Source organism: Drosophila rhopaloa, unplaced genomic scaffold, assembly GCF_018152115.1.
Source record: "Drosophila rhopaloa isolate 14029-0021.01 unplaced genomic scaffold, ASM1815211v1 contig_218, whole genome shotgun sequence".
NCBI lineage: Eukaryota > Metazoa > Arthropoda > Insecta > Diptera > Drosophilidae > Drosophila > Drosophila rhopaloa.
In genome coordinates, this window is record NW_025335104.1 from 2907808 (window position 1) to 3166382 (window position 258575).

At 38.5% G+C, this 258575-nt stretch overlaps 1 protein-coding gene and 2 long non-coding RNA genes across 3 annotated transcripts; all 3 read right to left on the minus strand.

Annotated features, from left to right (window-relative positions):
* Positions 1 to 33654: 33654 nt before the first annotated feature.
* LOC108053621 (acetylcholine receptor subunit alpha-like) lies at positions 33655 to 243554 on the minus strand. The gene is made up of 6 exons (XM_044460784.1): positions 243336 to 243554; positions 189622 to 189737; positions 111515 to 111683; positions 111311 to 111447; positions 111111 to 111254; positions 33655 to 33839 (listed from the first exon to the last, which is right to left on the minus strand). The coding sequence occupies exons 1-6, from the start codon at positions 243552 to 243554 to the stop codon at positions 33677 to 33679; spliced, it is 948 nt and encodes a 315-aa protein (XP_044316719.1). The 3' UTR covers positions 33655 to 33676.
* Positions 38381 to 39025, minus strand: LOC123037928. The gene is made up of 3 exons (XR_006417694.1): positions 38935 to 39025; positions 38775 to 38865; positions 38381 to 38714 (listed from the first exon to the last, which is right to left on the minus strand). It is a non-coding gene; the product is annotated as an uncharacterized LOC123037928 (long non-coding RNA).
* On the minus strand, positions 43367 to 44175 carry LOC108041426. The gene is made up of 3 exons (XR_006417695.1): positions 43921 to 44175; positions 43761 to 43851; positions 43367 to 43700 (listed from the first exon to the last, which is right to left on the minus strand). It is a non-coding gene; the product is annotated as an uncharacterized LOC108041426 (long non-coding RNA).
* Positions 243555 to 258575: the final 15021 nt, after the last annotated feature.

Sequence of the window (258575 nt, forward strand, 5' to 3'; positions counted from 1 at the left end):
TAGGTTGTTCCGAAAAACATATGCTTAAAAACTTAACATACGTTTTTGAGAAATGTAGGAAATACAATCTAAAGATACATCTAGAAAAATGTTAATTTTTTATGCATGAGGTGACTTTTCTCGGTCATAAATGCACAGATAAAGGAATACTTCCAGACGAAAAGAAATACGATGTCATTATGAACTATCCAGTCCCACATGATGCGGACAGCGCTAGACGTTTCATAGCATTTTGTAATTATTATAGGCGTTTTATTAAAAATTTCGCCGAATATTCACGGCACATAACAAGATTATGTAAAAAGAATGTTACTTTTGAATGGACAGATAAATGCCAAAACGCATTCCAATATTTAAAAACAAAACTAATGGAACCTACTTTGCTACAATATCCCGATTTCAGCAAAGAATTTCGTATAATTACCGATGCAAGTAAACAAGCATGTGGAGCGGTTTTAACTCAAAACCATAACGGTCTCCAACTTCCCATCGCATATGCATCGCGAGCTTTTACTAAGGGAGAAAATAATGAATTTGGTCAATTTTTCCAAAGGCTTGAAATGCAAGCCGGTATACATAAAGTCAGCCAACTAAAAATGGCACCGTGGGAAAATATCTTTGAACATGTTTCAATAAGTAATTTTAAACAAATGGGCAATAAGATATTGAATATATTAAGAGTAGCGCAACTCAACCCGGTGGCCCTTATAGAAAAACAAGATGAGAAAAAAGCTATACTGTCTAAATTCCATGACGATCCCATACAAGGTGGTCATACTAGCATAATAAAAACCTTGGCCAAGGTCAAAAGACATTATTTTTGGAAAAGTATGACTCGAGATATTACTGAGTACATACGAAACTGTCAGAAATGCCAAAAAGCTAAAATAACTAAGCACCATAAGACTCCATTGATACTAACTGATACGCCTACAATTGCTTTCGACAGAGTGATAGTGGACACTATTGGTCCATTACCAAAATCAGAAACTGGCAATGAATATGCAGTCACTCTAATATGTGACCTAACTAAATACTTAGTAGCCATACCAGTTACAAATAAGAACGGGAACACTGTCGCTAAAGCAATTTTTGAATCATTCATTCTGAAGTACGGTCCAATGAAGACGTTCATTACGGACATGGGTACAGAGTATAAGAATTCAATTATAAATGATTTGTGCAAATACCTAAAAATTGAAAATTTATCGTCTACGGCACACCTCCACCAGACAGTCGGAACAATAGAACGAAGTCATCGCACTTTTAATGAATATATACGCTCATATATATCTGTTGATAAAACTGATTGAGACGTATGGCTCCAATATTTCGTTTTTTGTTTCAATACGACCCCCTCAATGGCACATAATAATTGTCCATACGAGCTAGTATTTGGTAAAACAAATAATTTACCAAAACAATTTAATAGTAAAGAAAATATAGAACCCATATATAATATAGATGACTATGCTAAGGAAAGTAAATATAGATTAGAAGTAGCATACAAAAGAGCTAGAGTAATGATAGAAGAAAATAAGAAAAATAATAAAATATATAATAGGTGATTTTAAGAAATTTTAAGAAATGAAACAGGTCATGAGTCAGATTATCAATATACATGTCCGTATAAAGTAACGGAAATAGGTGAAAGAAATAACATTATAATAATGAATAATAAAAACAAAAAGCAAAATTTCATAAGGATAGATTAAAAACGTTTATTTCATAATTGCATTTAGCATGGCCATGCTTAGAAATACTTCTTTCTTAAATAAGAATACTATTATCAATTCCATTCTCTTTATATCAAAAAAAAAATTTGACAAAAAAATTTTAATAAAAAAATTATTATTATTCCTTTAAGTAAAATAACCAATAAAATAACTTCATAATATATTACGTTATTTTTCAAAAAAAGGGAGATGTAGAACGCGCATATATTGAATATCTAGTACAAAGAGTACTTGACGCAAACACACTGTAACACTTTGTTGCAGTGCATTCATAAAGGCCCGGTCAAAAACCTATGTGGCCGAACACGAGTCGATCGGCGCGCTCACAGAAAGTGCAAGTGTCAGCATTCTGTTACACACGCCGGCCGAACTCAAGTGCATGCAAATACCCTCGCGCTCCAGCTTAAGAGAGCATAATTTTATACATATAACATATAGATATACATAGCCGTCCCTCTGCCGTCCAAATGTAGGCAGCGCAGCTACGAGACTTAGGCTTACTTAGAACCTAAGGGAAATTGTAAAAATGAGACACAACTCGACGTTGGTAGCGGCACTAATGCTACTCCAGCCTTTGAAAAAAAGACCTTTAAATAAAAATAATTAAACTGAGTGTTTCTCTGGCCGTTTAAGTTTTTACATTTCGCGCTGTGAACAGCCAGAAGTCAGTTGATCTTTTCGTACATTTTTCTTTTTTTTTGCGGCAAACAAATTGTATTTAACAACTGAGTCTGTAGATCAGTTGAATGAAGCTGATCTTCTCGCGTGATTGGACTCCGCACAGACATCGCTGGAACGGCTGGATTTAATGGAGACTTCGAGAGATAGGCGATAGGAATTTTCGGAGGTTTTTATGGATGTGAAGGCGTAGCTCAATAGTGGCTTAGCGGCCCAGCGCAAATTGCAATTGTCAAATTACAATTATAAAAAAGGCTTTGAATCTGCTCATAAATCGATTTGATAACAAAGTTTTACATTTTCAGGCACACGTTCAGGCCATATTTGGTTTAAAAAGTGTCGAGGGGGGATCTGCCAAGGGTCTTCGTGATCTCAGCTATTCTATGAACGCACATCTTCGGGCAATCCATACGCTGGCCACTACACAGCAAATTTTGGATGGATTACTGATTCATATCGTCGTTCACAAGCTGGATCAACGGACTGGGGGAAAAATGGGTAGAGGATTTGCAAATCGCTGAGTAATCTTCCTGGACTGCTATGGATTCGTTTTTGGAGAGGAGGTTCAGGATGATGGTCATCAGGTGGTAAAAAATGTGCATAAATATAACCCAAGTACACTCATTGGGTCTTCTACTAACTTAAATCATCCAATATGCCTATTTTGCGATGCGAGAGATCATTATTTGCCAAAGTGCTCTCGATTTTTAAATTTGAGCCCGCATCTTCCACTTAGAGAAGCCAAGAAAATGTACCTTTGTCTAAACTGTTTGCGCAAGGGGTATAGTTTGCAGCAATGTAAATCAACTCATTGCAGATATTGTCGCATGAATCACCACTCACTATTGCATATGACCCCTGAATCATCCGCACCACCTCCATCACCATCTACTTCCTCAGCACTAGTGTCATGCTCACAACTTGATCATGCAGACGTGTTTTCTTAACGCTCCGGAAAAAGAATTCTAATCAATCAGTCGAAAACGTTCGAAAAATTAATAAACGCGAGGTTTTGCGTTTCGCGATGCAAATCGAATATCGTAATCTAAAGTTTTAATTAATTAAATAATTAATCTTTACGCACTAACGATAAACAAATGAGTAAGACGTTGTAACGACAAAAACAACAAGTCGAAGCCCGTGAAAAATTTCAGAGAGAGCAAGACAAACGTCGTCTTTCTTTGGCCCGTAACAATGCTTATTTTACGGTGACGAGTAATACTCTAGAACCGAAAGTGCTTGAAGGTGCAAGTTTACTGACCGCCGAAAACCAGAGAGCTAGCTCTTGCTCTCCCGCCCTGCTCTTTACCGCTCAAACGCCATGGAGTGAGCAATGCAAGACTCCAACAGAGCTTCTGCCGCCTAGCGCAACAACAACAGCAACTACTACGACTACTACAACGGTCTCTGTCGCCAACAATGCAATAACGACTCCACCCTCTTCTTGTGCTGCAGGTAAAGCAACAACACAACCAAGTGCAAAAATCGGTGCAAACGGCAAAAACAAAGCTACGGTAGAAGAAGTGACAATTCTGCAAGCGGGTTCGGCCATGCAGACAGGCATGGATCGCTACATTAATATCTCCAAGCGCAAGCTAACACCCCCCTCGGACGGCAATAAGCCAAAAATAAATCGTTCCAACAAAGGCCCTGAAAATCCCGGGCCATTAGATGAAAATAGATTTTCCATTCTGGCGGAGCCTGAAACAGAGTCGGAACAATTAGCCCCAAGGAAACTAAAGCCCCCACCTATTTTTATTCGGGAGAAGATCTCGAATGCCCTAGTCAACAAAATAGTTGAGCTTGTCGGAAAAGATAACTTTCATGTTATTCCGCTTATGAAAGGGAATATAAGCGAAACTAAACTCCAAACCAAAACCGAAGACGATTTCCGAGCAGTGTCGAAGTTTTTAAACGATGCCAAAAAGAATTACTGCATGTACCAGCTGAAAAGTTGCAAAGGTTTGCAAGTTGTGCTCAAGGGAATAGAACCCGATGTGACCCCTTCTGAAATTACAGAGGCCTTAAACGAAAACGGTTTTTGCGCAAAAAATGTTATAAACATTATGAACAAAAACAAAAAGCCGCAACCACTCTTCAAGGTCGAGCTGGAGCCAGACAGCAGAACTTTGAAAAAAAACGCAGTGCACCCGATCTACAAGTTGCAGTACCTTCTGCACCGTAGGATCACAGTGGAAGAGCCGCACAAACGGACCGGGCCAGTGCAATGCACAAATTGCCAGGAATACGGTCATACCAGGGCTTACTGCACCCTCAGGTCAGTACTGTAGCTGTGGAAACTGCCACGGCTCCGAACCCTGCCCTGCCAACAAGGAAGACTCTCTCACTAAAAAGTGTGTAAACTGCCAAGGAAACCACACCGCAAACTACAGAGGCTGATGCCAGTTAAATGATGAAAAGAGCGACAACGGCATGCTCCCTGAACACACAAAACACTTACATGAGATCACAAACGACACCGGAAGTTTTCTTCGCAAAAGCAGCCAGATCACCATTTGGCCCTTCAATTACGACCAACGGAGTGTCTTACGCCAGTGCTTTAAGATCAGGCACAGCTCACATAGAGCCGAAAATTGATAACATCCAGCAGGCCATGGGATAGCCACAAAGTAACATGGAATCTTTGCAACAAAATATGATGGAATTTATGTCCTTCATGAAAACCACCATGCAAACCCTTATGCAAAACCAAAATATCTTGTTACAAATGCTTGCAGCTCAGCAGTCCAAATAAACCATGCCTAGCCTTCGAATAACTCTGTGGAACGCCAACGGTGTTTCACGGCATAAACCTGAAATAACTCAATTTCTGAACGAAAACCACATCGACGTTATGTTGCTGGCAGAAACGCATCTCACCAGCAAATATAACTTTAAAATACGGGGATACACGTTCTACGGCACCGATCATCCAGATGGTAAAGCGCATGGCGGAACTGGCATCTTAATAAGAGACCGCGTCAAACACCACTTTCACCAACGGTTTGCAAAAATCATCTGCAAGCTACTTCGATAAAATTACAGTTGGGCAACTGCAACCTTGCCATTGCCGCTGTCTACTGCCCACCCCGCTTTACAGTCTCCGAAGACCAATTCATGGACTTCTACAATTCACTTGGTGAGCGATTCATAGCAGCAGGAGATTACAACGCCAAGCACACGCACTGGGGATCCCGCCTTGTGACCCCCAAAGGAAGGCAATTATATAATGCACTCATTAAAACATGCAACAAACTGGACTACGTTTCACCAGACAGCCCTACATACTGGCCTACAGATCCTAGAAAACTACCTGATTTAATTGATTTTGCTGTGACAAAAAACATTTCTCGCAATCTAATATCAGCAAAATCGCTTTTGGATCTATCATCGGACCACTCACCTGTGCTTATAACTCTTCTCCAAAGCCCGGAATTAATCGAGCACCCTCGCAGGCTGACGTCGCATAGAACCAACTGGCTGAAGTTCAAAAAGTACGTAAGTTCCCACATTGAACTAACTCCACAGCTCAACATCAAGGAGGACGTCGCAACAGCCAAAGTCTCAACACCGCAAGGGTGGGACGGGCACACACACCAACACAAAACTTACCTTGAAATCGAACAGCTTGTTCTGGAGAAAAGACGTTTGAGACGTGCTTGGCAAACCAGCAGATCGCCATCCTCCAAACAAAGTCTTAAGGAAGCTGGTCGCAGACTGACCAGGGCTCTAAGGCAAGAAGAAGTAAAAGCACAACGCCAGTACATTGTGAAACTTTCACCCACCAGCACTAAGCATCCCTTGTGGAGGGCCCACCCAAATCTAAGTGCGCCGGCCGAAACAGTAATTCCCATAAGAGACTCTTCAGGCAGCTGGGCCAGAAGCGACAAAGACAGAGCTTGTACATTTGCTTTGCACCTTCGAAATGTTTTCCAGCCAAACCCTGCAACTAATTCATTCGCACTACCGTCGCCGTCAATTCGAATCGAATCTGAGACGGAGCCAATTCTGTTTCAACCAAATGAAGTTGCAAAAGTAATCAGCGAGCAATTGAAACCAAAAAAGGCCCCAGGCGGTGATCAAATAACTCCCAAAATGTTAATCGAACTTCCAAACTGTGCAGTTGAGGTTATTTGTAAACTTTTAACGGGATTACACGACTTGGCTATTTTCCAAAAAAATGGAAAAAATCGGTAATAATAATGATCCCAAAGCCAGGAAAAGATCACACAATACCAGCTTCGTACAGACCGATAAGTTTACTCTCGTGTCTGTCAAAACTGCTCGAAAAATGCCTTTTGACGCGCATAATCCCATATCTGAAAGAGCACAACGTTATTCCAGCACACCAATTTGGCTTTCGAGAAAGCCATGGAACAATAGAGCAAGTCAACAGACTAACAACAGAAATACGGACTGCATTCGAGCTTCGGGAATACTGCAGTGCGGTATTCCTTGACGTTGCACAGGCTTTCGACCGAGTCTGGCTTGATGGCCTTATGCATAAAATCAGAACGATCCTGCCGGGAAACACTCACAGGATACTTGAATCGTACCTTTACAACAGAGCCTTCGCCGTGAGATGCAACACTACAACATCCGACGACTACGCTATAGAGGCTGGAGTTCCCCAAGGTAGCGCCCTTGGTCCAACTCTATTTCTCCTCTACACCGCAGATATCCCCACGAACGAGCGGCTAACTACTTCTACATTCGCAGACGATACCGCGATCATAAGTCGGTCCAAATGCCCAATTCAGGCAACAGCACTATTAGCTGATCATCTCGTTGTAGTGAAGAGGTGGTTATCAGACTGGCGTATAAAAATAAATGCGCAAAAGTGTAAACACATAACGTTTACTCTTAACAGACAAACGTGTCCCCCCCTAACCCTGAATAATCACTAAGATGCGTAACGCCCATACATTGGTTTTGCAATATGCAGCTCGTTTTTTGGTGGCGACGAAAATTCCGCTCTCTCCGCTCGCACAAAGTTGAGAGCGTAAAAATCTAAAAATAGAATTGCACAAATAAGAAAGTGCGTATGTGTGCGTATTTGTTCGAGAAGACGATTTTCGTCCAGAAATCATTTCTGGACTAAGAAACTAATTGTGTGTCAAAAGAACTTCTATGATTGAACAGGATGATTATTTAAATTGCATTTATGTATATATGGCAATGAAGCTTGATGTAAAACTTTTTTATATACCTTAAATATTAATATCTGCATATTTAATTCATAGTTTCGTTTTACATAAATTTCAAAATATTTCAATAAAGTTTAATATATTTGAATAAAAATTAAATTTAATATTTCCATAATAAAGTAAATACGAATAACATCATATCTAATATTATCAGCCTGCACTTAAATCTATTCTTATTTACTCAAGCAGTTTTATATGTTTTGTGTTAAAAGGTATAATTAATTTAAATATATAAAACGAAAAATTTATTTTAATATTCAGATATTCATTTTTATTTATCCATCTTTTTTTTTTGTATACCTAATAAATATTTAAAGCTCATATTATTATTTTATAAAAAGTTAAACTATTTATATAATATAATATTATATAATACGTATAATATAAAAATACCACATATTTTTTAATCCATATATTTAAAATTTAATAAATATAAAAATATTCATCCTGTTCAATCGCAAAATTTCTGAGGCTCCTAAAAATCGTTCACAAGTCGAATGCTGAATACCCTAATGACAATTATTCCAATGTGAAATCATGTATGAAATAAATTATGTTATTTTTTTATACTTAGATATATTTGGTCATTACTAAAAAATATTATACATTCGAATAATTAGTAAATAAAGTAAATATAAAGGCAATACAAAATAAGTATTTTTAATAATGTTATAATTTTAAAATAAAGAGTATATTTCGACAGCGCGCTGCAGCGAATTTCTTCGCTTGTGAATACATGTTTGTACACATACATTCGTCGGCTGTCGCAGTATGCGGCAAAAAGTGCGGCTGGCTTTATAGGCGCTCTTGTTCTTTTTGGGCAGAGAGCGAAAAGCCAGTTGACAAGCCAGCACAAAAAATTCGTGTGCAAAAAAATCGTATGGCGTTACGCATCTTGGTGTTTATATTGGTCTTTGATTAGACCAAGCGAGTCTGAATTCGTGTCACCAATAGTGTTAGTGAAGAAGACGTCAGGCAAATGTGTATTGAGTTGAGAAAATTAAATAAGTTTACAGCAAATGACAGTTATCCAATCCCTTTCATAGATGACCTACTAGATCAAATGACAGATAAACAATGGTTTACCAAGCTAGACTTAAAGAATAGGTTTTACCGTGTTTTTATCCAAGATGAGTTGGTAAAGTTTACTTCGTTTACAACACCTTTAGGCCAATTTGACTTCCTAAGGATGCCGTTTGGACTGGAAAACGCGCCGTCTATGTTCCAGAGGTTTATAAATAAAATTTGTAGTACTTTGACGACAAATTGCGACAATGGAAATAAAGAGCCATATAGAAATTTTAAAAGAGGTATTCGATAGACTAACAAGAACAAATTTAGAAATGAAGCTTAGTAAGAGTGAGTTTTTTCAAACGGAAAATTAGTATCTAGGGTATATGGTTGATAGGGACGGCATCAAAACTGATGGAAAGGGTATAGTCGCTGTAAAAAATTTTCCTGTCCCAAAGAAAACTTGTGAGGTACAAAGCTTTCTAGGTCTTTGTTCATACTTTCGCAGGTTTATGAAATACTTTTCTATAGTTGCGAAACCTTTTTACGACGTAACAAAGAAACGAAAATTCCGGTTTGGGGAATTGGAGCTTAAAGCTTTTGAAGTTTTAAATTAATAGATTCTCCTATACTTGCTTTGGTAGAACCCAGTAGATAAGACAGAGCTGCACTGCGTCGCGAGTTCAATTGGTTTTGGTTCAATCTTGATGCAAAGCAAAAAAGATGGGCGGTTTCTCCCGCTGTTTTATTTTTCCAAGGGCACCACTGAGTCAATTTACGACAGCTTCGAGCTGGAAACGCTAGCAATAATTTACTCACTTAATCGTTTTAGGGTATATCTTCACGGTAAAAGTTTAAAAATTGTCACGGATTGCAATTCTCTTACACTTACGATCACAAAAAAGGAAATAAACCCTAGAATAGCACGATGGGCTTTAGAGCTGGAAAACTATGACTATATACTGGAACATACTCGTAGATCTAGGGTAAGAATGCTACACGTAGATGCTCTCAGCAGATGCACTACCGTGATGGTAGTGGATATAAATTCGTTCGAAGAAAAACTGACTATATGCCAGGGTAAGGATGAGAATGTTGTCAAAATTAAAGAACTTGTAGAATCAGCCTCTTCTAATTTTCACAAACTGTATGAAATTGTGAGGGCGTCGTAGATCTCAAATATACATTTAAGTTTAAAGTCTTAGTCATCCTAGTTTTTAAAAATGCGCGCGCAAGTGTTGCCAGTGTTGGTCAGCAAGATCGGTCAGCGACCAGTCGGGGCGAATGCCGATAGAATTGATAAGTTATCGCGATCATCTGTAAACGCACAAATTGGACTGTAATGCGCAAACTCCGTACTGTAATGCTCAAACTCCGTACTGTAATGCGCAAACTCCGTACTGTAAAGCGCAAGCCGAACTCACGTGGAACAGCGATCGGAGAAGCTCGCGCTGATTCTTTTGCGGCAGCGGAGGCGGACGGACCACAGCGACAAGAAGCGGTGGGCATGGCGGAAAGGATCCCCGAAGTAAGTTAGATTATTTGAAGAGCCAACTTGAGTGCGAAGGTTAGAAAATCAGAGTGAAATAAAGAAAGAATTGCTGAAAGGAAACCAGCCCCACGTGTATGTGTAATGAGACTGGTGAGCCTTAAGCGGTGTCTCGTGTCAGCTGAGGTTACCGTGTTGCGCTTCCGAGCAGATTTTTCTCTGCGCAACGTGGCCGCCACGAGGAGCGCTGCAAAAGAATCACTTTACCGTGTTGCGCCTCCGAGCCGATTTTTTTTTTCAACAAAGCCGCTTGACTGAATCTAAAAGTGCGTGCTGATCACTTTCATTGTGCAGCGTTAAAACTTATAGAGACGGTTTTATTTAAAAATGAAATAGAACACAAGTTATATTTTAAATATACAACAACAGAAACAGGAGAAAGATATAATATTATAATCTCAAACAATGAAAAATAAGAAATAAACAATACATAAGGATAAAAAATATTTTGCAAATCTATTTTGATTAAAAAAAAATATATATATATAAATTAAAAGATTGATTATTATTTTTATATACAAAAATCAAACTTTACTTTATTGAGATGGATTAAGAACTTATTTTAATTAAGATAAACAATTATTCATTATAACTACGCGTCGTTCCATCGCTGCCACCGTCTCTGCCGCTGCTGCCGTTTCTGCTAACGTTCTTTATTTTTATTGGTTGCTGCTCTTCTTCGCTGTCGCTGTTGACCAAATTTAATCGTCATTGGCCAATGGATTCAAGTTATTGTTATTGTTGTATGCACTTGGCCGAGTTCGATCAACTTTGGAAATTGGCTATTCTGCATTCCCACGATCGCTGACCGAAAGGTGCAAGCTCAGCGCACGTGGCTTAGTTCGTGTGAACTTTATTGAGGGCATTTGTTGTGCAATCAATGCTTACTCTTACTTATGTCTGAGTCTTTATATAATTTTGGGTGTTAACTCTTTCCTCCTTAAACGCGACTGTCCTCGGCCGTAACGACGTAGAGTATAGGTCCGGAATGTGGGGGCTTTTCTTGCGTTTCTGGCACGGAAGCTGATGTACATTCCATTGACTAACGTCTTCGTAGCAGTCCCGTGATTAATCCAATTATTAGTAGAAGTAGAATCATGGCTGATCCGTACCTAACGGATGATTTTATAGTTCTTTTGCTTCTTAGTTTTTTCAGCGCTTTTGTGTTGTTAATATTAAGTTCCTAGACCTTTTGTAGTGAGAGAACTTCCTCTAACTTCGTCTTTTCTCCCATTAGTTGGAATAACGGAGGTCCTGGTTCGACTATATTGATTTCCCTTGATTTGTAAGTAGTTTCGCCAATAGTTACTGTTGAATTACGGTGTTGTATTATGAAGGAGCCTTGCAGTTGTAGAAGTTTTTCGTCTAGCGGCAGTATTTCCTCGAAATCTGGTATGTGTTGATTGTTGATCATCTTAAAATTTGGTTTCCAAAGGGTTAAGGAGGGTTTTTTCAAAAAAAAATTAAAAAATAAAAAAAAAAATTTTAAAAAAAAAAAAAAAAAAAAAAAAAAAAAAAAAAAAAAAAAAAAATTAAAAAAATAAAAAAAAAATATTATAAAAGCATGTTTATCCTCAAAATTTTGTATTTGTTTATTGTTTATTTTTTTATTTTGTTTTTTCATAGTTTTGGGGGGGTTTTTTTAAAAAAATTTTTTAATTAAAAAAATTTTAAATTTTAAAAAATAAAAAAAAAAAAAAAAAAAAAAAAAAAAAAAAAAAATTTTTTAAAATTTTTTTTTTTTTTTTTTTTTTTTTTTTTTACAAAATCAATTCGGCTGCGTGCAGACGTGTTTTATTAACGCTCCGGAAAAACAATTAGCCAATCAGTCGAAAACGTTCGAAAAAAAAAAAATAAGCGCGAGGTTTTGCGTTTCGCGATGCAAATCGCATATCGTAAACTAAAGTTTTAATTAATTAAATAATTAATCTTTACGCACTAACTATAAACAAATGAGTAAGAACGTGGATCAGCGCACTCAACGACAAAAACAACAAGACGAAGCCCGTGAAAAAATTCAGAGAGAACAAGACAAACGTCGTCTCTCTTTGGCCCGTAACAACGCCTATTTTACGGTGACGAGTAATACTCTAGAACCGAAAGTGCTTGAAGGTGCAAGTTTACTGACCGCCGAAAACCAGAGAGCTAACTCTTGCTCTCCCGCCCTGCTCTTCACCGCTCGAACGCCATGGAGTGAGCAATGCAAGACTCCAACAGAGCTTCTGCCGCCTAGCGCAACAACAACAGAAACTACTACGACTACTACAACGGTCTCTGTCGCCAACAATGCAATAACGACTCCACCCTCTTCTTGTGCTGCGGGTAAAGCAACAACACAACCAAGTGCAAAAATCGGTGCAAACGGCAAAAACAAAGCTACGGTAGAAGAAGTGACAATTCTGCAAGCGGGTTCGGCCATTCAGACAGGCATGGATCGCTACATTAATATCTCCAAGCGCAAGCTAACACCCCCAAAAAACTCGGACGGCAATAAGCCCAAAATAAATCGTTCCAACAAAGGCCCTGTAAATCCCGGGCCATTAGATGAAAACAGATTTTCCATTCTGGCGGAGCCTGAAACAGAGTCTGAACAATTAGCCCCAAGGAAACTAAAGCCCCCACCTATTTTTATTCGGGAGAAGATCTCGAATGCCCTAGTCAACAAAATAGTTGAGCTTGTCGGAAAAGATAACTTTCATGTTATTCCGCTTATGAAAGGGAATATAAGCGAAACTAAACTCCAAACCAAAACCGAAGACGATTTCCGAGCAGTGTCGAAGTACTTAAACGATGCCAAAAAGAATTACTACACGTACCAGCTGAAAAGTTGCAAAGGTTTGCAAGTTGTGCTTAAGGGAATAGAACCCGATGTGACCCCCTGCGAAATTACAGAGGCCTTAAAAGAAAACGGTTTTTGCGCAAAAAATGTTATAAACATTATGAACAAAAACAAGAAGCCGCAACCACTCTTCAAGGTCGAGCTGGAGCCAGACAGCAGAACTTTGAAAAAAAACGCAGTGCACCCGATCTACAAGTTGCAGTACCTTCTGCACCGTAGGATCACAGTGGAAGAGCCGCACAAACGGACCGGACCAGTGCAATGCACAAACTGCCAGGAATACGGTCATACCAGGGCTTACTGCACCCTCAGGTCAGTATGTGTAGCTTGTGGAAACTGCCACGGCTCCGAACCCTGCCCTGCCAACAAGGAAGACTCTCTCACTAAAAAGTGTGTAAACTGCCAAGGAAACCACACAGCTAACTACAGAGGCTGTCCAGTCTACAAGGCGATGAAAAGTCGGATGCAACGAGCAACAACGGCACGCTCCCTGAACACACAAAACACTTACATGAGATCACAAACGACACCGGAAGTTTTCTTCGCAAAAGCAGCCAGATCATCATTTGGCCCTTCAATTACCACCAACGGAATTTCTTACGCCAGTGCTCTAAGATCAGGCACAGCTCACATAGAGCCGAAAGTTGATAACATCCAGCAGGCCATGGGACAGCCACAAAGTAACATGGAATCTATGATGATTACTTTGCAACAAAATATGATGGAATTTATGTCCTTCATGAAAACCACCATGCAAACCCTTATGCAAAACCAAAATATCTTACTACAAATGCTTGCAGCTCAGCAGTCCAAATAAACCATGCCTAGCCTTCGAATAACTCTGTGGAACGCCAACGGTGTTTCACGGCATAAACCTGAAATAACTCAATTTCTGAACGAAAACCACATCGACGTTATGTTGCTGGCAGAAACGCATCTCACCAGCAAATATAACTTTCAAATACGGGGATACACGTTCTATGGCACAGATCATCCAGATGGTAAAGCGCATGGCGGCACTGGAATCTTAATAAGAGACCGCGTCAAACACCACTTTCACCAACGGTTTGCTAAAAATCATCTGCAAGCTACATCGATAAAATTACAGTTGGGCAACTGCAACCTTGCCATTGCCGCTGTCTACTGCCCACCCCGCTTTACAGTCTCCGAAGACCAATTCATGGACTTCTACAATTCGCTTGGAGAGCGATTCATAGCAGCAGGAGATTACAACGCCAAGCACACGCACTGGGGATCCCGCCTTGTGACCCCCAAAGGAAGGCAACTATATAATGCACTCATTAAAACATGCAACAAACTGGACTACGTTTCACCAGGCAGCCCTACATACTGGCCTACAGATCCTAGAAAACTACCTGATTTAATTGATTTTGCTGTGACAAAAAACATCTCTCGCAATCTAATATCTGCAAAATCGCTTTTGGATCTATCATCGGACCACTCACCAGTGCTAATAACTCTTCTTCAAAGCCCGGAATTAATCGAGCACCCTCACAGGCTGACGTCGCATCGAACCAACTGGCTGAAGTTCAAAAAGTACGTAAGTTCCCACATTGAACTAACTCCACAGCTCAACATCAAGGAGGACATCGACTGCTACGCCGATGCCCTGGAGTCTGTACTCGTCGCAGCAGCCAAAGTCTCAACACCGCAAGGGAGGGATGGGCACACACACCAACACAAAACTAACCATGAAATCGAACAGCTTGTTCTGGAGAAAAGACGTTTGAGACGTACTTGGCAAACCAGCAGATCGCCATCCTCAAAACAAAGTCTTAAAGAAGCTGGTCGCAGACTTACCAGGGCTCTAAGGCAAGAAGAAGAAAAAGCACAACGCCAGTACATTGAGAAACTTTCACCCACCAGCACTAAGCATCCCTTGTGGAGGGCCCACCCAAAACTAAGTGCGCCGGCCGAAACAGTAATCCCCATAAGAGACTCTTCAGGCAGCTGGGCCAGAAGCGACAAAGACAGAGCTTGTACATTTGCTTTACACCTTCGAAATGTTTTTCAGCCAAACCCTGCAACTAATTCATTCGCACTACCGTCGCCGTCAATTCGAATTGAATCTGAGACGGAGCCAATTCTGTTTCAACCAAATGAAATTGCAAAAGTAATCAGCGAGCAATTGAAACCAAAAAAAAGGCCCCAGGCGGTGATCAAATAACTCCCAAAATGTTAATCGAACTTCCAAACTGTGCAGTTGAGGTTATTTGTAAACTCTTCAACGGGATTACACGACTTGGCTATTTCCCAAAAAAATGGAAAAAATCGGTAATCATAATGATCCCAAAGCCAGGGAAAGATCACACAATACCAGCTTCGTATAGACCGATAAGTTTACTCTCGTGTCTGTCAAAACTGTTCGAAAAATGCCTTCTGACGCGCATCATTCCATATCTGAAAGAGCACAACGTTATTCCAGCACATCAATTTGGCTTTCGAGAAAGCCATGGAACAATAGAGCAAGTCAACAGATTAACAACAGAAATAAGGACTGCATTCGAGCTTCGGGAATACTGCAGTGCGGTATTCCTTGACGTTGCACAGGCTTTCGACCGAGTCTGGCTTGATGGCCTTATCCATAAAATCAGAACGATCCTGCCAGGAAACACTCACAGGATACTGGAATCGTACCTTTACAACAGAGCCTTCGCCGTGAGATGCAACACCACAACATCCGATGACTACGCTATAGAGGCTGGAGTTCCCCAAGGTAGCGCCCTTGGTCCAACTCTATTTCTCCTCTACACCGCAGATATTCCCACGAACGAGCGGCTAACTACTTCTACATTCGCAGACGATACCGCGATCATAAGTCGGTCCAAATGCCCAACTCAGGCAACAGCACTACTAGCTGATCATCTCGTTGTAGTGGAGAGGTGGTTATCAGACTGGCGTATAAAAATAAATGCGCAAAAGTGTAAACACATAACGTTTACTCTTAACAGACAAACGTGTCCCCCGCTAACCCTGAATAACACGCCACTTCCACAAGCTGACGATGTAACGTACCTTGGCATCCACCTAGACAGGAGACTTACATGGCGGAGACATATCGAAGCTAAGAAAATTCACCTAAAACTAAAATCAAACAGTCTCCATTGGCTTTTAAACGCGCGCTCCCCCTCTGCCTGGACTTCAAGGTCCTGCTCTACAATTCAACGCTTAAGCCAGTCTGGACCTACGGCTCCCAATTGTGGGGAAACGCGAGCAGCAGCAACATCGACATTATTCAGCGAGCACAATCAAAAATCCTGAGAACTATCACTGGGGCACCTTGGTATGTTCGGAACGACAACATCCACAGAGATCTTGGCATTCTACCCGTAAAAGATGAAATATCAAAACAAAAAGCGTCCTACCACACCAAGCTAACTTCTCATCCAAACCAGCTCGCCAGGGGCCTAGCCAGGGCTTCCATCCGGACCCGATTGCAACGCAATGACCTTCCAGCTCAGCAATAGTTATTAGAGCCCCTAAATTTTCGCGCCAGTCACCTTGACTGTCAGATAGCTTTTTAATTTAAGATTCTATATACTTATTGTTAGTCTCAATTCAGAGAAGATCCAATAAATAAAATGCAAATGTTAAAATACTATAGCCCACTTCTTCAGGTGTTATACATAACTTGTGGATTTCAAAATGAAGACTTTCAATTTGTTTCCATAAATTATCAATTACCGATTTATAGGTAAATTTGTTTTCTGGAGATATATGTTTCATGGTTCTTGACATAGATTCCAGAACCGCTGCTTGGTGTCTGATCAGCTTTTGTATGTGACCCACCTCTTCTGAAGATGTTTCTTTTGCCGGTAACTGAAAAATTTTTGAGTTAAATTCTTCGATAGCTTGATGAACAATCGTCCGCATTTGATTGTAATACTGTTTTTCAAAATACTCATGCGGATGTGGAGTACCCTTTAATGATTCTAGGATACTATTATTTCCTTTCGTTTGCTGGAATCCTTTTTGATGTTCCGTAGCAAAGTTTGAATTTCTTCGCCAATTTGGCTTTGTATGGCAATCAACTTTTCAACTTCCATTTTGCCTTAACAATTGCCTGACCCATTGGAAGATTATAGATTTGCTTATATAAGCTACGTTTCTACTCGCAACCGATTTATGGTCAAAGACAATTGACGATTTTCGGATTAGAAAAGAGAGCCAACAAATAGTTTAAAACCTTTTTTTTATAAAGTCTTTTTATTTTATTTAATATGTGTGTTAAATAAATGTTTTTAGTTTTGGATGCAAACGCTTCAAGAAATGTTCAAGAGCCGTCTTGTTGACTACTTGAAGTTGTTGAGTTCTACTTGAAGAACCTCCTTGTTGTTCAATCTCGAACGTTAATCGACGATTATCCTGGGAGTCGCCAAGTTGACTCCAGTAAATCGGCTTATATTGTTAAAAAACAATTTTAATTTTTTGGATGCTACCGCTTCCAGAATTATTCAAGAGTCGCCTTGTTGACTACTTAAATATATTGTTTTCCAGTGAAAAGACTCATTGATGACTGTTTCTATTTTGGAAAATTGACAATTATCCTGGGAGTCGCCTAGTTGCAATTTACATTTTTTGGATGCTACCGCTTCCAGAATTATTCAAGAGTCGCCTAGTTGACTCCAGAATCGGATTATATGAATGTTGTAAGTTGGAAGAGTCGCCGGGTTGACTTCTTCTACTTTTAAATATATGTGTTATTGGAGTCGCCAAGTTGACTTCCAATATTGTAGTAACAGATCGCCAAGTTGATAAGTTACTCCTTGAAAATTTCAAGTTTTTCGGGAATATGATTTGAAATTTATTCGAGGCAAAATTCCCTTTGTTATGAATTTTGCTCAATATCTGATTTATTGAGCAAGGTTTTCACAACTTTAACTCTAGAAGATTCGATCGCCAAGTTGATCGGGAATCTGTCTAGCAAAGTATGTGCAGAAATTAGTCGCCAAGTTGACTAGAATTTCATGCAATGGTCGGGGTCACCAAAATGTTTGTAGTTTTATTTTTATTATTTATAGGAATGGTTGCCCCTAGAACATACTCTAGTGACGATAGGTTGCTAAACCAACACTTAAATTGGTTTAACTCGGAGGGTACATGCGTATGAGGGCCAAAGACACAGCGATGCTCACTCGTAGAACGCAGAGTAGTATTGCTTGAGTACTGATTTTATTAGGGCAAAAGGTCGGGTTTATATACACGTTTTCAGAGTCAAGGGAAGCACCATAGCAAAGAAGTGGTATGGGGCTGTTAGTTAAAAATACATTGCATTGCTTATGTTCTAAGATATACAAAGGTACAGAGTCATCATAATTGTCTCCCACACAAGGAGTTAATACGCTAGGGTTAGTTAAAATAGAAATAGCTCAGGCCGAGCTGGCGCTATCCGTGAACATCAAGTGGCTTAGCGACTCAAGTGGTACGCTAACACAATTCAAACATGCGACCTAAGCAAACCAATGTTGGTCACTCTAACCCCACACTAGAGCACTACTGAAATCCCGATAACAGAATATCGTTAACAGCGCAAGACTGTTATTTCAATAATAGGTCATTTAAACTCTGCGAATCCCGTATCTCGATCTGGCGTCTATATAATCAGAACCACTCCCTCAGAGCATTCACTTGAGCTCTGGCAATCATTCGAGAAGGATATTAAGGTAAGTGTTCTGGGAGATAGTATTGGTAGTAGTGGTGGAGAATCCGTAAGAGTGCAGCTTGTAACCGACTGAACGAGATGGAGAGGATTACCGACGCCCGGTGTGATATCACTCTACTGTCATTCTTAATCGATGAGTTCAATTTTAATTTTATTTAATTTTAATAATATAATTTTTTATAGAGGATAATATAACCCTAAATAATGAAATTTGTCTAGATTTATAAATGAAATATTAAAGATAAATAAAACGAATGATTTCTGAATAAAATAATATATTTGGTCTCTCGAGTACTTATTTTTTTTTTAACGGTGGACATCTTTTGCAACTTTGATGCATGGAAATTGTGATGGAAAGGAGGGAGACTTACGGAATAATTACAACTATATTCCACTAAAGAAGAGAAGCCACAGTAGTTCATCAAGCGTTATCATTAAGCAATTAAAATAGCTCATCTGCACCTTGGTACACGGACCTCCCGAGCGTTAAACTACAGGAAATCCTGCCCTCGCGAAGCGCCAAGACCCGATTCGGCAGAGGAACCCTCCATTGAAGTTTTCATTAAATACACCAAGTTAGCATATCTTAAGAACATACGGACTGGGAAGTAAACTGATCTGAAGAGCGGCGAAACTAAATACAAATTTCTGTTCCGAGCCCTGACCACGGCGAATTTTTTAGAGTTTATGTAGGTTTGTAAAAAATTTTAATATCTTCCGGTTTGTAGCGAGGTTTTTACATAACTGGTTTCATTTTTGTTGCCATTTGTTTAGTGAGTTTTTTACTCTTTTCTTGTGTCTTTTCTATAAATTCTTTGATTTATGGTCTGTAAAAAGAGTTTTGTCTTTTTCTGCTGCCATAAATACTATTTATAATTGTTTTTCCGGTGTTATTACATACAGGCATGCAGGTATTTTAAATTTAATTTGGGCACAATAATAAACAGATATTGCAAAGAATTTAAATTTGAATGGTATATAATTGTGCTAGGAAATGCTCCTTTTACAAAAAGTCGAGAGCGACAAACGATTTTATATGAAATGTTCATATCAGTCAGAGATTCGGGCAGCCCCATAATATTTTTTAAAGCGATCAACACTCTACAAGTATGTAATTTTGCAGAAAGCAAAATTGATATTAATCAAAGTCAGCAAAAGCAAACCAATTTGCAAAGCAAAAATACAAAATAAGAACCATTGAGTGCCAAGTAACTATTTTCTAATTTTATTAGTGCCAATAATAGAGAACACATTAATATAACGAAGAATATTGTAGACACCTTCATCCCTAGGACTGCTCGATTACCTTAAAATGCAGTCTGGCCTAAATAAGATAAGTAATTAGTCAGAGTGGTATTGCAGCAAATAAGTCAGGAATTGCAGCTATAATTTATTCGGCTACCGCACAAAAGTTCACGAAGTACAAATTTGCATTGGCCTATGCCTTTGATGTATAAAATTTATTAAAAATTCATTTATGGACAAGCCCCTGTAAAAATGAAAACAATTTTGTGTTTGGTAAAACGGAATAATTTAAGTAAAGCGTCCATTGTATAAATCGTATGATAACCACCCTCATGAAAATACCGGTAGAAGTCCGGACAAAAAGTAAGATCCAATTTTGTACTAATGAGAGATATCTAGTTAATCTACTTGGCACAGAAAAGTTAATACGATTTACCAAGGTTACAAACATCGTTATAGTGAATAAAAATTAGTCTTAGTGTCTCCGCAGGCGACCCCCGGCAGACTTATGGATTCTCGGCCGTGACAGACACGGGCGTTTCCTATAATCCACACATCTTGATTAACGTATGACCGGCTATGACCACAAACGATTTGCCATAGAATGGAGCACCCGCTTTTTTGGAATCTTTAGAAATAATTTCTCAATACACGAAGACAAGGTCCATCCTTCTCTTGGTGACAAAAGGATCATGAAATGCTTTTAAACACGTTCTAACAAAACTAAGCACACCTGTAGCTTATTTGAAACTGTTGAATTTATGAAATAACTTTAGTTTTAGATCCTAAAGAACGCAGGACCGTTTACAAGATTTATTTATGTAATCCAAAGAGTATAAGCTACATGTTTCGGGTTTGTACGAGATAAAAAGGTCTGCTTGCACTTAAAGCCGTTTAAATTAAAAAATTATACCGGCAACAGTTTTGAAAGCAGAAAAACATCCTTCTACTGCAGGAATAATTAAGCATCATCTGCGTACATTAGTACACTAGAATGTCTTATATCTATGGGACGTTAATAAACAAAGTAAAAAGAAGCGGACCAAGATAGCTTCCTTGTGGGACGTCGGATGCAACACTGAGATTTTTAGAAAGGGAATTCTTAAAGAAGACTCTTTGAGTCCTACCCATATTTTTTTTTTATAGATTGTTGATTTCGCCACACAAGGATGGACCTTGTTTTCGTGTATTGACAAATTATTTCTAAAGATCCCAAAAAAAGCGGGTAGCGGGTGCTTCATTCTTGGGCAAATCAGGTGTGGTCATAGCCGGTCAAAAGTTAATTTGTGGTCTTCGAAAGTCCCCAGAACATGGTTAATTACTCTGTGCACCTGCTCGATAGCACTATGGCGACTACGGAAACCAAACTGGTGGTTCGGAAGTGCGTCTTTAAAGGCGTTAATAGCTAGAAGTCTACCAAGCATGATCCGCTTAAAAATCTAGGAGAAAGTTGACAGCAAACTAATCGGCCTATAAGATTCCGGGCAACATGGGTCTTTTCCTTTTTTTGCCACCATTGTGACTAATGCTCGTTTCCAAGTTGATGGCAAATAACCAAGGTCCAGGCAAGCATTAAAGAGGAGACAGAGCTGTGCAATGACAGAGCTAGGCAGAGCATTTGGTACTTTGCCATCAATTGTGTCCATGCCAGGAGCTTTTTTCGTAACCAGTCGCTTTATATGACCACGTACCTCATCTTCCTCTACTGGAGGAGGGTCAAATGAAAGCCCTAACCTAGAGATTGTTGTCTGGACTTCTTCGCTTGTTGCAAATTCAAATGGAGTAAAGCAATTTTCAAGATCATCAGCAAATACTTCAGCAATCTCGGAATCACTGTGGGCCCAAGTCCGATCACTACGTTTAAGGGAAAACCTCTGAAGCGGCTGGCTTTTAAGGTTGCGGGTGCATTTCCACAGCGGAAATCCGTGATTCTGGTTAGGATCAATTGCACTGAGCTTGTCCATAAAAAATTCGGACTTGGCCGAACGGAGAACTTTCCTTAGCTCTGACACAGTAGCCTTCCACCTTGCCATATCGATGGTATGCCTCGTCCTCATCCAGACAGCAATTTCTGGGAATAAGCCCAAGATGGAGAAGGAATAGCCATACTTCTAGGAGAAGGGGCAGCTTGATGGATCTGTTCAACTAAGACCTCAGCAATGGAATCTACGTCGCCCACAGAAAGAAGAGAAGGTTGTTCCTGAGTCAGAGCAGTAAGTTGCGCACTGAATCTTTTTACATCCGAACCCCGGGGAAGAAGCCTGGATTTGGTGACGATCGTATAGGCAGACATGCAAAAATATATCACCACTCTGAGATTGTAAGGTGGTTGCACGGGATGCCTTTGTACACTGCAAAATTAATTGCTGTCGGGAGGTGGTCATTGATCCAAGGAAAATGATTGGGTCCGTCAGTAGCCAAAATCTGCATATTTGAGTCAGCAATAACTGACATCAGGGTGTTTCCCCGAGGGCATGATAGCCTGCACCCTTAGAAACTGTGGTGCGCATTCCAATCCCCTCCAATGAGAAAGCGGTTACCTACAGAGCCAAACAGACGCAGATATTCCTCAGTCGTCCAAGAAAGGCGGTGACCAGGTGGACAGTAGACAGCACCAAATGAAATTCTGCCAAACCCAGTGACCAAACTTATGGCAACTGCTTGCAGGTGAGGCTCCGATATTGTGGCACTTAGGTGGTAATCTAAACAGGATTTGATGATGACAGCAGCACCACCACGATGTCGATTATCAGGGTGGTTGGCAGAGTGAACAGCATATCCATTAATGTGAAAGAATGAACGACTGGTAAAATGTGTCTCTTAGATCAATAACATGTCAATGTTGCGTTCCTGGAGGAGGTGCTCAATCTCGAGTGATTTACCAACTAAGTTGTTGGCGTTCCAAATAACGATATTTATACCGTAATTAGTCATCGCATTGAGTTGACCCTGATGGATTGGCGTGCTTAGAAATCACGTTCTGCAACATTTGTAGTGTGGTCGTCATTACTAACATCATTTGATTAAAGCGTAAAAACAACTTATAAATTATAGCCGCTTGGGCTATTGCAGCAGCCTCTTGTTGCCTCCCTAATCCATTAATAAATTCCAGAAGCCTATCCTGAGTAGGTTGTTCAATCAAAGAGGTCTTTTCACTTGGATGTGAATTAGACGCTGGCGAAGTCTGACTTGAGGATGCGGAAAGACGCGTAGTAAACCAAGCATTTTGAGCCGGGGGCATGGCAGGCTTAAAAGTACGTTTTTAAGTGGGTCTACGCTCTACAGAACCAATGGGCTTACGTCTTTCAATAGCCTCTAAACAGGCAGGACATCGACGGGAAGACGCACTATGATTAGAACCACAGTTAATGCACTTGAGTTGTTCCTCATTTAGGGCCAAGCACCTCTCCTTGTCTTTTGTCTCATGGTCACATGCACATCTGGCACACTTTGGCAAGAGTGATCGAAAATTTTTAGAATGTCCAAATTCTTGACATCGGAAACACCTGAAAGGACCCATTCTCTGAAGCTGCGGTTCCACTTTAACCACCTGGTAGTCAATTATCTGGATATTAAATACATTTTTGTTGTTTCTAGCTGGTTCCAGTTCAACAAAGAATATATCCCGCCTTTCCATTTTCACCAGGGGGGTTGAATACATTCCGAAGGTTGTGTCCCACAGCTTTAAGTTTCGCAGTAATTTCAGCTATTTCAGTGGAAGCGTGAATTCCCTTGATGACGACTCGAAAGGCTCGTTCATTTTTAAACTTAAAAGTGCTGACAGGAATTCCATTATCATTGAAAAGCTTCTGGACTAAACGTAAACATTACCGTCATCCACAGTAACCCTACAGGAAGATTTACCAGTTGTCTTGAGGCGAAAACCATTGGTTACAAAAGATAGTAAGGCAATTAGTTGCCTAAAATCAGTGACTCCCCTCAAAAGGAAAGGTGGAGGACGGGGATCATGTTTCTTGGTTTTTGCTTGAGAAGAGGCATTGCATGGGGCCACTGTATGCAAGTTAGCTTCAACACGCTCAGACAATCCATGACCAAGCTTAGAGGTGCTGATTGAATCATTAATATGAGTGGAAGTCATTGTATCATCATCATCCTAAGTAGCTAGAGACTTGAAGAATGTGATTTTATGGTCATGCCAGAGGCTGCAGCTTGAGGACGTTTATGGTCGCCAACAGGGCTTGGCAACTATGATTTATTTATATTACTACCTCCGAGAATGTCAAGATTTCGTCTTTTCCTTAGGTTATTTACCTGAGTAAAGCGTTCTTCATCGGCAGCATTCATACTAATCCAGTTGGGGGTAAAAATGGTCATAGTAGGGACAGGTGAGGTGTCTGAATAAATGGAATCATCAAATTCATCAGAAGTATCAGAGAGGCACCTATTGGTATTAAAGGCAGTCCCCTTGGCATTCCTAGAGACATTCATAACTAATAAAATAAAAAATAAGAAAGTTTACCGAGCAGCCGGCCTGCCAACCGAAGGCAAGGCCGGCAAATGTTTTGTTAAGAAAGTCAAAAGAAAAATCGTAAAGACACAGGAAAATAAAATGTTGAATAAAACTTTTTTTTTAATACTGGAGCTCCGAAATAAACACTACCGCTTAGTCTGACAGAAAAATAAAATGTTGAATAAAACTTTTTTTTTTTTAAAATACTGGAGCTCTGACATAAACACAACCGCTTAGTCTGACACATAAATCGAGACCACCGCCCATATAATGTAATGACATAAACACAACCGCTTAGTCTGACACATAAATCGAGACCACCGCCCATATAATGTAAGATCCGTCTAAGAAGATCATCTGTAAACCTCTACAAGACAAACAAGAAGTAAGTGATTTACAGTGTTAAATGTTTACTTAAGTCAGCGTAAACGATGTGTGTCTACTTTTGAAGCTTTTTATGACAAATAAAATTATCTGTTAATCTGTGTTTCATAAATGCCCGGCAGATCGTACAAACGAGGACACTAAACCAAGCAGAAATTGTTCCTACCTAACGAATAGAACATTCCGTACCGATCAGGGTACCACATCGCCGAGCTGCGCATCACGAAGCAGCAACGAACGGCCATCCCGAAGCATCTAGCCGTAGCGATCTTGCTTATTATTGGGGACTGGGTGGTAAGTCGATTAGAAGAGGGGCCGAACTAAATACAAATTTCACGTCTAGCTATTCCGTCTTCTAAAACAGGATCGTTACAATGTTATTGAACCTAACCACAGGGCCTAAGCACACACCCAGGTATACCATCGGGCCCTGACGAATAAACAGGCTTATCACGTTGAAGATCCAAAAAGTAGAACTTTCGGTTTAAATGCACAGAATATAAAGTTGGCCATGAATATTTTGTAAGAATAAGGCTTTTACTGTGAACGGCTAAACCAAGGTAATTTATTGGAGATTGACGGATATTACCTCGAAGCACAGGTATTAAGGAATCCATTTATTGAAGAGTAAAAAGCATTATGGTCATCGGCCATATTATTATATAGAGTTACCAGGAAACGATAAATTTACACAATTAATTTTAATAGCATTGAATTTCTCAAAAAAAACTCCTTTGACGTAAGAATCGACTCCATCTTTCCGTCTAGAGGGACGGTCATGCTTATATATTGTGTAATTATTTAGAAAAACTTTGGAGCTTGGGATTTCTGGTTTTAACCAGGCTATATAGTCAGCTTGCTACGCAATCCTTTTGCATTCTGATAGGAAAGAAGGAGGTTAGAAGTTAGTTTTTGGAAGAGAGAGCTAACTGGAAGGGACAGTGATCTGACACAGTAGCCTTCCACCTTGCCATATCGATGGTATGCCTCGTCCTCATCCAGACAGCAATTTCTGGGAATAAGCCCAAGATGGAGAAGGAATAGCCATACTTCTAGGAGAAGGGGCAGCTTGATGGATCTGTTCAACTAAGACCTCAGCAATGGAATCTACGTCGCCCACAGAAAGAAGAGAAGGTTGTTCCTGAGTCAGAGCAGTAAGTTGCGCACTGAATCTTTTTACATCCGAACCCCGGGGAAGAAGCCTGGATTTGGTGACGATCGTATAGGCAGACATGCAAAAATATATCACCACTCTGAGATTGTAAGGTGGTTGCACGGGATGCCTTTGTACACTGCAAAATTAATTGCTGTCGGGAGGTGGTCATTGATCCAAGGAAAATGATTGGGTCCGTCAGTAGCCAAAATCTGCATATTTGAGTCAGCAATAACTGACATCAGTGTGTTTCCCCGAGGGCATGATAGCCTGCACCCTTAGAAACTGTGGTGCGCATTCCAATCCCCTCCAATGAGAAAGCGGTTACCTACAGAGCCAAACAGACGCAGATATTCCTCAGTCGTCCAAGAAAGGCGGTGACCAGGTGGACAGTAGACAGCACCAAATGAAATTCTGCCAAACCCAGTGACCAAACTTATGGCAACTGCTTGCAGGTGAGGCTCCGATATTGTGGCACTTAGGTGGTAATCTAAACAGGATTTGATGATGACAGCAGCACCACCACGATGTCGATTATCAGGGTGGTTGGCAGAGTGAACAGCATATCCATTAATGTGAAAGAATGAACGGCTGGTAAAATGTGTCTCTTAGATCAATAACATGTCAATGTTGCGTTCCTGGAGGAGGTGCTCAATCTCGAGTGATTTACCAACTAAGTTGTTGGCGTTCCAAATAACGATATTTATACCGTAATTAGTCATCGCATTGAGTTGACCCTGATGGATTGGCGTGCTTAGAAATCACGTTCTGCAACATTTGTAGTGTGGTCGTCATTACTAACATCATTTGATTAAAGCGTAAAAACAACTTATAAATTGCAGCCGCTTGGGCTATCGCAGCAGCCTCTTGTTGCCTCCCTAATCCATTAATAAATTCCAGAAGCCTATCCTGAGTAGGTTGTTCGATCAAAGAGGTCTTTTCACTTGGATGTGAATTAGACGCTGGCGAAGTCTGACTTGAGGATGCGGAAAGACGCGTAGTAAACCAAGCATTTTGAGCCGGGGGCATGGCAGGCTTAAAAGTACGTTTTTAAGTGGGTCTACGCTCTACAGAACCAATGGGCTTACGTCTTTCAATAGCCTCTAAACAGGCAGGACATCGACGGGAAGACGCACTATGATTAGAACCACAGTTAATGCACTTGAGTTGTTCCTCATTTAGGGCCAAGCACCTCTCCTTGTCTTTTGTCTCATGGTCACATGCACATCTGGCACACTTTGGCAAGAGTGATCGAAAATTTTTAGAATGTCCAAATTCTTGACATCGGAAACACCTTAAAGGACCCATTCTCTGAAGCTGCGGTTCCACTTTAACCACCTGGTAGTCAATTATCTGGATATTAAATACATTTTTGTTGTTTCTAGCTGGTTCCAGTTCAACAAAGAATATATCCCGGTTCGCCTTTCCATTTTCACCAGGGGGGTTGAATACATTCCGAGGGTTGTGTCCCACAGCTTTAAGTTTCGCAGTAATTTCAGCTATTTCAGTGGAAGCGTGAATTCCCTTGATGACGACTCGAAAGGCTCGTTCATTTTTAAACTTAAAAGTGCTGACAGGAATTCCATTATCCTTGAAAAGCTTCTGGACTAAACGTAAACATTACCGTCATCCACAGTAACCCTACAGGAAGATTTACCAGTTGTCTTGAGGCGAAAACCATTGGTTACAAAAGATAGTAAGGCAATTAGTTGCCTAAAATCAGTGACTCCCCTCAAAAGGAAAGGTGGAGGACGGGGATCACGTTTCTTGGTTTTAGCTTGAGAAGAGGCATTGCATGGGGCCACTGTATGCAAGTTAGCTTCAACACGCTCAGACAATCCATGACCAAGCTTAGAGGTGCTGATTGAATCATTAATATGAGTGGAAGTCATTGTATCATCATCATCCTAAGTAGGTAGAGTCTTCTTGACTTGAAGAATGTGATTTTATGGTCATGCCAGAGGCTGCAGCTTGAGGACGTTTATGGTCGCCAACAGGGCTTGGCAACTATGATTTATTTATATTACTACCTCCGAGAATGTCAAGATTCCGTCTTTTCCTTAGGTTATTTACCTGAGTAAAGCGTTCTTCATCGGCAGCATTCATACTAATCCAGTTGGGGGTAAAAATGGTCATAGTAGGGACAGGTGAGGTGTCTGAATAAATGGAATCATCAAATTCATCAGAAGTATCAGAGAGGCACCTATTGGTATTAAAGGCAGTCCCCTTGGCATTCCTAGAGACATTCATAACTAATAAAATAAAAAATAAGAAAGTTTACCGAGCAGCCGGCCTGCCAACCGAAGGCAAGGCCGGCAAATGTTTTGTTAAGAAAGTCAAAAGAAAAATCGTAAAGACACAGGAAAATAAAATGTTGAATAAAACTTTTTTTTTTAATACTGGAGCTCCGAAATAAACACTACCGCTTAGTCTGACAGAAAAATAAAATGTTGAATAAAACTTTTTTTTTTTTTAAATACTGGAGCTCTGACATAAACACAACCGCTTAGTCTGACACATAAATCGAGACCACCGCCCATATAATGTAAGATCCGTCTAAGAAGATCATCTGTAAACCTCTACAAGACAAACAAGAAGTAAGTGATTTACAGTGTTAAATGTTTACTTAAGTCAGCGTAAACGATGTGTGTCTACTTTTGAAGCTTTTTATGACAAATAAAATTATCTGTTAATCTGTGTTTCATAAATGCCCGGCAGATCGTACAAACGAGGACACTAAACCAAGCAGAAATTGTTCCTACCTAACGAATAGAACATTCCGTACCGATCAGGGTACCACATCGCCGAGCTGCGCATCACGAAGCAGCAACGAACGGCCATCCCGAAGCATCTAGCCGTAGCGATCTTGCTTATTATTGGGGACTGGGTGGTAAGTCGATTAGAAGAGGGGCCGAACTAAATACAAATTTCACGTCTAGCTATTCCGTCTTCTAAAACAGGATCGTTACAATGTTATTGAACCTAACCACAGGGCCTAAGCACACACCCAGGTATACCATCGGGCCCTGACGAATAAACAGGCTTATCACGTAGAAGATCCAAAAAAGTAGAACTTTCGGTTAAAATGCACATAAGGCTTTTACAGTGAACGGCTAAACCAAGGTAATTTATTGGAGATTGACGGATATTACCTCGAAGCACAGGTATTAAGGAATCCATTTATTGAAGAGTAAAAAGCATTATGGTCATCGGCCATATTATTATATAGAGTTACCAGGAAACGATAAATTTACACAATTAATTTTAATAGCATTGAATTTCTCAAAAAAAACTCCTTTGACGTAAGAATCGACTCCATCTTTCCGTCTAGAGGGACGGTCATGCTTATATATTGTGTAATTATTTAGAAAAACTTTGGAGCTTGGGATTTCTGGTTTTAACCAGGCTATATAGTCAGCTTGCTACGCAATCCTTTTGCATTCTGATAGGAAAGAAGGAGGTTAGAAATTAGTTTTTGGAAGAGAGAGCTAACTGGAAGGGACAGTGATCTTGAAAGATGAAATGCCCACCTTTACACTATTGTTATCGGCTTAAGTTTGGTCTTGTATATACTGACAATACATTAGAAGATGTTTGATTAGGGAAAGCCGAGAAACAAATATTCGTTTCCTTAGGGATTTTGGTGGAGCAGACATTATTTCTGCACAGCCAACTTGCGCCGGTAGTCCGGACTCCATAGTCCCTTGTGGCGGGGTAGGTATATTATATTATTATTGTGAAACCACAGCGGACAAAACGGATTTGAATAAATTTGGCAAAAAATAGATCGATTTCACTCGGGATGTGAACGGAATATTAAAGTAGTTATATGAGACTGATTTTAAACCAATTTTGAAAAAGGCACCATACGGATTAATACATAAAAAAATAAAAATTCCAGCGCAAAAAACTAACTAACAAAATACGAACTAACCGTTCACTGTAAAAGTCAAAAAAGAAGAATCTATCACCCATATTATTCCAAATCAAAGGAAATATTAATCCCGATTACTAATTTTTAAACATCAGAGGTAGAGTTGCCATACAACTGGTTTGGAGTGTAAGTTATATGATACATTATTTAGGGTCTCTTACCCAATTTATAAACAAATTTGAGCTGAGAGCCAATTTCCAATTAACTCTGACAATACCCGAGATAAATCCGTGGTCAGCTATTTCTGTCAACTACGCCTCCAAATTATTCCCACCCAGATCAATTTCACGCAGTCCGCATCAAACGGATGCTGTAAACATCCAAGCCGATATTGTAAACATCGGAGCCCCAAAGCGAGCCCTGAGTCCGCTAACGCAAACAAAAGATTTCCAAAGAGATCCCTAAAGTCCGCGAATTTAAACACCACTTTCCGTCCGAATTTAGATTTTAAATTTAATTGTCAAATTGCATCACCCTATTTTCCGACTCTTTTGAGTCATTCTCTTTATCAATTCTAGAGATAAATCTATTAAGTCGAGTTTTTGTTATTAATCATTGAACTCGAGGCAGTCAGTCCGTTTTTGAGATCCGAACCGAGCACCAAAGAAAAATCAAGTGAAAGTAAAAGAGCAGTGAATTAAATAAGTTCGACCTATTGAAAAATTGTAATAGTGAATAAGTGATAATAAAAATAAAAATAAATATTTTTAACTAACTCACAAGTGAGAAAGTTAATTTGTACGTACAAGGTATAAAATTAAAGATGTCAATGACTGTTATTCCTTAGCACTGGCGTGCAATAAGAAAGATTTTAATATAAGTATCGCAAGATAGGCTCTTAATATACAGACACTCTAGGTTATTGGGTTCCGAAACTCAGAATAATAAAGACAATTTCATCAAACAAAAAAACGGAGTTGTGAATAGAAAAGTGTTAATGAAATTAAACAAGAAAGTAAGCAAACTTCGGCATGCCGAAGTATATATACTCTTGCAGTTCTTACAAATCTGCCTATATTGCTAAAAACATTTAAGCTATGTCGATTTTGGCTACATTTTCCCATCGTTTCTATGGCAGCTATATGATATTGTTGTCCGATTTTATTTTAATTAAAACCATAATTCCATAATATTTAAGTAATAGCAAATCACAAAGAACAAAAAAAAAAAAATTAAAAACAAGAACTGTGAAATTATACAACTTTTTTCAAATAAAAAGAAAATCATTAAAAACAAGAAAGGAAAGCTAGCTTCGGGCGGAGCCGAAGTTGATATACCCTTGCAGAATACTCTGTAAATTATATTCTCCAAAAATTATTCATATGATGCATTCTTAATACTCATAAAAAATCCCAACTTCCTAACTTTAAAAACACCAAAGTTATGGCATTTCCAATCGTTCAGTTATATGGCAGCTATAGGATATAGTCGGCCGATCCATATGAAATTTGGTAGGTCGGATTGATTGGCCAAAAATAAAACCCATAGAAAATCCCAACTTCCTAACTTAACCAACACCAACGTTATGGCATTTCCGATCAATCAGTTATATGGCAGCTATAGAATATAGTCGGCTGATCCCGGCCGTTCCGACTTATATACTGTGTGCAAAGGAAAGAAGGGTGTGTGCAAAGTTTCAATTCGATAGCTTTAAAACTGAGAGACTGGTTTGCGTAGACGGACGGACAGACGGACATGGCTCAACTCAGGAGGTGATCCTGATCAAGAATGTATATACTTTATAGGGTCAAAGATGTCTCCTTCACTGCGTTGCACACTTTTGACCAAAATTATAATACCCTCTGCAAGGGTATAACAACAAAGTTATAATTTTTTTGAATTTTTTTTTCCGATTGTTCCAATGGGAGCTATATGATACTAGTCGCCTGACTTGGAGCGCTCCGGACGACCATCGACGTCAACAGATGACCAACACGTCAATGAAGTGAAGGAATAGTGCTCAAAAATCGGTTGACTGTTAGAGACCTAACTGATATGATCGGAATATCAAAAGGATCTGTGAAAACCATTTTGAAAGACCATTTGGGCCTATGAAAAGTCAAATCTCGTTTGGTACCGAAAACGCTAAATTTTTGCACTGGTTCTTCGTGACCAAATCGCCAAGAATTAGACGCATATCGTTCCGCAACCACCGTATTCTCCTGATTTGGCTCCGTGTGACTTCTGGCTATTCCCAATTGAAGATATAAAAGCGGAATCGACGAGGGCGCTCATGGCTATACCGGAAAGGGACTATTTGGCCTGTTTCGGGGATTTGAAGAAACTTGTCATATTTTTTTTTTTTGGGAGGTGATACCTTTAAAGGGGAATGAAATTGTATCAGGAGAATAAAAAAAGAATTTTCACTTTACAAACAAATTCACCATACGCTTTATATGGTCGCAAATATTATAATACTCTCTGCAGGGGTATACTATGTGAGGAGTCTTAAACTCCACACGAATCCTGATGCAGGAGAGCGGCCTGGCAATTGCGGAGGAGACGAGAATGCCGGTGGGGTCAATGGCATTCAGTTGAAACGGGAAATACGGACCTTGAACACATGCCGGCGATACAGCTTACCGCCCCCGGTAGGGAAGTTCGTATAACATCCAGAGTCTCGGTGGGGCCGTCCTGTGGGAAGCAAGCCAGAATCGACTCAGCAGCAGCCTGCAAGGAGTGACGCGTTAAGGAGAAGCAGAAAGAGAAGCAATAAGACTACCAGTGTAATCCCAATCATTTCTTGCGTTATCCTTCGGTCACGGGCAATCATACAAAGAGTAAAGACGTGCGGCTAACCTACGTTCCAATTCGCGACTTCTTCGCGACTACTTCGTACCCATTAAAAAAAACAACAAACACAAGAATAAGTGATGTCTCGACCACTCGACCGACCCTTGACAAGGATTCACATGAAAACAAATGAACCAAAATACATTATAATTAGTAGAACTGGCATTAAAGATTTTAATACGTATCCCCAATTCCTGTCCATTTTGCTTGTAACAAATAAGTTGATCGGGAACCCATGCTTAGAGTGCAAGCATTTCGCGACTTTCCAGTCCGCGCCGAGGACCACAAAAATTTTAACACCTCTAAAAGAGTACGCTATTCCAAAGGGGGGATTGACGAAAAAGAAATCTTCGAAGAACTCAAATCTCAAAACGTGGTTGAGATCCGAAAACTCTAAAAAATAAAATAACAATGATAACAATAAAATTACAGAAACAGTATTAATCATAATAAGCTTCGCAACAATTACCCAACCGAAAAATTGTAGATTGTGTGACGATCCTGACTGACGGCTGGTCCACCACAATAGATATAAGCAAAAAATATTTAAGTTTAATATTAATATAATCCTTAGTTTGTAAGAGAAATGAAATGAAGAATTATTATTTAATAGTTGGAAAGCGAACGGAAGGGATTTTTGGGTACCGAACCAAAATAGGCCAAGTTTAGTTCCGCACCATCCACCCGAGTTGGCAACCATAGAGTAAAATACTAGAAAACTAGAGAAAAGTAAACGCGCTAAGTGCGCAAACAGTGGTTAATAGAGAAATACTTTTAAAGTCAAACGGTTCAACAGAACCTGAGAAAAAAATACCAAAATACCCTCTAAATACTCTATTAGAGGGTATTTTGTCCAAAATATTGACCCAAATCTAAAACAATTTCATCGAAATTCTTTTGTCTTGTAATAGAACGACCAATTTTTGTCTGTATTAGTTGTTGTTTTAAGCTAAATTTGCATTATTCACTCTATGTAACAGTCGAATAATAATATTAGGTGGCTGGTATAATAGATGCAGTAAGACTATATACTTTCCTCTGCGATAACTCTTCCTTTTGCGGACTGGGATTATATCCTGAGCTCACAAGACGATCAATATTGGTCGCAGAGTAATACGGATAAAAGCAAGCGTGTGTGTCCTTTAATAGCAATTTACTGAAAAAAAATACAAAAGTAATGTATATGTAGAAATTTTAATGTGTACTAAAATGCATAATTTTAGCATATGTTAATTTTTCATGCAAACAGTAAACTTTTTAGTTTTATGGACTTATCTTATACGTTTACAGAACCTAATCATTGGTTAAATATATCAACATCTTATGTTGATTGAACCACAACCAACCCATTTGTCAGATAAATAATATATCCATTAATTATTTTTTGAAATGTAACTATTACAGTTTAATAACTGGTGTGTACCTCAGCTGCAAATTTTAGATTTTTCCTTGTTTATCTAGGCTAGGACAAACACCATATCTAACAAATATCAAGTAAAAAAGGGACATAAATTAACTTAGTAAAGAGTATTTTATGTAATATACCAGATAACACTCATTGAATTTTCTTAATTAATATTAATGTTGAAAGTTAAAAGTACGTTAAAATTGATTATTTCGCTATACTGATTTCTGTATATATCCCCTGAAACCATAGAAACAAAATTATTTTTAAAACCATACAAATATTATCTTTAGCATTTTACCACCGAAATGGAAACCACGAAAAACTAATTGAGACAAATTCGGTAGGATTGTCCAGTCGGAAGTAAGCAACAGGAATATTAAGGAACAATCCCTTAAAAATGTCCTCGACAAGAATGTAAGCAACGTTTTCACAAACGCATAAACATGTAGCATGTTGGAAACAAGGAACAATAATCTATGCGAACTAGATAGAATATGTAATTACAACAAATAATGTACAATTAAAGAACTAATAACCTTCAAAACCGTACAAGAAGATAAAGATAACTATCATTGTCGCTGAGCCATCTGGACCGCTAGTATCGCTTTTAGTATATCAGCGACAATGACAGTTAAAGAATCCCTAGAGATATACATCACAGAGATACATACTTTAAGGGATGCCAAGAATACTTCACGACACAATAGGTGCGTTCAACGACGTGAACACAGAACCCATTTTGACGGCCCCTGATCCGTTAATGTATTGAGGTTGAAATCAGTTCATTGAGATGTGCCATGCTGACAAGTAAGATGATAACAGCCGAAGTAAGTCGCTCTCACCTCATTCGGTATATAAGGAAGAGCACATCATAGAAACAGAAACCAAGATATTGAAAGAAATCCTTAACGGAAGAATAAAGGCGATAGTATCAGGGCCTTTCCTGGTCGTAATCAGCGTGTTAATGACAAGAGCATTAGATAAACTAACGAGAAGAACAAAAGTCGCGTGTTTAGAATAGAGGCCTTCAGAAGAAGTTTTCGGCGAGCTTTATTATCTAGTAGTTTTACTTGTCCAGAGCCCAAAAGACCGCTAAGCTTTCATGAGCTCAGAGATGGAAAGATGAGCTGTGGCTGGACTCGTCGCTGAGGTACTCGCGTTACTGGCCGCTAAGCTTTTATAACCTCAGAGACCGCAATATAAGGATATCCAATTTCAGACATGCGAAAATCTAATCTCTCAGCAAAGAGGCCCTTAAAATAGTTGTACAATAATAACCTAGGATAGGCTTAGACGAAAATACAACAACAAGCTACATCGGCAACAACAACATAACAGACACAGTACAAAGAAGTGCTTCCCTCCTACATAGAGCTACTAAAAGAAAAATTAGGTTCTGTTGAATTTTGCAATGGCGCATTATCTTGGCATCTAATTCAATTTCTGGGTAGTTCTGTTATAAATGACAAACAAAATGTATATGTACTGAGAGTAGACGGAAAAAATATCATTCCTTAGCATTTAGCACTACTTAAATCGAAAACTTGAAAACCATTTAGATAAGATTGTGAGTCTGAACTTTGAAAAATTTAGTTATGTTGCACATCTGAGTACATCGTTAAAAAATGGTATGCCGCCTGAAGTAACTTAGATTAGGTTTGAGACCAAGCATTTCAAGAGGCCTTTTTGAGTCCTACCACTCAGCAAACTAAAAATTTACTTAAGTAGATCACATAATGTCAAGTTTCAGTACAAGAAGCGGATCCAAAGCTCTTGCTTATCGAACGCCCACCGGAATAATAGCTTAGTCTAATATACGGTCCCAGCTTCAGCCAATAGGTGGCGTTTAGAAAAGTTTAGAAAAAATATAAAAGAATCGTTTTAGGCATACTGTTAAATCTCTGCACAAAACTAAATAAAAATGTTAGGACTCGACAGCACCCCTACTAAGCCTCAGGGTACCGGTCAGGCCGGGACCTTCAACAAACAAGCAAGACTTATAAAACTAGAAGACGCAAATAAACGAAAAAACATAATCATCCGAGGTCTAAAATCCGAAAAAATCCATTTAATTGTATCTGACCTAATAAAGAGGGAATTGTTGATAAAGGACCGTATGGAGATAGACTCGGTAAAGAAGCTACACGACGCCGACGGAAAAATGGTTGTTCTGGTTGAACTAAACACAGTAAGCGCAGTACAGACCATCCTTAAGCACACCAAAAACCTGAAAGGAACGCGAGTCTCAATCGAACAGGATCTGAACATCGAAAGGAGACTTAAAAAACGCGTGATGCTAGGCCTCCTCCGGGACATTCTGGAAAGCCACAAAAACTTTAAGGTCACTGTTAGAAACGATCGCATTATTGAAGGAAAATGGTTCTACTGGAATAAAGACGGCAAGCTCATTTGTGGAGTAGAGTTAGCACAAAATGTCCTGGAGAACATATATGGTATCTCATTTAAAATAGCCCTAGACTACGAAGTTATATTGAGCAAACTAAATTCAAAAAACTAAATGTCCCTAATGTAGTACCGTCCCTTAATGTTAAAATTGTATCGTACAATATATCTGGCTTAGCAACTAAGACATTATTTAAACAATTCTTTAATTTTGTTACACGATTCGACATTTTTCTACTATTTGAAACTTTTCTGACCAACGTCGAAACGAGTTTTGCAAATTACTTTCCTGATCATTTGCTGCATTGGATACCAGCAGTGAGAGTAGCAGCCCGTGGACGGGCCAGCGGAGGAAGTGTTTACGGAATCCGAAAGCAGCTGGTGAACGAAGGACACATTACCTTTACGAGCAAGGAAAACGCAGAAGTCATCGAAATAAACACGAAAGACGAAAAACTACATATACTCCCAGTATACATTAACTGCAATAACTGGCAAGCAGATTTTGAAAAGGTGTACGATTTCGGACTAACAGCAGGTTGCAATAACCTAATGATTATTGGGGATATAAATGCTCGCATCGGAAAAGCACAAGCCACAACAGAACCCACAAATATAGACCTCAGGACCAGTAGCACGATTCGTAAATCTAAGGACGAAATCTCAGAAAACAAAGGCGCAAAATTGTTGAGATGTGCGAATTACTAGCACTGACGGTAATGAACGGCAGGACAATCGGTGACCAAGAAGGACAATATACCTTTATAAGGGGCGCAGCATGATCGACTGTTGCCTACTGTCTCATACAAGGAAAGTGGCACGATGTGGTGAAAGATTTGGAGGTAGGTGCTCAACCCCTTTCTGATCATCGAAGACCTTTTAAAAGTCATTCTACATGAACAAGTCGATAGTTCCCAGCCAAAACTCAAGCGACGGTTAAAGTGGAAGGACAACCACCGCCTAAGTTACACAGATGCATTAATATCAGGAGTCCAACAAATAGAAAATCTGAGTGGGTCTACACTGCTAGCCAAACTGCTCAACTTAATCGTAGATGCCTCCAAACCCATGCAGCAGTCACTAAACTTTAGCAGAAAGCAACTGTGGTTCGACGTACAATGCGAAAGGGCCAGGAAACACTTTTTAGATTGCCTTAAACAGCTAAGGGGAAATAATGGGCCACATCTACAAAACGGCAATAACAAATTACAAACGTCTATGCAGAGAGAAAAAAAAACAGTTTTGGATAAATATGGAACGCCAACTACAAGAAGTTCGCGACAGCAAACAGTTCTGGGAAATCGTTAATAAATTAAACGGGAACAAACAGAAAAAACCCATAAAAGTAAGTTCAAGAGATTTGGCAAACTATTTTAGTAGCCTACTCTCCCAAATTCAAAATGAAACAGAAATCAGCTATGCTAAGCCTCTGCTGTCCTCAGATCATATGGACTCCCCTTTCAGCCTTGCAGAAATAGAAAGCGCTGTCCTAACACTAAAAATAAAAAAAAGCTCCTGGTGAAGACAGAATAACTGCAGAATTTTTCAAAAACGCGCCGCTTTGTTTTATACAGCGACATACCGATGCCTACAATGAATTTTAAAGCCATGGAATTTTCCCAGATTGCTTCAAAAAAAGTCTGTTCAGCCCAATTTTTAAAAAAGGTGTGGAGACCGATCCCAGCAACTACCGAGGCATATCTGCTCAAAACACAGTCGCTAAGATTTTTGCAGGAGCACTGTTAAAACGTATGACGACATGGGTAAACCGAGAAAACATTCTTAGTGAATTTCAGACAGGCTTTCGAAAGGGTTTCTCTACAGTTGGCAGTGTTTTCGTGCTGACATCAATCGCCTAAACCTTTCTGCAACAAAAAAAGAAGCTGTACATTTTCTTTGTAGATTTTAAAGCCGCCTTTGAAACAGTGAACCAAAATAGCTTAATGTATAAACTTAGCCAACTCGGACTCTCAACAAAAGCCTTACTAGCACTGTCCAGTATCTATGAGGATAACAAAGCAAGTGTATGGGACGGATCAGAGCTTTCGAAATAGTTCGATACCAACAGTGGAGTTAAACAAGGCTCAATTCTCAGCCCTCTCCTCTTATCTCTCTTCGTGGACGACGTTGTTGATTTTTAACTAGGTGGAGTGACCGTGAATGGAACCCATGTTCAGACCCTTATGTATGCCGATGACATGTGCCTACTGGCTGACAGCCCTGAAACGTTAAGGGACATGATTGTTAGCATATCCGAGTACTGTAAGTATGGAACCTCACCATAAATACAAGCAAATCAAAGATTATGGTAGTTAAGGGTACAGGTGGCCGTCACGCTAGGAACGAAAAATGGCAACTGAACGGAATCCAGCTGGAACAAGTAAAATCGTTCAAATATCTCGGTGTAACGCTTACCACAAATATGAGTTTTTATACCCACATAAAAGATAAGCTCAAAGATGCAAAAATAGCTATGAACGCCACATGGAAAAACTTTTTAGGCAGAAAAAACGTTAAAATGAGTGCCTTTTCCAGGCGACAGTGAAAACAATTATGTGCTACTCGGCAGATGTGTGGGAAAATCAAAGATATAAAGATGCGGAACGAGTACTAATTTTTTTGTAAAAAGATATTTCGACTGCCACAAAATACTCCCGACTATGCAATTTTTATTGAAACAGGACTGCCTAGTATATTCTCCTACACACTTCAGCAGCACATTAATTACATCGATGCCAAATAGTAGACTACCGAAAATAATTGATTAATATTCTGAGAGAGATTCGTTTAACATGTTTTACGAAAGCCACCCTTGGCGAATCGGATCTCCACAGTCTTCTAAATGGGGAAAACTGGGAGAATCTGGCATTCTTCATTACAAAAGCCAGTTATTACAGAAAAAAAATTATTTTAGAACAATTTATGAATCTAACTTAACTAAATTAACCGACTGACGGCATAAAAGCCATTGTCGTTGTAACCAATTTTTGTTTGTTTATTTGTTTTGATGTAAATTTAAATATGTACAGCCAGCTATAGCAATAAGCAACAAAAAAAACAAAACAAAAAACAATAAACAACCTACTACTACAAGTACTACTACATCTTTCTGAAAGTTACTTTTCAAGGTTTGCAGTCATAGAGATTCGTTTTATATATATTTATATAATTGATCTACAAATATGTTGCAAGTGGGGTGTAATAACGTTTTTGAAAAGCTTTGGGATGTTGAATAATTTGGATATACCTCTGTAATTGCTTGTATTTGATTTATTTCCTTTTTTTATGAAGGGGAATAACGAATGACTCCTTCCAAATACGGGGGAAGTGAGAAGTTTCCAAAGATAAGGTATACAATTTGTGCAGAGGTTTACACAGATTTTCAGCACAGTATTTAAGCACGCAGCCTGGAATTCCGTCAGGACCCGGTGAATATACTGGTTTAACTTTATGGAAATCCAAGATAAGGGAGCTTTTGCTAACCTCGGAGAAAAAATTAAGTTTGACTTGGATAAGGCATATGAATAAGACGAATTTGGACGCCATGAAACGGAATATGTTGTCTGGTAGAACTGGGCAAATAGATCGGCAATTGACTGATCAGTATTTGCCGTACAATTTTCAAATGATAGCGATGCTAGGTAACAGGCTGATTTACGCTTAGTGTTAACAAGTTATAAAACTGTTTTGGATCTTGTGAAAACTGGACCCTACAACGAGTCAGACAGTTTTTATAACACCGAGCGAGTATCGAGAGACGGCAGATTGTAATTCGCTAAGCTTTTATTACCTCAGAGACCGCAATATAAGGATATCCAATTACAGACATGCGAAAATCTAATCTCTCAGCAAAGAGGCCCTTAAAATAGTTGTACAATAATAACCTAGGATAGGCTTAGACGAAAATACAACAACAAGCTACATCGGCAACAACAACATAACAGACACAGTACAAAGAAGTGCTTCCCTCCTACATAGAGCTACTAAAAGAAAAATTAGGTTCTGTTGAATTTTGCAATGGCGCATTATCTTGGCATCTAATTCAATTTCTGGGTAGTTCTGTTATAAATGACAAACAAAATGTATATGTACTGAGAGTAGACGGAAAAAATATCATTCCTTAGCATTTAGCACTACTTAAATCGAAAACTTGAAAACCATTTAGATAAGATTGAGAGTCTGAACTTTGAAAAATTTAGTTATGTTGCACATCTGAGTACATCGTTAAAAAATGGTATGCCGCCTGAAGTAACTTAGATTAGGTTTGAGACCAAGCATTTCAAGAGGCCTTTTTGAGTCCTACCACTCAGCAAACTAAAAATTTACTTATGTAGATCACATAATGTCAAGTTTCAGTACAAGAAGCGGATCCAAAGCTCTTGCTTATCGAACGCCCACCGGAATAATAGCTTAGTCTAATATACGGTCCCAGCTTCAGCCAATAGGTGGCGTTTAGAAAAGTTTAGAAAAAATATAAAAGAATCGTTTTAGGCATACTGTTAAATCTCTGCACAAAACTAAATAAAAATGTTAGGACTCGACAGCACCCCTACTAAGCCTCAGGGTACCGGTCAGGCCGGGACCTTCAACAAACAAGCAAGACTTATAAAACTAGATGACGCAAATAAACGAAAAAACATAATCATCCGAGGTCTAAAATCCGAAAAAAATCCATTTAATTGTATGTGACCTAATAAAGAGGGAATTGTTGATAAAGGACCGTATGGAGATAGACTCGGTAAAGAAGTTACACGACGCCGACGGAAAAATGGTTGTTCTGGTTGAACTAAACACAGTAAGCGCAGTACAGACCATCCTTAAGCACACCAAAAACCTGAAAGGAACGCGAGTCTCAATCGAACAGGATCTGAACATCGAAAGGAGACTTAAAAAACGCGTGATGCTAGGCCTCCTCCGGGACATTCTGGAAAGCCACAAAAACTTTAAGGTCACTGTTAGAAACGATCGCATTATTGAAGGAAAATGGTTCTACTGGAATAAAGACGGCAAGCTCATTTGTGGAGTAGAGTTAGCACAAAATGTCCTGGAGAACATATATGGTATCTCATTTAAAATAGCCCTAGACTACGAAGTTATATTGAGCAAACTAAATTCAAAAAACTAAATGTCCCTAATGTAGTACCGTCCCTTAATGTTAAAATTGTATCGTACAATATATCTGGCTTAGCAACTAAGACATTATTTAAACAATTCTTTAATTTTGTTACACGATTCGACATTTTTCTACTATTTGAAACTTTTCTGACCAACGTCGAAACGAGTTTTGCAAATTACTTTCCTGATCATTTGCTGCATTGGATACCAGCAGTGAGAGTAGCAGCCCGTGGACGGGCCAGCGGAGGAAGTGTTTACGGAATCCGAAAGCAGCTGGTGAACGAAGGACACATTACCTTTACGAGCAAGGAAAACGCAGAAGTCATCGAAATAAACACGAAAGTATACATTAACTGCAATAACTGGCAAGCAGATTTTGAAAAGGTGTACGATTTCGGACTAACAGCAGGTTGCAATAACCTAATGATTATTGGGGATATAAATGCTCGCATCGGAAAAGCACAAGCCACAACAGAACCCACAAATATAGACCTCAGGACCAGTAGCACGATTCGTAAATCTAAGGACGAAATCTCAGAAAACAAAGGCGCAAAAATTGTTGAGATGTGCGAATTACTAGCACTGACGGTAATGAACGGCAGGACAATCGGTGACCAAGAAGGACAATATACCTTTATAAGGGGCGCAGCATGATCGACTGTTGCCTACTGTCTCATACAAGGAAAGTGGCACGATGTGGTGAAAGATTTGGAGGTAGGTGCTCAACCCCTTTCTGATCATCGAAGTCCTTTTAAAAGTCATTCTACATGAACAAGTCGATAGTTCCCAGCCAAAACTCAAGCGAAGGTTAAAGTGGAAGGACAACCACCGCCTAAGTTACACAGATGCATTAATATCAGGAGTCCAACAAATAGAACATCTGAGTGGGTCTACACTGCTAGCCAAACTGCTCAACTTAATCGTAGATGCCTCCAAACCCATGCAGCAGTCACTAAACTTTAGCAGAAAGCAACTGTGGTTCGACGTACAATGCGAAAGGGCCAGGAAACACTTTTTAGATTGCCTTAAACAGCTAAGGCGAAATAATGGGCCACATCTACAAAACGGCAATAACAAATTACAAACGTCTATGCAGAGAGAAAGAAAAACAGTTCTGGATAAATATGGAACGCCAACTACAAGAAGTTCGCGACAGCAAACAGTTCTGGGAAATCGTTAATAAATTAAACGGGAACAAACAGAAAAAACCAATAAAAGTAAGTTCAAGAGATTTGGCAAACTATTTTAGTAGCCTACTCTCCCAAATTCAAAATGAAACAGAAATCAGCTATGCTAAGCCTCTGCTGTCCTCAGATCATATGGACTCCCCTTTCAGCCTTGCAGAAATAGAAAGCGCTGTCCTAACACTAAAAATAAAAAAAGCTCCTGGTGAAGACAGAATAACTGCAGAATTTTTCAAAAACGCGCCGCTTTGTTTTATACAGCGACATACCGATGCCTACAATGAATTTTAAAGCCATGGAATTTTCCCAGATTGCTTCAAAAAAAGTCTGTTCAGCCCAATTTTTAAAAAAGGTGTGGAGACCGATCCCAGCAACTACCGAGGCATATCTGCTCAAAACACAGTCGCTAAGATTTTTGCAGGAGCACTGTTAAAACGTATGACGACATGGGTAAACCGAGAAAACATTCTTAGTGAATTTCAGACAGGCTTTCGAAAGGGTTTCTCTACAGTTGGCAGTGTTTTCGTGCTGACATCAATCGCCTAAACCTTTCTGCAACAAAAAAAGAAGCTGTACATTTTCTTTGTAGATTTTAAAGCCGCCTTTGAAACAGTGAACCAAAATAGCTTAATGTATAAACTTAGCCAACTCGGACTCTCAACAAAAGCCTTACTAGCACTGTCCAGTATCTATGAGGATAACAAAGCAAGTGTATGGGACGGATCAGAGCTTTCGAAATAGTTCGATACCAACAGTGGAGTTAAACAAGGCTCAATTCTCAGCCCTCTCCTCTTCTCTCTCTTCGTGGACGACGTTGTTGATTTTTAACTAGGTGGAGTGACCGTGAATGGAACCCATGTTCAGACCCTTATGTATGCCGATGACATGTGCCTACTGGCTGACAGCCCTGAAACGTTAAGGGACATGATTGTTAGCATATCCGAGTACTGTAAGTATGGAACCTCACCATAAATACAAGCAAATCAAAGATTATGGTAGTTAAGGGTACAGGTGGCCGTCACGCTAGGAACGAAAAATGGCAACTGAACGGAATCCAGCTGGAACGTTTAAAATCGTTCAAATATCTCGGTGTAACGCTTACCACAAATATGAGTTTTTATACCCACATAAAAGATAAGCTCAAAGATGCAAAAATAGCTATGAACGCCACATGGAAAAACTTTTTAGGCAGAAAAAACGTTAAAATGAGTGCCTTTTCCAGGCGACAGTGAAAACAATTATGTGCTACTCGGCAGATGTGTGGGAAAATCAAAGATATAAAGATGCGGAACGAGTACTAACTTTTTTTGTAAAAAAGATATTTCGACTGCCACAAAATACTCCCGACTATGCAATTTTTATTGAAACAGGACTGCCTAGTATATTCTCCTACACACTTCAGCAGCACATTAATTACATCGATAAGGTTATGCATATGCCAAATAGTAGACTACCGAAAATAATTACGAAAGCCACCCTTGGCGAATCGGATCTCCACAGTCTTCTAAATGGGGAAAACTGGGAGAATCTGGCATTCTTCATTACAAAAGCCAGTTATTACAGAAAAAAAATTATTTTAGAACAATTTATGAATCTAACTTAACTAAATTAACCGACTGACGGCATAAAAGCCATTGTCGTTGTAACCAATTTTTGTTTGTTTATTTGTTTTGATGTAAATTTAAATATGTACAGCCAGCTATAAATAAGCAACAAAGAAAAACAAAACAAAAAACAATAAACAACCTACTACTACAAGTACTACTACATCTTTCTGAAAGTTACTTTTCAAGGTTTGCAGTCATAGAGATTCGTTTTATATATATTTATATAATTGATCTACAAAGATGTTGCAAGTGGGGTGTAATAACGTTTTTGAAAAGCTTTGGGATGTTGAATAATTTGGATATACCTCTGTAATTGCTTGTATTTGATTTATTTCCTTTTTTTATGAAGGGGAATAACGAATGACTCCTTCCAAATACGGGGGAAGTGAGAAGTTTCCAAAGATAAGGTATACAATTTGTGCAGAGGTTTACACAGATTTTCAGCACAGTATTTAAGCACGCAGCCTGGAATTCCGTCAGGACCCGGTGAATATACTGGTTTAACTTTATGGAAATCCAAGATAAGGGAGCTTTTGCTAACCTCGGAGAAAAATTAAGTTTGACTTGGATAAGGCATATGAATAAGACGAATTTGGACGCGATGAAACGGAATATGTTGTCTGGTAGAACTGGGCAAATAGATCGGCAATTGACTGATCAGTATTTGCCGTACAATTTTCAAATGATAGCGATGCTAGGTAACAGGCTGATTTACGCTTAGTGTTAACAAGTTATAAAACTGTTTTGGATCTTGTGAAAACTGGACCCTACAACGAGTCAGACAGTTTTTATAACACCGAGCGAGTATCGAGAGACGGCAGATTGTAATTCGCACATATTTATTGAAAAGTCTGGACATAATAATTTTTAGGTGTGACAACTCCTTATTAAATAAGGATAGTATAACGGAACACACAGATAGAAGAAGGAGTTAAATGCATTATAAAATATATTAACGGCCTCAGCCATGTTAGTGCAATAATAGAGTTCGGACCAGTCATGGCCGGATATAAAAGTATTTAAACGTTGAAAGTTTGCCTTACGATAGCAGCGAATTCGTTTAACAGACTTTTAGGATTTTTAATTCAGCTGTGTTCTCGCATCTACAGTCAGCTCTAGAGTTGGTTGAAAGGATCATCCGGCTGTGTAAGAGGGAATGTTCTTAATAGACAAACGCCTTCTGGATTTGAAACAAAACACTAGTCTAGTAAACGTCCTAATGAGTTTTTAACATGGTTTACTTGGGATAGCGCAATGTCAAGCAAGCCGTCAATAATGTCATGCTGCCCTAAAGGAAGTAAAATATTAGAGTATTCGTCTTGGGACCATGTCGCACTAGGAATATTAAAATCACCTAATACTACTAACTAATCTCGACCTGACAGTTTTTTACCCTTGCAGAGGGTATTATAATTTCAGTCAAAAGTTTGCAATGCAGTGAAGGAGTCATTTTCGACCCAATAAAGTATATATATTCTTGATCAGCATCACCAGGAGAGTCTGTTCTAGCCATGTCCGTCTGTCCGTCTATCCGTCCGTTTCTTCGCAAACTAGTCCCTCAGTTTTAAAGCCATCTGCTTGAAACTTTTCCAAAAGTTGTTTTTCTATTGCATGTAGTATATAAGTAAGAACGAGCCAGATTGGGGGACTATATCATACAGATCCCATAGAAAAAATCGGAAAAAAATTGAAAAAAATATAACTTTGTTGTTTTTAATTTTTATTTTGTTCTTTGGGGCTTTGTAAAATTTAAATATTATGGAATTACGGTTTTAAATAAATTAAAATCGGACAACAATATCATAAGCTGCCATAGAAAAGATGTCAAAATGCAGCGCAAAATCGACATAGCTTCATTGTTATTGGTAATTTATGCATAGAAATCGATATGTGGTAGATTTGTAACAACTGCAAGGGTATATAAACTTGGGCTTGTCAAATTTTGATTCTTTTCTTGTTATTCAAAATATAGATATAGCTAAGATATCCTTGAAACTTTGGATTCTATCGCTAAATAAAATATCAAGATTAATTTACCTAAACGATATTATGTTATATTATATATTCCACACCGCCTGGGGTATGGTATTAAAAGTTTGTTGTCTTTTTTTAAAAAATTTTTTTTTGAATGCACAACACTTGAAGAATATTGCGTTAAAATTTTATATTGATCCAAGTAAAACTTCTGAAGTTATGGGCAGTTGAACGTAGGTAAGTAAGCTCTTTTTGTATTCGATTTTTGGGTGTCCAAAACTTTAAAACGCTCTCCTGAAAAGTTGCCATTTCAACGTCGGTGAACCCGAAACTGCAAAACCTACTGGACGAATCGTTTTGAAATTTTGCACACAATTTCTGTACCTAAATACGCAGGTACTGAAGTACCATTTGGGCTAAAATCACGTTTTTTACTTTAAAGTGTTACCAAAAATTCAAAGTTAAAAAAAAACAAGAAAGGAAAGCTAACTTCGGGCGGAGCCGAAGTTGATATACCCTTGCAGAATACTCTGTAAATTATATTCTCCAAAAATATTCATATGATGCATTCTTAATACTCATAAAAAATCCCAACTTCCTAACTTTAAAAACACCAAAGTTATGGCATTTCCAATAGTTCAGTTCTATGGCAGCTATAGGATATAGTCGGCCGATCCTTATGAAGTTTGGTAGGTCGGATTGATTGGCCAAAAATAAAACCCATAGAAAATCCCAACTTCCTAACTTAACAAACACCAAAGTTATGGCACTTCCGATCAATCAGTTATATAACAGCTATAAGATATAGTCGGCCGATCCTTATGAAATTTGGTAGGTCAGATTGATTGGTCAAATATAAAACCCATAGAAAATTCCAACTTCCTAACTTTACAAACACCAAAGTTATGGCATTTCCGATCAATCAGTTATATGGCAGCTATAGGATATAGTCGTTCCGACATATAAATTAATTATTTCCTTATTCGGGTTTTTACTTAAGACGCGCGGTACTGCGCGAATGAGAAGACTTAGGTTTCGGGAGGCGATGACCGTCACGATTTATTTCCAAAATTCAACTAACTACTAAGTACATAAATTCTTATAATGAAAGCTAGCCCTATGCCCTGAAAGTGCTGACCCGGCGCCCCGTGTGTGGTGTTGGGTAGCCGTCGGTTGCGTCGCAGTGCATTGCCCGCTGATAGCGCTGACCGAAGCTTGGGCTTCTGCTACCGTCGTTGTGCAATATGCGCAGGTGTCGCTGGCTTTGCATTATTCTCATGCCGGCTACGCGTGATCAGTTTGGCAACTTCTCTGTTGCCGGGTGACCGTGTTAACTTATATACTGCGTGCAAAGGAAAGAAGGGTGTGTGCAAAGTTTCAATTCGATAGCTTTAAAACTGAGAGACTAGTTTGCGTAGAAACAGACAGACGGACAGCCGGACAGACGGACATGGCTATATCAACTCTGGAGGTGATCCTCATCAAGAATATATATACTTTATAGGGTCGGAGATGTCTCCTTCACTGCGTTGCACACTTTTGACCAAAATTATAATACCCTCTGCAAGGGTATAAAAATGCAACTTAGTTACCTTTAAAAACATCTCAACTAATAAACTATTTTTTTTTTGTTTTTTCTGATGATTCAGTATTGAGTTATGCTGTTCACCACAAAACCTTTTTTCAAGGAGGCGCCTATAAAAAATAAAACATTTTTTTTTTAATATTCACAAAGAAAATATTTTATTTACATGTAATAAATTTTCAATCTATCCTAATTAATAGATAACAATTTATATTTCTAAGCAACAAATTAACTTTCTTGTATATATTAATACTTTTTAAGTTAAATTTATTCGGGATATTATGTTTTATCAAATTGCAAGTAATACAAAATGGTTCCCAAAAAACCTTATATAACATGTGTTGGTTGAAACCAAATCAAGGAGGTACTGAAGCAACAGCGAACTAGGTCAAGAAGTAGTGACACAACTATAAAAGGACTACCTTGACAAAAGGGGATCGTTTCCACTGTCCATTTAGCACACGGAAAAGTGTGACAGACAAGGTATGTGGCCTAAAAACATTCGACCTTGTGGGGCAGTTCGGACTAATAACCAACGAACTTTACATTTCCTTTGTATAACTCTGGCACATTTAATATTTATTCTTGTTGTGTTGGAAAGGGGAAAGCTTATTAAAAACAACGTCCACATCCGACGAGGTTACCCAGGCAAAAAAAAGGACGGTTCTACCTCGTTGATTGGCCTAACAGATTTTTCTTCACTCCTTTTTTTTAGTTTGGTGACCAAGAGATTAAAGAATTCCTTTATGAGTGTTAGAAAAAGAAATACGTACCTATAAAGGCTTCGATAAAATTGTAAAAATATATATATTTTCACTAAACGGACTTACAGATGGACGTGGCTTTCTACTCGGCTATTGATCATGATCAAGAATGTATACACTTTATAGAGTCGGAAACGTGCAACAGGCTGGCGTAGCAATCCAACTATCGTGTTTACAAAAACCTCTTTAAAGACGGATATTCTACACTCCGAAGTTTTTCCAAGTAAGTACCCGACCTAAGACTGGGAGGAGTCTTAATTGCCGTAGATTCAAACCTCACGTCAGATGAGTTATTATTTGAGGTATTAAATATTATTGAAATTATTAGCGTAAAGTTACCGTTTCCAGCTATATAAAGTATATAGGGCTATACATACATATATTCGGTCATTGTCTGAACTTTCGATTATTTAAACCACCTTCCCTTATTAAGTGTGTTTCAAATAAGCGTTCTGATAGGGATCAGTTGGTCGTTCTAGCATATTTTAATTTACTTCGAGTCCACGGAAGGTGGATCGAATGTCTTACTCTCAATAGCACAATATGATTTTATTGACGGTTTGCTTGACATATCATTACTTCAAGTAAACCATGTTCAAAATTCTCTGGGTCGCCTACTTTGGTGCCGAATCCGGAAATTGTGTTTCTATCCAAGATACGCAATCTGAAGATCCATATCAAGCTATTATCGAAGTGACAATCGACACGGGTGCCGCAATAGATGAAAAATCAGGCAAGTCAACCAAATGAATACATTATATTCGCAATGCAGATTGGTCTAAAATTTACCCATGCAATAATATTGCATGAACGCCTTCATATTTTTATACCCGTTGTAGAGTGAGAAGGTTTGTTGATAAGTTACTGGTAGAAGGAACATTTTTCAATCCTATAAAATATATTTTCTGGATCAGGATCAATAGGCGATTAAGCCATGTACGTCTGTCTATCCGTCTATCTATCCGTCTGTCTATCCGTCTGTCCATCGTATGAGCGTCGAGATTGGTAGGTCGGATTGATTGGCCAAATATAAAACCCATGGAAAATCCCAACTTCCTAACTTTTTAAACACCAAAGTTATGGCATTTCGGATCAATCAGTTATATGGCGGCTATAGGATATAGTCGGCCGATCCCGGTCGTTCCGACTTACATATATACTGAGTGCAAAGGAACGAAGGGTGTCTGCAAAGTTTCAATTCGATATCTTTATAACTGAGAGACAAGTTCGCGTAGAAACAGACAGACGGACAGACAGACATGCTTATATCAACTCAGGACGCGATCCTGATCAAGAATATATATACTTTATAGGGTCGTAGATTTCTCCTTCACTGCGTTCCACACTTTTGACCAATATTATAATACCCTCTGCAAGGGTATACAAAATAAGATTTGTAAAGATACATGCCCATAGCTTTTACACTGCGCGAAATATCTTCAATTCTTGCAAGTTATTTTCGATTCTTCCTATGGGAGCTATAGGATATAGACGTCCGATCGGGGCGCTTTTCAAACATTTTCTTTACGCCTAATTGCTACAAATAAACTAGAAGTACAAAGTAATAGGAGTACAAAATGCTGGAGCATGTGAAATCGCAATTGGCCAAATGTGCAGTTCCTTCAAGTGGAATCAAGGAGCTGTGGGGGATGACAAAGGACATATGGTATGCTATTCCCCCCGAATTTGTGCAAGGCTACACCCAAAGTATGCCAAATCGCGTAGGCGAACATAAAAAGTTAAAAGGGCTGTTGAAACATTATTAAAAAATTTTTAATAAAAATTTTTGGTTACAAAACTGTAAAATTGACTTATTTTACAGTTTGCTCCAGCATTTTGTACTTCTATTTTAAAATGACTTACAATTTTCTAAAACCGTAGTGTATGAACATACCTACAAAACAAGACTAAGCTTTTTAGCGTGCATAAATTAAAACATAAGATACAGACCTTTGGGTCTGTGTTTATCTCGTGTTTTTGTTTTCTTGTTTTTCGACCAAAAATGTTGATCCGTTTATATATTTCATTTATTTTCATTAAATTATTTTTTAGAACATTTATGATTGTTCGTTTATTCAAAGAAAAAATTTGTATTTTTATTTTATTTTATTGGTGATAAACCTTTATTTACATTACTCACTATTACATCAAGACACTTTTAATTTTTATTTATTGCATGATCGATAGCGGCTTCCATCCAAATTAGACTGAATCCTTAATTCTAAACTCTTATCCAACGAACCTTTCTTTTTCCCATTTTCGTCGAAAACAACGCAATACGACTTGGAACGCAATAGTTTGGTCTTCAAACGAAAATGTTTGGGCTTTTAACAAAGCTTGTCTTTACCTTACGATTGGTTTACTTAGCCTAGCAAGACGGCTAAGCGCGGCCCTCGAAGTTAATGGCATTGACAAAAACAAAATCGAAAACAAAGGCAAAGGCAACATCGCTGAAATTGAATTTCAAAAATTGTTTTTTCATCCCAAAAGTGGAACACGGCTTGGATAACTTGCATGTGTTTTTATGCAAGTATTCCAAGAACATTTGTACATTTCTTATTTCTTCGGAAATAATGCAGTCAATTGTACTTGATGGGTGCGTTTGTCAATCTGATGCCTACCCGCAATATGTCAAAATGTCCGTCAGGTGCGGTACATTCATCTAGAAAACGTGTGAGTTTTTGCAATTCAGGTCTAAGAATTTTTCCACTTCACCGTCGAACTTATCGTGTTGAATGTAAGCAATAATTCAATAGAACGTATTCCCTATTTCAGTTCGTAAAATTAACAATGAACGGGTAATACTCTGTTAAAGACTTAAAAAATACGCCGGAATGAAGACTTTTTCGATTACAGTGTAAAATATTTGTTACTGCTTGTGGATATTGATTCATTTTAGCATGGTAGCCTTGCGCAGCTCTTCTTGACTTGGATCCAGTTGGCATGTGATCTACTGCAGATTGTGGCCACGTATTGGCTTACTGGTAAAGAAACGCTAGTCCAGAGAATCACATAGATTCATTTCAACTCCATCGTGGTGCAGGCACGTGATTCGATGTCGGCTGGATTCTGTTTTAATGGTACGTGCTTCCAGATAGCTCCAGCTGATTTGTTTTGTATATGTGGTACTCGGTTGGCTACAAAACAATTAGGTGGTGATGAGTGCATCTTAAGCCAGTGTAGTACTATGCAAGAATCTGTCCAAAAATAAATTTTATTTATATACCGACCTAAATTGACTTTAACCTTGTCCCATATGTTACAAAGGAGATCAGCAGCGGACAATTCCAGTTTTGGCAGTGTGATGGCCTTGTTAGGTGCGACTTTAGATTTTGCGATCATCAATAATATACCGACCTAAATTGACTTTGACCTTGTCCCATACGTTACAAAGGCGATCAGCAGCGGACAATTCCAGTTTTGGCAGTGTGATAGGTGCGACTTTAGATTTTGCGACCATAATATAGTGATATATTATCCGTTTAAATAGAACGTATATGCAGCATCCGTATGCTCTCTGTAATGCGTCAACTAATCCATGGATCTCAGCGGAGTGCTGTCGAACTTGAATACGACCATTATCTAATACTTGGGTGTTTATTTTGTAATCCCTATCACATGCTGTCTCTATATTCGCTTGCGTTGGAGTAAAAGTATTTAGTTCTTCGATTAGCCGAAATCTTTCCAATTTTTGGTAAAAAGAATCTGTAGTTATTACGTTCCATGTAACTGCTCGTTACGTTCCACGTAACTAACCAGCTTTACGTGGTGTTCACTAGACAAGACAGCCCTTGGCCAAGTGAAACCTTGCCCCCTGTCAGAAAATCAAACAATTCTTGTCTGCTTATTAAGAAATCTATCTTCTGAGGCTTATAAAACAGTGGGTCTGCCAAAACTAGTCCTTTGGGTATGTGCCAGCTTTTACTGGTCAAAAAGCATTCAGGGTAGTGCAAAGAGATAGTTTTTGTTACTGCAATTATACGCTGAGACTCGACACTTGACTTTTGTGGACACTAAAAATTCTAGCTGCGTGTGGACGTCTGATATGCCCGATACTTCTTGTTTGAATCGATAGAATTTAAGCTGAAGACGTTTGGAAAATTCTTCTGTTATAAAGTTTATATCTGAACAGGAATCCAAAAGTGCGCTATCTGGCTAATAATAGCCAAACTTATCTTTGACAAGAACAACAGCGGTTGTAATGTAATGCGGTAGCAATAGCTGAACCGGAACTAATGGTCGTGTTTTCATATATTATTGCAGATTGCTGTGATAACTCTGAATTTCCAAATCTATTCATAGAACTATGATGTGCACTTTTACAGATCCTACACCTTGACCTTGACTTGCATTGCCTCACATTTTGTCCAGGGCGTAAGCCATTTATACACATTTTTGATTGCTTGATGAAGTTAGACCTGTCATCAAAATAGAGACTCAAAAACGATCCACACTTTCCTAGCGAATGGTCTGATGGCCCACGACATTGTGGGCATCTAGCTTGTTATGTTGTAATTAAATTTATCAATTGTTGGAATAAACAAGAGAAAACGCTATAGTCGAGTGCCTCGACTATTAGATACCCGTTACTCAGCTAAACAACTTAATATAAATATGCCTTCTTGTGTTTTTTTGTTTGTTTTTTTTTTTAACATAATGTGAATTATAGTGACCACAGGAAAAAAGGACAAAAAGTTCAAATTATCAATTTGAATTCGGCACTCTCTTAGTGCTGGCAGCTTTACAGCACGAGCATCAGCACCAGCGCTGCTTTAGCGCAGGTAGCTTTTGTCCTGCACCAGCAGCTGTGTTTATGTATGCTTACATACATACAAACATACGCCATTGTTTGACTCAGACCTCCAATTTGGCTAACTAGATTTGATTTGCATAGTTCTTGGAATACAGTTCGGTATTGACAAATGAAAACCATCGCAATTTCCTTTAATAGAAATCCTTATCGAGAATTAACTTAAATTTTCATAATATCATCAAAACTGTGGCCACAGCTTGTGGCTTGTGGGCGTCACAGGGGGCGTGGCACCATTTTGAAACAAACTTGCGCTTCGTAGGAACTTCTAAAATCTACATGCAAAATGTCACTCTTCTAGCTTTTATAGTTTCCGAGATCTCAGCGTTCATACGGACAGACAGACGGACAGACAGACGGACAGACAGACGGACAGACGGACATGGCTAGATCGACTCGGCTAGTGATCCTGAACAAGAATATATATACTTTATAGGGTCGGAAACGCTTCCTTTTACCTGTTACATACTTTTGCACGAATACAATATACCCTTTTACTCTACGAGTAACGGGTATAATGAGCCATGTTAGTAAACGACGACATCAGACGTGTGTAGTAACATTACTTGCCATCAACCGTAGAAAGTTTTAAGGAAGGAAGCAGGTTTTTTGGATGCATTGAATAAACTGGTGTCGTCCGGTTTATCACGCCTACACCCGAGCCTTGTGAGGAGCCTTTGCATTTATAAAGGCGTCTTCAATACGTGCTCGGTCCGGATCTAAAGCGTCTATGTTATCGATTCGGGTTTCAATATGGCTTGCTTGTTTGAAATACAAAATACAAAACAAATCCATGCGGGGTCGCCTTGCCAAAGAGTATTGATGACTTGCTTTTTCACTTCTGTATAAGTCGCCACTGTTTTGAGTGTACGACTGTTTTACTTGGGTAATTGATCACTAGGACCCGCGCTAGGCTTATGTACATATGTGGGATAGTACAAATTTTGATTTATTTAAACGAACGAATTAAGAATAACTTCAAATGATAACTGAGACCGACTTATTAACTGGAACCACACTCTAGATGACTTCTCACTTTTCTCGAATTTCTTACTGAACTCCCTGATCTTCGATGATGACTCCCTACTCGATTGTTTGTAATTTTTCTTTTGAAAGCTTTTAATAGCCTTGATTAAATAAATAGGGCTATTCATTAACTAAATTTGAGATAAATACAAAAGCTGGACAATGCTGATATTTCTGACATAATCATGTATTACATGACAATACAGAGCGATTCATTCGGTGTTCATACAAGAACTTAACATTAGAATAATTCAATTCTCCACAAACAGAATACTTTCATCGATGTTTGCAAGCCAGGTTCGTCGTTGCCGCTGTAATTGTACTAGTCTATTCTGTACCTATCTTTCCAAGGAAATTTGTGCAAAAACCTTTTGCTTAGTTATTCCATTTCCCGGCCATTTCATAATTTTCCCGCGTTTTTACTTTTTCAGCGTGCTTTTCGTTATTTGGCGTCTTTGAGCGTCTGTTCCTGATTTCTAGTTCTCTTCCGTCGCTCTCGTCATGATCGCAAGAGCAGTGCAAGTGTTGGTTGTTAAGTAAGTGCTTGCCCGTTTGAGCTTTGGCGTGTACCTTTATACACTAAATGCGTTAGTTACCGTTTCGGTACCGCCGCCTAAGCCTCCCCGTGCTACCTAGCATCTGGGTGATGACCGGCACCTAGCCGTTCGTCGCCCTACATAACATTTTGTTAGAATTTTACCGTCAGCAACAGGCAGGATGTGTGACAACACTCGCTCGAGCAGTACACAGAAAAACTACTTGTTATCATTTAAGCACTTACACATACATAATTGAAACACACATAAATATTTCCGGGCTGAGGTTCCAATTGGACCAGCATGCCATAATAAAACCAGTCTGAATTCGAAAAGTGAAGACAACAGAGGTTTATTTTAAATTTAATATATTTAACTTGAAAACAAGAACATAACGGATACTTAACTGGCACAGTGACGCAGACTAGTTGCGTAGTGAATACCCAGTATTCACAATGCGGCTTATAAAAAAAAAAGTGCGTGGAAAGATAAATCACAAGTTGACTGTCCGCTCTTGGCTGAAATGACTGCATCGCGCAGGAATTTTGATTTGTGAGAAGGAGAGGTGAAAGAATAAAAGAAAATAAAAAAAAATCTAATGACGTGGCTCATGGAATGAAAGTGCGTGAAGAAAAAAATCTGATACAAATCACAGGGTGTCTGTCCGCTCTTGACTGAAATAATTATATCGCGTAAGTATTTTAGTTAGCTTCAGCACAGTGATTTGTGAAATGTATATAAGTATTGCATATTATATGATAAAGAAGAAGGGTAGAATAAATAAAGAATGATTATATAACATGATCAAATGACACTTCCGGAGCTATTCAAAAATAAAATATATACAAAAGAGAAAATTGCTATATTTCAGAAACAAATAACCAACAGAAAATTTTTCAGAACTTGGTAACGACACACCTCGTTTCCAAGAAGACAAATTATTCTACAGGATTACACCACACACATACGGAGCAGAAAAGCTATGAGTATTTAAGAAATCTGAAACTATTATTAAGAATACCCAATATAATTAAGTAAGATAAAGTCAATATAGAAATTCTTAAAAAAAAAAGAAACAAGGAAATAGATGTCAAGGTTAAACAAGGTTAAGGAGTCACTGAGGCCATTGACTAGAAGAAGTGTCTTAAAAAAGGCTACGAGCTTACCGACAATTGCGGAGCAGATACAGGCAGAGGCTGCAACATCAGGTACGACAGGAGTTAGGAATAGAGCAGGAAGGATGGAGGACCAGTTGGTAGGCCAGCAACCGATGATCGATATGTTAGGAGGAATAAAGCTTTCGGACGTTATAAGGTAAATGCATGTGTACGAGGGATGCGCAGAAAAGCTTAACGAATTTATATTAAATGCGGAAGAGATTCTTATGTTGATTAGGGTAGCAGACCAGACTCCCATGGGACTTCTAATGTTGAGACAAATAAGAAACAAGATTCAAGGAAGGGCAGATGATGGATTCAATGAAGGAGTTGAATCAATTAGAAAACAAAAAATTGTCGGTAGAAGCATTCTACAACGAGATTTCTGACACGCATAAGGCTTTATGTTATATCATCGTCGGAGACTAACCCTACGGCCTTACAGACAAAAAAAAAGTTGTATGAAGCAACCTGTTTAGAATCTTTCGTTAAAGGACTGAAAGGCAACTTAGGTATTGCTGTTCGGAGTAGGGAGCCGAACACATTGAATAAGGCGTACGAAATAGCCATTCGAGATAGGGACATCTATCTGAGGACAAGGGAAGTAAATAGATCAAGTAACCCTTTGTGAGAGTAGGAAATTAGTTGTCCCAAAATTCAAACTTAACAGTCGTCAACAACAGACTTGCCCAAAACAGCACGGACAGTGCTGTTAACCCTAACAGCGATAGTTCCCTTGGTCTATGATCTGGCTACGTTGACAATTGACAAATGTCAAAAGTCAATCTGGCAACCTGGTAAACTTCCAATCGATTCCGCCGAGTCTATTAGACACTTCACAATACGCGCAAGTTCTCAGCAGGCTGTGTAATCGCAGTTTGCGAATCGCAGTTTGCGAATCGCAGTTTGTAATCGCAGTTTGCGGCTAGCCGCGGATCCCAAGTGGCGTTCCCACAACTGCGCTGCTGAAATTGCCCACTCTAACCGCAGGTCTCAGCCAGCTGAGGGATAGCAATAAAAGGAGTCAGGCTACGCCCAAAAGCATCCTTTCCCTGTGGACAGATACTTTAAGGTATTTGAAGCCACGCCGGTCCATTAGTTCGTTTCCAATCTAACACTCCCGTCCCATCTAGCTACATCTGGATCAGCCCCTAAACGTGCAAGAAGCCAACTCGCGCTCGCGCTTTGATCGGCAAATTGTGCGTGATTGGGGCAGCGTTGATCTGGAGCGCTGATCTAGACCAAGGGAGTCACATTGGGCAGCCAAATAACCCCACATAGGCTCGAGCGCAACATAATTTTGTCGTGCTTAATGCCCGGTGTTATAAAAGCTATTTGACTCGATGTAGGGTCCATTTTTCACAAGATCCAAAACAGTTTTATAATTTTGTTAACACTAAGCGTAAATCAGCCTGTTACCCTGCATCGCTATCATTCGAAAACTCTACGGCAAATTCTGATCAAGCAATTGGCGATCTATTTGCCCAGTTTTTCCAGACAACATATTCTGTTTCATCCCGTCCAAATCCGTCTTATTCAAATGCCATATCCAAGTCGAACTTGATTTTTTGTCCGAGGTTAAGAGAAATCTCTCTTCTTTTGGATCTCCATAAAGTTAAGCCAGTCTATTCACCGGGTCCGGACGGAGTTCCAGGCTGCGTGCTTAAATAGTGTGCTGAAACTCTGTGTAGACCTCTGTACAAATTGTTTACCTTGTCTTTAAAAACATCTCATTCCCCACTTATGTGGAAGGAGTCATTTGTCATTCCCCTTTTTAAGAAAGGAAATAAATGCAATACAAGTAATTACAGAGGCATATCCAAATTATCCGCCATCCCAAAGCTTTTCGAAAACACTATTACACCCCATTTGCAACATCTTTGTAGATCAATTATATCTCCATATCAACATGCATTTATAAGGCAAAGATCTACGACAACAAACCTCTTGGAGCTAACGTCTTTTGTAATAAATGGCTTTAGAAAGAACATGCAGACTGGCGTAGTTTACACTGATTTTAGTAAAGCGTTTGATTAAGTAAATGACTCGCTTCTTGTATTAAAGCTAGATTTATTAGGGTTTCCATGTGATCTTCTAACATGGATCGTAAGTTATCTGTGTGGTAGGACTCAACGATTCCTCTTTAAAAACTCGATTTCTGATTTGATCCGAGTTACTTCAGGCGTCCCACAAGGAAGCCACCTTTGCCCACTTCTTTTTACTTTATTTATAAACGATCTCCCTCTAGTTTTGACAAAGTCGCGTGTCCTTATGTACGCAGATGACGTTAAGTTATTCCTGCAATATAACGAAATTTCTAGCAGTTCAGACTTACAATCTGACCTAAATGCTTTTCAAACATGGTGTTGTGAAACTCTTTTGGATTTAAATAGCGCTAAGTGCAAAGTAATGACATTTTTTCGGATGAACCCACAATATGCAACGTATACGCTGGGTGGTTGCGCGTTGTCTAGAATTACGCATGTTGATGACCTTGGCGTCCTTCTTGACCCAAAACTTAAGTTTAATGCAAGCTTTATTTTACCACCCTCATCTAGAAGACTTCTCCTAATTAATCTACCATCCTTAGTAAACCATAGAACGATACTTGGCACAACTTTTATCTATAAACTTATTCACGGGGATAAGCATAAGCTTCTCCGTGCCAAATAGAATTACCGGGAACTATGTTCCTCTTACTTTAAATATTTGTTGATCTAACTTTGTTATGCATGAACCGTTTAGAGTACGACTATAATAGACTATACCATTTTATTTCTACTACTGACTCTTTGCCAAGCCTAAAAGCATTATTTTTATCATACTTAGCACAAAATTAATATTAGTATTAGTCTCGTACGTATTTCTAATCTTAGACTGTCCGCTTCTACATCGTCCTTTTTAACTTCTCGCGATCTCGTTTTTACGCCTATTAGGCTTGGCGCGTAACAAGCACTGCTTGGTGTCGTAAGGGCCACTTGTTTGCTCTGATCATAGTGCATCAACGTCCGAATAGTAATAAGCTCACTTTGGCTCGGTTGTATACCGCGCGGCAGCAGCCATCTCTGCATATTTAGACCCTGTTCCGACAACAGCGATAAACGGGAACGTGACGCTTATGATTATTTACCCAAATTCAGCAAATAACGGCCACAGAACCCAGCACATGCTGCGTCCCGCCTAGTAGCGGTCATCTTTAACATTTTGAAATAAGTTTAAGTAATTTTAGAGTAAATTCCTTTCATGATTTAATTTGACCATATACTCATATTCTTTCCTTTCTTTATTTAGTGGCATTTAGTATACATATCGAGACATCTACGTTAAATTAAATTTATACACCCCTATCACATCATCCTAGCACTACACCCCTGCGGATTTCGAGGAGTGGTCGTGAGTAAATACATTGTCTTTGATATCTAAATAACTTATGGTATAAACCAACCGAATGTGAAGTTTGAAAAAATATGAACCCCCTATTTAGATTATAAGTTCCGAGAGGTTGTTTTAATTACCGTTTCAATTTCGTAAATGATATTAAGTAGTTTTGCGAGTCCTGTAATTTGATATTGAGTCCCGATGGAAACATGTATTTGAAGTTCAAATTTATTTAAAGTCAAGCTAATTTGAAGTTATATAAAATGAAGTAAAGAACAACAGAATGGGCTTCTGAGTTAAAGCGTTATTATTCAAGGAGGGTTCAATACTGGCTATAATGACCAAGGTACATTGGCTCTTTAAAATATATAGCCTTCCAACTCTGTTACAAGTTTAATAGTTGGTGTGCTGTTCTTAAGGCGATCCCGTAGGCGAGAGTAAAAAATTTAAATTACAGGTGGCAATATCTGGGATTAATAAGAACAGAGGATACAATAATTTATTCAAGAGGTAATACTGGTATAATGACCGGTACAGGCAAAAGGAAGTTGAGAAAATGACCAGTCGCCCGGAAGTAGTTCATATGCCAACAGACAAGCAATTATGCCGAAAACACCTATAGGGAGTCATGGTATAAACCAAAGCATCAAGGATGTTAAATTTCAAGAATTTGATAATGAACCTTTTGACTTCTACTTATTTAATTTTCATTCCTTTTTTGACGGATTATTAGGTAAGGATATACCTAATTAGAAAATTTAGATTTAGTTAGATTCAGAAAATTTATTGTTAGAAGCAAAGAATAAAAGGATTCCAGACCAGCTGAGACCGAATACGGTTACAGAGGTATACCTATTAGAAGAGGCATGGAAAATAACAATTATAACACTACCTGTTACAATGAATAACGGGGCATTTTTATTAAACACAACGGTTGTAGAAGAAGGAGTGCAGATTACTGGTGGGATCTACCAAGCAAAAAAAGGACAGGCAGAATCAGAGGTAGCAAATTTTACGGACAACAAGAGAAACCTATACTTGGAGGCACCATTGGCAGTAACAACATATGACAAGAATAACTTTGTAGAAATGGAAATGCTGACGCTATTTGTGCAAAACTCCGATAGTACCACAGCGAGGTGGTACAGGCCAAACTGGCAATCGACCATTTGAATGAAAAAGAGGCGGAAAGCCTTAAGAAGCTTTATTCGCAATTTCCAGACATGTTTCACTCAAAAGGGAAACGGTTGACGTTTACCAATGCGGTTACGCACTCAATTCCAACGACGGATGAAATTCCGATATATAAGACACCGTATAGATATATAAAGAAACAAATACAGGAGCTACTAGATCAGGAAGTTATCAGGCACAGTCACTCCCCATGGAGTGCGCCAGTTTGATTGGAAAGACATCCCAAATACTACGTTTACGACAGAGAATGGGAATTTTTAATAAGTGTTGTGACGCCTCATTTTTGAATTTCGAGACGCTCAATTAATCTTAGTTCCACTATATAAATTAAGTTTTATCATTAGATTTAAGTCCACTGGAGAATAAATAAGCTAAGTTCAAAACCCAAAACTCTGTCGTATTTATTAAGCAATAGGGCGATAGTTAGCTAGGGTCACACTAGCTACAAGGTCATCGACTACCAACCGAATAGTCGCCACCACTGTTAACTAACATTTGAATAGTGTTCACACACCCCTAACACATATCGAATGGAGCAATCGTGACAATTCGAATAGAACAATCGGCTTCGATAGGAGTGATAGAGCACGTGGAGAGAGAGAATAAGTCTCTCTTGTGTTTCCGATCGTGCCAGCGAACAGACGTGTGCTCCGGGTAAGACTCTCGTCACCGGTAGGTATTCTATCCTGCGTAACGGGCAGTATTAGGGACAGAGAAGACCCGCGATATCTAACCAACTCTTAATAAACTAACCAAGTGTACTAAATCTTAAGTGAATTTCTCTTTGTATTCATTGCCCCGACCACGCAGTTTGTACCAGTGGTTATTCCCTGGGTGTTACCTATAAAATAACCAACCGTAGTTTCGCATTATCAGTGGTTAATCCCTGGTAAATAACTAACCGTAGCTTGCATTACCAGTGGCCATTCCCTGGAAAAGAACTAACCGTAGTTTCGCATTGCCAGTGGTTACTCCCTGGTAAATAACGAACCGTAGTTTCGCATTATCAGTGGTTATTTCCTGGTAAATAACTAACCGTAGCTTGCATTACCAGTGGCCATTCCCTGGTAAATTACTAACCGTAGTTTTGCATTATCAGTCGTTTTTCCCTTGTAAATAAGTAACCGTAGTTTGCATTACTAGTGGCCATTCCCTGGTAAGTGATTAACCGTAGTTTGGTCTGTCAGTGGTATTCCCTGGCCAGTCACTAACTTTAGCGCTTACTGCCGGCGGCCATCTCCGGTAAGTCCGCTAATCCCAGCGTGCATGACCAGTGGCAACTCCCTGGCAAATAACCGATCGTAGTTTGCACGGTCAGTGGTATCCCCCGGCCGATAGTGTCTCCGTAACCTAGAAATTAACGAACCGTAGTCTACATTGCCGGTGGCACTATCAGTGGTTATTCCCTGGCCGATAGTGTCTCCGTAACCTAGTTCACGCTACCGGAGGCCATTCCCCGGTACACTGTAACCCAAGGTTTTTTTTGCCGACCAATTTCGGGAGACATTTCCTTCCACTATAATCCAGCCACAGGTTCCCCTACCTTTTCTTACAAATTTCATGTAAGGTACTCTAGCCCCGGCTGAATGCAACCCTTGCCTAAGAACTTCGTTACAGTGTGGATGCCGTTCGGACTGACTAACGCTCCGGCTACATATCAAAGGGTAATGAATAATATTCTGGGAGAGTTAGTTATAGTTTATTCGCCATCATTACAGAGCCATATTCAGGATTTGAAAACAGTATTTAGGAGACTAAGTGAAGCAAGATTCAAATTACAGATAAACAAGTCAGAGTTTATCAAGAAGGAGATAGAGTACCTGGTTCATGTAATGACTCAGGAAGGGGTTAAGCCAAATCCAGGGAAGATTGAGGCCATAAAACGTTTTCCATTACCACAGACAGTTACGGAAATCAAATCATTCTTGGGATTGATTGAGTATTACAGAAAGTTCATAAAGGATTTTGCAAGAGTGACAAAACCTTTGACAAAAAGTCTAAAAGGGAAACAACAAATTGTTATCGATGACGAATATAGGCGGACGCTTGAGCACAGCAAAACCCTGTTATATAATGACCCCCTCCTAAGATACCCAGTTTTTACGAAGCCATTTATATTGACGACTGATGCGAGCAATTTCGCCGTAGGTGCAGTGTTGTCCCAGGGGACAATGGGGAGTGACAGACCTATGGCACTTGGCAGCAGAACCCTAAACGACGCAGAAGTCAGCTATTCGACAGTCGAGAAGGAAATGTTGGCTATAGTTTGGGGTATAAAACACTTCAGACCGCACTTGTTCGGTCACAAATTCACAATAGTCACAGATCACCGTCCACTAACCTGGTAAATGTGCTTTAAGGAGCCCAATTCCAAGTTAGTGAGGTGAAAACTGCAACTATTGGAATATGATTTTGAAGTGGTTTATAAGAAGGGTTCGCAAAATGTAGTAGCAGACGCTCAAATTAACAATAGCGAGCTGGAGTAAAATTAAGCTATCTGTGCAGATGTTGGACGTACGGGAATAGGTTCCGAAGAAAGAATTCAAGTGGCAGAAAAGCCAATGAACGATTTTAATATTCAACTAATATATTAAATCGGCCCGAAATCAGATAGGACGATATTATAACCCCTTAGGAACAAAACTAGAATAGTAATAACTGAACCAAAGTTTAAAAGAGAACAAGTCGCAAAAATTATGAAGGAACTATTAAAGCCACATAGAATGTGTGGAATTTACGCCCCTGACGGGATTTTTAAAGAAATAGAAAAATCTTTCGAAGCATATTTTATGAAGAGCGGGTTATACAAAGTAGTGAGGTGCCTAATGTTCATGCAGGAATTAAAGGTCATTGATAAGCAGAGAAAGCAAATAGAATGATATCATAGTTCAAGAGACCACAGAGGAATAGGCGAGACTTTTTGGGAAATGAGACGCGTTCCTATTTTCCTTATATGAAAAATAGGATTACCCAAGTCAGTCATTGAAGTATGACAGGCACCCGCCTAAAGTAGTATATCAAAGGACAGAAACCCCCTTGAAACCATTGGACATCATACATACAGACTTATATACAATCAATACGAACTATGTAATGACAATCATGGATAAGTTCTTTAGGTTTGCAGTCGGTTACACAATACCAACCAGGGATGGCATAAATGTCGTAAAGACGATGACCTTGCGATCAAGGGGCAGAATACGCGTCAAGTTTGTTTAAAGATTTTTGCACGCAGTTTAGGATTGAGTTGCATGTTACATCCTTTCAACAATCGTTTAGCAACGCAACGGTAAAAAGACTGCACTCGACACTGACTGAAATATACAGAATCGTCTTGAAGACTAGGAAATATTTAAAATTAGAATGTGACCACGAAGAAATTCTGGAAGAGGTGTTTCTTACCTATAACAGTTCCATTCACGCCGCCACAAAACTAAAGCCATTCGAACTCTTTCCGGGTAGGACTCATATTTTTGAAAAAAAAAAACTTTGAAACAGAGCACGATTACCTAAAAAAGCTTAATAAATATCGAGAGGAAATTTATAAGTAAGTTCGAGAACAGTTAGATGAGGCAAAACAAAGGAGAACAGATCATTTAAACAAAGAAAGAGAAGAACTAGTAGAATTGCAGGAAGGGGATACCGTTTATAGGAAGGAGAATAAAAGAAATAAGCTAACACCTAGGTTCACAACACATGAAATCGAGGAAGACATGGGAGTTACTTGTAGGACAAAGAGCAAACAAAAGATACACAAATCTAAGTTAAGGAAAAGAGTTTGGAAATAATAATTATTGTTTTGATTATTACAGGTACATTTCGACCAACGGACAGACTTTGGACATTCGAAGATTAGAAGAAGGAGAGACGATCGGAGTTGGAGTTAGGAAGAGTGAGAGTCGTTATAGGGTCTAAAGTATTTAACCATGTCGTTAATCTAACAGATGAAAAAGGCGTTGATCGACGTAGAGAATGTAAGGTTTTCTGGAGAAGCAGTGCAAATAATAAAAGGAAACTTAAGGCAAGTAAGAGAAACGTTGGAGACACTTACAACAAGAAAAAAAAATTAGAGAGGAAACATTGAGAAACATTGATGCCGAGGATGCACAGAATATAGAGAAGATAAGATAAATGAGCTTAATAACGGCACAATGTTTTTGACGGAGGAGGAAGCCGAACAAAGAAACGTTTATCAGGAGACCCTTATTAGGTTCAAGAATATAACGGTACACATAAATAAGGAGCAGAGAGATATTCAGTTATTTATAAAGAAGTATAATGTATTTAGGGAACTGTCTCGAGAATAAGCTATAATATAGATATTGTAATTTTTACGGTCTGCTCGCTACGAGTATCGTGCGGCTAGCTCAGAAGATGTGTGTTGTTCGTCCCACCAAATTTATATAAACGTGACCGCCCGATAGTCTAATGAGAACGCACAGAATGTTAGGATGTTTATACTAGGATCTTTATTCGCCGACTTGTCCCTCGGCCTGGGACTAATGATGACAGATGGTTGTCTCAACGCCTTCTTTGAAGAATTGTGGTCGTTCCACCGTCGCTCCCCGCTGCCTCGCTGCTCGCTGCTCCGGTTGGCTTTGGCCTCGGGGCTATGAGGGTCTAGGGATGCGTTACCGTTCCCAGACTAGGGTGAACAGGCACTGGGCTCTCAAAGCATACGCCTTTTGCAGCCACAGCCTCCTGTCCCTGGATCTGTCCCGGCCGGTCACACCAGACGCCTACACAGTTTCTACCTGACGGTTCAAGCATACGCCGGAAGGCCGCCAATGCAGTCCCTGTGGCAGGACGCTAGGTTTAAGACGAACGCTTCCGCCCTCGCCTCTTAGCCGTGGACTGGGCACGTCGGAGTATGGCTGGGTTGCTGCTGGGCCTGCGATGACTTCTCGTCGTTCCTTGTGTCCTCGATGTCCTTGCACTGCTCACGGCGCGATGTCCTGGCTCCGTAGTCTGCGTGCTCTTGTGAGACTAGTGAAGCGGGTCTTTGGCTCTTGGGATTCGGTCAGCTGCCTTTCTAGGACTCTGGCGGTGAACTACCGTGCTCTCGACGCATACGCCTCTCAAGACACCCGTGGTTCGGACGCGCGTCCTTCGTGGCTAGTCGCACCAGGGCCTGCACAATTCTCGCCTGCCGGTTCAGGGGTACGCCGGAATTCGACAAGACCATTGTTTTCGCACGGCAGCTGGTTCTGGACAACTTCCCTTCCGAGCCCACGGTTCTTTGTCGAAGGACTCTTTTTATTTACTTCTGTCGGACTCGCCGAGCAATACGCCAAGCTCAAATCGCGACAAGAATTAGAACAAAGCGCCTGGACCTAGCCGCGTGATGCCTTAAGGACCCAGCTACCTGTTTCTCAGCTCGGAGACTTTAACTCTGAGTCCCGAACGTCTTGATGTAGCGATCTTGCTCCTGTTGACTTGACTTGTGTTCGTCACTGATTTTCTGCTTATCTACTGATCTTGCTGGATTGACTCCTTGTGATCGACTGATCCCGCTTCCTGCGCTCGGCCCGCTTATATAGGCCGGCGTATCCCGTTGATTCTCGGCTTCGCCTGTTTCGGTTTTGCGCACGGCACCATACTAGGGTCCAAAGTCCGCCTCGTTCTACCGTTACTCCTTCTCTCCAAACTCTCTCTCTTTCCTCGTTTTTTCCAAACTCTCTCCATCCGTATTCTCCAACCTCTCTAATCGTTTCTCTCAAAACTCTCTCCAGCTGTATTCTCAAAACTCTCACCAGCTGTATTCTCCAAACTCTCATTTATTTGTGAGGAGTTATTTTGTGAGGAGTTATTTAACTCCTCACAATATGTTAGCAGAGCATTTAAACAACATAGTAGAAAGCATGTTACTAGAAAAGCTTCAAATTATTCCGAAGTTTATTTTATCAGAACCAGAGTTAAATAGAATTGAGGAATTCCTCAGTAATCAAAATCTTGAAATCTTATCTAATGAGCACATATATGAGCTCTTAAGATTGCAGACGCAAATTAATGAAACATACATAATATTTAGTATAAGAGTACCGGTATTAGAACCAGCTGAATATTAATTATATCGTGTCGTACCGGTACCCATAAACAAAACATTTTTACTAATTATCTCTAAATTCGTAGCAATAACTGAATGATTGTTTTTTCAACAAGAAATGTAACAGATTTAAAGAAGTGTATATTTGCAAGAGCGAGGAGTAAGGAGTCGCCGTTAAAGAAGAGGAGTGCCTACTTTAAATACTGAAGAATTAATTACCCAATTGCGATTAAATCGACATAAAAGAGAGAGAGAGTTGATTATAGCACCAGAGGATCACCAAATATTTATTTTCAACGCAAGGAACACGACGATCAACAATACCTGCGGAGAAACCGTAAAGATATCTGGATCTGTTGCGGTGAATTATATGAATTGTTCAGTGGAAATAAATGGAGTAATTTACAGCGATCTAATTGAGGAACAAAAGCATGAAAGGAAAAAGTTAACAACGACAATGGGAAGAGAGGTAACCATTAATAATACAAAAAGGAGCCTACACCCTGAGACCCTTTACCTAAATGATATAAAACACACCAGGAGCGTTATATTTACTAAAAGAAATTATGAACGTCATCTTTCTATCATATATGGAATGTTGTTAATACTCTTGATAAGATGCACTTGGATTACTTTGGAAAATCAGAAGGACAGGGACCACGTTTGTTCCCAACACAATACTCCACAATGTCGCTCTGGATATACCACAAATGTGGCCGTCGCTCCATTCTCGCATCTGGAGGATGACCGGCAGCTAGCCGTTCGTCGCCCTACAGTCGCCCAAATTACTCACACAGTATGGAATTTGACAGCTTAGAACAGGGCCTTACTCACTGCAAGCCAACGCTGCGGAGCGAATTATTTTCTCCTACCTAAAAACTAAGGTGGAACAACAGTGCAGCAGACGCTGTTCTATTGGAAAAGACTTATTTGATTTAAAATCTGAAGTTTTTTTAGCAGTTACAGATTTCCGCTGGCTTTCCGGAGCTCTTGATCACAGATGAATAAGGGTAAAACAGACTTAGAAAAAGTAGTTTGGCAGTATATGAAACACATGCTTTATATTTATTTTAAAGTATGTGACATACATTTTTAATGTGCGACAATTCTTAAAAAACCACGGAGGCAAACACATATGAAAACAAGAAAGGAAAGCTAACTTCGGGCGGAGCCGAAGTTAAAATACCATTGCAGAATATTCTTCAAATTATATTCTCCAAAATTATTCATATGATGCATTCTTAATACTCATAAAAAATCCCAACTTCCCAACTTTAAAAACACCAAAGTTATTTCCAATCGTTCAGTTATGTATATGGCAGCTATAGAATATAGTCGGCCGATCCTTATGAAATTTGATATTTCGGATTGATTGGGCAAAAATAAAACCCATAGAAAATCCCAACTTCCTAACTTAACAAACACTAAAGCTATGGCATTTCCGATCAATCAGTTATATGGCAGCTATAAGATATAGTCGGCCGATCCTTATGAAATTTGGTAGGTCGGATTAATTGGCCAAATATAAACCCATAAATCCCACTTCCTAACTAAAAAAAGTTTGGCATTTGTCAATCGTTATATGGCGCTTGGGATTAGTCGGCCGTCCTTATGAAATTTGGTACGTCGGATTGATTGGCCAAATATAATACCCATAGAGAGTCCCAACTTCGTAAGTTAACAAACAGCAGAGTTATGGCATTTCCGATCAATCAGTTATATGGCAGCTATAGGATATAGTCGGCCGATCCCGGCCGTTCCGACTTATATACTGCGTGCAAAGGAAAGAAGGGTGTGTGCAAAGTTTCAATTCGATATCTTTAAAACTGAGAGACTAGTTCGCGTAGAAACAGACAGACGGACAGACAGACGGACAGACAGACGGACAGACAGACGGACAGACGGACAGACGGACATGGCTATATCAACTCAGGAGGTGATCCTGATCAAGAATATATATACTTTATAGGGTCGGAGATGTCTCCTTCACTGCGTTGCACACTTTTGACCAAAATTATAATACCCTCTGCAAGGGTATAAAAATAATACATAATAAAAGAAATTAATGGTTCAAGCCATGTTAGTTCGAACAAATCAAGCGCAACTGAAAAAATATTTACGCGATGAAAGTTTGCCTTACGAAAGTAATGGATTCTTAAAATAGTTTAAACAGGCGTTGTAGACTTTTTTAACTTATTTAGTGTATCAACAATCAGCTCTAGATTTGGGTAATAAAAATACCTATAAAAACAATATTCCACCAAATGTGCAGGTAGATGATGGAGCTGTTTTCTGGGTTTATCTAAATTTCAGTTATTCTTATTTCAAGCTTACTTTTTTCATAAATAATATCACAGCGTTTATGTTTTGGTTTTCTGAGTTGGCATTTGTGCTATCATAATGCTTTCCTTCTTATATTTATCAGTCAGAAAATCCAAGTACCGGTATAATAGATTTTTAGATGTTTTCTCCGCTGCCCTTTTTTCTTAATCCACTTGTGACAGCTTTTATACTTTTTCGTTTAAAAAGTTATTGTTTTTAAATTTTTTCATATTTTGCCTCCTAATTATTCAATTTTCTTACTCACCGATCTGTAACTTGTTACTCACCGTGTTGATTTTAATATTCCGTGAATGTTTTGTGTCCTTATATTTTGTAGTATTTTTCTATTGTAGTATTTTCCATTGCAAGGTTCACTTCTTAGCATGAACTGCATTCATGATTAAGAGTTCCATTTAACATCAGGATTATACACATTTAATGCATATTTTGATGCGCATACTAATACTTGTATAAATAAATCCTTTAAAGCCCCAAAAATAAATAGAAGAAGTATTATAACTTAAGATGTCTGTTCAGACACTCTGAATACGAATTCATATAAATAACATGTTCAAGAAGAACACTAATTGTCATAAATTTAAGACCTTACGAGCTCCGCTTATGTCAATATGTAAATCAAAATAGAGCTGTAAATAACGATCTGTAACTTAAAACCTACAAGAGTGCAGTGCCGAACAATTGTAATCTTAAGTACAGGCCACTTGAGCCAGACAATAAATATAGTCCTCACACTGCACTAAGGGTCGCCTTGCGGGAGACCGTTGATAAGGCTTCCGCTCAGATAAACAGATCTGGTCTCTTCGTAGACCATAAATAAGTGTATTATAAGAATCTCATGTTATTTACCCAAACAAAGACTTAGAAAAATAAAATCAGTTTTTTATCAAGAACTCAACAAATGTGCCTTCGAGCCGGATTTGAACCAGCGACCTATGGATACTGTAAAGTGCAAGTCACTTACAGCTACAGGCTGCAAAAAAAGGTTACTCTGTTTTCAACCCTGTTGATAAGATGCAGAGTATAACAAATTAAAAAATAAAAACAAAAAGATACAAAAGAGTCTTTTCTGATTGTGTGTTACAAAAAGCTAATAATATTTTTTGTAATATTGTGTTCTAGAAATCGACATTTAAAACAAAAGAGTGTGCAACGCAGTGAAGGAAACATCTCCGACCCTATAAAGTATATATATTCTTGATCAGGATCGCTTCCTGAGTTGATATAACCATGTCCGTCTGTCCGCCTGCAGTCCGTCTGTCTGTTTCTACGCGAACTAGTCTCTCAGTTTTAAAGATATCGAATTGAAACTGTGCACACACTCTTCCTTCCTTAGCACGCAGTATATAAGTCGGAACGGCCGGGATCAGCCGACTATATATTCTATAGCTGCCATACAACTGATTGATCGGAAATGCCATAACTTTGGTGTTTGTTATGTTAGGAAGTTGGGATTTTCTATGGGTTTTATATTTGGCCAATCAATCCGACCTATCAAATTTCATAAGGATCGGCCGACTATATCCTATAGCTGCCATATAACTGAATGATTGGAAATGCCATAACTTTGGTGTTTTTAAAGTTAGGAAGTTTTTTAAGGATTTTATATTTGGCCAATCAATACGACCTACCAAATTTCATATCATAAGGATCATAAGGATCGGCCGACTATATCCTATAGCCGCCATATAACTGATTGATCGGAAATGCCATAACTTTGGTGTTTGTAAGTTAGAACGTTGGGTTCTATGGGTTTTATTTTTGGCCAATCAATCCGACCTACCAAATTTCATAAGGATCGGCCGACTATATCCTATAGCTGCCATATAACTGAACGATTGGAAATGCCATAACTTAAAGAATATTCTGCAAGGGATTATCAACTTCGGCTCCACCCGAAGTTAGCTTTCCTTTTTTGTTTGTATTAAGTCTTTACCTTTTTAAGTATTTCGAAGTCAACGTCCATATTATAAAATATTATTAAATTTCAAAAGGAGGCTACAATTTTAACGTCCCTCATTTGGGTCTGAATATATTGCCGATGTACCTCTTGTTTGCCTTTTTGGTTTTGTCTCTTCGGGATCAGATTCCATTTTATCGACAGACTTTATTCCGTCTAGGGGACAAATTTTGTTTATTGGTCTGGTGATAAATCCATCTTGTAATTTCACTTCTACCAATCTAACCTTTTCGACTTTGCCCTTATGGACTTTTTCCACCTTTCCCATTGGCCACCTGGCTGGATGACTGTTCTCATCCTTCAACAAGACAATTTGCCCTTCCTCTATATTTGGACTTTCCCTCTTCCACTTGTTCCGCTGTTGTAGAGTATGCAAATACTCCTCTTTTCATTTAACCCAGAAGTCTCTTCTAATTTTTTGGATTAACTTCCACCTATCTAAATTGCCAATTTTCTCATTTTCAATTGGATCAACAATCTCTAACCCATCAAGAAGTGACCTGAAGCTAACACTTCATGTTGATCCATTTCATTCTCAGAAGTATACAATGGTCTTGAATTCAAGCATGCTTCTATTTGACATAACATTGTGAACATCTCTTCGTATGTCAGACTATTTTTCCATATTACCCGTTTCAAATGGTGCCTGATGGACTTAACTCCAGATTCCCAAATACCTCCGAAGTGAGGTCCTGCCGGGGGAATAAATTGCCAATCAAATCTATCTTTTTCAAGCTGCGCGGCAATCATTGTGTTCCTTGACTGCTTTAACTAACTCTTGATCTAACTTTCTTGAAGCTCCTACGAAATTTGTTCCGTTATCCAAATAGATATTGGCAACTTTACCTCTTCTAGCAACAAATCTTCTGAGGGCTGCTAGGAATGCATCCGAGGTTAAATCACTTACCATTTCTAGATGTATGGCTTTAGTGGCCATACACACAAATACGGCAATGTATCCCTTATATGTTTTTAGTCCACGATTCTTGGAACACCTAACAAAATAAGGACCTGCGTAATCTATTCCAGTATTTAGGAATGAGTACATAGACATAGTAACTCTTTACTTCGCAGATTGCCCATTATTTGTTGTGCAGTATTTTGTCTGTACCTAGCACACTTGACACATTCTTTCAAATACTTCTTTAAGGAATTCTTTAGCCGGAAATCCAATATTTACTTTGGATATAATTTCGCATTAAGTTTATTCCTCCATGCAAGGTTTCTTTATGAGCCTTTTGGATCAATAAGTTTGTTAAATGGCACTTGTCTAAAATTATTGGATGCCTAACATCAAATTCTGCATTGGAGTTTTGTAGTCTCTCTCCCACTCGAAGTATACCATCATTATTCAAAAATTGAATCAACGACAATATCCTATTACTTGTCTTAATTTTTTTGTTTGTTTCCAGACACTTTATTTCTAGACTGAATTGATATTCTTGCTGTTTATTAAAGATAATCTTTTTAGCTCGTTTCAGCTCCTTAACGGATAGAAAAGAAGGATAAGATTCTTTCTTAAACTTTTATTGAATGAATCTATTAAAATATACAATTATTAATAAAAATTTTTTAATGCTGGGAAACTTCTCCAATAATTTGTAAATGGGATGATCGGTTTTGTCATTTAAAATTGAATTTATCAAAACTACATGTTTCTTGGACTGCTTTCGAGGGCAATGCTCCTTTGGATAAGATAGCCATTTCGGACCTTCCCACCATAAATCAGAGGTGGTCAGTTGGCTAGAACTAATTCTCTAGAGTCTAATTCTGCAGGATTTTCTTTAGACTTCTATGGTTCCATTTGGTTTTAGTTAATTTTGGAATGCCATACGTTCTTCGTCCAATGAACTTAACTTTACTATCACCATTTTTAATCCATGCTAAAGTGATAGTGGAACCACTCCAAGCTTAAATTTCTACTTTAGTATCAAAGGATTCAATTATTCGCTTGATCAATCCACTAAGCAAGTGAGCAGCACATAACTCTAGCTTGGGAATAGTTTTTCTATTTTTAATTGGATTAATTCTACTTTTTCTGGCTATTATGCTTAGACAATTCCCTACTTTAGCATATACTACTGCAGCCTATGCCTTTTCGGAAGCGTTAGCAAATCCATGAAGCTGAACAATTATTGAACAATTTTGGAACTAATCCATTTTGGGATTCGAATCTTTTTAAAAGCAATAAATTTTCTGTATAATTTACCTAATAATATTTTTCTTTCTTGGATAATTCTTGATCCCATTCACTCTTATTTATCCATAGATTAGATTTTGAATAAAAAGTTTTCCTAAAATAGTCACATGAGCCAGCCATCCCAAAGGGTCATATATTTTTGATAATGTTGACACTATCCTTTTGTTAAGATTTTTCGATTTCCCGCTATTTACTTTGAATTTAAATAAATCCTTTTGCGGTTCCCATTGAAGGCCCAGGGTTTTTACGCTTTCATTTTCAACAATAGTGAGATCCTTGTTATCTCCTGTTTCTTCTACAGTTTTCATTATTTTTAAACTGTTTGAAATTCATTTTCTTAAATTCATTTCCATTTTTTTAAATTATTGGCATCTTCTATAGAATCAGCCCCAGTCATCCATATAGAAATCGTTCCTAATTATCTCACTTAAATTTTTGTTTTTGCATTTATCAGCAATATCCACTAGAACTCTAGTAGCTAAATATGGTGCAGACGCAGTACCATATGTGACTGTTGTCAATTTGTAATTTTTAATTTGTATACCCGTTACTCGTAGAGTAAAAGGGTAAAAGAGTATTCTTGTTCAGGATCACTAGCCGAGTCGATCTAGCCATGTCCGTCTGTCGTCCGTATGAACGCTGAGATATCGGAAACTATAAAAGCTAGAAGATTGGCATTTTTCATGTAGATTTTAGGAGTTCCTACGCAGCGCAAGTTTGTTTCAAAATTGGGCCCTGCCCCCTCTGACGCCCACAAGCCACAAGCTGTGGCCACAGTTTTGATGATATTATGAAAATTTTAATTGATATGTGTGATTGCCACGCCCACTCCAACGCCCAAAAACCCATTAAACGCTTAAGCCTGGCTAGCGCCTACATTTCCGCCTCTCATGGCGCCATCTAACGGATGACTTTGGAACAGCTGGCCAAGGTGCTTAACAGAGTCAACGTTAATTCTCGATAAGGATTTCTGGATAGCTGAGTAACGGGTATCTAATAGTCGAGGCACTCGACTAAAGCGTTCTCTCTTGTTTTATCTAGATAATCTCTCCATAAAATATATTGGTACTCTTGATCATTCTCATTAATATTTATCTGACGATACATTTTTTCAACGTCCGCAGATACCACAAATTCCCATTCTCTATTTTATATATTTTTAAACTCGTGCACCAACCCACATTATGTCGTTATTTGTTGTTTTTGCTGAAGCGTAAAAAACAACTCTTAGTTTGGTCGTCAGGCTTGAATCTCTAATTACAGCCTGGTGAGGTAGAAAGTACTTTCCTTCTTTCTGCACTTCGACCATATGTCCTAAATCCATATATTCATGCATGAATTTAGCATAGTCTAACCTTAGTTTATCATTTCGGTTTAATTGTTTCTTCTAAGGTGACATCATCTTTAAATGGAATCGACACAATGTATCGACCATCTGAACCTTTTTTTGCAGTTTTTATTAAATGATTTATACATTTTTCAGAATCGATATCATTTTTGTCTTCTTCCTCGACTTCCCAATACCGATCCATATCTTTTCATTTGATGGTAGTTGCTACAATTGTCTTTCTACCTTTGGATTTTTTGCATCCAGAGACAATCCACCCGAAATCGGTGTTTTGACCGAGGAGGCCATTTATTTTGACTACTCCATTTTGAAAAATGGGGCAGATCTGTAGCCTTAATTATCAGATCTACACGACCGGTTTATTAAAGTCTGGGTCAGCCAAATTGGACTTCTCCCACTTTGATTTGTCAACATTATCCAGTCAGGGAGAGCCCTCATTAATTTTGGAAGTATAAATGCTTCAACTTCGTTTTTTGCGAATTATTTCTTTTAATTTAAAGATTTATCTCATGCTTCGAGATGCACTTTCCCGTGGATGATCAAATGTGCCTTTTTTTGCATTTTTCATCCATTCAGATGGATTTAAAGCCTTAAATTTTTATCAAATGTTCCGTACTTTTGCACATGGGACAACTGTTAGTAGACAATTCTTTTATATTGTTACTAAACACTTTGTTTACATGTTTTTCATCCTGAACAGAGCTAATCAAACTGAGTCTTTGCTCTAGAAATTTCTTTAGTTTTTTAACATGGCTCTCATATAGTTGTAGAGCTTCTTTGTTAAATTTTCTTATTATTATATGTGCAAAAACTATGTCAACCTCGTCAGAAATTTGTGCCTTTAATTTGATCATGTAAATTGACCCATTAATAGTGTCAATAAACATTCTTAATTGCCGAACTGATTTCACATTAATATTTTGGAGGTCAAGAAGGCGATTAATGTGATCGAAAAAAAATTTCCTTTTATTTTCGTACCTTTTGGTTAATAATTCCCAAGTGGATCCTCTCTTAAATGTATGACTTCATTGAATAACTCATAAAATAAGTCCCAATCTTTGGAATCTCCATAGAATGTGGGTACCTGAATTTTATGCAGCGTTGGCAAATCATCCATTTTACGATTTGCAACTTCTACCTTTTTTGGCACAATTTCCTCGAGTTTTTTCTTCATGTCTTTTGTTACCATTGATATATCGAATTCGTCCAATATATAATCATATCTCCTGACAGTGACATCTGTAGTATATCCCTGCTTCAAAGCAACTAGCTTATCCCAATCCTAATTTCAAATGTTTTTACTTTATCATTTTGAATATCCTCAAAAGTATCCTTTAAATATTTCTCTAACTGCTCTATCGCTAGATCTAATTGAATTTCGCAGTTCACATTTTTTTCCATCTGCTCTTTTGCCAATAACTTTCCAACGGACTTGTTAATTTCATATAATACTGTGTCTATTCTTACTTTAATTCTATTAAAAATAGAAAGCAATTGCTCGTAATGGTTCTTAATAAAGTAGTCATGCTCGACTACTCCAATATGAATCAGAGCCTCTGCCTTCAGCTCATCAAATTTTTTTAAATATTCGAATGATAAGCTTGGGAGATTTTTTTTTGCCTCGAAAACGCCAAAAAATATAATTGCTTGATGGCAAGATTTTTTTTTATTTGTCGATTTTTCGATCACTTTTACAACAAATTGTGACTTTTTTATTATACCCTTGCAGAGGGTATTATAATTTTGGTCAGAAGTTTGTAACGCAGTGAAGGAGACGTTTCCGACCCTATAAAGTATATATATTCTTGATCAGGATCAATAGGGGAGTCGATATAGCCATGTCCGTCTGTCCGTCTGTTTCAATACCGTTTGCGAGCTCAGTTTAAAAGCTAACGATCTGAAACTTTCACACTCGTCCTAAAACATGTGTACGCAGATCAAGTTTGAAAATCGCCCCGATCGGACGTCTATATCCTATAGCTCCCATAGGAACAATCGGGTATAACAAATTGATGATATTCGGGGTAAATTGCATGAATCTTTCCAAATTTTTTTGTCTTTTTCAGGGTAAAAGGCCGGGGGAACCGACCATCTATATCTTAAACCCCCAAAAAAAAAATAGGTAATCGGTCCAAATTTTTGTTTTTATTTCGCTGTGTAAAAGCTATTGCTATAAATTTTTTCAAATCGTATTTTTGTATGCATTCCTTCATCAAGGTAAAAGCGCGTGCTGATCGGACGTCTATATCCAATAGCTCCCATAGGAACAATCGGATATAACTTTCAAGAATGGAAGATATTTCGCGCAGTGTAAAAGCTATTAACATAAATCTTTCCAAATCTTATTTTTTATGCATACCTTGATCAGGGTAAAAGCGCTTGGCGATCGGACGTCTATATCCTATAGCTCCCATTGGAACAATAGTGTGAAATCGGTTAAAATTTAATGATTTTAAGGATATTTCGCACAGTATATAAACATTAATCTTTCCAAATCGTATTTTTTATTCATACCTTGATTGTCTATATCCTACAGCTCCCATAGGAACAGCAGGGTGAAATCGGTCCAAATTTGATGATTTTCTGAATTTTTCGCGTAGTGTGTAAGCTACTGACATAAATTTTTCCAAGTCTTATTTATTTACGCATATCTTGATTAGGGTAAAAGCGCTTGCCGATCGGACGTCTATTTCTTATAGCTTCCGTAGGAAAAATAGTTAAAGGCTGCGAAAGTATCCCTTTTTTTCTATTTTTATATGACATTTTTGCAGTATAAAAGCAATTGAAATTAAACGATGCAAATCTAGTTTATTTATGTATACCTTATTCCTTTCGCTACTTTTTCAGTTTTAGCAATTTCGGCAAAGTCTGCAAGGGTATTAAAACTTCGGCTTGCCGAAGTTAGCTTCCGTCCTCGTTGATATTCTAAAATTGATTAAATTTTTATTATAACATATTAATACCTTTTTGCTTTTTAAATTTAATCTGTTTCTTAGCACTGGTGGGGGAAAATAAGAGTCAATTATTCATGAACACCTTTAACATAAACTGCAAGTGTTACAAGTGTTACAGATTTTATTACTGGCCTAAGTTCTGAGTCTCTTACCACTGGTGGGGGAATAGTTGTCGAAGGACCAAAATGAAAGGGAAGAGTTACTGAATTGAATAAATCAACCTTTTCAGTTGATTTCTGTTTTAAAACTGAATTTTATTTTAAGTCCCTGCTTAGGAAACTAACATGAAATTCTTATTCTGTGGCCTTCGCAGAGGCCGCGTCTGCCTGAGCGGGAGGGTTTTCATTTGACCCCCGCACAGGAACTCTTGGTGCAGTGTGAGAAACATCTCAAGTTATTATTTTTGGTTAGGCTCAAGTGGCCTGCACTTACAGATTACAAGTGCCAACACCGCTTCCTTGTAGGGTTTAAAATTACAAATCATAGTTAATGGCTCTAGATCGATTTTCAACTGTCACGTGACATGCACAGAGTTCATAAAGTATTATACTTTATTTTTATTGGTGTTCGTCTGAACAGTAGCTTAAGATTATCTAAATGGAAAAAAGAAAACTTTTCCAATCAGAATAGATAAAACGAATTTTTATTGCAAAAAGATAGTTTGTTTAAAAGAAGGCGAAATTTTGATTTCAGAAGAATCTGCGCAGATTCTGAAATCACAAAAAATTTCGATCTCTTACAGAGATTAGTGGGGTATTGTGATCTTTGGTGGAAAGGTCCTATATGGTTAGCGGAAGCAAAGGAGTATTGGCCTCAACAGCAAATTTTAGAGGAAACTTCTACGATAAATACACTAATAAAAACCGAAAACGATGATCCGACTTACAATTTATTGGAGAAGTATTCCAGTTTTAAAAAATTAATACGTATAGCTGCTTACACAATAAGATTTATTAACATAAGAACAAAAAAAAAATCGTATCCATCCGTTTTGTCAATGAGCGAGTTAAAACTAGCAGAAAGGGTTGTTATAAAAAAAAAACAAAGACACCAGTTCAGTTTAGAAATACAGTGCCTAAGTATATACAAAGAAATTAAGACTAATAACAGGTTTTTGTCTTTAAATCCGTTCTTAGACACGGATGGAATCCTTCGAGTTGATGGAAAGTCACAAAACTCCGCCGTCGAATTTAATGTTAAACATCCAATAATATTAGAAAAATACCACATATCAGAGTTGATAATTAGAAATACTCATAAATAATCAATTCATGGAGGCATATACTTGATGCGTAATTATATCAAAAGAAAGTATTGAATTTGCGGGCTGCGTCAAGAGTGCAAGGTACAGACAAAAAACAGCTCAACAAATAATGGGCAGTCTGCCTCAATATAAAGTCACGATGACATACCCTTTCTTTAACTCTGGAATAGATTATGCAGGTCCTTATTACGTCAAATGCTCCAAAACTCGTGGGCAAAAGACCTACAAAGGATATATTGCTGCATTTGTTTGTATGGCTACCAAAGCCTTACATTTAGAAATGGTCAGAGATTTAACTTCTGATGCTTTTTTAGCAGCATTTAGAAGATTTATTGCTAGACGAGGTAAATGTGCCAACATATAAAATTTCATAAGTATCGGCCGACTGTATCCTATAGCAGCCATGTAACTGAACGTTAGGAAATGCCATAACGTTGGTGTTTTTAAAATTAAGAAGTTGGGATTTTTTATGGGTTATATTTTTGGACATCCGATCCTATTTTGGAGAATCGGGCTCCACCCGTTAGTTAGCTTTCCTTTCTTGTTTTTGGAATGCTTTTTTTTATTCGGACGTTGATGCACTATGATCAGCGCAAACAAGTGGCCCTTACGACACCAAGCAGTGCTTGTTACGCGCGAAGCCTAATAGTCGTAAAAACGAGATCGCGAGAAGTTAAAAAGGACAATGTAGAAGCGGACAGTCTAAGATTAGAAATACGTACGAGACTAATACTAATACTAATTTTGTGCTAAGTATGATAAAATTAATGCTTTTAGGCTTGGCAAAGAGTCGGTAGTAAAAATAATATGGTATAGTCTATTATAGTCGTTACACAGTACTCTAAACGGTTCATGCATATCAAAGTTAGATCTACAAATATTTAAAGTAAGAGGAACATAGTCCCTGGTATTCTATCAGGCACGGAGAAGCTAAGGCCCCGTAGAGCAAATAATAAATAGTTCTTTTGCACAGACTCTATCCGGTCTATACGTACATACACCATACTGAGGACTCCAAACTGCTAAACAGTACTCCAGGATTGGGCGGACTAGAGAAATGAACAGAGTCTTTGTAACATCGAATTCCTTTGACCACCTTTTAATAAATCCAAGTGTTCCCCTGACTTTATTCATCATAGAAGTAATATGGTCACAAAACTTAAGTTTTGGGTCAAGAAGGAAGCCAAGGTCATCAACATGCGTAGTTCTAGACAACGCGCAACCACCCAGCGTATACGTTGCATATTGTGGGTTTACCCGAAAAAATGTCTTTACTTTGCACTTAGCGCTATTTAAATCCAAAAGATTTTCACAACACCATGTTTGAAAAGCATTTAGGTCAGATTGTAAGTCTGAACTGCTAGAAATTTCGTTATATTGCAGGCATAACTTAACGTCAAGGTGGCTTCCTCGTGAGACGCCTGAAGTAACTCGGATCAAATCAGAGATCGAGTTTTTAAAGAGGACTCGTTGAGTCCTACCACTGAGATAACTAGAGATCCATGTTAGAAGATCACATGGAAACCCTAATAAGTCTAGCCTTAATACAAGAAGCGAGTGATTTACTAAATCAAAAGCTTTACTAAAATCAGTGTAAACTACGTCAGTCTGCATGTTCTTTCTAAAGCCATTTATTACCAAAAACGTTAGCTCCAAGAGGTTTGTCGTCGTAGATCTTCGCCATATAATCCATGTTGACATGGAGATATAATCGATCTACAAAGATGTTGCAAATGGGGTGTAATAGTGTTTTCGAAAAGCTTTGGGGTGGCGGATAATTTGGATATGCCTCTGTAATTACTTGTATTGCATTTATTTCCTTTCTTAAAAAGGGGAATGACAAATGACTCATTCCAAAATAAGTGGGAAATGAGATGTTTTTAAAGACAAGGTAAATAATTTGTACAGAGGTCTAAACAGAGTTTCAGCACAGTATTTAAGCACGCAGCCTGCAACTACGTCCGGACCCGGTGAATAGACTGGCTTAACTTTATGGAGATCAAAAAGAAGGGAGCTTTCGCTTAACCTCGGACAAAAAATCAAGTTCGACTTGGATATGGCATTTGAATAAGACGGATTTGGACGGGATGAAACAGAATATGTTGTCTGGAAAAACTGGGCAAATAGATCGGCAATTGCCTGTTCAGAATTTGCCGTAGAGTTTTCGAATGATAGCGATGCAGGGTAACAGGCTGATTTACGCTTAGTGTTAACAAAATTATAAAACTGTTTTGGATCTTGTGAAAATTGGACCCTACAACGAGTCAAATAGCTTTTATAACACCGGGCGTTAGGCACGGTAAAATTTGACCGAGCCCTTAGGTACCCAGAGAAGGCAGATTGTGAACCGCACATTTTGAATTTATTGAAAAGTCTGGACTTAATATTTTTTAGGTGTGACAACTCTTTATTAAACCATTACTTCTCAATGACGCAACTCTAAACTTACCAGTGATTAGCACACAAAAAGCAGCCGTATGCCTTTGCCGAAGCGTCTGCAAATCTATGAATTTGGAGACCCCTTTCCAATAAATCCGATATGTTGAAAGATTTAAATCTTATCCTATTCAAGGAACCATGCCCGTATGACGCCATTGATTCCCTATATCGGCGCAACTCCTCTAGAAGTTTTTGAGGTTATATAAGTCGCGGTTAGAAGGAAAAAATGGTAAAAATTACAATTAGCAAAGAATATTTAAATCTTTATAAGAGCTAATGTTGTTTTATCAACTTGGTCACCGATTATGAAAGCTATTGGCCAACAAATGTAATGGATGTCCATTTAGCTTATGACCGACCTGCTTAGTTTAAAATTTCTACCAATTCTCTACACAGAACTTTAAGCCCCTTGTTTAATCTCCAGCTGGCAGGTCGTCTACATAAAAGTTGCTGGGCAGAGCTTCGACACCACAGGGATAAAAATGGGCGTTAAGATCATATAGGTATTGAAAACACCTTGGAATGCTTGTACAGGCTTAGTAAAATTTGGCTCCAAACATTAATCTGACACTTACGCTGACCCTCACCGATCTAGAAATCACGATACATTTTTGTAATAACTGGGGATATTGCATAGGTATGAATACGAAAGTGTAAGAGTATTGAAATGACGCATGGTTAAATTGTTGGGCCAACAATTAGAAAATATTTTTAAGACTGCTGTACGAGTAAATATGTTGTTGAGCTTTGCGGTCTTAGTACACACTTTTGTGGATTATGGAGGTATCGTTTACTCGGAATAGTGAAACTCGGACAAATATATTTCTTTGGCAGTTTTAAACGAAGTGCGTAGGGTAATCTTGTAATCCCTAAAGATTATAAAATGAAAGACCGATTTTTAAGGGGATACGGCCACAGCCCAAACCGTAAGAGCAAGAGCAGCCAAATTTTTTCACAGTATTCCATTGGGGGCGTGGGCGACCACTAAGATCCGATATGTCCCCCCAGTGGCCCCAAACAGCTCCAACATCCATTATTCTGAGCAAAAAAAAGTTGATGTATTTAAGCTTAACTTCTAAAGTGGTTGGAATTTCGATATTTGGTTTTTTCCGAATTTTAGGTTTTGAAAAGGCCTAATTAGAAATCTAAAAGAAATTTCGATATCCCCCATAATTTGGGGGCTACATTTAAAATTAACTTTTCGATTTAAAAAATCTAAACCGCTGCTCCGATCAAGATGATTTTTCGCTCAATAGTTATTCTATGGCCCAAATGCTTAAGTTTAATTTTTCAAGTTTTTAACATTTTTTTAATTATTTTTAACGAATTTATTTAGATTTTCTAAGTTATTGCGTTGCATTTTGCGGGAGCCTGTCGAGAGAGCGAAACCCAGAGAGCGGATGCCAAGAGAGCGACGGCCGAGAGAGCAACAGCCAAGAAAACTGATGATGGGGAGGGGTAGTGCTGCAGGGAAAGGGGAGGGGAAAGAGGCAATTTAAGTTAAATTTGTTTAGGATTTTAAAAACTTAAACTGCTGCTCCGATCAATATGATTTTCGATCAATAGTCAGTCCTGTGGATCAAATGCTTAGGTTTTATTTTTCATTTTGTAGCAGAAGTTATAGCCTTATTTAATTTCCACCATGGAAGAAAATAGAAAATTACTAAAAATTCTGTAAGCAAAGGCAAAATGTTTCCAAGTTAAATATTAATCTTAAGATTCGAACTTTTGACCAAATACGTATGTACATATGTATATTTGGATATGTTTTGATTTGCTTATATGTACAATACATGTACATACATACAATGTGTGTGTATGTTTCTATTCGGAAGTAGATAATGTGCTTAAATACAAATAAAATGATTTATTATACCCGTTTATCGATCAAATGTGGAATCTGAAAGTAATACGTTACTTTGCTGTTTTTGTATTGGATGCCAATCTTTTACTGTGTGTACAAAGGCTTTCGTTTCATTCAAAACAAGAAATTTGAAAACAACAAATTCCTATTTACAAACAAGTATACATATTTGTGCGCAAATTAAAATTGCATTGATAACATTGTAACTGATAAAAAGTATACAAGCTCACGACTTTTACTTGGATCACTTTCATTTATTATAAAGCTCTGCCAGTATCCTTCTGATTCTCTCTCTTGAAGGATCTTCCACAAAGGTTGTTTACACAAAGGTTTTCAAAAAACGCGCAAATAAGAAATAAGAAAGTCCTGACAACCCAATTTCCTAACTCCAAACTAATATTAAGCGAACGAGCAAAAAGTCGTATACAATACAATTTTACAAAGAGTTGGGGCTGAGATGGGTGAAATATTTTTTTGGATGCACCTGGAGAGACAGGTAAAACCTTCTTGACAAACTTATTGTTGGCAAAAGTTCGAAGTTCAAGCTGTAGCATCTTCCGGTATAGCTGCTACCCTGCTCAATGGAGGTCGACCTGCTCATTCTACATTTAAACTTCCTTTGGATTTAGTTAATTTAGAAACACCTCATTGCTCTATTTCAAAGCAATGTAATATGGCTGCGGTGTTTAAAGATTGTAAGTTAATTGTTTGGGATGAGTGCACAATGTCACATAAAGGTGGGCTTGAAGCCATAAATAGAACCCTGCAAGATATTAATGAGAATACTATGTTGATGGGAGGTATCAAAGTTAGATCTACAAATATTTAAAGTAAGAGGAACATAGTCCCTGGTATTCTATCAGGCACGGAGAAGCTAAGGCCCCGTAGAGCAAATAATAAATAGTTCTTTTGCACAGACTCTATCCGGTCTATACGTACATACACCATACTGAGGACTCCAAACTGCTAAACAGTACTCCAGGATTGGGCGGACTAGAGAAATGAACAGAGTCTTTGTAACATAAGGATCATCGAATTCCTTTGACCACCTTTTAATAAATCCAAGTGTTCCCCTGACTTTATTCATCATAGAAGTAATATGGTCACAAAACTTAAGTTTTGGGTCAAGAAGGAAGCCAAGGTCATCAACATGCGTAGTTCTAGACAACGCGCAACCACCCAGCGTATACGTTGCATATTGTGGGTTTACCCGAAAAAATGTCTTTACTTTGCACTTAGCGCTATTTAAATCCAAAAGATTTTCACAACACCATGTTTGAAAAGCATTTAGGTCAGATTGTAAGTCTGAACTGCTAGAAATTTCGTTATATTGCAGGCATAACTTAACGTCAAGGTGGCTTCCTCGTGAGACGCCTGAAGTAACTCGGATCAAATCAGAGATCGAGTTTTTAAAGAGGACTCGTTGAGTCCTACCACTGAGATAACTAGAGATCCATGTTAGAAGATCACATGGAAACCCTAATAAGTCTAGCCTTAATACAAGAAGCGAGTGATTTACTAAATCAAAAGCTTTACTAAAATCAGTGTAAACTACGTCAGTCTGCATGTTCTTTCTAAAGCCATTTATTACCAAAAACGTTAGCTCCAAGAGGTTTGTCGTCGTAGATCTTCGCCATATAATCCATGTTGACATGGAGATATAATCGATCTACAAAGATGTTGCAAATGGGGTGTAATAGTGTTTTCGAAAAGCTTTGGGGTGGCGGATAATTTGGATATGCCTCTGTAATTACTTGTATTGCATTTATTTCCTTTCTTAAAAGGGGAATGACAAATGACTCATTCCAAAATAAGTGGGAAATGAGATGTTTTTAAAGACAAGGTAAATAATTTGTACAGAGGTCTAAACAGAGTTTCAGCACAGTATTTAAGCACGCAGCCTGCAACTACGTCCGGACCCGGTGAATAGACTGGCTTAACTTTATGGAGATCCAAAAGAAGGGAGCTTTCGCTTAACCTCGGACAAAAAATCAAGTTCGACTTGGATATGGCATTTGAATAAGACGGATTTGGACGGGATGAAACAGAATATGTTGTCTGGAAAAACTGGGCAAATAGATCGGCAATTGCCTGTTCAGAATTTGCCGTAGAGTTTTCAAATGATAGCGATGCAGGGTAACAGGCTGATTTACGCTTAGTGTTAACAAAATTATAAAACTGTTTTGGATCTTGTGAAAATTGGACCCTACAACGAGTCAGATAGCTTTTATAACACCGGGCGTTAGGCACGGTAAAATTTGACCGAGCCCTTAGGTATCGAGAGAAGGCAGATTGTGAACCGCACATTTTAAATTTATTGAAAAGTCTGGACTTAATATTTTTTAGGTGTGACAACTCTTTATTAAACCATTACTTCTCAATGACGCAACTCTAAACTTACCAGTGATTAGCACACAAAAAGCAGCCGTATGCCTTTGCCGAAGCGTCTGCAAATCTATGAATTTGGAGACCCCTTTCCAATAAATCCGATATGTTGAAAGATTTAAATCTTATCCTATTCAAGGAACCATGCCCGTATGACGCCATTGATTCCCTATATCGGCGCAACTCCTCTAGAAGTTTTTGAGGTTATATAAGTCGCGGTTAGAAGGAAAAAATGGTAAAAATTACAATTAGCAAAGAATATTTAAATCTTTATAAGAGCTAATGTTGTTTTATCAACTTGGTCACCGATTATGAAAGCTATTGGCCAACAAATGTAATGGATGTCCATTTAGCTTATGACCGACCTGCTAAGTTTAAAATTTCTACCAATTCTCTACACAGAACTTTAAGCCCCTTGTTTAATCTCCAGCTGGCAGGTCGTCTACATAAAAGTTGCTGGGCAGAGCTTCGACACCACAGGGATAAAAATGGGCGTTAAGATCATATAGGTATTGAAAACACCTTGGTATGCTTGTACAGGCTTAGTAAAATTTGGCTCCAAACATTAATCTGACACTTACGCTGACCCTCACCGATCTCGAAACCACGATACATTTTTGTAATAACTGGGGATATTGCATAGGTATGAAGACGAAAGTGTAAGAGTATTGAAATGACGCATGGTTAAATTGTTGGGCCAACAATTAGAAAATATTTTTAAGACTGCTGTACGAGTAAATATGTTGTTGAGCTTTGCGGTCTTAGTACACACTTTTGTGGATTATGGAGGTATCGTTTACTCGGAATAGTGAAACTCGGACAAATATATTTCTTTGGCAGTTTTAAACGAAGTGCGTAGGGTAATCTTGTAATCCCTAAAGATTATAAAATGAAAGACCGATTTTTAAGGGGATACGGCCACAGCCCAAACCGTAAGAGCAAGAGCAGCCAAATTTTTTCACAGTATTCCATTGGGGGCGTGGGCGACCACTAAGATCCGATATGTCCCCCCAGTGGCCCCAAACAGCTCCAACATCCATTATTCTGAGCAAAAAAAGTTGATGTATTTAAGCTTAACTTCTAAAGTGGTTGGAATTTCGATATTTGGTTTTTTCCGAATTTTAGGTTTTGAAAAGGCCTAATTAGAAATCTAAAAGAAATTTCGATATCCCCCATAATTTGGGGGCTACATTTAAAATTAACTTTTCGATTTAAAAAATCTAAACCGCTGCTCCGATCAAGATGATTTTTCGCTCAATAGTTATTCTATGGCCCAAATGCTTAAGTTTAATTTTTCAAGTTTTTAACATTTTTTTAATTATTTTTAACGAATTTATTTAGATTTTCTAAGTTATTGCGTTGCATTTATTGTTGCATTTTGCGGGAGCCTGTCGAGAGAGCGAAACCCAGAGAGCGGATGCCAAGAGAGCGACGGCCGAGAGAGCAACAGCCAAGAAAACTGATGATGGGGAGGGGTAGTGCTGCAGGGAAAGGGGAGGGGAAAGAGGCAATTTAAGTTAAATTTGTTTAGGATTTTAAAAACTTAAACTGCTGCTCCGATCAATATGATTTTCGATCAATAGTCAGTCCTGTGGATCAAATGCTTAGGTTTTTTTTTTCATTTTGTAGCAGAAGTTATAGCCTTATTTAATTTCCACCATGGAAGAAAATAGAAAATTACTAAAAATTCTGTAAGCAAAGGCAAAATGTTTCCAAGTTAAATATTAATCTTAAGATTCGAACTTTTGACCAAATACGTATGTACATATGTATATTTGGATATGTTTTGATTTGCTTATATGTACAATACATGTACATACATACAATGTGTGTGTATGTTTCTATTCGGAAGTAGATAATGTGCTTAAATACAAATAAAATGATTTATTATACCCGTTTATCGATCAAATGTGGAATCTGAAAGTAATACGTTACTTTGCTGTTTTTGTATTGGATGCCAATCTTTTACTGTGTGTACAAAGGCTTTCGTTTCATTCAAAACAAGAAATTTGAAAACAACAAATTCCTATTTACAAACAAGTATACATATTTGTGCGCAAATTAAAATTGCATTGATAACATTGTAACTGATAAAAAGTATACAAGCTCACGACTTTTACTTGGATCACTTTCATTTATTATAAAGCTCTGCCAGTATCCTTCTGATTCTCTCTCTTGAAGGATCTTCCACAAAGGTTGTTTACACAAAGGTTTTCAAAAAACGCGCAAATAAGAAATAAGAAAGTCCTGACAACCCAATTTCCTAACTCCAAACTAATATTAAGCGAACGAGCAAAAAGTCGTATACAATACAATTTTACAAAGAGTTGGGGCTGAGATGGGTGAAATATTTTTTTTGGATGCACCTGGAGAGACAGGTAAAACCTTCTTGACAAACTTATTGTTGGCAAAAGTTCGAAGTTCAAGCTGTAGCATCTTCCGGTATAGCTGCTACCCTGCTCAATGGAGGTCGACCTGCTCATTCTACATTTAAACTTCCTTTGGATTTAGTTAATTTAGAAACACCTCATTGCTCTATTTCAAAGCAATGTAATATGGCTGCGGTGTTTAAAGATTGTAAGTTAATTGTTTGGGATGAGTGCACAATGTCACATAAAGGTGGGCTTGAAGCCATAAATAGAACCCTGCAAGATATTAATGAGAATACTATGTTGATGGGTGGTATTACAGTCCTGCTAGCTGGAAACTTTCGCCAAACCCTTCCTGTTGTGCCAAGAGGTACAAGAGCTGACGAAATAAAGGCCTGTTTAAAATCTTCATTTTTATGGCCACAGATAAAAAAACTAGCGCTCACAAAAAATATTCGAGTGCACTTAAAAGGAGACAGTTCTGCAGGAATTTTTGCCGAAACTCTTTTAAAAATTGGGAATGGCGTCCATCCAACAGTTCATGGAAAAATAATTATAACATCACCCTTAGGAAATGTAGTCAAAAACGTTTAAGACCTTACATCCAAAATATTTCCTGACATTTCCAACATATCATGTAAAAGCTTAGATTGGCTATCTGAGCGCGCCATTTTGACAACGAAAAATGAAAGAGCAACCACTATTAATAATTTATTGCTAAACTCATTTGATGGTTTAGAAGTCTCCTATAAATCGGTCGACTCTGTTCCTGATGCTGATAATGCTGTTCATTACCCTGTTGAATTTTTAAATTCCTTGAATCCTCCAGGAATTCCTCAGCATAATCTGTCTCTTAGGATTGGAGCACCCGTAATGTTACTGCGAAATTTAAGTCCCCCAAAGTTATGCAATGGGACACGATTGCAGATAAAAGGTCTTCATAAGAATGTAATCGAAGCTACAGTATTTACGGGGTGCGCGAAGGGGGAAACAGTGTTTATACCCATCCAGTCTGCCGTTTCAGTTTAAAAGGCTACAATTCCCTCTAAAAGTTTGCTTTGCAATAATTATAAATTAATCGCAGGGCAGACTTTGAAGCTGGCTGGACTAGATCTTAGAGAAGATTGCGTCTCTCATGGACAATTTTATGTCGCATGCTCTAGAGTTAGCTCTGCCAGTAGCCTTATTATTCTCGCTCCTGAAGGATCTTCTAAAAATGTTGTTTACACAGAGGTTATAAAGTAATCATATTAATTAACATTATTAAACCTAGAAAGTTTCAGTGGAATAGGTCTAATTGGAGATACCACATTAAAAACAAGAAAGGAAAGCTAACTTCGGGCGGAGCCGAAGTTGAAATACCCTTGCAGAATATTCTGCAAATTATATTCTCCAAAATTATTCATATGATGCATTCTTAATACTCATAAAAAATCCGAACTTCCTAGCTTTAAAAACACCAAAGTTATGGCATTTCCAATCGTTTAGTTATATGCCAGCTATAGAATATAGTTGGCCGATCCTTATGAAATTTGATATGTGGTATTGATTGGGCAAAAATAAAACCCATAGAAAATCCCAACTTCCTAAGTTAACAAACACCCAAGTTATGGCATTTCCTATCAATCAGTTATATAGCAGCTATATTATATAGTCGCCCGATCCTTATGAAATTTGGTACGTCGGATTGATTGGCCAAATATAAAACGCATAAACCCAACTTCCTAACTTAACAAACAGCAGAGTTATGGCATTTCCGATCAATCAGTTATATGGCAGCTATAGGATATAGTCGGCCGATCCCGGCCGTTCCGACTTATATACTGCGTGCAAAGGAAAGAAGGGTGTGTGCAAAGTTTCAATTCGATATCTTTAAAACTGAGAGACTAGTTCGCGTAGAAACAAACAGACGGACAGGCAGACGGACAGACAGACGGACATGGCTATATCAACTCAGAAGGTGATCCTGATCAAGAATATATATACTTTATAGGGTCGGAGATGTCCCCTTCACTGGGAAAGTCTTGACAACCGTACTCAAAACTAATTTTAAGCGAACGAAGTCGCGCCGGGTACAGCTAGTATTTCTTATAAAGCTATTATTCAGTGGTATGTCTAGCTGCTGAATTTCCTCCAGCTCCGCGAACTTGTGCACTTCTCGGGGGACCATTGTAAAATAACAACTATATTGTGTGAATATTAAGGGATTTTTATGGATCTGATACCCAAATGCAGTATTTCAGACAGTGTATTACCAAAGACCAATATAATCTCTAAGATGCGTAACGCAATACGATTTTTTTCACACGAATTTTTTGTGCTGGCTTTTCAACTGGCTTTTCGCTCTCTTGCCCAAAAGCCAGCGAGAGCGCTCTAGAGCCAGCCGCTCCCTTTCACGCATACTGCGAAAGCCGGCGACTGCATGTGTGCACATGTATTCACAAACATTTCTTCGCTGCAGCGCGCTGTCGAAATACACTCTTTATTTTAAATTCTAACATAATAAAAAATACTTATTTTGTATTTCCTTTATATGATAATTATTCGAATGTAGTATATTTTTTAGTAATGACCAAATACATCTACTTATATAAATTTACATAATGTAATTCATACATGACTTCACATTGGAATAATGGTCATTAGGAGCCTCAGAAATTTTGCGATTGAACAGGATGAATATTTTTATATTTATTGTATTTTAAATATATGGATTTAAAAATATGTGGTATTTTTATGTTATACGTATTGTAATAACATTATATAAAATTATTATCATAATATAAATTAAATTTATATAAATATTTGTATATTAACTATTTTAATTATTTAGAAAATCCAAAGGGGAAACAAAAAAGGTTTGCGCGCTTTTCTTTCCAAAAAAGCTTTAAGTCAAATTTAAAAGGCACAAAATCATTAAACCAAATTTTATTTTCATACGATATACTAAAAATTTATAACTTATAAAATATGTACTTGTATTATATTTAAATATACTCCTAAGGTATCAAATAATATATTTGGTAATATATTTGAATTAAAATTAAATTTAATATTTCCATTTTAAAGTTAATAAAAAACAGCCATGGATAATATCCTTTATCCTTTAAATATATTCAATTTAAATAAACTTCGCTTGGTTTTTGTTTAACAATAATATTCAAATATATTAAACGTTATTGAAATATTTTTAAATTTAATCATGCAGTTTTATATGTTTTGTACTAAAAGTTATTTTTTTAGCTTGAATTTAAATATGTAAAACGAAAATATAAATTAAATATGCAGATATTCGTTTTTAAGGTATATAAAAAAGTTTTAAATCAAGCTTCATTGCCACATGTACATAAATGCAATTTAAATAAACATCCTGTTCAATCATACTAGAAGTTCTTTTGACACACAATTAGTTTTTTAGTCCAGAAATGATTTCTGTCCGAAAATTGTCCTCTCGATCAATTACGCACACATACGCACTCTTTTATTTGTGCTATTCTATTTTTAGATTTTTACGCTCTCAACTTTGTGCGAGCGGAGAGAGCGGAATTATATTAATTTATGTTAACAAGGCACTATGGGGTTTTTGACCACTTTATGTGGCATTTAGGCATTTTTTATAAGTGCTCTAATTAAAAAAAAACAAGAAAGGAAAGCTAACTTCGGGCGGAGCCGAAGTTGATATACCCTTGCAGAATACTCTGTAAATTATATTCTTCAAAATTATTCATATGATGCATTCTTAATACTCATAAAAAATCCCAACTTCCTACCTTTAAAAACACCAAAGTTATAGCATTTCCAATCGTTCAGTTATATGGCAGCTATAAGATATAGTCGGCCGATCCTTATGAACTTTGGTAGGTCGGATTGATTGGCCAAAAATAAAACCCATAGAAAATCCCAACTTCCTAACTTAACAAACACCAAAGTTATGGCATTTCAGATCAATCAGTTATATGGCGGCTATAGGATATAGTCGGCCGATCCTTATGAAATTTGGTGGGTCGGATTGATTGGCCAAATATAAAACCGATAGAAAATCCCAACTTCCTAACTTTACAAACACCAAAGTTATGGCATTTCCGATCAATCAGTTATATGGCAGCTATAAGATATAGTCGGCCGATCCTTATGAACTTTGGTAGGTCGGATTGATTGGCCAAAAATAAAACCCATAGAAAATCCCAACTTCCTAACTTAACAAACACCAAAGTTATGGCATTTCAGATCAATCAGTTATATGGCGGCTATAGGATATAGTCGGCCGATCCTTATGAAATTTGGTGGGTCGGATTGATTGGCCAAATATAAAACCGATAGAAAATCCCAACTTCCTAACTTTACAAACACCAAAGTTATGGCATTTCCGATCAATCAGTTATATGGCAGCTATAAGATATAGTCGGCCGGTCCTTATGAAATTTGGTAGGTCGGATTGATTGGCCAAATATAAAACCCATAGAAAATTCCAACTTCCTAACTTTACAAACACCAAAGTTAAGGCATTTCCGATCAATCAGTTATATGGCAGCTATAGGATATAGCCGGCCGATCCCGGCCGTTCCGACATATATACTGCGTGCAAAGGAAAGAAGGCTGTGTGCAAAGTTTCAACTCGATAGCTTTAAAACTGAGAGACTAGTCTGCGTAGAAACAGACAGACGGACAGACGGACATGGCTATATCAACTCAGGAGGTGATCCTGATCAAGAATATATATACTTTATAAGGTCGGAGATGTCTCCTTCACTGCGTTGCACACTTTTGACCAAAATTATAATACCCTCTGCAAGGGTATAAAAATGGGAATGCATTAACAGAACATCAAACTGTTATGCCTCATACACAAAATGTTAATACTTAACAGCATATGTTAGCATAACAGCTGTAAAGTTAGCTGTTGCATCCGAAAGCACCTGCGCTAAATTTGCAATTTTTTCGAAGCGTTCTGTGAAATGAATTTATTCGTGTAAAACACCATTTGAAAAGAAAAAATAAATGGAAACTGATCTCACAGGTTTGTACTATATGTTAAATGTATTAATTGTTTAAATTGTGGGTGTTTATACTAACATTTTGTCATTTTATAAATGCACCTTAAGCTGAATTTTGAGGAACAAATTTCAACTTTGGGAACAGTTTTGAAATAGAAGTTTGCATTAGTTTTCAATGCGTCCAAGTGTATGTTGTAGCCTTGTCAATTCTGTGCAAAAATCTGTTAGTCTTATTGTGCACTTTTCCGCACTATTGGTGCAATTTGCATTTTTCTTAGATAACCTCACTTTCTCCAACGCCGACTTGGTTGCTGTTTGTAATAGCGAGAAGGGACGGCTTGAGCAAGAAAAGGCTGTACAATGTTTGATGAACAAATTATTTATAATATGAGGATCGTTTTGATATATTTGTCCTGTAAGTTTCCCGTCAATTTGGACAAATTCGAATTATTTTGCCTACAAACTGGCGAATTGATAGTCGACATGTATCCGTGGCTGTTTGATGAAATTTTTTCTTTTTGCTTTTGTTGCACTTATTATCATCCACTTTTATAGGCATGGAGAAACAAATTTTAGCTCCTTAAATTTCATAAATTTTTTTTTAGTTTTAACCGATTGTTCCTATGGGAGCTATAGGATATTGTTTCCTGATCCAAACGATTTTCACACTATATGTATGTGCCTAGGGACAAATAATGACGATTGGTAAAGTTTCATGTCGATATCTCCAAAACTGACCGAGTTATTAATTAATGCCACAAAAACAGGTCAAAAACCCCATGGTGCAAGGGCTATAACAATCTAACACCACTGGACCTCCATTTACTGATTGGGCATGGTTCACAGAAACATCAAAGGATTGTATTGAACTATCAGGACTCTTTTGGGAGTAGAGATTTACCGGTGCCTTAAATTATTCGGCGGCTTACTACAGACTCGACTATGTGATGACTGGCCGGCTAAAATATTATATTATGTCCTTTTTGCATTTCGAATAGATTCCACAAAGTGTGGGTGGATTGATTTGTATTTGATGTTTTATTTTATCAATGATTTCCATAATCCTGTTGTTGATTCGGCTTACATAGGTATTTGAGATCAGCACTAGAATACTAATTAAATAATTTTTTTGTTTCCTTTCAGAAATAGCAGCGAAGGATCGGTTGCATTTTACTTTTCAATTGATCCTGCAAGATTTTTTTTAGCTTCAAACACTAATTATAGGGTAAGAACTTATCTCGTGAACTTAACATTATACATCGTTGCTTACATTATTAGTACTATTTATAGACATGCAATTAAGTTTCAAGTAAATAATATTTTTGGGTCAAAGACCGCGAAGTGACTGAACAGAGTTTTTTATAAAAAACTTTTTTTGAATTCTGCTAGCAAGACAAAGTATAATTCTGCATCACTTAGGAAAAATATTTTTTTCTTAACAAAAAAATAAAAAGTCTTACTTATCCTAATTGATGCAGATTATTGTGATAGTAATAGTAGCCAAGTTTGAAACTCTGCTAGTAAATCTCATATAAATAGACAGCGAACCGGATCTAATTTGAGCAAATTATTTATGCTATGCTTTGTTCCGGAAAAAATGCATTACAATCTGATATTTAATTTTATTTAATCTATTTATTTCATTCGATAGAGATTTTTTTAAATTACCAAAATGACAAATGTACATTTTTCTGATTTATGGACAAACATTTTTTATGACAAGAAGTGATGATTTTCTGAAACGGATTTTGGAATGTCCTCCCTTGCAGCACATTTAACTTATTTCTTTAGCCTTCAACGCACAACATTTCTGATATCGAATTTTCCGACGAAAAGTTTAATAACTTTCGACTACATTTTCTAAAATGTTCTCATTCGGCAAGTGTCGGCAATGTCTGTGTAGGCAAAAATGAGAAAAATTAACAAAGTGAGTTTGGTAAGCCATTTTCAGAACAAAAGCCAACCACTTGCTGTTTACAGCAATGAAAAACAAAATAGAATCGCACAGCAATCGTGGGGACAAAAATTTCAGGATTTTGGGAATAGAAAAGATATATTTATTTATGTTTTCGGGGCTGTAGGACTCTCAAGTTATGATTGTTAATTCTTTCTATCATTGTTACATTTAAGGGAAAGTTCCGTTTACAGCTATTGCTTATATTACTTTTTTATTAGGATCAGAGTTAAGAATTAAATTAGCCAAATATAAAACGCATAAATTGGCCAAATATAAAACGCATAAACCCCAACTTCCTAACTTAACAAACAGCAGAGTTATGGCATTTCCGTCAGTTATATGGCAGCTATAGGATATAGTCGGCCGATCCCGGCCGTTCCGACTTATATACTGCGTGCAAAGGAAAGAAGGGTGTGTGCAAAGTTTCAATTCGATATCTTTAAAACTGAGAGACTAGTTCGCGTAGAAACAAACAGACGGACAGGCAGACGGACAGACAGACGGACATGGCTATATCAACTCAGAAGGTGATCCTGATCAAGAATATATATACTTTATAGGGTCGGAGATGTCTCCTTCACTGCGTTGCACACTTTTGACCAAAATTATAATGCCCTCTGCAAGGGTATAAAAATGCGCCAATTTCTCTACCTCAGGGGTGGTGTGGAAATGGGAAAGTCTTGACAACCGTACTCAAAACTAATTTTAAGCGAACGAAGTCGCGCCGGGTACAGCTAGTATTTCTTATAAAGCTATTATTCAGTGGTATGTCTAGCTGCTGAATTTCCTCCAGCTCCGCGAACTTGTGCACTTCTCGGGGAACCATTGTAAAATAACAACTATATTGTGTGAATATTAAGGGATTTTTATGGATCTGATACCCAAATGCAGTATTTCAGACAGTGTATTACCAAAGACCAATATAATCTCTAAGATGCGTAACGCCATACGATTTTTTTTCACACGAATTTTTTGTGCTGGCTTTTCAACTGGCTTTTCGCTCTCTTGCCCAAAAGCCAGCGAGAGAGCGCTCTAGAGCCAGCCGCTCCCTTTCACGCATACTGCGAAAGCCGGCGACTGCATGTGTGCACATGTATTCACAAACATTTCTTCGCTGCAGCGCGCTGTCGAAATACACTCTTTATTTTAAATTCTAACATAATAAAAAATACTTATTTTGTATTTCCTTTATATGATAATTATTCGAATGTAGTATATTTTTTTAGTAATGACCAAATACATCTACTTATATAAATTTACATAATGTAATTCATACATGACTTCACATTGGAATAATGGTCATTAGGAGCCTCAGAAATTTTGCGATTGAACAGGATGAATATTTTTATATTTATTGTATTTTAAATATATGGATTTAAAAATATGTGGTATTTTTATGTTATACGTATTGTAATAACATTATATAAAATTATTATCATAATATAAATTAAATTTATATAAATATTTGTATATTAACTATTTTAATTATTTAGAAAATCCAAAGGGGAAACAAAAAAGGTTTGCGCGCTTTTCTTTCCAAAAAAGCTTTAAGTCAAATTTAAAAGGCACAAAATCATTAAACCAAATTTTATTTTCATACGATATACTAAAAATTTATAACTTATAAAAAATGTACTTGTATTATATTTAAATATACTCCTAAGGTATCAAATAATATATTTGGTAATATATTTGAATTAAAATTAAATTTAATATTTCCATTTTAAAGTTAATAAAAAACAGCCATGGATAATATCCTTTATCCTTTAAATATATTCAATTTAAATAAACTTCGCTTGGTTTTTGTTTAACAATAATATTCAAATATATTAAACGTTATTGAAATATTTTTAAATTTAATCATGCAGTTTTATATGTTTTGTACTAAAAGTTATTTTTTTAGCTTTAATTTAAATATGTAAAACGAAAATATAAATTAAATATGCAGATATTCGTTTTTAAGGTATATAAAAAAGTTTTAAATCAAGCTTCATTGCCACATGTACATAAATGCAATTTAAATAAACATCCTGTTCAATCATACTAGAAGTTCTTTTGACACACAATTAGTTTTTTAGTCCAGAAATGATTTCTGTCCGAAAATTTTCTTCTCGATCAATTACGCACACATACGCACTCTTTTATTTGTGCTATTCTATTTTTAGATTTTTACGCTCTCAACTTTGTGCGAGCGGAGAGAGCAGAATTATATTAATTTATGTTAACAAGGCACTATGGGGTTTTTGACCACTTTATGTGGCATTTAGGCATTTTTTATAAGTGCTCTAATTAAAACAAAACAAGAAAGGAAAGCTAACTTCGGGCGTAGCCGAAGTTGATATACCCTTGCAGAATACTCTGTAAATTATATTCTTCAAAATTATTCATATGATGCATTCTTAATACTCATAAAAAATCCCAACTTCCTACCTTTAAAAACACCAAAGTTATGGCATTTCAGATCAATCAGTTATATGGCGGCTATAGGATATAGTCGGCCGATCCTTATGAAATTTGGTGGGTCGGATTGATTGGCCAAATATAAAACCGATAGAAAATCCCAACTTCCTAACTTTACAAACACCAAAGTTATGGCATTTCAGATCAATCAGTTATATGGCGGCTATAGGATATAGTCGGCCGATCCTTATGAAATTTGGTGGGTCGGATTGATTGGCCAAATATAAAACCGATAGAAAATCCCAACTTCCTAACTTTACAAACACCAAAGTTATGGCATTTCCGATCAATCAGTTATATGGCAGCTATAAGATATAGTCGGCCGGTCCTTATGAAATTTGGTAGGTCGTATTGATTGGCCAAAAATAAAACCCATAGAAAATTCCAACTTCCTAACTTTACAAACACCAAAGTTATGGCATTTCCGATCAATCAGTTATATGGCAGCTATAGGATATAGCCGGCCGATCCCGGCCGTTCCGACATATATACTGCGTGCAAAGGAAAGAAGGCTGTGTGCAAAGTTTCAACTCGATAGCTTTAAAACTGAGAGACTAGTCTGCGTAGAAACAGACAGACGGACAGACGGACATGGCTATATCAACTCAGGAGGTGATCCTGATCAAGAATATATATACTTTATAGGGTCGGAGATGTCTCCTTCACTGCGTTGCACACTTTTGACCAAAATTATAATACCCTCTGCAAGGGTATAAAAATGGGAATGCATTAACAGAACATCAAACTGTTATGCCTCATACACAAAATGTTAATACTTAACAGCATATGTTAGCATAACAGCTGTAAAGTTAGCTGTTGCATCCGAAAGCACCTGCGCTAAATTTGCAATTTTTTCGAAGCGTTCTGTGAAATGAATTTATTCGTGTAAAACACCATTTGAAAAGAAAAAAATAAATGGAAACTGATCTCACAGGTTTGTACTATATGTTAAATGTATTAATTGTTTAAATTGTGGGTGTTTATACTAACATTTTGTCATTTTATAAATGCACCTTAAGCTGAATTTTGAGGAACAAATTTCAACTTTGGGAACAGTTTTGAAATAGAAGTTTGCATTAGTTTTCAATGCGTCCAAGTGTATGTTGTAGCCTTGTCAATTCTGTGCAAAAATCTGTTAGTCTTATTGTGCACTTTTCCGCACTATTGGTGCAATTTGCATTTTTCTTAGATAACCTCACTTTCTCCAACGCCGACTTGGTTGCTGTTTGTAATAGCGAGAAGGGACGGCTTGAGCAAGAAAAGGCTGTACAATGTTTGATGAACAAATTATTTATAATATGAGGATCGTTTTGATATATTTGTCCTGTAAGTTTCCCGTCAATTTGGACAAATTCGAATTATTTTGCCTACAAACTGGCGAATTGATAGTCGACATGTATCCGTGGCTGTTTGATGAAATTTTTTCTTTTTGCTTTTGTTGCACTTATTATCATCCATTTTTATAGGCATGGAGAAACAAATTTTAGCTCCTTAAATTTCATAAATTTTTTTTTATTTTTAACCGATTGTTCCTATGGGAGCTATAGGATATTGTTTCCTGATCCAAACGATTTTCACACTATATGTATGTGCCTAGGGACAAATAATGACGATTGGTAAAGTTTCATGTCGATATCTCCAAAACTGACCGAGTTATTAATTAATGCCACAAAAACAGGTCAAAAACCTTATGGTGAAAGGGCTATAACAATCTAACACCACTGGACCTCCATTTACTGATTGGGCATGGTTCACAGAAACATCAAAGGATTGTATTGAAATATCAGGACTCTTTTGGGAGTGGAGATTTACCGGTGCCTTAAATTATTCGGCGGCTTACTACAGACTCGACTATGTGATGACTGGCCGGCTAAAATATTATATTATGTCCTTTTTGCATTTCGAATAGATTCCACAAAGTGTGGGTGGATTGATTTGTATTTGATGTTTTATTTTATCAATGATTTCCTTAATCCTGTTGTTGATTCGGCTTACATAGGTATTTGAGATCAGCACTAGAATACTAATTAAATAATTTTTTTGTTTCCTTTCAGAAATAGCAGCGAAGGATCGGTTGCGTTTTACTTTTCAATTGATCCTGCAAGATTTTTTTTAGCTTCAAACACTAATTATAGGGTAAGAACTTATCTCGTGAACTTAACATTATACATCGTTGCTTACATTATTAGTACTATTTATAGACATGCAATTAAGTTTCAAGTAAATAATATTTTTGGGTCAAAGACCGCGAAGTGACTGAACAGAGTTTTTATAAAAAACTTTTTCTGAATTCTGCTAGCAAGACAAAGTATAATTCTGCATCACTTAAGAACTAGGGTAAGAACTTAATTGAACTTTCAAACTGCGCAGTGGATGTTATATGCAAGCTATTTAACGGGATCGCAAAACTTGGCTACTACCCCAAAAAATGGAAAAAGTCCGTGGTTATAATGATACCGAAGCCTGGCAAAGACCACACAATTCCCTCATAGGGAATTGAGATTACATAGGTATTTGAGATCAGCACTAGAATAATTTTTTTGTTTCCTTTCAGAAATAGCAGCGAAGGATCGGTTGCGTTTTACTTTTCAATTGATCCTGCAAGATTTTTTTTAGCTTCAAACACTAATTATAGGGTAAGAACTTATCTCGTGAACTTAACATTATACATCGTTGCTTACATTATTAGTACTATTTATAGACATGCAATTAAGTTTCAAGTAAATAATATTTTTGGGTCAAAGACCGCGAAGTGACTGAACAGAGTTTTTATAAAAAACTTTTTCTGAATTCTGCTAGCAAGACAAAGTATAATTCTGCATCACTTAGGAAAAATATTTTTTCTTAACAAAAAAATAAAAAGTCTTACTTATCCTAATTGATGCATATTATTGTGATAGTAATAGTAGCCAAGTTTGAAACTCTGCTAGTAAATCTCATATAAATAGACTGCGAACCGGATCTAATTTGAGCAAATTATTTATGCTATGCTTTGTTCCGGAAAAATGCATTACAATCTGATATTTAATTTTATTTAATCTATTTATTTCATTCGATAGAGATTTTTTAAATTACCAAAATGACAAATGTACATTTTTCTGATTTATGGACAAACATTTTTATGACAAGAAGTGATGATTTTCTGAAACGGATTTTGGAATGTCCTCCCTTGCACACATTTAACTTATTTCTTTAGCCTTCAACGCACAACATTTCTGATATCGAATTTTCCGACGAAAAGTTTAATAACTTTCGACTACATTTTCTAAAATGTTCTCATTCGGCAAGTGTCGGCAATGTCTGTGTAGGCAAAATGAGAAAAATTAACAAAGTGAGTTTGGTAAGCCATTTTCAGAACAAAAGCCAACCACTTGCTGTTTACAGCAATGAAAAACAAAATAGAATCGCACAGCAATCGTGGGACAAAAATTTCGGTTTTGGGAATAGAAAAGATATATTTATTTATGTTTTGGGGCTGTAGGACTCTCAGTTATGATTGTTAATTCTTTCTATCATTGTTACATTTAAGGGAAAGTTCCGTTTACAGCTATTGCTTATATTACTTTTTTATTAGGATCAGAGTTAAGAATTAAATTAGCCTAGCAATTAAATTCCAATGAACTGGGACTTCAAGCTTAGATTAGCATAGGTTCTAAAAGACATTATGTGAAGATTAAAGTCACTGTTAAATTGAATTCGATCAACGCCACTTCTTTTCGTCGTCGCTTAATTCGCATAGTTACGCTAAAAAATTAAAGTTCGCGTTTTCTTAACACAAAATAGTATTAAATTTTTCATGGTGATTCCATCGATTTGCAATAGCATTTTGTGTCCCAATTTATTTGGTGAAAACAACCAAACAACACTACTTGTTCGCTTCGCTACGGCAAACATTTTTATTAATAATCCGCTAAAAGTTAAACGTTAATCAGTGGCGTTTTGTTAATTGTGTTTTGGTGCATCTGTCAACTTTTGGCATTAGCTGGAGACGCTTTAGGAACAGTAAGGGCATTTTAAGTCACTGCGGAAAATTATACCAAAGCCCTTGCTAGCCTGAAGCGGGTGTACGAATTAGTGTTTGGGGAATTTATATGTAGCAACGTATGGCAGTAAAGCGAAATCGAATCTTTGTGACGGTTCGTCGTTGTCGGGTGGCTCAGGGATGGACAGGGTTCGTCACAAGAGTTTGTTTGTGTCAGGCGTGGTTTCATACGCCAGTGCCCTAAAATCAGGACTTGTCAATCAGACGGGGTTCCCACAAGCTCAATGCTCTGAGCAAAATATAATAACACCTCAGCAAGCAATAGGACAAATACCAAACAGCGTGGAAACCATGATGCTGACTTTACAACAGGGTATGATGGAATTTATGTCCTTCATGAAAACAACAATGACAAACCTTATGCAAAATCAAAACATTTTAATAAATTTGCTCACATCCCAACAATCTAAATAATCGATGTCTTGTCTTCGAATATCCATGTGGAATGCCAATGGCGTTTCACGGCACAAACTTGAAATAACTCAATTCCTCAATGAAAACCAAATAGATGTAATGCTGCTGGCAGAAACGCATCTCACAAGTAAATACAACTTCCAAATAAGAGGTTATACTTCATACTGCACAGATCATCCGGACGGTAAGGCTCACGGAGGAACTGGAATCCTAATCAGGGAACGCATTAAGCACCACTTTCACCAGAGGTTTGCAACAAATTATTTGCAGGCTACATCTATAAAACTACAAGCAGGCAACGGCAGTATCACTATAGCCGCTGTCTATTGCCCACCGCGTTTTAAAATAACTGAAAAGCAATTCTTGGACTTATACAATTCACTCGGAGATCGTTTTATAGCAGGAGGAGACTACAACGCCAAGCACAAGCACTGGGGATCAAGACTCGTGACGCCCAAAGGAAGACAACTGTATAAAGCAATCATAAATTTGAGCAACAAACTCGACTATGTCCCCCTGGCAGCCCCACATATTGGCCAGCTGACCCCAGAAAACTCCCGGACTTAATTGACTTCGCTGTGACCAAGAACATCCCAAGAAATTTAGTAAGCGCCAAATCGCTATCGGACTTATCATCGGACCACTCGCCTGTTTTAATAACTCTCCTTCAAAGCCCGAAAGTAATCGAGCACCCCTTCAGGCTGACCTCGACTGGAACTAACTGGCTAAAGTACAAAAAGTACGAAAGTTCCCACATTGAACTAACACCACAGTTAAACATAGAGAACGACATCGACTTCTGTGCTGATGCCCTGGAGTCAGTACTCGTGGCAGCAGCCAAAATCTCAAGACCAGAAGAGACAATCGTGCGTAGCAACCAATACAAAACTAATCTGCAAATCGAACAACTGGTTCGGGAAAAACGACGTCTACGACGCGTTTAGCAATCCTGCAGATCGCCCCATTCGAAGCAACTCTATAATGATGCCACCCGCAGACTCACCAAAACCCTCAAGCAAGAAGAGGAGCATGCGCAGCGCCGGTACATCGAGAAACTGTCGCCGACCAATACAAAGCATCCTTTGTGGAGAGCTCACCCAAATTTAAGCTCTCCGATAGAATCAGTCCCTCCGATTAGAAACTCCTCGGGTACTTGGGCCCGCAGTGACGAAGACAGAGCCGAAACATTTGCTTTACACCTACGAAATGTATTTCAGCCGAACGCCGCCACAAACTCTCTTCAACTACCGCCGTTTAGCTCTGAAATTGCAATTAACCCGATTTTGTTTCAAACACCTGAAATTGCTAACGTCATTAGGAAGCAAATAAAACCGAAAAAGGCTCCAGGGGCCGACCTAATAACCCCAAAAATGATAATTGAACTTTCAAACTGCGCAGTGGATGTTATATGCAAGCTATTTAACGGGATCGCAAAACTTGGCTACTACCCCAAAAAATGGAAAAAGTCCGTGGTTATAATGATACCGAAGCCTGGCAAAGACCACACAATTCCCTCATCGTACAGGCCAATAAGCTTACTATCGTGCCTGTCCAAATTACTGGAAAAATGCCTGCTCACGCGCATTACACCATATTTAAGAGAACCGGCACATCAATTCGGGTTTCGTGAAAGCCACGGAACCATCGAGAAAGTCAACCGGATAACTTCAGAAATTCTTACAGCCTTCGAACATCGGGAATATTGTAGTGCGATATTCCTCGACGTCTCTCAGGCATTCGACCGAGTGTGGCTTGAAGGCCTTATGCATAAAATCATAACATTACTGCCAGAAAACACTCATAAGTTACTTAAGTCGTACCTCTACCACAGAGTCTTTGAGGTTAGATGCAATACAACGACATCCAACGAGTATAACATTGAAGCCGGAGTCCCACAAGGTAGCGCCCTGGGCCCTACCCTGTTTATTCTGTACACAGCAGACATCCCTACGAACGAGAGGCTGACTACGTCCACATTTGCTGACGACACCGCAATCCTGAGCCGCTCGAGATGCCCAACTAGAGCAACAGCTCAACTGGCTGATCATTTGGTGGTAGTTGAAAAGTGGCTATCAGACTGGCGAATCAAAATTAATGAACAAAAGTGTAAACATATAACGTTTACCCTTAACAGACAATCGTGCCCGCCGCTAACTTTGAATGGTACGCAGATTCCCCAAGCCAGCGATGTAACATATCTCGGCGTCCACCTCGACAGACGCCTAACCTGGCGGAGGCACATTGAATGCAAGAAAGTAAATCTCAGACTTAAAGCTAGCAGCCTACACTGGATTATAAATTCTCGATCACCCCTGTGTCTGGACTTTAAAGTTCTTCTCTACAACTCCACCCTCAAGCCCATTTGGACCTACGGCTCCCAGCTCTGGGGGAACGCGAGCAACAGCAACGTTGACATCATACAGCGCTCACAATCAAAAATCCTGCGAACAATCACTGGGGCACCATGGTATGTTCGGAACGAAAACATCCACAGGGATCTGGGCATACCACCGGTCAAAGATGAAATAGCAAAGCAGAAAGCGGCCTACCATAACAAGCTTACACTGCACCCAAATAATCTCGCAACGAACCTAAGACGGGTTTCGAACAGAACTCGTCTGCATCGTAACGATCTACCAGCCCAGCAATAAATAATAGGGCCCGTTAGTCTAAATTCAGTCTACATGAATGTAAGTTAAGTTATATTCTTAAGATTTCATATACTTATTGTTAGTCTCATATAGAGAAGATTCAATAAATAAAGCATATATTTACAAAAAAAAAAAAAAAAAAAAAGGGCGTGGTTGCTGAAAGAGAGTTCCGACCCAGCCCAGAGTAGAAGTCGTGGGAAATTACTTAGTAATTGATTATAACTAAGTTTTATTTCAGTAAGTATCTTGACATTTGATTAACAACTAACGAATTCTCCGGTTTGGCGGGGTGCCGCCCTTGCTGCCTTCGCTTCCTTCGTCCACTTAGAATACCTGGTATCGGGAGCTGTCCAGCTGCTCGAGAGGACCAGCACGGGTTGGGTTGCCTGAAATGATAATGGGGTGCTTGGGGACCCTGAGGTCAGCCACGAGCGAGAAAGAGCTATTTAGTGCTTGGGGACCCGAAAGTCAACCGCAAGAGAGAGAATGTTGCTTGGGGACCCTGAGGTCAGCCGCAAGAGAGAGAGAATGTTGCTTGGGGACCCTGAGGTCCGCCAGAGAGAGGAGTGAGTTGCTTGGGGACCCTGAGGTCAGCCGCAAGAGAGAGAGAGAGTTGCTTGGGGACCCTGAGGTCAGCCGCAAGAGAGAGAGAATGTTGCTTGGGGACCCTGAGGTCAGCCGCAAAGAGAGAGAGAGTTCCTTGGGGACCCTGAGGTCAGCCGCAAGAGAGAGTTCGACCGGTGAACCGCGTCGTAAGGAGGTGTGATCCTGAAATCAGACGTATCCTAGTTATACCTTCGGACCGACAAGCCGAAAAGGTGAGGGGGAGGAGGAAGTATTACGGGAGCTAACTACAATGTATAAGCGGACTTGGATCCACCAAAAAATGACTTCGCTGCTTACCACCACTGGGGAGTTGCCTCAGTACCCTTAGACGGTTGGCTGCTAAGTGCCTTTCTATGGCCCGTGGTCCGTCTTATATAGGGCTCGGCGAGATCTAGTGTGCCCGTCGCCTGTGGGATTTGCCGGTCTAAGTGTGACCATCTCTCTCGGTCTAGTGTGCCCCTACGCGCGCGATCGTTTGCGCGCGCGCGTTCTTAGTTTGAATCTGAATTAAACGCTCCTTTCGTTTAACTTTTTTTAGTCTTTTTATTTATTTATGTCTTGTTTTTGTGCGCGCAGCGTCACATCTTTCTTTAAGTTAAATACCGTAACATATGGAACTTCGCCAGCACCCTTTTTGGTAATTAGGTGTTTAATGCGGCTTGGAGAGCTGGCGCAAACAACGTATCCAAAAGTCGTACAGGTTAATCAGAATGATATTTATGTTGACGATTTGTTGACCGGCGCCGGATGCGTTGAGGACCTGCCAGGCTAAGTTTTCTCAGGTTTTGAAAGAGTCGATAGCGCCATAATGCCATTTACGGCAGGCTCAGACGTAACTAAGACGCTTAGCGTAGTTTGGTTACCGGTTGAAGATTACTCATTTTTACGGCTCGACTTGGCTTCTTGTATCCCTTAATCACAAAGGCAAAGATGTTGTTGGAGGAGCTGAGGCTTCGAAAGCAAGATTGGGTCGAGTCGCTACCGATGCAGTTGCTTACATCGTGTAAGACCATTAAAGCAACGATTCTTTAGCTGCCAAAAGTTAAGGTATCGCTATTCCTCCACACAGGACCGCAAGTTTCGATTCATATACACGATTTCGCTGACGCTTCTATGCGAGATCATGGAGCGTGCATCTACGTCCGTACTCGAACTGCTAAAGGTTTAAAAGTGTCTTTATTGACCGCCAAATCAAAAGTAGCTCCCCTCAAAACAAAAACCGTGCCTCGCCTTAAGCTGTGCGCAGCTCATCATTTAGCAGATTTGATTAATCGTGTCAGGTTATTGTTAAATTGTCCTATTGAGAATGTTTTCCTATGGACAGACTCCTAGATCACTTTGCAGTGGATCAAACCCATCCTTCGTCGTTGTCGATTTTGGTGTCAAACTCGGTCGCAAAGATTTAGGAGTAATCGGAGAACGCAATTTGGAGACACGTTCCAACGAAAGTAAACCCAGCAGACATAGTGTCCGTGGATGTGTCGTTGAGGAGCTTATAACGACCATTTGGTTAAATAAGTCTTTGTTCTTGTTCGACTCAAAAATGAATTGACCTGTAAATCGACTTTTCGAAGTACTAGTAAATCGACATTTCGAAATGCCGGCTGAAGTAGTGTCGATGGAATTGCGCAAATCGGCACTAACTCTTGTAGTCAGCCTAGAGCCAAATTATGTGCTTAAGAAAATAGAATACTTTTCGTCGCATTTAAAGCTTCGGAGAGTTTTGGTATGGGTTTTCCGCATTATTCAAAATTGCAGAAAAGTGTCGAAGACCTTTAAAAAAAGTATTTCGCCAAGAGAACTGAATTTCGCTTTTAAGAAAACTGTTGAAATTCACGAATTCAGTGCCGATATCTGTAAAATTCGGGAGAATTAATTAAATTGGTGTTCCCGTTGTTGCTGTCTAAATTGAGTCGGTTCAAAAAAAATTTCTTCAATGCTTGGTACTATTTTTATGCAAAATCTTATAAGAGGTGATATTGATTCTGCAGAACTTGTAAACCGCCTAACTTATATTCATTATAACATTATATTCCTCTAAATTTGCCACGATGTACATTAAATTTTTGTCTGCACGAGCCTTTTCGCGTTCTATGTAATAATTATAACAACCTTTATCATTTAATTTGCATTTCAACTTCTATCCCGTTATTAAAAATTAATATTTTAACTCATTTGCTTTACTCTTAGTTGTGCCTTTTATTTTCATTTGTGTCTTCTCTCTATTTGTTTTATGTATTTTCCTCGCGAACTCGAATTTTTTGCCCAAATTGAAAATAGGGCCCCGAGCGTAACAAGCATTCTCGAAGAGCATCAACGTCCATCATATAAAAGATCACAGCTCGTCAGATCCTATGTGTCATATCTGCACGTTACGAATTGCCACGCTGCCAAGTTAATGCTCAAGAAGTCTGCCGACGAACAGTTCGCTCGTGCATGCGCTGCTTTTGCTGTAAGCCACAACTCTTGACGCAATTCATGGGGAACTTGCCAGCAGATAGACTTCGAGTTCTCCGCCCGTTTAACATCTGTGCCGTTGATTTGTGTGGCCCCTTTAGCACAACGTTTCGTATTAGTGGTAAGCCAGCGTACAAGTAAGCCAGCGTGCAAGTCATATTCGTCTTTGACTTTCAAAGTGAACGGTCGTGTTTTTTTCTGCGCCTCGAATTTTGTATTTTGTTTCGTTTATTCCCATCGGTGGGTTTTATCAAAACCATTTTAATTTTCTTCCGGTTATTCAAACATAAATTTAAACTCCGTTCGCTTCGCGAGTTCACTTGTAATATTACTAATAAATTGTTTTAGTTTTCGTAACTCTTATCTGTGTTTTCTTTTCTTATATCCCCGCCGTTTCGATTTTGTGCATGCACTTTAACTTATTTACGCTCCCGCTCTCTTGCTCTCTTTGATTTGAAAGTTCTAAGCGTGCAGTTTCTGCGCTCTTGCGGTACTTATAACTGCTCGCTTATAAATTTCAATTCGTTTTCTTGGTACAGTGGTTCCAATAAATAAAATGAATAATAAAAACTTAGTCTGCTTCTGCAAAAAATGCAGCCTCGTAATCAGGGCTGACCAGTCTAATATGACTTGCTGGCTGTGTGAAAATATGGTGCACACCAAGTGCGCCGGTTTTACTGGCCGGACAAGTGATGACCTTTCAAAGGGGCCCAATTTGCAGTTTTATTGTGATGCTTGTGTCGAGGTTGCGAACGAAATGAAATCGATTATGCGCCAAACTAAAGGCGGCCTGATGGGGCTGATTAGCTGTTTCGGAGTTGCTACAGATAGTTTTCGCCGAGCTGATGATCTCCTCTCTGCGCTGGACTCGCAGTTTAATAGTCGTAAGCTATTAGAAGAGTCCCCTAAGCGCAAAAAGGCCGCTGGTGGTAAGGAGCAAAAGGGGAACACCCCGCAACCGAAATCAAAAGAACAACAGAGCATTCCGGCGGATCAGCAGCTGATTTCAGCAAACCTTCAAATGTTGCTAAGATCAGCAGCTAAAAAAGATTCGGTATCCGAACAATCCGTTACAGAATGCATGCAACTAGGGACTTCTAAGAATTCCGATTTATCCGTAGTGGTTTCACAATTAGTGGATCCACCTGCCTCTCAGAATGTAGCATCACCACCACAAGGGACTACTGAGTCCGGACAACCGGCTCAAGCTGGTTTTGCAGAAACAATGTCTGCTCCACCAAAATCCCTTTCAGTGGTTTCACTAAAGAAACAAATTTTCGTTTCTCGGCTTTCCCCTGATCAAACATCTTCTGATGTATTGTCTTTAAACAAGACAAAACTAAAGCCGATTGTAATAGTGTAAAGGTGGAAAAGTTTAAGTTTTCTTATGCTAGAGACTTTTCATCTTTAATTGTCCCTAACGAGCTTTTTGAAGCCATATGCTCGGCGACTTTTGACCGGATAATATGGTTGTCTAAGATAAAGAAGAAGGGGCCCGTGGGAGTATAACTTCCTAGTCGAGGCCAAACCAGTGTACCACTTTCAAAAAACTAACTTCTAACCTCCTTCTTTCCTATCAGAATGCAAGAGGTTTGCGTAGCAAACTCACTAAATTGTATTCCGCCCAAATTGTTTTGCGCCCAAAGCGGACTTAACGACTAATGCTTTTTTGTTGGCCTTTCAAAGGTTCGTGAGTCGTCGCGGGACTCCGGAGAAGACCGTCGGTCAAATCCTCTTGACCGCGCAGGAGCTCTGAACTCTGCTCTTCTCATGGAGTCCGTCCTTAATTCCAGCCCTTTATACTTCCTCAGCAGCAACTCAAACGACGGTGAAGCCCTGACCCCTTGTAATTCGAGATCGGGGCCAATAAAGCTTTCATTAGCTCTTGCGCCCCTTAGGTTAGCATAGGTTCTAAGAGAAATTATAAATTATATCAACGCCACACTTTTTCGTCGTCGCTTAATTCGCATAGTTTTACTAAATATTATATAAAAACTTAGCTACTGCAAATCAAAGTTCGCGTTTTCTTAATACAAAATAGTATTACATTTTTTAATATCATTACTTTATTGAACAAAACTTTAGTTACAATTTATTTCACGTTCAGCAATTCGAGCTCAACGAAAACAGACCCGCGTGAATTTGCAAGGGTCTGCTTTTGTATATAGCTCTGCACTCGATTATAGCTTAAGGTAGAATGAACATAATTATTTAGCATTGCCACGCATTCAAGTTCAAATATAAAACGCCAGGAATCGGCTGATCAAGTGGCAAGGCTAGATTTCGTAATTTCGTTAATACATTAAAATTTAACAAATCTTAGAATGTGAAGTGTATTATTCTACATTTTCTACATAGATTCAATGATTTATTTTCACAGCAATTGTTGAATATCGGAAATGGCAGAGTCCCAATTGAAAATTTGACTATATTGATAACACTGCCAATAGATTTCAGTACTGTTCTACAATCAAAACAACAATTGATTAAAAATGTTTTCTTAAACAATATACAATTTATGATTGGTTGAGCGAGCGAGAAATATTGGCAGCAAGAAATGGCGATGTCATCGCAATAAACTTATCAATTTTAAGGGACGTGGAAGGAGAAGTTGTTTCAAGTCAGATGACACCTTTGAAAATGCAGATAAATCGGTCAACTATCCAACCGAGTTTTTGAATTCGCTTGATGTTCTAGAAATGCCAACACACATATTTGAAAATTAAAGCACCAAATTTTATGCTTCGCAATAATAATCAACACAAACTTTGTAACAGTACCAGATTAGTAAAGAGAATATTACAGCAGGGTGAACATGTTTTCATTCCCCGAATACCAATAATTCCATAGGACCTGAAATTTGAATTAAACGTTCGCAATTTCCGATTCGTCTTGTATTTCCCATGTTAATTGTCACAAGGTCAGTCTTTACAAGTGTCTGGTATTAATTTGGAGAATCCAGTATTTTCGCTTGGGCAACTATATGTAGCCTGCTCTCGAGTAGGCAAACCGTCGTCACTATTTATTCATTGCACTTATGGCAAATCAAAAAATATTGTGTATTATAATGCTTTGCAGTAAAATTAATTTTTGAAATGAAAAAATTAGCAAAAGAATATATGTTTTCTACAGTTTTTTGACCAGCGAAGCGGTCACGGGTCGATTGTTCTATCTAAAAATTTAGTCTTAACCAAAATTCAGATAACCCCTTAAAAATATAAAAGTTTTTTAAAATATTGGAGTGTTTTCTAAATTATAGAATATTAATTATTCTAACTCTAAAAAATATAAATATTTATATTTCCGGCTGTTAATAAAGCCTAGTGGTTATAACATCTGACCAGAAATCTGAGCAGCGCAAGTTCTATTCCAAAAAGTTGTTCTTTTTTTTTAAAGTAATTTATTTTTTTATTTTCATATGAAAGCAAATATCCATTATGCCCTTAAGAAAATATATATATGTCTAAATGGTAATTTACGCCTGGAGTATTCTTCAGAACTTATATATATATTTTTTGTTATATAGCAATGCTTACCTTGTTTCAAAGTTGTACGTAGGTCTTTTTATGAATAAAAATGAAGGCAAAAAGTCAATAAATACGCGCTTAACCCAGGGTGCCATTCTATGAGTTTGAGGAGATCGAAAATGAACGTTCAAAACGACAACCGTCACGCAGATGCTTAAAAAATTGTTAAAAATATCATATGAACATAAAGGAGTTTGATTCAATTTTACCTTATAGATACAAGTATCATAGCAAATATAAGATATTTTCCCAATAAAGGTACAACCAATGAAGTCGGAGGGATGATTTCAACCACCAAAAGGAAAAACACGTGAAGGCTAATAAGAATGGAAATAGATAGTGTAACCTGGTAAAGAAATATAAATTTATTTTTATTTTAATAGCGTAATGGAGATATAATGTTTATTTCATACCTTTTCTCCACTATCCGATGGTAGATAAAACGTCAATACAGTTAAAAATGAAATGCCCATACACGGTATTATTATATTAACTGTATAAAAAAGCGTTTTTCTTCTCATTGTTATATTGAATGTTATGTCCAAGTAAGGCTCGTCGCAGCAAGTGTAAAACTTTTCATTCCTGCAATAATAATCAATGTATTATTAAACAATAAGGAACGCTTAAGTCGAGTGACCCGACTATCATTTACACCACCACTTGACACCACTTGCAGTTCTATTGCCTCTTATTAAGCTTAAAAATCTTAAAGATTTTAGAACTCGGACAAACACACTGGCATAAAGAAAAAACGAAGGGAAAGAATAGATAGGTAGGGATCGAGAATTTCGGGCAGAAAACTTTATCAACTTTGTATAATTTTAGAAGAAAAAATATCAGTGTCGCAAAAACATCCTCATTTCCGTTGGCGGAAGACCCATGTTCATAAGCTTTTAAAAGTTAATCGACTAAGAAAAAAGGGGTATATTGATTCTAAAAGACAATTGTTCTTTTTTTTTGTTTGCTTTATTGAATCTTCTCCTTAATGAGACTAACAAAAAGTAGAAACATTTTTAAAAGTATAACATAACTAACGGGTATGAAGAATAACTTTAGACTAAAGGACCCTAATAATTATTGGTGGGCTGGCAGATCGTTTCTATGTAGGCGAGTTCTGTTCCGTGTTAGGTTCCTTGCAAGATTATTTGGGTGCAGTGTAAATTTGTTGTGCTAGGCCGCTTTCTGCTTTGATATTTCATTTTTAAGCGGCGGTATGCGAAGATCCCTGTGGATGTTTTCGTTCCGAACATACCTTGGCACCCCAGTGATTGTACGCAAATTTTTCATTGTGAGCTTCAGCGCTAATGTCAACGTTGCTGTTGCTCGCGTTCCCCCAAAGTTGGGAGCCGTAAGACCAAATGCGCTTAAGGGTGGAATTGTAGAGCAGAATTTTGAAGTCCAGACACAGTGATAATAGAGAATTTATAATCTAGTGTAGGCTGCTGACTTTCAGTTAGAGATACTTTCCTACATTTAATGGGCATCCGCCAGGTTAGGCGTTTGTCGAGGTGGACGCCGAGATATGTTACATCGATGGCTGGTAGTCTGCGTACTATTAAGTGTTAGCGGGGGCACGATTGTCTGTTAAAAGTATATGTTATATGTTTACACTTTTGTTCATTAATATTGATTCTCCTGTCTGATAGCCACTTCTTAACTACCACCAAACGATCTGCTAGTTGAGCTGTTGCTCTGGTTGGGCATCTCGACGGGCTTAGGATTCCGGTGTTGTTAGCACATGTGCACGTAGTCTGCAGTCGTTTGTAGGAATGTCTGCTGCGAATAGGACAAATAGAGTAGGGCCCAGTGCGCTACCTTGTGGAACTCCAGCTTCAATGTTATACTCGTTGGATGTTGTTTCATTGTATCTTACCGCGAAGATTCTGTGGTAGAGGTTCGACTTAAGTAACTTATGAGTGTTTTCTGGCAGTAATTTAATGATTTTATGCATAAGGCCTCCAAGTCACACTCGGTCGAATGCTTGAGAGACATCGAAACACAATCGTCTCGCATGCAATTTCTTTAACAAAATCAGAAATAATTGACTATACCAGTCACGAATATCTTTTATCCAAGGATTATAAAGACGTATTGACGTGCGATTAATATGCAGATTTATTTCACGAAACTAATTTAAGTTTTATAAAGAAATAATACATTTTTAATCAGATAATATAAAAAGGGGTACTAATAATAAGTTACAATGGGAAATTAAGTACGACATAAAAGTAATCAAATTCATTTTATCACTGTTAATCACGGCTAGATCAAAAATAAGAATAAATGAGCTAGGCCCTGTGTGGAAATTGTTGGCTGGAACTTCGGATCATGATGATTTCATAAAAGTACAGAATAAAATGAAAAGTAACTCGCTCTTCTCAGTGAACGGTCGTGTTTTTCTTTTGCGCTCCGAATTTTCATTTTCTATTTGAAACCACCGGGGTTAACTGAAGTCTTTTTTAACGTATCTACACTATTAAGTGTCTATAACAACTTTCCGTTAGCTTACCGAGTGCATCGTGATTAAAATGTGCTTAGAAAATGAAACTTTTAAGCATTATTTCGGTGCTGGTTTGTTGTTATTGTTTTTCTATTGCTTCCCCCTTAAGCATATCTCTCCGTGGTTGGGTGTTGTTGGAACGCCACGCACTCCAACGGCAATATTTCTCTCTCTACCTCTCTGAATACATCATTGAGGAGTTGAACATCGTTGCGGAGTTGTTGGAACGGAAAAACTTAACGTTGTTACGCTCATGACCTACCACTTTCTCTGTCGATCCCGCTCATAGGTGTCTAATATCGATGTTAATCGGTGTTACGCTCCCGCTCTCTCCCTTTTCGTTCTATCTCGTTTTGAGGTACCCAACATCAAAGTTAATCGGTGTTTTGATCCCGCTCTGTCCTTCTTGAGCGCTTTCGATTTTTGTCCGCTTTAGTTGCACAGTGGTCTGAGTTATAATCGATTTCTGCTCATTAAAAAATTGCAAGAAAGTTATCTCGACTGGACAGCTGAGTATTCTTTGCCATACATGTAATAAAATTTATCACGCAAAGGGTATTGGTTATTCTGGCCTGATTCGTGATGTCATCGATAAGAGGAGTGGCCTACGCTACTACTGCGATGAGTGCATCATATATGAGAACTGGGCAATATCTATTAGGTGGCTCACAAAAAGCAGTGTTAGGGAATTGATCCGAAACCGCCGTAAAAATACGGACCTGCTTGTGGCGCTTGCTAGCTCACTAGTCGCATGCTAATTGAACCCGATTCCCCAAAATTGCCGATCTATTTGCCTAGTTCTCCCAGACAACATATTCCGTTTCATCCCGTCCAAATCCGTCTTATTCATATGCCATATCCAAGTCGAACTTGATTTTTTGTCCGAGGTTAAACGAAAGCTCCCTTCTTTTGGATCTCCATAAAGTTAGGCTAGTCTATTCACCGGGTCCAGATGGACTTCCAGGCTGCGTGCTTAAATACTGTGCTGAAACTCTGTGTAGACCTCTGCACAAATTGTTCACCTTATCTTTGGAAACTTCTCACTTCACCCTTATCCCTCTACTGCATGAGCATAGAAATAATAAAAGAAACATTTTTTTGAATGTAATTATGTGTTTATTTAGGCCAAAATAATATATATTTGGACTTTTTTTTTGGTGGGGGCATAGTTTGGGGTGGGGGAAATGGAACCATATATGGCTTTGTATGCATTCAGCTGATTCCATAGTTTGCCATATATGGTTCTGTATGCATGTATACATTACTTCATGTGAAAGTTGGTGAAACAGTTTCTTTTGTCGTTGTAGCATAGAAATACATTGAATTTCTCACAAAAGGTGTATGAGCGGAAAGAACAATCGTTCTTGCAGAGTTGCCTTTGCTTTTTCCAGGTGGGAAAATGCCCAATATGGTCCTCCCGAACAGAATTCAATGGAATTTCCTGGTGCTTTCGTCTTTTGCTGGTAGTAGGAGTACCTTCCCTACTTGTACACGGGGATGAAGTTGGAGTCATCCCAGGTCGTCCGCGCTTCTTTACTTTTCCTGCCTTGCACAGGTGCTCAGCTATTAAAAGCTTGAAATCGAAGAGTGGCATATATTGATTTGACATACGACGCCTTAAAATCCATGAATTCACTATGCACATATCAATCATGTGAAAAAATATTTTCTTATACCATTTTCTTGAACGCAATTGAATTCTATAAAGTCCAAGTAAAGAATCCAGTAAGTCAACGCCACCCATATAATTATTGTAAACATCAACTGCCTTAGGAGAGTTGATTTCTACATACTTTTTATTTTTCTTACTGAATAGTTTTTTTGTTGTAACAGGATAGCTTCCCACGTAACTAGAAAGAATGTTGACTACTTTATTGCATATAGAGCCATATATGGCGTCCACAGTTTTTTGCATATAATAGTATATGTATAGCTCGCAAATAACTGTTGACCGTTTTTCTTCCTGCGCTCTCGTTGCGAGCACAACCGAAAAAGTTCATACTCTCTCGCTCTCGCTCTGAGCAAGAGACTGTTGCTGTCTTCATTTATGTTTTCTGTTGAGCGCTTTTCGTTGAGATCTTTGTATATCGCTCTTTCAATGAGCAGTGCGTAAAGAGCGGAATGAGAAACGGTCGCAAAATGAGAGTCAGCAAAAGACCGATTGACCGAAAAACTCAATGCAAACGGTCTTCACATTTACTTTCGTTGTTGTGAAAAAGAAATAGTATAATTTTTTTAATACAGAATTTTAAATTTATTTACAAATATTTTTGTTAACAAGATCCATTTTGATTCCATATTCGATATATCTGCAAAACAGACGCTTAACGAAAAAAACTCGAAAGACCTTTTGCTTTACTGAATACGACAAAACGGTCTTGGAACAACCAGAACCAAAAAGAATAGAAATAAACGGTTTCGCTCTGAGCGCGAGCGAGCTCATTCAAGAACCCATAAATCGGTTGCTCTCCGAGTCTTTTCGTAAAGGGTCAGAAAAAGACACTTATTTGCAGACAACGAGAAACGGTCGACTGTTATTTGCGAGCTCTGAGTATATGTGATGTTTACCTATAGTCAAATTCTATTTTTTATGAACGAAAACTTTATATTCTCTTAAAAAAAATACTTTTCAGTGATAAAACCGATTTTTAGTGTAGTAATTTTAATTTTAATTTCACCACAATTCACTTTCGTTCGTCTGCTTGAGACGCGAGCACAAAACTGATTGAAACTTGAGATAAGGCAACACAAAGAAGTTCTGAGTATAGACATCTAACAGAAAATATTTGAAAGAGAATAAGTGATAACAAACGGTTTAGTATATGTACCGTTTTATTGCAAAAAAAAATTATTGAAAGCGATTTGGTTATTTGGAAGGAGTTATTCGATATTCCTCTTTATAAGAAAGGAAGTAAATCGAATACAAGCAATTACAGAGGTATATCCAAATTATCCGCCATCCCAAAGCTTTTCGAAAACGTTTTTACACCCCACTTGCAACATCTTTGTATATCATCATGTCAACACGAACTAATAAATTTTTATATTAAATAGCTTCAGAAAAAACATTCAGACTGACGTAGTTTATACTGATTTTAACGGCAATTTTCTTGCAGTTTCGGTGGAAGACTCTCCACTTTGAAAGAAAGTTTTCAATATTTCACAATTTTCTACGAGCGTAAACTTAACCATTTCGTAAACCGCAAACCTTCTACTAAATATCTGACACATTGACGATGACATTTGAAATGTTAAAGTCAAAATTATCGATAGTTCAAAAGATAAACGCTAGATGGGCCGCACTGTATATTAGAATCTGGAAAATTTTAATGGGCACTGCTGAGTCAAAAAAAATATTGAGTAACACAAAGCAAAAAATAATAATAACAAGATCGGGCAGAGCCGAAGTTAATATACCCTTGCAGAATATTCTGTAAATTATATTCTCCAAAATTATTCATGTGATGCATTCTTAATACTCATAAAAAATCCCAACTTCCTAACTTTAAAAAACACTAAAGCTATGGCATTTTCTATCATCCAGTTATATGGCAGCTATAGGATATAGTCGGCCGATCCTTATGAAATTTGGTAGGTTAAAAATAGAAAAAAACAGAAAATCCCATTTTCCTAACTTTGAAAACACAATATGATATAGTCGCCCGATCCGGCTCGTTCTAACTTAAATACTACCTGCAGTAGAGAGACAACTTTTGAGAGCAGATAGCTTCAAAACTGAGGGACAAGTTTGCGTGGAAACGGATGGACGGATAGACGGACGGACAGACGGACATGGCTAGATCGACTCTCCTGGTGATGCTGATCAAGAATATATATACTTTATAGGGTCGGAAATGTCCCCTTCACTGTGTTGCAAACTTTTGACTGAAATTATAATACCCTCTGCAAGGGAAAAAAAATGCAGGGAACATTTCAAGTCTTAATTTTTAAAACTTTTTTTTTATTAATTTTTGATACTTATTTTTAAAAACTTAAAAAAAACTTAAGAACTTAAGAACTTACAAATATAAAAAATGTTATAGCAAAAAAAAAAAAGAGAAAATATAAATATAAACCAAAATATTTGAAAAGAAAACAAGAAATCGGCAAGCCGAAATTTATATACCCTTGCAGTTATTACAAAACGACTAGATTTCGATTTCGATTTCTATGCCTATATTACTATGTCGATTTTACGCTGCATTTTGCCGTTTCTATGGCAGCTATATGATATTGATCTCCGATTTTGACAAAACTAAAAGCGTACTTCTGATAAAGTAAATAATTACGTACTAATTAAATAATTATTAAATTCGAATATAACTTGCAAGAATATTATATTATATCAAAATAAATATTTTGATAAATAGAAAAACAGCAAAAAAAAAATTATTTTAATTTATATTTTTTTAATTCTATTTTTTTTTATGGGAGCTATTAGATGTAGTTGTCCGATTTTAATTTAATTATATGGCTATATGAAATAGTCGCCCGATAAGGCTCGTTCCGACTTATATACTACCTGCAATAAAAGGAATACTTTTGGGAAAATTTCAAGCAGATAGCTTTAAAACTGAGAGACTAGTTTGCGTTAAAACGGACAGATTTATTCTACTGGTGATGCTGATAAAGAATATATATACTCCGTCAGAAATGTCTCCTTCACTGCGATACAAACTTTTGACTAAAAATATATTACCTTCTGCAAGGGTACAATGAATATAAGGAATAAAAATATTACGCCACAGTGTAAGCAGGGCCGAGGCTGAAAATATTCTACTGAAAAGTTCTGGTTTTACCGCCGAAACCCGTCATATAAAAATTTTTTTGTTAAGAAGCCTTAGCTGTCTTAATAAAGGCGAAAACACGTTTAACCAAAAATAAAAAGTAAAATAATAATGAGTACTATGAACGACACAAGTACAAAATTATTGTAAAACGAGGACGGAAGCCGAAGTTTTAATACCCTTGCAGACTTTGCCGAAATTGCTAAAAATGAAAAAGTAGCGAAAGGAATAAGGTATATTGTTCCTATGGGAGCTATAGGATATAGACGTCCAACCGTCACGCGCTTTTACCCTAATCAAGGTACGCATAAAAAATACGATTTGCAAAGATTCATATCAATAGCTTATATACTGCGCGAAATATCCTAAAAACCATTAAATTTTAATCGATTTACCCTATTGTTCCTATGGTAGCTATAGGATATAGACGTCCGATCGTCACGAGCTTCTACCCTAATCAAGGTAAGCATAAAAAAATACGATTTGGAAAGATTCATGTCAATTGCTTATATACTGTGCGAAATACCCTAAAAATCATTAAATTTTAACCGATTGTTCCTATAGGAGCTATAGCATATAGACGTCCAATTTTACCCTGATCAAGGTATGCATAAAAAAAATAAGATTTGGAAAGGTTTATGTTAATAGCTTTTACACTGCGCGAAATATCTTCCATTCTTGCAAGTTATATTCGATTGTTCCTATGGGAGCTATAGGATATAGACAACCGATCGGGGCGGTTTTCAAACTTGATCTGCGTACACATGTTTTAGGACGACTGTGAAAGTTTCAGATCGTTAGCTTTTAAACTGAGCTCTCAAACGGTATTGAAACAGTCGGACAGACGGATATGGCTATATCGAATCCTCTATTGATCCTGATCAAGAATATATATACTTTATGGGGTCGGAAACGTCTCCTTCACTGCGTTACAAACTTCTGACCAAAATTATAATACCCTCTGCAAGGGTATAAAAAAATAAAAGTGCGAAGAATAACAGCTCAATGAGCGGCGATCAAACAAATGAGCGTAGAAGCTCCGTAAACTAAAAAAAACATCTACGGTCCACGTTACCAACAACGAGATATCCAATGCGTTGTCGACTTCTGCACCGCCGAATAAAATTATAGGTATGAGGCCCAATATCGGGAATAGCAAACAACAACTAGCGGGTCCATCTATACAGACTGGCATGGATCACTACATCCAAATCAAACGGAAACTTAGCCCGCAAAATTAAATGTTTGGAAATGAACCAAAAATAAACTGCCCTAATAAAGGCAGTGAACAACCAGAGGCACCCATAAACAACAGATTATCCCTTTTGTCGGATGTTGAAAATAATCAATCCGAACCTGGACAAGTGGTCCAAAACCTCACCTTATGTCTTTTTTGCGAAAGCAGCCAGACAAATGGAGGAATCTCGTACGCCAGGGCCATTAAAACCGGACTTGTCAATCGGACGGCGATCCCACAAGCTCGATGCTCCGTTCAGAATATAATAACCTTTTAGCAAGCAATGGGACAAATACCAAACAACATCAATACATCAATAACTTTATAATAAAGTAGGATGGACTTTATGACCTTCATAAAAACAACAATGCAAAACCTTATGCAAAATCAAAGCATTCTAATAGATGCTGGCATCCCGACAATCCAAATAATCGATATCTTGCCTTCGAATAAGCATGTAGAGTGCCAATGGCGTTTCACGGCACAAACTTCAAATAACTCAATTTCTCAAAGAAAACCACATAATTCTGCTGCAGAAACGGATCTCACACGCTAATAGAACTTCCAAATAAGAGGTTACACTTTTTATTGCTCAGATCATCCGAATGGTAAGACCCACGGCGGAACTGGAATCTTAATCAGGGAACGCATTAAGCACCACTTTTACCAGAGATTTGCAACCTACATCCATAAAATTACAATCAAGCATTATTACTATAGCCGCTGCCTATTGCCTACCGCAATCTATATATATAAAATAAAGTCGTGTTAGTTACTTCACTTATAACTCAAGAACGGCTGAACCGATTTAGCTGAAAATTGGCAGGGAGGTAGTTTAGAGCCAGGAAAAGGACATAGGATACTTTTTATCTTGTTCAACAGCATTCCCGTGAAGAATTAGATTTAGTAGTTCAAACGAATGTACCCCTGTTAAATTACTAACAAAAGGAAGTTTATGATACTTTAATGAAGGCAATCGATGATGAAATGGTTTATATTTCCTGGTGGAACTGGAAAAACATTCCTCATGTCATTAGTTTTAGCAACTGTTCCGGCGATATCTAACATAGCGTTTGGAGTTGCTTCTTCTGGAATAGCAGCCACATTGTTAGAAGGATGCTGTACGGCTCATTCAGCATTCAAACTATTGAAAACCAACGTGTAATATTGCAAAACACTCAGCCACAACACTTAGCGGTATCGAAAATCATCTTCTGGGACGTGCATTAAAAGCACTCAACCGAACATTAAAAGATTTACGCAATGACTCGAGATGTTTGAGATGTTTCCGCCAAATACTGCCAGTAATTCCAAGATCTACGGAATACTACGAAATAAACGCTTGCCTCAAATCGTCAAATCTATGGCGCCATGTGAAGAAACTGCATCTGACAACAAACATGAGAGTTACATTCCTAAATGATACATCTGCTGAAGATTTCTCGGAGTAATTGCTGACTATCGGTAATGGTCTAGTACCTGTCGATGAATCGAGTGGATTAATATCATTTCAAAATAATTTCTGTAATTTTGTCTCATCAAAAGACGAACTTATCAACAATGTATTTCCAGACATTAATTCTAACTACAACAAGAGAGAACGCTATAGTCGGGTGCCCCGACTATCAGATACCCGTTACTCAGGTAAAAAGAGTGCGAGGGAGATGGAGATAGCTGTGCATATTTTTGATTTAAATTTACTTTTGATAAACACAATAAAACTGCATTTTTACTTTCCCGAAATATTAAAATTTTTAAAATCGTATATAAGCGATTGTGGGCGTTAAAGGGGGCGTGGCACCTTTTTGAAGCAAACTTGCGCTGCGTAGGAACTCCTGGAATCTGCATGCAAAATCCAATCTTCTAGCTTTTATAGTTTCCGAGATCTCAGCGTTCATACGGACGGACAGACGGACAGACGGACATGGCTATATCGACTCGGCTAGTGACCCTGATCAAGAATATATATACTTTATAGGGTCGGAAACGCTTCCTTCTAGCTGTTACATACTTTTGCACGAATACAATATACCCTTTTACTCTACGAGTAACGGGTATAAAAATAATGAATGGTTGAGTGAGAGAGCAATTTTAGCGGCTAAGAATAAAGATGTAGATGACCTAAACTACATAATTCAAAATAAGATCATTGAAACAATGCACTCATTCAAATCTATTGACTGCGTCACAAATGAAGATGAAGCCACCACCTATCCAATTGAATTTTTAAACTCTTTGGACGTGCCTGGCTTACCACCGCACAATTTACGCCTAAAGGTTGGCTCCGTAGTAATCATGCTTCGAAACATAAACCAACCAAAACTGGCAACGGTACGCGTTTGGTGGTTAGAAAATTGATGAACAATGTAATTTACGCTACGATAATGATAGCAAAATTCAAAGGAGAGGAAGTTCCCATTCCGAGGATACCGATGATCCCAACCGAAATGCCGTTTGAATTTAAAAGACTTCAATTTCCTATACGTCTTGCATTTGCCATGACCATCAACAAATCACAAGGCCAATCCTTAAAAGTTTGTGGTTTAAATCTACAACATTCTTGTTTTTCCCATGGTCAATTATACGTGGCATGTTCACGGGTCGGAAGACCATCTGCGTTGTTTGTTTTTGCGCCTGATAATAAAACAAAAAATGTCGTGTATCACAAGGTACTTAAATGAAGCAACCTATGTACTAAAATACAGAAATAATTTTTTTTATTTTTTTATTTTTTTTATTTAACTTTGCTTTTATTTATTGAATCTTCTCTTAATTTTGAGACTAACAATAAGTTTACGAATCTTAACATTAAAATTTAACTAACAGTATAATAAGACTGCATTCTGGTTGCGCGTGCCTCAAGTCGGTCATTGCGACGAAGGCGTGATTGGTTGATCAACCTTGTAAGACCTCTCGCCAGGTGGTTAGGGTGCAACGATAGCTTGGTAAAGTACATTTCCTTCTGTTCTGCGATCACTTCTTTGACTGGTAGAATGTTTAAGTCGCGATGTATGTTTTCGTTGCGAACGTACCACGGTGCCCCGGTGATTGTTCTCAAGATCTTCGACTGAGCTCGCTGGACTATGTCAATATTGCTATTGCTGGCATTCCCCCATAACTGAGAGCCGTACATCCATATAGGTATGCATAAAAAAAAATAAATTTGGAAAGATTTATGTTAATAGCTTTTACACTGCGCGAAATATCTTCCATTCTTGCAAGTTATATTCGATTGTTCCTATGGGAGCTATAGGATATAGACAACCGATCGGGGCGGTTTTCAAACTTGATCTGCGTACACATGTTTTAGGACGACTGTGAAAGTTTCAGATCGTTAGCTTTTAAACTGAGCTCTCAAACGGTATTGAAACAGTCGGACGGACGGATATGGCTATATCGAATCCTCTATTGATCCTGATCAAGAATATATATACTTTATGGGGTCGGAAACGTCTCCTTCACTGCGTTACAAACTTCTGACCAAAATTATAATACCCTCTGCAAGGGTATAAAAAAATAAAAGTGCGAAGAATAACAGCTCAATGAGCGGCGATCAAACAAATGAGCGTAGAAGCTCCGTAAACTAGAGAAATGGTTATCTGTCTTATTTCTTAACCCGTGATATAGAAGTAGAAAAAACGTCTTCAACGAGCAGTTCAGCCCTCTTGACCACTGACAGTGCAAGAGCATGGTCATGTTCTCCCTCCCTACTCACCCCAACTCCCACTTCATGGAGCTTTGAGCTGGGGGTGGAGTACTAACCCCCAGCCTCGACTCTTAGCTCACCAGCCACGAGCAGTGTGAACTCATTAATTTCTGCAACCGCAGCCACTGCATAAAAAACATCTACGGTCCACGTTACCAACAACGAGATATCCAATGCGTTGTCGACTTCTGCACCGCCGAATAAAATTATAGGTATGAGGCCCAATATCGGGAATAGCAAACAACAACTAGCGGGTCCATCTATACAGACTGGCATGGATCACTACATCCAAATCAAACGGAAACTTAGCCCGCAAAATTAAATGTTTGGAAATGAACCAAAAATAAACTGCCCCAATAAAGGCAGTGAACAACCAGAGGCACCCATAAACAACAGATTATCCCTTTTGTCGGATGTTGAAAATAATCAATCCGAACCTGGACAAGTGGTCCAAAACCTCACCTTATGTCTTTTTTGCGAAAGCAGCCAGACAAATGGAGGAATCTCGTACGCCAGTGCCATTAAAACCGGACTTGTCAATCGGACGGCGATCCCACAAGCTCGATGCTCCGTTCAGAATATAATAACCTTTTAGCAAGCAATGGGACAAATACCAAACAACATCAATACATCAATAACTTTATAATAAAGTAGGATGGACTTTATGACCTTCATAAAAACAACAATGCAAAACCTTATGCAAAATCAAAGCATTCTAATAGATGCTGGCATCCCGACAATCCAAATAATCGATGTCTTGCCTTCGAATAAGCATGTAGAGTGCCAATGGCGTTTCACGGCACAAACTTCAAATAACTCAATTTCTCAAAGAAAACCACATAATTCTGCTGCAGAAACGGATCTCACACGCTAATAGAACTTCCAAATAAGAGGTTACACTTTTTATTGCTCAGATCATCCGAATGGTAAGACCCACGGCGGAACTGGAATCTTAATCAGGGAACGCATTAAGCACCACTTTTACCAGAGATTTGCAACCTACATCCATAAAATTACAATCAGGCATTATTACTATAACCGATTTAGCTGAAAATTGGCAGGGAGGTAGTTTAGAGCCAGGAAAAGGACATAGGATACTTTTTATCCCGTTCGACAGCATTCCCGTGAAGAATTAGATTTAGTAGTTCAAACGAATGTACCCCTGTTAAATTACTAACAAAAGGAAGTTTATGATACTTTAATGAAGGCAATCGATGATGAAATGGTTTATATTTCCTGGTGGAACTGGAAAAACATTCCTCATGTCATTAGTTTTAGCAACTGTTCCGGCGATATCTAACATAGCGTTTGGAGTTGCTTCTTCTGGAATAGCAGCCACATTGTTAGAAGGATGCTGTACGGCTCATTCAGCATTCAAACTATTGAAAACCAACGTGTAATATTGCAAAACACTCAGCCAACGTTTTAGCGGTATCGAAAATCATCTTCTGGGACGTGCATTAAAAGCACTCAACCGAACATTAAAAGATTTACGCAATGACCCGAGATGTTTGAGATGTTTGAGATGTTTCCGCCAAATACTGCCAGTAATTCCAAGATCTACGGAATACTACGAAATAAACGCTTGCCTCAAATCGTCAAATCTATGGCGCCATGTGAAGAAACTGCATCTGACAACAAACATGAGAGTTACATTCCTAAATGATACATCTGCTGAAGATTTCTCGGAGTAATTGCTGACTATCGGTAATGGTCTAGTACCTGTCGATGAATCGAGTGGATTAATATCATTTCAAAATAATTTCTGTAATTTTGTCTCATCAAAAGACGAACTTATCAACAATGTATTTCCAGACATTAATTCTAACTACAACAAGAGAGAACGCTATAGTCGGGTGCCCCGACTATCAGATACCCGTTACTCAGGTAAAGGGAGTGCGAGGGAGATGGAGATAGAAACTTTGATCACGCATAACTTTTTAACGAATGGTCCGATTTGAAAAAATTTCTTCTACATTTCGATAGGTATTGATAAACACAATAAAACTGCATTTTTACTTTCCCGAAATATTAAAATTTTTAAAATTGTATATAAGCGATTGTGGGCGTTAAAGGAGGCGTGGCAAACTTGCGCTGCGTAGGAACTCCTAGAATCTGCATGCAAAATGCCAATCTTCTAGCTTTTATAGTTTCCGAGATCTCAGCGTTCATACGGACGGACAGACGGACAGACGGACATGGCTATATCGACTCGGCTAGTGACCCTGATCAAGAATATATATACTTTATAGGGTCGGAAACGCTTCCTTCTAGCTGTTACATACTTTTGCACGAATACAATATACCCTTTTACTCTACGAGTAACGGGTATAAAAATAATGAATGGTTGAGTGAGAGAGCAATTTTAGCGGCTAAGAATAAAGATGTAGATGACCTAAACTACATAATTCAAAATAAGATCATTGAAACAATGCACTCATTCAAATCTATTGACTGCGTCACAAATGAAGATGAAGCCACCACCTATCCAATTGAATTTTTAAACTCTTTGGACGTGCCTGGCTTACCACCGCACAATTTACGCCTAAAGGTTGGGTCCGTAGTAATCATGCTTCGAAACATAAACCAACCAAAACTGGCAACGGTACGCGTTTGGTGGTTAGAAAATTGATGAACAATGTAATTTACGCTACGATAATGATAGCAAAATTCAAAGGAGAGGAAGTTCCCATTCCGAGGATACCGATGATCCCAACCGAAATGCCGTTTGAATTTAAAAGACTTCAATTTCCTATACGTCTTGCATTTGCCATGACCATCAACAAATCACAAGGCCAATCCTTAAAAGTTTGTGGTTTAAATCTACAACATTCTTGTTTTTCCCATGGTCAATTATACGTGGCATGTTCACGGGTCGGAAGACCATCTGCGTTGTTTGTTTTTGCGCCTGATAATAAAACAAAAAATGTCGTGTATCACAAGGTACTTAAATGAAGCAACCTATGTACTAAAATACAGAAATAATTTTTAATAAACGTACCACGGTGCCCCGGTGATTGTTCTCAAGATCTTCGACTGAGCTCGCTGGACTATGTCAATATTGCTATTGCTGGCATTCCCCCATAACTGAGAGCCGTACATCCATATAGGTATGCATAAAAAAAATAAGATTTGGAAAGATTTATGTTAATAGCTTTTACACTGCGCGAAATATCTTCCATTCTTGCAAGTTATATTCGATTGTTCCTATGGGAGCTATAGGATATAGACAACCGATCGGGGCGGTTTTCAAACTTGATCTGCGTACACATGTTTTAGGACGACTGTGAAAGTTTCAGATCGTTAGCTTTTAAACTGAGCTCTCAAACGGTATTGAAACAGTCGGACAGACGGATATGGCTATATCGAATCCTCTATTGATCCTGATCAAGAATATATATACTTTATGGGGTCGGAAACGTCTCCTTCACTGCGTTACAAACTTCTGACCAAAATTATAATACCCTCTGCAAGGGTATAAAAAAATAAAAGTGCGAAAAATAACAGCTCAATGAGCGGCGATCAAACAAATGAGCGTAGAAGCTCCGTAAACCAGAGAAATGGTTATCTGTCTTATTTCTTAACCCGTGATATAGAAGTAGAAAAAACGTCTTCAACGAGCAGTTCAGCCCTCTTGACCACTGACAGTGCAAGAGCATGGTCATGTTCTCCCTCCCTACTCACCCCAACTCCCACTTCATGGAGCTTTGAGCTGGGGGTGGAGTACTAACCCCCAGCCTCGACTCTTAGCTCACCAGCCACGAGCAGTGTGAACTCATTAATTTCTGCAACCGCAGCCACTGCATAAAAAACATCTACGGTCCACGTTACCAACAACGAGATATCCAATGCGTTGTCGACTTCTGCACCGCCGAATAAAATTATAGGTATGAGGCCCAATATCGGGAATAGCAAACAACAACTAGCGGGTCCATCTATACAGACTGGCATGGATCACTACATCCAAATCAAACGGAAACTTAGCCCGCAAAATTAAATGTTTGGAAATGAACCAAAAATAAACTGCCCTAATAAAGGCAGTGACCAACCAGAGGCACCCATAAACAACAGATTATCCCTTTTGTCGGATGTTGAAAATAATCAATCCGAACCTGGACAAGTGGTCCAAAACCTCACCTTATGTCTTTTTTGCGAAAGCAGCCAGACAAATGGAGGAATCTCGTACGCCAGTGCCATTAAAACCGGACTTGTCAATCGGACGGCGATCCCACAAGCTCGATGCTCCGTTCAGAATATAATAACCTTTTAGCAAGCAATGGGACAAATACCAAACAACATCAATACATCAATAACTTTATAATAAAGTAGGATGGACTTTATGACCTTCATAAAAACAACAATGCAAAACCTTATGCAAAATCAAAGCATTCTAATAGATGCTGGCATCCCGACAATCCAAATAATCGATGTCTTGCCTTCGAATAAGCTTGTAGAGTGCCAATGGCGTTTCACGGCACAAACTTCAAATAACTCAATTTCTCAAAGAAAACCACATAATTCTGCTGCAGAAACGGATCTCACACGCTAATAGAACTTCCAAATAAGAGGTTACACTTTTTATTGCTCAGATCATCCGAATGGTAAGACCCACGGCGGAACTGGAATCTTAATCAGGGAACGCATTTAGCACCACTTTTACCAGAGATTTGCAACCTACATCCATAAAATTACAATCAGGCATTATTACTATAGCCGCTGCCTATTGCCTACCGCAATCTATATATATAAAATAAAGTCGTGTTAGTTACTTCACTTATAACTCAAGAACGGCTGAACCGATTTAGCTGAAAATTGGCAGGGAGGTAGTTTAGAGCCAGGAAAAGGACATAGGATACTTTTTATCCCGTTCGATTCCCGTGAAGAATTAGATTTAGTAGTTCAAACGAATGTACCCCTGTTAAATTACTAACAAAAGGAAGTTTATGATACTTTAATGAAGGCAATCGATGATGAAATGGTTTATATTTCCTGGTGGAACTGGAAAAACATTCCTCATGTCATTAGTTTTAGCAACTGTTCCGGCGATATCTAACATAGCGTTTGGAGTTGCTTCTTCTGGAATAGCAGCCACATTGTTAGAAGGATGCTGTACGGCTCATTCAGCATTCAAACTATTGAAAACCAACGTGTAATATTGCAAAACACTCAGCCAACGTTTTAGCGGTATCGAAAATCATCTTCTGGGACGTGCATTAAAAGCACTCAACCGAACATTAAAAGATTTACGCAATGACCCGAGATGTTTGAGATGTTTGAGATGTTTGAGATGTTTCCGCCAAATACTGCCAGTAATTCCAAGATCTACGGAATACTACGAAATAAACGCTTGCCTCAAATCGTCAAATCTATGGCGCCATGTGAAGAAACTGCATCTGACAACAAACATGAGAGTTACATTCCTAAATGATACATCTGCTGAAGATTTCTCGGAGTAATTGCTGACTATCGGTAATGGTCTAGTACCTGTCGATGAATCGAGTGGATTAATATCATTTCAAAATAATTTCTGTAATTTTGTCTCATCAAAAGACGAACTTATCAACAATGTATTTCCAGACATTAATTCTAACTACAACAAGAGAGAACGCTATAGTCGGGTGCCCCGACTATCAGATACCCGTTACTCAGGTAAAGGGAGTGCGAGGGAGATGGAGATAGAAACTTTGATCACGCATAACTTTTTAACGAATGGTCCGATTTGAAAAAATTTCTTCTACATTTCGATAGGTATTGATAAACACAATAAAACTGCATTTTTACTTTCCCGAAATATTAAAATTTTTAAAATCGTATATAAGCGATTGTGGGCGTTAAAGGGGGCGTGGCACCTTTTTGAAGCAAACTTGCGCTGCGTAGGAACTCCTAGAATCTGCATGCAAAATGCCAATCTTCTAGCTTTTATAGTTTCCGAGATCTCAGCGTTCATACGGACGGACAGACGGACAGACGGACATGGCTATATCGACTCGGCTAGTGACCCTGATCAAGAATATATATACTTTATAGGGTCGGAAACGCTTCCTTCTAGCTGTTACATACTTTTGCACGAATACAATATACCCTTTTACTCTACGAGTAACGGGTATAAAAATAATGAATGGTTGAGTGAGAGAGCAATTTTAGCGGCTAAGAATAAAGATGTAGATGACCTAAACTACATAATTCAAAATAAGATCATTGAAACAATGCACTCATTCAAATCTATTGACTGCGTCACAAATGAAGATGAAGCCACCACCTATCCAATTGAATTTTTAAACACTTTGGACGTGCCTGGCTTACCACCGCACAATTTACGCCTAAAGGTTGGCTCCGTAGTAATCATGCTTCGAAACATAAACCAACCAAAACTGGCAACGGTACGCGTTTGGTGGTTAGAAAATTGATGAACAATGTAATTTACGCTACGATAATGATAGCAAAATTCAAAGGAGAGGAAGTTCCCATTCCGAGGATACCGATGATCCCAACCGAAATGCCGTTTGAATTTAAAAGACTTCAATTTCCTATACGTCTTGCATTTGCCATGACCATCAACAAATCACAAGGCCAATCCTTAAAAGTTTGTGGTTTAAATCTACAACATTCTTGTTTTTCCCATGGTCAATTATACGTGGCATGTTCACGGGTCGGAAGACCATCTGCGTTGTTTGTTTTTGCGCCTGATAATAAAACAAAAAATGTCGTGTATCACAAGGTACTTAAATGAAGCAACCTATGTACTAAAATACAGAAATAATTTTTAATAAACGTACCACGGTGCCCCGGTGATTATTCTCAAGATCTTCGACTGAGCTCGCTGGACTATGTCAATATTGCTATTGCTGGCATTCCCCCATAACTGAGAGCCGTACATCCATATAGGTATGCATAAAAAAAAATAAATTTGGAAAGATTTATGTTAATAGCTTTTACACTGCGCGAAATATCTTCCATTCTTGCAAGTTATATTCGATTGTTCCTATGGGAGCTATAGGATATAGACAACCGATCGGGGCGGTTTTCAAACTTGATCTGCGTACACATGTTTTAGGACGACTGTGAAAGTTTCAGATCGTTAGCTTTTAAAATGAGCTCTCAAACGGTATTGAAACAGTCGGACAGACGGATATGGCTATATCGAATCCTCTATTGATCCTGATCAAGAATATATATACTTTATGGGGTCGGAAACGTCTCCTTCACTGCGTTACAAACTTCTGACCAAAATTATAATACCCTCTGCAAGGGTATAAAAAAATAAAAGTGCGAAAAATAACAGCTCAATGAGCGGCGATCAAACAAATGAGCGTAGAAGCTCCGTAAACTAGAGAAATGGTTATCTGTCTTATTTCTTAACCCGTGATATAGAAGTAGAAAAAAGTCTTCAACGAGCAGTTCAGCCCTCTTGACCACTGACAGTGCAAGAGCATGGTCATGTTCTCCCTCCCTACTCACCCCAACTCCCACTTCATGGAGCTTTGAGCTGGGGGTGGAGTACTAACCCCCAGCCTCGACTCTTAGCTCACCAGCCACGAGCAGTGTGAACTCATTAATTTCTGCAACCGCAGCCACTGCATAAAAAACATCTACGGTCCACGTTACCAACAACGAGATATCCAATGCGTTGTCGACTTCTGCACCGCCGAATAAAATTATAGGTATGAGGCCCAATATCGGGAATAGCAAACAACAACTAGCGGGTCCATCTATACAGACTGGCATGGATCACTACATCCAAATCAAACGGAAACTTAGCCCGCAAAATTAAATGTTTGGAAATGAACCAAAAATAAACTGCCCTAATAAAGGCAGTGACCAACCAGAGGCACCCATAAACAACAGATTATCCCTTTTGTCGGATGTTGAAAATAATCAATCCGAACCTGGACAAGTGGTCCAAAACCTCACCTTATGTCTTTTTTGCGAAAGCAGCCAGACAAATGGAGGAATCTCGTACGCCAGTGCCATTAAAACCGGACTTGTCAATCGGACGGCGATCCCACAAGCTCGATGCTCCGTTCAGAATATAATAACCTTTTAGCAAGCAATGGGACAAATACCAAACAACATCAATACATCAATAACTTTATAATAAAGTAGGATGGACTTTATGACCTTCATAAAAACAACAATGCAAAACCTTATGCAAAATCAAAGCATTCTAATAGATGCTGGCATCCCGACAATCCAAATAATCGATGTCTTGCCTTCGAATAAGCTTGTAGAGTGCCAATGGCGTTTCACGGCACAAACTTCAAATAACTCAATTTCTCAAAGAAAACCACATAATTCTGCTGCAGAAACGGATCTCACACGCTAATAGAACTTCCAAATAAGAGGTTACACTTTTTATTGCTCAGATCATCCGAATGGTAAGACCCACGGCGGAACTGGAATCTTAATCAGGGAACGCATTTAGCACCACTTTTACCAGAGATTTGCAACCTACATCCATAAAATTACAATCAGGCATTATTACTATAGCCGCTGCCTATTGCCTACCGCAATCTATATATATAAAATAAAGTCGTGTTAGTTACTTCACTTATAACTCAAGAACGGCTGAACCGATTTAGCTGAAAATTGGCAGGGAGGTAGTTTAGAGCCAGGAAAAGGACATAGGATACTTTTTATCCCGTTCGACAGCATTCCCGTGAAGAATTAGATTTAGTAGTTCAAACGAATGTACCCCTGTTAAATTACTAACAAAAGGAAGTTTATGATACTTTAATGAAGGCAATCGATGATGAAATGGTTTATATTTCCTGGTGGAACTGGAAAAACATTCCTCATGTCATTAGTTTTAGCAACTGTTCCGGCGATATCTAACATAGCGTTTGGAGTTGCTTCTTCTGGAATAGCAGCCACATTGTTAGAAGGATGCTGTACGGCTCATTCAGCATTCAAACTATTGAAAACCAACGTGTAATATTGCAAAACACTCAGCCAACGTTTTAGCGGTATCGAAAATCATCTTCTGGGACGTGCATTAAAAGCACTCAACCGAACATTAAAAGATTTACGCAATGACTCGAGATGTTTGAGATGTTTCCGCCAAATACTGCCAGTAATTCCAAGATCTACGGAATACTACGAAATAAACGCTTGCCTCAAATCGTCAAATCTATGGCGCCATGTGAAGAAACTGCATCTGACAACAAACATGAGAGTTACATTCCTAAATGATACATCTGCTGAAGATTTCTCGGAGTAATTGCTGACTATCGGTAATGGTCTAGTACCTGTCGATGAATCGAGTGGATTAATATCATTTCAAAATAATTTCTGTAATTTTGTCTCATCAAAAGACGAACTTATCAACAATGTATTTCCAGACATTAATTCTAACTACAACAAGTCAGATACCCGTTACTCAGGTAAAGGGAGTGCGAGGGAGATGGAGATAGAAACTTTGATCACGCATAACTTTTTAACGAATGGTCCGATTTGAAAAAATTTCTTCTACATTTCGATAGGTATTGATAAACACAATAAAACTGCATTTTTACTTTCCCGAAATATTAAAATTTTTAAAATCGTATATAAGCGATTGTGGGCGTTAAAGGGGGCGTGGCAAAAAAAAAAATGTCGTGTATCACAAGGTACTTAAATGAAGCAACCTATGTACTAAAATACAGAAATAATTTTTTTTTTTTTTTTTTTTTTATTTAACTTTGCTTTTATTTATTGAATCTTCTCTTAATTTTGAGACTAACAATAAGTTTACGAATCTTAACATTAAAATTTAACTAACAGTATAATAAGACTGCATTCTGGTTGCGCGTGCCTCAAGTCGGTCATTGCGACGAAGGCGTGATTGGTTGATCAACCTTGTAAGACCTCTCGCCAGGTGGTTAGGGTGCAACGATAGCTTGGTAAAGTACATTTCCTTCTGTTCTGCGATCACTTCTTTGACTGGTAGAATGTTTAAGTCGCGATGTATGTTTTCGTTGCGAACGTACCACGGTGCCCCGGTGATTGTTCTCAAGATCTTCGACTGAGCTCGCTGGACTATGTCAATATTGCTATTGCTGGCATTCCCCCATAACTGAGAGCCGTACATCCATATAGGTATGCATAAAAAAAATAAGATTTGGAAAGATTTATGTTAATAGCTTTTACACTGCGCGAAATATCTTCCATTCTTGCAAGTTATATTCGATTGTTCCTATGGGAGCTATAGGATATAGACAACCGATCGGGGCGGTTTTCAAACTTGATCTGCGTACACATGTTTTAGGACGACTGTGAAAGTTTCAGATCGTTAGCTTTTAAACTGAGCTCTCAAACGGTATTGAAACAGTCGGACAGACGGATATGGCTATATCGAATCCTCTATTGATCCTGATCAAGAATATATATACTTTATGGGGTCGGAAACGTCTCCTTCACTGCGTTACAAACTTCTGACCAAAATTATAATACCCTCTGCAAGGGTATAAAAAAATAAAAGTGCGAAGAATAACAGCTCAATGAGCGGCGATCAAACAAATGAGCGTAGAAGCTCCGTAAACTAGAGAAATGGTTATCTGTCTTATTTCTTAACCCGTGATATAGAAGTAGAAAAAACGTTTTCAACGAGCAGTTCAGCCCTCTTGACCACTGACAGTGCAAGAGCATGGTCATGTTCTCCCTCCCTACTCACCCCAACTCCCACTTCATGGAGCTTTGAGCTGGGGGTGGAGTACTAACCCCCAGCCTCGACTCTTAGCTCACCAGCCACGAGCAGTGTGAACTCATTAATTTCTGCAACCGCAGCCACTGCATAAAAAACATCTACGGTCCACGTTACCAACAACGAGATATCCAATGCGTTGTCGACTTCTGCACCGCCGAATAAAATTATAGGTATGAGGCCCAATATCGGGAATAGCAAACAACAACTAGCGGGTCCATCTATACAGACTGGCATGGATCACTACATCCAAATCAAACGGAAACTTAGCCCGCAAAATTAAATGTTTGGAAATGAACCAAAAATAAACTGCCCTAATAAAGGCAGTGAACAACCAGAGGCACCCATAAACAACAGATTATCCCTTTTGTCGGATGTTGAAAATAATCAATCCGAACCTGGACAAGTGGTCCAAAACCTCACCTTTTTTGCGAAAGCAGCCAGACAAATGGAGGAATCTCGTACGCCAGTGCCATTAAAACCGGACTTGTCAATCGGACGGCGATCCCACAAGCTCGATGCTCCGTTCAGAATATAATAACCTTTTAGCAAGCAATGGGACAAATACCAAACAACATCAATACATCAATAACTTTATAATAAAGTAGGATGGACTTTATGACCTTCATAAAAACAACAATGCAAAACCTTATGCAAAATCAAAGCAATCTAATAGATGCTGGCATCCCGACAATCCAAATAATCGATGTCTTGCCTTCGAATAAGCTTGTAGAGTGCCAATGGCGTTTCACGGCACAAACTTCAAATAACTCAATTTCTCAAAGAAAACCACATAATTCTGCTGCAGAAACGGATCTCACACGCTAATAGAACTTCCAAATAAGAGGTTACACTTTTTATTGCTCAGATCATCCGAACGGTAAGACCCACGGCGGAACTGGAATCTTAATCAGGGAACGCATTTAGCACCACTTTTACCAGAGATTTGCAACCTACATCCATAAAATTACAATCAGGCATTATTACTATAGCCGCTGCCTATTGCCTACCGCAATCTATATATATAAAATAAAGTCGTGTTAGTTACTTCACTTATAACTCAAGAACGGCTGAACCGATTTAGCTGAAAATTGGCAGGGAGGTAGTTTAGAGCCAGGAAAAGGACATAGGATACTTTTTATCCCGTTCGACAACATTCCCGTGAAGAATTAGATTTAGTAGGTCAAACGAATGTACCCCTGTTAAATTACTAACAAAAGGAAGTTTATGATACTTTAATGAAGGCAATCGATGATGAAATGGTTTATATTTCCTGGTGGAACTGGAAAAACATTCCTCATGTCATTAGTTTTAGCAACTGTTCCGGCGATATCTAACATAGCGTTTGGAGTTGCTTCTTCTGGAATAGCAGCCACATTGTTAGAAGGATGCTGTACGGCTCATTCAGCATTCAAACTATTGAAAACCAACGTGTAATATTGCAAAACACTCAGCCTACGTTTTAGCGGTATCGAAAATCATCTTCTGGGACGTGCATTAAAAGCACTCAACCGAACATTAAAAGATTTACGCAATGACTCGAGATGTTTGAGATGTTTCCGCCAAATACTGCCAGTAATTCCAAGATCTACGGAATACTACGAAATAAACGCTTGCCTCAAATCGTCAAATCTATGGCGCCATGTGAAGAAACTGCATCTGACAACAAACATGAGAGTTACATTCCTAAATGATACATCTGCTGAAGATTTCTCGGAGTAATTGCTGACTATCGGTAATGGTCTAGTACCTGTCGATGAATCGAGTGGATTAATATCATTTCAAAATAATTTCTGTAATTTTGTCTCATCAAAAGACGAACTTATCAACAATGTATTTCCAGACATTAATTCTAACTACAACAAGAGAGAACGCTATAGTCGGGTGCCCCGACTATCAGATACCCGTTACTCAGGTAAAGGGAGTGCGAGGGAGATGGAGATAGAAACTTTGATCACGCATAACTTTTTAACGAATGGTCCGATTTGAAAAAATTTCTTCTACATTTCGATAGGTATTGATAAACACAATAAAACTGCATTTTTACTTTCCCGAAATATTAAAATTTTTAAAATCGTATATAAGCGATTGTGGGCGTTAAAGGGGGCGTGGCACCTTTTTGAAGCAAACTTGCGCTGCGTAGGAACTCCTAGAATCTGCATGCAAAATGCCAATCTTCTAGCTTTTATAGTTTCCGAGATCTCAGCGTTCATACGGACGGACAGACGGACAGACGGACATGGCTATATCGACTCGGCTAGTGACCCTGATCAAGAATATATATACTTTATAGGGTCGGAAACGCTTCCTTCTAGCTGTTACATACTTTTGCACGATTACAATATACCCTTTTACTCTACGAGTAACGGGTATAAAAATAATGAATGGTTGAGTGAGAGAGCAATTTTAGCGGCTAAGAATAAAGATGTAGATGACCTAAACTACATAATTCAAAATAAGATCATTGAAACAATGCACTCATTCAAATCTATTGACTGCGTCACAAATGAAGATGAAGCCACCACCTATCCAATTGAATTTTTAAACTCTTTGGACGTGCCTGGCTTACCACCGCACAATTTACGCCTAAAGGTTGGCTCCGTAGTAATCATGCTTCGAAACATAAACCAACCAAAACTGGCAACGGTACGCGTTTGGTGGTTAGAAAATTGATGAACAATGTAATTTACGCTACGATAATGATAGCAAAATTCAAAGGAGAGGAAGTTCCCATTCCGAGGATACCGATGATCCCAACCGAAATGCCGTTTGAATTTAAAAGACTTCAATTTCCTATACGTCTTGCATTTGCCATGACCATCAACAAATCACAAGGCCAATCCTTAAAAGTTTGTGGTTTAAATCTACAACATTCTTGTTTTTCCCATGGTCAATTATACGTGGCATGTTCACGGGTCGGAAGACCATCTGCGTTGTTTGTTTTTGCGCCTGATAATAAAACAAAAAATGTCGTGTATCACAAGGTACTTAAATGAAGCAACCTATGTACTAAAATACAGAAATAATTTTTTTTTTTTTTTATTTTTTTTATTTAATTTTGCTTTTATTTATTGAATCTTCTCTTAATTTTGAGACTAACAATAAGTTTACGAATCTTAACATTAAAATTTAACTAACAGTATAATAAGACTGCATTCTGGTTGCGCGTGCCTCAAGTCGGTCATTGCGACGAAGGCGTGATTGGTTGATCAACCTTGTAAGACCTCTCGCCAGGTGGTTAGGGTGCAACGATAGCTTGGTAAAGTACATTTCCTTCTGTTCTGCGATCACTTCTTTGACTGGTAGAATGTTTAAGTCGCGATGTATGTTTTCGTTGCGAACGTACCACGGTGATTGTTCTCAAGATCTTCGACTGAGCTCGCTGGACTATGTCAATATTGCTATTGCTGGCATTCCCCCATAACTGAGAGCCGTACATCCATATAGGTTTTAGTACCGAGTTATTTTATATTTTATATTTAAGACTAAGGGGAGACCGATATGTCACTTCGTTTGCTTGCGGGAGTAGAGTATGGTTTAACATGAGCGGCGGGCAGTTTTGCCTGTTCAGGGTGAACGTAACGTGCTTGCATTTTTGTTCGTTCACTTTAATTCGCCAATCTGAAAGCCACTTTTCTACATCGACCAGATGAAGAGCGAGCTGCGCAGTTGCTTGCATCGGGCATTTTGAGCGGCTGAGAATGGCTGTATCATCAGCAAACGTAGATGTTGTTAGTCGTGTGCTTGTTGGGATGTCTGCTGTGTAGAGGACATATAATGTTGGCCCGAGCACGCTTCCTTGAGGAACTCCAGCTCCAATAGTGAAATCGTCAGTTATAGCAGTGTTGCATCGAACAGCAAATTTTCTGTCGTAGAGGTAAGACTCTAAAAGCTTATGGGTGTTGTAGGGGAGCATTGTCTTGATCTTGTACATTAGACCTTCTAGCCAAACTCTATCAAATGCTTGAGAGACGTCTAAAAATATGGCAGTACAGTACTGTCGTTTTTCAAACGCGTTTCGAATTTCTGATGTTATCCGGTTTACCTGCTCAATTGTTCCGTGCTTTTCACGAAACCCAAATTGATGTGACGGAATTCCTTCCTGGATTCTTAGGTATGTGTTTATCCGAGTCAATACGCTTTTTTCAAAGAGTTTAGATAAGCATGAGAGTAGGCTTATAGGTCTATACGACGTGGGAATTGTGTGGTCTTTTCCTGGCTTTGCTATCATTATTATAATTATTTTTCCATCTCACTGGAAAGTGGCCAAGTTTTGCGATGGCATTAAAAAGCTGGGTGATAGTGCAAACGGCGCAATATGGGAGCTCAATAATTATTTTGGGAGTTATGAGGTCGCAGCCCGGGGATTTTTTCGGATTCAGCTGATTTTTGATGATGTTAACGATTTCGTTTGGGCGAAACTCAATTGGTTCATGTTGAAGCTGAGGCTCATGTGGTAAAGTCGGCAAGGTGAACGCACTAGTGGCAGGATTTGGTTGGAAGACATTTTTAAGGTGGTTGGCAAACGTGCTGGCTCTGTCTGCATCGCTGCGCGCCCAGCCGCCTGTGGGATTTCTAATAGGCATCGCGGTTACTTTCGGTGAGCTTAGAGTAGGGTGAGCTCTCCATAGTGAGTGTTTTGTACTAGATGTTGACAATTGCTCTATGTAGCGTCGGTGGACCTGTGCTTCTTCTTGCTGTAAAGCTTTTCTGAGTTGACGTGAGGCATATTTTAAGCTTTGCCTAGCAGATGGTGATCTGTGGAGTTGCCACTCTCGACGTAAGCGTCGCTTTTCGAGGACGAGCTGTTCTATTTGTAGATTTGTCTTCTTTTGGTTGCTTTGTGTATTTGTAGTTTGGGGTGTTGAAACTCGAGCTGCAGAGACGAGTACAGACTCCAGTGTATTAACAAATCTGTCTACGTTGGCTTCATCGTTGAGATGAGGACTTAGCTCAATGTGTGAGCTAATGAATTTCTTGTACTTAACCCAATTGGTTTTCTGAGATGTCAATTTAAACGATTGCTCCAATGCGCCTGGATGTCGGAGAAGAATAAACAGGACAGGCGAGTGATCCGATGAAAGATCCGAGAGGCATTCGGCGCTTATCAGATTTTTAGGAATGTTTTTGGTAATTGCAAAGTCTATTAAATCGGGTAGTTTCCTTGGGTCTGCCGGCCAGTATGTTGGTCTGCCAGGAGAAACATGGTCCAGCTTGTTCTTGGCTTTTATAACTGCATTATAGAGCTGTTTTCCTTTTGGAGTCACGAGACGTGATCCCCAGTGTGTGTGCTTGGCGTTGTAGTCCCCTGTTGCTATTTATAGATGTGGCCTGTAGGTAATTTTTAGCAAATTTGTTATGATAGTGGTGCTTAATACGGCTTCTGATTAAAATTCCAGTCCCACCATGTGCTTTACCATCTGGATGATTTGTTCCGTAGAATGAATAACCTCGTAGTTGAAAATTGTATTTGTTTGTAAGGTGTGTTTCTGAAAGCAGCATTACGTCGATATGGTTGTCGAGTAGGAATTGAGCTAACTCAAGTTTATGCTGTGAGACGCCGTTAGCGTTCCACGTAGATATCCTTAGGGAAGTCATTATTTGGATTGTTGTGAAACCAGCATTTGAATCAATTGATTTTGGTTTCGCATTAAATCTTGCATAGTTGTGCGCATAAACGACATAAACTCCGTAAGGCTTTGCTGCAGGCTGTATATCATATCTTCAAAGTTGCTTTTTGACTGCTCCGGCAGTTGTTGCTGCTGAGCCGTGTTCGGTTCTTGGTATGCTGATTGCAGAAATGATCTTTTTGAGACAGGGTTAGCCAGTCCTGATTTTAAAGCGCTTGCGTAAGTCACATTTTTATCAGAGTTTAAGGGTCCTAGTGAGGATCTGGCTGCAGTCAAGAAGAAGACTTCAGGGTTTGATCTGGAAGCTGTCATCTGTTTATTTTGGGTGCGGGTGGCAGTTCGTCTCTGGTGGATGCGACTTTTCAGCTCCTTATAAAAAATATATATTAAAGGTCTTTTTATTTTCGGAAAGATATTTCAATAAAACTCTGTAATTATCTTCAGACTTCATTTGAACCTTTGTTTCCTGGATGCTGCCCTTTACTAGAGGTATTATGTGGAAGTTATCCTTTCCAATAAGCTCGATAATTTTGTTGACAAGAACATTGGAACCTTTTTCTCGAATATAAATAGGCGGAGGTTTTGGCTTCCTTTTCTCGACTTCAGTGGATTCGGCCGCCTCAACGTCATAGGCGTCTTCCAAGATTTTAAATCGGTTTGAGTTCGTGGGCGTTTCTATTCCAGCTAGGCTAGCATTGTTACGGGTTATTTTGCGTTGAGAATTTAGAGGGCTCAGCTTCCTTTTGATTTGGATGTAGCGATCCATGCCAGTCTGCACAGCCGGCTTAGCACATTCATTGGTTTTGTTCTGTTTTTCGGGCCGCGCAGCGGCAGACGTATTAATATTTGCGCTGCTAGCTGATGATGTCATTAAACGCGCAGTCGATACGGTTGCAGTTGTTGTTGTAGTTACAGTTGACGTTGTTAAAGAAATTGCGGTGCTAGTTACTGCTGATGAGCTTAGGTTATTGCATACCTGCATTGGAGCACTTTCAGCGCTCTTTGGCCGCAGAGACGTCGATGGTAGCGAGGGAGAGCAAGAACGCGCTCTCTCGCTCGCTACGTTTAAGAACTCGGTCAAGTTGGGGGTAATTGCCCGCGCTTGATCAGAGCTTGCATTATTTTCGGTTGCTTTAAAAGAGAAGTACGCGTTATTTCTTTGTACTGAGAGCCGTCTCTCGTCTTGCTCACGTTGACGTTGTGTGCGAACGTCGTTCAGACTCATTGTATTCGTGGTAAAGTTAATTAGAGTTTTAAGTGTTAAGTTTTATATTAATTAAATGACAAATCAATATAAACATTCGCGATTTCATCGCAGAAAGCGTCTTTTCGCGTTATAGTAGATTTATTAAATCGGTCACTGCACTTTTGTGATTTTATTGAATACTTTTTCCCGGAGCACAATAAATACACGTCTGCATGCGACGACGGATTGTTAACATGAAATAATTATGAATGATTAAAAAATAATGAATAATAAAATCTGCTTATTTATTGACATTAAGACGGAACAAAGTTCGTCGGGTCGCTAGTTTACAATAACGGAAGAGCAATTCTTGGACAATTACAATTCACTCGGAGATCGCTATATAGCAGGAGAAGACTACAACGCCATGCACACGAATTGTGATCCCCAAAGAAATGCAACTGTATAAAGCAATTATAAATTTGAGCAACAAACTCGACTATGTCTTCCCTAACAGCCCTACAAACTGGCCAGCAGACCCCAGAAAACTTCCGAACTTAATAGACAAAGAACATCCCCAGAAATTTAGTAAGCGCCAAATCGCTATCGGACGTGTCATCAGACCACTCGCCAATTTTAATAACTCTTCTTCAAAGCCCCGAAGTAATCGAGCAACCATTACAGGTTGTCGTCTCATAGAACTAAATGGCTAAAGCACAAGAAGTACGTAAGTTCCCACATTGATCTAACCTCACAACTCAACATTGATAATGCAATCGACTGCTTTTCTGATGCCCTGGAATCCATATTAAAACCAAAGAAGGCTCCCGGAGGTGACTTAATAACCCCCAAAATGATAATGGATCTTCCAAACTAGGCAGTGGATGTTATTTGCAAGCTATTAACCGGGATCACAAAACTTGGGTACTACCCAAAAAACTAAAAAAAGTCTGTTGTCATAATGATACCGAAGCCTGGAAAAGACCACAAAATGTCCTCATCGTACAGGCCAATAAGTTTAATATCGTGCCTGCCCAAATGATAAAAAAATGCCTGCTAATAGCTCAAAATGTAATCCCGGCACATCAATTCGGCTTTCGAGAAAACCACGAAACCATAGAGCAAGTCAACCGGATAACATCAGAAATTCTTACAGCCTTTGAATATCGGAAATATTGTAGTGCGATATTCTTCGATGTCTTTCAAGCATTCGACCGAGTGTGGCCTGAAGGCCTTATGTATAAAATCATAACATTACTAACAGAAAAAAATTTTAAGTTACTTAAGTAGTAGCTCTACCACAGAATCTTCGCGGTGAGATGCAATGCAACAACATCCAACAAGTACAACATTGAAGCTAGAATTCCACAAGGTAGCACACTGGGCCCTACTCTATTTGTTCTATTCACAGCAGACATTCCTACAAACGAGAGGCTGACTACGTCCACATGTGCTTACGACACCAAAATCCTGAGCTGCTCGAGATGCCCAACTAGACAACAGCTCAACTAGCAGGTTGATGGCAGTTGAGAAGTGGCTATCAGACTGACGAATAAAAATTAATGAATAAAAGTGTAAACATATAACATTTACTCTTAACAGATAATCGTCCCCCCCGTCTCAATAGTACGCAGACCCCCAAGCTTGCGATGTAACATATCTCGGCGTCCACCTCGACATACGCCTAACCTCGTGGAGGCACATTAAATGCAAGGAAGTACATGTCAAACTGAAAGTCAGCAGCCTACACTGGATTATAACAGAACTGAACTCGCCTACATCGAAATGATCTGCCAGCCCAGCAATAATGTCAGTCTTCATGTCTCTTAGTTCAGTTTTATTTTTTTAGATTTGATCTACTTATTGTTAGTCTCATTAAAGAGAAGATCCAATAAATAAAGCATATTTGTACAAAAAAAATATAAATAAATTGCTGTCTTTGCTGTTTTTTCCTTGTGCTTCGGGCAAAGCAACTTGCAAACATATATTGCTCGTGGTTAGCCTCGACTTCTTGGGAAGGAATTTGATTTTTTATTTAATGAAGCAGCTTCGGTGTTCGTTATAGAACTGCAGGAGAGTTATATTTCATGCCATGACATCTCATGTTCTATTAAGTAAGCGGTCCGCATTTCTGAAATATAGTCGGTTTCTTATAGATTTCAAAACCATATCGGCTGAACCATTTAGTTTGTTTCTAAGTATGCCTAAAGCTTGGCAGAGTTTCAAAGTAGCAAAAACGACGCCTATGACGCGCTTGGCAATCCAGCAGATCTTCGCTTTTAAATCAACTTTGTAATGAAGCAACCCGCAGACAAACCGAAACCCTAAAGCATGAAGAAGAGCTTGCGCAGCTCCGGTACATTGAGAAATTATCGCCGATTAGCTCAAAGCATCCTTTGTGGAGAGCTTGTCCGAATTGAGGCTCTCCGATAGAATCAGTCACTCCGATTAGAAACTCCTCGGGTACTTGGTCCCGCAGCGATGTAGACAGAGCCGAAAACAGATCAAGTCAACCGGATAACGTCAGAAATTCGTGCACCCTTTGAACTTCAGGAATATTGTAGTGTGATTTTCCTCGATGTCTCTGAAGCATTCGACCGAGTGTGGCTTAAATGCATTATGCATTAAATCAACATTACAGCCAGAAAACTCTCACAAGTTATTTAAGTCGTACCTCTACCACAGAATCTTTGCGGTAAGATGCAATGCAACAACATCCAACGAGTACAACATTGAAGCTGGAGTTCCACAAGGTAGCGCACTGGTCCCTACTCGATTTGTCCTAATCAGAGCAGACATTCCAACAAACGAGAGGGAGACTACGTACACATGTGCTGACGACACCGCAATCGTGAGCCTCTCGAGATGCCCAACTAGAGCAACAGCTCAACAAGCAGATCATTTGGTGGTAGTTCAGAAGTGGCTATCAGACTGGCGAATCAATATTAATGAACAAAAGTGTAAACAATACAATTCCACCCTTAAGCGCATTTGGTCTTATGGCTCCCAGCTTTGGGGGAACGCGAGCATCAGCAACGTTGACATTACACGTACAATGACTAGGGCAACATGGTATATTCGGAACGAAAACACCCACAGGGATCTGGGCATATCGCCGGTTAAAGAAGAAATATCAAAGCAGAAAGTGGCCTACCTTCCTAATACACGCTCATCTGGTAGGATCCTACGGTGCCGTCTCTACCTGTTCTTCGGCCGCCAATAAATTTAGCATGATCTTATCCGTATAGACTCTACCGGCAGTACGGGTGTTAAGTTTCTGCGCACTGTGCATCCTTTACACCCTATTCTAAGCGGCGAATCGATTGATGACTCTGTTTTATGCCCGACGCTGAATCCGTCTGCCTCGTTGTCAGGGTCCCTGTGCAATCCTTTACACCTTATTCTACGCGGCGTGTCAATGGATGACTCTTGCTTATGCCCGGCACTGAATCCATCTGCCTCGTTGTCGGGGTCCCTGTGCAACCTTTATTCTCCTTGTGTATAATGGTCGTCATTATTTAACCAAAAACCAGCTTAAAAAAAAAACAGATATCTGGTTAAGTAAAGCCCAAGCCAAATTTCACAGACTTATTTAGTTTTACATTAGTGTATACTTTAGGGAGGCGATCGGTTATCTTAGCTCGGCTTTATCATATCAGCTGCTTTGTTAAGAGCAGCCAACTTAAGTCGGTGAAGTTATTCCCTTCTCAGCGAAAAAGATTATTGCCTGAAAATTTTCAACCAGTCAAAGTCATATTTATCTCCCGTATAAGTACTCTGCACAACGCCAGAGGTTAAGTTCAAAGCGCAGTAAATTAAATTTTACCCTCGCGCTGATCGTGTGAAAATTATTAAATCAAGAGAAAACGAAACCAAGTCCTCAAGTGCATTACGTTAGTTGCCACTTGCACGTGCTGGTTTTCGAAAACACTTCCGGCGGAAAGCTGTTTCAGTTAAAACTTCCAAGAAGTATATTCCATCACAGCTTTCTATCCCAGTTTCAAGTGTGCACCTGGCCAAAAGCCCCATACGCAGACGCGTCACGGCAAACACTGGCCCTTGGTCTGTATCAACATTCTTGATAAAGTGGTTTACCATACCGTAGTTGGCATGAAGTCAGCCCGTCCAAGCGCAAGGCTGCCATATAACCTGAGTATCCCGAAATTCATCTTTAAAGGCAGTTATTGTGCGCAACAAGAATCGACTTTGCGCAGCAGCCTCGGATCAAGAAACCAAGCTCATCACTAAATAATAATGAACATGAATTAATCTAGGCCTTGAAAACTTCTATATACCTTTTGTAAAGCCGTTAGAAGTGGTGACGATGTTTTTGCTCGAAGTTAAGTACCTGGCTTTTGCCAAAACAAATACATAAAGTAAAAGCTTTTCCTTTGCCAATATAATCTTTAATTAATCTTTAATTTAACAGTCTGCAACAACAACGTATTATCCATCTCTACGCTGGAAGGCCTTTGAACGCTGGAGCTGTAAACATGTGAGTGATATCTATGGGAATTTGTTTGCATATCTTGTATTTTATTTTAAGCCGATCCAATCTCTCATATGTTTCTCAGTAAGAGTTGTATTAAAAAAAAATAATATGTTCTTGTATACCTATATTGAGAGTTTGGTGAATGCTCGTACATTTATAATGATTAGTTTTTGGCAAATCTATGTAAAGAAAATGAATTAACTGAAAATTTGTTAACACATATGAACAGAAAAAAAAAAATTAATCAAATAAAATAATCAAAATAAAAACGTAGCTATACCGACCATTTTTGTCTAGCAACAACCACCCCAAATAAGAATAAAATTAACTTTTTTAAAATTAGTATCATAAGCACGATTTTCTAATATTTAAATATGGAAAAGTGAGAAATTCCCAAGAATTTCTATGGTAAAGCGAATTAGGTTTAGGCTCATTTCAATAAATTAAGACGCTATTTTTGAATAAGATCCAAATCAAAAATTATAATAAATTGTAACATTAATACTCGATATGAAAATAATATTTAGTGCTTCAACCCCTTTGGGGAAATAAAAAAATGAAATTAATTATTTGAAAGAAAATATGAACGGCTAGAAGTGTATTTTTTCATGATAAACTGTACTCCGTTGTCTGTTATCACTACCTTTGGAACCCCGAGCCTCGTTAGTATGCGCCTTTTGTAGGGTTTCCGATCTTGCTGTTCGAAGGGCCACAATTTTCGTCCATATGGAAAACCGTTCAATATTTTGCCGGCCGCCGGCAGTGAATTGGGCTTGTACTTCTGTGTACATGTGTTCTGGAGTCTCTGTGCGTTCCTTGCCTGAGGTACCAGGCTGCCAGCCGTGCTACGGTTCCCGAAGGGATTTCGATGCTGTTTAAAATGGTAGCCCTCCAAGTGCGGCTTATGATATGACATTTTCGCCGTCCTCTGTTTCCTCTGTCAGGGTCGGCCACCAATCGTGCCTTTACTTCATCGAAAGCCTGCTGGTGTTCCGGCGATAATATCCACTTTGTGCCTTTGCGTAGTAGATCATCAAGTGTTTTATTATCGCGCAAAATCTGGCACAAATCGTCGGAACCACGAGGCTACGCCTAGGTATTGTCGTAGTTCGCGTCAACTGTGGCTCTTGTTCGGCTACTTTCTCGGGATCTTTGCCTATTCCTTTCGCTAGTAACGCGGTGTCCGACGTTCAGCAACTCTTGCTTAAAGAAAATGCACTATTCATCATTCATTCTCAAGTTTGCTTCCTTGAGACGACTAAACATTTTCTTCAAGTTATCTACGTGTTCTTTCAGGGTACGTCCGATTACAATAATATCATCTTGATACGCAAACACGTATGGTGCCATTTCCGGGTCAATTACCTTATCAAGAGCCCTTTGGAACGTGGCCGACGCCTAGACGTTCCCGAAGGTTATTACCGTCCATTGGAATAGGTATCTGCCGGGCAGTATACACGCCGTCCAGGATATGATTGATTATAGATTTTGCGTTTATCTGTCTGAAGTCAACGCATAGTCTTTATTTGCTCGTCTTCTTTTTCACCATTACAATGGGAGTGAACTTCTTGAATGCTCTATAAATCCCATTTGTATAAGCTCGTCTACCTTCGCGTTGTTCTTCTAGTGGAGTCTTGGGTTCTTGGGGTAGTACTCCTGGGAGTCTTAGAGGATTCATGGCCATTCGTTTCTTAACAAACTCAACCCTGACCTCAAGCTGTGCGTCTATTCCGCTGCATCTTCCATTAGCCAACCTAACTTGCCGTCTCCTCCTTGTGATCCTTCCTTCACCAGCCAGTGTATCCGCTATATAAAAGGCATTTTATTAAATTCATTTGTATATAATTATATTTAAGGGTTTTATTTAAGAAATGTTTAAAAGAAGTACGATGTGCCTTGTAGTCATCACTTTATTCAATTGATTTGGCTTATATCTAACAATGTACCTTAAAGCTAAGGCCGCGCAACTGCGCTGGCAGAGGAGCGGCCGCATTTATGTGTTTTTTTTTATATATGAATATGCTTCTCGCTGCTGACAGCGGCTAGCTCGAGAGAGGTTGTATGTACTGGTAGTGTATGTGCAGTCAAGGAATCTGCTGACTTATGCACTTATGGTCTTCAAGGCAGAGCTCGGCTGATCGTGTTACGGTCAACTCGAACCATGCCTTGTGTTTATGTAAATACATGCAACAAAGTGTTACAGTGCTTATCCCTTAAGTACTCTTGGTACAGTGGGTATTGGTTATATTATATGTGTACATACTACAGCTAGCTCTTCGTTGATGAGACTTGACTTGTACGCGACTCCTTCAATTTTCACAATCGCGGACAACTGCTGCTTTTCCTCGATCAGTTTGCAGGTTAGCTTGGAGACGAGGCACCCAGCAAAACTGTAACCACTATTTTCGGCACTCAGTGTTCATGCCTTCCACATCGACGACACTCCTTTGTGCATCGGTGGCTCTTGGATTGTAGAGTATGTCATCTGAGTGATGGTTGGTGGCCTCCATAAGGTGTTCATTGACTGTCTTTGCTGTGTTACATTAGGCGGTGTCCACTGCCTGTTGGACTCTGTTTGGTTTACGGCACTGTCTTCCCTTCTGCATGTAATTTGTGTTAAAGGTGTCGTTTTATTTCGGGAAAATTTATGCTCGTGCACGAATTCTTCTCGCTCTTTGTCGAGCTCTTCGTACTCGGCCAGGATCATAAGTGTTTCTAGATCCTCAATCTTGTATGTTCCCAACGAAATCCTCAGATCTGGTGTGCAGTTATCCTTGATTATCTCGAGGGCTTATTTTGGGTAACCGAGTGGCCTCATCATTGCCTACATGTCGACCATGTAGTCTTTGAACGGCTCCCTGAAACCCTGTTGACGCTGTTTCACCTTAGCTTCGATCTTTGAGAAAAACCCTTTCGGCAAAAAATATCTTTGGAAACTTTCGCTGAACTCTCCCCATGTTTTCCAATGTTTATTGATTGTATTTAACTTTCTTAAAGTTTTGACCTGCAGTAATTATGGCAATGCAGGTGGAATCAGTTTGCGGACCATTAAACTTGCTTCAAAAATTCCAGTGCTTCTCAGTGCCATCGTCTTGGAAAGACCATTCTCTCACTTGCTTTGTGGTCTTTGCGTAATCTGATGCTCCTCTATGCTCTCTACGCCAATACTATCTATAAACTCTTTGGCGTCTGGGTTCAGCAATTTGGCCTACTGTCATATTTTTCTTCCAGCTCCACCCAGTTCTCAGCTAATCCTGGGTCATTCTGTTTTTTTTTTTAGGTACTCTGAGAGGGCTTTCCGCATATCCTCCGACTTGCCTTCCAGAGTGATGCCAAGTTTTGTTGCCACTTTTGTAAAATCCTCTTTGTTGAGAAAATATTTCCATTTATTAGGAAATAGATCGGTCATTTAATATTTGCATAAAACCCCACCTAGTTAAACGCTCATCATTGTTTTGTTTTCTAATCGCACCTAGTAAATGCCCATCATTGTTTTGTTTTCTACATAAAAGCATTAAGCTCAAACTCATAGCCGAAAATGCAGTAGATCTGCATTAGTATTGAAATATCACGAGTTTTTCGGCATTCTCTGCACGTTTTTTGGCATTCGTATAGTTGAATTGCACCCGCAACAGCTCGCTAATCGCAACCCGAACATATTGTAAAACCGCTTAATATTAATAAAACTCTCAAGACCTATATACCAATTAATACAGTCTACTTCATAAATAAACATAACATATTTTAGTCCGGATACCCGCGTTTGATTTTGAGTTTCTTTGTGAATAATAAAAGACAAATTAGCCGCCGTTTTCGTCATTAGCGCGATAATGCATCGGACGATTCAACAACGTGGTGCATGCAAGGGGCAAATAACTCGCACCCTTAACAGTACTTCGGAGTTTTCGCAGAGATGTGATAGCGTGGAAACATTGCAAATAAAGCTGGATCGTCAAGTAGCCACTTTCAACCATTTTATGGAGCTCTCCGATGATTTAGTGGCATTTAACAAGGAGGAGGGATATGAAGACCCTAGGTTATTTTTAGTAAAGCCATAAAAAAATGGGTGATCAAGATCATGGACACGACCAGTTGAAGATTTTGCTATCAAGTACAGAGGAACGTCTACTTGAGGGACAAAACCAACTTCTGGAACAAATTCATACCTTATCGGAAGCAGCTAATTTAAGGTTTGAGAAAATTCGTATTCTCACATTTTCTGGTATTTACGAGAATTGGAGCCAGTTTGTTCTTAAGCTCAGTCGATAATAACGAGAAGCTTTCCAAGTTCCAAAAGCTTCATTATCTGAAATCTTATTTAGATGGGGAAGCACTTTCCTTAATTAAACATATTGCCGTTTGTAATGACAATTACTAAGATGCGTAGGAAAAATTGGAAAATCGTTATAACAAGAAAACGCTAATCGCTCAATCTTTTGTTAAAAATTTTCTTTTGTTGCCAACCGCTAAAATTTAAATATGTCGCTGAGTTACGTAGTGTAATTGACTCTCCCGACGAATGTATACGAGCCCTGGCTAATTCATATTTTGCCATCAAAGTTAGACCCCGAAATCAAACATGCTTGGGCTAACTGTAGTGTGTCGTCCAAGGAAGACGTCACCATAAATGATCGATTCACTTTTCTTTTCGCTGTCCTGCCAGGATATACACGTAACACAACCCTTAACCCTTTCCAAGGCATCGGAATCGCCATCGATAAGAGGAGTGGCCTACGCTACTGCTGCGATGAATCCATTCCATATGAGAACCAGGCAATATCTATTAGGCGGCTCAAAAAAAGCAGTGTTACGGAATTAATCCGGAACTGCCGTAAAAATACGGACCTGCTCGTGGCGTTTGAATCGCAGCTCTCTAGTCGCATGCTAGCTGAGCCCGATTCCCCAAAAAGCAAAAAAGTCGCGGTCGGTGGGCATTGTATGGCAGGTGCCGTGCCACTTTCTGCCCGCGAGGATTCGGGGGCAAAAATGCCCATGGTACCTCTGTGTGCTCCGCCAGTTTCTGGCCCGAGGGCATATTTGTAAAAGAGTACGAAGCTAAGAGAAAAAAGAATAGTTCAGGGGAAATGGATAATACCATTAAAGAACCACAGCCCTCCACATCCTCTTCTGTCCCAAAAAACTAGCCGCCTCTTTTCTTCTTTGCTATCAGAATACAAGAGGCTTACTTAGTAAGCTGAATAAATTGTACTCGGATACTTTTTATTTCCCATTTACTATTACGGTATTTACAGGCCGGATATTCTTAGCTCCGAAAATTCTCTCTAAGTACACAATTTACAGTCTTGATCGTCAGTCCAGACGGGGAGGTGGAGTCCTGATTGCTATCGACTCAACCTTTTCGTCTGAATCTCTTTCGAAGAATTTTAAGACATCGAATTCCTAGGTATAAAATTATCGTTTCCCGGTAGTTTCGTATATATTACTTGTTCATATATCCCACCATCATCTGAGTTCCCTATTTACGCAAATCACCTTTCCGTTATTCAGTCCATTTCCAAAAAAATGTCAGATAGAGATCAGTTATAGTATTAGGTGATTTTAATATGACATGGTCCCAAGACGAAAACTCTAATATTTTACTTCCTTTAGCGCAGCATGACTTTATTGACGGCTTGCTTGACATTGCGCTATCCCAAGTGAACCATATTAAAAACTCACAGTAAAAACTCGTTTGGGTCTCTTTTCGCAATTCTGGTTGAGTTTCAGCTAGGAGGGAAAATCTGTTGTTATTGGATCTCCCGGGTAATTCGTTGTCTCTTTGGACTCGGTTTATTTTTGGCTTATTACCCACCGCGGTATTCTGCGGGCCAAGCTTACGCTTAATTTGGATGTAGCGATACATGCCGGTCTGTATGGCCGGGCCCGCTTGTTGAATATTTGCTTGATTTTGTTTTGTCATAATTTTAGTTGACGTTATATTTGGCGCTGTCGACGACAGCCGTTGCTGTAGAAGTTTTTGGTTTTGCTACCGTTGCTGTTATTTTTGTTTGTTTATTTTTTGCTGTTTTACCACTGCATGTTGCTGATGTGGCAAGGGTCGACTCTGATGGTGTGGAGGTTTCACATTGAGAACTCCACGTCGTTGGAGTGGGAGTAACAGTGAGTAAAGAGGGTGAGGGGACCGAGCTTAAGGCAGGCTTGCACCTTGTTGGCGCCCAAAACCTGATATTTTTCTGGAATTTATTTCTTGGAAAGTATGTTAGGTATGGGAATAAAATTTTAGCCACTTGTAGGGTACAGTTTATTGAAGCTACACAATTTTTTTGAGTGCGATCCAAGCGAAGGGGGGAGGGGGAGTACCCAGCAATGGCGGCATGTCCGCGAAAAACTCGTCCTCATGGCGGATTTTTTGGAATTTTAAGAAATAATCTGAAACGCAAAAAACGAATATATTCTTAATCTGTACACTTGTTCGTATGGCTTGAACTAGGATAATTGAAAAAACATGAAAAATGCAAAAATTATGAGCTTTTGTAAAAAAAATCGGTTTTTCCTCATTTTTTCGTTACTCATTATTTTTTTAAATAAACAATTTTTAATATTTTCAAAAGATTTTAGTTCATGCCATGCACATACTTCTGAGGAAAATGTATAAAAAATTTCATGACGATTGCTCAATTTTTGCGGCTTGTACGACTTCCGCCAACTCGGAAAACATGGTTTCGAGAAAAACGCGTTTGAAAATTTGCACTATAATGGCAACGCGCTTGACACCGGTCCACCAAACGGCCGATAACTTTCGTAATTCAAGAGATTTCGACTTGAAATTTTAGGAGAGTAAAATTGAAACATGTATGTATCCGAAACTGCACAAAAAAAAAAATTGTTTTTTTTGACCTCACAAGGTGCAAGCCTGCCTTAAGTGCTCTTTATTTGCTTCGTCGGTCATTAAACTTTTAGCGTGGCACTATTATAAAATGATTTGCCCTTGATTTAATCATATCACTGATTTTTGGTTTTATTTTGTTTTAGCGTCTTTTCTCTATTTTTATTTGATTTTTCTTTAATACATCAACTTTCTTTAGCTTTTCCCGGAGCTCGCGAAAAACACGCCTGCTCTCTTCGGGGTTTAATGCATTTTTTGTGGCAATGGATTGCCATTTCTGGTTGCTGGCATCATGTTGATGATGCTCAGAATGTTGCCATGGAAACCCTGGCTGTGCTGGCTGTGAACGAGTCGAATCAACCGCCAAGCAAGTGGCTGTTGGGACGAGTCATACAACTTCATCCTGGCCAGGATCAGAGAGTCCTTGTGGTCACAGTTAATACTGCCAGAGGAATCTACCAGCGGCCCATTACGAACATTTCTGTGCTTCCTTTGAACTGAACCGTCGTTCATGGGGGCCAGTATGTTGAGAAATAGATCGGTCATTTAATATCTGCATATAACCGCTCCTAGTTAAACACTCATCATTGTTTTGTTTTCTAATCGCACCTATTTAAATGCACATCATTGTTTTGTTTTCTACATAAAAGCTTTAAGCTCACACGCACAAAAAAACAGTATATCTGCACTAGTTTTGAAATATTACGCGTTTTTCGGCATTCTCTTTTTCTGCACGTTTTTCGGCATTCGTATAGTTAAATTGCACCCGCAACAGCTCGCTAATCGCAACCCGCTCAAAACATATTGTAAAACCGCTTAATATTAATACAAATCTCAAAACCTATATACCAATTAATACAATCCACTTCATTCATAAAAATTCCCCCATTTTTTCTGCTTGATGCTGATTTTCACAAACTGGACAATCACGTTTTTGGGCGCCGGATGTTACGAACTGATTATGTTTATTCTGCTTGCTACAAATGTCGTACGTCTAGCTCATTAGATGTGTGTGTTCGTCCCACCAAATTTAAATAAAACGTGACCACCCTATTTTCTAGTGAAAACCGGCGTACGCCGTTTGCCGCCAATGCAGTCCTTATGGCAGGACGCTAGGTTCACGACGAACGCTTCCGCCCTTGCCTCTTTGCCGTAGACTGACTATGTAGGAGTATGGCTTGCTTGCTGCTGGGCCTGCGTTGGCTGCTCGTCTCCAAGGCAAAAAAACTCGGAGAAACCGCAAATTGCTATAACGCCAACAAAACTTACTTGCGCCTGTTTTGAAGGCCTATTTAAAACAAATTATGGTAGTTCAAGCCGAAATCAAGGCCATTGACTGACTAGCTTAACTACCGCTCCAAAATGTAAAATTTCTTAAAGATATCAAGTTGTTTATAAAAAAGCAGCTTGGAGACGATGTGCAAAGCTTTAAGGTTCTCATCCCAGACATGCTGGGCCAACTTAATTCCTAAAGCTACCAAGACTCCCGCATTTACGAAAACTCTTTACTTTCCGTAACTCTTCTACCTGCCAACTATGGTCAGTAAAACTAATGCACAACTAGCACAACTATGCTAGTGGATAATGATTACCCGGCAAATCTGGAATAAATCACTATCGTTCGCAACACGTCTCTCTTGAAATGCTTTCTGGATTTTAATAAAACGGCATTACCAACACTTGGAGTCCGCAATCCATTACATCATTAGTAAGCCAGTAGTAAACCCAGTTCACACGCCACCTCAGCAACAAGTCGCTGAGGCCGTCACCCACGCACACTTGAATGACAACAACGACCAAGTCATTTTCCATACCGCCATACTTCTTGTGGAGAATGCGGTATGCGCACTTCGACAACTGTGATGTCACAGTATGGTAAAACGGAGACGCATATTGAATGCTGTATCACTTTAAGAATTGATTATCAACCTTATACTGAAATCATAATGGAACCTGAAAGATAAGAGATTTTATCAGTCACGCTATATCGACTTGCTTTTCGGCACGGAAACCTTCCTCGGTACCCTGTCTCTTGGGCAAATCAAGTTAGGCTCACAACTGTCAAAGCTCCAGATCATTATCTTCGGCTAGGTGGTATCAGGACGCACGGTAAATCAAGGCAACGTCACCAGCTGCGTGTTCAAATTAAACACCACGTCAACGAAGTAAAGGTTTGTTTTGGAAGCCGTATGACCATCAAGCTACCGTAAGTCGCTAAACGACATTTTTCTAGTAGGACCCTTGAATCATCTAGACTGGTTTACGCTATTACGCTGCATCAACGACTCATCTTGCAATTCGCAACCTGCCTCACTTTACCAATCAACATGCAAAGACATACAAATTTGGCGCAGAAGATATACAATTTCTCTTCTACGTGGACTCGGTGGATCTCTTAAGCAAATTTCAAGCTAAGGTTATCGCCATCCACAAAACTAACAGTGTGGAACTTGCAAAAAGGCACTCTGACCATCACGTCTTCGGCAACGACTGTTACAAAGTGAGCATATGGATGCTGCTCCTTCGCACAAAAGAAGTGCACTTACCTCAAAACCGAAAGTGGATCCAAATAAGAAAAGGAGGCTCACGCTACTTGAGCTTTGCGGAGTTCACCTCTAGCCTCGCTCTACAAGCAGATACGAAAACGTACTGAACAACAACTAAACTCCAAAAGTTTCTTACCAAAATGGAGGACAAAATGGTTATGGTTATACTCAACGACTAACTGATCCAAACACGGCCATTCATTATGAAAGCTGTTGCAAATAATTGGTGGAACAACACCAAAAGCAAGATCAGAGCTGTTTGAACACTTCCTACCCCCGAGGTACCAGGAGTAGTTTGAAACACAGATTACACAATTGCGACAAAGATAATATGAACCAACAAAAGAGAACTCTGTGGAAGACCGCGGTCGGGAAAAGGCAGGCCTGAGCATGAAGCGCTGGCCGCGCAGGGCCAAATATATTCTCCAGCGCGATGGGATCAGCTGAGTATGGATTTCTTGACAGAAGCAGTTAGTAAGCTACAATGCGAAACCTTGGAGCTATCATTTTGGCAGCAGCGAAGTAAATTTTTTTTTCACTGATCCCGATGTAGGGACAAAGTCGCTGGGTTAATGCCTTTCGGCCTGGCCACTTCACCGGCAATGTTTCAGAGGGGGGTAGATTCGGTGACAGAAATGAAGCCGTTCGCATATCTGGGGTATTCTGGCCATTCGGAACCTATAAACGCCAATATCAGACAAAGAAGTACATAGCTTCCCGGGAATGACGTCTAGGTAACGGAGATTTGTTCCGGGGCTTACGGAACTAGCAATTGTTTTGCAGGACTAAGTAAGGAAAGGGAAAAAGTTTGAATGACAAACACAACATCAAGCATCCTTCCCCCTTGAACTTGTGTATAACCGAGGAGGAAATCCACAACATATTAGAAGAAAACCATTGCAGGGCCACAACATGTCATCTAGACGTATTATAAATCATTAAAATTACATCAAAGGTCACAAAAGGTGCTTTTGGGAGAGCATGTGTGTGGACACAAAGAAATGTTGGGACGGACTGCTGGCCACCGCGAGCTACCACATCGAAGTAGTACCGTTACACATGCCTTCACGGTAATTTTATTTGGAAGTGTTGTGCAAAAAGCAATGTTTTTTAGCTCCCAAAACTTGACGGTGAACGTACCACTTGCTGTTGTTTGAAAAAAAGTATTGACGGTGATATTCACGTAAACCGCATTTTTTCATTAAAGGTATGTTTATTCTTAGTTCAAATCAAGTTTCATATTTGGTAATATAGGTTAGTTAGTTATGCTTTTTTACTTTCTTCTTTCTTCAAGGCACCTTTACATGCAAGTTTGGCTTACTGCACAATTTCTCTGCAATAAAATTAAGCTTAAGAAAATATATGTTCCAACAACTAAGGACAAGCTTTAGGTCATATTCGATTATTTTAATGTTGACAAAGTATTGTTAAACGAACGATTTAAATTTGGAAAATTATCTAAACACACTACCTTAACTTGGAAACTACTAAAAATTTGTAATATAAGCTGCTGGATCATGGGCCTGCTCACAAAACAGTAAAATAAGATACCGATCGCTGTTGACATCATTTAATGTTGGGGTATTTTTGTTTTATTGGATAAATAATATTGTGTAGAATACCATACGGGCAGCTCTTAAAGCAATTACTGTGAAAAGTACTTTGAGAACTACTTCACATTTGTTATACACCAGCTTTTTTTAATAAAGAGGCCACAATAACCTGAAAATAATATAAAAAAAAATTTCATTTGATCCATTTTGAAAGTTGCCTTAGAGGGTAAGGGTATGCGATTATTATTATGAAAATGTTCAAATACATTTATTTTTTCCAAATGTGCTTCTTTGGTTCCCCGGTTTAGGGTGGAACCAGTCTCGAATTTGTATGTGTTTTCTTGAGTTTTCAAAATATTAAAAGCCGTTTAACGGCACGCCAATTACTTAAAGAAACCAATTAATTTCTTGATGTTTAGTTAAAGGGTGATATATGAGTGGTAAAGGTTGTTTTATTAGACGTAAGGTTATCTATCCTTATAATAGGTATTCAATATGTAGGCGATATTGTATTTTCAACCTCTTTGCCAGAGCCCGTTCCCTCTCTTAAAAAGTATTTGGACGGCTTCGAATTCGAAATCAATTCAAGTTATGGTTGTTAAAGGATCACTACTTTTATTATTCCTCTGGCTTGGAAGACTGTAAAGATTATTCCTCTTCCTCTTACGCTAATACCATCCAAATTTAGTATAAAAAATTAAATTTTATAATTTAGAACACAAAATGAATAATATTTGCATTAAATAAGTTACTAAAAATCACGATAAGCAATCACTTTTCTGGCAGAACTATATTAAACCGACCTATATAAGACTGATTATTACCGCTTTTTTTCAGCTGCAAAGCTTCAAGACTTACTAAGTTAAAAACAAATTTTAAAAGCCACGCAAGATATGTCTTCGAAATTGGAAGACGTGACCATATCAAAGAAAACGATAAACAAGAGTATGGTCAGTGCCTTCCATCTGCTAAAAGAGCTGTACCTCTCGTCATTCGATTCTCATAATTCTGAATTTAAAAGAAACTTTACTAACAGAAAGAATCAACTCGGGTTGGTAAAGCCATGTCGGTCCCTGTGTAAGTCGAGATCCCGGAAACTACAAGAGCGAAACCGCATTAAAAAGCTTATTTCGACAATATCTATTGACACGCCAATAAATTTCTGTCGCACCTTTATTTCAGAAGTTATTGGACATATTAAAAGTTAATTAACGGGGTTCATTTATTTATTTAAGAGAGCGGAAGAGAGTGAGAAAATACTCTAATCGTGGGGCGGAGATGCTGCCTGCTCTCACCTTATGGTGTTGTCACTGCACTTTGCAGATGTCGACACCTTAAATTGTTGAAATTGAAACACGACTACAACGTTTCTTTTTGTTTCGCTTTCAAACTGTCGAGATTACCATTTTTTGTTCAAATAAAGATAGGGGGCCTTATATAAATTTAAATACTAACTTATTACTTAAATGGCAGGTCACAAAGGGTCCTTTTTAAAAATTCAATTTCTGAAATTCTCCGTGTTACCTCCGGTGTCCCACAAGGGAGCCATCTGGGTCCGTTACTTTTTACATTATTTATTAACGATCTTCCCTCAATTATAAGTCATTCTCGCGTACTTATGTACGCAGATGATGTTAAGTTGTGCCTGCAGTATAAGGACATTTCCTGCCATTTAGACTTGCAATCCGATCTAGATAATTTTCAAAACTGGTGCCGAGATAATTTACTAAATTTAAACGGCTCCAAGTGCAAGCTGATGACTTTTTATCGGGCCAATCCGATATACGCGACATACACGTTAAGTGGCAGCTCTTTGGATAGAATAACTCTTGTAAACGATCTTGGCGTTCTCTTGGACCCTAAACTAAAATTTTCTAATCACATTTCGTCCATGGTTAATAAAGCCAGAGGAGTGCTTGGATTTATTAAAAGGTGGTCTAAAGAATTCGATGATCCTTATTTGACTAAAACTTTATTTATTTCGCTAGTCCGTCCGATTCTGGAGTATGGGTCTCCCGTCTGGAGTCCACAATACGGAATACATATTGGTCGTATTGAATCTGTACAAAAAAACTACCTTCTTTTTGCTTTACGGCGCCTAAACTGGGATGCAAATCTTATCTTACCTTCTTATTCTAGTAGACTTCTTTTGATTAATTTACCATCCCTAGCCAACCGTAGAACGATGCTTGGTACTATCTTTATTTATAACCTTATACATGGTGATATTGACTGCCCCGACTTGTTAAGTCGGCTAAACTTTTCTGTGCCAAGTAGATTAACTAGAAATTATATTCCCCTATTTTAAATCATTGTAGATCTAACTATGCCTTGCATGAGCCTTTCAGAGTATTATGTTCTGACTATAATAGACTTTTTCCTGTAATATCAAATCTTGACTCTCTGCCGCTCCTAAAACGATTAATACTTGCTTCATTGGCACAAGATTGATCTAACTATTACTTTTTTCCCCGGACCTTTACCTTTATTTTCCTATCTCGCGTCTATCCTATCGCGAATCGTGCCGTACGATACACGGCTGCGCCCCTCGGTCGGTTGGGCGGGTAAGTGGGCCGTGGGACTCCGCGCGAAAAAAAAAAAAAAAAAAAGAATATAATTTTCAGAACCAAAAAATATAGTCGTTGAAACGAAATCATTTTTTAATAAATTTTGAACTACTGAGTTTGATAAATTAAATTCGTCGATACGTTGATAGTAAACTTAATAACTTCGAAAGTATTCAAATTAAACATTCGAAGTTATCAATGTAATACTCACAAGAATTTATTATTTGTACATATAATTTTTTGGTAAGTCGATTTAGTTTTCTTGTTATATATCATATAAAAGTAATGAATCAGTTTTGCAAGATTACAAGACATTCAAAAAAAGCGGATCATACCGTATACAAAGTGTATAAAAAAACACAATGCTACTTTGAAACTCTGCCAAGCTTTAGGCATACTTAGAAACAATCTAAATGGGTCAGCCGATATGGTTTTGAAATCTTTAAGAAACCGACTATATTTCAGAAATGCGGACCGCTTACTTAATAGAACATGAGATGTCATGGCATGAAATATAACTCTCCTGCAGTTCTATAACGAACACCGAAGCTGCTTCAGTAAATAAAAAATCAAATGCGCTACGTGTATTTATTTCGGGAACCAGAAAATCGCTAAGCGGTATTCTTTTTTCGCAACACCTTCCGATCTTCCTTCCCAAGAAGTCGAGGCTAACCACGAGCAATATATGATTGCAAGTTGCTTTGCCCGAAGCACAAGGAAAAGACAGCAATTTATTTTTATTATTTTTGTAAAAATATGCTTTATTTATTGGATCCTCTATTTAATGAGACTAACAATAAGTAGAACAAATCTAAAAAAAATAAAACTGAACTAAGAGACATGAAGACTGACATTATTGCTGGGCTGGCAGATCATTTCGATGTAGGCGAGTTCAGTTCTGTTATAATCCAGTGTAGGCTGCTGACTTTCAGTTTGACATGTACTTCCTTGCATTTAATGTGCCTCCACGAGGTTAGGCGTATGTCGAGGTGGACGCCGAGATATGTTACCTCGCAAGCTTGGGGGTCTGCGTACTATTGAGACGGGGGGGACGATTATCTGTTAAGAGTAAATGTTATATGTTTACACTTTTTTTCATTAATTTTTATTCCTCAATCTGATAGCCACTTCTCAACTACCATCAAATGACCTGCTAGTTGAGCTGTTGTCTAGTTGGGCATCTCGAGCGGCTCAGGATTGTGGTGTCGTAAACACATGTGGACGTAGTCAGCCTCTCGTTTGTAGGAATGTCTGCTGTGAATAGAACAAATAGAGTAGGGCCCAGTGCGCTACCTTGTGGAATTCTAGCTTCAATGTAGTATTTGAGCTGTGAGTCGAGGCTGAGGGTTAGTACTCCAGCCCCAGCTCAAAGCTCCATGAAGTGGGAGTTGGGGTGAGTAGGGCGGGAGAACATGACCGTGCTCTTGCACTGTCAGTGGCCAGGAGGGCTGGTTGAGAAATAAGAGAGATAACCGTTTCTCTGGTTTACGGAGCTTCTACGCTCATTTTATGGACCGCCGCTCAATTAGCTATATTTTCGTGATACTTCTTATTTTTATATTTTTTTTTCTAATAATTTTGCACTTATCTTAATAAAAATTATTATTTTACTTTTTATTTTTGTTATAGGGTCTTTTCGCCTTTAATACACTACTTCAGTGTTTATAGTTATTTGCTTTCCACTTCTTAAGTGTTTTTCCGGAGCTCGCGCAAAACACGTCCCAAGGAAGAAACGTCAGAACACAATTTAAATAAATATTGACCGCAAATTCAGTTTTGAGCATTTACAACCAGAAGCTCGAGACAGAATTGCACACAGACGCTTCCATTGGCGAATTTGGTGCGATCCTTTTGCAGAAATCTTTAGACGACGGTCAGATGCATCCGGTATACTTTATGAGTAAAAAAGACAAGCGATGCTTAACGAAAGTGCACAAACTACGAGCTTCAGATTCTTGCAGTCATCGAAGCACTCACAAAGTTTAAAGTATATCTATTAGACATCCACTTTAAAATCATTATCGACTGCAACGCCTTTACAAAAACTTTGGAGAATCAAAATCTTTGCACACATGTTGCTCGCTGGGTCCTATTTTTACAGGAGTATGATTATGAGGTAGAGCACCGATCCGGAACTCGTATGAAACATGTCGACATCCGTTACCCAATCATGACAATAGTTGACCGAAGTATTTCGATAGGCATTCAAAAGCCCAGGAGAAAGATGATCATCTCAGAGCGATATCCGATATTCTCAACGATGGAAAAGATTTCTACAACGACTACTTTCTCAAGGGAGGTGTACTACACAAGCTTGTCAACGACACTGAGTTAGTTGTGGTGCTCATGACAAGGGTCATTTCGCATCAAAGAAGTTCAAGGATCTGATTTGCACAGAGTATTACATTCCAAGTCTTAAGGAAAAGATTCAGAAGATTCAGGTCATAGATAGCTGCATCCCGTGTATTCTGAGCAATCGTAAGAAAGGCAAACAGGAAAAACTACTGCATCCTCTGGACAAAGAAGACGTCCCTCTGCATACCTTTCAAGACTACAAGCAAATCTTAGCCGTTGTGATGACGACGAAGATGCAGTCGAGGCGAAAGCATAGCAGGATGGCCGAATGTGGGGTGTGACTGCTTTGGGTAGCAATCATTCCACAATAAGTTTACCCAAGACAACAACTTTTTTGAGCTGATCGAGACGAACGACAAAATGCAAGAACGATATGAAGAAATAAAGAAGAAAGACGAAGGACGAGAAGAAAGAGAGATGAAAGACGAAAGACGAGAAGTAAGAGAGATGAAAAACGAACGACGAGAAGACGATGAGAAACGGAGGAGGAATTGAGTTCTAGCCCTTGAAGAGTACGGTCCTAAGACCGTCTGGCCAAAAGATGAAAAAAACTCGTGAAATTCTACTTTACCAGTGTTCATTATACCCTTGCAGAGGGTATTATAATTTTGGTCAAAAGTGTGCAACGCAGTGACGGAGACATCTCCGACCCTATAAAGTATATATTTTCTTGATCAGGATTTCGTCCTGAGTTGATATAAGCATATCCGTCTGTCCTTCTGTCTGTCCCTCTGTCTGTTTCTACGCGAACTAGTCACTCAGTTTGAAATATATCGAACTGAAACTTTGCACACACCCTTTGTTCCTTTGCACGCAGTATATAAGTCGGAACGGCCGGGATCGGCCGACTATATCCTTTAGCCGCCATATAACTGAACGATTGGAATGATTTACTTACCTTCGAAGAATTTGATGACATCGAATTCCTAGGTATACAATTATTGGCGAAGGTGCTCAACAGAGTCAACGTTAATTCTCGATAAGAATTTCTATTAAAGGAAATTGCGATGGTTTTCATTTGTCGATACCGAACTATATCCCAAGAACTATGCAAATCAAATCTAGTTAGCCAAATTGGAGGTCTGAGTCAAACAATGGCGTATGTGTGTATGTATGTAAGCATATACATATGTATGTATTTACATTGTACACAGTTGCAATTGCCCGGCAAAGATAACTCCTTTCAAAGAAAGCTATTCGCTATACCCGTTACTCGTGTTGGGCAAACATTTAGACTTTAATATACATACATAATACTATTTAAGAATGTATGTGTTTAGCCAATATAAGTACGTATGTTTAATATTTCTAGTCAATTTATTACAAGAAGGCATATTTATATTAAGTTGTTTAGCTGATTAACGGGTATCAAATAGTCGAGGCACTCGACTATAGCGTTCTCTCTTGTTTCTATATATATATTTCTTGTTCAAATATTCCACTATCATCTGTGTTTCCAATTTATACGAATCAGATCAGTTAGTAATATTATATAATTTAAATATACCAAGTGCAGCATGGTCCCTAGACGAAAAATCGAATCGAATTTTACTTCCTTTAGCCCAGCATGACTATATGTACAGCTTTCCTGAAATAAAAACTCTAGGACGTTTATTGGACTTTTGTTTTGTTTCAACTCGAGAAGGCGTTTGTCTATAAAGAACGTCACCCATTGTGGGGTGCAGTTTTCACAATTTGTTAACACTTTGCGTAAATCAGCCTCTTAGCCAGCATCCTCATCATTTGAAATTTATATGGCAAATCGTCCAAATAAGTCTTATACCACGTGCAGGTAAAACCTAATTTTTTGACTGAGCTTTTTTTTAACCTTTGCTTTTTATTTTTTGGATCTTCTCTGAATTGAGACTAACAATATGTATATAGAATCTTAAATTAGAAAACTATCTGACAGTCAAGGTGACTGGCGCGAGATTTAGGGGCTCTAATAACTATTGCTGAGCTGGAAGGTCATTGCGTTGCAATCGGGTCCGGTTGGAAACCCTGGCTAGGCTCCTGGCGAGCTGGTTTGGATGAGAAGTTAGCTTGGTGTGGTAGGACGCTTTTTATTTTGATATTTCATCTTTTACGGGTAGAATGCCAAGATCTCTGTGGATGTTGTCGTTCCGAACATACCAAGGTGCCCCAGTGATAGTTCTCAGAAACTCACGTTCCTGCTGCTGCTCGCGTTTCCCCACAATTAAAAGCCGTAGGTCCAGACTGGCTTAAGCGTTGAATTGTAGAGCAGGACCTTGAAGTCCAGACAGAGAGGGGAGCGCGCGTTTATAAGCCAATGGAGACTGTTTGATTTTAGTTTTAGGTGAACTTTCTTAGCTTCGATATGTCTCCGCCATGTAAGTCTCCTGTCTAGGTGGATGCCAAGGTACATTACATCGTCAGCTTGTGGAAGTGGCGTGTTATTCAGGGTTAGCGGGGGACACGTTTGTCTGTTAAGAGTAAACGTTATGTGTTTACACTTTTGCGCATTATTATTTTTATACGCCAGTCTGATAACCACCTCTCCACTACAACGAGATGATCAGTTAGTAGCGCTGTTGCCTGAATTGGGCATTTGGACCGACTTATGATCGCGGTATCGTCTGCGAATGTAGAAGTAGTTAGCCGCTCGTTCGTGGGAATATCTGCGGTGTAGAGGAGAAATAGGGTTGGACCAAGGGTGCTACCTTGGGGAACTCCAGCCTTTATAGCGTAGTCGTCGGATGTTGTAGTGATTCATCTCACGGCGAAGGCTCTGTTGCAAAGGTACGATTCAAATATTCTGTGAGTGTTTCCCGGCAGGGTCCTTCTGATTTTATGCATAAGGCCATCAAGCCACACTCGGTCGAAAGCCTGTGCAACGTCAAGGAATATCGCACTGCAGTATTCCCGAAGCTCGAATGCAGTCCGTATTTCTGTTGTTAATCTGTTGACTTGCTCTATTATTCCATTACTTTCTCGAAAGCAAAATTGGTGTGCTGGAATAACGTTGTGCTCTTTCAGATATGGGATTATGCGCGTCAAAAGACATTTTTCGAGCAGTTTTGACAGACACGAGAATAAACTTATAGGTCTATACGAAGCTGGTATTGTGTGATCTTCTCCTGGGATCATTATGATTACGGATTTTTTAATTTTTTTTGGGAAATAGCCAATTTGTGTAATCCCGTTAAAGAGTTTACAAATAACCTCACTTGCACAGTTTGGAAGTTCGAGTAACATTTTAGGAGTTATTTGATCACCGCCTGGGGCCTTTTTTGGTTTTAATTGCTCGCTGATTACTTTTGCAACTTCATTTGGTTGAAACAGAATTGGCTCCGTCTCAGATTCGATTCGAATTGACGGTGACGGTAGTGCGAATGAATTAGTTGCAGGATTTGGCTGGAAAACATTTCGAAGGTGTAAAGCAAATGTACAAGCTCTGTCTTTGTCGCTTCTGGCCCAGCTGCCTGAAGAGTATCTTATGGGAATTACTGTTTCGGCCGGCGCACTTAGATTTGGGTGGGCCCTCCACAAGGGATGCTTAGTGCTGGTGGGTGAAAGTTTCACAATGTACTGGCGTTGTGCTTTTACTTCTTCTTGCCTTAGAGCCCTGGTAAATCTGCGACCAGCTTCCGTAAAACTTTGTTTTGAGGATGGCAATCTGCTGTTTTACCAAGCACGTCTCAAACGTCTTTTTTCCAGAACAAAATGTTAGTTTTGTGTTGGTGTGTGTGCCCTCCCTTGCGGTATTGAGACTTTGGCTGCTGCGACGAGTACAGACTCCAGTGCATCGGCATAGCAGTAGATGTCCTCCTGGATGTTGAGCTGTGGAGTTAGTTCAATGTGGGAACTTACGTACTTTTTGAACTTCAGCCAGTTGGTTCGATGCGACGTCAGCCTGCGAGGGTGCCCGATTAATTCCGGGCTTTGAAGAAGAGTTATTAGCAATGGTAATGTACATAATATTCTGCAAGGGTATATCAACTTCGGCTCCGCCCGAAGTTAGCTTTCCTTTCTTGTTTTTTTATCATTTGGGCAGGCACGATAATAAACTTATTGTTGGTAACGTAGACCGTAGATGTTGTTTATGCAGTGGCTGCTGTTTTATGAGTTCACACTGCTCGTGGCTGGTGAGCTGTGAGTCGAGGCTGGGGGTTAGTACTCCAGCCCCAGCTCAAAGCTCCATGAAGTGGGAGTTGGGGTGAGTAGGGCGGGAGAACATGACCGTGCTCTTGCACTGTCAGTGGCCAGGAGGGCTGAACTGCTTCTATATCGCAGGTTGAGAAATAAGAGAGATAACCGTTTCTCTGGTTTACGGAGCTTCTACGCTCATTTTATGGACCGCCGCTCAATGAGCTATATTTTCGTGATACTTCTTATTTTTATATTTTTTTTTCTAATAATTTTGCACTTATCTTAATAAAAATTATTATTTTACTTTTTATTTTTGTTATAGGGTCTTTTCGCCTTTAATACACTACTTCAGTGTTTATAGTTATTTGCTTTCCACTTCTTAAGTGTTTTTCCGGAGCTCGCGCAAAACACGTCCCAAGGAAGAAACGTCAGAACACAATTTAAATAAATATTGACCGCAAATTCAGTTTTGAGCATTTACAACCAGAAGCTCGAGACAGAATTGCACACAGACGCTTCCATTGGCGAATTTGGTGCGATCCTTTTGCAGAAATCTTTAGACGACGGTCAGATGCATCCGGTATACTTTATGAGTAAAAAGACAAGCGATGCTTAACGAAAGTGCACAAACTACGAGCTTCAGATTCTTGCAGTCATCGAAGTACTCACAAAGTTTAAAGTATATCTATTAGACATCCACTTTAAAATCATTATCGACTGCAACGCCTTTACAAAAACTTTGGAGAATCAAAATCTTTGCACACATGTTGCTCGCTGGGTCCTATTTTTACAGGAGTATGATTATGAGGTAGAGCACCGATCCGGAACTCGTATGAAACATGTCGACATCCGTTACCCAATCATGACAATAGTTGACCGAAGTATTTCAATAGGCATTCAAAAGCCCAGGAGCAAGATGATCATCTCAGAGCGATATCCGATATTCTCAACGATGGAAAAGATTTCTACAACGACTACTTTCTCAAGGGAGGTGTACTACACAAGCTTGTCAACGACACTGAGTTAGTTGTGGTGCCCAGGGGCATGCAAAGGAAAATCATCACGAAAGCTCATGACAAGGGTCATTTCGCATCAAAGAAGTTCAAGGATCTGATTTGCACAGAGTATTACATTCCAAGTCTTAAGGAAAAGATTCAGAAGATTCAGGTCATAGATAGCTGCATCCCGTGTATTCTGAGCAATCGTAAGAAAGGCAAACAGGAAAAACTACTGCATCCTCTGGACAAAGAAGACGTCCCTCTGCATACCTTTCAAGACTACAAGCAAATCTTAGCCGTTGTGATGACGACGAAGATGCAGTCGAGGCGAAAGCATAGCAGGATGGCCGAATGTGGGGTGTGACTGCTTTGGGTAGCAATCATTCCACAATAAGTTTACCCAAGACAACAACTTTTTTGAGCTGATCGAGACGAACGACAAAATGCAAGAACGATATGAAGAAATAAAGAAGAAAGACGAAGGACGAGAAGAAAGAGAGATGAAAGACGAAAGACGAGAAGTAAGAGAGATGAAAGACGAACGACGAGAAGACGATGAGAAACGGAGGAGGAATTGAGTTCTAGCCCTTGAAGAGTACGGTCCTAAGACCGTCTGGCCAAAAGATGAAAAAACTCGTGAAATTCTACTTTACCAGTGTTCATTATACCCTTGCAGAGGGTATTATAATTTTGGTCAAAAGTGTGCAACGCAGTGACGGAGACATCTCCGACCCTATAAAGTATATATTTTCTTGATCAGGATTTCGTCCTGAGTTGATATAAGCATATCCGTCTGTCCTTCTGTCTGTCCGTCTGTCTGTTTCTACGCGAACTAGTCACTCAGTTTTAAATATATCGAACTGAAACTTTGCACACACCCTTTGTTCCTTTGCACGCAGTATATAAGTCGGAACGGCCGGGATCGGCCGACTATATCCTTTAGCCGCCATATAACTGATTGATCGGAAATGCGGGAACTTTGGTGTTTGTAAAGTTAGGAGGTTGGGATTTTCTATGGGTTTTATTTTTCGCCAATCAATCCGACCTACCAAATTTCATAAGGATCGGCCGACTATATCCTATAGCTGCCATATAACTGAACGATTGGAATGATTTACTTACCTTCGAAGAATTTGATGACATCGAATTCCTAGGTATACAATTATTGGCCAAGGTGCTCAACAGAGTCAACGTTAATTCTCGATAAGAATTTCTATTAAAGGAAATTGCGATGGTTTTCATTTGTCGATACCGAACTATATCCCAAGAACTATGCAAATCAAATCTAGTTAGCCAAATTGGAGGTCTGAGTCAAACAATGGCGTATGTGTGTATGTATGTAAGCATATACATATGTATGTATTTACATTGTACACAGTTGCAATTGCCCGGCAAAGATAACTCCTTTCAAAGAAAGCTATTCGCTATACCCGTTACTCGTGTTGGGCAAACATTTAGACTTTAATATACATACATAATACTATTTAAGAATGTATGTGTTTAGCCAATATAAGTACGTATGTTTAATATTTCTAGTCAATTTATTACAAGAAGGCATATTTATATTAATTTGTTTAGCTGAGTAACGGGTATCTAATAGTCGAGGCACTCGACTATAGCGTTCTCTCTTGTTTCTATATATATATTTCTTGTTCAAATATTCCACTATCATCTGTGTTTCCAATTTATACGAATCAGATCAGTTAGTAATATTATATAATTTAAATATACCAAGTGCAGCATGGTCCCTAGACGAAAAATCGAATCGAATTTTACATCCTTCCTTCCTCTTAGCCAGCATCCTCATCATTTGAAATTTATATGGCAAATCGTCCAAATAAGTCTTATACCACGTGCAGGTAAAACTTAAGTTTTTGACTGAGCTTAAGGCCCCCCCCCCATTCTGGGCTTTAAAAAATCAACTTTTTTTTAATTATTTCGAACCAATATCTATTCAAGAATGTTCCTTTAAAATTTTAACTGAAAATTTCCAAAACTTTTGAAGATATAGTCGATTTATGGTGGAAGCGTCAGGCGAGGTCTTCTCAAAACTTTAAACGCGTTTTTCTCGAAACAGTATTTTTACGACTGGCGAATGAGGTTACTCAAAAACTATTTATCCAATCTGCTCCAAATTTTAATACGTTATTCTATACATATATATCTAAGGGATGAACTAGGATTTTCAACTTGATTTGTGACTAAAATTTTTTTTTTAACATTTGCATTTTATTTTTTGGATCTTCTCTGAATTGAGACTAACAATATGTATATAGAATCTTAAATTAGAAAACTATCTGACAGTCAAGGTGACTGGCGCGAGATTTAGGGGCTCTAATAACTATTGCTGAGCTGGAAGGTCATTGCGTTGCAATCGGGTCCGGTTGGAAACCCTGGCTAGGCTCCTGGCGAGCTGGTTTGGATGAGAAGTTAGCTTGGTGTGGTAGGACGCTTTTTATCTTGATATTTCATCTTTTACGGGTAGAATGCCAAGATCTCTGTGGATGTTGTCGTTCCGAACATACCAAGGTGCCCCAGTGATAGTTCTCAGGAACTCACGTTCCTGCTGCTGCTCGCGTTTCCCCACAATTGGGAGCCGTAGGTCCAGACTGGCTTAAGCGTTGAATTGTAGAGCAGGACCTTAAAGTCCAGACCGAGAGGGGAGCGCGCGTTTATAAGCCAATGGAGACTGTTTGATTTTAGTTTTAGGTGAACTTTCTTAGCTTCGATATGTCTCCGCCATGTAAGTCTCCTGTCTAGGTGGATGCCAAGGTACATTACATCGTCAGCTTGTGGAAGTGGCGTGTTATTCAGGGTTAGCGGGGGACACGTTTGTCTGTTAAGAGTAAACGTTATGTGTTTACACTTTTGCGCATTATTATTTTTATACGCCAGTCTGATAACCACCTCTCCACTACAACGAGATGATCAGCTAGTAGCGCTGTTGCCTGAATTGGGCATTTGGACCGACTTATGATCGCGGTATCGTCTGCGAATGTAGAAGTATTTAGCCGCTCGTTCGTGGGAATATCTGCGGTGTAGAGGAGAAATAGGGTTGGACCAAGGGTGCTACCTTGGGGAACTCCAGCCTTTATAGCGTAGTCGTCGGATGTTGTAGTGATTCATCTCACGGCGAAGGCTCTGTTGCAAAGGTACGATTCAAATATTCTGTGAGTGTTTCCCGGCAGGATCCTTCTGATTTTATGCATAAGGACATCAAGCCACACTCGGTCGAAAGCCTGTGCAACGTCAAGGAATATCGCACTGCAGTATTCCCGAAGCTCGAATGCAGTCCGTATTTCTGTTGTTAATCTGTTGACTTGCTCTATTATTCCATTACTTTCTCGAAAGCAAAATTGGTGTGCTGGAATAACGTTGTGCTCTTTCAGATATGGGATTATGCGCGTCAAAAGACATTTTTCGAGCAGTTTTGACAGACACGAGAATAAACTTATAGGTCTATACGTATTGTGTGATCTTCTCCTGGGATCATTATGATTACGGATTTTTTAATTTTTTTTGGGAAAGCCAATTCGTGTAATCCCGTTAAAGAGTTTACAAATAACCTCACTTGCACAGTTTGGAAGTTCGATTAACATTTTGGGAGTTATTTGATCACCGCCTGGGGCCTTTTTTGGTTTTAATTGCTCGCTGATTACTTTTGCAACTTCATTTGGTTGAAACAGAATTGGCTCCGTCTCAGATTCGATTCGAATTGATGGTGACGGTAGTGCGAATGAATTAGTTGCAGGATTTGGCTAGAAAACATTTCGAAGGTGTAAAGCAAATGTACAAGCTCTGTCTTTGGCGCTTCTGGCTGCCTGAAGATGGGAATTACTGTTACTGTTTATGGGAATTACTGTTTCGGCCGGAGCTTAGATTTGGGTGGGCCCTCCACAAGGGATGCCTAGTGCTGGTGGGTGAAAGTTTCACAATGTACTGGCGTTGTGCTTTTACTTCTTCTTGCCTTAGAGCCCTGGTAAATCTGCGACCAGCTTCCGTAAAACTTTGTTTTGAGGATGGCAATCTGCTGGTTTACCAAGCACGTCTCAAACGTCTTTTCTCCAGAACAAACTGTTCGATTTCAAGGTTAGTTTTGTGTTGGTGTGTGTGCCCTCCCTTGCGGTATTGAGACTTTGGCTGCTGCGACGAGTACAGACTCCAGTGCATCGGCATAGCAGTAGATGTCCTCCTGGATGTTGAGCTGTGGAGTTAGTTCAATGTGGGAACTTACGTACTTTTTGAACTTCAGCCAGTTGGTTCGATGCGACGTCAGCCTGCGAGGGTGCCCAATTAATTCCGGGCTTTGAAGAAGAGTTATTAGCAATGGTGAGTGGTCCGATGATAGATCCAAAAGCGATTTTGCAGATATTAGATCGCGAGAAATGTTTTTTGTCACAGCAAAATCAATTAAATCAGGTAGTTTTCTAGGATCTGTGGCTAAAAATAGGGCGATTATCAAAAAAAAAATGTTCAAAGGTCCGCCATTTTGTTAATTTTTGTGCGAAATTAATAATCCTAGTTCATGCCAGAGCCAAACACGAGCTCTTCCTGGTCCCGTTGGAATTTTTGGTTTCAGGGAAACCACATGCGCCGCCGAAAATAAGGCTTTTGTTTAATGACAAAAAACAACAACAATAAAAAAAAGATAGAATTTTTGTCTTCTTTTTTAAGACTTCAAATAAATGGATGCAAAGTTATAAGCCTTAAAAATAATATATGTACATTTACCAGCCCATTAAAAATCGTCAAAATTGGGAATGAGCAGGGTGAAAGCTCCCTTCTATCGAATCACCAAATTTTAATCGAATCTATTTACCGGCTCCTGACGGAGTTCCAGGAAACCCTGTGTAGATCTCTGCACAAATTTTTATACCCTTGCAGAGGGTATTATAATTTTGGTCAAAAGTGTGCAACGCAGTGAAGGAGACATCTCCGACCCTATAAAGTATATATATTCTTGATCAGGATCACCTTCTGAGTTGATATAGCCATGTCCGTCTGTCTGTCCGTCTGTTTGTTTCTACGCGAACTAGTCTCTCAGTTTTAAAGATATCGAATTGAAACTTTGCACACACCCTTCTTTTCTTTGCACGCAGTATATAAGTCGGAACGGCCGGGAATCGGCCGACTATATCTGCTGTTTGTTAAGTTAGGAAGTTGGGACTTTTTATGCGTTTTATATTTGGCCAATCAATCCGACGTACCAAATTTCATAAGGATCGGCCAACTATATTCTATAGCTGGCATATAACTAAACGATTGGAAATGCCATAACTTTGGTGTTTTTAAAGTTAGGAAGTTCGGATTTTTTATGAGTATTAAGAATGCATCATATGAATAATTTTGGAGAATATAATTTGCAGAATATTCTTTCTTGTTTACCTTATCTTAAGCAGTTTGACTCAACGAGTCCTCTTGAAAAACTCGATCTCTACTTGGATCCGAGTTACTTCAGGCGTCCCACAAGGAAGCCACCTTGGCCCACTTTTTTTTATATTATTTATTAACGATCTCCCTCTAGTCTTGACAAAGTCGCGTGTCGCGTGACGTAAAGTTATGCCTGCAATATAACGAAATTTCCAACAGTTATGCTTTTCAAAAAAAAAATTCTTTTGGATTTAAATATCGCTAAGTGCAAAGTAATGACTTTTTTAAGGGTAAACCCACAATATGCCACGTATACGCTGGGTGGTGGTGCGTTGTCTAGAATCACGCAAGTTGATGACCTTGGCGTCCTTCTTGACCCAAAACTTAAGTTTCATGACCATATTACTTCCATGGTGAATAAAGATTGGTTCCATTGGTTTTACTAAAAGGTGGTCAAAGGAATTCTGATCCCTATGTTACAAAGACAGTGTTTATTTCACTAGTCCGTCCAATCCTAGAGTACTGTTCAGCAGTTTGGAGACCCCAGTATGGTGTACTTATAGACCGGATATAGTCTGTGCAAAATAACTTTTTATTATTTGCTCTACGTTGCCTTAACTGGCATGCAAGCCTTTTTTACCATCCTACTCTGGTATACTCCTTCTATTAAATCTACCATCCTTATTAAGCCGCAGAACGATGCTTGGCACTACTTTATTTAGAAACTTATTCACGGGGATGTGGAGAGCCCCGAGTTACTGGGTGGCATAAACCTATCTGTTCCTAATAGAATTTTTTTTTTTTTTTTTTTCGCGCGGAGTCCCACGGCCTACTTACCCGCCCAACCGACTGAGGGGCGCAGCCGTGTATCGTACGGCACGATTCGCGATAAGATAGACGCGAGGTAGGAAAATAAAGGTAAAGGTCCGGGGAAAAAAGTAATAGTTAGATCAATCTTGTGCCAATGAAGCAAGTATCAATCGTTTTAGGAGCGGCAGAGAGTCAAGATTTGATATTACAGGAAAATGTCTATTATAGTCAGAACATAATACTCTGAAAGGCTCATGCAAGGCATAGTTAGATCTACAATGATTTAAAATTAGGGGAAAATAATTTCTAGTTAATCTACTTGGCACAGAAAAGTTTAGCTGACTTAACAAGTCGGGGCAGTCAATATCACCATGTATAAGGTTATAAATAAAGATAGTACCAAGCATCGTTCTACGGTTGGCTAGGGATGGTAAATTAATCAAAAGAAGTCTACTAGAATAAGAAGGTAAGATAAGATTTGCATCCCAGTATAGGCGCCGTAAAGCAAAAAGAAGGAAGTTTTTTTGTACAGACTCAATACGACCAATATGTATTCCGTATTGTGGACTCCAGACGGGAGACCCATACTCCAGAATCGGACGGCCTAGCGAAATAAATAAAGTTTTAGTCAAATAAGGATCATCGAATTCTTTTGACCACCTTTTAATAAATCCAAGCACTCCTCTGGCTTTATTAACCATGGACGAAATGTGATTAGAAAATTTTAGTTTAGGGTCCAAGAGAACGCCAAGATCGTTTACAAGAGTTATTCTATCCAAAGAGCTGCCAGTTAACGTGTAAGTCGCGTATATCGGATTGGCCCGATAAAAAGTCATCAGCTTGCACTTGGAACCGTTTAAATTTAGTAAATTATCTCGGCACCAGTTTTGAAAATTATCTAGATCGGATTGCAAGTTTAAATGGCAGGAAATGTCCTTATACTGCAAGCACAACAGTTTTTGAATGAGAAGTAAGTGATTTACAGATTCAAAATCTTTACTAAAGTCAGTGTAAATGACGTCTGTTTGAATAGAATAATAGAATTACCAGGAACTATATTCCTCTTACTTTAAATCTTTAAATCTAACTATGATATGCATGAACCGTTTAGAGTACTGTGTACCGACTATAATAGACTATACCGTATTATTTCTACTACCGATTCAGTATACATATCGAGACATCTACGATAAATTAAATTTATACACCCCTATCACATCATCCTAGCACTACAGGCCTGCGGATTTCGAGGAGTGGTCGTGAGTAAATACATTGTCTTTGATATCTAAATAACTTATGGTATAAACCAACCGAATGTGAAGTTTGAAAAAATATGAACCCCCTATTTAGATTATAAGTTCCGAGAGGTCAATTTAATTACCGTTTCAATTTCGTAAATGATATTAAGTAGTTTTGCGAGTCCTGTAATTTGCAATTGAGTCCCGATGGAAACATGTATTTGAAGTTCAAATTTATTTAAAGTCAAGCTAATTTGAAGTTATATAAAATGAAGTAAAGAACAACAGAATGGGCTTCTGAGTTAAAGCGGTTTTTATTAACAAGGGTAAGGGCGTTCAACACTAAAGTGTCCTTACAGGTAGGGTGGACCAAGCCGAGGAACATTACCATCTCAGTTATTCAACAACCGGGTTAACATATCGATATCTTCTCCTAAATTCATTCGGATTGACTGTCTCCTTCCTTTAGCCTTCCCAACTCTGTCTACAAGTTGATGCTGTCTCTTTCCTTGAGCTAGGCCGATCCCGTAGGCAGAGTAAGCAACCGAATAGCATCCACTTCACCGTGTTCGTCACACCTTTGAATTCTGGAAACTATGGCAGACAACAATATCTGGGATATAATAAGAACAGAGGATACAATAATTATTATTCAAGAGGTAATACTGGCTATAATGACCGGTACAGGCAACAAGGAAAGTTGGGTGCTAACAGGCGAGAAAATTACAGGTGGAATAGGAACGAGACAAGTAAAAATAGGCGTCAGGATGACCAGTCGCCCGGAAGTAGTTCATATGCCAACAGACAAGCAATTATGCCGAAAACACCTATAGGGAGTCATGGTATAAACGAAAGCATCAAGGATGTTAAATTTCAAGAATTTGATAATGAACCTTTTGACTTCTACTTATTTAATTTTCATTCCTTTTTTAACGGATTATTAGGTAGGTATGGATATACCTAATTAGAAAATTTCGATTTAGTTAAATTCAAAAAATTTATTGTTAGAAGCAAAGAATAAAAGGATTCCAGACCAGCTGAGACCGAATACGGTTACAGAGGTATACCTATTAGAAGAGGCATGGAAAATAACCATTGGCAGTAACAACATATGACAAGAATAACTTTGTAGAAATGGAAATGCTGACGCTATTTGTGCAAAACTCAGATAGTACCACAGCGAGGTGGTACAGGCCAAACTGGCAATCGACCATTTGAATGAAAAAGAGGCGGAAAGCCTTAAGAAGCTTTATTCGCAATTTCCAGACATGTTTCACTCAAAAGGGAAACGGTTGACGTTTACCAATGCGGTTACGCACTCAATTCCAACGACGGATGAAATTCCGATATATAAGACACCGTATAGATACGGCTTTAAACAGAGAGATGAAATAAAGAAACAAATACAGGAGCTACTAGATCAGGAAGTTATCAGGCACAGTCACTCCCCATGGAGTGCGCCAGTTTGATTGGAAAGACATCCCAAATACTACGTTTACGACAGAAAATGGGAATTTTTAATAAGTGTTGTGACGCCTCATTTTTGAATTTCGAGGCGCTCAATTAATCTTAGTTCCACTATATAAATTAAGTTTTATCATTAGATTTAAGTCCACTGGTGGATAAATAAGCTAAGTTCAAAACCCAACACTCTGTCGTATTTATTAAGCAATAGGGCGATAGTTAGCTAGGGTCACACTAGCTACAAGGTCATCGACTACCAATCGAATAGTCGCCACCACTGTTAACTAACATTTGAACAGTGTTCACACACCCCTATCACATATCGAATGGAGCAATCGTGACAATTCGAATAGAACAATCGGCTTCGATAGGAGTGATAGAGCACGTGGAGCGAGAGAACAAGTCTCTCTTGTGTTTCCGATCGTGCCAGCGAACAGACGTGTGCTCCGGGTAAGACTCTCGTCACCGGTAGGTATTCTAACCTGCGTAACGGGCAGTATTAGGGACAGAGAAGACCCGCGATATCTAACCAAAGCTTAATAAACTAACCAAGTGTACTAAATCTTAAGTGAATTTCTCCCGTCTTTGTATTCATTGCCCCGACCCCGCAGTTTGTACCAGTGGTTATTCCCTGGGCGTTACCTATAAAATAACCAACCTTAGTTTCGCATTATCAGTGGTTATTCCCTGGTAAATAACTAACCGTAGCTTGCATTACCAGTGGCCATTCCCTGGTAAAGAACTAACCGTAGTTTCGCATTGCCAGTGGTTACTCCCTGGTAAATAACGAACCGTAGTTTCGCATTATCAGTGGTTATTTCCTGGTAAATAACTAACCGTAGCTTGCATTACCAGTGGCCATTCTCTGGTAAATTACTAACCGTAGTTTTGCATTATCAGTGGTTTTTCCCTTGTAGTAACCGTAGTTTGCATTACTAGTGGCCATTCCCTGGTAAGTGATTAACCGTAGTTTGCTCTGTCAGTGGTATTCCCTGGCCAGTCACTAACTTTAGCGCGTACTGCCGGCGGCCAGCTCCGGTAAGTCCGCTAATCCCAGCGTGCATGACCAGTGGCAACTCCCTGGCAAATAACCGATCGTAGTTTGCACGGTCAGTGGTATCCCCCGGCCGATAGTGTCTCCGTAACCTAGAAATTAACGAACCGAAGTCTACTTTGCCGGTGGCACTATCAGTGGTTATTCCCTGGCCGATAGTGTCTCCGTAACCTATTTCACGCTACCGGAGGCCATTCCCGGTAGACAGTAACCCAAGGTTTTTTTGCCGACCAATTTCGGGAGTCATTTCCTTCCACTATAATCCAGCCACAGGTTAACCTACCTTTTCTTACAAATTTCTTGTAAGGTACTCTGGCCCCGGCTGAATGCAATCCTGGCCTAAGAACTTCGTTACAGTGTGGATGCCGTTCGGACTGACTAACGCTCCGGCTACATATCAGAGGGTAATGAACAATATTCTGGGAGAGTTAGTTGGGAAAATCTGTTTAGTATATATGGACGATATAGTTTATTCGCCATCATTACAGAGCCATATTCAGGATTTGAAAACAGTATTTAGGTGACTAAGTGAAGCAAGATTCAAATTACAGATAGACAAGTCAGAGTTTCTCAAGAAGGAGATAGAGTACCTGGTTCATGGACGACTGATGCGAGCAATTTTGCCGTGGGTGCAGTGCTGTCCCAGGGGACAATAGGGAGTGACAGACCTATGGCATTTGGCAGCAGAACCCTAAACGACGCAGAAGTCAACTATTCGACAGTGGAGAAGGAAATGTTGGCTATAGTTTGGGGTATAAAACATTTCAGACCGTACTTGTTCGGTCACAAATTCACAATAGTCACAGAACACCGTCCACTGACCTGGTAAATGGGCTTTAAGGAGCCCAATTCCTAGTTAGTGAGGTGGAAACTGCAACTATTGGAATATGATTTTGAAGTGGTTTATAAGAAGGGTTCGCAAAATGTAGTAGCAGACGATCAAATTAACAATAGCGTTACGGAGTTTCTAAAAGCCGTCGATATCATCCCGAAATGCCAAGGAATGATCGCACATTTTTTTTGGATTTCGGGTATGGCGACCATCGAATTGACATTTATTTGGCTAATTATAGTTTTATCCTAATAAAGACTCTGTTCTACTTTGCGGGATTCATTTCGGGGCGCTCCCTCCCCGCTCTCGGATCGCCCAGACCGCCCAGACTGCCGATTTTCGAGCTCTCGAGACACTTGGGACACACGGTATAAGGCTGCATAAATAGTAAAACAGCCTCCATTAAACGGCTTGGCAATCACGAAACCAGTGGTCCTTGGCGGTCGCCGCCGTCGAACGACACGTTCCCACCCGGATGTGTTGGTGTACATTGCCAGCTCCCGTGATGTCATACATTCGTTGGGCTTCCCGGAGATCTGCAGCCATGCGATTCTCGATCCGCCACGGACGTGTAGGGCGGTCGTTCTTGCTAAGCGCTTGGAACCCCGGTTTACCAATCGGGCGACTGGCGACATCCGCCGAGTCAACAACTGACTGCTCCGATGGCCTCCCAAAGTTCGCGTCGAATTCGGGATTCTGCGGCCTAGAAAAACTATGTCTTTGTCACCGCCAAAGGGACACATCGACCTCAACTGGTGGTTGTGCTTATTTCCCAAGTTTTTTCCCTTGGGCAAAAGAATAACGTCAATAATAATATAATAATGGCATCATTTGCATTCTCTGTTTCAAGTCGACTCAAACAAAAATAAATAATTAAATATATATTACATTAGTAAGATAAATTACAAAATTCCCTTAGATACTCCATCACAGATTTGATCACATATTTGCAGTGTTAAACGCTATTGCACGATTTAAACTCAATGCACTCACTGGTTCACTGCTAAATCCGTGCACGGGACCTTTTGCACAGCTATATTTGCAGACAAGCCTGACGCTCTGTTTTATTGTTTGATTTGTGTAGACTGGGCGCTATGTTAAGAACTGCATTTTTCTAATGGCATTGCCGCTAGCTCATTCGGTCTCTTAGGTCCGGATTTCCACCAATACCACAGAACGCAACACTGAATTCGATATCTATCAACGTCTCACAATCCTAAATAACTGTTTTCCCTAATACTGAAAACGTAAACTAAACAGATAATAATATATTATATATAATTGTAATATTGGCGGCCTTTGGTGTGATAGCCACTGCTCACCACATGGGGGCATTACCATAACCATTCACGTAAGCATCTCAGGCCATTAACCTTTAATTGGAATATAACGAATGTAGAAAGTATATTGCACAGAAATTCGAACCATTACATTTTTCTTTACATTTCCTGGGCAAACCTGCCACCTGTGCCAGAAGTGCGCTAGCTAACAGGTCGCTTCCAATATCGCGTAAAAGCTAGCTTAGAAGAAGAATATTCGTGAGCAGGCTGTACTGGCTGGTGTTCTGGACAACTCAAGTATAATTATGAAGGTTTACTTTTGTCTTCTCAGATAACGTTCAATATTGCACACACTGTGTGCACAAAGAGCGGACTCCTGAGGAACAGGAAAGTGCGGAATTATCTTTTTAGTTTTGGCAGGATAAGGTGCTTTACTTGCCAAAATGGACCTAACGAGGATGGTAAAGCCCCTCAGAGATCAGTGCAGGTCCGATCTAAGGCCTCTAGGGTGTACCCAGAAAAACCTCAGTATCTACCCGATTCCACTCATTCATTTCATTTTTCTAATCCTCTCTCTCATATAGTTCTTTGGGCAGACTTTGTTTTTGGAACAGACTCACCGGAGAAAATTGCCATCGAGCCTGGTGAAGAAGGGCGGAAAGTGCGTTCCTATCCAGTCCAGCTATGGCTTCATTCCAATCCGGAGGCGACTGGTGGCTGAACGCTTCATGTTGATGGACCCGAGGCTTTAGCGAGGCGACTGGTGGCAAACTAAAATTCCGTGGCCCTTATTATTTACAGCTCGGAACAACAAGTTTGACCTTCCGACCAACGTATTTTTAACTGCGCAATATGGTATCTACTGGCCCATATCTGCCTTATCCCAATATCACTCACTTTCTAATCTTCTCTTACATCTTCCATAAAGTAAGAAGCCAAATAGGGGTTTATTTTCCTCTGGCCGCACCTCTTCCAAAGCACTGCTGAGAGCCATGTTTTTCTTTTTTCGAGCGGAGTCCCATGTCAGGAAATGTCCTTATGCTGCAGGCATAACTTAACATCATATGCGTACATAAGTAAGCGAGAATGACTTATTATTGAGGGAAGATCGTTAATAAATAATGTAAAAAGTAGCGCACCCAGATGTCTCCCTTGTGGGACACCGGAGGTAACACGGAGAATTTTAGAAATTGAATTTTTAAAAAGGACCCTTTGTGACCTTTCAGGTATCTTGCGATCCATATAAGGAGATCAACTGGAAAACCTAACAGGTCAAGTTTTTGAACAATAAATTTTACAGAGTCAAATGTTTTACTAAAGTCAGTGTAATTGTCGTCTGTTTGAAAACTACTATTGAAGCCCTTTTAACAAATGTAGTAAGCTCTAGAAGGTTTGTGATTGTGGATCTACGTTTAATAAATCCGTGTTGACACGGAGAAATGATTGATCTACAAAGGTCCTGCAAATGAGGAGTAATGATTTTTTCAAAAAGTTTAGGAATAGCTGACAACTTAGATATACCTCTGTAGTAACTGGTATTTATTGGATCTTCTCTATTACTTAAGAGACTAACAATAAGTTTTCAAATCTTAATCTATGTTACGTTAATTTATGTTATTGAAAAGGGACGGGAATGATAGCTTAGCCGGTTGAGTTGTCTGGCTAGCAGGTTTGGGTGATTTGATAATCTGGCTTCATATTTAATTTTTCTGGAAACAATTTCTTCTTTTACGGGATTTATATCCAGGTCTCTCTGGATGTTTGCGTTGCGGATGTACCAGGGGGCTCCAGTTATTGTTCGTAGGGTCTTTGATTGTACTCTTTGAATAATTTCTATATTGCTGCTGCTTGCGTTTCCCCAGACCTCGGAACCGTAGGTCCAGATCGGCTTTAAGCACGAGTTATACAGTAGTACTTTATATTCGAGTGGAAGGGGGAGCGGTAGTTCATGAGCCAGTGAAGGCTGCTGGCCTTTAATTTTAAATGGGTCTTCTTTGCTTCTATATGCTTTCTCCAGGTAAGCCTCTCGTCTAAGTGTATGCCGAGATAGGTGACTTCGTCTGCTTGTGGAACCGGCTTGTTGTTTAGCGCCAGTGGTGGGCATTTCGACAAGTTTAGTGTAAATGTAATGTGCTTACACTTTTGCTCGTTGACTTTGATACGCCAGTCTGCGAGCCATTTTTCTACAGCTACCAGGTGTTCTTTTAAATGGGCTGTTGCTGTTTTTGGGCATTTCGAGCGTGTAAAGGATGTACAAGATTGGTCCAAGCACATTTCCTTGGGGTTCTCCAGCTTCGATGTTATGGATGGTTGAAGTAAAGTTTTTACATCTCACGGTGAAAACTCCGTTCTGAGGTATGACTCAAGCAACTTGTGGGTGTTTTCCGGTAGGAGGGTTTTAATTTTGTATACCAGACCGTCGATCCAGACGCGATCAAATGCTTGTGATACGTCCAGAAATAATGCACTGCAATATCGCTTGTGTTCGAAAGCCGTGCGAATTTCAGATGTTAAGCGGTTTACCTGTTCGATAGTTCCATGCTTTTCCCTAAATCCTAATTGGTGCAGAGGGATCGTTCTGTTGTTTTTAAGATGTGTTACTAGATGAACAAGAAGCAGTTTTTCAAATAGCTTTGATAGACTCATTGTAATGACAGACTTTTTCCATTGGTCAGGAAAGCAGCCCCATTTCCATATTGAGTTAAATATAAATGCGATGCATCTAACTGCGCATGCAGGTAATTCAATTATCATTTTTGGAGAAATAAAATCGTGACCAGCAGCTTTTTTGGGTTTATGTGTTCTTTAATGGCCTTAAGTATTGTGCTGGTTTCAAGGTTAACTGGGGAGGAATTGGTTGGATGGCGGGTGAGGCTTGAAGACGTTTTCCAAGTGATGGGCAAAGGTGTTAGCTCTTTCTTCGTCACTGCGCCCCCAGGCACCAGTTTGTGATCGAATTGGCCAATCGGGATCTATTGGTGGTTGCATGTTTGGGTGAGCTCTCCATAGTGGGAATTTATTACCCGTCGGGGATAGTTTCGCAATGTAGGCCCGTTGGGCCTGGTTCTTTTCGGTAGAGAGGGCCTTCGACCATTTTTGAGATGCTTTATTAAGTCTTTTCTTAGTAGCTGGGGACCGATGAGTCTGCCAGTCTCTTCGAAGTCTACGTTTTTCAAGTAGGAGAGACTCGATCTGAATACTTAAGCGTCCAGTTCTTAGCGGGTTTGTGGCTGAGGGTTCTGGCGAATAATGTTTGGCGGCAGAGGACATTACGTCCGTGAGGTGTTTAAGCGACTTATCAATTTCAGATTCAGAGGAAATTTCAGGATCAAGTTCGATGTGTGCATTACATATTTTTTGTACTTCGGCCAGTTTGTTTTGTTTGATGTTAGATGTTTGGGGCGTTCCAGAAGCTGCGGCTGTTCAGATAGACAGAGGAGAACTGACGTATGGTCCGATGTAAGCTCTTCTAAGGTTTTCACGTTTATTATCCTGTGCGAAACTCTTCTAATAACAGCGAAATCGATAATGTCAGGTTGTTTATTTGCATCTGTGGGCCAGTATGTACCACGCTGGTGAAACTAAGTCAAGCTTATTACCAGGAGTGATGATAGCGTTGTATAATTGGCGGCCTTTGGGGTTGATAAGACGAGATCCCCAGTGGGGATGCTTTGCGTTATAATCACCGGCAGCTATAAAGCAGCGTCCTAGTGAGTTGTAGAAATTCATAAACTCATTTTCTGCAATACTAAAGAGTGGGGGGCAATAAATGGCGGATAGGGTAAGTGGGCCGCCAATTAGGTTTATACGTAGGGATGTGGCCTGCAGGAAGAATTTCTCCAAGGGATGATGTTTTATGCGTTGTTTTGTGAGTATACCGGTACCTCCGTGTGCCTTACCGTCCGGATGGTTTGTCGCGTGGAATATATAGCCGATGATATGGAAGTAGTTTTTATTAGTTAGATGGGTTTCAAAAAGTATGATATCGATATTGTGGCTGTTTAGGAACTGTAGGAGTTCGTTTTTGTGCCGGGAAACGCCGTTTGCGTTCCAGAAGCATATTCTTAAGGAGTCCATTTATACAGACTTTTGTTTGATCAGCAGTTCCATTAGAAAGCTCTGGTTTCGCAGTAGTTCTTGAAGGGAACTTTGAATCGTCATCATGACGTTTGCAAGAGTAGCTATTGTAGATTCTAGACCGCTAAGTGTTTGTGGGGGAAGAGTTTGGTTTTGCTCCGTAGAAGGTTGAGTTGTTGTTTGGCCATTTTGCCTTAAGAGCGGAAAATCATTTAGGTTTGGTATGGGTGGCTGTGGACGCAATGCTGCAGGCTGGGCGGTAGATGTTTGTGAGATTCCAGGGTAGCGGAGAGCGTTGGCAAAGGAGACACCAGGAGTGGTTGTTGATGGGGTGAAGATGTTTGGTTGGGCAGAGTGTTGAGCGGCGAATGGATTACTGCGTCTCTGATTTAGGCGGCTCTTGAGTTCTTTGTAGACGGGACAGCCCCGGTAGTTGGCAGTAAGATTTGTTACCTCTTTTGTAAAGAGGAATTACAAATGATTCTAAATATTTGGAAGTTGGGAAGTTTCTAGAAATAAGGTAAACAACTTGTGATGAGGTTTGCACAGGGCCTTAGCGCAATACCTAAGCAAGCACCCAGGAATACCATCGGCACCTGACGAATAAACAAGCTTAATACAAAGAAGATCTGCGCCAAAAAAAAAAAAAAAACAGAAGCGAGCTTTCTGCTAAAGAGGGACGGAATATGAGGTTTGACTTGGATATGGTGTAAGAAAAAGGCTGTGATAAGTAATCTAAAGTAGAGTAAGTCGTTTGAAAAAATTTGGCAAGTAAATCGGCTATTGCCTGATCTGTGGTTGCCGTCATGTTTTCGAACGACAGCGAGGAAGGATAAGAATTAGATTTACTTTTGGTGTAAAGGATGTTATAAAACAGTTTCGGGTCGTGAGAGAACTGGATCTTTCAACGATTTAAGTAACTATTATAACTGAGCATTAAGCACGGTAAACCTTGACCGAGCACTCAAATATCTAGCAAAAACAGATTGAGAACCGGTATTTTTATATTTCCCAAACGGTCTGGACTTTACATTTCTTAAGTGTGTCAACTCTTTGCTAAACCAATGTGATTTATTGCAGGTTGACGGATAGTAGCACAGAACACAGGAAATAAAAAATGAGTTTATTGCTGTGTAAAAAACATTAACTTCATCAAATCTTTTTTTTGCATAAGTAAAGATCAGACCAATTAAATCCAGAAATAAAATTATTTACCCTCTGAAAGTCTGCCTTGCGAAAACAATGTATTCGTTTGGCTAATTTTTCTGATTTTGCTTCTGTAACTCTACCCGTGTCAATCGGATATTCAGGTTGCGTGAGTGGTGCTACTCTGGACAGAAACACCCCTTCAGGATTTGATACAAAACAGAAATCAAGTATGTTCGAAGCTAACTTCGGTTTCTCACCACCCCTAACATGTGCGGAACACAAGTAATAGTGTTGGGAGTTCTCGCACCAATCCTTAGGAATAAGATCGACCAGTGCAGAAAAAAGGTTTTTACTCTATGGACATACTCAAGGCTACTCCCGAGCCAGGGCAAATTGAATTGACAGATTGCCATGGTCTTCCCTACTAGTAAGAGGTGTCATCCGCTCACTGTCGATAGCTTTCCTGTTATCAGCTTCAAGTGCAACAGATTAAAGAATCAAAAGCCGTTCGAAATGAAAACCAAATCAATGTATAGGAAAAGTAACGGAGGTATTTATTCTTTATAATAACCACAGTAAGTCACATAACGAAAAAGCACAAGCATACTGTAAGGCTCAACTGCTGAAAACAGCCAAACACCATATTTTTGAAGAGAGTTTAATATATTGTTTATAAAATAACTTTTGATACAAAGTTATAGTATAAACAATTATATGATATAATATATTGCAAAGAATAAGGTGTCGATCAAGGCAAATTTGAAGCAAGAATGCAGCGACATCTTTCGAAAAGTCTATCGCTCACTTTGATCGAACTATCATTTTAAATTCTATGTCTATATATAGTCACTATGTAGACTGCCGGCCATTATGATACTAAAAAGGTCATTAGCTAATAATGAATTGTATTTAAACATTTAAGGATTTCAAAGTTTTCTCTTAGACTAGCCTTCTCAAATTTATTTAATTTTGAACTGTCGCTTAGGATATTGTTTGCCGATTTTGGCGCTGACAAAAATCTAACTGTCAAGCGAGATTTATTATTAAAATTTGTGACGCTGCGCGCACAAAAACAAGATATAAATAAAAAAAGACTAAAAAAGTTAAACGAAAGGAGCGTTTAAATTAGAGGCAACTCCCCAGTGGTGGTGAGCAGCAAAGTCACTTTTTGGGTGGACTACATCATTCGATCCAAGTCCGCTTATACATTGTAGTTAGTTCCCGTAATACTTCCTCCTCCCACTACCCTTCTTAAGCCCGGCTCGGCTTGCCGATCCGAAGGTTTCAGTAGGAGACGTCTGATTTCAGGATCACGCCTCCTTACGGCTGGTTCACCGGCCGAACTCTCTCTCTCTCTCTTGTGGCTGACTTCAGGGTCCCCAAGCAACTCTCTCTCTCTCTCTTGTGGCTGACTTCAGGGTCCCTAAGCAACTCTCTCTCTCTTGTGGCTGACTTCAGGGTCCCCAAGCAACTCTCTCTCTCTTGTGGCTGACTTCAGGGTCCCCAAGCAACTCTCTCTCTGTCTTGTGGCTGACTTCAGGGTCCCCAAGCAACTCTCTCTCTCTCTCTCTTGTGGCTGACTTCAGGGTCCCCAACCAACATTCTCTCTCTATCTTGTGGCTGACTTCAGCTTCCCCAAGCGACATACTGTTATTTCAGGCTCTCTACGTGGCACCCAGCACCGGGGTCTACTCTACTAGCAGCCGTAATCCCGTGCTGTGCTTTTCGAGCAGCGGGACGACTCCCATCACCCGGCAGTCGGATTGGACAAAGGAAGCGAAAGCAGCAAGGGCGGCACACCGCCAGTCAGGACAATCCGTTAGTCAGAATTAATCAAATGTCAAGAATCTTACTGAAATAAACCTAGTTATAATCAATTACTAAGTAATTCCCCATGACTTCTACTCTGGGCTGGGTCGGAACTCTCTTAGAGCAACCACGCCTGACACAAACAAATTTCGGTGACGAACCCTGGCCACCCCTGAGCCATCCGAGAACGACAAACCGTCACAAATTGTCAATTGAGGAATAAGGACGAAGTATAATAAATATAAGCAAACCCATCTGAAAATCTACAAGATCTTTGTATCAGACGTGGCGTATACATAAGCTTAATGGAGGCTTAAAAAATTACTGAATACAATAAAACCAAAAAAATCAATTATTGGCATATATATTTCTTTCATTTCGATTGATTTCAGTACATTGACTTAAAGAGTATATTCTCGTTTATGTAAATTGGTGGCTAAACTCAAATCTACATGGCTCCATATGAAAGAAGACTCGGATTGTTTTTTAGCCAGAAAGTCAGCAGCGTCGGAACCCGAGATCACCCACGGCACAACTTAAAGCATATCTCAAAAAAATGTTCCTCTTGAGAAAAGGAAAAAGCTAATGTATGGCAAAGGATAATAAATATGATAAGCTTTAAGAGGAGCAGCAGACCTCTTTGTTCACCACCAAGGACGAGGCACCAACGAGCTGGAGCCCATCATGACCACAATCGACGTAGACTAAATGCTGTTTTCGTCTTGTCGGTCGTCTTTCGTCGGTCTTAAAAAATCAAGCGCCGCAGGATTTAAATGAGAGAAAGACAGTACAAAGAGCACACGACACCTATCCGCAGTGAATGAGGTTCAATGCACAGGTCGACTTATTGGAAGATATCGTAGAAAACAAAAACTGTGCCCTATTGAGAGAGTCAGGCTGGTCGACATCCCGTGGCTAAGATGATTTCGCATTGGGTGCCTAGGCATGTGAAAAAAGGATTACTGGTCAATTAGATTAATTAAACTGCTGAACATCACTGACACTCTTTGGTTGCCACTGTGGAAAAGATTAAAAATAACTGAATACAATAATTTAACATTCTCTTAGTTGTCTCTGCCATTAGGTATTCTTAGCTTTATTTACTTGTGATTTATTGCAGGTTGACGGATAGTAGCACAGAACACAGGAAATAAAAAATGAGTTTATTGCTGTGTAAAAAACATTAACTTCATCAAATCTTTTTTTTGCATAAGTAAAGATCAGACCAATTAAATCCAGAAATAAAATTATTTACCCTCTGAAAGTCTGCCTTGCGAAAACAATGTATTCGTTTGGCTAATTTTTCTGATTTTGCTTCTGTAACTCTACCCGTGTCAATCGGATATTCAGATTGCGTGAGTGGTGCTACTCTGGACAGAAACACCCCTTCAGGATTTGATACAAAACAGAAATCAAGTATGTTCGAAGCTAACTTCGGTTTCTCACCACCCCTAACATGTGCGGAACACAAGTAATAGTGTTGGGAGTTCTCGCACCAATCCTTAGGAATAAGATCGACCAGTGCAGAAAAAGGTTTTTACTCTATGGACATACTCAAGGCTACTCCCGAGCCAGGGCAAATTGAATTGACAGATTGCCATGGTCTTCCCTACTAGTAAGAGGTGTCATCCGCTCACTGTCGATAGCTTTCCTGTTATCAGCTTCAAGTGCAACAGATTAAAGAATCAAAAGCCGTTCGAAATGAAAACCAAATCAATGTATAGGAAAAGTAACGGAGGTATTTATTCTTTATAATAACCACAGTAAGTCACATAACGAAAAAGCACAAGCATACTGTAAGGCTCAACTGCTGAAAACAGCCAAACACCATATTTTTGAAGAGAGTTTAATATATTGTTTATAAAATAACTTTTGATACAAAGTTATAGTATAAACAATTATATGATATAATATATTGCAAAGAATAAGGTGTCGATCAAGGCAAATTTGAAGCAAGAATGCAGCGACATCTTTCGAAAAGTCTATCGCTCATTTTGATCGAACTATCATTTTAAATTCTATGTCTATATATAGTCACTATGTAGACTGCCGGCCATTATGATACTAAAAAGGTCATTAGCTAATAATGAATTGTATTTAAACATTTAAGGATTTCAAAGTTTTCTCTTAGACTAGCCTTCTCAAATTTATTTAATTTTGAACTGTCGCTTAGGATATTGTTTGCCGATTTTGGCGCTGACAAAAATCTAACTGTCAAGCGAGATTTATTATTAAAATTTGTGACGCTGCGCGCACAAAAACAAGATATAAATAAAAAAAGACTAAAAAAGTTAAACGAAAGGAGCGTTTAAATTAGAGGCAACTCCCCAGTGGTGGTGAGCAGCAAAGTCACTTTTTGGGTGGACTACATCATTCGATCCAAGTCCGCTTATACATTGTAGTTAGTTCCCGTAATACTTCCTCCTCCCACTACCCTTCTTAAGCCCGGCTCGGCTTGCCGATCCGAAGGTTTCAGTAGGAGACGTCTGATTTCAGGATCACGCCTCCTTACGGCTGGTTCACCGGCCGAACTCTCTCTCTCTCTTGTGGCTGACTTCAGGGTCCCCAAGCAACTCTCTCTCTCTCTTGTGGCTGACTTCAGGGTCCCTAAGCAACTCTCTCTCTCTCTTGTGGCTGACTTCAGGGTCCCAAGCAACTCTCTCTCTCTTGTGGCTGACTTCAGGGTCCCCAAGCAACTCTCTCTCTCTTGTGGCTGACTTCAGGGTCCCCAAGCAACTCTCTCTCTCTCTCTTGTGGCTGACTTCAGGGTCCCCAACCAACATTCTCTCTCTATCTTGTGGCTGACTTCAGCTTCCCCAAGCGACATACTGTTATTTCAGGCTCTCTACGTGGCACCCAGCACCGGGGTCTACTCTACTAGCAGCCGTAATCCCGTGCTGTGCTTTTCGAGCAGCGGGACGACTCCCATCACCCGGCAGTCGGATTGGACAAAGGAAGCGAAAGCAGCAAGGGCGGCACACCGCCAGTCAGGACAATCCGTTAGTCAGAATTAATCAAATGTCAAGAATCTTACTGAAATAAACCAAGTTATAATCAATTACTAAGTAATTCCCCATGACTTCTACTCTCGGCTGGGTCGGAACTCTCTTAGAGCAACCACGCCTGACACAAACAAATTTCGGTGACGAACCCTGGCCACCCCTGAGCCATCCGACAACGACAAACCGTCACAAATTGTCAATTGAGGAATAAGGACGAAGTATAATAAATATAAGCAAACCCATCTGAAAATCTACAAGATCTTTGTATCAGACGTGGCGTATACATAAGCTTAATGGAGGCTTAAAAAAATTACTGAATACAATAAAACCAAAAAAAATCAATTATTGGCATATATATTTCTTTCATTTCGATTGATTTCAGTACATTGACTTAAAGAGTATATTCTCGTTTATGTAAATTGGTGGCTAAACTCAAATCTACATGGCTCCATATGAAAGAAGACTCGGATTGTTTTTTAGCCAGAAAGTCAGCAGCGTCGGAACCCGAGATCACCAACGGCACAACTTAAAGCATATCTCAAAAAAATGTTCCCCTTGAGAAAAGGAAAAAGGCTAATGTATGGCAAAGGATAATAAATATGATAAGCTTTAAGAGGAGAAGCAGACCTCTTTGTTCACCACCAAGGACGAGGCACCAACGAGCTGGAGCCCATCATGACCACAATCGACGTAGACTAAATGCTGTTTTCGTCTTGTCGGTCGTCTTTCGTCGGTCTTAAAAAATCAAGCGCCGCAGGATTTAAATGAGAGAAAGACAGTACAAAGAGCACACGACACCTATCCGCAGTGAATGAGGTTCAATGCACAGGTCGACTTATTGGAAGATATCGTAGAAAACAAAAACTGTGCCCTATTGAGAGAGTCAGGCTGGTCGACATCCCGTGGCTAAGATGATTTCGCATTGGGTGCCTAGGCATGTGAAAAAGGATTACTGGTCAATTAGATTAATTAAACTGCTGAACATCACTGACACTCTTTGGTTGCCACTGTGGAAAAGATTAAAAATAACTGAATACAATAATTTAACATTCTCTTAGTTGTCTCTGCCATTAGGTATTCTTAGCTTTATTTACTTAGTTTTTCATTTATAAATAAATACAAAACAAAAAACAGCTTTTTCAAAAAGACTCGAAGTTTAAATGCCTTTTCAGAATTACAGAGTTAACACAGATATCGATAGAAAACTATCTATGTTAGTAAAAATGATTAATAGCTTATTTACCTTACAGCTGGCACTTCGAGAATATCCCATTCAACAGACATGTAAAATTCAGATAAGTCCACACCAACGTCAACCACGTTGCTGCCTTGTTGTTCATCCATGTGCCTCAAGTCGACCTTAGAAAAAGAAAAACGGTATGCAACATTTAAAATTAGATACGTACATAAAATGAATTTAAAAATGTAATACTAATAACTTAAATAAACTTTAAAAAAGTAAGTTGTTCACTAATAGAATCAATCTAAAAATTTCAAGTCTCCACATATACGAGAATTTAATTAACATGCAATTAATACCTTAAAAGAAATTTTATCCCAATTAACTTTTGTTTTAAAAATAAATAATTAATACAAAAATTATAGCTGTGTAGTTTTTTTGTGATAAAAATGTAAACTAAATACCTTAATAGCTTCACAACATTGCAAATGATACAAAAAGTTGTATGTATACCTTTGAAAAAAAAATGTTTTAATAAATAATTCTAGTAAATACTTCTTTAATTATATTAAAAAACTTTTCTTTTTTTTTTTGGATAAGTTTGAGTTTGTCTCCGATATAAGCACCGACAGTATGTGGTTCTGGATGTCATTTAAATGATCATCAAAAATGAACTTATCTTAAATCAAAATGGTCAATCCAATTACAAAAACAAGAGAGAACGCTATAGTCGAGTGCCTCGACTATTAGATACCCGTTACTCAGCTAAACAACTTAATATAAATATGCCTTCTTGTATGTTTTTCGCCGCTCGAATTAGCACCTTGGCCAGCTGTTCCAAAGTCATCCGTTAGATGGCGCTATTGTACTACGGGCCATGAAAGGCGGAAAGGTAGGCGCTAGCCAGGCTTAAGCGTTTAATGGGTTTTTGGGCGTTAGAGTGGGCGTGGCAAACTTTTATTAGGCCAATCGATAGGTATTGACGAAACAAATACATATAAATTTTCATAATAGCATCAAAACTGTGGCCACAGCTTGTGGCTTGTGGGCGTCAGAGGGGGCGTGGCACCATTTTGAAACCAACTTGCACTGCGTAGGAACACCTAAAATCTACATGCAAAATGCCAATCTTCTAGCTTTTATAGTTTCCGAGATTTCAGCGTTCATACGGACAGACAGACAGACAGACAGACGGACAGACGGACATGGCTAGATCGACTCCTAGATCCTGAACAAGAATATATATACTTTATAGGGTCGGAAACGCTTCCTTCTACCTGTTACATACTTTTGCACGAATACAATATACCCTTTTACTCTACGAGTAACGGGTATAATAACTCTCTCTTTTTATTAAACTAAAACGTTTTGTCTGATAAATTAAAGATCAACTAAACTTGGAAGTCCTTGCAAATGTGTACATATAATTTTTTTTAATGTTCGATTGAAATTTATACAAATTTAGTAACAATTTATAACAGTATATTTGATCAGTACACGCTGAAAAACATTGCGGAAAAGAAGTTTGTACAAAACTCCATCAAGATTTCCGCTTGATAGACAACACACAGTACTCTTACAGTGGCTGAAAATGTTCAATTGTGGCGCGTATTAATTAAACATTTTTATTTATGAATTTATCATCGGACGTTGATGTACGATGATGTAAAAACGACATCGCGAGAAGTAAAAACCAAGGACGATATAAGTAAAAAATCCATATGAGATAAAAAACTACTTAAAAATTTCATAGTAATAATGAACTAGATGCAATAATCAAAACAAACAAATGGCCATTACTGGCCGAGACCTATTTTCATTGGTACGAAAAACGAGATCGCGAGGTTGATAAACAAAAACTATTTAAAGATGACAATAACAGTCACTATAATAGGATCATGCATGCCATAGTTTGATTTAAAACGTTTCAAAATTAGGCACAGAGAAGTATGGTGACCCAGTAACTAATAAAGGAAGTACCAAGCTTCGTTCTACGGTTACTAGTGTAAAATGGTAATACTAGGTTTGCATCATAGTTAATGCACACAATATTAGGTGCTCCACACTGGTGACCAATATTCCCGGATTGGACCCACTACCGAAATGAAAGGATAACTTAACTTTGTCTGCATACATAAGATATAAGATATTTAATAAGTAAAATGTAGTGTTATGCATTTAAGGAGGGCTCGTAATGTTCTAACGCTCTGATAGCTTGAAAACTCTGGTGAATTCCATAGTTCATATAACATTATTGCATATTTTTAATGACTAATTGCCATTTTCGACCTCAATCGGACCCGAATAGCAAACAAAAGTCTAAAAGCCTTTGCAAAGTGAAAAAGAACAGAGGAGTTTTAATTTGGCCGTTCCAATACCAAATTTTTAAACTAGTTTATACAATCTGGCTTAAAATAACTAAAAGCCAATATCCATATACATCAGATGTGCGACGACACAGTTTTCCTTAAAAATTATGTTTGAACAAATTTATACGATATTAGGTAGTCTTACTTTTCTTCTAACAACATCTCAAAAAAAATCAATTATTGGTATATATATTTCTTTCATTTCGATTGATTTCAGTACATTGACATTAAAGAGTATATTCTCGTTTATGAAAATTGGTGGCTAAACACAAATCTACAAGACACCAACGAGCTGGAGCCCATCATGACCACAAGCGACGTAGACTAAATGCTGTTTTCGTGCCTGGTCTCGACCAAGCGCGGCAGGATTCAAATGTCAGAAAGACAGTGCAAAGAGCACACGACACCTATCCGCAATGAATGAGGTTCAATGCACAGGTCGTCTTATTGGAAGACATTGTAGAAAACAAAAACTGTGCCCTAATGAGAGAGTCAGGCTGGTCGACATACCGTGGCTAAGATGAATTAACATTGGGTGCCTATGGCATGTGAAAAAAGGATTACTGGCCAATTAGATTAGTTAAACTGCTGAACATCCCTTATACTCTTTAGTTGACACTGTGGAAAAGGTTAAAAACTAAGTTTTTTTTAAAACTGGGTTCTATCTTGAAAAAGTTTGTTTTCCGTTTTGCTCGAAAAAACTTATTTTAATAGCCAAGTCAAGAAAAAAATGTAATTGGCACAACTGCTCCCTAAAAATTGTTCATTAACAATATACCGATGTGAATATAAAGAGATGAAACACACCAAATGCATAAAATTCGGAACCTCCATTTAAACTATTGGATAAAATAAATCAGGAACTCTGACTAGACAAGAACCTACATACGTACGTACCTTTATAACAAACTTTTACCTGCAATAGTTCAAGGACCAAAGAATTTTATATGTATGTACTCGTACTCCATCCCGTTGTTCCAAATTGCCTACCCCACGCATTTAAAGCTAACTAATACATGTTTAAAAACAAAATAAAAAATATGTAAGCTAATTAAAATTTAAATAATCAAATTATTATTATAGTTATAAGAAAAATTAAATTAATTAGAAAAAATAATATAAAAAACGAACGATATTTTTTTCGGTGCTAATCTACACTAAATATATAAATCAACTTCAAATTGTTGATAGATTCCAACGAAAAGTACGCCTTTTAGGCAGATTTGCATTTGGAGAAGTGCAATTTGCACTGACAAATACATCAGCTACAAATAGTTTCAGCAGCCCAATGTGCCTAATATTGCACAGTCCGATGATATTTTGAGCCCTAACATATTTTAAAGCTTAAAGCCTAGATCGAAAAACTATTACGCTAGCGTAAAAACTGTAATCTTTCGAGTGTGACCAAAATTTCAAGAGTTCATCAGAATTAAGTCTGCTATGGTCGTATTGTCAATCAGCTGGGTTTGTTGACAAGCAGTTAAAATTCAAATATCGTATTTGCGGGAAAGAGCCTTTAAAAGATATTATCAAATACCTTGGCAAGACAAGTCTGCCGCTGTACAAAGAAATTAAAAAAAAAATACAATATAAATTTAACAGTTGTTTTTTTTTTTAATTTACTGATAATTCTTTGCTAATTTAAAGTTCATAACTGCACTTTTATTGTGTTTTTTCGTACATTCTTGACCTAAAAAACATTTTGCACTGACAAGAGGCACCCCAGATAGTAATAATGTTATTTTGTCCTCACATGTAAACTCCTGCAATCGACTTTTGCGAGTTTTTTGAGTTTTTCCCTCCATTTCCTATAATGTTCAGTAAGAAACGCACGCCAAAAGATTAAATTTTTTAATCTTTTCGATAGGGTTCACCTAAAGTTCATTTTCGCAGACTGGCAGCGCTATGCAATTTTCTGGTATTTTTTTTTGTCGATCTGTGGACCGAGGAAAAAAAAACGGTGACGAAAAGTGAACGCCAGCTGTTTGCCTCTCGCTCTCTCTCATGACTGGCGTACAGTTTTCGACGATCTGAGTACTAGGCTTAAACATCTAAGCGTTGATACTTAAAATAGATTGTCGATTATTGTTGAGGTAGTTTCATTCTCGTCAGCGTCTTTATTTGTAGGGTGCAACCAAACATTGTACCGCACATTTCATCCATCAAGGCTCCAAACCTTGATTATTGTGCAATGGCCGACAAAATGCTTTCCAAAACAACAAAAGCAAAGACATTGGGATTTATTTAATTAATTTCAGTATACATTTTATTGACATGCATTGCAACATGACTCGCAGCACACAGCGACGAACAGCAGCTCCACCTGATCTAGCGCAGTGCGTTTTAAATTAAAAATTAACCCTAAAATTTAGAAATTCACCATAATATTTTTTTTTTCTAAATCCAAAGGAATATTTCTTAAATCAAACTCAAATGAAGAAAATTTCATGAACTAACATTGCCCTAAATACAGAAAAAATTGGTATATTTATGTAAGTAAAAATATTACTTTTTCTCTAAAAAGGAAGTTTGTCCTAAAAAGTAACTTAAGCCTAGTATCCTGATCGACGAAAACCGTACGCCAGTCATGAGAGAGAGCGAGAGGCAAACAGCTGGCGTTCACTTTTCGTCGGGCCTTTTTTTCACGTCGGTCTCCTGATCGACGAAAAAAATACCAGAAAATTCCATAGCGTTGCCAGTCTGCGGAAATTAGCTTTGGGTGAACCCTAGCGGAAAAGATTAAAAAATGTAATCTTTTGGCGTGCGCTTCTCACTGAACATTATAAGAAATGGAGGGAAAACTCAAAAAACCCACAAAAGTCGATTGCAGGTGTTTACATGTGAGGACAAAATAACATTAATACTATCTGGGGTGCCTCTTGTCAGAGCAAAATGTTTTTTAAGTCCAGAATGTACGAAAAAACAGAATAAAAGTGCAGCTATGAACTTTAAATTAGCAAATAATTATCAGTAAATTAAAAAAAAGCAACTGTTAAATTTAAATTGTATTGTTTTTTAATTTCTTTGTACAGCGGAAGACTTGTCTTGCCAAGGTATTTGATAATATCTTTTAAAGGCTCTTTCCCGCAAATACGATATTTGAATTTTAACTGCTTGTCAACAAACCCAGCTGATTGACAGTACGACCATAGCACGATTAAATCTGATGAACTTTCAAACTTTTGGTCACACTGGAAAGATTAAAGTTTTTACGCTAGCGTAATCGTTTGTCGATCTGGATACTAGGCTTTACCCTAAAAATTTAAATATTTTCTATAATAAGAAACTCTGTCGGGAGCAGTCATTTAATTCGAGTTATGTAAATCAAAGCATCACTGACAAAAACAATGTTAACAAAAGCTTGCTGAATTCTCTATGTGTATGTGTGTAAATTAATTTAATTTTTGCCCTAAAAACAGAAAAAATTGGTATATTTATGTAAGTAAAAATATTACTTTTTCTCTAAAAAGGAAGTTTGTCCTAAAAAGTAACTTACCCTAAAAATTTAAATATTTTCTATAATAAGAAACTCTGTCGGGAGCAGTCATTTAATTCGAGTTATGTAAACCAAAGCATCACTGACAAAAACAATGTTAACAAAAGCTTGCTGAATTCTCTATGTGTATGTGTGTAAATTAATTTAATTTTCGTAGCCGGGTGGCTGCCGTCTTCACGTTGATTCTGTTGGGTGAGAAGGTGCCACTTGCTTGGCCACGTATTTTCGGGGAAGACTGGAGATGGTTGCCGCCGGGAATGAGGGTGCCGCTTGCAGGTCACATATGTATGTATCTTCGGGAAGATTGATACTGTAGAGTATTTGTGTGTTGCCAATTAAGGTTTTCGGTGAGAGGGTAACTCCCCTCCTATGCCCCTGGCCTTTACCTCAGTAAGGGTATTGAAAATATAAGAACGGCGATGGCAGGAGTAATGTTTATGAGCAATAGCTCTTTATTTGAATAAATTCAAAACAAGACTTAATATAAGGATTTCGCTTATAGCTAAGCTCGCAGCGGCCACGCAAATATGCTGTGTTTGCCGTATGTTCACGAGCGTCCGGCCCGATCAGGAATTTGGACGGAGCGATATTGTTGACGTAACTGTGGTTAACGACTCTGGTTTAGCAGACCATAGTTTGGCTGTCCGCAGGCTGTCCGATTCATAAATGGTGCTCCAACGAGCCTGCGGCGCTAGAAGGAGTAGATGAATCGGATCGGGAGTAGACTTTAAGTTCCACGACGGAACGGGTATTGCAAAGGCGTTGTGTTTGGCTTGGGAAACCCTATCGGATAATTTGCTCTTCAGCTTCTCAAGCGGGTGGACAGACCAGCCCGCAACGAAGCGCAGCATTCTGTCGGTTTTTGCTAGATTTTACGATCCCCTTGGATTAATAGCCCCGATCATCACCAGGCTAAATATTTTAATGCAGGTCCAATGGATTCACAGATACAAGAGAGAACTAAAGGAATGACCTGGAAGCATGTATCAAATAACTTTTCCCATGGATGTACACCTCTTGAGCTATTGGGACCGAAGCTTTAGAGCAAGGGTCCAGAGAACTTAATCGCGGATTCTTCTACATGGCCTGATAGCGCACTTTCTGTCGAAGAGCTCCCTGAGTGTCGACGCAGCGCATTGGTGCTGTCACATAGTTCTCATAGTTGCAAATTAATTCGTTGCAAATAATTCGTTTGGAAGAATGCAGAGTTTTCAGATACTTATATCGGTTGATTCAAACGAGCAGCAAGGATAGTGTATGACATAAAGGACGGCTTACCGTCGAGGGAGCTTAAGGCGGTACTATTAAAGGGATTCAACTAATAGAGCACATCATGGCCCCGCTCCCAGAGGATCGTGTTCAGCCGAAGCGCCCATTTGTCATCGCTGGAGTTGACTTTTATGGGCGCTTCTATTCAAAATCAGATGTGAGGAACAGGCCCCCTACAAAATGCTACATAGCCATTTTCTTTTGATTCGTTTCTATGGCTACGCACTTGAAAGTAGTCGAGGATCTTTCAATGCAATCTTTTATTGCAGCCCTAAAAAGATTTAAATATAAGCCTGAGGGGAAAGCCTCAAACGATTTGGTCGGACAACGCGACCAATTTCGTGAGAGCCAAAAACGAGCTTATTGAGCTTCGGCAGCTGTTCCTCAGCTATGGAGTTCCCTTACTTCGATGGAAATTAAGTGGAATTGTATCCCACCTCGTTCCACACACTTTGGAGGCTTGTGAGAAGCCGCGGTCAAAAAAAATACCATTTGGTCCGCGTTGTTGGAAAGTTTATTCTCACATTTCATGAGCTGCGCACTTTAGTTTATTAAATTTTCGCAATGTTAAACTCACAGTCACTCTGTCCCATTTCAGAAAACCCAGATGACATCGAAGTTCTGACGCCTACTCATTTTCTCTCATTTTTACAAAAAATCGAATAACAAGTTTCGTCTGCACGTCACCTTAGACTCATCAGCAAATTACGGGGATCGAAGCAGAGCGTCAGAAACTCCTCTATGTTGAGATCAGAGAATCCTTTTGCAATTCGGAGTTGTCAAACTTCTTTGGTTTTAGTTACATAGATAGAGTTCTGTCGTTAAAGCATCTATACTGTGTGAAAGTTAAGTGTGTATTGTCAGTTTTTATTTTGGTTTTTTATTGACCATTTGAAATTAATAGAACTTCTGATTTTAGTTTATTGTGGACAAGGACAAGCGTCGCGACTCGGTACAATAAATGATACATTGTAGTTCTTCGCAATAAATTTTCAATTTGAAAAACAATTTTAAATTTGAAGTTTGGCAACTCCCCATAGCAAAAGGCTTCTCTGATCTTAACACAGAGGGCTCACTCCCCAGCGAATGCAAGTATGATGAAAGCTACGTGAAAAAATGTTTTGGTCCTTCTATAAAAATATAACCAACGACACCACCTCGAGTTTAATCAAAAACTTTAATTTTTGGTTTTTAAAAAAGCATCCATGAAAAACAATTTCAACTGTCTGAACAATATCCTTGCATAGTTGCGACTTTCCGAAATCTTGCAGTCAGTGCGTTATTCAGAGCACCGCATCTACACTCATACCAAAATTAACACTAAAGACAAGAAATTCGCCCTATTTATGTCTTCAATCGCATCGCACGATAAACTCTAGGTTACTTTTTTCCTAAAATTAAAGGCGTTTCCTTTCTAAAAACGATGACAAAAGACTAATAAGTACAACTTTTCTTAAAAAAAGAAAAATATTTCTTAGCCATAACTTTTAGGGTTAGTTTTTTTCGAAAAATGTATAAAAATTTATATGGGTTTCTTTCAGCATTTATGGATTTATATATCTTATTTATTTACATAATATATGTATACACACATGTACCATCAATAGTGTAATATTATGTATATAGACTTATGGATTGCATAATATCGTTTTCAACTAGAACCCTGGGGAATAAAAAATGTGTTTAATTATGATTTATTTTAGTTCTTACAATTGCAATAAAAATTTCTATCTGAAAGAACAAACTTTTAATTAGTGCTGCGGTGGGATTCGATTCATCGAATTGCGCCAGGGTCGCGAGTGAAAAACGCTCCGCAAAATCAATGATTGTAGAGGCGTCAGCGAACAGCTTGTATTTTATTTTTAGAATTCGTTAAGTTCCAACTGAGGAAGTCTATAGTTCATATATACATTTTGTTAGACGATTCTTTCATATGATCAACAATATTTTAATAACTTTTCAATAAAGAGTAAAACTTTCGTACTAAACATAACTTTACTTGTGTAAAGCAAACTTCGGCAGGCCGAAGTTTATATGTATACCCTTGCGCTATTACAAAACGACAATATTTCGATTTCTATGCCTATATTACAACAACAATGAGGGTATTATAATTTCAATCAAAAGTTTGCAACGCAGTAAAGGAGACATTACCGACCCTATTAAGTATATACATATACATATGTACATACATATTCTTGATAAGCATCACCAGGAAAGTCGAACTAGCCATGTCCGTACGTCACTCAGTTTAAAAGCTATCTGCTTAAAACTTTCCGAAAAGTTGTCTTTCTATTTCAGGTAGTATATAAGTTGGAACGAGCCGGATCGGGCGTCTATATCATATAGCTCACATAGGAATAATTAGAAGTTTTGTAAAAAAAAGTTAAGTTTTGTAAAGAAAATATTTAAATTTTTTCGGGTAAGTTACATTTTAGGGAACACTTCCTATATAACAAGAACTATTTTTACTCAAATATAGAAATTTGTTCTTGTTTTTAGAGCGATTTTATAATAATAATAACTATTTTATCTTTTATACAGATGGACCGGCAAAACCTTTAGTGACCATTCTGAAAATTGATGGTGGTCAGTGCCTTATAAGAGCATAGAGTAAGAAACTATATAGAGGTTTCATTTGCTCTGCCCGCGCTCTCAGTGACTTTGCCAGTGATGCACGTAGGGGAAAATGGAAAAAAAGAGTTTTTCATTTGTTCGAATCGAGCTTCATTCCATGCCCATGGTGAATTCTTATTGCTGCACTGGTGCTCTTATTCCTAAGGATTGATGCGAAACTCCCCATACTTTGCTTGTGCTTCGCACATGTTAGAAGTGGTGAGAAACCGAAGTTGGAAGTTAGCTTCGAACATGGCTCTCAGCAGAGCTTTGGCAGAGGCCCGGGCAGAGCAAATGAAACCTCTATATAGTTTCTTACTCTATGATAAGAGTTGGGTACTAATCACTCTAACATCGATTTCCTAACGCAACATTGGATTAACACAAGTAAAAATTTTTTTTTTTCGCATTGGTACTGGGGGTAAACAATTGTTGTTGACTTTCAGTCTTATTTTGCCGACTATGTAGAGCTTCGCCTAAAACAGCTGTGCTGGTGGTGATAGTATCAGGATTGCCGAATGTACTTAGTATTCAGAAAAATCGGCCGAAACCAATAACTAGTTTTCTTTGTTAAAACGTAGTACTCAGATCGACGAAAACTTTAAGCCAGTCATGAGAGAGAGCGAGAGGCAAACAGCTGGCGTTCACTTTTCGTCAGGCTTTTTTTTCACTTTTGGTGAACCCTAGCGAAAAAATTAAAAAATTTAATCATTTGGCGTGCGCCTTCTCACTGAGTACTTAGATCGAGCGAACTAGTTGCTAGCGTAAAAAATTTAATCTTTCCAGTGTGACCAAAATTTCGAGAGTTCATCAGAAGCGTGCTACGGTCGGAGAAGCAGTTAAAATTCAAAAGTCTTATTTGCGGGAAAGAGCCTTTAAAAGGTATTTTTGGCAACACAAGTCTGCCGCTGTACAAAGAAATTAAAAAACAATACAATTTAAATTGAACAGCTGTTTTTTTTTAATTTACTGCTAATTATTTGCTAATTTAAAGTTCATAGCTGCACTTTTATTGTGTTTTTTTTTGGACATTTTTGCACTAAGAAAGTAGTATTAATGTTTTTTGTCCTCACATGTAAACTCCTGCAATCGACTTTTGCATGTTTTTTGGATTTTTTCCCTCCATTTTTTAAAATATTCAGTGAGAAGCGCACGCCAAAAGATTAAATTTTTTATTCTTTTCTCCAGGGTTCTTCCAAAGTTCATTTCAGCAGACTGGCAACGCTTTGAAATTTCCTGGTATTTTTTTCGTCGATCTGAGTACCGAGGAGAAAAAAAAGGTTGACGAAAAGTTGACGCCAACTGTTTGCCTCTCGCTCTCTCTCATGACTGGCGTACAGTTTTCCTCGATCTGAGTACTTGGCTTAAAAACATTCAACTTAAAAAGAAAATTTGGGCACCATTTTATGATAAAATAGCTCTTTTTAATAATAACTTTCTACTTAATTTTTTATTATAGAAAAAGAAAAAAAACACTACTAAATATAGTAAATAAACTTGATAACTAAGCCACTTATTACAAAATCAATATAAATAAAATTAATATGATAAAACTTTATTTCTAAAGCGGGTGAAAGACGGTAAATCTGATAAACATACTACATTTGTATCTATCAGGTGCATGTTTAGTTTACTCTACAAGTGGCAAAACGCTCCCAGTTGTTTTGGCTCTCTTATACAAGAAAAAAACTTATTGGCTTTAATATTCCGTGCATCACAACAGTTCTTTTATATTTAATATTTATATATGCGTACTTTTATTTTCATGCAAGCGAATAATTAAGTTAATTTGAATCAGTATCTTAAATACGGTTCCATTCCTTTTTCATGCAGGGATGCTTATAACATGCTTATCAGCAATAAAATAAATTTATAAAAAGCTTTAAATGCTTTAAAACACAACAGGTTACAATTTTCCATAGTTATAGATTACGTAGAAAGATAGACGATCTCAAATTAACCGGATTTCCTTAAATATGTTTTATTTGATTTTATACCCTTGCGTATGTGTTTGGGTATTTCCTAAACGAAAACTCGAATATACATATGTATACATACAGCCAAGTAGGAAAACGGCTGTTGTCAGTTTTGACTTGCAAACGACAGCCAACAAAATCAGGAAAAAAAGTAAAGCTAACAAAATTAGCATAGTTTTTTATTTATAGCAGGATAACCTAGGCAAAGTGAAATTTTATTTGGCCTAAATGCACGCAAATGTTGAATGTGTGTAACTTTAGATCATATCTATAAAATCGGGATTCGGAAAAGTATATAATCTTTTACTTAGAATATAGTAAAGTTAATTGAAATTCGAGTTATAAATGTAAACAGATTCGTTCCGAAATCTCATTTTTTCGCATTTTCGACAATATTGTTAACAATTTTTTTTTTAATTGAGCTTTTGTACTTACTTTTATGCATAGTTTTGTTTCTATTTTGTTGAATCGCAATAATATGTTATGGAGACACGCTGTTGGTATTTTTATTGGTAGCGTGAGTACAATTTTTTTCGTTGTAAATTTAAATGTGTAATTGTAATAAAAATGGCTATATCGAATTGCGGTTGCTCATGATTAAGAATTTATAACCACAATATAACCTTTTTCTTTACGAGTAACGGTAAAATTATAATGTTGTTGACCATAACAGATTTGTTAACGTCATCACTTTAAGCACCCCACAAATAAGTAATTTATCAAATATACTTTAGGACAACCATTTTCCTTATACAAAATTAAATTATTTTCTGTAGAGTTAAGTCCACGACCTATGTTAGCTTAATATTGACGGCGATTTGGGTTTTATATTCACCAGTAGATTCGCACCACAATATACCGAATATGAAAACAAATTCGAATTTCGAAAATGTAGAATAACAATTTCGAAAATTTAACTATTTGTTGTCGACATTAATTATTAACAATTTTGTGGAACTATTTAAAACAATTTACTACCCGATGGATACCAGAAAATTGACACAATGTGTGTCATTTTAAAGCGGTCAGAGATTATTTTACTTTACTATAGATACGATCAGATTAAATTTGTTAAATTTATTGTTTTTGGGGAAAGTTACGTGGGTAAGTATTTATCAGTAGCCTATTTGTTAATTACCCTTAATTGAGTTTTTAAAGTTCAAGCCAGGAAAGTAATTTTGATTGGGTTATTAATATGATAACAAAAATAGACGGGAGTCATACATTTGGACGTATTCAGCACACATATGGACTTTACACTCAGTAAATTTATTGGGAAGATCATTGCCATGGACACAGTATAACAAAAGATCACTGGACGAAAATCTAAATAGAAATCAAGAAAGAAATAGTATCAAAAATCAGAAAAGTTTCTTTTTTACTGGATGAAAGAAATGGAACAGTAAAATTAAATCATTCAGTTGACTTTGCCAAATGACCATAAAATTGTCCACATAGCAAAATTGTCTGGCCCGAAACTTGAACAGCACAGGTTGGACACAAGATAAAACAAGAGAGAACGCTATAGTCGAGTGCCTCGACTATTAAATACCCGTTACTCAGCTAAACAACTTTAGATTTTGCATTAACATAATGAGAATTAGAGTGACCATAGGAAAAAAGGACAATAAGTTCAAATTATCAATTTGAATTAGGCGATCTCTTAGAGCTGGCAGCTTTACAGCACGAGCATCAGCACCAGCGCTGCTTTAGCGCAGGCAGCTTTTGTCCTGCACCAGCATACACACATACGCCATTGTTTGACTCAGACCTCCAATTTGGCTAACTTGATTTGATTTGCATAGTTCTTGGGATATAGTTCGGTATTGACAAATGAAAACCATCGCAATTTCCTTTAATAGAAATCCTTATCGAGAATTAACGCTGACTCTGTTGAGCACCTTGGCCAGCTGTTCCAAAGTCATCCGTTAGATGGCGCTATTGTATTGCGCCATCTACCCCAAAGGCGGAAATGTAGGCGCTAGCCAGGCTTAAGCGTTTAATGAGTTTTTAGGCGTTAGAGTGGGCGTGGCAAACTTTTATTAGGCCAATCGATAGGTATTGACGAAACAAATACATATTAATTAAAATTTTCATAATAGCATCAAAACTGTGGCCACAGCTTGTGTCTTGTGGGCGTCAGAGGGGGCGTGGCACCATTTTGAAACAAACTTGCGCTGCGTAGGAACTCCTAAAATCTACATGCAAAATGCCAATCTTCTAGCTTTTATAGTTTCCGATATCTCAGCGTTCATACGGACAGACAGACGGACAGACGGACATGGCTAGATCGACTCGGCTAGTGATCCTGAACAGGAATATATATACTTTATAGGGTCGGAAACGCTTCCTTCTACCTGTTACATACTTTTGCCCGAATACAATATACCCTTTTACTCTACGAGTAACGGGTATAATTATTGACGCGAATTATCTAAAATGGTCATGACTTTTTATTGCAAATAAATTAAAATTGCTTGAACAAATTATCATTTACTGGAAAACTTTAAATTAAATATTGGAGAGGTAGTTGTTTTTAATTTCAATAGGAATATTTTTTTATAAACATATGGGAGTGGAATTCGAAAAAAAAGCTTAAAAGAGTTTTTAAATATATTTGGTTGCACGGGATGAGTCTACATAAATCGTGTTCAAAAAAGATCTGCAATTTGTTGATCAGAGCTTGCTGATCAAAGAAGATTTTTAATGTATTAAGAAAAGATCTTAACTTCCTTAGTCATTTAAGTACATATATAAAAATCGGATCATTAAGAAGCTATCTATGAACTTTTGTAAACGTTGAAAGTATGCCCTACAAAAGGAGTAAAAACATTCATAAATAGGCAATTGCCTGGATTTGTTATAAGGCTCAGGGCTAAAAAGCGGAACAGAGGCTTGAAAATGTTGTTGTGCTGCAAAAAATTTGCAAGCAAAACTAAAATCCAAACATGTAACCCTTTAAAGAATTGGATTTTAGAATATATCACCTCTCAAAATTGACCGAAAAAAAATTTCGAAAAAACTCGCTGTTTGTAGTTTTTTAGACTGATTTTATATTTTGAATATCTTGAATTGTGTGAATACACGGAGGATTCATAAAAAAGAGTAAGCATCGAAGCGCGAAACAAAAAAAGCTTTTCACTATTAAAATGAAAAGCAAAAAAGTTACGAAGTTTTTCTATAATTTTCTATAATTCTTGGATAATCTTGTATGTGATTTTAAGAGCCAAACACACTATACTTTTGTAAAATTAAGAATTTGGGCGTCAAGGCTATAATATTTTATATTTTTTTTTAAATATTTGTCGGAGATGTATGAGAATAAGCAAATGTAAACTAAACAAGAGAGAAAGCTATAGTCGGGTGCCCCGACTATCAGATACCCGTTACTCAGGTAAAGGGAGTGCGAGGGAGATGGAGATAGAAACTTTGATCACGCATAACTTTTTAACGAATGGTCCGATTTGAAAAATTTCTTCTACATTTCGATAGGTATTGATAAACACAATAAAACTGCATTTTTACTTTTCCGAAATATTTAAATTTTTAAAATATAAGCGATTGTGGGCGTCAGAGGGGGCGTGGCACCATTTTGAAACAAACTTGCGCTGCGTAGGAACTGCTCAAATCTACATGCAAAATGCCAATCTTCTAGCTTTTATAGTTTCCGAGATCTCAGCGTTCATACGGACAGACAGACAGACAGACAGACAGACAGACAGACGGACAGACAGACGGACAGACGGACATGGCTATATCGACTCGGCTAGTGACCCTGATCAAGAATATATATACTTTATAGGGTCGGAAACGCTTCCTTCTAGCTGTTATATACTTTTGCACGAATACAATATACCCTTTTACTCTACGAGTAACGGGTATAAAAATAAAGCCTTAAGAAAGAGAAACTTTATAGAACAAAATAAACTAAGCAATGAGTTATTTGTGGTTCCTTTTACTTGCATAATTGCTGAGAGCGAGGATTGAGAACGAGAGAGTGTCGTCTCAGCCGAGTGTGGCGCGGTCGGTTTGTCTCTGAGAGAGAGAGAAATCAAAAAGGAATGCACAATTGGATGATGAAATACGGCATTGCGCGTGCCAAGGGAAGCGGGCAAAAGGGAAGCAAAGTTTAGTTTGCCTGCAGACCGTAAACGGAGAAGTTGTAGTTGACCGCGACTCACTGCGCATCAGTAACAAAATGCAAGAATAAGAGCAGCAAACGTCTCAGCCTCTGACATTTTATATGTTGTAGCAGGATCGCCTGTTATGTTTTTGTTTATAGTTGGAAATGCACAAACACATTTATAATAAATATAACAAAAAGTATAATTCTAAGTTTAAAAATAAGGCCAACAACGATCATTGTTATAATTATGTATGTATACGGAGATGTATTCGAAATGCAACCCTGAAAAACGAGAGCGGAGGTAAAAAACGAAGGGAGAGTCAGTCGTCGTTGTGTCGTGTGGACGCAAGAATAAAGACTTTTTAAAAATGAATATACCCAACGAGTATTTTCAATACGGACCTCAACAATTTTAGTAGCGAAATTAAAAAAATATGTATAAAAAGTAAATAAGCTTATTTTAATATTACAAACATATATGGTACATAAAAGCTTAAACAAATCAACACGACATAAGAGGAATAAACCTTGCCATACATATGGGGTTTAACTGCAAATCGATAAGAATGCCAGTTTTCTTACTCGACAAAGTTGTCGAGCTACCTTTTGACTACCAAAGTTGCACTTTTTAAATAAATATTTCTTCGCATCCGTGCTCATAAAGGGAATGCTTGACATATCTTTATCTCAAGTAAACCATATTCGAAATTCACTAGCTCGCTTACTTGATTTGTGTTTTGTATCACATCCTGAAGGTGTGTTTCTGTCCAGAGTAGCACCACTCACGCAACCTGGAGATCCATATCACCCTACAATCGAACTTTCATTTGATACGGGTGAGTTATAGAAGAAAAATCAGAAAAGTCATCCAAACGAATACATTGTTTTCGCAAGGCAGACTTTCTGAGGCTAAATAATTTTATTTCTGGCTTTAATTGGTCTGATCTTTACTTATGCAATAATATGTCCGATGCAGTTAATGTTTTTTACACTGCAATAAACTCATTTTTTAATTCCTGTGTTCCGTGGTACTATCCAATTTTCAATTTTTTAATAAATCACCTTGGTTTAGCAAAGAGTTGACACACTTAAGAAATGTAAAGTCCAGACTTTTTAGGAAATATAAAAATACCGGTTCTCAATCTATTTTTACTAGATATTTAAGTGCTCGGTCAAGATTTACCGTGCTTAACGCTCAGTGTTATAATAGTTACTTAAACCATTGTAAGGTCCAGTTCTCTCAGGACCCGAAACAGTTTTATAATTTCGTTAACACCAAGCGTAAATCTAATTATTTTCCTTCCTTGCTGTCGTTCGATTTATTTGCCCAATTTTTTCAAACGACTTACTCTACTTTTGATTATTTATCACAGCCTTATCCTTACACCATATCCAAGTCAAACCTCATATTCTGTCCCACTTTAACAGAAAGCTCTATTCTTTTGGATCTTCTTCGTATTAAGCCTGTTTATTCGCCAAGGCCCGATGGTATTCCTGGGTGCGTGCTTAGGTATTGCGCTAAGGCCCTGTGCAAACCTCTTCACAAGTTGTTTACCTTATCTCTAGAAACTTCCCAATTACCAAATATTTGGAAGGAATCATTTGTTATTCCTCTTTTCAAAAAAGGTAACAAGTTAGACGCCAGTAACTACAGAGGTATTTCTAAGTTGTCAGCTATTCCTAAGCTTTTTGAAAAAATCATTACTCCTCATTTGCAGCACCTTTGTAGATCAATCATTTCTCCGTGTCAACACGGATTTATTAAACGTAGATCCACAATCACAAACCTTCTAGAGCTCACTACATTTGTGATAAAAGGCTTCAATAGTAGTTTTCAAACAGACGTCATTTACACTGACTTTAGTAAAGCATTTGACTCTGTAAATCACTTAATTCTTATTCAAAAACTTGACCTGTTAGGTTTTCCAGTTGATCTGCTTAAATGTATTTCAAGTTATCTGAATGGCAGGTCACAAAGGGTCCTTTTTATACCCTTGCAGAGGGTATTATAATTTTGGTCAAAAGTGTGCAACGCAGTGAAGGAGACATCTCCGACCCTATAAAGTATATATATCCTTGATCAGGATCACCTCCTGAGTTGATATAGCCATGTCCGTCTGTCTGTCTGTCCGTCTGTCTGTTTCTACGCAAACTAGTCTCTCAGTTTTAAAGCTATCGAATTGAAACTTTGCACACACCCTTCTTTCTTTTGCACGCAGTATATATGTCGGAACGGCCGGGATCGGCCGACTATATCCTATAGCTGCCATATAACTGATTGATCGGAAATGACATAACTTTGGTGTTTGTAAAGTTAGGAAGTTGGGATTTTTTACGAGTATTAAGAATGCATCATATGAATAATTTTGGAGAATATAATTTACAGAGTATTCTGCAAGGGTATATCAACTTCGGCTCCGCCCGAAGTTAGCTTTCCTTTCTTGTTAAAAATTAAATTTCTGAAATTCTCCGTGTTACCTCCGGTGTCCCACAAGGGAGCCATCTGGGTCCGTTACTTTTTACATTATTTATTAACGATCTTCCCTCAATTATAAGTCATTCTCGCGTACTTATGTACGCAGATGATGTTAAGTTGTGCCTGCAGTATAAAGACATTTCCTGCCATTTAGATTTGCAATCCGATCTAGATAATTTTCAAAACTGGTGCCGAGATAATTAACTAAATTTAAACGCATCCAAGTGCAAGCTGATCACTTTTTATCGGCAGCTCTTTGGATAGAATAACTCTTGTAAACGATCTTGGCGTTCTCTTGGACCCTAAACTAAAATTTTCAAACCACATTTCGTCCATGGTTAATAAAGCCAGAGGAGTGCTTGGATTTATTAAAAGGTGGTCAAAAGAATTCGATGATCCTTATTTGACTAAAACTTTATTTATTTCGCTAGTCCGTCCGATTCTGAAGTATGGGTCTCCCGTCTGGAGTCCACAATACGGAATACATATTGGTCGTATTGAATCTGTACAAAAAAACTTCCTTCGTTTTGCTTTACGGCGCCTAAACTGGGATGCAAATCTTAACTTACCTTCTTATTCTAGTAGACTTCTGTTGATTAATTTACCCTCCCTAGCCAACCGTAGAGCGATGCTTGGTACTCTCTTTATTTATAACCTTATACATGGTGATATTGACTGCGCCGAATTGATAAGTCGGCTAAACTTTTCTGTGCCAAGTAGATTAACTAGAAATTATATTCCCCTAATTTTAAATCATTGTAGATCTAACTATGCCTTGCATGAGCTTTTCATAGTATTATGTTCTGATTATAATAGACTTTCTTAAATCTTAACTGTCTGCTGCTCTTAAAACGATTAATACTTACTTCATTAGCACAAAATTGATTTTACTTTTTATCCCGGATTTTTACCTATACTTTCATATCTCCCGTCTATCTTCTCGCGAATCGTGCCGTACGATACACGGCTACGCCCCTCGGTCGGTTGGGCGGTTAAGTGGGCCGTGGGACTATAAAAAAAAAAATTTTACCTATTACAGAGACTCACCTAACAAAAAAAACTATTTTCATCTTTCAATTTTATGCGTCAGATTATCCTAATGGCAAAGCTTATGGAAGCACTGTCGTCTTGATCGGACCAGACTCTTAAGATTAGCAATATCAATACACAAACTTTTAGTTAAACAGATTGACTTAAGTGGGGATATGGTTAATTCGGCCAAAAAGAGCCTATAATACCTTTTTCCTATAATCTCAAATCTTGACTCTCTGCCGCTCCTAAAACGATTAATAATAGCTTCATTGGCACAAAATTGATCTTTCTATTACTTTTTTCCTCGGACTTTTACCTATATTTCCTTATCTCGCGTCTATCTTCTCGTGATTGGGTGCGCGCGACAAAACAAAACAAAAAAAAACAAAAAATTATCCAAACTAGCGCCACTATCTAAATAATTCATTCATAATATCATTCGTTGTTCAAAATCGGTAACTTAATGATGACCTTTTAAAGGGGCCCAACTGGCTGTTCTGTTGTGACGCTTTCGTCGAGATTGCGAACGAGATAAAATCGTTGATTCGCCAAAATTAAGGCGGCTTGAAGCTTAGCTGCTTCGGTTTCCTCCTAAATAGCTGAAAGCTATTGGAGGAGTCCCCTTGGCCCGATCGCAGCAGCCCCTTAAACCTTGCAGAAGCAGCTTAATAAGATTCGGTATCCGAACAATCCGTAACGGAGTGTGTGCAACCAGGGACTTACCTACACTCGCCCACATATCTCTGCGTACACCACAAAAAATTTCAAAATCTAGCTGTTCGGCCATTTATGCATATATTCAACCCATTCTTTTTTTAAACATAATTATAATTTTTTGTCTTCATTGACGTATTTTTTTTCTAATTATTGAACAGTGTCTTATATTTTATTTTTAATTTTAAACTTAACACTACCAAAAAATTTACACGCAAAAGTCTGCGTACAGCTGTTTTCAACTTCGTGGAATGCAGGATTGTGCGATTACCGTTAATTTTGTTGTCGCCGATCTACTTTAGAATGTCTAACAAGAAAGGAAAGCTAACTTCGGGCGGAGCGAGTTGATATACCCTTGCAGAATACTCTGTAAATTATATTCTCCAAAATTATTCATATGATGCATTCTTATACTTAAAAATCCCAACTTCCTAACTTTAAAAACACCAAAGTTATGGCATTTCCAATCATTCAGTTATGTATATGGCAGCTATAAAATATAGTCGGCCGATCCTTATGAAATTTAATATGTCGGATTGATTGGACAAAAAATAAAAACAAATTCTAACTTAACAAACAGAGAGTTATGGCATTTCCGATCAATCAGTTATATGGCAGCTATAGGATATAGTCGGCCGATCCTTATGAAATTTGGTAGGTCGGTTAATTGGCCAAATAAAACCTAAAAATCCCAACTTCCCAACTTTACAAACACCAAAGTTTGGCATTTCCGATCAATCGTTTATAGCAGCTTAGATATATCCGATCTTGAAATTTGGTATGTCGGATTGATTGGCCAATATAATACCTATAGAGTCCCAACTTCCTACTAACAAACAGCGAGTTATGCATTTCCGATAATCTTTATGGCAGCTTAGTTAGTCGGCCGATCCCGCCGTTCCGACTTTATACTGCGTGCAGAAGAGGTGTGAAGTTTAATTATATCTTTAAATGAGAGACTAGTTCGGTAGAAACAGACAGACGGACAGACAGACGGACAGACAGACGGACAGACAGACGGACAGACGACGGACAACGGACAGACGGACATGGCTATATCAACTCGGAGTGATCCTGATCAAGAAATATATACTTTATAGGGTCGGGTACCTTTTCAAATTATATCCCTCTCAGGTAAAAATAGACAATACGCAGTTAAAATTAAACTCTTTCATTACAAGAAAATTTCTGTTGAGGAGCGGAAAATTATATTAAAAGGTTTTTGGATGGAAAATCTTATAGAGAAATTGGTGCTTTAGTTGGTAGAACCCACTTATCCATCCAAAGAGTGATACATAACTACAACTCGACTGGAAGTATCTTGCCAGAGGTTCGTTCTGGCCGTCCGCCTTTGCTTACAAGCCGCGAGCAGAAGAATATTATCAAATCTATTCAGCTCAACCCAAGGACGACAGCTCATCAGGCAAAGTTGAAGGTCGAGGATAGATTTTCCAAAACAGTTTCCGAGGATACTGTACACCGGACCATAAAAAAGGCTAACTACCATAGCAGAGTCGCCCGCAAAAATCCTCTCATATCGGAAGTCAATAGACAAAAGCGCCTAACCTTTGCTAATGAGTATATTTCCAAACACCAAGACTTCTGGAATAAGGTTATATTTTCCGACGAGAGTAAATTCTGTATATTTGGAATCAAGAGAAAGGTTTTGGTATGGAGGAAAAGCGGAGAAGCCTTTAATAAAGAAAATTTGGTTGGCACAGTAAAGCACGGAGGAAGCGGAATAATGGTGTGGGGGTGTATGGCAGCAAGTGGCGTTGGAAAATTGGTATTTATCGAGTCAATAATGGATCAAAAAACCTATATTGACATATTAAAAAACAATTTAAAAGAAAGTGCTGAAAAATTAGGGCTCGAAAGTGAATATTGGTTCCAATAAGACAACCACCCGAAGCACACGGCACAGAATACCAAGCTTTGGCTGCTGTACAACGTCAAAAATCAACTGCGAACACCTCCACAGAGTCCTGATCTAAACCCAATTGAGCATTGACACACAATAACATATAAAAAATGCTCAAGAATGTGATTCTGGAGGAGTGGGGGAAAATTACTGCAGATGAGACAAAAAAACTTGTGGATTACATGCCGAGACGCCTTACGGAAGTTTTGCAGAGAAAAGGATACCCTACCAGTTACTAAAAATAATATTATTTTTGTTTAAAATAGGTGTACGCAGACTTTTGCGGGTACATTTTTTGGTAGTGTTAAGTTTAAAATTAAAAATACAATATAAGACACTGTTGAAAAATTTTAATTATGTTTAAAAAAAGCTATAGTTAATTATGTTTAAAAAAGAATGGGTTGAATATATGCATAAATGGCCGAACAGCTAGGGTTTAAAGTAAGTTTTTGAAATTTTTTTGGGGTGTACACAGAGCATATCTTTGCGAGTGTATGTCAAAAAACTCTTTACACACAGAAAAAATAATTATTTTTTGTTTTTGCATGCAAAAATATCGCCTTTAGTTTCGTTTTTTATACCCTTGCAGAGGGTATAATAATTTTGGTCAGAAGTTTGTAACGCAGTGAAGGAGACGTTTCCGACCCCATAAAGTATATATATTCTTGATCAGGATCAATAGAGGATTCGATATAGCCATGTCCGTCTGTCCGTCTGTCCGTCTGTCCGTCTGTTTCAATACCGTTTGCGAGCTCAGTTTAAAAGCTAGCGATCTGAAACTTTCACAGTTGTCCTAAAACATGTGTACGCAGATCAAGTTTGAAAACCGCCCCGAGCGGTTGTCTATATCCTATAGCTCCCATAGGAACAATCGGATATAACTTTCAAGAATGGAAGATATTTCGCACAGTATATAAGCAATTGACATGAATCTTTCCAAATCGTATTTTTTTATGCATACCTTGATTAGGGTAAAAGCACGTGACGATCGGACGTCTATATCCTATAGCTACCATAGGAACAACAGGGTGAAATCGGTCCAAATTTGATGATTTTCTGAATTTTTCGCGTAGTGTGTAAGCTACTGACATAAATTTATTTATTTACGCATATCTTGATTAGGGTAAAAGCGCTTGCCGATCGGACTTCTATATCTTATAGCTTCCGTAGGAAAAATTGTTAAAGGCTGCGAAAGCATCCCTTTTTTTCTATTTTTATATGACATTTTTGCAGTATAAAAGCAATTGACATCAAACGATGCAAATCTAGTTTATTTATGTATACCTTATTCCTTTCGCTACTTTTTCAGTTTTAGCAATTTCGGCAAAGTCTGCAAGGGTATTAAAACTTCGGCTTGCCAAAGTTAGCTTCCGTCCTCGTTTAATATTTGTTTTATGCAGAACTATTATATAGCAAATTTTAAATGAGTATGTACAAAAATTAAAACAAAACAACGCAAGGGAAAATTTGTAAGCAACAAAATATGAGTTTACACATTTTTGTTATGATGTTTTGCAAAAGGCTAAAAAGGCGACTTATCCTGAGCACATACAGATTTCGAAAACTTCAGCGGAAGTCAGTTTGCAGTTTTTGGTCTTAAAGGAATAGAAGATTCTAAAATCAGTGTTCGATATATAAATGGGCCTGCGATGGCAGTAGTCGCCATTCAACATACCGCGCATACAGCGCTTTAGTGATCCTGAAATTGGAATGGTTAATGAAATCATATTTTCAATTTGTATGGTTCCACTGCAAATACTGGACATAAATAATGCAGTAATTTGGCAAAATGAACGTCCTTCATCAACAAGATTTTGCAGGCCAATAAAAAAAAGCTTTAAAAAAGAAACAAATATGAACAGAAAATAGAAGAAATTCCTTCTGCAACATTCCAACATTTTAAAATAGTTCATGCTTTCACTTAACAATGATTGATAAGAAGATCTTCAGCTCGATTGCAGGTCTGTGGAATTTATGGTGTCACTCCCTCGACATTAAAAAATTTAAAACAAATTTTATTTTTAAAAAAGTATCTTGAAATATTTCTTAATTTACATATTAAATATTTAAAAATTTCTTAATTTACAAATTAAGTTATAAAACTAATTTTTAAAAAATAACTTGTTTATTTAGCTTGATTTTAATTATTGACTGCAAGATTGGCTAAATCGACCACTGTGCGATTGTTGGAATTAAAAAGGTCATTAAATGGTTCCCAAAATAAAAAATAAATACTTATTACTTTTTTCTCAAATTCAGGAACGAATGAATCTAAAAAATTCAGTTTGGGCGGGTGTTTGTGCCTCAACCATCATCGGTGGATACTGGCGCACATAGCGAAAGGGTCTAGAAAACTTCTGGTTTTAACACGACGGCGCCCCAAGTCACACGGTAAACGATACAATGGAGTTTTTGCAGCGGACTTCTTTTTGTGGAGTTATCTGAAGAGCAATGTGTACATGAGCAAGCCCAAGACCATCACAGAGCTCAAGGAGAATATTCGTACCGAAATAGCCAATATATCGGCCGATATGCTCGAGAAAGTCATATAAAATTCTCGGAAAGCACACTTTTTGCCATCAAGAACAAAGGTGGCCATTTGGTCGATATTGTATTCAAGAACTAACTCAAATGAATTGAAAAGGATCAATCTAAGTAAATATAAAACATTTTCCATGAATTTTTGTTTTTTTCCAAAGTTATTCAATATTCTCACTCTGCATATCAAAGTATACGATTTTCAAATTAAAAAAAGAAAAATTGGGTCTTGTTAAGGCTTAAAATTTTGAGGTGTTGAGAAGGCCGAATAAAAAGCAAGAGAAATAAACTTTCGTTGCCATGCTTATCGAAAAAAAACATCCATTCCGATTTGAACTATAGGCCGTCTACAGCTAGGAGGAAATGGTATTGTTGTCAGCATCACTTCGCAGACGAATAATAAGATTTAGAGTCAGGTGGACATTTCATCTGCAAGATTTATGGAAAGTATAGGTGTCCGAAATATTATCGTACTGACAATGCGCAACAATTCATATGTGTCAAATAAGCTAAATACTGCAGATAATATTAAGTTAGGACTCCACCCAGGCTAATGGAGGTAGAGAACATGAATATGTCTTTGTTCAATCATAGTTTGCAAAGAATGACTTTCAAATTTTAAACAAAGCAAGGGTGGTAGATAAGAATAAAGGGGCTATGGAGTAGAATATGAAGGTAGGTGATGACACCCACTATATTCAGGCTAAAACTTTAATAAATGAGGAATGTTACTGCCTGAACCTAACAGTACGCTCACTTAGGACAGCGGTAACGTTGGCGCCAACAGAGAAATTAATAGCTTTTAAGCTTATTTAATTGAAATAAATAAAATTTATTAAACAAATTTTAAAAAACAAAAAAAATTATTGTGAATTATTATTAAGGTTTGTATTAAATTTACTGTTTACCAATTGGGAGCTACACATTTGTAATTATGTCAGCGCGACTTATAAGTATTTTATGAACGGAAGAATTCATAAAAATCTACGGATAGATGCTAAAATTATTTAGCCGTTTCCCAAATGCTTTCGAATCCACTACATATTAATATGCCATTGCTGGAAAAATTTAGCTAAATCTTTAACTTATATCAATATCGACAATATATTTTCATAGTTGAATTTTTCCAAACTTTTGAATTTGAAACTTCTTTCTTCCTTCGAATCATCCATTTTTTTTAAAGTCTGTAGATAATATGAATAACTATTTAAAAACTTCAAGTGTAGGAAGGCTTAAAAGGTTCTCTATCGCTGTCTTCAGATTCATAAGCACCAATTTACTCATGTTTTAAGGCGTAGCTCGTCATATACGTTAAGCCACAAAAGGACTTAAACCTATTGTGGTTTAGTGGTATCCAAGATATTGGATATTTGTTGATCTAAATAGGTTACCTTTACTAAAACTAAGGCTGCACTTTTTTTTTAATCTTAGTTTTGGGGTACAAGATGGAGTTGAAGAAGGAAATAAAATTCAGTGTCACTTGCTAGTTAGTTAACATGAAATCTTAGATAAATTCGTAGCGATTTCTGTAATATTTATTATGATGGAAATTATCATGCAAAAATATTACATTACAGCGAAAAATATTACATTTCTCTTCTTTAAGCCATGTTGTATTAGTTTGTCTGACCTTTACTTAAACTTTATAATGTATTTTCGGGCGTATACGAAATCGGTAACAAAAATTGTAAAGCCTTTACCATTTAATTTGCCGCTCCTGGTTGTAAATTACGACAGTTGCTTGGTATGCTCTATAACTATAACCCTCATTAACAATGTAAGGTTTCCCAGCTGATAGGTTTGCCTAACTTATTGAAAGTAAGTAAACTTCGGCAAGCAAATTGTTATTTACCCTTCCAGTTCTTATAAAAATTAAATATTCTACATATCAAATTCGATGCTAAAAACCAAAGAAGCTAGGTCTATTTTCCGATAAAATTTTCGAGTGCTTCTATGTAGGTCGATCCGGCCCGCTACGACTCATATATAACATATAAATAAAATTTTTGCCAATTTGCAATAGTTTTAAAACTGAGGGACTAGTTGGCGGAAAAACGGAGAGACGAGCGGACAAACGGACGGACATACGGAAATGTCTAGATCGACTCACATGGTGATTTTGATCAAGAATATACTTGACTGGAATTATAATACCCTCTGAAGGGGATTAAAAGAGACCACGAGCTTCAGCGATCAGCACTGGCTAACTTTTACTGCGACACCTACTTCAAGCCCTAACTGAATTGTAAACTGTGTACTTTCAGGCAGGTTATTTTGGAAGTCTTAAATCGCAAGCAGATGCGACGGGATAAAGTCGAGGAGTAAATCCAAACATTTATATCCGATGCTAACATGTTGCTCTACATACCGAATGAGTTTTGTTATGTCCAAAGTCGTTTATAATGCTTTAAGATCCGTAGAATGGAATTTAGTTTAACGGTTCAGCAATGTTTCAGAAATGAACTTAGCGCCCTTTGACAAAATACCTATATGATTCGATGTAATTAAACTCACTAGAATGGGTCAACTCCGATATAGTGAGAACCCTACTTTACAGGTAAGATGCAAGCGAGCATTCCCACGGGCTCCACTAAAAGAGAAGTTCTCTCGAACATCGTTAGTCTATTCGTCCTTAAGGATACTGACGACAGAGTTTTGCTGTGCAGTCTTGGCCACTAAACTTACCGATTGGGTAATTGCACAAATTTTCAAATAATTTTATTTTTTCTAAAATTTTCCGACGGATTCCATTGTTTATTCCAGACGGACACCCATCATTTAACCACCTTTTAATAAAGACACCTTTATTAACCATAGACGATATATGGTCAAACAACTTTAGTTTTGTGTTCAAAAGAACGTACATATTTTGACGAGAATGACTTATAACTTAGGGAAGGTCGTTAATAAATAAGTTTAAAAGAAGCGGACCAAGATGCCTTCCTCGAGGGATGCCGGAGGTAAAGTGGTGTAGAAGATTAGGCTCATCTAAGGCTGTGGTAAATGCGCTAAAGTAAAAAAAATCCATGTTTTTAAGCGATAGGGGTGATAAGAACTAGACTTACGCGATTGGTTATTTTAATTAATTATTTAACACTGAAACTGTATTTCCTAATAACATTCAAAATAATGGTTTGATTTGGAACATTTTTTATGTATCGATAAATATTGACCTACGAAAGTTTGTAATCTAAGTGATTTAAAGAGGGGGTGTCAACTTTTGAAATAAATTTAGCCTGCCATTTCAATCTGTTTATGCGGACATATGGACAGACAGACATGGCTAGATTGCCTAAATATAGTTGGGGCATAGTTAAAGATCAAATAAATTACATCAATCTTTCAGCAAAAATGTTGTTTTATTTAGAGGGCTGAAATGGATTGCGTAAGTCTACAGGCGGCATCACTGATAATAATATCGGTTTAAGTTCGTTTTTATTTGCAAGGAGAAGGAACCATATCTGTCAGGAATTTCTTTGATTTCATTCAAAAATGGAATCAAATGACACAGCACCTTTTGGATTTCTACTTAGTTTCGAGAAATGAAAAAATATGTCAAATGTTTTTCGATGAAAACCAAGGAGAAACAATATAGCCAATTGGCACGACTATAACATACCCGTTACTCAGTTGACCAATTTTAGGATACGCCATCTGCCAAGTTCCAGTTCCCCTATCCAGTGTTAGAGCGAGCAAACCTTTTACCTATCACCAAAACTTTGTTTTTATACCTGTTAATCGGAATGCGACATCTGCTGGGAACATATTTATTTTCAAATCAGTTATCTGAGTCAAAGATATGTTGGTGACAAGCATCAACAATTTCTGACATACCGTATCAAAATCCAAACAATTCTCCCGCTTTCTCTCAAATATATGAAACCCGTTTTCAATTATGCAATGACGTCATAATTAACACTATAAATGTTCTATAACTTGTAAATTAATGGTGCAATTCCGAAAATTTTTGGAGTGTTGGCAGATGTTAAAATAAGTATTTTGTGTTTTGAAATATTCCGTCCAATAACTTGTTTCTACGAGGTATCTTAAGTGTTTGGTGATTTGTAGCCGTTAGAGTGGGCGTGGTAACATTTTCAATTAATTTTGCGCTGCCTAACAAACCCTTGAATCTTTACACTAAGTCCCAAATCTCTAGCTCTTAGATTTCGAAGTTTATACGGACCTTAACGTTGATAGGGAGCAGTGCAGTAGTGAGTACTACTCATCAATGTGAAAAACTTTTTTCCCCTTATATGCCATTACTGGCAAAGTCAGTCGAGACAGATTCTTAATCTTTACCAATTTTGAGGAGATTGATAAATTATATTTATTGCTTGAAAATTGAGAATTTCATAAGACATTATTATAAAACAAGAAAAGAAAGCTAACTTCGGGCGGAGCCGAAGTTGATATACCCTTGCAGAATATTCTGTAAAAATAAAAAATCCCAACTTCCTTACTTTAAAAACACCAAAGTTATGGCATTTTCGATCGTTCAGTTATATGGCAGCTATAGGATATAGTCGGCCGATCTTTATGAATTTTGGTAGGTCAAAAATAAAACCTATAGAGAATCCCAACTTCCTAACTTTACAAACACCAAAGTTATGGCATTTCCGATCAATCAGTTATACGGCCGATCCCGACCGTTCCGACTTATATACTGCGTGCAAAGGAACGAAGGGTGTGTGCAAAGTTTCAATTCGATATCTTTAAAACTGAGAGACTAGTTCGCCTAAAAACAGACAGACGGACTCAGGACGCGATCCTGATCAAGAATATATATTCTTTATAGGGTAAGAGATGTCTCCTTCACTGCGTTGCACACTTTTGACCAAAATTATAATACCCTCTGCAAGGGTATAACCATTAAAAAAATTAAATTTTCATGCCTAACACGGTGAATTTTCAAACAGCCTTCTTATAAACTTATTTATTTATAGTGACATTGACAGTCGATCAGCAATTAATTCCTGAAAATTTAGTTTTAAGACACTGTAAAATGAATGAATTTAAAAGAATACGTATCCCTCAGCCGTAGTCTTAACTTACTAAATAAACTACAAATAATTTAAAAAGTTTTTAAATATAGGCATAGGTTTTATGAATGTAATATATAAGGTCAATAAATTTTAAATTATTAATATTACTCAATTGTTTTATTAAACCAAAAAATGAGTGGAGAAAGTGAGTTGCGCTTGGGGCCAAAACAGTTTTATTACAAGCTGGAACATTCAATTTTTTGGGATTTATTTAATTAATCATACAATCTTAACCTCAATTTTGACCAATATACAATTTAACAATTTAAAGAGATAGAAAATCAAAAACCTGAAAATCCGACTGATAAAAATTCTTGGTTTGGGTATAATAATGCCTAAATATCTAAAAATATAATAAAAATTACGGGTTATCTTAAACATAATTTATTCTAGAGTAATTTTAATTTACTTATACTTATAAAAAAAATACATAATTTTTTTTTGTTCAATATTTGCAGAGCTATTTCTTATCAAAAGACAAATGTAATATTTTTCAAAATGTACTGAAAATTAAAATTTTGTGTTAAATTTTTTATTTTAAGTATTTTAATTTTTACATATCCGTGTGTTGTCGAGGTCAGGGACATACGGACATACTTAGATCGACACGCCCGGTGATGCACAAATTATTTTATGTGACACATCTGTATAATTAGTGTTCGTTTCTAGTTCGTTGTATTTGTGTACGAAAAAATAACAATAGTTTTAGTTTTGATATCATTCCTTATAAATGCGTTTAGTTTCTTTCATATTTTAATTTTAATTTTATACTTTTTTTTTGCTTTTAAAATCCTTTTTGTATTGTAAAAAGCTAAGGATTGGTTAAAATGGTTTCATTCTCCAGTGGTTCGAGTTAACAAAATACAATTTGTATGCATGCATTAGAGATTCCAGTGAAACGCTGAAAGATCTATAAGCTAAGAAAACATAGGCATTACCAATATTAGAATTATAGGAAACCATGCGCATTAAAAAAATCCATTTTAAAGAAATTAAAAAAGCATTCGTTTATGTTGAATTACTACTTAGGTCAGAGATATATTTACGTGCGGAATTTATCAGTAACGTTCTGGTATGAACCCTAATTTCAATTGAATTTTTGTATACCCTTCCAGAAGGTCAAACATTTGCACGCGAATTGGCCATTTTCGAACCAGTAAAGTATATATAGTATGTTTGTATTTTTGACGTCTCTCATCCCGTTTTACGTAAACTAGATTTTTTTATGCAAGTAGTATATATATCGGAACATTCCGGAACGGACGAATTTAATCTTAGTATTTATAGAAATAAAAAATAGGGTAATGATAGGAAAATTTACATAACTTGGTCGTTCTTAGCATATACATTATTAACTCGAGATATAGATGCCTCTACGATTTCAAAAATACATTCTAAACTGTATAGAAACGATCGATCAGACCATTATTTTTTTCAATCATATACGCATAAAAACTTATATTTTAATTTTATAACGTTCGGCAATCCATCTGGTTTTTTCATTCACACAGTGTAAGCCACCCTTTACAACACAGTCTCATAATTATTATTATATATGTATATATTATATATTATCAACATATACATTATATATTATTTTAATTGTGAAGTCACGGATATTATTTAACTAAATATATGTGTTCTTTAATCTAAGCTCATCAGAATACTTTTGCAAACATTATAGGGGTTAGTAAGATTTAAAACTTGTTATAATTACAGTTAGTGAGGATAGGTTTTAATCTTTTAATATGGATATTTTTCGGTGATATACCTTTGCAGAGGGTATTATAATTTCAGTCAAAAGTTTGCAACTCAGCGAAGGAGACATTTCCGACCCTATAAAGTATATATGTTCCGTATGTTCGTCCGCTCGTCCGACTGTCCGTCCGTTTCCACGCAAACTAGTCCATCAGTTTTAAAGCTATCTTCTTGAAACTTTCCCAAGAGTTGTCTTTCTATTGCAGGTAGTAAACAAGTCGGAAAAAGCCGGAAAGAACTAAAAGCGAAAAACATCTTAAATTAATTTTAATTTGTATTGCAAAAAGGCGAAACAGCTGGATTATGAACTTGTGAAATCATGTGTTGAATAATAGAGCTCCCATATATAAAAACAATAAATGAGAGGGTTAAGTATAAACTGAGAGAACAACTGGAAATTCAAGACCAAGACGACGTTTCTCTTTTAAAGGTTATATGCTACTGCTTTGTATTTCCGAACGATCGTTAAGCCGAGCAGAGCGGAGAGTTATATGAGGGCATACAGTTATACATGTGTAGACATTAGGGTTATACAGTATATTAATATATCTGATCCCACATCCCGGCCCCGTACAACGAGATTTGTGAACAGGGAGGCAACAGGTTCCCTTGGAGGAGCCCAGCTGAACGACTCGGACTCTGTTGTCGCGCCCGTATACCAGGGATTCTATCCTACCCATGCTCCAATGCTGTAAATTATCTTCGTGAATAAGCACCATAGTACCGACTGCGACGTTTGGCGATTGGGAAGTCCATTTGGTCCTTGATCGGAGTGCGTTGAAATAGTCTGAAGACCAGCGATGCCAAAAGGACTGCTTTAAATCGTTGCAATGTACTGGTTTTAGAGTCGTTGGCGATAAGTTTCGGCATGGAGCGCAGTGAACTTCCCGTCAAAAAGTGACCTGCTATAAGAGCTGAGAGGTGGTTCGGATCTGATGACATCGGTGTAAGGGGGCGTCAGTTAAGCATCTCAACCAAGACTGTTAAGAGCTCTTCGTATGTAAACTTGGTGTTTACAAAAGTTTTGTTGAGCATGCCCTCTGCGCTCTTCACTGCCTCTTACCAGAGCCCGCCAAAATGCAGAGTCCTGAGTGGGATGAGGTTAAAGCTTCAGACTGAAATCAGCCGCTCAAAATGCTTGAATTGCGGTTTGAGTCTTCTCATTAAATAAGAACTTCCTTAAGTTGTGCAGCTGCAGTTGGAGGCGCCGACGAAATATCTGTGGGAAGACCACGGAGGCCAGAGAATCTCTTCAGAGCCGCCAGAAATGCTTCTGTATTCACATTTGTGACCACCTCAATAAGCAAGGCCTTTACGACGAGACATATGAACACGGCAAGTTGGAGGCTTTCCGCGGATTCGAAGATATGTGCTTATAGGTCCACAGAAATCGAAACCACATTTGCTGAAGGCCTTAGTGATTGCCAGTCTTACCTTAGGTAGTTGACCCATTACTTGTTGCAGTAGGACGTGTCGATATCGAATGCAGTGGGTAGAGGCTTGGACAATACGGCGCGCTAAATTCAGTGCATTTATTAATCAGAATTTTAGACGAAGTAGCGCCACCAGAGCCTTCGGTCCGGCATGGAAATGTTAAGTGTGAAGGTGGCGGACATATTTAACCACTATTGAGGATTTGATGGAAGTAGTAGTGGGTGCTTCTCACTTTCAGGAAGATCGGAATAGACGAGTCGTCCTCCAACCTTTATGATTTTGAATCCAGTGGAGGAGAAAGAAACTTTAAAGGACCTTTAATTACTTGGTTTTATGCGTGCTCTAATTCTTCTGGACTGAGGGTTGGCCCTTTAAACTTAGATGACCTCCGAACGACGTGTATGAATCCCAAACATCTATGCGACAATGCCTAGACAAACGGTGTATGATCTGTGATTTTCGGGTGACGCCAGCAGAAAGTTGTTTGTAGTTTGGTTGAAAATTCATGTTTCCGTTTCTCGGAGTCCAAGTCGATACGCTGCCATCGACTTGGTCACTTTGATAACATTTGATAACTTTATACAAAAATGGAGGACCGGTGAACCATATTGATGCGTCCAGTTCAAGGGTCAAAAAGATATGATGCGATGGATCTCTTTGTAGCTGGCAAGGTTGCTTAGAGGCTTTAGTCTCGACCTAACTGTCTTCCAGTTCTCCGCGACCGCAGTCATTGGTATCTAATGTCTCCGTTGGTCCGCTGGCGTCAGCAGAGACGTGGGCGAGAGAAAAGCTGACTGCGTTTGCAGCCTTAGCGGCGACGACGAAAATGAGAGATGCGGACGGGAATTTTATCGGCGATAATTTAGGAATTGATTATAACTATTACATTTTCTAGCGCTGACCCACGTTAGGCCCCAAAATGACCGGTGAATTATAGATCGTTTTCTATAATTATAACATTTCAGTATACTCGTAAACTAAACAACCGAAACTTATGACCAAGCGACGTTTCTCTGCTACTGCTTTTTATTTCAAAACGATCGTTAAGCCGAGCAGAGCGGATAGTTATTAGAGGGCTTACAGTTAATGTAGACATTATGGTTATACATTGTATCAATATATCTGATAGAACAATAATAATTAAAAAAGAATTCGCATGGAAGAAAAGGGCATAAAAATGGCTAAAATAGATTGAGGAATAGGGGACTGCGTTTCGAAAGATGGATACGGTACGAAGAACTTCCAATTAGAATTTGATGATGGATTGGACTAGAGCTTTAGGCTTCTTAGCCAGCGGCCCATGGGAGTATCGACACTGAATTTCGCGTAGAACCAAAGCATACGTTTTTTGTTTGTCGGACAGTGCCCTGCCATTTTCCACTAGATATTAGTTCAGGATACACTCTTAATATTCGGTACATCCTAGAGCATCCCTTCAACCCGACCCAAATTCTCTCATCTTAAGAGTGGACCTGCTGCCTCAAAACATGTGACCAGGTACTAGGAGTGAGTTGACTCATGATCTTATTGCATAGAACACTATTTTTGTGTGGATTCTATCTGCACGAGCACAATAATTAGAATTAATAGCCCGGTGGCGCTATATTTGGGAATCATTTGACACCGAATCGCTGTTCCAGAAAACCCCATCAGTTACTTAATGCGGCTGCCACTTAAAATATATTTAGATTTAATAATGTTCTTAGGAAAATCATGCCGGTCCCAACAGTTAACATGGGATCTATCAAGCAGTCCTGAAAGGTGAAGCAGATATGTAAGATCGAGGATTACTTGTTGCTAAATCAAATTGCTCTGCTGTGAAAGCAGTTCTTTGAGGCGAATGTCGACGTCTTTTTTGCCCAGTACCCTCTCTTCTGAACGACATGTCTTATACTTAATTGTCGGATATATCGTTACGCTTTTAGTACGGATACGCAAAAGATGTATCGTTGTATCGATATTCAACGTGAAGACGCGCATACACCGCATACTTTCGTTCCCTACGGCTGAAGAGAATTTAGGGCATCGAAGAAATGTGAACGATACACTTTCTGGATGACGTTCGATTCCTTCATAGTACGGATCAAGTCAAAACCATAGAGAAGGATTGGATTCCAAATAAAAAGATTTATAAATACCGGATCAATTTTCAATAACCAGCCAGTTCCACTCAGGAGAAGAACAGAGAAGCGTGGACGACGACTTAGCATAAGTAAGCGAGGACAAGGTGAACGTTCACAATGCAGTTCCGGATTCCTCACTTTTCGAGAGGTTTTGTAATATCTTGCTATTCAAGATCGACGAAGACGGCAACAGAGAGATAAACCGACAAAATAATATCAGGCAACTAGACAAATATGCCTTTTCGCGGTTGGTGAATGTAATAAACCCAAATTTGGACCAAAGGTCTAAAAGTACTAATGGCCTTCGTCGTTTTGAATATTGTGAGGAATTAAATAACTCCGCACAAATAAGGCAAGGGGTGTGTATAATCACCAAGGAGGAGGCCTATTGCTCGGCGAGTCTGGCAGAGTTGAACAAAAAGAGTCCTTTGAAAAAGAACCGTGGGCAACTTCCGAAGGGAAGTTGTCCAGAAGCAGCTGCCGTGCGAAAACAATTGTCTTGACGAATTACGGCGTACGCCTGAATCGTCAGGTGAGAATTGTATAGGCCCTGGTGCGACTGGCCAAGAAGGACGCGCGGCCGAGCCACGGGTGTCTCGAGAGGCGTATGCGTCAAGAGCACAGTAGTTCACCGCCAGAGTCCTTGAAAGGCAGCTGACCGAATCCCGAGAGCCAAAGACCACGCTGCACCTAGTCCTGCAAGAGCACGCAGGCAGCAGAGCCATGATATCATGCCATGAGTAGAGCAAGGGCATCGGGGACGCGAAGAACGACGAGCGGTCAACGCAGGCCCAGCAGCAAGCAAGCCATACTCCAACGTATTCAGTCTACGGCTAAGAGGCGAGGGTGGAAGCGTTCGTCGTGAGCCTAGCGTCCTCCCACAGGGACTGCATTGACGGCCTTCCGGCGTACGCCTTAACCGTCAGGTAGAAACTGTGTAGGCGTCTGGTGTGACCGGCCGGGACAGATCCAGGGACAGGAGGCTGTGGCTGCGAAAGGCGTATGCTTTGAGAGCCCAGTGCCTTTTCACCCTAGTCTGGGAACGGTAACGCATCCCTAGACCCTCTCAGCCCCGAAGCCAAAGGCAACGGAAGCGTTCCGGAGCAGCGAGCAACGAGGCAGCGGAGAGCGACGGAGGAGCACCCTCAACTCAACGGAGAAGGCGTTAAGACACAAATTTGTCACCATTAATCCCGGGCCGTGGGCCAAGTCTGCAAATAAAGATCATAGAACATACATCCTAACATTTTGTGCGTTCTCACATCTTCTGAGCTAGCCGCACGACATTCGTAGCGACAAACAAAATCAGTTTGTTACAATATATATAAAGGGGAGAAGAAAAAATAATATTCATTTTTGCTAATTGTGGTTATGCTAAATAAATCGAATATCCAGCTATCCAAGCTTCAATATAAACGTAATTTTCAAAGCGCATCCAAATGCTTAGAAGGGGAGAAGAAGTAATTCTGCAATCTGCCCAATCTGCAGTTTCTGTTGCAGAATAACTTTGGAAGCGCCGCATAAGCGGAACAGAACAGTTCAAGGCTACAGCAATTACCGGTACTACCCAGTTTACAAGAAGCTTATGAGTCGGATGCAACAAGCGACATCAGCATACTTAAAATAAGTACATTATTTCACAAACTACGCTTAACGACATCTTCTTCATCATTATCATTAAAAATAATGAAGCTTTGTTAACCCTTCATTATGGTATGATGAAACATGCAAAATAATCTGTCTTGTTTTTGACTAGTATGTGTTTACAAGTAAATACAAATTCCTAATAAGTTTCTACTACTCAGATCATTCAGATGGTAAGCACACGAATACAAAACTACTTATACAAAAAGTTTGCAACAGTTTATTTGCAAGCTATTTCAATTAAATTACACTCAGGTAACGGCACCATCGCCACTCTCTACTACCTACCCCGCTTTACATTGTTAGAAGCACTATTCATGGACTTCTAAAACTGACTTGGGGATCGTTATATAGCTGGAGAAGACTACAATGCCAATGACTACAATGACTACCCCCAAGGGCAGGCAATTATCCCAAGGTATTATTACTTTATGCAATAACCTGCAATTTCTTTCCCCTGCCAGGACAAGGTGAACGTTCACAATGCAGTTCCGGATTCCTCACTTTTCGAGAGGTTTTGTAATAGTATAGTAAGGCATTTCGAGTGACTGCCTATATCTTGCGATTCAAGAACGACGAAGACGGCAACAGAGAGATAAACCGACAAAATAATATCAGGCAACTAGACAAATATGCCTTTTCGCGGTTGGTGAATGTAATTTGGACCAAAGGTCTAAAAGTACTAATGGCCTTCGTCGTTTTGAATATTGTGAGGAATTAAATAACTCCGCACAAATAAGGCAAGGGATGTGTATAATCACCAAGGAGGAGGCCTATTGCTCGGCGAGTCCGGCAGAGTTGAACAAAAAGAGTCCTTTGACAAAGAACCGTGGGCAACTTCCGAAGGGAAGTTGTCCAGAAGCAGCTGCCGTGCGAAAACAATTGTCTTGACGAATTACGGCGTACGCCTGAATCGTCAGGTGAGAATTGTATAGGCCCTGGTGCGACTGGCCAAGAAGGCCGCGCGGCCGAGCCACGGGTGTCTCGAGAGGCGTATGCGTCAAGAGCACAGTAGTTCACCGCCAGAGTCCTTGAAAGGCAGCTGACCGAATCCCGAGAGCCAAAGACCACGCTGCACCTAGTCCTGCAAGAGCACGCAGGCAGCAGAGCCATGATATCGTGCCATGAGTAGAGCAAGGACATCGGGGACGCGAAGAACGACGAGCGGTCAACGCAGGCCCAGCAGCAAGCAAGCCATACTCCAACGTATTCAGTCTACGGCTAAGAGGCGAGGGTGGAAGCGTTCGTCGTGAGCCTAGCGTCCTCCCACAGGGACTACATTGACGGCCTTCCGGCGTACGCCTTAACCGTCAGGTAGAAACTGTGTAGGCGTCTGGTGTGACCGGCCGGGACAGATCCAGGGACAGGAGGCTGTGGCTGCGAAAGGCGTATGCTTTGAGAGCCCAGTGCCTTTTCACCCTAGTCTGGGAACGGTAACGCATCCCTAGACCCTCTCAGCCCCGAAGCCAAAGACAACGGAAGCGTTCCGGAGCAGCGAGCAACGAGGCAGCGGAGAGCGACGGTGGAGGACCCTCAACTCAACGGAGAAGGCGTTAAGACACAAATTTGTCACCATTAATCCCGGGCCGAGGGCCAAGTCTGCAAATAAAGATCATAGAACATACATCCTAACATTTTGTGCGTTCTCACATCTTCTGAGCTAGCCGCACGACATTCGTAGCGAGCAGACAAACAAAATCAGTTTGTTACAATATATATAAAGGGGAGAAGAAAAAATAATATTAATTTTTGCTAATTGTGGTTATGCTAAATAAATCGAATATCCAGCAATCCAAGCTTCAATATAAACGTAATTTTCAAAGCCCATCCAAATGCTGAGAAGGGGAGAAGAAGTAATTCTGCAATCTGCCCAATCTGCAGTTTCTGTTGCAGGATAACTTTGGAAGAGCCGCATAAGCGGAACAGAACAGTTCAAGGCTACAGCAATTACCGGTACTACCCAGTTTACAAGAAGTTTATGAGTCGGATGCAACAAGCGACATCAGCATACTTAAAATAAGTACATTAAGTCACAAACTACGCTTAACGACATCTTATTCATCATTATCATTAAAAATAATGAAGCTTTGTTAACCCTTCATTATGGTATGATGAAACATGCAAAATAATCTGTCTTGTTTTTGACTAGTATGTGTTTACAAGTAAATACAAATTCCTAATAAGTTTCTACTACTCAGATCATTCAGATGGTAAAGCAGACGGAGGCACCGAAATCTTATTTCGGTGCCCAACAAGCACTACTTATACAAAAAGTTTGCGACAGTTTATTTGCAAGCTATTTCAATTAAATTACACTCAGGTAACGGCACCATCGCCGCTCTCTACTACCTACCCCGCTTTACAATGTCAGAAGCACTATTCATGGACTTCTAAAACTGTCTTGGGGATCGTTATATAGCTGGAGAAGACTACAATGCCAATGACTACAATGACTACCCCCAAGGGAGGTAATTATCCCAAGGTATTATTACTTTATGCAATAACCTGCAATTTCTTTCCCCTGCCTGACTTATGTACTGGCCAGGTGAAAGCAGAAAGCTTCCAGAATTAATTGATTATGCTCAGTTAAGGAACAACGCATGCAATCTAAAGCACTTGCTTTCGGACCTTTCATCGAAACACTGGGCAGTCTTATTAACTTTTCTTTAAAAACCCAACATAATGGAGCACGCCCTTATGCTGACGTCGCTTAGAACTTACTGGATTAAATACAAAAGTTAACGGAATTTCAAAACCTGGCTACTTCCGAAAGAAATGGAAAAAATCTATTATCCTTATAATCTCCTCATCGAACAGACAAAAATTAAATTATTCAGTCTGACCAAACTTTTTAAAAATGTCTTCTATCGTGCACAATACCGTATTCATTCAACTGTATGCGAGACACCAGGACTGTTAGTAATGTTATTATTTAAGGATTTGATACACTTATTGTTATTGTCTCTGAGGAGACGATCCAATGAGCGTCATCATCTATGGCGACGGAATCAGCTTTGCCGGTGCGGAAAATCTGATGTAGGCGATGTAAAATCAGTTTCGAGCTGATTACGATAGGTTGTTAGATCACAAATCACAGTCGCGAAACAGAAAAACATCAGATACACTTGCAAAACATCTGAAAAAACTGTAAACTGAAAAAACAATGTAAAGATATGTTGGACTTTGAGATAAGAGAGAGAACCAGAATGACATTAGAAAGGAAGAATAAGTTGTTTTCTTCAAATTTATGTTAAAGCTTACAAAAAATGTTACCTTTCAAAAATAAAACAGTTAGCATGAAACATTAAATATTTTGGACACGACAAAAAGGGAATTTTGATTCCATAAAGATGTATACAAGACCGACATCTCATACATTTCTCTTTTGATTTTAGGATGAAAACTTTAAAAACTTCAACAATTTTTAATTTCTTATTATTTGTTTAGTGACCCATGTACATATCTAAAAATGTTGAAACTTTGTTTCCGCTGCGCCGCTCTGAAATTTGTAACGTTTGTTTTAGAATCATTAATTAAAAAATGTATAACACCGTTATACGGATATAAATAACTGGCCTATACCATGTCTCTAACGAGCTTAAGGGCGTTAGAGTTAGCGTGGCAACATTTTAAAACAAACTCTCAATATCCGAGATTTCGACGTTTATACGGACGGACATACGGACACGGCTTAATCAACTCAGCTTTTGATGCTTGATGCCGAAAAAATATTGTAAGACGATGAAAAGCTATTATTTGACAAATTACCAGACTGGGAAGAATGCTGCTAATTCCTGACACACCACTATAAATTTCTACAAGGTCGATCACTCGCCTAAAAAACAATATCGACAAAGACTTTTCCCGGTACAAACTTGAAATAAAACAGTTCCTGAATGAAAATCACATTGACATTATGCTACTGGTAGAGACGCACCTCACAAGCAAATATAACTTCCAAATAGGAGGCTACACCTTCTACCGCACAGATCATTCAGACGGTAAAGCCCACGGCAAAACCGGCATCGTAATCAAGGATCGCATCAAACTCCACTTTCGCCAAAGGCTTGCATGCCACGTCTATCATAATAAGCGACAAAGTGCTATCGGACCTTTCATCAGGCCATTCGCCAGTGCTTATAATTCTTCTTCAAAGCCCAGAAACTAAATATCACCCCAAGACTGACATCGCACAGAACAAACTGGATAAAATATAATATGTATGCAAGTTCCTACATTGAGATAACCTCGCAACCCAACATCGAAGCGGACATCGACTGCTCTACCGAGGCTCTTGAAAATGTAATCGTGGCAGCAGACACTATTTCAAAACCACAAAGGACGGACCATTTCAAAACTAATCTGCAAATTGAACTGCTTTTACTGGAAAAGATGCGTCTGCGACGTGCTTGGCAAACCAACAGATCGCCATCTTCAATCAAAAACGCCGAAAATGCACAACTACGGTACATCCTCTGTGTACGGCGTACACAAATCAGAGCTCTCCAAACTGTCATTCCGATCAGAAACTCATCAGGTAGCTTGGCTGGTTCACATCAAAAATATGCGCAGTCTGCGTTTTGGGTGTTTAACTCATAAGCGAAGCCATTTTTTGGAATAAATGCGAATTGGGTCTGCGCATTTGGCTTAACGTTAATTATGTAATGGGCCTTTAAGCCCTAACCCTCACAAGAGTAGTTTAAGCTAAACAAAAAATTCGATTTATAAATGGACCTACCTGAATCATTAAATTAAAATTATTAACCCATATAAACATTGACAAAATTTAATAAAAAAATAACAAAAATTGCCTTTGCTAGCTTATGTATCGAATGAGTAATATTTATGGAAATTTTGAGACTATTGTCCAAGCCAGCAACTTAAATTACAATTTTTGGTTTTCGAATACCTTATTTTTTTGACTACTCTAGTGAATATTGAAAAAATCTTGAATATTTTTCTAAAAATCTGCAAACCATAAATTTAGCCAAAAATCGTATCAAATCTAATATAGGTCCAAAATGTTATAAATTTGTTCTATTTATTTTATGGATTGTCTATTGTTGTAAAAAACCTTCGGATATGTAGCCCAATGGTTTTATAATGTTATAAATGGAATCAATCATCATCAAAAAAATATAGCTAATACTATTATTATTATTATCGATTTAATTTTTATTGTTTACTTTGCCATTTCGAACCCTTGCAAACATATCGATAATGTATGAAAGAGTGCAATGAAAAATTACGATTTGGAAATTCTTACATGAATAACTTTTATATTCAACGAATAAACTGCCTAGAAGCATAAGGCATGTATGGCAGTTATATGACTTCCAAAAAACTTAAAATATTGTTTTTAAAATGGAATAAACATTTGATTAGACCAAATATAAAAAACAGCTATAGTATAATAGATAAATAATCTCTGACTTTGAGTTTTTCCAGTACATTTGTGTTCTTTATGTTTTTTCCTTGTTTAACACAGACCTGATATCGAAGATGTCTCACTGAACGAAATAATCTTGAAACTACACTGATCCTTTGTAACTAACAAACTACAGTCAAGAGATTAATTATCTATCACCTCATGTGGCAATCAAAATTCATTATATAAACGTTATCAACAAAGTGTATATTCGGTTGTATGAGGTTGAGAAGAGCATTTAGGCAAGAGTCGTTACTTTAGTCTTACAATTTTTTTTAGATTACAGATTGTCCGATCATTATGGAATTCCTTAGGTTATTTTACTGGGAACAGCTTTTGCTTACATTCTTACAAAATCTTCTATTTAATGTCTTTGTTTCACCTAATGAGCTTTGACCATTAATGCTCTACAATTATCTGTGCTGATGATTGGTAGACTATGAATATAAATTAGGTGTTTTCTGTCTTTGTTTCGGCCAATTCTAATAATTTTGTATAAAAAATTAAATCTTTTTCTTTTTTTTTGAAAATGTTTTCTAGTAAGTGTGTTTATATTGATGAAAACGTGAATAAGTTTGTTAAGGCGGGTCCGTGCCAAGAATACTTCCAGAGTGTTTTCCCAAAGAAAATTAAATTAAGTGCACATTTATTAAGGTATATTGAACATTGTTTATGTATTTAATAAAAAACGAACTAAGTCATATTTTTATGTAAAAAACAAATTTTTTCTAAATTTGTGCTTTTTAGCCTAGAGTGTTTTTCATTTAAAACATGGCCCGTTGTTCAAAAAAGCTTTCGCTCGTAGACGAACTGGCTGGAATAGCCAGAATGGACCGCGCTAATTTGGGAAGGTATTTTAAGTCCCTTGGATAAGACAAATATTTTTCGATAGCGTTTTTCTCAACTTCTCGTTTTTTTACATAAGTATAACAAGAAAGGAAAGCTAACTTCGGGCGGGGCCGAAGTTGATATACCCTTGCAGAATGCTCTGTAAATTATATTCTCCAAAATTATTCATATGATGCATTCTTAATACTGATAAAAAATCCCAACTTCCTAACTTTAAAAACACCAAAGTTATGGCATTTCCAATCGTTCAGTTATATGGCAGCTATAGGATATAGTCGGCCGATCCTTATGAAATTTGGTAGGTCGGATTGATTGGCCAAATATAAAACCCACAGAAAATTCCTAACTTTACAAACACCAAAGTTATGGCATTTCCGATCAATCAGTTATATCAACTCAGGAGGTGATCCTGATCAAGAATATATATACTCCTTCACTGCGTTGCACACTTTTGACCAAAATTATAATACCCTCTGCAAGGGTATAAAAATTCAGCAAACATCCCTTTTTCGGAATTATTTGGGCTTATTTTATTATTTTATTACTACCGTAGCTAACACATTTTCTCTTTTTTCCTCTGAGAGGAAATTCATCTCTTTATAAGGAGGGTTCAAGAAAAGTCCTACCAAATGAACGATTGCCGGAAGAAACCTGACTTCTAACGCGCTAAGGGTCATTGTTTTAAACTCTTTTATTATTTGGGAATCAAGTGTGCTAGTTCTGCAAAGTTTTCATAATTTTTCAGCCCACAATGCAAATATTTGCATTGTTGGTTCCTTGTCAGAGCTAAGTGCTTCAGAGCCGTTCTTAAAAGGTTTTAAGAAAAAATTGCGCGATCAAATCAAAATGGTTTTCAGGCCAATTTCAGGCTTTTACGGGCCGGGCCTTTTTGCTAAGTCCGGCACGAAGCCCGTACGAATCTGAATTTTAAGGCCCGAGCCCGCTCCGGGCCTGTGGAAGCCAGCGGACCACGAAAAAGCCCGGCCCGTGCCCACCTCTAGTGTGGAGCTTCGTTTCACTTGTGAGTCGTTTCACCTTTTATTCCGTAATGATCTCATATATCGTAAGCTTAGTCTAAAGGGGCAACCGATTTGGTTGCCAGTGATGCCGAACCAGCGATCTTTTTTATGTTCGACATAAACATTCTCCCCCCTCGCAATGGGCAGAGTGGCATATTAAGAAAGGGAGCAAGTGCCTGAGAGGAGCCACCCCAAGGCTGAGCTTTGCGCCATGGACAGTCCGTTTTGACTCGGGCGGATACCCGGCAGAATTAATTCCGCGTATACATCAGCTCCCAAAACAGACGACACTAAGGAAGGGTGGAACCATTTATCATCAGCCAAAGTGATGTCTAGGAAGGCATCCCGGACCTTCGGATCCCGGGGCTTGGCCGGAGTTCGGGTCTGCATCTGGTCATCAACCAGCATTAGCAGCTGTCGGGTCATTTTCGACGACTTTGAGCGGTGGTGCACAGCAGCACATCGACTACGCGGGTGACGAAAAGGTTGAGGGCCTTTCTCAAGGATACGTGAATGAGACTCAGGGGGCAGCGAGGATCCACCAAAGCTCGGACGTCAAACCGTTTCTCCTCAGACCCCACCAAAATGGATGCAGTTGGCCCGTAGCAGGACACACCAGTTGGATCCGCCCAAGCCGCCATTCGGACATTGTAGAAATAGGCCTCGAGTTTAAACAGGCTTCAATTTTCGATAGGAGGGTAGCTAATTCTTCAAATGTGTACCTCCCGCCAGCTGTTTGCTTGTAGAAGTGTGTCTTAATACTTTTGACACCCGCCTCCCATAGCCCTCCCATATGAGGCGCGCCAGGAGGGTTGAAGTGCCAATTCACATTTTGAAGACTGTACATGGACAGGATCAAAGACCTTGTAGCTTCAATGAAGTCGTTGGATAAGGACGTGGAGGCTCAAACGTTTTCCCGTTGTCAGAATGTATGTGGTGCGAATAGCCACGTCGTGCGGAGAAACGCGAGAAGGCTGCCAGAAACTTCTCAGTGGTCAAGTCTGATGTAGCTTCTAGATGGATGGCTCGGGTACTAAAACACACAAAAACGCAGACAGACCCCTTAGTTATCTTACACCCCCGACCGACATAGTTTTTTAAATCAAATGGTCCCTCAAAGTCAACGCCCGTGTGGGTAAAAGCCCTGGAAATTGTAGATCTTGCGCAGGGCAAGTCTCCGATCAGCTGAGTTTGCAGCTTCTGTTTGTGAATGGTGCACACTCGACAGGAATAAATGGTGTCTTTTACAAGATTTCTCAGCTTAGGTATCCAATACTTGGAGCGAATCAGTCGGATTGATTTCCCCCGTGCAAGGATATGCGATGGGTAAAGAGGACCAAAAGCTTGGCAAAACTGCACCTTGCCGGAATGATGATTGGATGTTTCTCATCATAGCTTAGCATCTCAGATGCTCGTAGATGACCGCTGGCTCTTAAGACACCGTGGCTGTCGATAAAGGGGCTTAGATTGGAGATCGGGCTGGAGACTGGAATATGTTGCTTTTTGCCTAAGGCCTTGCATTCTATTGGATACTCCTTGGTTGGGTGAGCACAGTCAGCCTCTCTTGGACGTCAGACAACTCTGCGGCAGTGAGTTCTGCCTTTATGTTAACGTCTTGCTTGCGACACATTCTTGCAAACCGGAATACGTAAGCGAGAACGCGTAAAGCCCTCTCGAATGCTGAAAAACGCTCAAAAATGTAATTGCTGGGGGCGCTGTGGCGACGTTACACCTTATTGGGCGCTGTTTGAGCTCTGTTTCGAGCGGCACCGACGAATTGAGTGGCCACTGCTCCTGTTTGTGACGCAGCCACTCAGGCCCATGCCACCAGAGGTTGCTGTCCATGAGCTCATAGACTGAGAGGCCCCTGCTTGCTAGATCAGCTGGGTTATTTCACATGAAACCACTGTTCTCTGTTGGTGAGCTGATCAACTTTCGCGACTCTGTTGGCAACGAATGTAGTCCAAGTGCATGCTGGCTTGCTTAGCCATGCAAGTACTATCGTGGAGTCTGTCCAATAATATGTATCATACTTAGTAGGAGACATTTCGGAGAGAACTGCTGCGGCGAGTTCGGAGAGAAGCATCGCACCGCACAGCTCTAATCGCGGCATGGAAAGGGACTTTACTGGAGCAACTCGGGTTTTGGACAAAAGCAAGTGGGTGAAGCAGCCATCAGTCCTTTCGACGCGAACAAAGATGGCAGCACCGTAGGCGCTCTGCGATGCATCGCAAAATCCGTTTTGCTGCTGGATGAAATCTTACCCATCTTGGGATGCGAACTTCTTTCAAAGTTGGTTACCCGTCAAGAAAATTACACCACTTTGTGACAAGATCAGTCGAAAGAGGCTGGTCCCAGCATAACTCCCGCAGCCAAATTTCTTGCATGAACATTTTTGCCCGAACAATAAATGGTGATTACCATCCTGCTGGGTCAAACAGTTTGGCTATCTGGGATAAAAATTCTCGTTTGGTGTAGGTTGTTTGGAGAGAAAAATTCATCTGCAGAAAGAGGAAACTATCCGATGTCGCGTTCCAACGGATTTCCAGAGTTTTTGCAATACTGGCGTCTTCCAACTCCAAAAAGTCCTTTGGAATACCCTGTAAAAGTTTCTTCTCGTTTGAGGTCCACTTGCGCAGTGGAAAGCCCGCAAATGGCAGAAACAGCGGACTGCTGCCAAAGGATATTGGTCAGGTACATCGATGGCCAGTTGTTGAAGCACGCGTATGGCCAAAAAAGAAGCACAGTTAACGCCGAAAGTGACAGTGTTGAGCTCATAATCACAGAGTTTCCGTCTTTATCGCGGAACAGGATTCTTTGGAAACGTTTACTAAGGTGAATTTTCAATTCAAAATTCGTGGGCTTAAGATGGCAGACTAGTTCTTTTTTTCTTGAGTTGGCAAGACTGTTGATGACATCTGGCGGTAATTTCATGTCAATGTCAGTATCAGTACTATATTTACGCTTGTGTTTACCAAACGATCAAGAGTGCATTTGTCGATTTTTACAACGTCTGATTTAATTGAGCAGGAAAGTGCCATCAAATTTTGTTTGCGGAATGAAATTTCGGCTGCGGAAACGGATGAGGATGTTGGGGATGGCCTTTGGTGATTCTACCATGTCCCAGAAAAATGTTTATAAGTGGTACAAAGACTTCAAAGAGGGTCGGGAACGTGTTGATGACTTGGAGCGCTCTGGACGACCATCGACGTCAACAGATGACCAACACGTCAATGAAGTGAAGGAATTAGTGCTCAAAAATCGTCGGTTGACTGTTAGAGACCTTACTGATATGATCCGAATATCAGAAGGATCTGTGAAAACCACGAAAAGTCAAATCTCGTTTGGTACCGAAAACGGTCAATTTCTGCACTCGTTCTTGGTGACCAAATCGCCTAGAATTCGACGCATATCGTTCCGCAACCAGCTTTTTTACTCAGCCGTACTTCATTCCTAAGGAATTGAGCCAGTGCGATGGACCGTGAATGCCCCAGGTTTATTTTGTTAGGTTCTTTAAAGGGCAAAGAAACAACATAACCCTTGTGGTGGTTTGCTGGAAATCATTTTCACACACCGAGCTGGATTCCTTACCCGGCTTTACTGGAACATCCTCCACCTCCCAGAACTTGGTGAGAATGCCGTCTAGTTGAGATTCGGTGACAGACAACCGTGCTGAAAAGGAAGATATTCTGTTAGTGGGATTCTTCGTGATTGGGCCGCCAAGATACCACCCGAATATGGTCTCTTGGCCAAGGAGTGTTCCGCAAACATTTGAATGGTAGCCGCCTAAAATAATCGACGGAAGGATATCGGCGCCTATGAGCACGTCAATATGCGAACTCTGTAGAAATTCGGATCTGCTAATTGGATTGGAGGGAGGAGGGACCTCTTCGGGTATCGTTTGAGATGGAAGATTTCCGGCTAAATGTGGTAGCACATATGCAGACGCTTCGATTTGGATTTGCGGCTTAATGGGGGAGCCTATATGGAATTGGCAGCGCTTACGTGGTTGAGCAGCAACAGGGGAACTTAATTAGGAGTCAATTAAGGCACGTGCTGAGTACATAATGCCCAAGTGGCAGATCTCTAAGAGCGCCGTACGCAGGAGGACCCTTTGCGTGTTCACGGCGAGGTACGTTTGGACGTTCGACGGAGTGGACTGTATTTCTGGCTGGAGGTCAGGTACGGATGCTGACTGGAGTTGTGGAGGGCCACCGCGATGGAGGAGAGTATAGTGGCGACCTTTGCACTTGAAGCAATTGTGCGTACTTGTGCAGTCTCTCAACATGTGGGTTCTTGCAAAACAGTTCGAATATGTCGGCAACCGACATATTTAGAAACTGGGGACACAGACGGATTGGATGGTTCTCCCTTGGTCAAAGTTTACACGACTGTGGATTTATGGTGACCCTATTTTCAAAGTTATGGATAATCAGCGGCCTACCTTCAGGACGTGGGCTCTGGATTGAGTGGTCAAAGTAGGTTTACATTTTTCAATTGCCTCCAGGGTTCGATGACAACCTTGTAAGAAGGTCTTGAATTCTTCCCATCCTGGAATCTCGGATGGGTTGAGGAGGGACTGTTCCCACAGAGCCAACGTCAGCTTCGGCAGCTTTGAGGAACACAGGAAGACGAGAAGACAGTCCCAATTGGTTATGTCTACTTTTGCTATTTTAAGGGCTGTCAAACAACCTTGGACAGTGCTCTCCAGGTGCTTAAGGGAATTGCCACACTCTTGGGAAACAGTGGGGAGATTAAACAGGATCTTTAGCTGGCTGTTGACGAGCAGTCGCTTGTTTTCGAAACGAGTCTGCAGATTTCCCCATGCGGACTCAAACCCTTCGTTAGTCAATGGTGATAATGCCACAATAGACTTTGCTTCTCCACTCGTTTTCGAGTTGAGGTGGAACAACTTTTCAACGCCTATAAGCCTCGGATTTTGGACATAGATGGCGGAAAAAGGTCTCGAAACGTCGGCCAATGAACATAGTCCCCACTGAAAATTTTACAGTCTATTGGAGGTACGCGGGATCCACTAGGCAGAGTCACCGGTGAGGGCGGTTCAGGAATCGGCTGAACGCCAGCTCTTTCAATCGTTTCGTTTAGTGTTGCATGGCTTCCATCATGTCTGTACTATTTCCTAAGGAAAGAACCTCAAAGCACGTCTCGTACACTTTCTCTACCTTGTCCCAAAGATCTTGTAACTGCTGAAGTCTGACCTTATTAGTGTAAACAGACGTAGGTGGGTCTGTTGGGGTATTGACCCTGGCTTCGAACTGTCAAGGAAGCTTTAGCTTCAGCGTCAGCCATTTTCGCAGTTGATCTCGTGACTTGAGGGACAAAACTGACTGTGACGCAGTTGTTCTCACGGGTTTTAAAGGGGTTAAGGAAAGACGGCTGATCCTTATGGATGGAGTTAGGTTTTTACTAGGTCCTGTCTTTTTGGTGGGCAGTGACGACCCGCTTTTGGCTTTGGCCTGGCTGGGTGTTCTGACTGATGGGACGGTTAGCTGAACTTTAGGTTCCTCACCTTCACCAATCGGCATAGCTACACTGTCGGGAAAAGAATAGGGACGTGGATGCTGTCGCTGTTTAATGCGTCTCGGCTTAACAATTTGGAAGCTGGTCAGAGAACCATACCACGGATCAATATAACACAAATATGTAAGTGTGTACGATATATAACTTGGATGGAATGTGAAATGGATGTATGTCTTGGAGAATACATGACTGCACCAGAAGGAATGGATGCTGAACGCTTGGAATCGGATCGCTGTTGGAGGATTTACTTTATTTTTGGATGAAATTTATTAAAGTTATTCGAAAGTTAATCGAATTTATTGCTAAGTCCTAAATGCGTCCTAACGGCCTATTATGCGATGCGTTGCAGTAGGGAATTCCCAGAACACCCTGTGTGACAGCACACACACCAATATGCAATGTAAATAAGAGAAGAACAACCACCCAATAATTAAAAAACCTACTGAAATATCAGCTAGATAATTATTGGGTTGTGTTTTTTATTCGGGATGTCGCGGAGAAAAGGAAACAAAAAAACGGTTGTCGGACAAGTATGCCAAGTAGGTGGTTCTGCAGCAATGTTCGTAAGCCGGGTTTGTTATTGTTTTGTGTGTTTTAGCACTAACCATATCACATATACATAGACGTCCTAAATGCAATGCAGAGTGAACGGCCTATTATGCGATGCGTTGCAGTACGGAATGCCCAGAACACCCTGTGTGACGGCACCAATATGCAATGTAAATAAGAGAATAACAACCACCCAATAATTAAAAAACCTACTGAAATATCAGCTAGATAATTATTGGGTTGTGTTTTTTATTCGGGATGTCGCGGAGAAAAGGAAACAAAAAAACGGTTGTCGGACAAGAATGCCAAGTAGGGGGTTCTGCAGCAAGGTTCGTAAGCCGGGTTTGTTATAGTTTTGTGTGTTTTAGCACTAACCATACAACATATACATAGACTGGTCATTTCATACAACGAAAATGGACACAAAAATATTTTCGCAGGAGGCCCCAGGGCTCTTAGCGGCAGGCCCCGGACACTTCGTGTGCCTTCGGGTTTTTTGCGCTCTCATTTTTATTCTCATTTTGATGCTCGCGCCCTCATTGCACGAGTTCGGTCGTTCAGTCGCAGAGACGCGCATTTAAAAGAAGGTTGCCCTGCGCTTGAATTGGTCTTTGTATGCACGCGTCCCTGCAGTTCCGAAATTCATCACTACAAAAATTCATCACTGTTTAATCAGCAGCGGACTGCGACGTCGGCAGAGCCAAAGGCAAAGTCGGCAGAGCCGAGTGCGACGCAGGCAGAGCCGAAACTCTCAGTCCCCGATCGTAGGCAACGCAGAAAATTGTCCATCTCCCTCTCTTACTCTGTCTCTCTCCCCATAAAATGAGCTGAGAGGTGGAGGACAATGTATTAAAATCAGATCGACCTTTATACACCCTTGAAAATAAATTAGCATAATTTTTGTATTGTAGTCGTTGATTCTTATTAATTATATTATTTTATGGAAATACTTTTTAAAAATAAAATTATTATGATAGTTTTGAAAGGTATTGATTCCTTTTTTAAGTGAATTTAAGTTATGTGATTATTTTTCATAGTCGGACATGCTTTTATATACCCTGCTTTGACGCGAAGCGAAACATGTAAAGACAAATTAGGCAAAGGAAAGAACAATAGGATTAACGCGCCCTTGTTTTCAACTGAAGTTGTTTTCGCGGTTTTTACGTGCACTTGCCTTTGAGAGAACGGAGAGAACAGATCGAAGCTGAGATTTTTTGTGAAATTTTATAACTAAATTTATCAGAAATTTAGGTAAGTGTTATTTTATTAATTATTTTGAACTGTACCCACATATACTGTTAGTATATTTATTCATTATTTAAGGCGAAGCTTATAACAAAACTGTTGGGTCAGCATAAACTAAGCTGGACTTGGCCGGCGGCAAAACAAAAAACGCAGTAAGTTTTTATATATTTTATAATAATTTTTCTATTTTAGATATACTTGGTCAGGAAGAGCCAGTACATAAAGCACGAAGTCAAAAAAAAGGGCACCGAAACCGAAACATCCTCAACACCTCCGAGACAACTGAAAACGTACATATGTAGATTGAATTAAGTTAAATTAATTAGTTATATGTAATGAAATAAATGAAATAATGTAATAAAATAAAAAATGAAATTTATATGAAAATTTACTGAATGAATTTTACTGATGAAAAAAAAGCGATGAAAATGCGATGAAAATGCGATGAAAAAGCGATGAAAATGAGATGAAAAAGCGATGAATTACTCATTAAAGAGTGATGAATTACTGATGAAAATGTGTTGAATTCATCACTCTTTAATCAGTAATTCCTTACTCGTTAATCACTATTTCATCGTATTTTAATCACTCGTTCATCGCATGTTCATCAGCAAACGCTGTTCAAAGAGTGATGAATTATTGATTAAAGAGTGATGAAAAACTGAAAAAAGAGTGATGAATTACTGATTAAAGAGTAATGAAAAACTGAAAAAAGAGTGATGAATTACTGATTAAAGAGTGATGAATTTTCACTGATTAACTCCTAGCACATGCCAATGTTAAATTCATCACTAATTTGTATGAAGTTTCATCGCCGATTAATCAGCAGTGATGAATTTTTGGTGATGAAAAAGCGATTAAAAGGTAATGAACGGTACTGCAGGGGTGTTCGTGCATTCTCATGCAGGGGTGCATGTGTGCGATCATTTCATTTCGATGCAGCAAGAATATTTTGTCTTTTGCTACTTTTCAGACTTGGTAACCTAACAATATAGGCGTATTCACTATTTGGTTAATGATAAAAATAAGAATATTATATGTTATCTTATGTTATTTTTTAATATTTCAGCATAAATTTCATTTTGGTTTACAAATTCATATCAGTGGTAGCAGTAAAATGTTTTTCAGATATGCATGTATTCCAATTAATAGAAATAATAACAACAACCAAAGCTGATTTGGTTTGAAGTTTTATGCCCTGTTCGTATCTCAGTAGATTGATTTCTATTAATTGGAATACATACATATGTACATATATTAAAAACATTTTACTGCTACGGTGTATGGATTCTGTGTGTATATGTGTATGCATTCCTGTTGTTCATAATAGGTTTGCCATTAGTATGACTCCTGAAGTTCATTTTCCTTATTTTGTTTTCTAAAAATAGCATGCTACAAAAATGTCTGAGCTTGTGGCGATATTACTCAACTTGTGGAAGTGATTGAGCATTCACTGGTAAAACCCATTTTTCGTTTTTTTATTTGAAAAAATAAATTAAATATATGTTTGGTAGTTATAACAACAGAAGGGGAAGTCTATACAGGACTTTAAACATAATTATTTTAACACATTTCACAAGCTACAGAAGTATAGACAGTTCCCATACCCATTTACTATATATTCCCTTGCATTTCGTTGTTAAGTTGTTAATCTACATATATGGGTAAAAATTTTTCAAAAGTCTTATTCTATATGTCGAAACCGGCATACAATTTTAAAAGAAACGATAGGAAAACTATTAGTAAATTCGGCTTAGCTGTTGTAACCCGTTTTTAATTTAATTATAAAGTTAATTTTTTTTCAATTTAAAAATAAAATTACCTTTTTCTCCTTAATCTATTTTGATATTTATACAATTTTCTAGGAATGAAATGGTTGATTAGGATTAGCACATTTTTCTTATGACTGGAAGGGTATATAAACTTCGGCTTGCCGTAGTTTCACTAATTTCTAGTCTTTGATTAAAAGCCTATTTTTTATGTACATATAATAAAGGTTGCCAATATTTTGATACTAATCTCTGGCGAATAAGCCAGAAGAGAGGCATTCATAATATGGATTCTATATTATTCCTCTATAAATAAACAGCGTATATCCATGCCAACAGCAAATATATTTTAAGTTAAAAACTTATCTATTTTGCTAAAAAATTACCTTAATATAAAAATAATATTTATTTAAAAATAATTGTGTACTATATTAGAGTAAAAGGAAAAATAAAGCCATATACCATTGGAAATGTAGGTATTTGTTATTTTGCACAGTGTACATTCTTTGTTTTAATGTTTATGTTGTTTTCTTCAATGAGAGAACTTCATGCTTTACCTTCAAAGGTAAGATTAAAAGTATTTTTTGGTTTGGACAATTAGTGCCATGCATATTCTCTTTAACGATAAAACGCAATGCAAATATTGTAAATCAGGAACAAAACTGTAATTAAATTTAAAGGCATGCCAAATTTAATTTTAATACTTAATTAACATATTTTCTCATTCCTTATAATTTAAATATGATTAATAATTGCGATTCAATAATTCTTTTTATATAATTGGCTAATAAACTGAAAAAAAACATTTCCAAACATCTTATATTGATTAAAGTTGAGTAGCACCTTAAAACCATCATAGGTCCAACTTCCTAATTTTAAGATGCAGGTCTGTACGTCATACGGAAAATATTCAACATCGATTGAACAAGAGGATTTATAGACGGCAGGTGGTTGCCAAATCACCAATCCATTATTATAGACTATTGCTTTTGTCATAAGTGTCACTTCATAATGACCATCAGCACTGAAAAATATATATTTTAGCACAACTCCTGTTACCATATAAGACAAGAAAATAAATTTTATTGCAGTCTCTTCAGCATATCACTGCATCAAAATTTATTGCCCATATTCATATGTAAGTTACTATCTTTCTTTAATGAACTCATTTTTAATACTTATTTTTATACTTATTTTTCATACTTATATTTCATATCTTAAAAGTATTTATTTATTTTAAAAAAATGTAAAATCAATTATAGTTATATATAGATAAGTGTGCGTACTTACACTGCACTTCATTTGAAAAGGTATAGTATCTCTCACATACTAAAGGCACATTACCTCTCAGCTGGATATAAAAACTCTGTGAAACAAATTTTCCGATATAGGGAATTAAAGTCATACTTATAAAAAATATACTATGTTTTATTATAAAGATGGCGTATTTTGTTCAAGAACATTTATACTATAGTGGCCAAAAATTATATTATTATATGAATTATTATATTATGAATCCATGGTAACATAAAGAATTTTACTTAAGTACCCCTCTAGGTAGCATTAAAATTTTGATCAGAAGTAACAAACACAGAAGAATACACATATGTAAGTACATACATAAAAAATATATCAAATGTGTACATGGTATTCAATGTTAAAGTGTCGAAACGTGAATACGACCACTTGGTTCCTCGCCGATATGGCTCAAAAATCTAAATAGAATTTATATTAATATTATTTTAAAGCAGACGATTGATGTTGATATCTGTAGGGGACAATACACAGATATCACGCCATAACGCCGTTATTTTTCGTCTCTGCGCTTCCTACTCAGATTCCTGGAAGCGAAGTCAGCCACTTGATTTTCTCTCGCGAAGGCCATTAGACACCAATAGATAAATACAAGTTTTAATTGTAACCAAGTCCGCAAGTAAACTAATTGACAAACGGTACCAGAGTGCGACGAGATCCAGCGACAACCTGAAAGTTGTTAACCAATGTGAACAGTGCGAAATAGTCTGAGGTGAATTTTTTTTAATATTTCTCGAGAACTGATCGGTTAATATCCGAAATGTTTTTTTAGAATTCACCCCCGTTATCGATCTTTCACCCGACGCAACGCCATCGGAGTGTTCACAGCCTCGCTGCCAGCCTTTGGTTGGTACGCCCGCATACGTGGCGCAATATTTCTGCCCACGCTGTATGCTGGCCCTAGTACCGAGAAACGATCGCATTTCGGAAGTGGCTTTAAGAACCCTGCTCGGCTGCCCACAATTTCAGCCGAGCTTACCAACAAGAAAAGACTTTTCCTCGACTTGACCATGGAGTTCTGATCAGCCATTCATCCCCTGCTTATGCAACATATGCAACGCCTACACCTCAGCAACTGTACGAGTAGTGTAATATACCCCGCTACCTCAACTTAGCTAAGGCATGCGGCCTAAATAACTGGAGACACAGGCCGCACGGCGTTGCCAAATGCGATTCGGCTGCTGCATGCTCTGCGGAGAAGGCCGTGGAAAGCATTAGCCGCGGCGGTTATCCATTTGTAGTTTTTAGTTTTCTTTTTCACCGTATTTGAAAAGTTTTCTATTAATAGTTTTAAATACGCTCAAATAGGTGGGTAAGCAGAAAGTACGACGAAGTTAAGGTTGTAAACATCACACATATACATATACGACATATTCCAATCTTCCCTCAAGGAATCAATGACAGCTTTATTGGGCCCAACGAACGCTTCGATGGATTTTCCCTAAAAAGTACCGCTTGTGACTAAACCCTTAATTTGTGCCTTCATTATTGTCGATGCGATAATTCTTATAGTGTTGAATATAGATTTAATTAGTTATCTTTGATTACGTACGGCTTAAGTTTGAATGATTTGAATATATATATGAATCTTGAAGTATAGCCATTAAGTAAACAACCATAGGTTATCCAAAAACAGCCTCTGAAGGGTACTGCGTACTGCGCGTAAACTCGAGAAATAAATGAATACTTTGAAGTCTCTGTATATCGCAATGATCGTGTAATATCTGTTCTGAATGGATACACAATAATCTGATGTCAGATAAGGGGTAATCTATAAAATGTACAGGTTACCAGATAAAGGTGGGTAAAGAATAGGGGGCAAGCAACATCCAAGTCTCCCTAATCCTTGATCATTTGGAAGATCTGTTCCTCTTAGCGTAACTTAGCAGTGGGTATAGCCGATTACAGCAACTCTAGGTACATCTTATTAGTTTCCGACGGTGCACTTATTTCCTTGTTGTATATTAGGTATAGCTGAAGTTGAAAGAACCCACGCCAGTCCGACGAGCATAGCGCAGAACATCTGTAGAAGTGCACGTCCTGTACGACCAGCATACCGGGGAGCGACTTGAGAACCATTAGGATTCGAGTTGAACGCTACATATCACACAGAAGCTTTGACGTATCAAACATTTAGACATTAATAGATAATAAAACAAATTAGGTTAATATTAGTAAGCCATACGAAGAGACGCTTAGAACGATCGAAAATCCTAAAAAGTCGTTTCTTTTTGTCTAAAAAAATGTTCCACCATAACACTGAATAATTATTTTTTTATACATTAAATTATAAATATGAATTATACAAAACTATGAGTCGATACTATATTCGGGCTCAGCGCCAACAACATTTTCATCAGCTGTGCAGCGGTTATTACTGCAACAATAAGCCTTACTTGTCCTTCGACTCCTTCCAACCGCAGTTGGTAGACTCTAACAAAGATCATTATTCAATAACCAATATCAGAGCACATTTGTGCTCTCCTTCGCTCTCAGGTATAACAAATTTACAAAAGGCCAGGTAAGGGTAATAAAGACTATTGAGTTTAATCTAAAGCCTGACAATGAAACAAAAACATGTTTCATTATATTAAGCAACAAGAAGCCGTAAACTCTTTTCAATTTTGAACTTGATCTAAATAATTATAAAACGCTTTGGCTGCCATCGTTTTAGCCATGAACGCCAAACGGTAGATAACACCAGATTGCCTGACTGCTTTTTTAAACAAAATTTTTAAACTAGGCCATCAACATTGCACGTATGTTTATAATCCACCGAATAATCATATTACAGAAACAACTTTACCATTCCTGATATTTTCGAGAAGATGGCCCTGTGACGGATAAAACCGTTACCGATTTCGCCTTGACTTCTGCTGCAGCTCCTGACGCTTCGGACGACTCATTGAACAACGCATCTTGATACGTATTACATATTACATATTTGTGCCCTAGTCCTAAAGGACTTGGCCGGCATAAGCTCGTCGTAGTTGGTCGGGGTTCTTAGTAAGCTTCTTCCGTTTCCAACATAATCGGAATAAATATTAAGTGAGCCTGACATATCGGAATTAAATGTAACGTTCGATTTACGACCATCACCATCACACTTTCCGTGTGCCGAATAAATCGTCGCTGGCTACGCAATACGTAACCTATTGCCAAGGTTGTCCGTCAAAAGTTATACTCCACTGTTGCATCAGCACAGCCTTGCATTGGGTTTTTACCAAAATTGGTCAAGTCTACTTTAACGTTATAAGTATATTAATAAATATACATGCATGTACATCATTTAGTGGAAAAATGATACTTGCAGTTCAAAAATAAAAACCAAAATAAACTTGGTAGAAATGATGAAACACAAAAATTAGTTAGGTGTATATCAAAGCTGATATTCTAAAGCCCATTGATCTAAAAAAAGGTATACGCACATATCGTGCGTTTATTCCCTAAGCACATACACCTTTTGTATAAGTCCAGCGATAAGAGCTCTCCTTGCTGTAGTTTGGCTTCTATAGGAAAGACACGTATAAACATATATGTGCATTTGATTGCGGCTTGATATAATCTTATGACTTTTGGTATAATGGTATGCCCTTTTCCATCTGAGAGGTTTGGGCTCTTGCACTGATGACTTTTACATTTTCAGGCAAAATAAAAATACTAATGTGTGTGGTTTTAGTTTATATGGTTAGTCACTTCAATATTGTTAATCGCAGTAATAATTTACGCCTTGGATTCCTTCAAACCCATATTCTGTTAGATCGAGTACATTTGCTTTTATATTATATTTAAAAGGTAATTTTACGTTCCTTGATAAGTTCAGTACTTCGAATAATAGGTAACACCCCGCTAAGGTCTTTGGCATGAAATACCCCCACATTCTTTCCTAAGGCGTTACCTAACCTGTAAAGCGCGTTGTGGTTGCGTTTGAATTCGATTCAATTTCTTGTAGTTCTTTCGACAGTCGACTTGTCTTTCGGCTAACTTTACGAGCTTACAGCGGGTGTTGTAAGCTTTTTGTGCTCGTGCGAGTGCTTAATTCTAATAACTCCTGGACTGCCGATTGCATTGTTTAGGTGTCTAGGCTTTTATCGGTATTTTCATTAATTGCCTGAACTTATTTAATACTAGCTGACCCGACGAACTTTGTTCCGTCTTATCTTAATGTCAATATATAAGCAGTTTTTTTTATTGGAAAAAATACAACAAAAATTAAATACGTATATTAATCATTAATAATTATTTCTGTATTTTAGTACATAGGTTGCTCTTCATTTAAGTATCTTGTGATACACGACTTTTTTTTGTTTTATTATCAGGCGCAAAAACAAACAACGCAGATGGTCTTCCGACCCGTGAACATGCCACGTATAATTGACCATGGGAAAAACATGAATGTTCTAGATTTAAACCACAAACTTTTAAGGATTGGCCTTGTGATTTGTTGATGGTCATGGCAAATGCAAGAATACGGAAATTTAAGTCTTTTAAATTCAAACGGCATTTCGGTTGGGATCATCAGTATCCTCGGAATGAGAACTTCCTCACCTTTGAATTTTGCTATCATTATCGTAGCGTAAATTACATTGTTCATCAATTTTCTAACCACCAAACGCGTACCGTTGCACAGTTTTGGTTGGTTTATGTTTCGAAGCATGATTACTACGGAGCCAACCTTTAGGCACGTCCAAAGAGTTTAAAAATTCAATTGGATAGTTGGTGGCTTCATCTTAGCGTAAATTACATTGTTCATAAATTTTCTAACCACCAAACGCGTACCGTTGCACAGTTTTGGTTGGTTCATGTTTCGAAGCATGATTACTACGGAGCCAACCTTTAGGCGTAAATTGTGCGGTGGTAAGCCAGGCACGTCCAAAGAGTTTAAAAATTCAATTGGATAGTTGATGGCTTCATCTTCATTTGTGACGCAGTCAATAGATTTGAATGAATGCATTGTTCCAATGATCTTATTTTGAATTATGTAGTTTAGGTCATCTACATCTTTATTCTCAGCCGCTGAAATTGCTCTCTCACTCAACCATTCATTATTTTTGTAGTTAGAAATAATTTCTGGAAATACATTGTTGATAAGTTCGTCTTTTGATGAGACAAAATTACAGAAATTATTTTGAAATGATATTAATCCGCTCGATTCATCGACAGGTACTAGACCATTGCCGATAGTCAGCAATTGCTCCGAGAAATCTTCAGCAGATGTATCATTAAGCAATGTAACTCTCATGTTTGTTGTCAGTTGCAGTTTCTGCACATGGCGGCATAGATTTGATGATTTGAGGCAAGCGTTTATTTCGTCGGCAGCCGTAGATCTTGGAATTACTGGCAGTATTTGTCGGAAATCGCCAGAAAGTAAAATCATTACTCCTCCAAAACATCTCGAGCCGCTATGTTAGATCTCGCCCGAGCAGTTGCTAAAACTAATCTCATGAGGAATGTCTTTCCAGTTCCACCTGGGGCATCTAGGAAATAAAAGCCACCATTTTCATCATCGATGGCCTTCATTAAAGTATAATAAACATCATTTCGTTTGAACTACTAAATCTAACTCCTGGTGATCATATTCACGTTCCCGTTTCAATTCTCGATTAAATGCGTCATTACTTTCACGACATGGTGCTGGCATTCCTAACCTGATTAATAAAGTACCGCACATGAGGTAAGACATATCTTCGATTAAAACTAAAGCACGATTATTTATCTCCTCAACGGGAATGCTGTCGAACGGGATAAAAAGTATCCTATGTCCTTCTCCTGGCTCTAAACTACCTCCCTGCCAATTTTCAGCTAAATCGGTTCAGCCGTTCTTGAGTTATAAGTGAAGTAACTAACACGTAACTAACACAAATAAGTTATCTCCAAGTGCGTCTGTTATTACTTTAGTCATCAGCCGGCACCTTGTGTCGGGGCTGCCTCCGTCTGCCTTGTGACCTAGCTCTTTGCAAAAAAAGCGAAGATTTTTGTGTTGTGCTTACGTTTTCGTTCTCAAAGGACTTGCATGTTGTGCTGTGGGACCGAGAATCGCACTTTCGCTCCCAGGAAGGGTGGTATCGATAAAAATCCATCTTATTCGTGCACTTGTAGCAGGTACAACCAACAGCTGTCTGTTTCGTTATAGTTGACCGACCTTTCCTCGATTTCGTTTATTTGACGAATCCCTTTTCTTTGAACCATCGGTCAACCGGGTTCCCTCCGTTTTTAACTTTGGCAGTCTTGCTAAGCACGTTAATAGAAAGGTCCCTATCTGGGAATTAAGGTTTTCTATCAGGATTCTTTTTTTGATGTTTTAACTTAAAGTGCAAGTTGTAACTTGGCATATATATACAACTCCTGTATACAGTGGATACGGAATCAGAATTTATCTTCTAATTTATCCTCTAATTTATTCCTCTTAAGCCCTTTAGGGGCTTGTTCTTAAGGCCAGCCGTTGCTGTCAATGTTTTTTAACGCATTTCTTCAAGGGTATTTTGGCGGGGGCTTCTTGTCGTTGGATTTTCCGCAGCCGGTTCATTTGACAGTGCATCCTTTCTGGTGCCAATGACATGAGCGATAGGGTGTCTTGCTCCAGCCAGAAGCTGCTCGAAGGAACGGTGTAGTTGTCATGGGTTGGTTTGATGTATGCAAATTGTTTATCCCCGCCACCTAGCTTTGCTGTTCCTCAATTAAGAATTTCATATCTTGCATACCAGACATAAGTTATTTATTTTGGTATCTCTTCGGTCCAAATTGTAAACAAAAACAATTCCCTACTATATGAGTTAGTTAAGCGTCTGCAAATGGCTCTGCACGCCTAACAATGCCCCTATTTAATCAAAATCAAACGTCCGGATGCACCCAACCTCATCGTGAGTCACCAACCCCTAACTTCCCTCCTCTCTATTTCCTTGTGGCTGCAGTTTTCCCGTAAAAAGAATTCAGTCTGAGCCCCTTCCAGCCTGTCGACGGAAACCTGGCAAAGTCCTATAAACCGATAAGGAATTGGTATTATGGCGAGAAAATATATATTATTTAAGACCGGGTTGGCTCAAAAGCTTAAAAATATCATCATAAACCTTTTTTTTCTTTTCATGATTTCGGGGATATTCACTGTGTATTATGTTATTTTCTCTCCTTAAAAAGATTATAAAATAAATTAATTAAAATTGTATAAAGTCGTGCAGATATTCTGCGACAAAGTTCTGATAGAGTTGCCATAACTTTTTGTTGTACTTGAGCGCAATTACTTTTGACAAATTGGTTAGGTATAAAATTGTTTCACCTCAAATTAAATTCGGAGTTTCAATGATATTCTGTCCAGTAAGCTGTGCACATTGGTGAGTGACACCAAGAGCGTCTAAATTGTTGACCATAAAAATGTCTTTAAATGTTCGTAAATATATAATAATCGAAGCTAATATTCTTTAATGTATACAATATAGACGTTTGTTTCAGAATCAGTCACCCCTTTAGTCTAAGTCCAGCGATGAGAGCTCTCCTTGCTGTGGTTGGGCTTCAAAGGAAAGTCATGAATAAATATATGAGCATCTGTTCGCGGCTTAATATAATCTTGGTGTGGCACAGAATTATTACTACTTGTAAAATACATAAAAGAACTTTAGCAAAGGAAAAATAAAAAGAATTTTTTTACGTCCGGCGGAAACTCTATGGTGCGGCGGCGTCGACTTTTAGCTGCAGCGGGGTTGAGAGAACTTTTTTCTTTTAGTATTGAGAGCTGAGTACCCGATAACGCGCTTTTCACGTTATCCTACTTAATCGATTGTTTCTCTTAATGTCAAAAAAACCGAAGTCGTGGAAGGTTAAATAACAGTAATCTTCTAACGTTTGTTTTAGCCGTTGTACGAGAAGCGCAGTTAGCGAAAAAGGAAGCCATGAGAACGGCTACGTGGGCAAGTGCTGGGCCTGTAGAGCTGACTTAGAAATCGTAATTTAGTTGTTAACATAACCGTGAATCGAAAAATCAAATTTCAATCGAAATTTCCATCAGGAATCCTAACGGCGTAAATATTATAGCCTAACGGAATAAATAGTATAATTATCATAAGAAGATTTTCCCGAAAGGGAATTATTGTACAACCTTTATAAAAACTTAATAATATAATCAAACAGGCTAATTCGTGAAATTCCAACGTGAAAGAACCCAGAATGCATTTAACATTTTTGTTACCCCACAGAGCAAAAATTGCAGTCGAACATTAATTGTTTCGCTGTTAAAATAAAGCATTCTTACAAAACAAAAGGTTGCAGTTAGAGTTTGTTGGCATCGCACAAAAAATTGCTGCCAGTCAACAGCATAACCGAAACTAACTTCAACGAGATGACCTAGAGCAAATATTTATTTAATTTAAAACAGAAAAACGTAAACTTAATATGGAAGTTATATTTTTAAAACAAAATTTAAATCGGCTTAAAAAATGCTCTCCCTATAAATAAAGTAGAGAATACAATCTATAGACTTGATAGAAAGCTATAAAGAATGTTTAGCAAAGAAAAACATAGCTCTCGGTATTTACCGAGACTATTATCCAACCCGCAAAAAGAGGGAGCTATTTTAGAGCACGTAGACAGAGTCAAGAGTCTCTCCCCGATCAGATTGAGGTAAGAAAATTTGTAGGTGATATTAGCGAGACTGGCACCCGATCGTGTCGACAGTGGCGAGCCAATAGATGGTGCGAAATTTTTTAATAGTTGTGCTCGGACTTCGAGAAAAATGAAATTAAAAATTAATTTAAAAACAACTCGCAGCCATAGAAGTCGCTAAAAATAACGCTTTTTTAAAGCATGCTCATGTATTTGGAAAAAATTAGATGCCATATACTTTTTTCTGAGAAAACACTACCTTTTTTATTTTAAATGGACGATTTGAGGGGTCGGACGAGAAAGGTCGTTCTAAAGAAAATCAATGCAAAAATGTACCCAAATACAAATTTAATCGAATAAAATAGAATGAACCAATGGCCACTAGGAATTCTTTCAAGATTAAAGGCTGGTCACGATCCAAAAAACCGAACAAGACAAGTATCCGATACCATGCGACACTGGGAAACATGGATAGGGTGCAGAATTTTACAACCTTGGATCTACATTTCGGGCTCTACCGTTAAAAATAGGAAAAACGAGTTTTGCTGATTTCCAGGGGCTTTAAAAAAGCTTATAAAGATAAGATTTTTATGATGTAATACTTGTATGGCTTGTATGGTCAGGCAAAAGGTTTGGCTAAGGTCCTATAAAAGACTGGGCAATAAACTGTTACCGTATGGATTGAAAAGACAATAAAGCGGTCCTGGGTAGAACGGTCCTTATGAAAAGGAAAGAGGTGGCTTGAGATAAGAATATAAATTAAGATTATCTTTTTATTTTTAAACTGTCGCAGTATAGACTGAAAAGACAATTTAAGAGGAGCAGTCCATACGGACAGTTTGAGATAAGAATATTAATTAAGGTTATATTTTTTATTTGTTTTTTTATGATAAGAGACGATACTTTCAGGACCATACTTAGAAAGGTTTAATCAAATCTCAAAATCACGTAATTCAATTTAGAAAAAGTACGAGCAGCTAAAATTACTTTTATTTGGGAGAAAAAATTTCAAGCCTGAGAATGACTCTGCCCAAGTATTGAAAACTTGCAAGCTAACGGTACATGAACTGTCCGTCTGTCCATATAAACGTCGAGATCTCAGGAATAATATAAGCAAGAGTGTTTGAATAAAGCAGGCATATTATAGGTGTAGAAACATCGAGTGAAACATCGATTTTATCGATGTTTGCAAATCATCGGAACCATTCATGGATTGTGGGCCAACATCGATGTATCAGAAAATAGTACCTCTCTGAAATATTGGGAGGAAGACTTTTAAATTATTATGAGAAAAATGTTAAATAATACTATTGTTTATAAATGAGTACTGCTGGCAGTTCCATAAAATTGGTAGCAATCAAATACTTGTGTATACAAGCCTCGAAGCAGAAAGAGTGTTTAGCAAAGCTGGACAAACTGTTCGTTACCGCAGGATGAGGCTTAGTCCAAAGGCTGCGGATGAGCATTTATTTCTTTATAAGAATTTCAGTTTCAATAATACTACTGATGCTGATACTTCTGATCTCGAATAAAATCTTTTGTTATTGTTTAAACTGCATTTGTTTTTTTAGAAACATCGATGTTTCACACAATATTTTTTTTTAACTTCGAAAACAATAATGGACGCACACATCGATGTTTCTGCATCCCTAACTCCGGCGGATCAGCAGCTGATTGCAGCAAACTCTCAAATGTTTTTAGGATCAGCAGCTAAAAAGATTCGGGACTTCTAAGAATTCCGATTTGTCCGCTGTGGATTCACAGTTAGTGGATCCACCTACCCCTCATAATATAGCTACGCCGCCACTAGGGACTACTGAGTCCGGACTACCGGCTAAAATTGACTCTTCAAAAACAATCACTGCTCCACCAAAATCCATTTCAATGGTTCCACTATAAAACAAAATTTTCGTTTCCCGGCTTTCTCCTTATCTAACATCTTCTGATTTATTGTCTTATATACAAGACAAAACTAAAGCCGATAGTAATAGTGTAAAGGTGGAAAAGTTTAAGTTTTCTTACGCTAGGGAGATTTCATCTTTAAAGATAACTGACCCAAACGAGCTTTTTGAAGCCTTATGCTCTGGGGACTTTTGGCCTATTAGAATGAAAGAGGCTTGAGTAGCAAGCTAAGTAAATTGTATTCTGATAGCCTTTCCTTTGAATATCATATTATCGTGTTTACAGTAAGCTGGTTAAAGCCGGGGATCATAAGCTCCGAAGTTTTTCCTGGTAAGTACCCAATATATAGGTATGACCGTCCCTCAAGACGGGGATGTGGGTCTTAATTGGAATGGATTCAAACCTTACGTCAAAGCAGACTTTTTTTGAATCTATTTGCGTAAAGTTATCGCTTCCTGGTAACCCTTAATACACAACTTGCTCATATATACCGACACTGCCTAAACTTCCTGATTATTTAAATCACCTTTCCGTTATTCAGTCTGTTGCAAATAAACTTTCCGATTGGGATCTGTTGTTAATTCTTGAAATTTTCCGTGGTCCACAGAGGATAGGATATCTTACATTCGAAATTTAGTGAATTTAGTGAAATTTAGTGCGTTTCAAACATAAATATACTAAAAATTCTCCGTCCTCCCTCCGGTGTCCCAAAAGGGAGCCATTTTGATCGGCTTCTTTTTACATTATTTATGAACGACCTTCCCTCAGTTATAAGTCAAAAAATTGTTGTCGCATACGTATGTACGTAGATAATGTTAAATGTTGCCTGCAGTATAAGGATATTTCCTGTCATTTAAACTTACAATCCCAATTAGTTAACTTTGAAAACTGACTAAAGTTAAGCGGCCTGATTGTCCCGATAAAAAGTTACCAGCTGGTAACTTTTTATCGGGACAATCCGAAATACGCGTCTTACACGTTAAGTGGCAGCTGTTTGGATAGAATAACTCTTGTAAACGATCTTGGCGTCCTTTTGGACCCAAAATTAAAGTTTTCAAATCATATTTCGTCCATGGTTAAAAAGACAGAGGCATAATGGATTTTATTAAAAGGTGGTCAAAAGAATTATATGATCCCTGTCTTTGTAACACACGAATCATATAATTCTTTATTTCCACTATTCGGAAGAAAATGTGTCGCATTAAATCAGTAAATACACGGCCATGCTTCTTTATCGGTTGGGCGGGAGGCAAGCCACGGGATTCCACGCGAAAAAAAGCGATAAAGTGATGGTTTACAGAATCAAACGCTTTACGTTTTTTTTTTTTTTTTGGTTTAACACATAAATTTAATTAACGTCGATCAACCAACTAAATAACGTTGGAATAATATAGAACAAATAACGTGAAAACATAACAAATTTTATAACAAATTACCAGTAAATGGTTAATGCTTAAGGACTTGAGTCATCCTCTTATCCAGAGATCGGCGGGGTGTCTTCGCTTCAGTCTTCGTCTTCACGTCGGGTTGGCCAGGGAAGCTGCTAGGTGGTTGGTGTGGACAGCGAGTCGATCGTTGTACCGACTCGAGTGGCGGTTTATCTGTTTCCTGACAGAAGGAATGTAAAGGCCATTTCCTAGGGCGTCGTTCCTGATGTACCAGGGCGCAATAACGTTTTCGAAAAGCTTTGTGATAGCGGACAACTTGGATATACCACTGCAAATGCGTGTGTTTGATTTATTTCCTTTCTTATGAAGGGGAATACGAAATGAGTGGGAAGTGAGAATTTCCAAAGATAAGGTAAACAATTTAAACCCCGTCGCGAACCCCCCCGGTAATAGACTGGTTTAACTTTTTGGCTGTCCAAGAAAAGTGAGCTGACTTGGACATGCATATAAATAAGACGGATTTGGACGGGATAAAGCTAAAAATGTTGTCTGGAAAACTACGCAGAGGTCGGCAATCGCCTGATCAGTGTTTGCCGTAGAATTATCAAATGGTGGCGATGCTGAGTAAGAGGCTGATGTACCCTCAGTTCTAACAAAGTTATAAAACTGTTTTGGATCTTGTGAAAAAATATTCAATTTTTGTCTGGGGACCAAGGCGCACTTGGTACATTAAAATCACAGAGCACTACTAACTGATCTCCATCTGACAGTTTAATAGATATGGACTGGATAAAGGAAAGGGGATTCGCATAAATTGAGAACTCAGATGATAGTGGAACATATAAACAAGTAATGTATTTGAAACATGGTAAACAATTATTTTATATTACATTTTTCGGTTTAAGTCATCAGCTGTTAAGACTCCACCTTCCTGTCTGGGCTGACGATGAAGGATTAAAGTTGTGAACTTGTCTGGAAAAAGGAATCTCCGGCTCTAACCAGGTTTTCTGGTTATATGAAAAGGAAAAACTATCCGAGTACAATTTAGTCACATTATTAAGTAAGCCTCGTGTATTCCGATAGGAAAGAAAAAAGGAGGGGGTTAGTTTTAAGGCCTGTGGAGGCGGATATTTCTTGAATGGACTTTCTATTTCCCTAGAAATATTATTTTTTCCCTTAGGTTCGTACTCTTTATAAATATGCCTTTGGGCCAGAAAATATTTGAGAACAGGGATAAAAAATCAATTTACAATACAAAAAATGTGATGCCGTCAAGTCCCATAATAGCGAAAGGTGTAAAACGCTCTCAGCCTAAAAAATATTACCATTTTGCTCAGGGATGAAAATTACATTGTGGGAATTTTTTAATATCAATCTTAAATGATGACACTTTCTTAGCATTAGACAATTTTAATTGTTGTAAATGTTAAAAAAGGTTTTATTTTTCAAAGCATAAATAAATCGCAACGCAAAATGTTGTTGAAGACACATAAAGGTGTTAAATTGTTTAAAAAGATTAAATGAAAATTAGGAAGAATACCACTTTATATAATGTTCACCAGTTAGAATTACATTTTTCAGAGTCATTTGGAATCATACGTCCTATTATCCGAATGAGCATGCACCTGTTTATTATATGCACTTTTCAGTGTAACTAATTTCTAAGTATTTGTAATTTTAAATGCGCAATTTACGGTGGCGGCTCTAAAGTCGATAATAATCAATCAATTATTTAATCGTGCATGGGGAAGTTGAAGTCTCTAGTAAAATGAGCACTCAATGGCTAAAGCTGGTTTATATCAATTCATAGGCATTAAAAACGCCTTATTCTACCTGATACATACTTTCTAAATAACTCTACGAGTAACTTATATAAAAATAAATTTACAATATAAAAAAAATGTGAGCCTTAATTAAAATAATACTTTAGAAATTAATTCGATTTTTGTGTATTTGTTATGACATTTTGCTTCTCGTTTTCAGCCACTGCTGCTCTCGTTTTCTTTCCATCTTCTGTCCATTTCCCGCTTATCGTCCGACGTTTATTAAATTGTATTTCTGCTCACATCAACGACTAGCGACAATGACTGAATGATAATTATAAGTGTTAAACAACGTATTTATAAGGTGAGCTGAAATTGGAACACAGGGTATTTCAAGTGTAACGCATTCAAATTAAGACGGTTAAATTCAAAAATTTATTTTCACCAGCAACAACGTTATAGAGTAAGTAATGTATTGAGGCTTCATTTGCTTTGACTGCGCTCTCGAGTGACTTTACCAATAATGCCACGTAGGGGAAAAACGGAAAAAAGACATTTTTTCATTTGTTCGATCGAACTGGAATCGAGTCCCGTGGTGAATATTTGGAGCTGAAGGGCGAACTCTTTTCACAATTGCTTGTGCTGCGCACATGTTGATCTGGTGAGAAACCAAAGTTAGCATCAAACATGGCTCTCAGCTTGCCAGAGGCTCGGGCAGAGCAAATGAAACCTCTATAAAGATTTTTACTCTATGGTACGTCCAACTCCCGCTAAATGACGCTGTGTCCCATTTAAAGCTACCAGCGCTACATAGCATACGATAAGTACTGAACTTGGGTTCGACAGGCCCAAGACCCATGTCACCAAAGTTTGTATTTGCACTTGGTTGCTGCTTTAAATCTTTGGCATCAAAACGACCTTAGAGTCGCCCTTCTGATCGAGCGATCATTGGCATACCCAGACCCATAATCTAAGCAAAAGTAATGTCCACGGATACGCTTTTATGTCTTGGGCACACGTCCATGGGATGCAAGCGGAACGTTGTCTTTTTTTTTAAATAATCTAAAATCATATTGTTTAAATCCAAAGCTAGCATCCAAAAGTATTAGCTAGATCTACAATTG

Excerpts from the sequence above, each read along its gene's own strand:
- LOC108053621 (XM_044460784.1), bottom strand. The coding sequence starts at position 243,554 with ATGGTAACAGGAGTTGTGCTAAAATATATATTTTTCAGTGCTGATGGT. Across the intron at positions 111,684-189,621 it reads CTCGAAGTGCCAGCTGTAAG|GAATGAAAAGTTTTACACTT; the intron begins GTAAATAAGCTA and ends TTATTATTGCAG. Across the intron at positions 111,448-111,514 it reads CATCGGATAGTGGAGAAAAG|GTTACACTATCTATTTCCAT; the intron begins GTATGAAATAAA and ends TTTCTTTACCAG.